This window comes from Bos taurus, chromosome 5, assembly GCF_002263795.3.
Source record: "Bos taurus isolate L1 Dominette 01449 registration number 42190680 breed Hereford chromosome 5, ARS-UCD2.0, whole genome shotgun sequence".
Classification (NCBI taxonomy): domain Eukaryota; kingdom Metazoa; phylum Chordata; class Mammalia; order Artiodactyla; family Bovidae; genus Bos; species Bos taurus.
Window position 1 is genome coordinate 116,309,788 of NC_037332.1, and position 246,594 is coordinate 116,556,381.

At 53.0% G+C, this 246,594-nt stretch overlaps 5 protein-coding genes, 3 long non-coding RNA genes and 4 other non-coding genes across 35 annotated transcripts; 6 read left to right on the forward strand and 6 right to left on the reverse strand.

Moving 5' to 3' along the window:
* Nucleotides 1-27,070: 27,070 nt before the first annotated feature.
* LOC101903068 (uncharacterized) lies at nt 27,071-28,318 on the reverse strand. The gene is made up of 2 exons (XR_234802.5): nt 28,040-28,318; nt 27,071-27,466 (listed from the first exon to the last, which is right to left on the reverse strand). It is a non-coding gene; the product is annotated as an uncharacterized lncRNA (long non-coding RNA).
* Nucleotides 28,319-35,784: 7,466 nt separating this feature from the next.
* Nucleotides 35,785-99,627, forward strand: LOC101903200 (translation initiation factor IF-2). Of its 14 annotated transcripts, none has more exons than XM_059887200.1 (5): nt 61,598-62,578; nt 62,659-70,230; nt 88,089-88,216; nt 89,561-89,702; nt 97,016-99,627. In XM_059887200.1, exons 2-5 carry the CDS (start codon nt 69,434-69,436, stop codon nt 97,050-97,052), a joined length of 1,104 nt encoding a protein of 367 aa, XP_059743183.1. In that variant the 5' UTR covers nt 61,598-62,578; nt 62,659-69,433; the 3' UTR covers nt 97,053-99,627. The 14 variants fall into 14 exon arrangements, 8 of the variants coding, with proteins under 8 accessions (XP_059743183.1, XP_059743184.1, XP_059743182.1 ...); XM_059887201.1 differs by having other exon boundaries at nt 62,664-70,230; XM_024992831.2 differs by lacking the exon at nt 61,598-62,578 and adding an exon at nt 82,980-83,142 and having other exon boundaries at nt 69,557-70,230; nt 89,561-89,637; nt 91,515-99,627.
* MIRLET7A-3 (microRNA let-7a-3) lies at nt 98,623-98,696 on the forward strand. Its single transcript, NR_031384.1, has one exon. It is a non-coding gene; the product is annotated as a microRNA let-7a-3 (primary transcript).
* MIR2443 (microRNA mir-2443) lies at nt 98,878-98,950 on the forward strand. Its single transcript, NR_031258.1, has one exon. It is a non-coding gene; the product is annotated as a microRNA mir-2443 (primary transcript).
* On the forward strand, nt 99,423-99,503 carry MIRLET7B (microRNA let-7b). Its single transcript, NR_031385.1, has one exon. It is a non-coding gene; the product is annotated as a microRNA let-7b (primary transcript).
* On the reverse strand, nt 99,426-99,508 carry MIR3596 (microRNA mir-3596). The gene has a single exon (NR_036384.1). It is a non-coding gene; the product is annotated as a microRNA mir-3596 (primary transcript).
* A 3,100-nt stretch (nt 99,628-102,727) lies between the features above and the next one.
* Nucleotides 102,728-106,978, reverse strand: LOC112446783 (uncharacterized). The gene is made up of 2 exons (XR_009494720.1): nt 104,878-106,978; nt 102,728-103,698 (listed from the first exon to the last, which is right to left on the reverse strand). It is a non-coding gene; the product is annotated as an uncharacterized lncRNA (long non-coding RNA).
* A 13,196-nt stretch (nt 106,979-120,174) lies between these two features.
* On the forward strand, nt 120,175-127,850 carry LOC101903383 (uncharacterized). The gene is made up of 2 exons (XR_001500436.3): nt 120,175-121,897; nt 126,044-127,850. It is a non-coding gene; the product is annotated as an uncharacterized lncRNA (long non-coding RNA).
* A 1,277-nt stretch (nt 127,851-129,127) lies between these two features.
* Nucleotides 129,128-204,025, forward strand: PPARA (peroxisome proliferator activated receptor alpha). 5 transcript variants are annotated; one of them, XM_005207472.5, is made up of 8 exons: nt 129,214-129,753; nt 130,306-130,452; nt 173,921-174,170; nt 181,236-181,396; nt 183,044-183,182; nt 184,099-184,301; nt 192,054-192,501; nt 196,686-204,025. In XM_005207472.5, the coding sequence occupies exons 3-8, from the start codon at nt 173,957-173,959 to the stop codon at nt 196,931-196,933; spliced, it is 1,413 nt and encodes a 470-aa protein (XP_005207529.1). In that variant the 5' UTR covers nt 129,214-129,753; nt 130,306-130,452; nt 173,921-173,956; the 3' UTR covers nt 196,934-204,025.
* A 171-nt stretch (nt 204,026-204,196) lies between these two features.
* On the reverse strand, nt 204,197-213,678 carry CDPF1 (cysteine rich DPF motif domain containing 1). Of its 7 annotated transcripts, none has more exons than XM_024991952.2 (4): nt 212,743-213,678; nt 207,713-207,825; nt 206,761-206,857; nt 204,197-204,776 (listed from the first exon to the last, which is right to left on the reverse strand). In XM_024991952.2, the coding sequence occupies exons 1-4, from the start codon at nt 213,088-213,090 to the stop codon at nt 204,636-204,638; spliced, it is 699 nt and encodes a 232-aa protein (XP_024847720.1). In that variant the 5' UTR covers nt 213,091-213,678; the 3' UTR covers nt 204,197-204,635. The 7 variants fall into 7 exon arrangements, with proteins under 7 accessions (XP_024847720.1, XP_005207543.2, XP_010804102.1 ...); XM_005207486.4 differs by having other exon boundaries at nt 206,746-206,857; XM_010805800.4 differs by having other exon boundaries at nt 206,746-206,857; nt 212,304-212,776.
* An 8,097-nt stretch (nt 213,679-221,775) lies between these two features.
* On the reverse strand, nt 221,776-229,365 carry PKDREJ (polycystic kidney disease (polycystin) and REJ homolog (sperm receptor for egg jelly homolog, sea urchin)). Its single transcript, XM_024992920.2, has one exon. The coding sequence runs from the start codon at nt 228,796-228,798 to the stop codon at nt 221,776-221,778; it is 7,023 nt and encodes a 2,340-aa protein (XP_024848688.2). The 5' UTR covers nt 228,799-229,365.
* Nucleotides 229,366-235,138: 5,773 nt separating this feature from the next.
* On the reverse strand, nt 235,139-243,439 carry LOC104972622 (polycystin family receptor for egg jelly-like). The gene has a single exon (XM_024992921.2). It carries the CDS (start codon nt 243,057-243,059, stop codon nt 236,094-236,096), a length of 6,966 nt encoding a protein of 2,321 aa, XP_024848689.2. The 5' UTR covers nt 243,060-243,439; the 3' UTR covers nt 235,139-236,093.
* Nucleotides 243,440-246,594: the final 3,155 nt, after the last annotated feature.

Genomic DNA, 246,594 nt, shown 5'->3' on the forward strand with positions numbered 1-246,594 from the left:
AGTCACCTCTGGGGACACTTCTGCACTCAGTTGCCGTGTCTCTCCAGCTCCCCGCGGGCAGGTTCCATTTTGCAGGGAAGGGGGCCTGGCTTCGAAAGAAGAGGCGCGAGAGGGACGTGGGTGGAGGGGCACAAGGGTGGGCCCCAGCCGGCCTCCGCATGGGCCCCCTCGGCCCCAGCCCCGGAAGGCGGCGGCCTCGAGCTCTCTGCCCGTGGCCGGAAAGAACTCACGCTCCAGGAACACGCCGCCTGGCAGGTCGGAGCCCGCATGCCGGCCAGGGCCCTCCCTCCCTCGAGGCCCAGTGAGCGCCCACTCCCGCCTAGCCAGCCCCAGCTCCCCACGGGCACTGCAGCGGTCCCAGGCCCGGCTCTGGGCTCAGTGTGAGGCCCTGGGGCCACGGCATGGAGGCTGGCAGAGGAATGAAGGCCCCGGGTCCCGGCTGCCCCAGGGCAAGGCCACCAAGCATGCCGCCCCACGTCCTCTCCCCGCGGGGCCCTGTTGGGTCCTTTGGGCAGCGGGGCCAGGAGGCCGCGGGCAGCCATCTTCCAGGCGAACTGGGGCCCGGCCAGCAGCATTTCCCGGCGGCCTCCTCCCTCGCTCCGAGCGGCATGACCTCATCGGGAAGCCATTCCGGAAAGGAGCTGCAGAGCCCCCGGGAGTGGGAGTGGAGGGGAGCTTTCCAAGGGCCCTCCTGGCAGCCTCCGGTGCCAGACCAGGGCGGGCGTCACGCCTCCGGGTGTCTGCCTGCCGGGCGACCACTGGGAGGGCAGCTGGCTTTTGTCAGCTCCTCGGGGTGACCGGGCCAGGCGGGAGCAGGCAGGCAGCGGGGCACTGGCCCCGGGGCTGGCTGGCTACCTGGCGGGCGGAGGCAGGCTTTCAAGAGCCGGAAGCGAAGGGCTGGACAGGAGGGGAAGCCGGGCCCAAGCTGGTGGCAGAGGCCTTGGTTTCCCCTCATCCAGCACCTCTCCCCCCGAGTTCTCGCCCTCCCCCGCCCGTGGCCCCAAGGAGCAGTGGACGTGAGTGAGCACGTGACCAGGCTCTCTGCTGCCTGCTGATCTAAACCAGAGGCCCGGCTGGCTGCAGCTGGCTCTGAATCGGCCTTTCTGGGCCATGTGGTCAGGGCTGAGAGGGGTGGGGAGCTGCGGGGGCAGCTGGGGTGCGGGGGGGAGAAGAAGAACTTCCCGCCCTGCCTGAGCTCAGTCCCGAAGGATGAGGCTGTGGGGCAGACCAGAGGAGCTCCCAACCCCTGGTCCCAGCCCTCCCACTCCACCTGGACTCCAGAGGAACTGCTCAAAGCCTCGGTTTTCTCATCTGTGAAATGGGGCTAACAGCGCCCACCTACCTACCCCAGAGAATGCTTTGAAGGACTCTTGAAACCACGTAAAGCAGAGAAGACAGGCAGACAGGCTTTTCTGGGGGTGCCCGTGGGCAAGCACCAGCACCAGCTTGTCCTGGGCCAGCTGCCAATCTTCATGCAGTTGGGGCCAGAATGGTTAGGGTTAGAGTCCGGGCTGTTTGGTGCATGGCCCCACTAAAACCTCCTTGCCCCAGGGTAAGCGAAACTCTGTCCTCCAGCCACACCTGACTGCGCATGTGCTCAAGCTTACCACACCTTCTTTCAAACTCTGTCTGGAGAACTCCTACTCATCCTGCAAAACTCTAGGTGAGATGCCCGCCTCCTCTGCAAGTTTCACAGGGTTGCTCTGACAACCAAAAAAGAACACACATGTGTGGGTGCACAGGCAAGGCAAGGAGTACCATGCCCATGGCTGTCCCCATTATCCGTTAGAAAGGGGTCCTAACCAAGGGCGAATGTGTGAGCAGAAAGTGCTACTCAGGAGAGGGGTTATCAGGATGGTTTTCTGGCTTCAGATTTAAGCCCAGCCTTGGCTGACGGCCGCTTCCCTGATAGGTCAGTTAATAAAGAATCTGCCTGCAATGAAGGAGACCCCAGTTCGATTCCTGGGTCGGGAAGATGTGCTGGAGAAGGGATAGGCTACTCATGCCAGTATTCTTGGGCTTTCCTTGTGGCTCAGCTGGTGAAGAATCTGCCTGCAGTTTGGGAGATCTGGGTTTGATCCCTGGGTTGGGAAGATCCCCTGGAGCCCCTGGAGAAGGGAAAGGCTACCCACTCCAGTATTCTGACTTGGAGAATTCTATGGACTCTATAGCCCATCGGGTCGCAAAGAGTCGGACACGACTGAGCGACTTGCACTCACTTGGCCGACGGCAGTTTTCAAACCACAGGAAGAAATTGGAGGCTAGGAATAGGCAGTTAAGCAGCAGTGTTAAATATGGCTGCCAATGCCCTGCCTCTCCTCCCGTAGAGAGTGGAGGTCTCTGTGCTCTCCTCGCGGGTCTGAGGGGCTGGGGGCTCCTTGGGTCTGTAGGCCGTGATGCTGCCTGTATCCCCCCAGCTGACCACATGAGGCTGCACAACTGCTACTCCACAGTCCTGAGCGACCATAGAGGAAGGGTGTTCGACGCCTCGAAGACCTCCGTGCCCTGGGGAAGCCTGAGCCACGTGGAGGGGCCGCACAGAGCGGGGCTGGGGGACAGTCCTGGCCCAGGGACCAGACAGGCAGAGCAGAGCAGAGGGGTCCCCACTGTGTCCTTTCAGGATAACTGGCCCACAGACTTCATGAGAATAAAATGGTTGTAGCTCTACATCTGGAGAAGGCAACAGCACCCCACTCTAATACTCTTGCCTGGAGAATCCCACGGATGGAGGAGACTAGTGCACTGCAGTCCATGGGGTTGTGAAGAGTCAGACATGACTGAGCGACTTCACTTTCACTTTTCTCTTTCATGCATTGGAGAAGGCAATAGCAACCCACTCCAGTGTTCTTGCCTGGAGAATCCCAGGGACGGGGGAGCCTGGTGGGCTGCCGTCTGTGGGGTCGCACAGAGTCGGACACGACTGAAGCGACTCAGCAGCAGCAGCAGCACCTCTGCATCGCTGCTTTCGGGTGCTTTGTTATGCGGCACTCGCTGACTAGAGCGGGGGAGAAGCTCAGAACGTTTTGACCCTTCAAGCCAGCCACATGGCCCCATGAAGCACGCGTGAGTGGTCAGTTGCTCAGTTATGTCCAACTCTTTGTGACCCCATGGACTGGGGCCTGCCGGGCTCCTCTCTCCATGGGATTTTCTAGGTAAGAATACTGGAGTGGGTTTCCATTCCCTTCTTCAAGGGCTCTTCTTGACCCAGGGATCAGATCCAAGTCTCCTGCATTGCTGGCGGATTCTTTACCATGGAGCCACCTGGGAAGCAGGATCGTCCTAACCTGGAATACTGTCCCAGGAGCAGAGTCTGCTCAGATGCTCGTGGCGGTCCTCAGCCCAGCCTGGCATGTGCCCAGTTCTTCTAGGGCCTTGTTGAATAAATACACAACGTCCAGCCTCATTCATGGTGCTGCTCCCGGGCCACTCCCCAAATCTGGAGAAGGGGCTCCCTTCCTCAGAAGTTCCCAAGGCCTTTGCAGTGGGGGTGGCCATGGACCCGGAGCTCTGGGGTGTTATCCATGTTCCAGGTGGCATGGCCACCCCCTGTGCCTCGGTTTCCCCTCCAACAGGATCTGGCACTGAAGTCCTGACCTCTGGGACCCCTCTGGGCTCCCAGTCTGCCTGGCTGGGGGCAGAACATGTGTGTCTCCCCCGAAGTCTGCCTATCCACAGGCCTCTGCCTGCCATAAAGGCAACAGTCATGACCGTAATGTCACCTACCTGCCCAGCCCTTGCCCGTGGACACGCCCAAAGGTGGACACGCCCAAAGGTGGACACTACTGGTGTTCACTGAACAAAAGAGTGGGACAACAAACTGTTGAGCGAAAGCCCTTCCCACGCTCATTCATCCCGTCAGTTATTCTCCACGCCCCCCAGGACTGCCTTGGAGCAGCTCCAGGAGTCTACTCTTGCACATCTCCCGTGATGGGGAGCTCACCTCTTTTCGAGACAGCCTATCTTATATTGGGGCAGTTCTGATCAGGGAGCAAGGCTCTGAGCTGGCCCCCTGCCCGGGCCCCAGGGGTGAGCGGCTGGACAGAAGGAGGGACACGAGGCAGAGGAAAGAGCCCTCAGTACCCGATATCCTCGGAGCCCTGAGTGCCAGGAGCAGGTGAGGGGACCCTGGGGCTCCCGAGCCCCTGGGCTCCCTCTGCAGTGGCCCAGCTGAGGTCCCCGGGCAGGCAGGGCCGAGTCTTGGTCTGCCTGGAGCGCAGCTGGGCCCAGGCCAGCGCACCAGGAGGTCCACAGAGACTGAGGCAGCGGCTGGGCAGAGCGCAGAGCAGGGCGGGACAGGTGGTCTGTGTGGTTTCCATGGCTGCAGGGCTCCTGCCTGCCCGGCTTGGCCTGGGAAACACAAGCTGGGCACGGAGCGCGGCGCCTGTGACCAGCAGGACAAAGGCTGGCTGCTGGGCGCCCATGGCAGCCCGCGGGCCCCGGGGGGCGGAACGTCGGTCCAGACCAGGCCCATCAGGGCCAAGCTGCCAGCCCCTCGGCCTGCCCCTCGGAGCTCTGGGGCTGGGGGCCAGAGCGGACGCCCCCTCCCCAACTCTGCCCGGTGCACGGCTCCCTGGCTGAGGCTCCCAGGACTGGGGCCTGGCAGAAGCCCCTCGGATAAAGGAATAGGATGTCCCCTCCATCGCTGGGCGAGGAGCCGGGAGACCAGACTGTCAGCGCCCACACACCCGTGGATCTCCTGCCCCTCCCAGGGGCACCCCCCGGAGGGCGTCTCTGCTGCCTCTGCAGACAGATGCTGTCTCTGGCTCTGAGTCAGACAAAGCCCAGATGCCCAGAAGCAGCCCCCGACTCAAGCATGTCTGGAGCAGGCAGCTGACTGCCTCCGGCCAGGGCCACACCAGCCTGTGCCCACCCCAGGCCCCCAGCACTCCCCAGGGGCCTGGGGACTGAGCCCCGGCAGCCTCAGAGGTGACTTGCCTGATGACACCGGCCGTAATAGCTGGGTTCCCTCCTTGCCACCCTCCTTCACGCCCTCCGCGTGTCTCCTGGGGTCCCCTCCTAAGTAAGCTGGGCTCACACAAGTGGTGCTTCAGGGCTGGCTCCTGGGAAGACCTGGGGGGAGCCAGGGGCTCCCAGAGGGGTCTCCGTCAGTGTTTCGGTTACTGGGCTTTGGGGTGTGCAGGGGAGTGTGGAGGTGGGACAGGCTCCGAGCAAGGAGTCTGCACAAATCACAGTTCTCAGGCCTCCAGAAGCCCCTTGCTGACCCTTCAACTGTGCCTCCACTGTGGGTGGGGCAGTTCCCAGCACCCCTGGCCTGGGCTGAGCCGCCCTCTTTGCTAGAGTCCCAGCCGCTCCCCTGGGGGCGGGCACCGTGGTTGGGGGGCAGCGTAGGCAGTGGGGGATAGCTACTCTGGGCGGGCTTCGGGGACCCGGATGTCAGTTCATGATGGCCCAGGGTCACCACTGTGGCCAGGAGGGGAAGGATGCAGGCCTGGACCGAAGACTGACCCTGCCGGAGCCCTGGAACTAGAGGGGCCACCAGCGTGGGCAGGAGTTGACTGCAGTCAGGCAGACCCGGTGCTGGCCTGCCAGTATCACCGGATGTGGCTGGCCTGGGAAAGCCACGATCTAGGGCTAGGCAGGTCTCCACATCTAGAGGCCAGCCCTGAAGGGGCCAGAGCCTGGGACTGAGCATGCTGCGGGGAGACCTTCGGAAGCTGGGGCAGAGGAGGCTCAGAGCACCCACGGTGAGGCCCTGCCCCAGGGCCTCTCCTGTCCAGCTGCCTCCGCTGTGCCCCCGACCCCTCACCCTCAGCCCCCAGCCCCAGCTATGTCCCTCCTGCCTCCTGCCGCAGGTCTGGGGAAGCCGCGCTTCCACAGTGCCAGCCTGGTGCCCCCTGAACCCCTCCCCACTTCTGCACCCTCACCCTAACCTGCGGCCCCGATCTCCTAGGCCTGCAGCCTCCACTCCCCAGGCCTTGCAGAACACAGTCCCTGTCCGGGGTCTCCTCCACTCACACCCCAGCTTCAGCCACCCGCACAGTCTGTAGAGCTTGACCACACATTCCACCCACCTCCACCTGTGCCCCTAAAACCCTCCTTTGCCCTTTCCCCAAATCACCCTTTTGCTCTCAGCTGAGGTCTTTAGCTGAGAAGGCAATGGCACCCCACTCCAGTACTCCTGCCTGGAAAATCCCATGGACAGAGGAGCCTGGTGGGCTACACTCCATGGAATCACTGAGGGTCGGACACGACTCAGTGACTTCACTTTCACTTTTCACTTTGGTGCATTGGTGAAGGAAATGGCAACCCACTCCAGTGTTCTTGCCTGGAGAATCCCAGGGACAGGGGAGCCTGGTGGGCTGCCGTCTGTGGGGTCACACAGAGTCGGACACGACTGAAGTGACTTAGCAGCAGTAGCAGAGGTCTTTAGAGGCCTTCCCTGGCCCATGGCCCCAGCTCAGGGTTCTCCACCACTTACTGGCTTTGCTGCTGCAGGAGAAAGATTCCCAGGGGGCTTCCAGGGCAGGGCCACGTCTCCATCTCACAGCGTCCCAGGGCCCAGCAGGCCCACAGTGGACACTCGGGAGAAGGGGGGAGGGAGGGAGGAACCAACGGATGAGCATGTGAACGAGCAAATGAGATCAGGGTGGCCGTGAACTGATTTCATCACCCTGAAGATGGTTCCTTCACTAGAAGGACTGATGCTGAAGCTGAAGCTCCAATACTTTGGCCACCTGATGCGAAGAGCTGACTCATTGGAAAAGACCCTGATGCTGGGAAAGATTGAAGGCAGGAGGAGAAGGGGACGACAGAGGGTGAGACAGTTGGATGGCATCACCAACTCAATGGACATGGGTTTGGGTAGACTCCGGGAGTTGGTGATGGATAGGGGAGGCCTGGCATGCTGCAGTGCATGAGGTCACAGAGTCGCACACGACTGAGCGACTGAACTGAACTGAACTGAACTGAAGATGGTGAAGGATTTCCTTTCAAGCCCCATGAAGGGCAAGCCCTGAGCTCAGAGGCTGTGGGACCAACCCAGAAAATGTCTTTGAACTCCGAGAGAAGGAAGGAAGCCACAGGCTGCACTGAGGACCTCTAAGAGGCATTCCCAGAACACACCCAGGAAAGGGCGCTCAGGGTGGGCCAGGACCCGCTTCGTCACCCCAGCGGCAGCCCTGCTGAGTCAGGGCCTGAGTCAGCCTCCACCTCCCACCTGCGCCCATGGGAGGGCGGAACCTGCTGGGATCAGCCGCCTCTACCCTGGCGCTGGGCTCTGGGCGAGACCTGCAGCCTTGGGCGCCCAGCAATCTGCGCCACTGCCTGGGTGGAGCTCTTTGTTGCAACTTGTGCGTTCCTGAGCCCAGACGTTCTTCCAGCTGTCTTCCCACGGGGCTGCCTCAGCCCATCTGATTGTCACACGGATAAGTCAGCGTCCCGGGTGCTGGGGCGGGCTGGGGCAGGGGGTGGTAGAGGCAGTCCCCGCACCTGGGGCAAGTCGCTGCCTCACCTGCCTTCTTCTCGGTAGCATGCCCCGTCACCCTGCCACCAAAGCCGCCGTGCGGGGTCCGCGCCCTGCCCTCTGCACCGCCACCTGCTTATCCAGGTCCCGGCCGTCGCCTCTGCCTTGGCGACAGCCGCCTCCTGCCTCCAGTGCCTGCCCCTTGGCCCCCTTCCCTCCAGTGCCCAGTGCTTCCCTCTCCCTCTTGGGGAAAAACATCCTTTGGCGCTCAGCCTTCGTTGTCCAGCTCTCACATCCAAACGTGACCACTGGGAAAACTGTAGCTTTGACTAGACAGACCTTGGTCGGCAAAGCGACGGCTGTACAGCAGGACCTTGTTTATCCCATCTCCGTGGCTTTTGACCTCTGACTCACTCGTGGCATAAGGAGACTGAACTTGTCCTGCAGGCCCCCGGGGGTCACTCTCAGATCGCAGGCTGGTGTCCCACATCACCTAGATTTCTCTGGGTGTTGTCTCTGCTACCATCTAGATCTGAGCCGTGCCATCCCTCCCCCTGGGGGAGGTGTCACCCCCACCCAGCCCAGCCCCTTTCTAAGATGTTCAGACCTCACAGGTGAGTCTGCCCCCGGCCAGCTCCTTGCTGCTCCCAGGCCCCTCTCCCCTTCTTGGTCAGTTTTCTGCTGACCATGATTTCAGGCCCATGGAAAGCTGCTGTGAGGGAAAAACGATTAATTCCTGTTGCAAGTGTACTTTCTCTGAATAGTGATGAGGTTACTTCTCTGTTTAACAGGTTGTTCACTTTTAAGTGAACTTGTGTTTTTCTTTTTTCTGTATAGGAGCTCTTTTTCTACTTATATATTATATATTACGAATTCAGCTTCTTGTAGACAAAGAATGATTTTTAAAGAGATTAAAGCTTGATCTTCATGGGACCTCCTTGGCGTTTCAATGAAGACTTAGGTTTCAATGAAGGATGTGCCAGTTCAATTCCTCGTCAGTGAACTAAAAGAATTAAATTTTTAAAAGCATGATCCTCATGCAAATAGAAAATGAACACATCTAAGGTTTTGCTTAACTCACTAATTAATAAGGAACCAGTAATATGTGAGAAACAGTTCGAAGGGGAATTTGACATATATGTAGGCAATCAGAAACGCTGAAATGAATTTGCTAATAGGTACAAAACTTGTTAACATCCTACAAAGTACTATTTTGGGTTATCTTTGCTATGAGACAGAATACAATTGTAGCTCTACTATAAAAAATTCACTTGCATTGTTACGGACAAAAACCATTTACCCAATAGTCAATTTTCCACAGCTTGACTTCTACTCTAACCAAGCTGGTACTTATAAACTCTTATAAGTACTTTTTGTAATGTATAATACCTTTATAATCTTTGTATAATTATTTTAAAAACTAGTCCTATAGTGACTCATAGTTTTTTTTTTAATAATTTTAGACTTTTTCCCTCTTTCCTGGATGTCCTATAATTCCATTATGGTGTACCTTGATGTGGAATGTTTGGATTTTTCTTTTTGTTCATTTATTTATCTTACTTGATGTTCACTGAGCATTTTCAATCTAAGCTCTCACATCTTTCTTCAGTTTTAGGGAATTCCTGGTTGGTTTTTTATTAAATATTAATTATTTTCCCCTCTCACTAATTTCTGCTTTTGAGGATCTTAATAGGTAAGTCCATGGGGGTCACAAAGAGTCAGACACAGCTGAGTGACTGAACAACAATAGGTAAGTGAGGCAGCCTCTGGGTTCATGTCTTTGCTTCTTGGTGAGAAGGCAGGTGTTAACTGTATCACAGTTCCCCTTCACGGAACAAGTTGGGTTTTTGTTTTTTCTCCAAACTTTTCAAGATTTTTCCTTTTCTCTGGCTTTCAGACTTCGACTGTGATTTACCTAGAAGTGCTTTTGCTGGTATTTACCCTGCTTGGGTTTTTGAGCTGCTTGGGTATTTAAGTTAAATTTTCCATTAGTATTGAGAGGGCTCCTTTCCTTACTTTTTCCCTGTCCTTATATCGTTCTCCTCTCCTTCTGAAGAAAAGATATGCATTTGGACCACTCGATATTGTCTCTCTGGTCTCTGAAGTTCCATTCTTTTTCTTTTTTTCTCTCTTCCAATCCTATTTCTCTCCTTCTTTGAGTGGAATGCTTTCTGTTGATTTACGTTCAGGTTTACTGATCCTTTCTTCTGCCATCTCAGAACTGGAGCACATCTGGTGAATTTTTGAAAGTTTCAGTTATTGCCCGTTTCAACTCAAAAATTGCGGTTAAGATCTCATCTGTCTGTGGTGGCTCCCTATCTGTTCACTCATTGGCAAGATATTGTCACTTAATTCCTTGAACATGTTTTTCTCTAAACATGTTTTTCTTTAATTCCTTGAATTTAGAGTAGCTGCTTTGAAGTACATGACTGCTAAATTTGAAATCTGTGTCCACTCAAGAGTCTTTATCTATTGACTTCCTTTGTGAGGCACACTTTTTAGTTTCTCGGATAATCCAATAATTTTGAGGTGAAAACTGGCTACTGGAGATAATATATTGCAGCAGCTCTGGAATCAGGAGTTGAGTCAAGAAACACGAGAAGGGACAGCGAATGCCGGGAGTGACAGGTGCAGGATAGGGGAGAACCCCAGAGATCGTCAGAGTGTTCACATCGTCATTTTCTCTGCCCAGAACGGTTTTCCTCTCCATTCTCCTCGCTAAATCCTTCTCATTGCACCAAATCCTGCAGCTTGGCTGCAGGATTACCCGCTAGGGAAGCCTCCCCAGTTATCCTGACCAGGTTAGGACCCCTTGTTAAATATAAGTACATCCTACAACTGCAGTAATTACAAACCTGTTTGTATACTTCTTTCTTTCATGCCTATCTCCCCACCACACTGGATGCGAAACGAGAGCAAAGATGAGTGGCGTGTTGTTGCCACGTGCCTGGCGTGCAGAGGAGCTTCGTAAACATTTGTTTAATGAGTGAACGTTGCTCACTTTGTCTCCAGGATATTTCCCAGTGTGCTGTCTCACCAGCAACACATAGGATTGTTCATTCCCTGAACTCTCACTGGTATGTACGATCTTTAACAGGTATTTTCATCTTTTCATAAGCTTTTTCAATCTAATATTCGAAAATTGTAATCTTAATGAATGGGCATCCTTTGATAGTAAACTTTCTTCACAGATGTGTTGGAGATTTGAACTTTCTCTTCTCCAAGTTTTCTTCCCGTATCTCCGCAGATATTTTGTCTTGTTGATTTACAAGGGGATTTTTGTATATCGAGTTAGAACTATTTTTTCCGGTGCATATTTTTTCTCAGTTCATTCTTTGTCTTTTGACTTTGTTTATAGTGTTTCTATATAGCAAAAATCTCCATTATTTCCTTTATGGCTCCTGACGCATGTGACATTGCTTAGGAAGATTTTTATCCACTCAGAAATTACATAAATAAATATATTCCTTCCCAGTATATTTATGGCTTTACTGTTTTACCTTAAGATTCTTAATGCATCTCAAGTTTATTTTGGCGCAAGAAGAGAGAATGTACCATCGGGTCATTTTTTGGAATGGCTGCCGATTGCTCCATCCCTAATTTTTCTGCTGTAACTTGCATTGGTCTTGACAGATTGATAGAATTTAAGTGTAACAGGAAAGGAAGGGGAGAAGGTATTCCAGGTGATGGAAACACCATGGACAAATGTTATGAGGATGCTGGAAAGGATGTTTTTAATATGAATGCTGTTACTGATCTAAAGAAAAAGGAGGTATGAGATTTATGTCTGCTCTTTTACCATTTGCTTCTTTATTCATTTATTCTTTCATTACTATCTTTTATAGTGTTAAACAGATATTTTCTAGTGTGCCATTAATTTTTTAACTTCTTTATACATCTTTTATATATAAAGTAATTTTGTTAGTGATGCTATAGAAATTATAATTAACATCTTATAAAAATCTAGCTTGGCTTAATACCAACTTAATGACAAATGGTCAACAAAACTTTGTTCCTCTATAACTTTGTTCTGTCCTCTTCTTTGTGCTAGAATTGTCACACAAGTTATATTTCTATATTTTATAAGCCCATTACCACAGTCTGATATTGTTGCCTCATATAGTTGTATTTTAAGTCAGAAGACAAGAGATTAAAAAAATGTATTTATATCATTTAAAAAAAAGGTATACCTAAACAGAGAAACTTATATCCCCTGCCTTCATTTCTTTCTAGATTTTCTATTCTTTTTATTGATCCACACAGCCCAGTGATGGCCCTACACTTTCTTGAAAATATTTGCTTTATAGCACATTTTACAGATATTAAATTCCACTTGAAAAAAAAATTCACTTTATTTATTCTGCTATTTGTTGAATTCCTATTTTTAGTCCAATACTGTTCTAGGGGGTGGAAACAGAATAACGACCCGCAGAGACAGGAACTTTGTTTCCCTGAAACTTTCATTCTGTTCAGACACTCGCTGCTCATCTCCTCGAAGTCCTATGAACCGTGAGCGGCAGGTGCCTTCAACGCCAGAGGGTGGGAGACGGACTCTGGCACGCGGTGCTGGGGCCCCGAGATTAAGAACACGGCAGTCCAGGAACCGAGGGGAGTACACTGGCCCAAGAAGTAGAACCAGCTCCTTGGTCATCCCCGAGCCTAGGCTTTGTCGAGCGAGAGGTCTGGTTCCCCCAGGGATTCTTCCACCAGGGGACAAACTAAAGATTCCACAGTCTTGAGGCCTCAACTCTCTGTTGGTCCTTTTGGCTTCTCGTGCCGGCGTACGATCCGGCAAAGTGCCAGGCACCACACCAGCAGGAGGAGCCAGGCTGGGGGCAGGCAGGAGAAGCCTGTCTTGGTTATCTCTAGGGTCTCACTCCCCACCGAGCTACCAGACCGCAAGCCTTTATCTCAGGACCTGCTTTCAGGGACAGCAGATTAAGGCACATTGCATCTCAGAGAGACAGATTATGAAAAACTGAACTCACACATTCGGATAAAGACATGTGCCATGCGGAAGTGACAGCCTGGTGACATGGAGTTGTGACTAGATCCGTGCTGTCTGTCTGATGCAGTAGCCCTTAGACACAGGGGACTATTTACATCTGAATTGATTTAAGTGAAATAAAATTTAAAATTCAGCTCCTCGATTGCCACGGCTCAAGAACTCCCTGGCCACGTACATCTAGTGGCTACTGCGGTGGGCAGTTCAGATACAGAGTGCAGAAAGTTCTGCTGGACACCATTTCTCTGGATTATTTGCAAGGTGCCTGCTGCTTTGCACTAGACTGAGTCGATGTCTGCTCAGTTTCACCCTCTGCTTCCAGCGACCAGCACAGACAGGGACAGAAATAGGAAAAGAGCAGAGAGAGAAGGGAGGGAGGGAGGGAAGGAAGGAAAAAAGGAGAAAGGGAGGAAGGGATGGAAGGATGGAAGCGGGGTGGGGGGCACCAGCTTAGCAGTGGACCCAGACAGTGATTTCCTGCCAACCGCTGGGGACCAAGGCCTCCGTAGAGGCCCTCATGCCACTCAGCAAAGCTGCCAGCTTCAGGGTCTCAATCAGTTTGTCCCCTTCGGCTTGAACCCCTCTCCCGACAGCCTGGGGCAGGACAACCCTGCCAGCAAGCTTTGCCTGGACATCACTGATGGGTGTCGGACCTCAGACCCTTTCCTCCAGCTGCCAGCTCTTCCACGTGGAGCAGTTTGAGACCTCAGATTTAGGGATCAGAATGTGGGGGAGAAAAGACAAAACTGCCATGGTTTCCACATCTGGGTATAGGACGGGGTGGGCGGTGGAGGCTGGGGGTGGCGGTGGGGGAGTCTGAGCATCAGATAAACGCTGGCACTTCCTGAGCTCTGACTATGGGCCCAGCACTGGGTTATGTTTGCTGGCTGGTTTCACAGGGGGAGGAGATGGAGCCTGGGGAGGTGAAGCGGCCTGCTGTGGGCGCAGGACCAGTGAGCAGCGAGCCAGACTCAAGTTCAGGCCGGCCGGCTCTGGTGCTGCCTTCCTGGCCTCCAGGTCCACCCAGGGCAAGAGCAGGACGGCGCTGGGGGGCCCCCGCCCCGAGCCAAGCATTTATGTGTCCTTCCTCTCCTGGGCCCAAGAGGCTCTGAGGCTTTGCCATCGCCCCCAGGCCAGCCAGCTGCCCACCTTGACCGCCTCCCTCTGCCGGTAGCCAGCGCCCAGGGTGCAGGCAGGGGTGGGGATGGGGGTAGCAGTGGGCGGGTACCGCCCCAGCCAGAGCCCCCAGCACTGATTTCACACTGGAGCCCAGCCCGTGATGTCGGCACTGCCAAAGCATCCTTGTTAACTGCCCCTGAGGGGGACGGAAGCCAGCTCCCCTCTCTGCACGGGATCTGGGGGGACCCACCACACCCCAGGTGCTCACAAGGAGCCAGGACGGAAAATATGACTCTCTTCCTCCCCCAGCGTGGGATCGCTTTTCCATTGCTAATTTCCGAGGAATCTGGTGAAGTAGTGGAAAGACCTAGAAGGCGGGAGACCCAGCCCATCTGGGCTTCAGACAAGCGCGCTGCCGGGGTCTCAGTCTCCCCTCCTGTGGGTCAGGAGCCAGGGCCCGTGCTGCTCAGGGCCCCGTCCCAGTGCGGATTTGCCAAGATGCCCAGGTGCGGGAGAGGCCCAGGAGGGTCGGGGCAGCAGCTGGGGCTTGCAGCCTTCCTGGCTTTTGTTTGTTTTCAAATGTGTCTTTGGGAGTGAAGAGCAGTCAACCGTGACTTACCAATTTTCCGTGGTTCTCCCCGCCTCGCACCGCTCCCCCCCACACCCCCGCAGCCCTCTGCATGTCTCAGCTTTATCTCTGAAGCAGCCAGATTTTCAGCCAACTGAGGACGCAGAGGAGGTGCATTCTGTCCCTGGGGCTAACCGTGTGCCAGGCTCATTTTCATCCTTGCCCGTCCTGGGAGGCTTGCACCATGTTTGCCACCGCCTTGCAGCCACGCTAACCTGCCTGCCGGAATAAGGCCAACTCTTTTGCATCACTTCCTCCAGGAAGCCTTCCTTGATTTCCAAGTCTGGCACTGCCCTCTCCCTCCCCGCCCCACCGCCCCAGCCGAGTAGACCATGCCACCCAGCATGTTGAGACGTCCTCTCCCCTCGCAGCTGTGCCTACGCTGAGAGCAGCAGCCCTGGCCCCTGGCACCACACTCAGCGACACCTGTTGCATGGCTTGTCAGAGGGACAAGGTGAGGACCTGGTCTTGCTTTCAGGGACAGAGTCCAGCTGCTGGTCTCCTGGGCACACAGCTGCTCCCCAGTACCCTGAGTCTTCTGTGCTGAGGACAAGAGAAGCCCCACCTGTGACTCCTCAAGAGCAAGAGGAGTCTTTTCACCCGCCTCAGCCCTCCCCCATCTCATTCTCCTGCCCGGACGCCTCTCAGAGATCTTATTTTAATTTTGGTGTCTCTCATCCTGCTGGCCACCCAGGAGGCAGAGCGTAGACAGGCAAAGAAGCATAACAGTTTGCCCGCGGGAGGGATTTCCCTAGTGTGCGTTCTTCCCATCCTCCACCTGTTAGAAGGCTCCCCTGCCTAGAATGCTCGTTCTGTGTCCCCTGAACCCGCTCGGCCTGAAGTGTGGCCCACTCTTGTCTCCTGATAAAGTTACACATCCTCCTGAAGACGTGTTAGCTCAGGCAGCCCCCTCCCAGGAGCCTTCCTAGACCCCTCCCACCGTTGCCTCCTCCTCTGTTCTGCTCCACCACGCACAGCGCCTCACCACCCTCCCCTCAACCCTTCCGATCCTGTCCCCCCCCAACCCCCCACCCCCACCCCCGCCTCCAGCTTTGAGCTTCTTAAGGGCTGGGTGGGCTTCCCAGGTGGTGCTAGAGGTAAAGATTCCACCCGAAGCACAGGAGACATAAGAGATGTGGGTTCAACCCCTGGGGTTGGGAAGGTCCCCTGGAGGAGGGCATGGCAACCCACTCCAGTATTCTTGCCTGGAGAATCCCCATGGACAGAGCAGCCTGGCAGGCTACAGTCTAAGGGATTACAAAGAGTTGGACACACAAGGACTGGGCAGAGACTTCACTAGTCCAGTGGTTAAGACTCTGCCCTTCCAATGCAGGGGGCCAAGGTCCCTGGTTGGGGAACAAAGATACCACCATGCCTCAAGGCACGACCAAAAAGTTAAAAAAAAACAAACAAACAGGGGCAGGGGGTGCGGGTCATGCCCTTTGGGGGTCTATCCCAGCATCTGGCCCAAAGAGGTATCAGTGTTCCAGCATTCAGCCCAAAGAGGTGTCCGTATCCCAGCATCCAGCCCAAAGAGGTGTCAGTATGTGAGTCAGCTGCTAAGAACCAGTAACACCGGCATGTTCAGGAGCCCTGGCTTCAAAGGACGAAGCCCTGGGCTCTGCTCCATCCTTTGAAAAGCTGTCCTCCTCGTGTCTCTCAGATAGCGGGAGCAACTTTCAGAGACTCTCTCTACAGCTTCCTTGTTCATCACCTGGGGAAGCGGAGGCCAATGTCACCTCGCCTGGTCCTCTCCCTCCTGCCCTGGGCCCTCTCTGCAGCAGAACCAGGCTCCCCGGCACTTTGGTGGGAAGGGGCCTGTGCACACTGCCCGCACACAGGGCCTCCCTCACACCTGGGCAGCCTCTGGCACCCACAGGCTCAGCCCTCACACCACTGCCTCCGTGACATGAGCAGGCGAGTGCGAGACCCCAAGTCCCAGGAGAACAAGGTACCAGTCACCAGCCAGGTTCCAGGCTGCGTTAGGGGAAAATACACTGACTGACACCGCCCACCCTGGCCAGGCACCATAGTAACCATGTTCGTGAGTTATTATACCACAGGAGGTCCTGGTAAGGAACACGGAACTAACAAGCTACCACCTACCAGGAAACCAGTCAATCCAAAAGGAAATCAACCCTGAATACTCACTGGAAGGGCTGATGCTAAAGCTGAAGCTCCAATATTTCCACCACCTGATGCAAAGAACTGACTCATTGGAAAAGACCCTGATGCTGGGCAAGATTGAAGGCAGGAGGAGAAGGGGACAACAGAGGATGCAATGGTTGGATGGCATCACCGACTGGATGGACGTGAGTTTGAATAAGCTCTGGCAGTTGGTGATGGACAGGGAGGCCTGGCATGCTGCAGTCTATAGGGTCGCAAAGAGTCGGACGTGACTGAGCGACTGAACTGAACTGATGCCAAAACCTGACTCATTGGAAAAGACCCTCATGCTGGGAAAGACTGAAGGCAGGAGGAGAAGGGGGCGACAGAGGATGTGATGATTGGATGGCATCACCGACTCAATGGACATGAGTTTGAGCAAACTGGGAGATCGTGAAGGACAGGGAAGCCTGGTGTGCTGCAGTCCACAGGGTCGCAAAGGGTCAGAAAGGACTTACCCAACGGAACAACAGCAACAACTGAAAGAGTTCAATAAAGGTCAAAAAAGAGACGCCGCATGTTCTACTGCCTCCCAGAGTCCTTCTCACTGGTGTCCATCAACCACCAGGAAGGACCCTGCATCAGAGTGATTGGCCAAAGAAAACCCGGAAAATAATCCCATCATCATAAAACTCGAGACCGAGAGCTATGTGGCAGAACAGTCTTCCTGGGCTCCCTTAGCCTGCTGCTCTCCACCTGGGCGCCTCCTCCCAGTAAAGTGCCTTTCTCTGTCAGCTTGTGTGTCTTCTTGGACAATTCATTGCTGAGAGTTAGACCAGAGCCCCCTCTCTGGGCCCTGGAAGGGGCCCCTTTCCTGCAACAGCTGGAACATCTGTCTCCGGGCTGGGCCTCTGTCTGCTACTGTGAATGTGCCCAATTCAAATCCATAGAAGGTGCTGGAATCATCTCGTTACTCACGTGTGCATAAAAGCCTGCTTAAGCTTCCCAGGTGGTACGTATGCTTTCTAAGATGCCTACTTAGTCACATAATACAGTATCCAGGCCAGTGAGGACTGATGCTGGAGAACCCACACTGTGGCCTGGCACAACCATTCCATGTTCAGTTTGCGTATGCATGGGTGCTCAGTCGTGTCCGACTCTTTTGTGACCCCATGGACTGCAGCCCTCCAGGTTCCTCTGTCCACGGGATTCTCCAGGCAAGAATACTGGAGTGGGCTGCCTCTCCAGGGGATCGTCCCAACTCAGGGATCGAACCTGTGCCACCTGTATTTGTAGACAAATTCTTTACCACTGAGCCACCTGCGAAACCTGGGTTCAATTTAGCGACTTACAATTTAGGGACTCATGGTGACATTCCCCCCTCCCCAAGTCTTTTCTCTCTGAAGGGACACCCAGGCATCGAAGAGCACAGCTCAGCCACGGAGAACAATACTGTTCAGCCTTTAGAAGGGACATGAGTGAGGGGTGTGGAGGGCAAAGGGAAATGCCCAGTGACAAAGGCAAGATTCTGAACTGTGAGAGCACACATCCCACCACAGCAGGGAGGAGGAGGAGAGGTGGTAAGCTTCCCAGTTGGTGCGTATGCTTTCTAAGGTGCCTACTTAGTCACATAATAAAGTGAGGACTGATGCTGGGGAACCCACACTTGGGCCTGGCACACCGTTCCAGGTTCAATTTGTGTGTGCATGGGCGCTCAGTCATGTCCGATTCTTTTGAGACCCCCAAGGACTGCAGCCCTCCCCGAGGAGAGGGAATGGGGGGCAGGAACCCACCTTGGGGAGCACCAGGTCCCTCCGGGGAGAGGCGGTTATTGGGGCCACCTTTACTTTTTTACCGATTACTTAGAGGATCTAAAAAACTAACACCAGTTAGAGAAAGACAGGAAGGGCGGGAGAGGCAGTCACGTAAAAAAGCCTCCGAGATCTCCGGGCCGCAGCCGCGCGGGGGCGCGGGGGCGCGGGGGGCGCGGGGCCGGGGTCGCCGCCCGCGGGCGCGGTGGATCCGCATTGGCATTCCGCGCCGCGCCGCCGGGTGCGTGCCCGCGCCGTTCCCAGCCCGCGGCTCCGCGCGGGGACAGTGGCGCATTGTTCGCCCGGACACCCCGGGCGGCGCAGCGCCCTCGGGGCTTGGCGCGGCCCCGCCGCGATTTGCATGCGCTCCAGTCACAAAGGTTCAAGGTCAGGAGCGCGGGGCGGCCGAGCCCCGCCCGGCCCAGGCGCTATTCTTCGCCCCTGGCGGCGGGAATTCCTCGCCGCCCGCGCCCGGGCAGCCCCTGCGCGTGAAAGGCCGAGCGCCGCCGCCGCCGTCTGAGGCGCTTTGTGTCTCGGCCCGGCCAGCTGGGCCCGCGAGGGACGTGCCAGCTCGCCCGGCGCAGCCCCCGCGCCAGCGCCCCTCGCCCATGCTAATCAGCCTGGCAGCGCGTCCGGGCGGGCGGCCCGGTGGGCGCCCCCGCGCTCCCTGCCAGGAGGCCCTCAGCCTCCCCCGGCGTCCCCGGAGGCCTTCGAGTCCCTTGCCAGGGGTTCCCCACTCCCCGCGCTTCTGCCGGGTCCCCTGTCCCTCTCCACCGCCACCCCTTCGACCACGAGACCTCCCCTCCTCCCGCGCCGCCGGTGGGAAAGGCAGGCCCACCGTTCTGGGAGTGGCTGGCCAGGGCGCGGAGCGCGGCGGAGGACCCTGCCCCCGCGCGGACAGGCCCCTCGGGGCGGCCCGGGCATCCTCTCCGGGTTTCAGATTCGCGGAACAGTCCCTCAGGTTGCCCTGGAAGGTCTCCAGGGGCCCATCTGGACCGGGCTGTGTCTTCCTGCAGGCCTGGGGGAGCGGGGTGCTTAGACCACTCTTCCCAGGGTCTGGCCTCTTCTGCAGCCGTCCAGACTGGCAGCCTGGAGCCCTAGGGCAACCGCTTCTTCTGAAAGCCGAAGACATTTCCAGGACGGACTGTGTGGCTCTGTGGGAGACGCCCTCGTGAGTGCCCTTGTCACAGCTCCCTGTCATGACCACCGCTCCCCCTCAAGGCCATCACCCCCTGGTGTTCTAGTCCCCTGCCCCCCGATTTCCTGGGGGCAGAAACTGCTATATCGCCACCTCACAGCAGCACTCAGGATGTACCCACTGTCTTCATAATCGAATGCATGGATGCCAGCCCGTGTGGGTTCAGCCGTGTGGTGGTGGAGGTGTACAGGCCATGGTGTTTGGTGTTTAAGGGAAAGGGGCAGAGAGCCTGTCTTGTGAAGCGGAATCAGGCCTCTCTTAGGGGAGCCCCACTGTTCCCCAGGAGTGTCCCCACGTGTGACCGTCCGGGGAGGGTTATGAGTTGGCACGCAGGGCCCCAGGGCGGTGCAGGAGGTCTAGAGGCTGGCACTGCAGAATCAGGGGCCCTTGGGGCACCTGGTCAGGCCTGCAGGTGGGGTGGTGCGTGCTCTGGGTGCGTTTATGTGGGTCTCCAGCAGCAGCCGGGGTTGAGCTGAGCCTCGTGGCCAGTCTGCCCTAGGCAAGCTCAGGCCCGAGAAGAGAAGAGGGGAGTGGGTGGGGTGGGGGCACAGGGCACCAGAGAGGGGACTACCACCAGCCCCAGAGGGGCCCTCTGGAGTGGAGAGTCTGACCTAAGGAATCAGACAGGTCCAGGTTCAAGTCCCTTCCCCAGCCCCTGGCCCTGGTGGTGCGTCCTTCTCTGAGAGCCTATGAAATGGGCGTGATTATGTTTTCCTCATTGCCGGAGCTTTCCTCAGGATCCTGGGGTTAGACTGTCCAGCTTCCCTAACCCCGTGCCCGCTCAGCCAATCCCACTCCTAGCTGTTTCAACCATCCCTTCCTGGGATGCTTCTCAGTGGCTCAGAAGGCCCTCCTGCCTGCCCCCAGCCTTTCTCCGTCCACCTCTTGTCCACTACTCAGCCTGTAAGGTGTGGTTCAGTTACCGCCTCCTCATGAATGCTACCCCGACCCTTGCTTTCCTCCTTCCCTCCTCCCACCTTCCTAGACTTCCCATGCCGCATTAAGGTACTAGGCTCCAAACCTGAGGGCAGTAGGGAGCCACTGCAAGCTTCACACTCAGAGTGGCAACGCTCGCCAGTGGCCTCAACGGGGAGCACGCAGAGAGGGGTCCTCAGACATCTGGAACTCACAGACCTGTCCCAATTTCAAAGAAAATATTGCAGATCTGTTGGCAACTTTCTACTTTTCCATGTTGGGATCTTTAGAAAAATAACTAATTATAATTTCCTTTTTTGAAAGCATGCTTTAAAACAAACAAACAAAAAAAAAACAGGAAGAGCATCTCAAGAGAAAGGCCATCTCTTCATGCTGATCAAACGTGGCGTTATGAATAACTTCCACGTCACCCTTACGTTTGTCATTTCTTTGTCATCAACACTTGCAGCCGTGGTCGTGGCAGGGCCCTCACTGAGGCAGGCCCTTCTTGGGCATTTTGTCCTCTCTGAACTACTCCTTTCCTGACTCCACTGGACCAGGTGGTCTCCTGATGGTCCCCTGACTCCACTGGGGACCTCTAACTCTGCAGCTCTCAGAAACCATCCCAGGGTACCCGGTCAACCATTGCAATGAGCTGAACCATGAGGAGGGTCCCATGGGCGGCCTGCAGGGGACCTGCCACAGGCAGGGGACTGCCAACCACTGGAGGAAGAGGGGAGGGCAGGGCCACCTCAAGTGAAGCTGTGGTACTGCACCTTGAGGAATGTTCTAGAAGGAGAGTCATCCTCACTTCCACCAGCAGGCTGCACCACGGACCTTTTGCTGATTGCAAGGTGGAAAAGTGAGTGAAGTTGCTCAGTCATGTCTGACTCTGCGACCTCATGGACTGTACAGGCTCCTCCCTCCATGGAATTTTCCAGGCAAGGATACTGGAGTGGGTGGCCATTTCCTTCTCCAGGGGATCTTCTCGACCCAGGGATTGAACCTGGGTCTCCCGCACTGCAGGCAGGCTCTTTACCATCTACATTCTGGTTAATAGCTATCTGTCCAGGGTCCGCAAGGTGGATACCATTGGTAATTAACATTGACACCTTGCACCCTGTCTTAGAGCTGGGAGGCCCGGTGTGGTCACTGAGGGCTGAGACCCAGAGAGGGACAGCTTATGCCCAGGGTCACATAGGAGGGTTACACTGGAAAAACAACTGCTCTTCTGGGCGACATGAACTTGTAATCTTGTTTCCAGCTTTCCTTTACCCTTTTATCCCTCTGTTGAGAAAAAGTTCAAGCTTTCCTGTTTCCAGATGGTTGTTTGAAACTAGATGGTCTGAATTAATTTCTGATCTGCTCTGCTCAGTGTATGAATGCTCAGCTGCTCACTTCTACCTCCCATGGGGTCTTGTACTTGCTGCCCCAAACAGGATGTGACTGGACACCAGGGACAGACCCTGGGCTGGGTGCTGAGAACAGTAAAGACTCATGTTCTTGCTCTCCGAACACCTACAGCTTGGTGGGGCTCCAAGGCAAGGATGTAGAGCTGGTTACCAAAGCTGGATGGCTGGAGTGGTGGGTCTCAGCCAGGGGATCCACCCCAGAAAGCTTCCTGGAGGAAGTGGCAGCTGGGCTGAGGCTTTGTCTGCGGTATTTGCTCAGTAACCAATAATGGAGCTGCTATTGTTATTCACGGTAGGAGTAAGGGAGCAGGAGCTGGGAAGGCAACGTGGGTGGGAAGAACATCCCTTTCAGAGGGAACAGTAAGTGAGAAAATGCAGGCAGTTCTCTCTGGAGGGAGAAGAGGGAGGCAGTGTTGGAGAAAGGGTGGGAGGTGAGGCTGGAGAGAGAAGCATGGACCACGTGCTTAAGAAGAGGGGGGCAGGGACTTTCCTGACAGTCCAGTGGCTAACACTGCACTTCTCCACGGTAGGGGCCACGGATTAAATCCCCAGTTGGGGATCTTGCATGGCCCAAGGCACGATCAAAAAATAAATAAAAGCATAGAAATAAAATGTACAATCCCATTCATTAAAAGATTAAAAACAAAAAAAGGTCCGCAAACACTCCGTTCATCTTTCCTGGAGGGCCAATTGGTAATATATTCAAGAGCCTTTAAAAAGCAGATCCTCTGTGATGTTACAGTTCTTCTCCTGTGTGTGTGTGTGTGTTAGTCACTCAGTCATGTCCAACTCTTTGCCACCCCATGGACTGTAGCCTGCCCCCGGTTCCTCTGTCCACAGGATTCTCCAGGCAAGAATACTGGAGTGGGTAGCCATTCCCTTCTCCAGGGGATATTCCCAACCCAGGAATTGACCCCAGTCTCCTGCATTGCAGGCAGATTCTTTACCTTCTGACCCATGAGGAAAGCCCAGTTCTTCTGGTTTAGTTGCTAAGTCATATCCAACTCCTGCGACCCCATGGACTGTAGCCCGCCAGGCTCCTCTGTTCATGGAATTCTCCAGGTGAGAATACTGGAGTGGGCTGCCATTTCCTTCTCCAGGAATTCTCCGAGGAGTACCTAAATTAATAGAATTTAGAACTTGGTGGATGAACAACAAGGTCCTACCGTATAACATCAGTTCAGTTCAGGTGCTCAGTCGTGTCCGACTCTCTGAAACCCCATGAACTGCAGCACACCAGGCCTTCCTGTCCATCACCAACTCCCAGAGTTTACCCAAACTCATGTCCATTGAGTCGGTGATGCCATCCAACCATCTCATCCTCTGTTGTCCCCTTCTCCTCCTGCCTTCAATCCTTCCCAGCATCAGGGTCTTTTCCAATGAGTCAGCTCTTTGCATCAGGTGGCCAAAATATTGGAATTTCAACTTCAACGTCAGTCCTTCCAAAGAACACCCAGGACTGATTTCCTTTAGGAGGGACTGGTTGGATCTCCTTGCAGTCCAAGGGACTCTCAAGAGTCTTCTCCAACACCACAGTTCAAAAGCATCCATTCTTTGGCACTCAGCTTTCTTTATAGTCTAACTCTCACATTCATACATGACCACTGGAAAAACCATAGCCTTGACTAGACGGACCTTTGTTGGCAAAGTAATGTCTCTGCTTTTGAATATGCTGTCTAGGTTGATCATAACTTTCCTTCCAAGGAGCAAGCGTCTTTTAATTTCATGGCTGCAGTCACCATCTGCAGTGATTTTGGAGCCCCCCAAAATAAAGTCTGACACTATTTCTACTGTTTCCCCATCTATTTGCCATGAAGTGATGGGACCGGATGCTGTGATCTTAGTTTTCTGAATGTTGAGCTTTAAGCCAACTTTTTCACTCTCCTCTTTCACTTTCATCAAGAGGCTCTTTAGTTCTTCTTCGTTTTCTGCCATAAGGGTGGTGTCATCTGCGTATATGAGGTTATTGATATTTCTCCCAGCAATCTTGTTTCCAGCTTGTGCATTTCAGCCCGGCATTTCACATGATGTATTCTGATATAAGTTAAATAAGCAGGGTGACAATATACATCCTTGACTGGTCTTTTCCCGATTTGGAACCAGTCCATTTTTCCATGTCTGGTTCTAACTGTTGCTTCTTGACCTGCATACAGATTTCTCAGGAGGCAGGTAAGGTGGTCTGGTATTCTTATATCTTGAAGAATTTTCCACAGTTTGTTGTGATCCACATAGTCAAAGGCTTTGGTGTAGTCAATAAAGCAGAAGTAGATATTTTTCTGGAACTCTCTTGCTTTTTCAATGATCCAACGGATGTTGGCAATTTGATCTCTGGTTCCTCTGCCTTTTCTAAATTCAGCTTGAACATCTGGAAGTTCTTGGTTCATGTACTGTTGAAGCCTGGCTTGGAGAATTTTGAGCATTACTTTACTAGCGTGTGAGATGAGTGCAATCGTGCAATAGTTTGAGCATTCTTTGGCACTGCCTTTCTTTGGGATTGGAATGAAAACGGATCTTTTCCAGTCCTGTGGCCACTGCTGAGTTTTTCAAATTTGCTGGCACATTGAGTGCAGCACTTTCACAGCATCATCTTTTAGGATTTGAAATAGCTCGACTGGAATTCCGTATATAGGGGTATTCTCCACATTTTAATGTTTCAGAAGAGTCCGTGGTTCAGACATCTCCTTTATGTAACTTCTGCACCCGGTTTACCATTGGCTGAAGTCACTTTGCTGTACAACAGTAATTAACACAACATTAATCAACAATACTTCAATTAAAAATTAAAAAAAAAAACACAGCTTAGACTGAAAAAAAAAAGAATTTAGAACTTGGGAATTATTAAAGATGTGCAGGGAGGATGTTCAGCATACTACATTTGTAAATCACCTAGATAGTCAACCGTGACCCAGGTACAGAAGTTATATAAAGGGGATGTCTGAACAATGGGCCATTCTGCAAGCATTAAAATGTGGGCTACGATACGACCCAGCAATCCCACTGCTAGGCATACACACCAAGGAAACCAGAACTGAAAGAGACAGGTGTACCCCAATGTTCATCACAGCACTGTTTACAATAGCCAGGGCATGGAAGCAACCTAGATGTCCATCAGCAGATGAATGGATAAAAAGCTGTGGTACATATACACAACAGAATATTACTCAGCTATTAAAAAGAGTGCATTTGAATCAGTTCTAATGAGGTGGATGAAACTGGAGCCTATTATACAGCGTGAGGTAAGTCAGAAAAACACCAATACAGTATATTAACGCATATATATGGAATTTAGAAAGATGGTAACGCTGACCCTATATGTGAGACAGCAAAAGAGACACAGATATAAAGAACAGACTTTTGGACTCTGTGGGAGAAGGCCAGGGTGGGATGATTTGAGAGAATAACATTGAAACATGTATATTATCATATGTGAAACAGATCGCCAGTTCCAGGTTCAGTGCATGAGACAGGGTGCTCAGGGCTGGTGCACTGGGATGACCCACAGGAATGGGATGGGGAGGGAGGTGGGAGGGGGGTTCAGGATGGGGACACATGTACACCCATGGCTGATTCATGTCAATGTATGGCAAAAACCACCACAATATGGTGAAGTAATTAGCCTCCAATTAAAATAAATACATTAATCATAAAATGTGGGCTATAGAAATATATTGAAAGACAAAGTGAGTTGTTGTGTATTAGCGAAAGTGAACAAGATGATAAAACATGCTATATAACCACCATTGGTCATGAATAATCACAATATATGAATATTCATTGGAAGGGCTGATGCTGAAGCTCCAGTCCTTTGGCCACCTCATTCAAAGAGCTGACTCATTAGAAAAAATTGAAGATGCTGGGAAAGATTGAAGGCAGAAGGAGAAGGGGATGACAGAGGATGAGATGGTTGGATGGCATCACCGACTTGATGGACATGAGTTTGAGCAATCTTCAGGAGCTGTTGAGGGACAGGGAGGCCTGGTGTGCTGCAGTCCATGGGGTCGCCAAGAGTCAGACATGACTGAGTGACTGAACTGAACTGAATGGATAACCACCATCATTTTAGGTATGTGTTACGAATACAGAAGAAACACTGGTCAAATATACGGTTGAATGTAAGCCGTGGTTTTTTGGAGATAGGATTTTATATATTTGTTACTTCCTTGTGAGTGCCTTTCTGCATTTGTTGATGACAATAAACGCGTATCATATTTACAGTCAAGACAAAGAGATTTGCTTGTGTGTGTGTGTGTTTCAGTGGCCCAGAAAGAAAACACCAAGTTCAGATAAAGATCCACAGTGACGCATTACTTCCCCAGAGCAGGTTTCTCTTTCCAGCTTGGAAATGTTTATGGGAAATCCTGGATGTGTAAGGCTAATCTTGGCCCCTTCTTCTCTAGAGCTCCCCAGAAGGGGCTGTCCTGATCACCTGGGCAGGGTCACCCACCAGATTTGTGACATGTACAAGCCTTGTCCCACCCAGGCACCTTAGAACCAGAATCTGGGAGAGATCTCCCCACCCTCCACAAGAAATGTCTTTTGTGTGTAGTAAAACACACATAAAAATTACCATTTACCATGTCAGTGTCATTAAGTATTCACATCTGTGTGCAACCATCATCAGTACTGTCCATCTCCAGAACTTCTCATCATTCCAACACAAACTCTCTACCTATTACAGAATGACCCTCCATTCTCCCTTCCCCCGAGCCCCTGGTAACCAGAGTTCTACTTTCTGTCTCTATGAGTGTGACCACTCTAGGTGCCTCATATAGTGGGATCACACAGTATCGACCCTTTGGTGTCTGGCTTACTTCACTTAGGATACAGTCTCAACTTTCATCCACGTTGCAGCATGGGTCAGAAGTTCATTCTTTTTTAAGGCTGAATAATATTCCATTGTGCATATATGCTACATTTTGTTTATCCATTCACCTGTGGGTGGACACGGGATTGTTTCTACCTCTGGCCGACCATGAGTAATGCTGCTAAGAACACAGATGAGTGAGTAACTGGGGTCCCTGCTGTCACTCCTTTGGGGTGTACGCCCAGCAGTGGCATTTTTGGGTCACATGGAAGTTTTATGTTTAGTTTTTCAAGGAAACTGCCATTCAGTTTTCCGCAGTAGCTTCGTCATTTCACATTTCCACTAGCAAATGCATGAGGGTCCTAATTTCTTTACATTCTCACCAATGCCTGCTATTATTATTTTCCTAATAGCTATCTTAGTATGTGTGAGGTTTCATTGTGGTTTTGATGTGCATTTCGCCAATGATTAGTGATGTTGAGCATCTTTTCCTATGTTATTGGTTATTTGTATACCAACTTTGCAGATATATCTATTTAAGTCCTTTGCCTGCTTTTTAATCAGCTTTGTTGTTGTTGAGTTGTAGGAGTTCTTTATATATTTTGGATACGCGCAGTCATTTTTTGCATATATGTATTTTGGGGTCATATTACTTGTTAAAACATTCATTTATTATTTTTTAAGTTTGGAAAACACAGAAAGAAAAAAGAGGGCTACAAGAAGCTTTAGTGACTATATTCATTTACTCAGCAATTCCACATCTAGGGATTTGTCATAAGGAATTTTTGTGAACATGCACAAAGATTTAACCATAAGAATGTTCATCATAAAGGAAGGAGGAAGCAAGGATTAATGTCTAACCAGAGCATATAGGTTAAACAAAACACGGGTGACTCTACACAGTGCTCTGCTGTTACAAGTAACATTGTAGATGAGCCCTCTGCACGATGAGTGGACATCTGTCATTAGCCACGCATGAAAGGAGAAAACTGCAAAACGGTATTTACAGTGCGATCCCAGTTTTGTTTCAAACATATGTGTGATTCTGTAAAGAGGAAGGAAAAATGACAACATATTAATAGTGGTGATCTTCTGTGGTGGAATCTCGGGTTATTTTTATTTTCTTCTCCGTAGTTTTTTCCAGTTTCCAATTATTTCTGCAATAAACATGTGGCTTTACAGTAAAAAAAAAAGTGAATTATTTTTAAGGCATCCACAAGTGTATGCACAGTGTTACCCTGATTATGTGAAAATATATACACATATATATTCATAAAGAGTCGAACACACCTTAGCGACTGAACATCAAAAAACGAATAAAAAAGGGCTCTGCGCTGTGAGATTCTGAGATGTCTCATTTTTATTTGTATTCACCCAGGTTTTCCAAATTCCCTAGGGTCTGGTTGTTTCGTTATCTGGTTAGGCAAGACATTCATTTATTACTTTTTAAATGTGGAAAACACGGAAAGAAAAAAGAGGGCTACAAGAAGCATTGGTGACTATATTCATTGACTCAGCAATTCCACATCTAGGAAAAAGAAGGAAAACTGCTAAACTTTCAAAAATGAAAACCTAAAGTAAATGAGAATCTGAATGAGATAAAATTTAGCTCAAATACCTCGGACACGCGACCAAACAGCGAGGCAAGTGGCGGGACGCAGAAACCGACCTACTACCGCAGCTCCAGAAAAGAGGCCCCGCCCAAGCCCCGCCCCCGACCGCGCGTGGCTCCGCCTAGGCCTCGGCGCTTTCTCGGGGACACGACGTCCGCACAGCCCGCTGCCCAGGCTGTTCGGCGACGCTCCCGCAGAGGCCCCGCCCCCAGGAGCGTAAAGACCACGCCCTCAGACCCCGCCCCGCCCCCTCGGCCGCCCCGCCCCCTCGGCGGCCCCGCCGCGTCGGACCTCTAAGCCAGCTAGGCCGCGCCCTCGCCAGGGCTTCCGCAGCCGGCCGCGCCACAGGCCCCGCCCCCGGGAACGTAAGGCCACGCCCCCTCGCCGCCACGCTGCGTCCGCGCCGCCCGTCGCGCAAGTCCTGGCTTCCGGAACGGGACGGAAGGGTGGGCAGCCCGTCAGGCCGAGGCTGCGAGGCCCAGCCACGGAAGGGCGCGGTTCCCTGAGGAGCGCCCGAGCGTGCTTCCTTCTGTCCGCCTCAGCCGTGTCCCCGCCTGCCCCCAGGTGTTCAGGTCGCGGAGGCCACAGAGGAGGCCGCGCTGCCGAGGGGGGCAGAGATCAAAGCGGGGCGGGCTGCGGGCCCTCCCCCCGCCCCCGGGGACGCGCGCCGCGGGCAGATCAAAGCGCATCAGGCCGGGGCCCGCCCTTCCGAGCGAGCGAATGGCCGGGACGCCGGGCCTGCAGTGATCCGGCCGGCAGGGCCCGGCCAGGCGACTTCCTCCGGCTCCCGGTGGACTCTACCCCGCGTGAGGGGTCGCGGTGGCCTCAGGCGTGTGAGCCAGGCAGAGTTTGCAAGGCCGCTTCTAAGATAGGAGGCCTCGCGGTCATTAGAGCAGCTGCCGATTATTGAAAAACAGTGCCAGGCAGGCCTGGGCCGTGTGCCTTCGTAGCAGCTCCATTGAGTACCGGTCACCTTTCACAGATGAGGGGCCGAGCTCCGAGAGGAGGCTCCTTCAAGGCCTCCCAGGAGAAGGGTCACAATCTGCATTCGGGTCCCGATCCCCAGCCGTGGATCTCAGGCTTACACTTGATGCTAACCTGACTCTTGACGGGTGGGGGGCACAGCTGGCTGCCAGCTCTTAACTTAGCTCACTGCTGCCTCATCCCCAGCAGGTAGACCCAGAGCTAAGAGCTAAGGCCATCTTGCCCCACTGAAGGTGCCCAGCACCCACCAGCTCTGCCCCAGGAGCCTAGTGACCTCGGCTAAGTTAATACCCACCTGTTTGCCTCAGGTGTTGGGAAAGACACGCTCTGCCCAGCATCTGAGAAGAGGGTATGAAAAGTCGAGTGGCTCCAGAATGGTCTGTTTGTTGGGCCAGGTCAGCCATGCCAGTGGTGCAAGGCCAGGAAGTGTGAGTGGGAGCAACCCAGGATAGTCACACACACACTCACACACACACACAACTCTGTTGAAGAAACCAGAGCCCCAGCTACACCAGGGCTGCCTGCCTCCGTCATCTGCATGAACCCCCTTCCTGGGAGGCACTGAGGGGCATTTTGTTTTCCACAGGGCTTTCTGGGTTGGTATATGAAGACCACGTGATGCTGGACATTGGCAGCGGGTGGGACACAGGCCCCAACCCCGGCCAGCTCGAGGCCCAGCACGGCGTGCCTGCAGCAATCCAGATTTTCCAGCCTCCAAAAGTACCTCAGAGAGGAAGCTGCACATTTGATTTTTTTTTTTGGCTCCATATTAAAGAACAAAGCATGGGAACTGGACAGGCCTCTCTGTAAACAGAAAACACATGTTTTCTGAGAGGATGGGCTCTTCCCTTCCTGGTTTCTTCTCCCGTGGACAAAGGCCTTCTTAGGCCTCCTTGCTTCAGGAGCCAGGAGGCCTCAGACCCAGGGCCGAAAGAAGGGGATTATTTTTGCCCCAACTCGGGGCACAACATCCACATTCTTAAATGGGAGTGGGAATGGGTGTTAGGAGTCCACTCAGCACTGGGTAGGGCCTGGGGTGTGGTCCTGGGAAGGAAGACCCTCAGGAGCCTGAACAGGGTTGGAGTGGAGGGAGGGGGAGTCTGGGCCATTTGTGTCTTCCGAGCACTTGAGAATCGCCTTGGGCTGTACTCAAGCCGTCCTCTGGTGAACGCGTTTCCTGAGGCCTACTAGTCAAACACCAGGGTAGAGACCTCTCTGACTCAGAAGAAAGGCTGGGGCCTGATGTCTACAGAGAGCAGGCACACAGACTGAGTGTGCGCTGCTGTGTGACCTCAGGTAAGTTTCTTAACCTCTCTGAGCCTTCGTTTTCTCATCTGTAAAATGGGAATAATGGTATTTGGTTGTTAAGGATGAAATAAGATAATGAGTATAGCCCTGTCAGACACAGAACAAATGAAAAAGTAAAATAAATCAAGCCATGCCTAAGTTTCAGTCGTGAGCTCTGTCCACAAGAATGGCCTGAGAACCCTCTACAAATACGGAGAACTCCCTCACTTCACAGAGCACCTCCACATCCCCTGTCCACTAGATGAGCGCCAGCCACAGCATCTCTGGAAGCAGTCATCTCGGGAATGCATCATTCTTTCGAATCACCCCAGCAGCCTGATCGTTGTCCTTGGGAGAGATTTGATTTTGCAAATAACCAGATGTGCTTTGGGCCAAGCTGGCTGAGTAGAGGTGCAGAAGCCAAACCCGTTCAGCGCCAGAATGTGCGGCAACTGCGAAGTCAGGGGGCCTGTGGCTCCCAGCTCTGCAGGCAGTTTGGAAGGTGAATCTGGACCAGATCGTCTGGACTGGCCGCTGCTAGTGTCCGCAGGTGTGAGAGTGCCAGCATGCAGGCATATGAACCCAGGAGAGTCACACACACCCAGGCTCAGTGGACGAACCAAACCAAAGCCAGGCTAATTAACACAAGGCTGCCTTTCATCTCTCAGCTCACAGTTCGAGTTTCATGGAAATCTGTGTGGGAAAATTCCGAGCGTTTGTGACACAAGCAAATGCGTGAGAGGGAGGCAGGAAGTGGTCCTCGAAGAGTGCAGGGCTCAGAGGCTGGGGTTTCCTCCTGGCTTTGTACTTAACGGGCTCCGTGGCCTCTGGCTGATCACTTCTCCAGCCCTTGGCTTTTCCATCTGAACAATGGGGATGATGCTGTCTATAAGTAAATTGGGAGCTGGAGGGATGGATAAAAACGTGTCTAAAAGTCCTAACCTCATGCAGTGAGGGCCTTAAAAACATGGACACTACTTGACCTAACATGCCTGCTTCTGGGAATTTATCTTCAGGAAAGAAACATAGCCACATGTGACACTGTCAGTACAAAGATGTTCCCGTAGCGTTTTGCGGGGGTGGGGTCAGACACACCTTGCTGCTTTTGGGTCTTAGTTCCCTGATCAGAGGTTAAACCCGTGCCATCTGCCGTGGAAGTGTGGCGTCCTAACCACTAGTTCCCACCAGGGGAGCCCCCCAGCAGCATTATTGACAGTAGCAAAAAGTTTATTTTCATTTTTTTATTTTGGCTGCGCTGGGTTTTCGTTGCAGCGCGTGGCCTTCTCTTGTTGCAGAGAACGGGCTCTAGAGCCCAGGGGCTCAGTAGTTGCAGCTTGCAGGCTTCGTTTCCCTGCTAGCATGTGGGATCTTAGTTCCCAACCAGGGATCAAAGCGTATTCCCTGCTTTGGAAGATGGATCATTAACTACTAGGGAAGTCCCGCAAAAACTTTAAGGAAAACTTCACGTCCAACAGGGCTTCCCTTGTGGCTCGGCCAGTAAAGAATCCGCCTGCGATGTGGAAGACCTGGGTTGGATCCCTGGGTTGGGAAGATCCCCTGGAAAAGGGAAAGGCTACCCACTCCAGTATTCTGGTCTAGAGAATTCCATGGACTGTGTAGTCCGTGGGATCACAAAAGAGCTGGACACGACTGAGCAACTTCCACTTGTACTTCACGCGTCCAGCAGTATAAGATGGATGACTACACGGCTCTTGGGATTACTCCAGGCAGGCAGTACACAGGCTGTGCCCATGTGACGTCGGTCCTTAACCTGTGCCAGCGACATTGTTAAAAAAGCATTCATAATAATTCTATTCCCAACAGCCAGAATATCAGAAACAGCTCGGTTGTCTGCAACAGCAGAACAGGTAAACAAGCTGTGATGGGCATATAATGGGTTAAAATAAAACAGTCAACAGAGTGAGCTGCTGACGGACATACTGACAGACGAATGTCAACTAGGCTGTGTGAGTCCACACTCTGTGATCCCACTTATAGTAAATAAAGGTAAAACATCTGTAGTGGTAGAATTCAGATCGGTGGTTGCCTGGGCCCAAGGAGGCAAAGATTGCCTGCCAGGGGATATTCTGTGGTGATGGTATTTTCTTTCTTGATTGTAATGGTGCTTAGAGGGATGAAAACGTTTGTAAAAACTCATTGAACAGCGAAGTGAAAAGGGTCTCATTGCATAGAAATTAAACCTCAGTAAAGCTGATTTTTAAAAAATCAACGGTATTTAAGTTTCATTTTTAAAATTCTGGAAAGAATAAAATTTAATGACATAAACACTCAAAGCATATTAAACCAAAAGATTCTGAGATAACCCATACTGTGATCACACACACACTCACGGAGTACATACACATATGTGGTTTGGAAATACATCAGAAGGACTTTCAACAAAATGTACCTGGTAATTATCTCATGGGTAATTTTTGTTTTCTTTTTTGTGCTTTTCTATATTTCCAAATTTTCTACAACAAACACTTTCCTTTTTATAAACAGATCAAATAAAAAACAAATACATCTCCTGTGCCTTCTTCCAGCTGTAGTGGCCCAGGGACACCAGGCTGCGCTCTGGGACAGAACAGTGACTATGCCCGGGTCCAGCGAAAGGGAACTGCCTGGAAGGCAGTAGTGGCGATGGGAGTGTGAGGGTGGGGCTCTCTGCCCCACCCCTTTGGCCCAGGCTCTGTGCTGGGTTATTCTTGAGGGCTGCCATGCCCACTGGGCACTATGCATGCAGGGAGACGCAGGCTCCCTGGGCCAGCCTGGGTGAGCGGGAAGCCAGACCTTGCTGTCTGGAGTGACAGGAACCTGTGACTCCAAGCCCTCCCCACTGCAAGTCTGCCAGTCTTCCCTGCTGCTGCGGGCAAGGGCAGGTGGGGGTTCTGGTCTCTGCCCCGGTGCCACTGTCCCTGCTACCAGAGGTCCTCCTTGGGGAGGTCTGCAGAGGGGCCGAGGGGTGGCAGACCCGGTACCAGCGAATGAACAGCAGTGCCCTGCCCCTGAGGCCCCAGGAGGCTGGGGCTATTGTTTATCACTCCCACTCCCTCCAAGCTGGGGACACTGAATGGAGAAGTAACTTGCCCAGAGTCACCCCGTTGGTAGCCCCCGGCAGCTCAGATTTGATCCATCGCCTGGGTTCCTACTGCCTTTAAGTTTCAGCTCCCAGGAGCTTCTGGAACCCAAACTGCTCATGAATGCAGCGTGGGTTTGGGGGTCACGTGCTGTGTTTTTCTTGTGCCTGTTGTCTGCTCTTGGTATCGTGCGATTTACTATCTACTGCAGTTTGGGTGGACCGGTCACCTGGGCTGAGCAGGTGAACATGCGTTCCTCTGAGCTCAAGGCTCTGCCTGAGTTTAGAGCTGCTGGGATCCCCTCCCCTATCAGGCCTCTCCCCTCCAACCAGCTGGCCTCACAAAGGTGCCGAGGAGGAGACCTGACTGAATGGGTTTCTTTGCCCTCCTCGACTGAGCAGATTCGACAACAGACTGCAGAAATTAAAAATAAGAGCCTGAAACTGTAAAAAAAAAAAAAAAAAAAAAAAAAATTTTTTTTTTTTTTTTTAAACCAAGTCACAAATGGGAAAGATGAGGCAGCAGCAGGTTAAGGACATTTTGTGACGTTGAATTTGTATCACCCGGCACTTTGGTGACTGTAAATGCCACAATTTATGGTCCTTGGGAGCAGGGGGCAGTAGAAACTAGGGGTTCGCACCCGTGTGTGAAGCTGCGCTGAACCAGGCTCAGCGTGGCTTCAGTTCACAGTGCGGGGGCCGTTCGTTGTGCTTGGATTCTTCTGCGGGGCCTCATGGTTCCCATTTAAAAACAAGTCGATGGAGTCAAAGAAAACAATTTCTAAATGAAGTGCAGGGGGGTAGGATGAATCGGGAAATCAGCATTGACTATTACACTATAGGACTATACACGACTGATACTATGTGTATAAAATAGGCAACTAATGAGAGCTGACTGTGTGGCACAGGGAACTCAGCGCTCTGTGGGGACCTAGATGGGAAGGAAGTCCAAAAAGGGGGGGTACAGGTGTACACAGAGCTGATTCGTTTTGCTGTACAGCAGAAACTAGCACAACATTGTAAAGAGACTATTCTCCAATCGAAGCTAAGTTTTAAAACGCGAAGTGTGTTTGTGTGTCAATTTATATAAAGAAATAAACCGTAGTGTGAGTGGCCAAAGGTGGCTTTCAATTAAAAGGATTAAGAGGGACATGCGTACTTTCTGTGTGTGTGTGTGCACAGTGTCACCTGTATTAATTTTATAACAAGAAGGCACAAAATATACTCTTATTAAAACTAGTCAAATTTCACCTGAGCTTTCATGTCAAATGACATAACACGACAGACGATCCAGGGTATTTTTATTGAGTATCTGATATGTGCCAGATATTCTGCCAAATTCTCCCACCATCCTGGCTCCTCAGACGCTCCACAGGCAGGAGCTGTCACCCCTGGCACACGCCAGCCGAGGCCCTGAGTCCTACATGCACCCACGTGGCAGAGCTAGGGGCTGAACGCGGATGGTTCCAACTCTCAGAACTGCAGTGTTTTCCGAAACAATGTTCTGGCTCTTCAAGGTGGACATTTTTCCTACAATGATCTTTCGTTCAAATATTTTATCTTGTTTAGATAGAATCTGAAATTATTTCTATATACAAAATTTAATAAAACAAATATAAAAATCATCTCTTTTTTTCGCCCTTAACTTTATGACCCTGTTAGCCAACAGGCAAAGTAGGCAACAGCTCAGGAGCCAGGGCAAAATGAAAATGCGAGGCTCCTTGTTCAAAAAGGATTAGGAATTTTAAAAACAACAAGGTCCTGATAAATCATGATGGAAAACAATGTAAAAAAAAGAGCATATATATATGCGTGTGTATATATACATAAACATATGTATAACTGAGTCACTTCGCTGTGTAGCAGAAATTGACACAGCATTGTAAATCAACTATACTTAAATTTTTAAAATTTGATTAACAAATAAATGTAAGACAGGGACAGCAGAGCATTGAGCATAACTGTGCAGGCTACATACCCATAAACAAGATCTTGGCAGTTTTTGGCCAAGCTAAGGTGATGCCCCCTTGGGGAACAAGCTGACCACCAGCGACCACATATTTGAAAGCAAATGGGTGGGCTCAAGCTTCAGGAAGCCATGCAGTCATGGGTGCATTTTTTAGTCTTGGAAACGCAAAGTGATTGCAGCTCAGGAGTGGAGCCCCCAGTGAGGATGCTGGGGAGAGAACAGGCAGCTTGTCCCCACCCCTAGAAAGGACCTGGCCTCTGAGCAAGGGGCTTTCGTGTCAATGAGAAATACCTACTGCAGGATGCACCTCAATACTGAGCCAGGTGGAACTTCAGCGCATTGCTGGAGTGTGGGGCTGACCAACTAAGTCTTGGGGAGAAATGCTTGGTCCTGTGAAAACACCGCTTCTGGGGAAGGTTCCTGGGCTTCATTGGTAGGTGGGTTCTTTTCCAGATGAGGCAAACTGCAGGTACTGCAGGAGGTGAACCGGCCGCCTAGGGCCGTAAGCTGACAAATGCCCGAGGCTCTAAACACCCGCTCCACACGCCGCCCTGGGCAGCCCCAGGCTGACCTGCCCACCTCTGCCACCACTGCATCCACGTCAAGCTCTGAAGTTTCCAGATGAATGGGCGGCACCCACCAGGTGGCCCCATGAGCAGCCTCTTCCGTGACCGGCTTGTGGACATCCAGGACTGACTCCGCAAAGGGTCGCATTTGAGAAGTCACTGGTGGAGGAGGGGCATTGGGGGCAAATATCCACTGCGGGGAGAAGTTCTCTGACGCTTGGAGGGAATACCCACTTTCCTGGGACAAGAGACAACATACCCCCCCAACCCCAACCTGTCTCCACAGTCCCCTTGCCTATTTTTCTTTAAAAGAACAACCCGCCCCATTCTCGCAGCCTCTCACAGAGCTCTGGAATAGTGGGCCAGGGACTGTTTTCTCTACGAACACGTCTTCCTGGGAAAGACAGACAAACGGACAAACAGGGCTCGAATATCCCAAGGCCGAGTGACAATGGATGCTCCATGTCCCTCTGCTCCTGTTTCAGGGCTCACATGGCCCTTAACGGGACTGGGCTTGGCCACTCAGAAGGTTCCCAGGCATGGGGACATCGGCTGCCTCTTCTAGCCCCAGACACGTCCCCAGGACCCTGCCAAGCAGAGCCCAAAGGGCAGAGAATGGTGCCAGCAGCCAGGGAGCTCCCGAGAAGAGGAGGCCTGAGCTTCCAGGTGAGGGCAAGCCTGTGAACCCTCCTGCCTTGCCCAGGACAGCTGTCCAGAGGGCAAAGACGGTCCTACATTCACCGCACACGCGGCCCGGAGCAGGTGGGCAGGACCCTGAACCCTGTGTGGAGCCCAGGTCCTCTTCTGGGCACCTGCATCCCAGCTGTCCCCCTGCTCTCAGACAGAAGCACAGGGAGCTGCTTGCAGCAGCTGACCTAGCCAGCGTGCTGGGGGGACAGACAGGAGGGAGCTCCTCAGAGCCCAGGCCTGCTGCTGCTGCGCTGGGGTCCACCACCTTCCGGGAAAATCTGGGGCCACCTCACTCCCCACCTCCCACCCCCCGCCAAAAATTTGCCCAGGATGCACTGGCATGGGTGATAAAATAGGCAGGTGCCCGAGGAAGGCGCCTCAGCCCTGGCACCAGGGGCCCTGGAAACAGCCCCGCCCTGAGCTGGGGGTGGTTGTTTACCACTTGGGAAAAAACATCCCAAAACAGCTTCTGGGTGGAATTTCAGGTCCTGGAGATTTCTGAGTAGCCAGGCGTCTCCCCATCGTATTTCTTTCTTTCCTCCCCTCTCCAGGCCTGCGCTCCCTCTTTGTTGCCAAGCTCAGACGACGCTGCTGAAACCCAGCCCAGAGCCCCGCGAAGCCCGGAAACTTCCAGCTCCGCGACTGTGCGCAAAGTTGGGGTCGCGGAACCGGGGTGACAGCGGCGCCGCGGGGCCGGGTGCGGCGTGCCCCGGGGCCGGCGGCCTCTCGCGGCCTCGCTCGGCCCGGCCGCGCCTGGACCTCGGACCGTGCGCAGGCCGGACGTGAACTTGACTCCGGCGGGACCGCGGGGCACCGGGGGATGACCTGGTAAGCGGCGCCCGGCTCTGCCGCCCTCGCCCTCGGCGCCCCCCGCGGCCGCCGGGGTCCGGGGCTGGGCCGGGGTTGGGGCTGGGGATCGGGCCGGGAGGGGGCGCCCGGGGGGCGGGCGCGGGCGCGGGGGGCGCCGCCGTGACCGTGGCCGCCATGGAGCGCACGGCCGAGCCCGCGGCCCTCCGCCCAGCGAAGCCGCCCGCCCTGGCCTTGCGAACAAAGACTCGGGAAGTTCGGAAGGGAATCTTTCCCGACATTTTCGTCCCCCCCTCCACCCCCTCGGCCGCTGAGTCTGGGCGGCGGCCATCAGGGCTCTTAAAGGGGACAGAAGCTCGCTATGGTTTTCTCTGCCCTCCGGTCTTGCTCGACCCCCACCCGCGTTGCTGAAGTAGAAAGAGGGGGCACCTTGCCGCTCCAGCTTTCAGGTGTTAAGCACCCCCACCCCCCACCCCCCAGGTCCGGGCCAGCCTGAGGCTGCAAGCAGATCAGGGCCTGTGGGATAAGAGACCCCCGTAGCCAGGGGGACATAGCCCTGGACCCCTGCCCTGTTGACCCCGGCCACTGCCATGCCAGGGGGTCCTGGGGGGCTTCTGATCCTCCCCTTCTGCTGAGCTGCCTCCCTGTGGCCCTCCAGGGTGACCCTCCGGAGTGGACCCCCAGCCGCCACCAGCGGCCCCCCACACCGTTCTCTGCCGGGAGGCTGCTGTGCCGAGGCAGCGTCAGTGCCACGTGTGGTGGTAGGTTTGGGGGACACAACCTCACAGCGTGGTCAGGGCCTGAGGGGAGGGGTCGGCCTGGCCCTGTGGGGCCTTGTCCACGGGAAGCAGGGCTGGGGACACTGTGCCCCCACTGGCTTCTGCCCACAGGCCTAGGCCCCCTCGGGCCAATTTCTCTGCACCTTCCTCCTCCGTTTGCCTGAGACAAGGCCTCCTGTGAGTGGCCTGATCCCTGGGGGACACCTAGGCTGTGGGTGGTGGCAGAGCGTCCTAGACCCCCAGAGCAGCGCCCGGCCTCTGAGGCTCTGAGGTTGACTACCCCCGTTTCCCCCTGTCCCAGGCCAGATCCTCCAAACCCCAGCAGGGAAGGCCTGACTGGGCCTGCTCTTGCCCGTGGGTCAGTTCCCAACCTTCCAGAGGCCATAGCTAAGGTCATCTCCATCCCCAGGACACCTGGACCCCAGTGTCCCCTTCACAGAAGGCCATGAATGGAAAAGGCCTGGGCCTGCCGGGGGCTGGACCGGTCACCGCCCTCGGCACCCTGGACATTCCAGCAGGGGCCTCGAGTGGACAGTCTACAGAGATCAGGTGGGGTGCAGTGCAGAGTTCGGGGGACGGTGGGAACAAAGAGCCCAGACCTGCCCTAAGAGGAGGCCTCGCGTCAACTCTGCCCAGTGGGTAAAAGCCTATGGTTCCAGAGCTTCTGGCTCTTTGGGGGAAGGAAATCTAGATTTGTGCACGGAATGCCCTGCATCTGAAAACCCCAAATGCAGGACAGAGGAAACGCATCCCTGGGGTGCAGCCAGCCTGTGGCCTTCTGGGTTGCAGCTCCTGTGCCCCCGTGAGCTGTTTAGTGTTTGAGGGGGGGGGGCAGGTTTCTTAGAGAACCCAGCCCCAGCCCCAAGCTATGACAAGGAAGCCCTGTAGATCTGGGGTGCAGGGATGGGGGAGTTTGTGCCTCATTTATTTCTCATCTCGAAGGAGTCACTTCCATATACTGAGTCATTCAGTTGGCTGAAGCTGGTTTGTCTCTTTAAGACCCGAAATGCTTAATTGAGCTGTTGTGAGGTTAAAATCTTTCTAAACCGAAGTACCCAATTTACCCTGGCCCCAGATCCCCTGGACAACCTGCCTGTCCACTCGAGCTGGGCCCTGCAAGTGAGGAAGGAGAGGCAGGATGCAGAAAGTGAACCTGAACTTGAACTTTCTTACATCCCGGGCAATTAAGCCGCTGCTGCTGCTGGTTAAGATAGCCTGGGTTTATTGTTGCAACGAAGGGTCAGCTCTTTTGTGAGGCAGGCCTGCACTCAGACCCTTGTCTTGTGATGGCTGGATGACCCTGGGCCAGTAATCTCACCTCTCTGAGCCTCAACTTCCTCACTCATAAATTGGGCTAAATAGCAGTTCTGATTCAGTGGCATCCTGGGGGAGAGTTGTGACAGCCGTGTGACTACTCAGCGTGGCTCGAGCATGCGGAGGCACCCGGTAAATCTAGCTGCTCTTATTTGAGGTGGACTGTGGCTTCCTGCTTCTCTAAGACTGCACCTACTTCTGGGGCAGCCTCTCAAATCTCGTATCAACTCTCAAATGCTTGCCTCTCCCCACTTTTTGTGTTTCTTTTCTCACCCCTAAAGAAACCATCACCGAGCCACTTCTTTGTGTTTATAGCCCTGTGCTGAATACAGGGGGTCGAGCGATGAGTCTGATATGGGCCCTGCCTTGAGAAGCTGCAGGGTGCCCTGTGCAATGGTAACACCAGGATGAGTCTCTCTCAGCTAACTTGCTGTCCAGAGAAGGTTGTTTCCTTCAATGCTCCTGTTGCTGGCTGTGCAGTCTCTGTTGAATGCCCCCAGGGGTGAGCAGCTCACTACCTCTTTAGCAGTGTTTCTGTAGAAGCTGTCAGAGGAAGCCTCCTAGAAAGCTCTTAGGAGCCTTCACTGGTAGGACCAGAGGGAGACAGGACTGCAGCAGTGGTTCTGGGTCTGAGGCATTTGGTTTTCCTGGGGAAAACACACACCCGGAAAGAAGGTCCTAAAAACTTGGCGAGATGCTGATTTTCAGTCTCCAGGGAAAGCACTGCACACGATCAATGCATGTTTCTGCAAAACAGAGCCCTGTTTCCCTTTTTTGCCAGTAGTGTGTGCAGCAAGGAGAAGCAGGAGAGAAGGGGTCACAGAGTGGGGAGTAAGACAAACCGAGGACAGAAAGCTGGCCGCTGCCTGCGAGCAGGAAACTGGAAAGCAAGCGCCAGGTTCTGGAGGCCCCAGGCTCCTCGCTGGGGCTGGCTACATCGGTGCGGTGAAAGTGAAAGTGTTAGTCGCTCGGTCGTGTCCGGCTCTTTGCCACCCTGTGGACTGCAGCCCGCCAGGCTCCTCTGTCCGCGGGATTCTCCAGGCAAGAACACTGGAGTGGGTTGTCATTGTCTTCTCCAGGGGACCTTCCCGACCCTGGCATTGAACCTGGGCTCTTGACTGCAGGCAGATTCTTTACTTCCTGATACCAGTGCAGAACCCAGTGCAAAATTAAAATTTAAAAGTGTTAAGGATTTCAGGACGGTGACAGCAGAGCATTAAAGCAAGTACGGGACCTTCGGAATGCGGGGCCTTGCTGAGTGCGGGGCCCTGTGTGGCAGAGGCCACAGACCGCCCTCCCCCCGCCCCAAGCTGGCCCGGCTCCCTGCACGTGTTCCTGCCGCGTGCGGAGGGCCGGGGAGGGCCTGCCGGCAGCTCTGTTGAAGGAGCATGACTCTTCTCCTGCAATGATTTTTTTTTCCATCACTGATGTTACATGCTAATTTTAGAACATTTTGAATCCTCATAAAAGAAGAAAAGAAGTCTTCAATCACCTGTGAAACCACCCTCAGAAATAGCCAGTGGGAGCACTTCATCTAGCTTCTATGAAACGTAATTTTAAGCAGAATGAGCATCTTAGCATCTGATTATATGTATCATTTTGTCTTCTGCTTGTTTCACTAAATATTTTATCACAACTCGTTCCCCAAGTCAGAAGATACTTTTCTGCAAGTTGATTTTTAATGACCGTTTAATATTCTATTGATGAAACTCCTTATGGGCTCAGTCACTCAGTTGTGTCCGACTGTTTGTGATCCCATGGACTGTAGCCTGCCAGGCTCCTCTGTCCATGGGATTTCCCAGGCATGAATACTGCAGTGGGTTGCCATTTCCTTCTCCAGGGGATCTTCCTGACCCAGGGATCGAACCCACGTCTCCTGTGTCTTCTGCGTTGGCAGAGGGATTCTTTACCACTGAGCACCTGGGGAAGCCCCGAAGCTCTTTAACCCCTAATTACTGGACACTTCGGTTATTCCCAATTATTTCCGGTTTTTCGTGTTGTTTGGGGAATGTCTGTGTGCCCGTTGGGGCTTATTTCCTAAGGGATCGAAGGCTGTTAGGAGAGACTTTCAGGTTCCAGAAGCCTTTGGAGGTTGTCTGAAATTCCACCTTGGCCAGGGGCTCAGCCCCCAGCACCTGCACAGCAACAGTACTGAGGGGAGGGCCTGCTGGACCTCTTTTGACTTTTAGACTCAGCCCTCGCCGGAGCTGACTCGACCGGGCAGTGGTGAGCGCACACAGCACGGCTGCCCCGTGAGGGGCTATGACCGGCCCCCTTCACAGACGCGGCCAGAGGCACTGGCCAGGGGCTTCCTGCCTGTCCTGTGCTGAGAAGACCACGTCCGTGATGATGAAGCAGGAAGCGGTTCCTCTCCCCAGCAGACTCCTGGGAGGATCTGGGGGTCCAGGCTGCCTAGAACCCAGAGGCTGTTAGGCTGGGGGTGAAATGAGACAAGGTTTAGCGAGGTGCCCACTCGTGGGCAACATGCAGTAAATGGTGACCAGGAGGAGGAGGAGGTGGGGAGGAGGAGGAGGTGGAGAGGAGGAGGAGGTGGGGAGGAGGAAGAGGTGAGCCGGGAGGTGAGGTTATAGCCCCTTGGGCAAGGAGGGCTCTCAGGGCAACCGGCCAACCGCTCGAAGGCTCCTGAGCGCAGGGGTGAGATCTGCTGACCCCAGCCCAGTGCTGCCCAGCGCTGCGTATGGGCCGCATCCTCAGGGTCTCCTTCGGAGGCATCTGGACATGCTGGGGGCAGGGTGGGGCGTCAGTTTCCTGGTGCTGCCGTGACGAAGTCCACCGATTTGATGGCTCAAGCGGTCAGAGGTTATGGAGGCTGAAGTCTGCAGTGTCTCACGGGCCTCAAATCAGGTGGGGGCAGGATTGCCTTCTTCTGGAGGCTCCAGAGGAGAATCTGTTTCCTGGCCTCTTCCAGCTTCTGGAGGTGCCCACATTCCTTGGCTTGTGGCCCCTTCCTTCGTCTTCAGAGAGAGCAGCGTGTTGCTTCCTCTGATTGTAGCTGGGAAGGAGTTCTGCCGTCAGCTCGTCCCCACCTGCATAATCCAGCTGCTCTCCCAGCTCCAGGCCTTTAACTTCATCACTTCCAGAGTGGATTCGGGCTGTTTTGGATTTATTCCTGGGCTGAGGAGCATCCTGCCCGAGGCTGCTCCGGCTCCAGGCTCCGTCCACCTCAAGGGCAGAGGGTCTGGGGACTCTGGCAGCTTCTGTGCCAATTTGGGAGCTCCCCTTTCTCTTCCTCAGCCCCGTGGGGCAGGCGCAGTGGGCACTGCTATCACCCCCATTTTACAGATGGGCAAACGGAGGCCCAGACAGGCCAGATAACTTGCCCAAGGCCATACAGCTGGCAAGGGGCAGGGTTGAACCTTGGTGATGGCTGGACCTTAAATCAGGGATCCAGGGGGCCCACCACCTGCTTCCAGGAATGTGGTCTTTCTCAGCTCTCAGACATAGTTTGTGATTCTTTCCAGAAGGGTGGCAAGGCTTCCCGCCCCATTCTCAGAGCAGGCCACTGCTGTAGGGGACAGAAGGGCCTTGGGGCAGCCCTGGGGAGGGGGCTCATTTGAGTGTGGAGGGATGTGGGGGGGTTCACAGCGGGCAGGGCCTCACTGCAGCCTGCATGTCGATAGGGAGGGTCAGGGTGCCGAGAGCAAAGGACAAGTGGTCCCAGGCTCTTCACAGGCCAGTGCCCTGCCGGGGGCTTTGGGGCGTCCCTCCTCGCCACCGGCACAGAGCCGAGCCGCTCGGGAAGAGAAAATGAGGAAGAGGATGTTCTGCGGGCGCCTTTGAAGCTGGGGTGGCTCAAGGTCAGCCGAGGGCGTGCCCCACCCCAGGCCGGGACCCCTCCCTGCCACCGCCTGCTGCAGCCGCCTCCGCACCGGGCCTGGCCTGGCATGGGAGGAGTTAAGCCTCCGCGGGCACCTTGGCACGTTGTGCCGCCCAGAACGTCCGGCTCCCCACCCCCACTGCTTTTCTTCCCTTTTTGCCTTTTTTCCTTCTTAATTAATCATACGCTACTGCCCAATTTAAATATGGAAATGCCCAGGCCAGGCAAGGCAATTATTCCTCCGGCCAGGCGGGCTGTCCGGGCGGGCCTTGGGCTGCGGGGAGCATGGTGGCATCGCCCCCTTTCTGGTGTGTGTGAAATTACGTGCACAAAAGGCGTCTCCTCATCTGAGTGTGTGAACTAAATAAATAAATAAGGGCTTTTGTTTGTTTGCCGGCTCCCGTACATGACTGTTTTGACTAAACCGCTCGTGTTGTCTGTGCCTTTATGGGACTCGGGGGCCGGGGGCCGGGGTGGGGGGCGGCCGGCGGGCATCTGGGCCTCTCTGTCCCCTGGCACCAGCGCACCCCCGCCCCTCCCCGCACACACACCCTCACAGGAAAGTTCCCCAGCCCGGGCCGGGCTCCCAGGCAGCTTGGCGCTGTGCCAGGCTCGCCGCCGAGAGCGGGCAGCCGGGTGGGGTGAGCGGCGGCGACACTGAGGACGTGGCCGGGCACCCTGGGCGCCAGCAGGACCCAAGGCCTGGAGGCCGGGGCCCAGAAGGTGAGGGACCCCCGGGTGGGCACAGGGTGGCCCAGCGGCAGGCCGCGGGTGGCGCGGCCAGCCCGGAGCAGGCCCGGGGTGGGCGGAGGGGAGGCGGGCAGAGGACGCGGCCACAAAGCCGGGCAGTGCCAGGCATCGCTGCCTCCCTCCCGCCTGCCCTGCCGGCCCGGCTCTGCAGGGAGGCCGCGCGTGCATGGGGCCGGCCAGCGGCTGCAGACCGCGCTGTGGCCGCTCTGGCCGGAGGAAGGCCCAGCGAGGCGGGGCCCAGGGCTGTCAAGGAGAAAAACATCCCAAGGCCTGCAAATTGCTGCTCTCAGCTTTTTTTTTTTTTTTTTTTCTCCTCTTGCTTGAGAGAGAGAGAGAGAAAAAAAAGCAGCGCTTCCTCTGGAGGCGGATGCAAAAAGGATGCAGAATTTTAACCATCTCCTGCACCATTTTCCCCAACAGGGTGGCCCAGGCCCTGCACGGTGGCACCAGAGGAGGGGTGGGTGGCTAGAGCTTCAGATGCCTCCTTCCGAGAGGGGCTGAGAAGCGTGGCCTCCTCACCCCAGTTCCAGAGGCTGGGTCCCACACGGGGGTGTGAGGCCTGGACGGCATGGGTGCCCAGAGCTGGCTGGTGGTGGCCTGCTGCACACCCTAACAGTCACCCCTTGGGTCGCCATCACATATTTAGTGGGCTCGTCTCTTGGTGGTGAATGTGGCACCCAGAGCACCCGGTTAGGGACCCCAGCACTGAGCTGGGTGGGAATGGGGGGGCTTGGTTCTCACCGACTTGGGGCCTTCAGTCATGCTGCGATCCTGGGCCTTGCTCATGATCAGTATTTGTGCTTTAAAAATAATGTAGAAAGGTTTTTGGTGTCTAGTGGGGACTTCACAAGCCATTCATCCAGGGCAGGACTTAAGGAAGGAATTCTAGAGGGTCATCTGGTCACTGGAAGGGTGGCAGGGAAGTCCCAAACGCAGAAAGAGAGGCCGGCGCACCTCTGCGGGTGAGGACGCTGTTCACTGAGTGGTCAAGGGTGCTCGGAGTGACGGTCCAGGCAAGCACCGTGCCCAGGGTTCAGAAATATGTTTTAATTTTAATCAGGAGAAAAAAAAATGACTATAGCAATAATGAACACATAATGATGAATTCAGTGTGGGTTATATTGTTCTTGATACCAATGCAGTCATAAAATATAATTGTTAATATTTATGGAGGAAGAAGCCATGAAAGCAAAAGTACTTGAATCCAGGAAAGTCATGATGGGGCCTTGGGCGAGTCTGGCCTGTCTCAGAGCAAAGGGTCAGATGTCCAGCTCTGGGGGCCTTTGGGTGCCCTGTGAACCGACTCTCTCTGAACGCCAGCTGGCACAGGTGACACGGCCTGCAGTGGAGAGTCAGGGCCTTCGAGCATGCGTGTGCGTGTTCCTATGCACACTTACGTGCTTTACAAAGGAGTCCCAGACACCTGAGTGTGCAAGACCCATCCTCGAGTCAGTGAACACAGGCTGGTCAGGTGAGGCCGTGAGGGCCTGGGTTCCTGGCCGCTGGGCGAAGGGTTGTCCCTGGTTGGGGCGGGACAGTGGGGTCCTCATTGTCTGCCCAGGAGGAAGCGGGCTGCAGGCAAGGCCTGTTCCCAGACCCCCGTACCCGCAGCCCAGCGCAGCTCTGTCTGATGGAAACATCGTGTGAGCTGCCAAGGCAGCCACATCTGTAATTTAACATGTTCCACATTTTTACAAAAGTAAAAATAGACAGGTGAAATTCACTTTAATAATACGACTTCTTTAATATACATCCGAAATAATGTATTTCGATGTGTAATTAATATGAAATTATTAATGGGATATTTTCCCTTCCCTGCTCTCCCCACCCCCGGTTTTGTATCACAGAGTGTATTTTGCACATACATCTTCGTTCTGAGGGACTCTCCGCAGTCCAAAGGTTCAGTGGCCGCGTGTCGGGAAGGGCCATGGCACTGGGCAGGGCAAGTTTAGCGGTCCCCAGGGCTCCCCTCCCCCAGAGTTGGGGAGACTGGTTTTTCTGCTTCTTTTTTTTTTTGCTGATATCCCTTCTTGACCAGGGAAAGGACGCTGCCACTGGCTAGTCATGCCCCCAGCAGCTCCAAGAGCTGAAAGAATGGGTGTCGAGGCTGCAAGTTTCCAGGGCAAGGAAGGTTCCTCGGCCTCGGTCCCAGACGCCAGGGGGATGGTACAAAGGGCTGGCTTCAGGGCACAATAGTGGGGCGGTTAGTCACAGTGCCGGGCAGCGGGCGGGCAGACAGAGCTCCCTGTGTCTGCGCCTGTCCGGGCTGGGCCCTGCAGCCCGGTTTGCCCTGCCCAAGGCCTTTTGTTTGCACCTTCCCCACTCACTGCTTAACCCCCTGCTGCCCGCTGCCCACCTGGCCACCTGGCCGGGACAGGTTCCCAGGCTCTGGTTTCCATCAGCCACCCCGGCCAGAGGCAAGCTTTCCTCTCGAAGTTGGGCTCAGGCCTGCGTGATTCCGTTGGCATCTCCAGGGACAGAGGCGTCAGGACAGCTCTGTCGCCGTCAGCGTGGCCAGGGGCATTTGTGTGGCTCTGGGACTGGGTCCTTGTGACTTAAAGATCCCATCAGCATTTGAGAGTATTCGCCACGCAGGGAATGTGCGTTTCTGGAAACAATGAAAAGCCAAAACTGTGAAAAATTAAGGAGTGGCCCTGAAGCTGGTGCCTGCACTGCATGTTTTAAAGTGAACAGACTGATATAAATATTTTAATCCTGTGCACAGATAGATGGATAAGATAAAATAAATTAGTCATGTCCCAGCCTTGTCTGGGGATTGAAAACAGGACTTCTGTCAGCATTTGCTATTTAGCAGTTACAATTAAAATCTCCCCTTGTAGGTTGCAATCCTGGCATCTCAGAAATGGAATTAGCTGTTTGTTGTGATTTGACAGTTAAATTATTAACACGTGGAGAAGGTAACTGCCCCCCCCACACACACACAAAAGGTATAAAACACAGTTAACAGTCTCCCCTGTCTCTCTTTAATTTAAAAATGATCTGTGCAGAGATTCTGCATGTTGGCTTTTCTTTGTGAAATTAAAGTGCATGTGTTTTTATTTTAGAAGGCAGAGATGGTTTGCTGTGCCCTGGTTAACAAGGGGAAGTAAAAGAAAGGGTCCTGTGAAAATGTGCCCATCTCCTGACAGCTTAAAAAGCCAAGAGCCAGACGTTTTTTCTTGGAGGAAATAGATGTCTCCGATGTATTCACCTTACCCGTGGGTGACATTTTGTAATTTATTTATTGTATCACTTAAACCTTATCTACAAATTGAGGATGGCTTTGGAATATCACAAGCTTGGACCTGTTTGGCCCCTCCGATGTTGGTGACTCTCTCTTAAAGATCACTGACCGTGGCCTCTGGGCCCAGCCCGCTCTCAGGATGGAGCACACAGCCCACCTCTGCTCTCAGATTGTACGTGATGGGAGACTCATGGTCAGCTCACACCCTTTCGTTCTGATGTATTTTAAACCAGTTAAGATGATTTTCACACAGAGTGGTATAGCTTACTTGCCTTCTGAGGGCCACTGGATTTTCAAGCTGGAGTACAAAATTTTTTTTTTTTTTTTCAAAATCCAAATTTAGAAATTGCCTTTTAGAGTAGAAAACAGCATTCTGGTTTGCCTTTTAACTCCCTTTGAAAGAAAGACACCAAAGATCAAATGTATTTGATTTATGGATTTGCTCCCATCCGTTGTTATCGAGGGGCTGGAAATGGCCCACTTCAACAAAGTCCGGTAGGGAAAGGCGTGTGCCCACGCAGGCAGAGAGAGTTCTTCGGGGTGAACTCGAGCCCCAGAGGGGCACAGGCATGTTTTTCCCTCCCAGGAGGAGTGCGGCGTTCAGCTATAGTGTCATCATATGAAAACAGGACAGCCCCTGCCTTTCTGAGACGCTGTCACACCTCTGCCAGGCCACTTCGCTGCAACACACCTCTCGAGATAATTGGATCCTGTGCAAATACTATTGTTTTCGAGCAAACCCAACACAATCTTCATTCACTGCAGTTCCGCCCCGGCCATAGGCACCACCTCCAGTAATGAGGAAAAATAATGGAAAAAACGGGAAACACACTGGATCCTTGGGAAAAATATCTCCCCTGCAGGAAGGTGCTAAGATGGAGGCCCAGAAGCTGCCAGAGGGACAGTAGGGTGGGGGCGGTGGGGAGGGGGGCGGCGACTCTGAGCCTCCATTCAAATCTTGGGGCTCTTAACTTGGCTCTTCCACCCCTGAGTCTCCCAAATTGAAGAGGAGGAAGGTGTCCTTCCCTGCTCCCTGTCAAGGGTTGTTGCGAGAATTAATCACACGGTGGCCAGTATTTGCATAGCAAGGCTGCCAGCTTTCATTTTCTGTTTGAAAGCGTTTCTCTAAAGGGCAAAGTGCTAGAGACACGCGACCCAGCATTATCACCCTGAAAACTTGCCTGGCAACAGTGTATGGTTCTTATTGTTTATGTTCAACCCCTGAGTAGTAGTAATCATTTATCTTAGTCTTAAGATGAATTCTGTTGGTTGGACTTATAATAGTTGTATTAGCAATAGGATCCCTTTCTATTTTGAAAGCAATAATTGGAAGATGCAGGAAAAGGCACGACAGGGAGAAATCGTTCAGCACCCATGGAAGCTCTGGTCACATGTCCACAGATTTCCTTCAAGCCTGTCTTCTCTGCCTAGTCGTAGCATCTACTTTCCGATGCCTCCACGGCACTTTTGGGCTGGGGCCACCTGGCCTCTTTGTGTTTCTGTTTTCCGGTGGCAGCGCCCAGCTCCAGGCCACCTCCTTCACGCAGGTCCTGGTGTTTGGGGAGAAGACCTCGGCTCTGTGGTCCCGGGGCTCCTTCCCCTGCCCTCCTGGGAGCCGTGTCAGCAGAAGGCCAGGCTGCCAGCGAGGCCCCAGGGCACAGCCCAGCCTCTCCTAGGGCCTCGGGGACAAGAGGCAAGCGGCCGAAAACACAGCCTCCCACGGTGCCCATGGTGGTGATGGCCAGCAGCTCGGCCGGGCCTCCTCCGAGCTGATCAGGGCTGGGTCTTGGGAGGACGGCAGGCACCCCGCGGCAGGCAGTGCTGAAAAGCAGGCCTGAGGTTTGAATTCTCCCAAAGAAAGCACCTCGGGCCAAAGCACTCCTCAGATGTGCAAAATTTCGACAGAGCTGTTGAGATAATGTTTCCAAGGTATTCAGCTCTCTGGTCCTGACCTAAACTCACCAAGTGGATGGCGGTTAGTGCCAAGTGACTCGGTAGGCACACAGAGGCCAGAGCTTTCATGCAAGGGCACAGTTCCCAAACGCTGTGTTGCAATCAGGCATGTGCCTCAGCTGGTCCCACAAACCCATCAGGCGAAAGTTCCAGAATTTGTGAGTTCATTGCTGCTACCGTGAAGTCTCCGTAGCTCTGTCTTGACCCCCTCAGATAACGCTGTGGCTTCAACGTCAGATTAACAATGGATCATGAAGAGATTTGTTAACAACCCATACCGCAGACAAACTTCACAGGCAAGGTCATTGGTCATAGTGTTAATTACGGTACAGAAATACTAGCAAGAACTGAAGTTCTTGTAATAATAATAGGGAGTTCTGGGGTGAATTATCACTTAACAGTATAATGGAATATTAATTATGTCACTGTTAAAATACTGTTGACAAAGAGTTTGTCAGCGCGTAGGGACATATGGGAGCCAATATTTCCCAAACAGTAAATATGTATGTAAATTATGCATTAATATTGTATGCATATGTTCACTGTTGGGAAGGAAATGCAACTGAATATTATTTTCTACATAATGGCATATAGGTGACTTTTCCTTTTCCCCTGTATTTTAGACTTGGATTATTTATACTTCTTATTACTAAAATTATCTCTAAAATGTCTATCTTCATATTTTACTTTTAAATTACTTATGTTTTAGATTAGGCTGTGCCTTCTCTAAACATGTGGTATTTTTATAAGCAAGGAAAAATCATTTTTAAAGTTTTGTGAGTAGAAATCTAGACAAATGGCATATTTTCCTTCAATAGTTGTGGATAGATGGCATGTAGCAGAAATATTCGTTAGGTCAACAAATATGTATAGTCAGTAAATAGTATTCGTTCTCTTATAAAAGATTTGTATGTTGATAGCTTATTAATCAAATCCTATATGAGTTTCCTAGTGAAACATATATACTTGAACAGCTAAGGCATAAAAATGTCAACTAGGATTTTGTTTGAACTTAAGAAGTATTTTTGTCCCCATAAACAACAGCATCAAGAAGTGGGGGAAAGGCGTTCTTATTCTTGGATGTTTGGTCCAATGACCTCCTCCCCACCCCGCCCCCCCCATGGTTAGACTCTGCTTGATTTTGAGTTTGTGCTTTCTGCTCCTATTGCTTGTTTTGTGAGGGCGATTAAAAAGATCCTGCAAGTTCCTATCTGGAGAACACAGATCTTGAATTCAGCATGCCAGATGATACACTGTGGTCGTTGGGTGGAAATCTTAGGGTTTATTTATACACTCATGTGCTTTCTTTTACAAGAAAGAAAGAAAAGGTGATTTTTCCCCCCAGCTTGTACTTCCCAGGACTTCTCTACCTCAACATATTATTTTTAAAATGTATGTTATTCTGCAGCCTTAAGTCACCTGCTGCTGGGCGGTGCATCTCTGTGCCCAGACAAGAGGCAGGGCATTTTCTTTTTTAACCCTCACGCTGCAGGATGGTGTGACCTGAGAAACGCTGTCCGTGTTTGCATCTAAAAACATCAGCCTTCAAGCAAGTGCCATTTGCTGTCCCATAAAATGAATTAAATGAATTCCCCGGACCAGCAGTGTTGGAAAGGGTCGGGAAATCTATGACTCCCTGCCCGAGGTTGGTTTACAAGGCCCGGTGGAGGGGCGGGCGGTTCCCAGAGTGACCCCCTCCCGGGCCGCCACGGGGCGCAGGTGAGCCGGGCCCCGGGGCCCCTCGGATGGCCGCCCGCGCGCGCTGACCCGCGGCCTGCGTATCCCCGCCGGTTGCGCCGGTCAGGGCGGCCCAGGCGGCGGAGGACCCGGGGAAGGGCTGGTGGGGAGGCGCCCGGCTGGGAGGTCCCGGGGCCTCCGGGGCGCGACCCTCTAATCCGCTTTAGTCACTATATTGTGCGCTTCGCTCGGGCAGAGTAAACAAGGCGGGCCCACCGGGCAGCGGCCGGCGGCCCGCGACTCCCTGACCCCAGGGTCGCGCCCTTTGTTCGCCCTCAATGGGGCCGCCCCGCCGCCAGCCCGCGGCTAATTGGGGCGCGTGCCGCCGCCGCGACCCCGGCCCCGCCTCGGACCTGGACTCGGACAGGCCCTCCGACCCCGGCCCTGGGGACCCTGGCGCGCATCCGTTCCGGCGGGCGCTCGGACCCCTGCTCCGACCCAGATCCTTGCCTGCCGGACCCGCCCCGGACTGACTCCAGGACCCCCAGCCACGTGGACCCGGCCGCCGCCCCGCTCCCCACCCGATGCGGACCCCAGGCCCCAGATCTGCCCGGCCCTGGCCCCGCCCGGAGGAGGCGTACGAGGCCGCCCAGCCTCAGGGCCGTGCGGACCCGCCCGGAGGAGAATAGCCCCGGCCCCCACTGCCCGCCCAGGTCGCCGATGCGCCGGTTCGACGACGGACCCCAGGCGGCCGCAGCCCGGTCCAGCCGGCGCCCGGCTGGAGGCGCCTCGGCAGGGCCTTTAGGGACGGCAAGCCTCCCGCCGAGGTGCGGAGGAGGGTCTGCGGTGCCAAGTTTTCCTTTCTGCCCGCCTCGGTTTCTCTGGGCATCCTGCCGTCGGAAAAGCAGAGGTGCTCCAGGAGGGCCTAGTCCAGAGTCCTCAGCGGGGACACAGGGACCTTCCGACGCTTCTGCTCTGGGATGCGGGCCCCACCCCTCCCAGCCCTGCCTTCTCCTCCAAATCACTGCCTTACGGAGGCCCCGGCAGGTCCAGGTGAATCCTCAGGCAGGACGTGCTGAAGGAGTTGAGGTGACACTCAGCTTGAGCGTTGTCCCCTGCGTTCTTTGTTTTTTCCTCCAATGCTGGACAGGGTTATAATTTTTATCCCAAGCAGCTTTTGAGACTTAGCGCCTTGTAACCTTTTTCAAAAATTTTTAAACGTTTTGTCTTTTTTTCTTTTTTAAGCCTGTTTTCTTGTAATTAAGTGTAAAAAGAAAGCAAGTGGAAGGAGTCTTGGAAGACTTTGCCTTTGAAAATGAACAGGGCGGAGGCTTCAAGTTCTTGGCCAAGCCAGACCCTCTGGCCTGTGCCTCATTGTGTTCTGTGGGTTTTGTTCACCTGGCTTTGCCGAGGAAACTATAAAATGCTGAGTTTGTTTCTGAGCTGGTCGTTTGTGGGGTGCAATATTCTGAGATGGAAGTTGGCTTTGGGGGAAGACCTGCTGTCCTGAGGGTGATCTGGTGGGGTCAGCGTGTACCAGGAGCCCCGGGAGGAGGCAGGCGCTTAAGGAAGCTTCTCCCCGTGGTGCAGGTCTCTGCTGGAGAGGGCAACACCATGGCGACTGGCCCTGCTGGCATCACCTTCAGTCCAACCATTTCCCAAATAAAGCTGGTTCCCTCTTTCTTTACCCCTTCCCTGTGGTCCTGGCCCCTCCCCAACCGTGGCAGTTTCCCCAGTGCTTTCCCGTTTCTGAGAAGCAGGAACCATCTGACGGGGACGCATGTGCCCCTGCAGACCGCTGGCATCTGGGCACGGGACCTTGGCCACCCCTCCAGAAAAGAGCTGCCCCTGGAGCCTCTCCACGGGGAGCCGGTCATTAGGGATGCTCGCTTTGAGGTTCTCTCAGGCCGTTCTCGTCACCCGTTTGGCCTTTTACATTGAGACTACGGGGTGGGACCTGCCGGGTTCACAGAGGGCCGGAAGCCAAGGAAGGCTTGGGTGGGGGCTCGGCGCTTTCCTGGCTGTGTGGTGGGGGAGTCTCTGGTTGTGGGGTGTTGGCACCCCAGCAAAAGGGATGGTGAACAGGGGGCACTCTGACCCCTCAGCTCAGGCGAGGCGGCTTTGTTCCGAGGACTCTGGCAGGCCCAGCTCGGGTGCGATTTTACACCAGGATGTTGGTTGGTCCAGCCCAGCTTTGAGGGTGATGCACCTGGCGGGGAAGGGTGGACGCCTCAGATGACCAGAGCTGGTTGTGGAAGGCGGGAGATTGCCCAAGCTGGCCAGCTAAGGCAGTCCTGGGACCCAGATTTCAATGGAGCTCTGTTTTTCCTGGGAACTGTTCTTACATATATATATACATATATATATATACACACACACACACACACACATATATAAAAGCCTGAGTGTGCATGAGTGTGAAGGGGTGGCGGTGATATTTTCTGTTAAAAAAGAAAAAGCAAAAATAACGAAGCAGTGTGTGTGGCCTCTGTGACGCTGGGCCAGAGTCACTGTTCCAGCCACGTGTGCCTCAGTTTCTCTCGTTTTTAAGGAGGTTTGACCATTCTTGTTCTGTCTGCCACTCGGGCTGTGAGGATCACGTGGGACGGGGTTCGGAACTCGCCTTGTAAGTGACGAGATGCTTGCTACACACTCACACGAAATACTATCCTGCTACCTTAGCAAAAATCTTCACTTTGAGTCGTTGCTTTCTGAAACTGTTTTGTGATACCTGGCACTGACTAAATGCTTGGGGTGCTTTGGTTGATTTGAACTGTATCAAAAACCCTGTGCGGTGATGCGAGCCGGCTGTGGGCTGCGCGTGGGGAGAGTCTGGACAAGATACGAAGCATCCTGGTGCCCTCAAGGCCTTCAATCCTGTCAGCAAGATGGCCCCCAATTTGGAGGATTGGACTGCATGCTTTGGAGACCCTCCTCTTCCTGGCATCTTTACCGAGTGCCTGGGCACGTTCATCCCAGGGTCCACGGCTCTGTCTGCAGCCTCACCCAGCCTGGCTTAGGTAGTGATATTTGGGGCGTGAACCCCAGCCTGACCTCCTCTGTGAGGGATCAGGCTCACCCAGCTTCAGAGCTACAGGCCGGAGAACACGCCCCGGCCCCGGGCCCTAGCCGCGCTGCCCGAAGCTGGCCTGGCCGCTTTAGTCCTGACTATGCCGAACGAGGTCAGCTTGGTTTCCCATTCACAAAACACAATTTTTTTTTAATTACGGGGAAAGTTTTTCTATATCTGAGGTCTGTCCTTCATGCCTACAGCAGGTTATGTTTTCACTGGCTTTTGGTGTTTGCACATGTGTCGTGATACGAGTGATCCCCCCCAAAATACAGGTAGGGCCTGCCCTTCCTCTGGGCTCAGCGCTGGCCACCAGGACCTCAGGGGAGCCCACAAGCTGTAAGAGCCGCAAAACCTATGTCCCCACACACACACGTACACGTGGACACACACACATACATGGGAGTCCACGCGTGTGCACGCACATGCACACGTCCCAGGATATTATCTTCATGCTGCCAATGTTTTAATGTTCTAATGTTCAAGTTTGAGGCGGCGACAGGCTGTCTTGAAAGGCTCGTTCAGCCTGTCTGCCTTGGGGCTATTTTATTTATAAGTCTTCTTGTCACGTCAAAGAGCTCTGTGTTTCTCGCAGGCTGTGTTCGGGTGGTTGAGTGTTTTGGCTTTTGGCTACAGCTGGTTAATTTTTCCGAATCTGTAGATCCAGGTGTGCGCTGAGAAGTTTTTTCCCAGCGCAAGAAGTTTGCCGGTGAGCCTTGGGGTCCTCCTAGAAATGTGTGTGTGAGAGACTGCCAATCTCGGAGAGGTTGTGAGTGAGAGGAGGAGGTGGCCGTGCCTGCGTCCACAGCCTCCCCTCAGACGCCGAGTCTGGGAAGGACTTTGGAAGCAGAATCTTGAAGCTTGTTTAGAATACAGAGCTGAAAAACGGGTGAATGGCTGAATCGTTAGCAACTACATTGACGGGAGTTGAAAATCCCTCTCTCTGAACATCGTTGGAAGCCAGGCACAGCCGTGAAAACGCTTGTCCACATCTCTGGTTGTTTTCAAATATATCTAAAAAATATATGTTCATCATGTAAAAATTATTTAGACCCTTATTTTCAAGTCTAATATCATCCACTGTCTGATTGCTTACATGACCTCTTTCTTTTGGTTAAAAAAAAAAAATGAACTTCGTGTTTCTTTAAAATTAGGAATTACACCAAAAGTTGCTCTATAAATAGCAAGAAACAAAACAGAACAAAAGCACTGACTTTCTTTTTTAGTATTTTATTTTGCAGCCATTAAATATTATCTTGTCTTGCAGTGATAAATTTAGGTGAGACATTTTTTCACTTTTTATAGAAAGGGCATATGTGAAAAATCCAACCTTAATATTATCTTTCTGTTAACCAGATCTAAAAACTATAATATTTATACATAGTCAGGAAAATGAAACTGTCATTATGCATAAGGTGAAGTACTTGTGCTGTGTGAAATCATGTTAGAGTTTAAAAAAAAAATGGGAATATTTCAATAAATAAGACCAGTGTGGTCAAATTTCAAACAATTTGTAATTGACACTCCCATTCCCTAAGTCCTTCTTTCTGTATGGATTCATTTTGTGGGCAGTTTAGGTCTTGCTGTAGTCATTTTAAAGATGTAATCTGTGAAATCTTTATTTAAAAAACAAGTTCCTGCTATGCCTTGCAATTTAGCAGTAAACCATCTGAATTCTAAATCAGGGTTTTTTCCTTTCTTTTTTTCTTTATTCTAGACGGGTTATAATTTATCTAGCTCACTGAAGGACTAAGAAATGATATTAAAATTCCCATTTTGTCTGTGGGGAGGAAAAAGAATTCGATAATGATCTTCATTAGCATTTCAGCATTATTTAAACTAAAAAAAAATAAACATTTGACAGTTTTAAAAATTACTTTCAATTCTTAATTGCTAAATTCTGCTTAGATATAATTCTAAAAGAATAATGACTAATAATGACTATCAGACTCCTACAAAGTATTGATAAGATATGAAAAGTACTTCCAAAAAATCGATACTTTTCAACCATGAAAGGAAGGCATTCCTTGAAAACTGAGGGAGTGAAATTCTTTTCAGATTTTCTGATGTCTTTTAGTTCTTGTGGAAATTAGTACCTCCTTCTACCAGAAACTGTTACAGTTCAAATTCTAATATATCTTTAATTGCTAAAAAAAAAAAAAATTGCTATGAGCCACACAATAAATTCTTTAGAAAAATGTTAATTTCCCAATTTATGATGATTCCATTTTAGAAATTGCAGAATTGAGCAACCTAAATACATAAATTCATCACCCACATCTTTTTGAAAGGTAATTTTGATGTTTTAAAAAATTTAGTTTGTGCTGTGCTTTTTCTCATTCCTTATAGGAAGCCAGGAATATAGCTTTGGCATTTGAAACATGCATATATAACCAGGGATACTGGCCCATCTTCTTTAATTCGTATTTTCTGATTTGTGCTTCTTACTATTTTGGAATGGAAAAGATGCATTGTAATTTCTCATTGGTAAGAGGAAATTTCTCATACTAACACATATGTATTATATACAGTATATTCACATATTTATATCCATGATCGAACACACACCTATTTTAGACTTCTAGGTTTTGGATGCTCTCCTTTTAATTGAAAAATATTAACTCCTTAAAGAATGGCCTCGGGGTTAATAGACTTTTTTGATACACACGCACAGGTGACATTACGGACGTGAACATGTAGATTTCCAAAGTGTGTTTAATACGATGAAACAGCCACTCACAGAAGCTTTCTGACCAGACAGGTGGCTGCGTGGTGTGGCGCTCCGCCCGTCAGCCGCGCATCACTGTCGGAAGCGGGCACACCGAGTCTGTTCTTTGTGTGTGTATATTTTTTTAAAAAAGAAAGAAAACACAGAAGTGCCCTGCCAGCATGCTTTTTTTGTGGGGACGAGGGCTGGCTACCAATGCAGTATCCTGCCCTGTGCTCTGTCCCTCAGAGATGCTTGTCCCGTGCCCAGAGTTCCTTTCTATTGTTCGTTAACTCAAAAACCAAGTAACCTAAAGCAAAAGGTTCTGAAAAATGCTTCTTTACGTTTGGAAGGAAAGAATCCTTTCTATGGATACTTGCTCACTTTTCCTTAACCACCCTGAGACCATACTGTTTTACTCACCTGAAGGCTTCTGTCCCCTCTATTAAAAAAAAAAAAAAAAGCTTACCTAAGGTAAATTGATGCTAATAGGTTTGCAGGTAAATAATTGAGAGTTAAAATGAAGTCTTCAGAAAGCAAGGGTACAAGTTATTACGAAATAGATGGATCAAAATGGAATCCCAAACCTACAAACTGCTCTGTGACAAAGGCAAACGGGAAAAGAAAACAGGGAGCCAGGGCTGCTTTTCCGCACGGTGCCCAGAGCTCTGCAGAGGCTGCCCAAAAGGGCACTGTCTGGGATGACTGGAAGGGTGGCATCTGACCCACGAGCGGCCACAAACCGGCCACCTCCGGTTTACTGGGCTAGTTTTTAAAGCATCAGAGCCTTGGGGTGGGCAAGTCGAACGTCTAAAACCCAAGTGAACATGTAAGTTTTCACTCACACTCCATCCTGCTTACTTTAATTAGATTAAATGCATCTGTTTACCAAGTCCTGCTAATGCTTTGGACACCGAAAATTTTAAAGTATTAAGTGTCGCTAGGTTAAGAACAGGGAAACCAAACTCAAGCGACCCGGCCTTGCGAGGCTGGACTGTGGCCGAAAGCTGTGCTGGGCACGGCAGGAAGTGGCCGGCCGCATTCCCATTAGGCACATCTTGGGAGAAATCAGGAAAAAATAACTGTATAAGGCTGATACTATAAACATCCTGGTATAGCGAGAGCCCTCCTATGACTTATTTTTCAAATATCTGACCACGGGCATGGTGCAGCCCACAAGCAAGAGACCAGGTTCTTCCTCCAAGAAAGCTGTTCATCAGAATATTCACCCAACAAAGTCAATTTCCATGTTTCCTCTTTGCTAATGTGAGCGCCCTTTTAAAATTTATTTACTTTGAATAATCCAATATGATAGCGAGTTGGAAAAAGACTTTACAAACCTGAAACCTTAAAAAATACCCAACAGAACAACAGGAATGCTGTTATTTTCCTTACGTAAAGCAGAATTTGATTTCTGAATTTGCAACCAAATTATATGTAAATCCTTGCCAAGTATAGAGAGGATAAAAAAGTGTGTGTTCTTGAATATTATTCTGACTCACCCAATTTCTTGTTTTACCAAATAAAAATTGGGAGGAGGAAAAATTAACTTATTACTGTGTGTGAGAGCAAGAAAAAAAAAAAAAAACAGCTAATAAAAAGATTAGCAAGCCAGTACGATTATACAATGATTTCAGGTGAAAATTACAAAGCTAATATCTTGGCATTTAGTCATTGCCTTCATAATGATATAGTTGTCAAATCGGTATTTGTGCCAATGGAACAAGACTTGTAAGTGGCATAATGGAAGATAATCTTTTTCTTTGTGGCTTTTTAAATTCAGTGTTTTAATCCACCCATTTAATCACACAACATATATCACATTAGTTATAATATTTATAGTGTTTAGGAGAGTGATTATAAATAGATTATAGCGTGGTGGTTGAATGTATTGGTTATAGTCTTTGTCTGTGTGTGTGTGTGTGTGTGAATTTATCTCAAAGGTATGCAGCCTTTCTGGAGTTTGCACTTGGGAATGGTTTTCCGTGAGAAGAGTCACCAGATATTTATTTTCAAAATCTCCATTTGGTCCTTACCAAGCTTGCTCATTATTTTGGAAAAACAGAGATTTGGTATTAAAAGGGCCCGGTACGTCCAGTGTTTAGGTCTCTGTATCCAGCCTGGTTTCTGAGGCATTTCTGTTGCTCTAGAGTCCCCAAGTTGCTAAACCACAAAATGTCTTTAATATGTTTTTTATAAAGGAGTTGAACCATACAGTAAAGATGGGGAAAGGGGGACTTTATAATGGCAGTTAGTGGTCGGGTTCTTCCTTGGTGTGGCCAGAGCAGGAGGGGGTGACGGCAGGGTCTGTATGGCTTGGGCGGGGGCGCCTTGCAGTGCTCATCTCGTGGGAATGTGCCCTCTTCCCCCACATGTCCTGGTCAGGGCTGGGAACTGTCATAGTGGAGAAAATTATAAAGGACTGCGCTAAGGAGAGATTGGTTTTTCCTGCCGTCTTGTTGGAACGTGGCTACGGCTGCTGGGAGTCCTTTTCTGAGGAAGGGGAGCACAGAATTCCTGGGCTTCCCAAGGGGACCCCACAGCCCTGGAAGCTGGGAAGGGTCACCTCGGACCTTCCTCGGAGCAGGAGCAAAACCCACCCCATCGTGGAGCCACCCCAGCTTGGGCCCTCTCTCTTGGTGTCAGCAGCCGTAGAAAGTGAAAGTTGGTCAGGGTTTCGGTGAAAAGATTAACCAGAAAACATTTCCACTCCACTCTCTAAAACTGAATTTTCTCATGGCTGGGGATGGGGGTGGGGGGTGGAATGTCTGTCCCTACAAAGATGAGGCCATTAGGAAGATTCTAACACACAAGAAAGTAATTTTGGAAGATTTCTTAATCCATCCTATTTCCCTCCTCCTTCCCTTCCTCCTCCCCACATCGTATATGTCATGCGGTGGTGGCAGTCATGTGTGTGTGTGTCTAGCACGATTCAATGCCAAGGTCAGGGTGGGCCTAGGGAGCCTCCTAGGTGGGTTGGTGGGCAAGGGAGGCCCTGGCCTGAGCTGCTCCGCCTGCCCCAGCCCAGCCTGGCACCATGGCGGGTACCCCCTGCCTGGGCAGTCCAGTGTGGAATGAAGTTTCCTGGGAAGCAGGGCCCACGAGGAACTTTTGAATTTACCAATGGCATAAAAAGTATATATATTTTTATGACAACGGGCAAGTTTTAATTGGTTGACAGAGATGGCGAGATGTGACGTCAAGGGACACTGGTTAGAATGCCAAGGCCGGCTGGGGTGGGGGGGTGGGGAGAGAGACAGGCACAGAGAGACACTGGGATGGGGCCCAGGAGGCCTCGTTTCTCTCCGGCCCCTGTCGCGGGCACTGGGGACAACCAGGTCCATTTGGCTCTGAGAGAGGGCATGCCCCGGGTAGGGGGATGGGGTCCAGGCAGGGTGACCCTGTGTCTGCGTCCCCAAGCGCCAGGAATCACTCAGGCGCCCCTACGGAGAAGGCAAAAAAAAAAAAAAAAAGCAGCTGTGGCCTTCTTGTCATTCTAACCAGGGTCCGGACCCTGGAGCCCCGGCCCGCTCACGACTGCGGCAGAGGGCGCGGGCAGGAACCGCGCGGCCCGGGGACAGCAGCAGCGTCGTCGTCCGGCCCTGAGATAGCAAAGCTGCGGCCTAGAACTTCTCCCCGCAGCTCCTGCACCCTGGGCCGGGGGTTGGGGGGTGGGGGTGGGGGTGGCAGGAAGTTGTTTCTGCGGGGAAGGAAGAGAGAGAGGTTGGAGCTGGGCAGCGGCTCCGGGCACGGTGCCCCCGCCCATTCCATGCCTTCTCCGGGCACCATGAGGGCCCCCCTGTGCCAGGCACCTTGCGGCCCCCATCTCTGGGCACAGCGCGCTGCCCCCTCCGTTGCACCAGATCCCCTGCACTTCGTCTTCCACCCCACTGGACCCCGCGCCCCTTCCGCAGCCCCGCAGGCAGGGTCGGGACAAGCCGCCGCGGGCTCCTCCTGGTGCGCACCGTGCCCTGGGGGAAGCCCGGTGCCACCCGCGATCCCAAGCCCTGTCCTAGAGCTTCGTCTAGAGCTCCGCGGCGAGCCCTAGCCTCGCAGGGAGGAGGCCGGAGGTCTAGCCGCCACTCCGCCGCGCGCTCTGGGCTGCGGTCAGGCCAGGGACCGTCGGTCCGCCCCGGGTCCCCAAGCCGGGCCCGAGCGTGCGCGCGCGCGCTCCGCTGCCCGCAATCATGGCAGCCGGCGCCTCGGAGCGCAGCCGCCGAGCGCGCTCCGGCCGCTGCCTCGGTGCCAGGGCGGCGGGGGCTGGCCGGGGCCCGGGCTTACGGGCCGCAGGGCGCGAAGCCGAAGGCTGATGAGTCTCCGCGACGCGGTGCCCCCAGCCCCGCGGGACCGCGCGGGCGGGGAGCCCCCGGGGCAGCGTGCCTGCGGGGGCGCGCACGCGGGGCTGCGGGGCGAGGCGCGGGGCCCGGGCGGCGAATCCGCGGCTCGCGCCGCCCGCCCCGCCCGCGCGCGCCGGGCCCGGGAGGAGGGTGCGCGGTGGAGGGGGAGTCGGGGAGGGGCCGCGCCGGGTCCTTGCCCGCAGCGGGCACGGCCGGGGGCCCCGGGAGGCCTTGTTGGTATTCCGGGCACAGCCGAAGCCCTGATCTCCCCGCGGAACTGGGGCGCCCGGGAGCGCTGCACGGCCGCCCCCCCCCCACCCCGGGCGGTTTCCCCCAGGCTGCGGGGCCGTAGGCGCCTCGCTTCCCCCGCCCGTCCCCTCCTCTCCAGGTCCCCCGGACCCCCTCCCCCGCCCTGATCCGGCGGCGAAGGGGTGGGCAGGGAAACGCGCTCTCTGGGACAGGTGCCAACTCCGAGACAAAAGACATAAAATAGGCGGCAACGGGGGAAGCGCGGCCGGCGCGCTCGGGCGGGGACGGAGGCGCCGCGGGGGCCGCATCCTCGGTGCCGACCGGGGAAAGTTTGGGAAGTCGCCGCGGCGGCTTCGCGGCGGCGGGGGACACGCGGGCCGGGCCGCCCTCCGCGCCGCGCTCGCCCTCTCCGCGCCGCTGCTGAATAATTCATGGCGCGGCCGCCGGCCATTAGCATGCACCGGGCGCGCGGCGCGTCTGTGCCCAGCCGCCGCCGCCGCCGCCGCGGCATTCAGCGCCCCGGCCGCGCTCGATGAGCGGCCGCGCGGAGGCCGAGCCCGCGCTGTCCCCGCGCTCACTCGCCGGTCCGCTGGCCGGCCGGCTCCCATTGTGCCCCGGGCCTGCGCCCCGGGCCGTCCGGTGACTGCCCGCGCCCCGCAGCGCGCCCGACGGCCGGGCGCTGGAAGTTCGGGCCCACGGCGCTCGCCCGCCCGCCCCGGGATGCACGTGAACTTGGAGAAAGTCGCGGGGCGCGCTGGCGCGGACCTCCGCGGCAGGGCGTGGGCGCCCCTGGCCCCGCGCGCTTTCGTTTTCGCCCCGGACAAAGGTCCTTCGCGGCGCAGGTCGCGGACGTGGAGACCGTGTCCTGCGGGTCACTCTGCGGGTTGGTCCGATCGTTCAACCCGGGGAAGTCGGAGCGAGAAGAGGACGAGCGGCGCGGTCGGAGCGCGGTGCGGGACCCAGGGAGTGGGGCCTGGCCGTGCGCTTCGCCCGCGCCGTCCCGGAGCTGTCCCGCCCTGGGAAGAGTTGTGGGACATGGCATGGCTTTGCTCTTTGCCCCTTTCGCCGCGTGAAGGGGAGAATCATTTTGGAAGCCAGAACTCGGACCGATGGGCCAGGGCCTGTGCAGCCGTGGGCGCGATAGCGCAGCGCCGGCTGCGTCCGAGCGCGATCCTCCGGCAAGGGCAGAGCTGCAGACCAGCGCGCCCCCGGCTCGATCGGGTTCAAGGCGACTCTTGAGGACGGTAAGTGCATTTCTCACTTTCGCTACTTAGTGAATATTTAAATATTGATGAAGGGATTTCTAAGAAGAGCCCTTTTGTAGGGCAGGCCTTCCGCAGACCCGGGGACCTGGGAAGGAAGGTTGATCTTGGACCCGAAGCCGCCCCAGCTTGCAGCAACTCCATGGCCGTCGTTAAAATTCTGGAACTTGGAATTTGTGAAATACAGCTTTTAATCTCAGATGTGTGCCGGCCATTTGCCAGAGAGAATTTGGTTGAACACGTCAAATAGCAGGCCTCCTAAATAGAACACGAGGAAAAGAGAAAACAACAGTTTTTAGATCAGAGGGGTTCTGAAAGGTTGTTTGGAAGCCACGGCCCTTTCTTGAAAAACTGAAATCTTTCATTCACTTCCTAAACCATCAGTGCTGCTTCTTGTTTTATTTTCTCCCTGCTGGTCAGGCGTTTATGGAGAGCTGGTTTAGGGCGGCCCTGGGACTGGCCGCTCTGGCCCTTGAAGTGAAAGCCCCGAGTGCATGCTGTTGTTCATGGTGGCATAAAACAAAAATAACTCATAACTTTTCATAATAAATCCCTCTTTATAGATGGGTCACACACGGGCCCAGCCCACAGCCCTGGGGGATTTGTGGGGAGCAAGAAAGGGGTGAAGGAATGCATGTTTGCCGTAATTACAGGGTTTTAAGGTAACGCTGAAATTAATTTCTTCAAAGTTGGGCTTCAGAGGCCGCGGCCGTCTCTGTAGGCAGCACTGTGTTCATTTTATTTTAGTTCGTTGGGTTTAGCTGTTTGGGATTTTTAAAAAGCACGTTTGTGCTTGCGTGTTACCTACCCTGTTAAAATGAAACCCATAACTGGGAGATTAAACCCGCTTTTTAATATGATCGTATCACAGGTGCGATTTCCCCTTTACCCTGCCTCATCTTATTGATGTGGTTTGGACAACCTTGCGGGGTGCTTTGACCACAAAATAATGGGGAGGGGGGGCCTGTTTCCATAACTCCCCAGCGCTGTGAGCTGGCGCTCGGAGGCTGTGTTTCCGGGAACGTGGACAGAGGCCTGCGTAGCCCAGGCCTGCCTCATGCCTCCCTCTCCCAGGGCTGCCTGGTTTCCAGAACCGAGAGGAGAACCCAGAGGAACGAAGAGCCGGTTTCAGTAAGGTCCTGCCCACCTGGCCCTGAGGCTGAAGGCTTGCTTCTGTGAACCACTGTAGAGCCATCCTCGCCATCTTTATAGCTAGGCCATCGCCCTTTACCCCAGTGCCCTGTTTTGAATTTGTCTTTATGACTTTATCAGAGGCAGTTAGCAGCCTTGAAACGCGGGGAGAGACACTGGGGACTGATCTCAGAAATGGAGGGTGGCTTGCCCCTCCGGCCAGGAGCTGACGCTGGCCGTGGTGTTGGCAGCGACAGGTTAGTAATTACAGAAAGCCCGGGTTCCGCTGGGGCCTTGCTTGTAAAATGCGGGAGACATTTTCCTGGGTCCACAGATGACCCGTAGTATAGCGCAGGATGGGCAAGCATGGTGTGGCTTTCTGCTCAGACTGTTGGGCATCCCCCGCGGTTAAAGCAGACCCCAAAACAAGGGGCGTTGGTAGCTCCCTCTGAGAGCCCACGGGCCAGACACTGGGAGCACAGAGAGGCCTCAGCATCCGAGGAGGCACCCTCAGGGCCACTCAGCGGGGGGCTACTGTTCATCCAGCTCCAGGGGCCCAGTGCCCGCCCCACGTGAGCCCCCAGCACAGGGGATGCACTGGGGCTGAGAGGCCACAGCCAACAGCCGGGCCGGCCCCATGGAGGGAGGCCCTGCCTTGGCACCACGCCGTCCTGTCCTGCCTTTGTCCTTGTCCTTAGGGCCAGCCCGATACCCTGGAGACTCTTCATGGAGACCCGAGTCCCGGCCAGGGGCTTCTTACTGTGTGGGGAGGTCTTCTCACCACGCGGGGCGGTCTTCTCACCACATGGGGCGGTCTCATCCAGAGAAAATGCATTTTTGAGGATGTGTAGGTGACACAAAGTTCGGAAAATGAAACTGGCGCCTGCCTGGTTTTTCTCGTGGGGTTTTAGGGGAAGAATGTGCTAAGCAGGGGACAGGGTCTTAAGGACTGCAGTGGGCTGGCGGGAGGGTGGCCCTGGCACTCCTGTTTTTGTTTACAACCAGGGCCAGGCCCAGGGTGCCCCCTGGACCGCACTGAGTCTTTGCCATGCCCCACCTCTGGCCACTCGAGGCCCCCGATTCTGGCCCGGGGGGTTTCCAGGGTGCAGGTGGCACCGGCTGCCCAGTACGGGCAGTGGTGGTGACTAGCCCCCGCCCACAGTCCCGTCTCCCTGCTGCCTAAACAGGTACAGACAGCATCCTGCTCTGCTCAGCAGGACCAGCGGGAAGCTTTGCCCCAGGGGGGACATTCGGGTCCCTGGAGTCTGCACCCAGCTGTGCTTGATGCCGTGAACGGGTCTCACTTGCTCCCATCTTCATCCTGGCGTGGACGAAGCCTGATGGGAAGGCGTCCCGTGGGGCCCAGGGAGGGGCGCAAGGGCTCTGCCCACCCTGATGGGCTCTCTGCCTGGGTGGGTAGGTGTTCCCTGGTGTCCAGGGTGACCGACGTGTGCCCTCGGTGAGGGACAACGCTCGGGGAAGGAAGGAAGCCCCACGGACCAGGCAAGGAAACATCTTCAAACCAGCACGCCTGGCTGTTCTCAGGAGGGCGTTTCTGCGTGTTCAGAGAGCACAGAGCCGCCTCTGCAGTAACCCTGCCAAGTGCGGGCACGGCCGGGCCGCTCCAACCCAGCCCCCTGCCCCTGGCTCGCCGTGGGGCCCTGGACAAGTCCTGTCCCCTCCCGGGACTGCAGTCCACGCTCTAGAACAGGAATAAGAGCCCAGGCCTCGGAGGGTCCTTGGGAAGGTTTAGACGAGGTTATTTCCACAAACCCCAGTTGGGGCACGTGACAGGGACGCCATAAATGGCTGTCGTTGTAATTGTCTTCGTTGTAAATGGTAATCGCCATTTTTATTGCTAGTTGTTATTATATTTTTGAGCTTCTAAGAAACAGGGAAGCTAGTTTTGGTTTCGTTGGAAAGGACACCGGGGCGTTCACGACACACCCCTCCCCCCACCCTGCCCATAGTGAAAGTGAACCTTGGTGATTCCAAGGTGGACGACCAGGAGCTCCCGAGCCAGCGCCCTCCTCGTCATGGAGGCTTGGCTTAGGCACGTGCTCACGGAGGAGGTGCCCCTTCCTAGGCACCTTTTAAGAGTGGAACCTCCTCAAGGATGGCACTCACAAGGGAGCTGACCCTGGGGGGCTGACCAGGGAGAGACAAGGGCGACGTTCTGACCCAGGCGTCCAGGGTGCCCACGCCAGCCGCTGGTCGTCCTTGTCTGCAGTTCAGGTTGGCAGTTTGATGGGGCTTCATCACTCTGACAAGCTAATTGTTCTTTGACCCCATACGAACGTGCCTTTACGAAGATGCTTGCTTTAAGAGAGCTTTATCTCTTAGCTGATCATCCAGGAAGACCCAGAAAGATTGCCCTTTCTCAAAACATCTTGTCGGAACAAGAAAGAACCCCAGATGGCATCGGCCCTGCTTGCTGATGTTACGGAGCCGAGAAGAGAGAAAAAGCAACAATTGTCTCTGAGCAAAGACAATGGACCTTTTATATGAAATATTTATTTTCAGGGCCGACCGGTGTCCCGGTGGCTCGGCATCGCAGGCCCTGAGAACTCAGTCAGGGACGAGATGTACAGAAAAGGAAAAAAAAAAGAGTCCCCTGACCTGTGATTCTTGGGGAATTTCAGTGGGAATGTCTGGCTTTCTTTACTGAGTGGCGTTTAAACTTTCACAAGTTTATTTTCTCCCCCTCTGTGATTTCTTCTGAAAGGCCGCTTGCAGGGGCCTGTTGGCACATAGCGGAAAGGCAGCCAGGCTTTGGACCGTGGGCTGGACGCAGCCTCGCTGGGGCCAGGCCTGGCTGGCCGTTGTCTGCTGGGGGGTGGGTCGCAGGACGGAAGTGGACTGGAGGAAGAAGGGTCCTTGCGGGGGTGGGGGTGAAAGGAAAGCCATCAAGAGCCAGTCTTGGACACTATTTGTGATTCTCCGGCGTCCCTTACTTCTCCCCAAATCGCGTTGTCCGATGAACTTGGAATCTGCCAGCAGCTTATCAGAGAGTCTGGCCTGAATTGGCGAAGCCACACATAGGCCCCTCAACACCCTCCCCGACTGGACAGGCCTGGCCCAGGGTTCCTGCTGGATGGATGTTCTCTGAACTAACAGAACAAACAGACTTCTACTTGGAGGCCTGCTCTTGAGCCACCTCCCCTTTCCCTGCCTTGCGGCTCAAGTGGGGCTCATGTTGCTGACCCGGGTTCCTGATCAAGGTCCAGCTTCGCCGCAGCTAGGAAGGTGGCCTGGGAAGCGAGGCCCGGATCCCAGGCTCATATGAGGGGCCCCGGGAGGAACAGATCAGGCTGGGGCTTGTGACGGGAACACTGGGGCACCAGTTTTCCTGGTGTGGGGGGCCATTGGCCCAGACCCCTACTGGCTTAAGGGGTGCTCAGTCTGGTGGGTGAAGAGCAGGAGAGGGAGTGGCCCCCATCAGGGTAAGCAGCAGGGTTTCCTCTTTACCCAAAAGACTGTTGGCAAATTATATTATCTGGCTTCAAAAATGAGGGTTTTTTTTTTTTTTTTAAAGGCAACAAAACAAACCTACTGTTGCATCTTTAAAAAAAAAAAAATCCTGGAACCTCTTAAATGGGGTCTGTTTCACTTTCTGCATTAATGCCCCCCCCCAAAATGTAATGAGTTCTCTTTGGGTGGGGGTGGGGTCAGGGGAAGGGGGCACCTATAATAGGCTCCAAGCCCATGCTTGGAGTTGATAAAATGGAAAAGGCTGAAACTCCTTCCCATGAGGCAGGACAACCCTAAAACACAGATTTTATTTACTTTTTTTTTTTTTTGGAGAAGGGTTTTGCAAGTAAAAGGCTGCAAAGTCTTCCTGTGAAATTTTGGATGGAATTGTGTTGTTTCAAGACTCTGGATTCAGGAGTCTTGCCTTTAGGGACGGCTCAGAAATCCTGTGGATGGGTAAATCTGCTGGCCGGGCCCACTGTTGTGAATCAGTGGCTAAGAGGTTTTCTGAGCAGAGATGTGGCCAGCAGGGGCGGTGGTTATTATCGCTAAATGAGCCTGGCAGTTGTGGTTAGAAAATGTGTGCATGGGGCTTCCAGAGCAAAGCCCAAAGTTTCTCTCTCTGTTTTTGGAGTAATGGAATTTCCCCTTAAGGTGGGTGGGGGGAAGCATGTTGTCTCTGCTGCCTTCGGTTTCCAACGCTGGGGCCAGGTTTTTAGGTGAATCACCCTTCCTTAAATTCTAGGATTTGAGATGGTTGGGAAGTTTAGCTGAAATATTACCTGCTGATTTGGGGCTCTTAAATCTAGATTCGCCTTTCATGTGTTTAAGAGCGATATTTACATTCAAATCAGCCTTTTATAATTACATTTTAAATTATAATGAAATGATGGAGCCAGGGCTTGTCTTCCATATGTTTTAACTGTGAGAGATGCTCTGGTGGGCTGCACATCACGTCACAGCCCTGGGCTCCACGCAGGCATCGGACACGCAGGTGTTGGCCTGCAGGGCCACACGTGTGTCCTGAGCATGCCCGAGGGCGTGCATGTCACCTGCGGGGCCCTCCCCAGGCTCCCGGGAGGAGAAGGGCTTATGGATAATTCTGACCCCAGCATGGCGGCGATGTTGCCAAACCTCGTGGCACTGGGATCCCTCCCGGAAGGGCCTGGCTCGGGCTTGGCTGCTCTCTTGGGTCTTGAGCCCCATGCGGACCCACAGGCCTTGGGGACGGAGGCCTTGATCTCCTGGGTGGCCAGCTGGGCACTTCTGGGGGTGCTGTGTGTGCCCAGTGGGGGAGGGGCGCCCTAACCCAGGTTCTGCCTCCTCTGCCTTGTTGGGGCGGCCCCCCCCACCTGCAGTTTTCCGTGGCTTCCCCCACAGAGCACGGGGGACCCTCTCCTCCCGGGCCCAGGCTGTTGGCAGCCATGCCACGCGGTTCCTGGAATGGAATTCCCGGCGTTCCTGGTCAGGCGCGTGGCATTGGAATCCTACCTGCTTTGTCTCTGGCATCAGCTGGTGAGCTGGTCACGTGGCCATGTGCGTGAGCCCAGAGCCCAAGGACTAGCGGGCTCCTCCCGCCGCTTCCCTCTCGCTCCCCTTCTTGTGCCTGTGCCCCGGGCACGGCTGTCTCATGCAACTGTAAAGCGGTGTTAAAACACACTCCAGGCAGCCGGGGTGCAGCAGGAGCTCGGTCCACGGAAAGGCCTGGAAGCCAGGGGAGCCGCCCCGGGGACCCCTGAGCAAACTCCGGCCGTGGCGGCCTGGCCTCGGTCCCTGCATGCCGTCCCTTCTGCCCCCAGAGCTGGCTCTGCTTGCCTGGGGGCCCTGCCCACACACACAGCCTGCTGGCCCGCCCTGCGGGGGGACAGCCAGGTGGTCATCGCCTCAGTTCTGGGCCACAGAAAGGCCCAAAGGAGACACCGGGTGGACCGGCCGGCCACGCGGTCACGGCCCGGAGCCCACAGAGAGGCCTGAGGGTCTGATAACTCTCCAGGTGGAAGTGCCCCTCTTAGCGCCTCAGGCCCACTGACCCGGCCTGGGTGGCCATACCTCTCTGTGCTGGATTTGCCCGGGTGAGACCCGTGGGTTTGTGGCGGTCTGGGTGGGGTGTGGTGACGGGCCCTCATCGTGGCCAGGCTGAGCATTCCTCACTGTGTCATCACGGCAGCCCCGAGTGGCCGGAGCCGAGACCCCAGCCCGGGTACTGATGGGGAAACGGAGGCTGGGAAGGGCTGCATGGCCTGCCTGGGGCTTGGTGGCCGCTGGGACCCAGAGCTGGGGTTCGGGGCGGTGGTGCGGCTGCGAGGGCATCGGCTAGAGGGGGCTTGCTCTGGGGGGCCCCCGGGGAGCCTGGCCGGGGTGCTGGCTGCCGCCTGCCCCCAGGCCGGGAACAATGCGGCCTCTATCCCCCGAGCCGGCCAGCCAGGCGGGCCTCCCGCAACATGGCGCCCGGGGCCGCGCCGCCTGTCCACGGGGAGGGCTGGCGCCCGGACCAGCCCGGCCCCCCGCGTCCTCCCCGGGCCGGCCTCGCAGTGGCCAGACGCCGCGGCCGCCCCCTTCCTCCCCCGCTGGGCCGGCCCCGGCCCCCTCCCGCCGGCGATGGGTTTGGGGGTCCGGCCCACCCGCCGCTGCCACGTCTGCCACCCTCCCAGCACCCACGAGCATCTTTCAAAAATTCCCGGTGGGCGGGGCCGAGCCGCAGCGGCCGCCTCTGGCCCCCCCTCCCCGGCAGCCAGTGCCAGAGGAGAGCAGGAGACAAAAGTAGCATTTTCCTCGCCCTCCTGGGCTGGCGGCGGGGCCTCCCCAGCGCCCTCGGCTCCTGGCCGGCCTGCCTCCGGGTTGCCGGGGTGGCCGAGGCCGCGGCCACGCCGGCCGGGACCGAGGGGACCGGTGGACGCCGGTGGCCACAGCCGAGGCGCCCGAGGGCTGGCGCCCGGGCCGGCCCTCCTCTGCCTGCCGCGGGGCCTGGCTGGGGCGACGGCCGCCGCCTTCACTGCCTTGCTGTGGACCAGCTCTCCGTCCTCCTGCGCCCGGTAAGTCTCCCTCCTCTTCAGTCCTCTCCGCGCTGGAGACGAGCTGGGGGCTCTCCATCTTGTGCCTGCTACGTTTGCTTCTCTCTAATTGGTTACCCGAAATTCAAAATCCTATTTCAGATCCCCACCCCCCCCCACCCCCACCATCTTCAGTGAAGTAAGCCCTTCCAAAAACTGCAGGGAAGAGGCAGAAGCCAAACCCATTTATTTTTAAGATCCAAAGCTACAGGGCGTTTGAAATCACAATAAAAATGAATGTTTGTTATTTCACAGTAGCTGCATGTTCAATTATAATTTGAACGAATGTTTCGGGAGGTATTAATAGGCACGGCCGTACTCTTTCATGCTCACTTGTACCAGTTTTATTTTCATTTTTATTTTTGGAGGGGGGAGATCTCATTATTGTTGTTCTGATAATTTTAATTTTTGGCCACACCAGGAGTGGCAAAGGGAAAAAACACCAGAAACATCCACGGTCTCCCCAGCCAACTCCTCAGAAGGCAGGGCCAGGCGGGCACACGGGAGGCTGGATTCTGCCTTGAGAAACAGAGGCCCTTTCATTTTGTCCGGCGTCTTTAATGCTGCCATATCCACAGTTTAGCGATCCAGTTTCTTTCTCCCTTTTATTTTATTTTATTTTTGGGGAGGGTAAGAAAAGGAAGCTGTTTTCAGCTCTCAGCTTAGTGTGGGAAGATCTCGTAGGTTGTTTTGGGCTTTGTTTTCTAAGCACTTATTTAAGCCAGGGGTTCCAGCTAACATTGCTATGCCGGCTCCTATCCACCCTGCCCGTGGACGGCTCGTGGGGCGCACGTGGGCCCGTCCACCCGGTCGACCCTCTGGGGCCCTGAGTGATCCCAGGGCCTGCCTGTGCCCCGATCCTGCCCTGGTCCCCAACTGGCAGAGCTGTGACCGAGACATCCTGAGTGTCTGGGGTCTGAGCCCTGGCCAGCAGGATGGGGAGTGAGACCTGGAAGGCCTCTGAGCTCCCGGACCACGCTGGCCCTGCCATCCAGGAGCTTGGCCCTGTGGCCATCGGAGTCTATCCGTCGGGCCCGGAACCTTTCCATTTAGAAGGTGGGCTTTGCCGAGTTCAGCTCTGAGCTCGCCTCCACCCTCTGGCAGGCTGACAAAGCGCCCGCAGACACAGCCTGGTTTCCCCACGTTGGAGGGGCAGCAGCCAGGGTCTTGATTTATGGAAAATGGAAAATCAGGCCCCGAAAGTTCTAAATTGCAACCGAGAGGAAAATTCCCACGTGAATGCGTTTTTGTTTTCCTGGTTCCGAGGCGTGGGGGTCCTGTTCGTGCAGGCCTGAGCAGCCGGCTGGAGCAGACACCACCAAATACTGAACGGAGCTCGGCACACGCGAGAAGCGTCTGCGGCTGCTTTTGTTCTGAGATCCGACAGCAGTCGCTCCTGGAGGATTTGGGGCTGCAGAGACAGGCGCACGGAGCAGAGATAATTAAAACATTTTCCTGATGGTGACAGCCACATTCTGCTGCTGGAAGCTGGAAGATCATTCCACCCAAATATTTAGCCAGCACCAGATGAAACACGGGTGACAAAACGAAAGTAATCGGGAAAAAACGGCAACAAATTCTAGAGGCAGGAGAGTCCACGGTCCAGAGAGGGTGGCTGGGGGTTACTGGAGAGGAAGGTTGATCATTCTTAAAGAATTTATGCTTTTAATAGCTGCCCATTCCTCATTTTAAAAAAATTTTATATGATAAAATTATAACTTTCTTGTAATTAAATGTAGATGAATAGGCCTTTAATTCTAAATCCTAGAGTGATAGTCAAATTTCCTGAGCATTAACTCATCTTCTTTTTGGACAAGGTAGCGCAAGTAGCATAAAATCAATTAATTTTCATAAATGAGCATTTTCATTCTAAAGTGGTATTTTCCACCGAGATTATGTTCATCTAATGGTTTTAATGTATATGAATAACACATTTTCCAGCCTACACCTTGTATAGTTGGGATAGTAATATGTGATCAATTATCATCTTCATTTTTTAATTTGGGGAATCACACTGTACCTCTCCCAAGTCAGTAAATTTCCACAGAATCTTTTGTTGTTGTTGTTGTTTTAATCAGGCGAAAATATCAGCATTCTCCATGGCACCCAGTACTTCTCAGCAGTATTTTTTTTTTAAGAAAGTACCGCACATAGCAGTTTTCACATCATCGCTTCTATATAAATTCCACTATAGACTGAAATTATACATTCTCACAGCACAGATGGGCTGGTCTGTCATTATGACTGCCGGGTCCTTGTTGGAACACACAGCATATTTCAATTGTGGAGTCGACAATTTCGAAGAACTGAGGTCAAAATAAACAAGTTGCCTTTGTACATCAAAGCAGTCTTATTAAATGATCTTCTGATCCCCTGAAACATTTGGTAGCAGAACAACCATCGTCTTATTAAAATTTAATTTAAAATTTGCTCTTCATCTGCACCTTTTTAAGACTCCAAATACCCTATGTCAAAGGACCTCAGATGTTTTAATTACCAATTGTTATCTTTTGCATCATGAATAGCCTAACAGTAATTTATATTAAAAATGATGGGGTTTGGGACTTTTGATTTTAACATCTTTATAATTTCTATATAAAAAAATTAAACCTTTCACTGTTCTATGTAGACATTCATAAAAATTATTTTGAGAAGCTTCTGAAAAACCAGATGATAACTATTTCACGTGGTCTAAAGATACATATAAATCCAAGCTAAAAAAAAATTCAACAGGTTAGCTACAAAGAGTAGCTGTAAACTTACAAAAAAATTATCTAACCAAGATAAAGTGCAGAATTTATTGGTCCATATCAGCACACGTGAGGGCAGAGCGGTTTTACAGCCACGATAATTTGCAAATGATGATAACTGTTTATTTTGTGAATTTGCTCGCATTATGATGTAATCGGTTCTGAGGGCTCTTTTTCTCCAGCTTCTCCTTATCTTTAAATGTTCGCTTCTGCGAGTCTGAATTCCGGACTCGGGCGCTGCAGCCTCGGAGGCTCTTCCTGGCCGAGAGCAGCTCGCCCAAGCGCGTGCTGTGCTTGGTGAGATCCGGGTGCTCCCTCTGCCGTGTCCCGAACGCTCCTGACGCCGTTCCGTGGGTCAGCAGAAGGGCTTTGTTGTGGCTTGTTTGTTTGAAGGAACATACCTGTTGGCGGAGATGTGGGGGGATAATAGGAAAAGTGAGATGTTGATGGTGTTTACCAGAGTGGGTTGGGAGCTGCTTTCTGCAGCAGCTGCGTGCTCGGGGTCATTTTTTTAACCACTTTGTCCTTTCCCTTGGTGGTCTTTGCAGAGGGCATCAGAACTGGGTTTAGCATCAGCCACCATGGATGTGGCGCTGGTCTGGGGCTCTCAAAGATGAGGCCCGACGAGACATCCCGATACCAAGGTCAGAGCCTCAGAGGGATGGCGTCAGAGCATGGACGGTGGTAGTAGGCATGGTCACCATGACGATGCTCCGCCTCGTGCTCCACGCCAGGCTTCTTCCCGTCTGGAAGAGGAGGGTGGCGGAGACCATGAGCCTCGGAACTCATGGCCAGGGTTCAAGTTGAGTCCTTTTGATTTTCTGGCTCTGCTGATCAAGGTCAAGGGTGAGTTATTTCCCCTTTTTGTGGCCTCAGTTTCCTCATCTGTAAAATGGGAGCAGTAAGTGTCCCTGCCTCACAGTAATACAGATACAGCACTTGCCTCAACACTTTTCACAGAGAGCACCTCATATGTCCTGTTCGTCCTTGGTTTGTTTCTGAGTCTCAGAAGTGCCTGCACAGTGGGGTCATTTCTGCAGGGGATGAGCCTTAGAGGTTCAGCTGGATAATGTGCGTTCGGGTGGATGTGAACACAGGCCTGCAGGCCTCCAAAGCCTGCGTGCCTTCTGCGTTAAGTGATGGTGTGAACATCCGTGTCCCTTGGCCTGTGTGTGCGTGCTCGGTGGTGCTGTAACGTGCGCGCATACACGGGGGGTCCAGGTCTCTGGGCCACCCCGGAAGACGCCTGGCTGGGCGTTCGCTGCCCAGTGGGTGGGCTGTTCTTCTGGTGCTGGGTGGACAGGCCCCAGGTGCCGGGCACTAGCGAGTGAAGGAAGGCCTGTGGCTGCGCTCTGGGCCCGGGTCAGGCACCCACAGTCTCCTCGCAGCCGCAGGCCGTTCCGGACGCCGGCCATTTGCAGACCCAGAGGACTGGCATGGGCCTCCAGCCCAGGAGAGGAAATGGCGGCGGGGCAGGCCCAGGACGGGGCCCGGGAAGGCATGCGAGGGCGGGAGCGGCCGGGTGGCCCGGGGGGCGCGCGTCCTGCAGCCAGCCCCCTCCTCCCGGAAGCGGTTGGCAGGGCCGGCCTTCTGTGCAGGTCTGCATGTGTGTGCGTGTGTTCCTGTGTGTGCACATACCTGTGTGCCAGGCTCTGGGCCCTGAGCGCACACCCGGGAGCCCAGGCGAACTGTTTCCCCACCAGGAACACAGCGGGGACTGGGGGCAGGATCTGATGAGATGCTGTGAACCCCCAGCCTGCCTTCAAGTAGAAAAGGCCTCAATAAGAACGGTTCTCGCGGCCAGGCCTCCATTCTCTTATCTCTGAAGTGGGGGAGACAGCGTTGGCCTGGGGGCGTGGTCAGAGGTAGCAAGTGGGGGTCTTGCCTGGAAGCTGCGGCCAGCTTGCTTCATCCCAAGCTGCGGCCTCGCGGGAGGAGCGTGGGGCCTGGCTGCTTGGGGAGCCACCTGCCCCTCTCAACCTCAGTTTCCCCACCTGGAGGCAGAGGGTATGTCCTACCCACAGGCTTCTTGTGGAAGCAGGCCATGTCACCTGCCGTGAATGGGAGCAGGTTTTGGGGAGGTTCGCCTCTGGTCCCTGTGACTCTCTGGGGCCTTGAAGAGAGCTGGGAGCAGGTTGACTCTGGGGGTCCGGCTGCTGCAGTGCGCACAGGAACCTCTGGCCCAGTTTCCTGGGCGCTGGCCCTGCCCCGGGATTCCTGCGGTGGGTGTGCCCGCGCTTCCGGCTGCCGTGGGTGGAGGGATCCCAGAGGCGGGCGGACAGTTCCCGCCACTCCCGCCCACCCGAGCCTCCCGGGCGTGCTGCTTCCTTGAACTCGAAGGGACGAGGAGTCGCACCTGGGCCCACCGTGCCGGGTCCAGGCAGCAGCGCCCCCGACGTGGCGCCGGAGGCCTCCAGCGGCCGTGGTGGGTGCTCGGCGGTGTGGACAGGGTGCCCTCAGCCGGCGCCCTTGTTGCTGTGAACACGCACTCGTAAGTCGCCCCGCACCAGCCCTTGGGAGACTCTCGGCCCTGATGGTGGATGGGTGCGTGAGCTTCGAGGGCTCTGCTCCGGTCCTGGTATTCCTGCCCGGCCTGTGACCAGTGCCCACGGGAGGCCCAGCGAAGCAGCCTCTGGGTAGTGGCTCCCGGCCCTGGCAGCCTGGCCCGCCACCATGGCCCACCGCCTCGGCCGTGCCACGAAGGTCAGGTACATCCAGCTGCCGGGGAGGGTGAGCGAGGCAGGCTGGGGCAGGACCCGTGGAGGGGGGACTCGAGTGGCAGAGATCCTCTGCCTTGAGGGTCGGGATCCACCCTTGTCTCCCCGACATGAGAGGCCAGCACATGTCTGAGTTGGCAAATAAGAGTGAGCTCCCTAGGGTTGGGGGAGCTGACCTTCATGGACCTACTGAGTGCCAGGCCCAAGGTCAAGTCCTTGTTTCTTTTAAAAAAAAAAAAATCAGTATTTTTTTGGCCACTCCGCCCAGCTTACGGGATCTTAGTTTCCCAACTAGGGATTGAACCCATGTCCCCCACCGTGGGGTATGGAATCCTAACCGCTGGACCACCAGGGAACTCCCTAGGGCCGAGGACTTTAATCCGTTCTTCTAAACATCTATTTTTAAATGGAATCTGTTCAATTTCATCTTGTTTCAACATCTGATCAGAGCCAGCAGGGGCTAGTGCTGTTCTGGTGGCAGGAGAGGGCACAGCCAGGATGCCCCCCTCCCTGCCCTCGTGGAAGGTGGCTGTTAACGGTTCTCTGAGAAAACTTGAGGCTCACTGAGGCCAAGGAATGTGCCCAGAGTCACACGGCTAGCAGGCAACAGAGCCTGCCCTCAAACCCGGGTCCCTGAGTGCGGGACCCAGCGTCACCCCTGGCCAACTGGGGACAGCCAGGCACGGGGTCCCCTTCATGGGTGCCGACCTCGGGGGGCTCTCCCTGGACGCCGGTCACCAGGAGGTCCTGTCCCCTGGCCTGCCCCAGGGAGAGTCGGGGTTTGCCTCTGTTTTTCCCCTCCTGGGGACCATACGACGGTGGCAGATCTGGGAGCCCTGGGCCTGTCTCTGCCTGAGCTGCCGTTTCTCTAGGGTCTCAGGCCCACAGGTTGGACTGCCGCCGCCGCCCCCGAGCGCCCGGCTGGATGAGGCTCCAGGCCTCTGTCGTTTGCTGGCCCGGCGTGGACGACGCACGGCGTGTCAGCGAGGGGTGGGAGGAAGGGAGCCATGGTCACCCTTTATCTTGGTGTCCCCCCAGCCCAGAGCGGGAAAGAGTGAGGCTGTAGGCCGAGGTGGTCAGACAACTGCAAGTCGAACCTTTGGGAGATGCTGTAAAACCCCCAAACAGGCAAGACCATTTTGCAGGTTCCAGCATTCTCAAGATGGTCTTTTCTGCTCTGTGCCAAGCCCAGACCCTTCCATCATGCCGGGAGCCGGTGGTGTAGACCAGGAGCCTGGGGTTTTTCTCCGTGGGGCTTGTTGCAGGCACTACTGGCCGTGTGAGGGACCCTGAGTCTCTCCCGTGGAGACGCGCCCACCTGATCTTGGGGTTCCCAGGTCGGTCAGTAGCAGGGTGTCACTGGCACAGCTGGGGCCTGCATGCCCCACGGCTTGCCCTGGGTCCGAGTGTGAAGGGCTCTTGCTGGAGAGCGCCGAGTGCGGGGGTCGGGGGGATGAGCTCAGGGAAACCATCTCTCTGCAAGTGAACAGGGGCTCCGTCTGATGTCAGAGACCCTGTTACTCAGTCCCCGTCCGAGTGGCCACCTCCCCAGTGCTCTGCCAGTGACCCCGCAGCTTCCTTGTGTCCCTGGGTGGCTCAGCACCCACTTGATTCTCCAGGGCACCCAGCAGAGCAGTCGGGGTCAGCTCGAGGCTCAGGAAGGGGACCAGCGGCACCGTCCAGGGACCAGGTGGAGCAGGCCTTGTGGAGCACCCACTCACTGGCTGGAGGGGCTGGAGCCACGCCTGGGGGTCTGTCCCCAGCTCCTATGTCTCCCGTGTCCCAGCAAGCATGGCGCCCTCCGCGAGGCCCGGGCTGAGATGGTGCAGGATGGGGCTGGGCTCAGCCGGGCGGGGAGCAGAAACTTAGGCTGGAGTGGCCAGTGCGAGTGCCCCGGGGTGGGGGGAATCTGGGTGGCCTCCTGGAGGTGGCAGACCTGCGGCCTCGGGCTTGTGCGCGAGTCCGGCCTGGGCCTGCCACGTCCCAGGGCCCTGCCGCCCAGTGCCGCCCCTCCCGCCGTCCCGCGCCAGCCCTGCACAGGCCACATCTGCTGCGGTGAGCCTGCCAGGACTCCACCTCCCGGCTCCGTCCCCATGGAAACCGGGGGGCGGGGGTCCTGCTGCCTTTGGCCCTCGGACTGGTTTCCATTAGAGCCAGCCTGCTTTCCTCGGGGCTCCCCCTCACCCCGGCAGGGGCTTCTTCCCGCATTTACTGAGTGCTGGCCTCTCCTGTGCCAAGAGGCCCGGTGGCCCAGGCCTGCCCGTCCAGGCGGGCATCCCTCCTCAGGGTGAGTGCCCGGAGCCCTGCCCAGGGCCGCGGCGGCTCTCGTCCTAACAGGCTCAGACCCACCACCTCTCCCACGGGGCCAGCAGCTGCCGGGGCTCAGACTCTGGACCTGAGTCGGGTACCCCCAGCTCCCACCCCAGCTGTGCCAGGGAGTCACCGGGGGACCTCGAAGGGGCCCCTTTGCCCCTCTGGGCCTCAGTTTGCCCCTCTGTGAAGTGACGGGGGTGAACTGTCCTCCAGTCCTTGTGATGCCAAAAACGAAAGAGAAAGAATGAGAAAATGAAGCTGCAGCGAGGCCAGCGTTTCTGGAGTCTGTTCTGGGATTTTTGTTTGTTTTCAAAGAGGGGTTTTATTTATTTATTTTTTTTTAAAAGGAAAGAGCCATGGAATTTGACCAGAGATCAAATTTGAGAGACCGAGAGCCAGCCGGAGCCCACGGACCCATGACAGGGAGGCCCAGCTGGGCTGCGGGCGGCCAGGGGCCTGTGCAGCTGTGCCCGCTAGGCTCCTCCTGGCATCTGCCTGGTGCCCAGCGGCCTGGCTGTGAACGCAGTGAGCAGAGGCACGCATCGTGCCCCCGGTGGAATCCAGAGGGCTCTGGAAAACTACCCGAGAGGTTTCCGGAGGTCAGAAATGTGGGCAGAAAATGCGATCCAGCTTTATAAAGAAACCCAGCCGGCTCTTCCTCCAGGGAGCCCGGTGAGGAGCCCGGGAGAGCGGTGATGCTTGGGTACCTGTGAAGAGCTCGCCCAGGGCTGCTCCGTGGCTGCTGCCCCAGGCCCCGCTCGGTGCCCTGGTGGAGGCCCTGGCCTCCTCACCTCCTCCTCTCACAGGAGACGGTGGGTGACGTCTTGGGGACATTTCTGCCCACCCTGCCCAATGGGTGCTTTGGCTCCTCCCATGAGACCCCTCAGCGCCCACTCACTTCTTGTGACATGTCACAGGTGCCTCAGGGGCTGGCCCCTGCTTGGTCCTGCTCACTGCTCTACCGGGGAGACTTTTCAGCTCATGATGGGGAGCAGAGCCTTGAGGGCGGCAGGGAGCGGTTTCTGGGTGGTCTGAGCAGACTGCTTTGCCCCCTGGGCCTCTGTGTCCCCATCTGCAAAATGGACAGATTTTCAATAGGTTTCCCATATTTTTTCCTACATTTGCTTCTTTTTTTATCCCCCTTCTCTACTTCTCAAGGATAGTGTTAAAACAATTAATACATATTTAAGTTACTTAGGGGTTGGGCTTCCCTGCTGGCTCAGTGGTGAAGAATCCGCCTGCAACGCAGGAGACACAGGTTCGATCCCTGGGTCGGAAAGATGCCCTGGTGACGGGAATGGCAACCCAAGTATTCTTGCCTGGAGAATTCCATGGACAGAGGAGCCCGGCAGGCTACGGTCGATAGGGTCACAGAGTCGGACACGACTGAGCGACTGAACACACACAACAGCCACGTGCTGGGGTCGTTTGGAAATTCGGTGAGAATCAGGGTCAGGGCTGGATGCGCGCAGGAGGTGGCATCAGAACAGCACTCACCCCACACCCTCGCCAAGAACGAGCAGGCTGTTCGAGACCCACGGAGGGGCTGACCCTCCCCCAGCGCGGCTTCACAGAGAGTGGGGACAGCCCGACCTCCTCGAGGTCACCTGGAACCCGCTGCCAGAACCCGTTGCCCGCACGTCAGTGTTTTCTCGTCGTCGTCTGAGCCGAGGGACCGTGGAAGCCCCTGCCCGAGGCTGCCTGGGTTTGCCGACAGATCGTGGCGATGGGAGCAGCAGCCCATGGGCCCCAGGGACGCAGTCGCTGCAGCTTAAGGGGAGGGGGTAGCGCCTTCGGTTTTCTGTCCAGGGCAGGAATGGAGCTTCAGTTTGAGCAAAGATGGCACCCCAGTAGCCCCTGCCTCTTGGCACCCCAGCCCGCCCTCTCCAGTAAAGTAGGCCGAGGGCGAGAGCTTGGAGGAGCAGCCTGCTGCCCGGGGTAAGGTTGATTTAGACACACAGGGAGCCAGGGATGATGGAGGAAATGAAGGGAATTTCCCCAGGGAAGTGGGAGGAAAAGAAAGAGAGCTTAAGTGCCCAGATAATTATAAAGCCTGGCGTGGTGATTCACGGCAGGCGGCGGGCTCCCCTGGCTGGCCGCACTGCCGTCTCCCGTCTCAGCCCCACCCAAGCCCGGAGACCCCCAGACGCCGCTGAGCACCCACGCGCGAAGCCCCTCTGTGTGCCAGGCCCTGATATCGGTTATCGGGGCGACCTCACGGAACCTTGATGTGCCACCAGCCAGAGAACTGAGTTCTGGAGGCTGAGCCCTCATTGCAGAGCTAGATGGTGGCACCCGAGCCAGACCAGCCAGTGTCCTAGACCTCAGAGCCGACACTCTGCCCACAGCTGCGTTCGGGGTCTGGGAGGGGCCCATCAGAAAGGTGGCTGGTCAGAGTAGGGAAGGCCCATGGGATGGGGACAGCCAAGACCACAGTGTCGGGCAGAAGAAAGAAGGTGCATTTCCTGGCGTGGATCTGGGACTGTTCTATAACTAGACGAGAGACGCCGGGCTGCCTGGACGGGGCGCCATGTTGGGCCTGACCTTGGGTGGCTTCCATGGGGACTTTCCTCTGCTGTGACCACACCCGGCTCCTCTCCCTCCTAAAATTCCTGGGGGATGTCCCTGCAGCTGCTGCCCTGCCCCTGTCATCCTCAGCTCCCCTTCCCACCACACCCGGACTGCCCTTCCAGCTCTGCTGGCGTCCAGCATTTCCCAGACACCCTCCTCCCTGCTGCAAGACGGCGTCCATTGTCTTGCCCACCCAGGAGCAGGCCGTTGCAGCGCGGGCCTCTGCCCCGGTGCCCATCCCGCAGGCTTGCGTCCAGCTCCTGGCTGCAGTCCAGTGTCCCGTTGGTGGGACTCGAGAGGCCCCCAGCAACCTGTTCTGCCCCCTCCACGGCGTCATCCCCCACCTCTCCAGACTGCGGTGCAGAATTGCCTCCTCCTGGAAGCCCTCCCTGCTCTCCACATGCCCACTGCCCACAGACGCCTTGCCCTGGGAGACTGGGCGCTTCGGGAAGGACGGGCCAAAATCACCAGCCTGGCACGGAGCAGGCTCTTGGGGAATGTTTCATGAATGAATGAAATGGAATCCGGAGACCAAAACGGAAGAAGAGAAGGCCGAGTGCCGGCTGCCCAGGCTCTGCACCGGGCACGAGCCAGGAGGTCACCGTGGCGGCCGGGAGTCCAGGCTCCTGGAGAAGCGAGAGAGTTTATTTCTTTTTCCGCCTCCACCAGCCATATTCCCTTTTAGGATGAATCTGGGACCCGTGGAGCCACACCTTGTCACAAATGGTGCAGTGATGCCCGAGGAGCAGCCTGAGCATGCGGACAGCGGGGGATGCCAGGCTGTGGGAGGACCATGTGGCCTCCATGGGTCCCGGCCAGGAAGAACGGCGAGTCCAGCTGCGCGCGGGCGCCGTGGGGCCCATTCCTCACCCATCACTGGGTGTAAGAGGCAGGATCCATCAATCCGTTGGGTGTCATGGGCAGGGGGCCTTCCGTACATTCTAAGTGAGATACTTCTGACTCACAGATCTCCTACCCGCTCCTGCCCCCACATTGTCACAGCTCCCAGGGTCCCCTCCAGGGGGTGATGACAAGGTGCAGGACCCTCTGGCCTCCCCTCTCCCTGCAGCGGCTGGTTCCTGACAGGTCAGCCCTGGGCTTGCTGCTCCTTGGGGGGAAAGTGCCACCACCCGTCATTACCACTGTTCACCTCCATGAGTCGTCGTGAACGCGGGTGTCAGTGCCCGGCACCCTTCTGGGGCATCTTTGTCCAGCTGCGGAGGGTCTGGGGCAGCTTCCGTTCGGGCCATTTAAAGGTGTGCCTTGGGGGGCTTCCCTGGTGGTCCAGGGCTTAAGACTCCGTGCTCCCGTGCAGGAAGTGCGGGTTTGATCCCTGGTCAGGGAACCAGATCCCCACGTGCTGCACAGCTCAGCCAAATAAATACAAAATAAAATATATTTTAAAAAGGAAATTAAAAATAAAAGCGCGCCTTGGGGAGACACTGCCCGGCGGGCAGGGCCCAGTGGCCTCCCGGCTCTGTCGGCGGCCTGCGGCGAGGTCGTGGGCCGGTCCCTGCCCCGCGGTGGGCCTGTTTCTCCCCGATGCCGCATCGTTTTGACCTGCACCTGTGACATCAGGTAGGGCTCTGGAAGGTTCTGAGGGGCCAGATTTGGGGTAGCTACCTCAGACATGTGAGAGTGCCCTGGGCTTTGAGCTGGGACCCCACTTCTAGGGGTCTCCCCGGGGGAGCAAGGAAAGGTTTATGCATAAAGATAAGAGGTATCCATCCTCACGTCTCTTACAAAGGTGAGAAACGGGCCCAGCCGTCCTCCTGGGCTTGGCTGTGTGGGTTGAGCAGCCGTGACGAGGTCACGGGGGGCAGGCTCCACGGCCTGTCGCGGGGCCCACCAGGGTTTATGGCCACATGCATGTGCCTCAGAATGGCTGCGGGTCCTCAGGGTCGGCGAGGCCTGCCGTGGCTGGGTTCACGGAGGACGCAAAATGCTCGCTGCCTCTTCTTTGTTTCCCAGAATCATGTTTCGTGAGCACCTATTCCTTTTGTAACTGAAGAAAAAATTCTTTTAAATTACGAAATCAACCACCGGAGTGAAACTGACCCGCCGAGATTCTCCCTGTGTGTTCTCCCTCAAAGGAAAACGTTCCCCGGGGCACCGGTGGTCATGGTGGGGGCAGCACCGTCGTCCCGGCGCCTCCTGTCCATTTAAAAGGAGCGGAGGCAACTTGCCGGGAGGGGATGCTCTGACATGGGGTGCACTCCCACCACCACCAAGGTGGCAGGGCCGTGGCTCCCAGCAGAGCCCATCCTGACGCCTGAACGTGTGTTCATGGTGTTCTGAGTCTGAAGCCTGGAAGGAATCTAGGATGTGCAGGACTGTGCTTTGCTGTCTCGCTAGAACCGGGCTTACTCTGCTGTTCCAGGTACCATCAAGGTGCGAGCCTGGGAGAGGCTGGCCTCCCCTGCCAGACCAACTCGGTGACGAGTCTGCTGTTGCCCGCAGCCTTCGGTGTGGATCCACCGTGTGCCTGCCAGGCTCTCGGGAACTCCACATTCGTTTGCTCAGACAGACAACAGCTTTGGACGGTAGGTGTAAATGGCTGCTTCTGAAGATACAGAAAGGAGGCCTCAAGAGGCCAGGCTTCACAGCCCAGAAGGTTCTCTGCGGCCCTGATTGGCTCTAGAGCCTCGGCTTCTCCCCCGGACTCGCACCTCTGCCCCCAGATGCTGTGTCTTAGAAGCCTGCGCTCACCGGCACCCTGCCCACACTGCCTGCCCTGGGAGCCGTCAGCCCCCTGAGGCCCTCCTGGAGCTGTCTTGGCCACAGTGGGGCGGCAGAGTGGGGCACACACCCAGGGTCTGTGCATCTGGGAGCCCCCCTGGTGGGGGTGGTGCTGGAGGACATGGCCTGCAGGCTCGCCTGCCAACTTCTGACCCCTCCCGCCGTGTCTCAGGCCCCTCCGAGGGCTTGAGTCCTGGCACAGCGCCACCCAGGGTGCCCGCGGCACCTCCGCCCCGCGGTTCGATAGCACTCAGCGTTTCCAGGAAGGACGTTCTCCCACACGTGACCTCTGAGAGGGGTCAGGTGGGATGCTGCAGGCGCGCGTGCACAAGGCAGGGCTGAGCCCCCCGGGGGCGCTGTGTGCCGTGGGTCTGGGCCCTCAGTTTGGCGGACGGGGGAGTTCCTGCTGGCGGCTCAGAGCCTCCCGCTCCGGGGCCTGCCCACAGATCTGTCCACTCAGGCCCAGCCCTGGCGGGTCCGACAGCTGTCAGACAAGAGGCTGCAGGCACCAGGGTGGCCGTCTGTGGCCTGGAAATCATATGGAGGGTCAGCAGTGGGCACCGCCGTCCGCTGAGCCCCACAGTGGGCGAGCACACTCTGTGCGCAGTCTCTAGTCTCCGGGTAAATCCTAGGAGGGGAGCACCACATCGCTGCCCCTTTGTCACAGACAAGGAGATGGAGGCCCGGGGAGGCAGAGGGGCCTGTCCAGGGCGACAAGGACAGAGCTGAGATGGAGGCCCGTGGCCCGGCCCCTGTGGACGGACGCAGGAGTGTGCCAGTATCCAGGGATGCTCGGGGGCTGGGGTGGGGCGGGGTGAGCCTCTCGGCACCCCGCTGGGCCTCGTGCTGGTGCCAGCAGGCTCCGCCGGCCTCCGTGGGCCAGGAGCTTCCAGAGGACCAAACTGTCTCTGGACGGAGGACCTACCCCCCAAGTGACCCCTCCGTGGGGCAGGGGCTCCGAGTGCCCCTGGCCCCTGTGGGATTCCAGGGCTGAGAGGGGAGCCCGACTGTGAGCCAGCCTGGGGCTTGGGGCTTTTCCTCCTGTCGTCCGTGACGTCACAGCCCCACACGGGGGACAGGCTGTCCCATGTCACGGGGGAGGAAGCTGCACCAGAGAGGGCAGTCCTGTGCCTGGAGCCACACAGCGTGAGCAGGCAGTGGGTCTGACTGACTCTTCTGCCTTCCCAGTCCCCGCACAAAATAGGGGCTTCTGTCCCCAGGGGGCCTCAGCTTGTGGTTCACTCGTGACCCCGAAACAGGCTGAGGCCCCTGGCCACCCTTCTAGCTCAGCATGTGGGCTGGCCCATCAGGAGAGGCTCGGGCCCTCCCCAGGGCCACTCTGTACTCCCAGGACAGCCTTAAAGGCTCCGAGGGCGGTGACATGCTGTGGGTGTAACCCGGGAACACGGGACTGGGAGCAGCAGAGGGTGAGGATTGCAGCCCGAGGGAGGTGGCACTGCCTGGCACCTCTGTGTGCAGAGCGCCAGACCAGGGAGCCCGGCGGTCAGCCAGCCTGGTGGTTCCATGGGCGATGCTGGGTGGGTGGGTGAAATGATTCAGGGGTGCCGAGTGCCCAGAGGCAGGACTGCCTGTAAATGCCACTGTGAAGGGCCACCCTGGCGCCAGGACCGTCCAGCGGGTGGCTGTCCCTGTGAGGTTTCTGGCCATGGCCACGTGCGGCTCCTGCGACGCTCAGCCATCCAGCCAGGGTCCCCGGGCCTGCAGCGCGAGCTCCCTCGCCCTCGGGTGGAAACGGCAGCCCCAGGTGTGCTGAGCGGGTGTGGGTGGCCGGCACCCGCCTCTGGCTGGTTCTCCCCTGCTGAAGGTGGCCTTGTGCCGTTTCACTTCCCGGCTCCTGTGCCCTGAAGTCCAGCTTCTGATTCCAGCATCCACAGAGGAATACTGACCTGGGCTGTTGGCAAAAAGCGGGGTCTCAGCCGCTGGGCCGTGGGCATTCAGCATGGCCCACGGCAGAGCCCTCTGGACGCCGGCCGGGCCACACTCGCTGTCCAGAGAGGAGACTGGTGTGTTGCAGTCAGCTCCCCGAGCCGGTGGAGGGTCCTCGACCTGTGGGGGCCCGGAGCTGCTGCCCTGTCATTCCAGGGAGGGCGTTGGAGGCCCCCCAGCCCAGGGGCCACACACGAGGGGCCGTCAGATGGACTTCCTCATCGGGCAGTGGGGGTGCGTTCAGCCCACCCTGCTGGGGGGCGGGCGGGGAGGGCCGGCCCTTCTGGAGGCAGGGGCAGGTGCTCCCCGCTCCCGTAAGCAGGACAGTGGGCACGGCCCTGCTGGTCCTGCGGCTCAGGCTCTGCTCCCAGTGTGGGGCCGGGGTTTGATCCCTGGTCAGGGAACCAGATCCCACGTGGCCGCTGCTAAAGACCCCATGGGCTGCAGCAAAGCTGGCACACCCTGTGTGCCACACCCTGGCCCAGCCACACGTGTTGAAACCCACAGGACAGTGGTGGGCTCGAGGCTGGTGGCCCGTGCAGGCGGCAGCAGCCAGGCCGGGGCTGACCGCCCAGCCCCACGCTTCTCTCGGAATCCGCTCAGGGCTCTGGGGTGCAGACCTTGTCGCCCCATCCGACAGTTGGGGAGGGGGGCCCGTGAGAGCCTGGGCAGCGAGCGAGCGGGAGGCAGGATGAGAGCCAGTGCTGCTCGATGCAGGGTCCTGTGCCCACGTCACGTATAGGTCGCGGGCGGTGGGCTCCCAGGGTCCCATCTCTGTCTCCAGAGAGGGGGTGACCTCGGCACATTCTCTGAGGCGTCGTAAGGCCCGGGCACATCCTGGGGAAGCCACCACCAGGTCCCCTGTGGACCCTGAGGGCCTTACGCGTCCCACGCGTGTCCCGTGAAAGTCAGAGTCAGAGGCGCTGCTGCAGAGGAGGCACTGAGCTGCCCTGTGCCCTGTGCCCACGCGGCTCCCACCTGTCCACAGGGAGCACGGCCCCGGCCCTCAGGTGACGGGCGCCCCTGAGAGGACCGGGTCTGTGGGAGCCACACCCCTGCGCCTGGGCACGGGGAGGCCCTGCGTGCTCCTGGGGACTGGGCGCCCCGACCCGCCGTCATCCCAGCCGCAGCCTCCCCCTGGGCCCGGGTCAGAGACTCCAGAAGGAGAGCCCTGACCTGAAGCTTAAGGCCCAGCAGCATGCCCCGTCGTGGCGGGCGGGACCTCTGTCCGGGTCTGCCTTCTCGTCGTCACAGAGGGTGTGCTGTCCCTGCTCTGGGAGCGCTGTGCGCCTCCTGCGGCCTGAGCGCAGGCCGGGCGGGAGCAGAAGGCTGGGCCCGGGCTGCCGTCGGCCGAGTGCCGGCTTCCGGGTTTCTGCCCAGCCTTCTGGGCCTTGGGGTGCCCTGGACAGTCGTCCTAGGGTGTCCCCGCACTGGCGCCTTCGGTAAGGACACAAAGTCACATCTGCACCGTCTATTCCCGGGTAGCAGGCATGGTTCTGAGGGGCGTGGTGTTCAGTCGCTAAGATTCTCTGTGACCCCACAGACAGCAGCACGCCAGGCCTCCCTGTCCATCACCATCTCCCGGAGCTTGCTCAAACTCATCCACAGAGTCGGTGATGCCATCCAACCATCTCATCCTCTGTCACCCCCTTCTCTTCCTGCCCTCAATCTTTCCCAGCATCAGGGTCTTTTCCAATGAGTCAGTTCTTCACATCAGGTGGCCAGAGTATTGGAGCTTCAGCTTCAACATCAGTCCTTCCAATGAACATTCAGTTGACTTCCTTAGGATTGACTGGTTTGATCTCCTCGCTGTCCAAGGGACTCTCAAGAGTCTTCTCCAGCACCACAGTTTGAAAGCATTAGTTCTTCGGTGCTCAGCCTTCTTTATGGCCCAACTCTCACATCCATACGTGACTACTGGAAAGACCACAGCTTTAACTATACGGACCTTTGTCGGCAGAGTGATGACTCTACTTCTTAATATGCTTGTCTAGCTTTGTCATAGTTTTTCTTCCAGAGAGCAAGTGTCTTTTAATTTCATGGCTGCCATCACCATCTACAGTGATTTTGGAACTCGAGAAAATTAATTCTGTGGGGTTATTTCCAGGCCTCCTGGGTTATGGGCACCATTCTAGGTGTGAGGACCACACAGCTGCTAAGAGGTGGTCTCTACCAGGCTCGGGAGCTGGAGGCTGAGGGGGTCCAGGTAGCAAGAGCATCTGTGAGCTGATTTCAAGGGACCCCGGCCTATTGCTAGAGCTGAGCCTATTGCTCCTGACCCAGGAGGCCTTCCTGGAGGAGGTGACCTAAAGGATGGGTAGGAGTTAGGCCTCTGATGGCAGGAGCACTGGCCCCAGGTGCCAGTTGGTGGGTGCCAAGGCAGGGCCAGAGTGAAGAGGGTGGGGCTCCATGACGCAGCAAGCTTGCTGTGCCGGGAGCAGGCGCCTCGAGTCTCACCAGCCGCCTTCCTCTGCAGACTCTGAAGGGTGTGCGCAGCTGGGCTGCGAGGGAGCCGGTGCGTGGGTTGACTTCTGAGCATGAGTCCAGCACCAGGACGACAATGGGGTGGTCAGACTGTTGGAAAAGGTTTTTCTGTGAGGCCCTCTGCCCCTAAGGTCCCCGATCTCTGGAGGCGCCTCCTCGGCAGCATGTGTAGGGCCGGGTGATCTGCAGGTACAGTATCAGACGGGGTGGGGTGGACGAGGGCAGGGGCAGGGGCAGACGCCCGCTGAGCCCCTCTGTGCTTGGGCTGTGAGCCACCAGACCTGTGGGGCTGACTCCTCGCTCACTTTGTTTCTTATAGAACGTGGCTGCTCCAAGAGCACCTCCAGGAAGCTGGACGCCTGTCGTGGCCTTCGGAAGACGCTCCAGCACCATGTAACCATGTGGCCAGTCTTTGCCACGTGTCTGGCTGGCAGGGCAGCCCAGGAGGTGAGCGGCCTGACCGGGAGGGGAACATGGACCGGTCTCGGGTGACCCCAGCACCAGTCCTTCCTTGAAGGCCCCAGTTGGCAGCCAGCTGGGCCCACCTTGCCCAGACTCCCCAGGGGTGCCCGCCTCACCACCAGGAGCTGGGGAGTAGAGCAGCCGATTGCTGTCTGCTGTGGTCCCGCCGAGCCCCGCACCTGCCCTGTGGCACAACTGTGGCACTGGCCAGAATCCTCAAAGCAGACGGAATCAGGAGGCTGCCTGCCTCCTCCCTGACCCGGGTTGCTGGTGCAGAGATGTCCCTGAGACCACCCTGCCCTGTCAGTGCCTGCAGCCCCCAGACCACCTCCCACAAGCTGTACGGCCCGACAGGTTTCTCTGGAGTCCTGAGTCTCTGTTTACCCTCTGTAAGACTTGGGTGGGAATACCTCCTAGCAGAGTTTGGGAGTGCAGAGTGAACCCCAGTGCACCCGTGGCTTCAGCAAAGAGGCTGGCGGTAGAAACCAGTCTTTGCAGGGGTTTATGATCCACTGAAGGGCTTCCGTGGTGGCTCAGACGGTAAAGAATCTGCCTGAAATGCAGGAGACCTGGGTTCGATCCCTGAGTCAGGAATGTTCCCTGGAGGAGGGCATGGCAGCCCATTCCAAGATTCTTGCCTGTAAGAGTCCATGGACAGAGGAGCCTGGTGGGCTACGGTCCGTGGGGTCACACACAGTTGGATGCAAACAGAGCAACTAACACTGCGCTTTTTCACGATCCACTGAAAGAACTCCCCAACCGGGCGCCCTGCTGGCCTCGTCTCCCTTTGCCGGAGCAAGAAGAAGGCATGAGGCAAGGCAGAGCCACCACTGCCCCGTGCAGGATGGGGACTTGGCAGTAGCCTCAGCTCCAGGTGGCTCGGGGCTTTATTGGCAGCACCTCTGAGGCAGCCAGGACGGATTCGGTGGCCCAGGAACCCAGGCCTGCTGTGGTTACTGACCACGGGCTTTGGGTCAGTTTCACAGGCTTGGGAAGGGCGTGGAGCTGGCCCTCCGAGTAAGGACTCTGCTGGAGGTGGCTGAGTGGGGAGAGGGGGCCTGTCTGAGGCCTCAGAGTCTGAGCAGCTTCGTGCTGGTCATGGGTCTGTTTGCACATCGCCGGAACAGATGGCCCACCTGCTTGGGGGTATCCCAGGCCCCCAAGGTTCTCCTGGCCCGTGGTGTCCCCCGAGAGGCTCTGGGTGCCCCTGAGCTGTGCTGGGCGCTGTGGGGTCTTGGGGCGCGGTCTCGGGGAGACCGAAACCAATAGTGTGCAGACGTAGGGCGTGCACTTTCCCGCAAGTTAACCAGCATCTCTTTCTCCTCCCAGGCCTCGTCCCTCCGCCCCGACGCCTTGGTCCTCAGCTGGCGCCCGGAGCTCGGATGACTGTGCCACCCTCAGGCCAGGTAGCGTTTGAATGTCGAAAGTCAGAGCTCCCCACCCGCTCCGTCCCGGCGTCACCCTGGGCTGGGTATGTCTGAGAGAACACAGGCATTTAGCACGCGTGTGTGTGTGTGTGTGTGTGTGTGTGTGTGTGTGTTGGGGGGGGGCGTGTCACAGGGCCAGACAGGCAATTCTTGCCCGTTTGCTCGGGTTCAGCTGGGGGTGCGCACCCCCCTCAGCTCTGCCCTCCCACCAGCCTCTTTCTGCGGCCGAGGGTCCAGGCTGAGTACGGGGCCAGGAGCTTGCTGAGGTCTCCCCCAGGCAGCTCAACTTGGGGCGTGTTTCCGGCTGGCCCCGGCACGTAAGGTAGACGAAGCCCCCTTTGCAAGGAGGCAGCCGCAGCAAGAGGGCCTGGGCCGCGAGCGGGGGACTGGTAACTGCTGGGCAGAGCTCAGGGCTCGGCGCCTGAGGACGTCCTGCCCTGCCCCTTGGCCCTGAGGGAGCTGTCGTGCTCCGAGTTTGCTGGTGCCCTGGCCACACCCTGCCCCTCCCAGGAGCCAGCCTGCACTGCCGACTGCCGGGCCCCCTTGGCTGCTGCCAGCCTCCTAGAGGGTCACGGGGTCTGTGAGGGTCAGGGCCGGACTGTCAGCCTCTCCCTCTCCCCTGCCTGGTGCCATAGCCCGGGACAGGTCTGCCTAGAGAGGGCCCGGGACCCCTCTGCCATCTGGGCCTCGCGTGTTTACAGGTCCAGCCTGCCCGCCAGACTCTGCAGACGCTGTCCCAGGGCTTTTGTGTCTGCATGCAGGGCCTGCGCCAGCCACTGCCTGAAGGCGGGGAGGGGGGAGGCCCCCCGGGGGACATCAGGGGCAAGGGGAAGAGAGACCTGACGGGAGTGTAACAGCAAAGGAGAGAGCAGAGGGGTGTAGGCCCCGGGGAAGGACGACACCAGAGAGAAGGACCGGGGACCGCCGGGCCGTCGCTGGGGAGACAGGGCCGCGGGCTCCGGTCACGGCTGGGCAGTGCAGCCCTCTCCTGGGCACTCCCTGTGGAATCCCCCCAGCCTCCCAGCGGAGACACGGCCCTGAGAGCTGTGTCCAGCACCCGGGCTGGGGCACCAATGTGCCCCTGGGACCGACCCCCAGGGCCTGGCAGACACGCAGGAGGCCATGAGGGCACGTCCCTGGGTGTGCGCGGGGCACACGCCCTGCTTCTGTACCCCGTTGGCTTTGGCCCACCCCACCCAAGACTCCACAAGGCCCGGCACAACTCAGGGGCACCCAGATCCTCTCGGGGCACCACGGGCCAGGAGCACCTCGAGGATCTGAAGTACCCGGGGGCAGGGGTCGCTGAGGGACCCTTTCTCCAGGCCGTGACCCCAGACACCCAGCAGTCTTAGGCTCAGCAGGTACAGCTTCTCAACGTGGCTCCGCTGTGGGGTGCCCCACGCACGCCCACGTGTCCTGTGGACCCACATCCACGCAAACCCCCAAAGAGCCAGCGGGGCGGCCTCTGGGCGCCAGGGAGAAGAGGGACAATTAATTCCCTGCAGAAAACTGGCCACCAGGGGTACTGACCGGGCCCCACGTGGCTCCCGCCTGCTGCCCAGTGTGGATGCAGCACCAGGGTGGGCACAGGGAAAGAGGCCAGGGCGCTGCCCAGGACCCAGACCTGGACACGGGCCCTGCCCTGGCCTCTGCATCTGCCCTGGTCTCTGCATCTGCCCGTCTCCATAAGAGCACAGACCTGGCTGTGCCCCCAGATATGTGAGTAGCGTCTCCCCTGAGTTGGTCGCTTTCCAAGGGGTCCCCTGCTGGCAGCAGCCAGGTCCGTGCTGACCCCCTGGACCTGTCTACCATCTTTAAAGTGAGACTGGTCTCCATCCTGAGTTTTCCCTCTGCAGGGGCAGGGAGGAGTGGCAATGGCTGGACTCACGGCTCCCAGAGCAGGCTGCTGGTCTCTGCCTTACGTCTGGGGTTCTGCACCAGGCACTGGCTGACGGGGTGAGAGTGATGTGCCTCTTGTCCACAGGAAGTGGGGAGGGGGGCTCCCCAGAAGGGACATGAGTCAGGCAAGCAGGACAGGAGTCTTGAGGCGCCAGAGGAGGCTGGGGCTGTTGTGGGCGGCTGTGCTGGGGTCAGGCGGGGTCTCAGTGCTGGAGGAGGTAGGAGAGCTGTGGCCACGCACCCCTGGGGTGTTTCTTGGCAGCTGCCTGTGCCGCCTTTCCCCTGCCCCGGACAGACAGGAGGTGCCAGCCTGGATCTCGGGGTGGCTGTGCCGGGGTGTCCCTAGAAGGCAGGAGGGCCCCTCAGGCCACTTGGTCAGAGGCTGCCCCGACCTCAGGCCAATGAGGACCCAGACCCCGTGAGGCATCCATTCTGGGGGCCACCCAAGGGCAATAGGGCCTCTGCGGCCCGGTGACCGGGAGCTCAGGCAGGAGAAGGTTCTGGAGAGGGCGCGGCCCGGCCCTCTCCCCGACCCGGCCCCCTCGGCCCGGGCTGCTTCCTGAGTGGACGGCCGCCTCCTGCCGCGGGCGCCCTGCCCTCGCGCCGCCGCCTTTGTCTTCCCAGAGCCGCACAAAATGGCCGCCGGCCCCCGCCATTTTGTGAGCGAGAGTGCGACCCGCCGTCCCCGCGCGGCCTGGCCCGCGCCCAGCCCGGCCCTGGCCGGGGCCACCCCAGGCTTGGCACCGGCCGGCGTCTTGGTGAGGCGTCTGGGAGCCCCGACCCTGCCGGCCCCTCGTGGCCCCGGGCCGGCCCGCCGCGCGGGTGGAGACGCTGCCCGCCAGCGCCCGGGAGCGGCCCCGTCGGGAAGGCTGTGCCCCGAGGGGAGACCTCGCAGCCACGGGGCCGCCGCGGACAGTTCTAGAAATAGCGGGGTTGCGGGGGAGCGGGCCCCCGGACGCGCCGCACACAGAGGCAGGCCTGTGTAGGCCACGTGGAGGAGGCAGGCGGCGCCCTCGGGCCTCCGAGTCACCCGCTTCCCCGCCTGAGCAGCCTCAGGCTTCGGTCGGACCGGCACTGCCTGTCCTGAGGCGCCGCCCGCCCTGAGGAAGCCGAGGCGGCTGCTTCCTGGAGGAGGGGCGCTCCCTGCGGCCTGGGCCCACCGCCTCGGCACCCCTGGAGACCAGCCCCTGAGACCCCAGACCCCGGCCCCCCTGGTCCCCGGCGACCAGACCCTGAGACCCCGGCCACTCCCGCCCCCCAGACCCCCGGCTCCCAGACCCTGAGACCCCGGCCCCCCCAGACCCCCGGCTCCCAGACCCTGAGACCCCGGCCGCCCCAGACGCCGGCTCCCCGGAGACCAAACCCTAAGACCCCGGCCCTCCCCTGCCCCCCAGCTCCCAGACCCTAAGACCCAGCCCCCCCCGCCCCGAGTTGGGGCCTCTCCCTCCCAGAGACAGAGCTCTCCGGTCTCCTTCCGCACTCCGCTCTAGACTCTGTGTGAACCCGCGCCGCCCCCCGAGTCAGCGCCGGGCGATCGGGGCAGAGGCGGCGGCCGTGTGAGGGGCAGCGTAGCGGCGGCCGGGGCGGGGGTGGACGTGGAGCCGCCGGGCGTCCACGCCCACCCGCAGGACCCAGCGACGAGGGCCTCCGACGGCAGTCCGCGTCCTTCCCTGAGGGGTGCAGAGACGTGTCCTGGAAAAGAGGCCGGGACGATGTTGGAGGAGAGGGCGCGCGCGTTACAGAGGCTGTGCCCTTTCTTTGGCATACGGGGCGTGCCGGGCGGCCCCGGGGCCACGCTCTGGCCTGTGGTCCCCGGCTGGCCAAGGCTAGGCCCTCGCCGGGCAGCACGCGCAAAGCAGAGCGCACCCCGGGCCCTCGGGAGCGGTGGGGCACTGTCCCTGGACACCCGTGGCCCCGTCAGGCCCTCCAGGCTGGGTCGGCTGCTGGGCACACAGTTCCCGTGTTTTCCGCAGATCCCTGCTCCTCGCGGTTCCCGGAGAGGACATTCCGTCACCATCGAGTGGGGTTTGCGCGCTGCGCCCTCCCAGCGCCGGCTCGGGAAACCCAGCCAAGGACGGGGTGGTGCCACGCCCGGCCAGGCCCGGAGCCTCCCGGGGAGGGGGGCGCAGGGAGCCCTAGCAAGCAGAAGGTACATCTTGAGGGGCTGTGGCCAGGTGGGGCTGCCCCCAGGGCGCGGTTTCACGCCGCCGGGCGTTTTTGATGATGTGGTTGCATCTGGTCCCCCACCCACCCCGTTCTTCCCTCTCCTTGCCTTGTGACCCAGACTGTGGCTGCGACTGAGAATATTTTCAGATAAATAGACGCCTTTGAGGTTAAAATGATTGCCTAATGGTTAAACACCAGACGGAGACACCCACCGGGCATGGAGAGGGCTCTGCCTCCTGGCTGCTGTTCCCTTTGGACTCTGAGCAGACCCTCTGCGGTGAGGAGCAGCTTCCCCGGTGATTGCCCCGCCCCTGGGCACAGGCACCTGGACCTCCTTCCCGACAGCCCTGGCTGGCATCCTTGCCCCACTTATCAAGCCACCAGCTGAGGCCAGAGGTGCTGACTGACTTGCCTGAGGCCCATCGCTGGTAGAGGCCAGAGCAGGGGACAGAACTGTGGCCGGGCAGCTCCCAAAGCCATCGGTCCCCAGCCTGTGCCCATGGCCCCCGTGAATGCAGGGGTGTCTGCAGAGCAGGGCTGGATCCCACTGCAGCTTTAGCCTCCCGGCCAGGAGGAAACCCCCAGCTTCCTAGATGCTAGGACTTCCTGGGGGCTTTGGGACTCACACCTCTGTGGGCAGTGACCCTCGGTCCCTGGCGCATGTCTGGCCCCCTTCCCTGGGGATTGGACATTTCCCGTGCGTGCCACCTCCCAGCTGCAAGCTTGGAGGAAGACAGGAGAGCAGGCAGCCAGGGCAGCGTACAGACTTACGGGGATGGGAGGCCTTGACCCAGAGAACAAGGGCATGTGTCTCAGGGAGACTGGGCAGGAAGGGTACCAGTGAGAGGGCCCCCGTCTCCCTGAGAAGAAAGGCAGGCGTTCCAGTGTCTGTGGGTGCCACTTCCCCACCTACGTGGCACCACCAGGCTGTATACAGGGCTATGGGAAGAGCCAGGGTCAGAAGGCTAGGTTCCAGATCTAGTTTTTATTCCTCTGTCCCCCAGAGGTGCTTTTGGGGCATTGAAGCTACTGGGCCCTGCACTCAGCTGAGCTCAGAAATCAGTAAGCCTCCGCTCCGCCATAAGTTTGTCCTTCTTACACCAGGGGCCTTTTTGCATTAAAAAAATTTTTACATTGCAACTTTTGATTCCTGAGTTTTGGTGCCCCTTTCAAGTGTGTGCCCAGCTCTGCCCAGTCTCTGCCCGTCCCCAGCCAGCCTGTGCTGGGCGCACATCTCGTTAACTTTATGGGCCATGTTTGTAGGGAGACCCGGCCCCCGGATGCCACCCCCCACGCCTTTTTCCCAGACTCCATTGTTGGCACGGCTTGCCGAGCAGAAACACTGGCTGCTTTATGGGGAGAAACCTAATCGGGGTGGCGGTAGGGGGAGCCGTCACCGGGGGGGGGGGGTCCAGGCTCCCAGTGGCCCCAAGCCAAGCCCGAGGTGACTGCGGGGTGACACCGTCTGTCTGCCTCGCTCGCTCCAGACATCCGCCTGGCCCTGAAAGGGCCACCTGCCCACCGAGGCCTCCCACACACCTGTCCCCAGTTGGCCTGGCTCCTCCCTGCCCGGCGCCCTGCCCACAGGCCGACGCTGGGGCCTGGGGCTGGGCCGGCGGTGGCAGATGGCAGGGCAACTGCTGACCACTCTCTCCCGCAGCCCTGCCCAGGGAGCCCCTTTCATGGCACAGTGGCTGCTCCTGCTGCCACCCCCGGTCCAGGCTGACCAGGAAGGGTCCCTTAGGAGGTCTCAGACCCCTGCCACCCCGCTGGAAGAGGGGAGGTCTCTGCTGACCCTCCCTGGGCTGGACCCATGCTCACTTTTAGGACTGTGGGGCAGTGGGCCGAGCAAAGCACGCCTCCTGACACCCGGAATCGAGGCCTCCCCACCCAGCTCTGAAATGTCTCCACGATTAGGTTTCAGACCTGGGTCAGTCTTCCTTCCTTCCCGCCAATCCTGGGTTGTTGGCTAAAGAAAGAGCCAGGTTGTATGAAAGCGGTTCCCTGGTGGGCAGGCAGAGCCCGAGTTTGGGGAACCCTGCTGGGGGTACACCTGCCTCCTGCCCACCTGGAGAGGCCATTAGCTGGGCCGCCTCGTGGGAGCCCGCCCAGCCCTCGTGGAGAGAGGAAGTCCCCCTCATCCGGGGGCACTGTCACGGGCACCGCTTGAGTCAGCTGCATGCCTGCCACGGTTCTGGGTGTCCAGACGTGAGACCTGGGGCCCAGGAGGGCCAGGCCAGGTCGCAGAGCCCGGACAGTGAGAATTCACTGGGGCGCCCCCCCCCCCACTGGCCTCCCGATGGGCAGTGAGCGAGAGGAACGTGCGTGGGGAGCGCAGAGTCTTCATGGGCAACAGGGTGGTCACTCCTGGCTCAGGAGAGGCCAAGGCAAAGGCCAGGAGGTGCGCGGCAGGGTGGGGAGGGCTGTCCAGGGTGCTCTTCTGCTCTGGAGGGGGAAATGATGGGAGCCGGGCCAGGCGGGGCACAGAGATATGAGCCCAGGTGATTGATGGACGTCGGGCCTCTGGGAGCGCAGAGGGACGAGGGGCAGGACAGCACTCCTACAGCCTGGTGGGCTGACCCTCCGTCCCTGTTACCGGCCAGGGACACCGAGGCTCAGTGGTTGGCACATGATAGGGCTGGATAGACCCCAGTGGCTCTGGCTCCGAGTGCAGTGACCTGGGATGAGGCTCAGGCCCTCCAATTGGCCGAGCGGGTTGGAGCCAGGTGGGGCCGTGGTTCGCTGAGTGAGCCCTGGCTGAGGCCTCACACCAGGCCCTGGGTGCCCGCTCCCACACGTTTCTGCTCTTGGGACGGTCCAAGGCTTCACTTTTCAACTTCGTTGTTCGGAGTCTCCTCTGTGAACTGGGGAGTTTGGTTCCTCCTCCTGGGTCCCACAAATGGCCTGCCACACAGGAGGCAGCACCCATCTCTCCTCCCCTTGCCGCCCCCTCCCAACATCGAGGCCCCAGAGTGAGCCTGGAAGGTCTGGCCACCCGGCATGGGAACACCAGTGGCCCTGGCCACTCACGGATGCGGACTGGGTCTTGTTCATTCCCCATCTGGGGTCGTCGGACACAGGGCAGCCAGAGTGGCTGCTCTCTCCAGGCCTCTCCACGGGGTGTGTCGCCAGGCAAGGGGCCATAGTGAGACAGGCTGGACTGAGATGTGGGATCCGCAGGGGGTGGACGGGCGAGTCCAGGGAGGAGGCGCAGAGCAGTGGCCGGAGCTCAGGCTTGGCTGCACCTCTCACGAGGTCTGACGCTTGTGTCTTTTTTTCTAAACCCCAACAGGTCAAGAAGTGGCGCTGAGATGGGAGTGTCTGCCTGAGGCCAGCGTTCCTCGTGGGGAGCCCAGCCGGGACGCCCAGGAGGCCCCTGTGCTGCGGGACACCGGCCCACCCCGGCCTCGGTGTGGTGACTGTCCCAGGGCACAGGACAGCACAGTGACTGTGCGTGTCCCTCCGGCCATCCTGGTGCTGGGAAGTAAGGAGCCTTGGCGGGAGGACTGTAACGGGGAGGGACGCGGTCAGGGCTGTGTCTGTGGCGCCCTGTGGCCTCAGCCGTCACGGAGGACCCTTGGTCACCCTCTCCTCAGCCCCCGTCCTTAGAGGCTCTGTCCTTGGGGACTCCCTGGCCCTGACTTCCGGCAGGGAGTTCAGGCAGACAGTGCGACGGGACCCTGAGACCCTCTCATGCAGATGCTCCTCTGGGGCCTCGAGGAGAGACAGGACAGCTGTGACCACAGGCCAGCCAGGAGTTGGGGTACTCCCGGCTCCACACCCCGGTGACTGTACCTCAGGCTCGTCCTCTGGGTGGACGGCACGGTATGGGTGCCGGCATCCCCATCCCTGGCTGAAGGCCCTAGCACTGACTTCATACTCCTTGGGGTTGTTCGGGAAGCGGCCACTGCGCTGTTCATTGGGCCTGGGCATGAGACCCCACCTGCGGTAGTGGGCGAGCCAGAGGGCGGGCCCTTTCCCTGCCCAGAGCCCACGGGATCAGTGATCCTGGCTTCACTGGGCCCGGGAAGACCACACAGCATGGAGCAGCCTGGTGCCTGCCTGGAGGAGGCAGCCTGCTAGGGAGGGGTGTCGGGGGAGGTGAGGGGTGTCTGACGGCTCGGGGCTCTTGTCCAGTGGCACCAGTTACAAGGCAGAGGTGTTACCAGGCAGAAAGCAGGAATGACCTGTCTTCTGCCCTGCCACCCATCGGCAGTGTGACCTCATGACAGTCATGTGACCTGTGTGGGGGCTCAGGCTCGGGCACCGGGCCCTGTGTCTGCGGCTCCAGCCCAGACACCCTTCCCTGAGAGCCAGGTTCCCTTCTGGAAGGAGGGAACATTCTAGAGCTTCTGCCTGGTGGGAAAGCCCGGGTTACCCTGATGGCAGGATCAGGCTGCTGGGGAGGGAGTGCCCCCGGTCCAGCGGGTGGAGGCGGGATCACAGGTGGCGGTGCTGTGAGATGGGGACGTGGTGGGCACTCTGGCCACTTTGGGCACAGGTTGGCCTCTGACAAACGCCAGCCTTCCTCCCAGCGCCTCCAGCACAGGTCGCCTGGGGACACCGCGGCCTCTCCGGTCTCCAGTCCAGATGGGAGCGGTCTGGTCGCCTGTGAGCCTCTCCTGAGAGCCCCGCGGGCCTCTTCGCTCCACCGGTGTCCCTGCTCCCTCTCCTCCCTCCTTCCCTCCCCTCCCTGGTCAGCGGTCTCCTCCTGCGGGGCAGCTCCCTGGGCCCACAGGCCCCTGCTGACCTGCCTGCCAGGGCCCCGGGCCCTCAGCCTCCAGCGCCACCCTGAGCTCCTGCCCCTGCCGCTCTCCGCCGCCGCCGCCTCCAGGAACCGCCTCTGGGAGCCACCAAGTCCGCCCAGTCCAGGCTCCGAGACTGACCGACGGCCCTTTGGGGTGAGGTAGTAGGTTGTATAGTTTGGGGCTCTGCCCTGCTATGGGATAACTATACAATCTACTGTCTTTCCTGAAGTGGCTGTAATACCGACAGCGGCCAGCACCCAGGACCCTGGCTTGGGAGGGTGGGGGGGCGAGGGGCGGGCAGATGGGGAGGGGTGCGGCCTCTGCAGGGTGGGGCGGTGCTGTGTGACCTGGGGCAGGTCCCTTGACCTCTTTGAGCTTCAGTTTCCTTATCTGTGAAACGGGCCTGGTGAGGGTTGAGGGCAGGACCGTATGAGGTGTCCAAGGAAGGCTCCACTCAGCCGGCCCTTCCCTCCCCTCACGCCATCTTTGCCACCTGCTCCTCGCTCCGTCCCCCTGACGGGGCTCGTGGGCGGCCCTTAGTCCGGGCTGCGGCCGACCCTGGATGCCAGGAGGAGCAGCCCCGGGGCCAGCTGAGACTCGGCTGGGGTGGGACAACCGCGCCCCAGGACGGCCCACGGGGCCAGCTTCCATCTGCCCGTTTCTCCAGTGGCCAGCCCGTCCATCTCAGTGCCAGGCCTCTGGTCAGCGGAGGGAGGGGGGCCGGGGCTCCCCGGTTGAAGGCAGGAAGAGAGAGGCGCGTTCTCCAGCCCGCGGCAGCCCCGTGGGTCCTGTGCCCATTCCCCGCGCCCACAGGCAGGCTGGACGCCGCGGAGGAGCCGTGGTACCGTCGGCGTGGCCCTCCTGCCCGGTGCCCGCCTGGCCCTCCACGGCTCCGGGGGCCGCGGGCTGGGCGGCAGCGGGACGGCGGACCCTCTCACCCCCGGGTGCCGGCGGGGTGAGGTAGTAGGTTGTGTGGTTTCAGGGTAGTGATGTTGCCCCCTCGGAAGATAACTATACAACCTACTGCCTTCCTCGAGGGGCCCAGTGACGTCCACGGAGGGTCCGCCCCCGCGCGCAGCAGGCGACTGGGTGGCCAGGCGGGCGGGAGGCTGCGGCATGCACACCCGGAGCGCAATAAAGCTGTTCAACGTGGAAATGGAGTCGGCCCTGTTCGTTCTGGGAGCCCGGGGGCTGGGCGCTGGAGGGCGTGTGTGTTGGTGTTGGGGGGCGTGGGTCTGGCCCGACTGGGGGCCATCTCCGGGCTGCTGGGGGATCAGCACGCCCTCGTCTGCCAACCCGGCCGCCTTCAGGCCCTCCTGGTGGGTGCAGCCCTGGACCCCAGCCCCCACCCATCTCACACCCCGTTTGAGCACAAGCTGTGGGAGCTGGGCTCCAAGGTGTCCCCGGGCCCCCCTGCAGGGGTGTGGACCCCAGTCAGCCACTCAGAGCACAGTCCAGGGCCCCGCCCCCCGATGCCACCACAGATCCAGTGCCTGACTGGAGCCCGGAAGTCCCCAGTGCTCTCAGGACAGTTTCGAGTAGCCCTTAACGTCGGGGTCCCTCTCCGGTCTGCCTGCCCTCCCAGCGTTCATCCAGTTTCTGCTGGGGTCTCAGGCTGTCTGCCAGTGGCTGCTGCAGGCCTGTCCCCAGGACGCCAGCCCAGGTGCTGAAGAGACCCATCGCCCTGACTCAGAGTACCCTTGGGAGAGGCTGACACGCCTGGGTCCACTCCCCGCCCCTGTGCCCACAGCTGGAGCAGCCCCCGCCGTCACCCCACGACGCCCTGCAGGCTGGCTCCTGCTTGTGGCACAGGATGTGCAGACAGGACAGTTCAGGGGCCCCCGGCTGCAGGACAGACAAGGCTCAGGCTGATCCTGGGCAGGGTTTGGGACAGGGACCCTGTGATGAGGCCAGAGGAGGCTCCTGACGCCACCAGGGTCCCGGAGTGGGGAGAGGTGGGCTGAGCCTGGCACCCCCTCAGCCCAAGTGCAGCAGCCTGGGGCTGTGGAGGGAGCCCCTGCCCCGCCTCCCCAGCCATGATGACTGTCCCAGTCCGCCATCTCAGCCCCAGACCCCACCATCCTGAGCCTCCTGCCTGGGTCCTGCAGGCCCCCAGCCCTGCGTGGCCACACCTGTGAGGCCAGCACCCTGACATCATCTGTGGCCTGGCTGCCCTTGCAGAGCTGCAGTTGCACTGTGGGTCAGGGTGGGAACCCAGAGCAGGGACCCCCAAGGGGCAGGGAGGGCTTTCCAAAGCAGGGGCCATATGAGCTGGGTCTTGATGCCTGTGTAGGAGTTTGCAATTTGCTGGCTGTGTGGGTCATCAAGGAGAGGCACTGCCCACCTCCTCTTCATCACCTTGGGTCAGTCAGCAGCAGAATCTGGCTGCTTATGTTCCTGGACACCCTTTCTGTCCCTCCTGTCTCTCTATCCCCACTCCCACAGCAAGACCTCAGAGCTGCTTGGAGCAGCTGCTCTGCCCTTCTGGGCACTGGGCTCCCACCTGGACTCATCCCCGCCCCTCCTGCCTGCCATGGTGCTGAATGCACAGCCCCTCTCCTCTGAATGTCCGCAGCTCAGCACCACCTTTGGCCATGAGAGCCCATGTCTCTCTGAGCTGACTGTGACCATGGATACCCTCCTGGCACTCTTGCTGTGTCTGGCCCTGCAATCAGAGCTCATGGCCTGGTAGGGAGCAGGCCAGACACACAACAGCCACCTGTTGTGGTCAGCACCATGATGACAGCAGCCCAGGGGCTAGGAAAGCCCTGAAGAGCCCTGGGCCCAGCATTGCAATCGGAGATGGCTTCCTGGAGGAGGTGACACCTGGTTCACCCTGCAACTGTCTCTACCTTCCAGCCTCTCATCTGTCACCAACTGGCTGACCCCAGAGACCAACAGGGCCCCAAATGTGGGCCCGAGGGGCATGGGGGAGGGTGGTACCTAATCACCTGCTGCTGCTCCTAAGTCACTTCAGTCATGTCCGACTCTGTGCGACCCCATAGACGGCAGCCCACTAGGCTCCCCCGTCCCTGGGATTCTCCAGGCAAGAACACGAGTGGGTTGCCATTTTCTTCTCCAATGCATGAAAGTGAAAAGTGAAAGTGAAGTGGCTCAGTCGTGTCTGACTCTTCATGACCCTATGGACTGCAGCCTACCAGGCTCCTCTGTCCATGGGAGGTTCCAGGCAAGAGTACTGGGGTGGGGTGCCATTGCCTTCTCTGACCACCTAGTCACCAGTAATGTGCAGAAGCAGTTGAATCCCAAAACAAACTGGATGAAGTCAGGGTGGGCAAAGCAGCTACTTTGTCTGGGAAGCCCTGGGAAGTGGCAGAAAGGGCCAGGCTTCAGGAGCAGAGGTCTGGGCAGTTGCTCTGCTCACCAAGCCTCACTTTCCCCACCCCACTTTGTAGGGGCTGTTTGATGGATGGAAGAAGCTAGCAGTTGAGACTGCTCAGCTGGGGTAGTGGAGCCGGGTGGGGGAGTGAGGGAGCCAGGGGCCAGCCCGGAGCCCTGGTCTGAAGCTGGGCGCCTGCTGCCACCTGCTGCCTAACCAGGGAGTGGCTCCTGGCCCGTCGTGGGTCCTGGGTCTGGCCAACAGGTGAGCAGGGTGGAGAGCAGGCTGGGGGCCCCCAGACTGTCAGCCCCCCGCCCCCCAGGGCAGGCCAGGACCATGCTCAGAGATGTGGGTGAGTGCTGGGGGCTAGCGAGAGACCACAACCCTGGAGGTGATCCCCTGTCCCTAAGTGTGCAGAAGGCAGGCCTCCCTCGGACCTCTGCCTGCTGCAACAGGCCGAGGGTGGCTGTGTCCCGCCGGGGAGAGGTCTGCGCATTCCTGCCGTTCCTGGGAGGCAACTCACCAGAGGGACTTGAGGGACTTCTGGGGTGTCCAAGGTGGGGGGCCTTTGAGAGACCATGGGCCTTAAGGTTCACAGGGGCCACCGCTGACCTTGGACCCCCCTGGGAGAGATGATGGCAGAGCCAGCCCAGCATTTAGACCCTACAGACCAGGATTGAGCGAGGGCCCACCTGGCCACGTGGGCACGGAGTGACCAGGCCGTCCCCCAGGGCTGAGGTGACTCGGGTGAGTTGATACAAGGGTCTAGCGTCTCAGGGGACACTCAGGGTCACGGGGCACAGCTAGCCTGTCCATCAGCAGGGTGGGCACAGCGCCAAGGCCCCATACTGTTCGTGACAACAGAAAGTCTCACTTCAATTCCGTTAAAAATTCGAAGAAAAAAGGAATACAATGATACTGACTATATATTACATGTAATATACGATATACGTCGTGACTGTGTATAATAATACGTACTATTTAACACATGGCATCCATAGCAATGAAACCAGCTTGGAGTACATGCGTCTTTATGCCGCTGGGTCCTAAGACGTGTTCTGTAATCATGTTTAAGGAGGAAGCACCCGCCCCGACCCCCACCCCAGCCAGCCTGGGCCCTGCCCGCAAGCGTGGCCTCCGCCCGGAGAGGCTGAGCGCCTCCTTCAGCTCCGTGGCCCGGCCGCCTCCCTGGCCCTGGGCCCAGTCCTGCCCTCATCCCCCTCGGTCCCTCCTTCCCTGGACAGCCGGGGGTGGGCTGGGCTGGGCCCCGCAGGGCGGCCCCTGCCATCGCACTGAGCGTCCCCAACAGCGACACCGTGTGGCGGGAGAAGACCATGGCGGCCGGCCGGAGGCAATCCACCGCCGCGGCCCAAGGCTGTGGAAGGGGCTGACCCCACTGGGAGGCAAGAAGCCTGGAGTTCAAGGTCAGCCTGGGGGGGAAGGCCCCAGGAGAGCTTCCTGCGGACGAATGACTGGGCAGCATTCACCGCCCCACACCTCGCCGCTCCCCCACGCCCTGGGCAGGGTGCATGGCCCCGGGTGACCCAGCTGGCAGCATCCTGACCCCCATCAGCGCCCCCTCCTCACGGCCACACCCACAGCACCCCGGTGAGGGGCAGGGCCGCCTGCCATATCTGTCACCTGTCTCCAGGCACCACCTGCGGGCCTGAGGCTACGCTTTCTGCAGGAAGGGAGGCAGTCCCCACGCGTGGGAGGATGGAGACCTCACAATGGAGGCGGCCCCGGCAGAGGGGCCTGACGTGGAGGCCGCAGACGCCAGGCTGAGAGGGGAGGGCAGGGTCTGGCTCTTGCTGTAGGACCAGGTCTGCCTGGAGAAACTTCATGCCCATCGGTGTCATTTAGCAGAGATGGGTTTCCGCAGCATTGTACCTTCCAGATGAGGCAAGGTCTGAGGGTCCAGGGTGGGCTTGGGGGGCCTGGGGGCCTAGGGGAATCCCCGCATCAGTTGGGTAAGGGGCTGAGCTCAGCTAGTCTTTCTAGAAGAGGAGGGGGCAGCACCAGCTACAGTTACATGTCAGAGCCTGGACATCTGGAGGTCTGAGATGGGCCAGGAGGAGAGGGCCTTCAGGCCCGGTCTGTTCGACGGCCTCCAATCCCACCGCAGCCTCAGGTGTTCTTGAACTCAAGGCTGCCTTCTTCCCGGCTTCCTGCTTGGTGGCCTAAGTTCATCATCTGCCCTGACAGCACCAAGTGCCTCTGGCTTCAAGGCCCCAGGACCTCTTAGGTTGCCTGGTGCAAAGACGGCCCCGGCTCCTGCGCATCTCCATGGCTACCAGTCTCCATGGCAGGGGTGACTCTCCTAGGCTCCAGCCACTGGTGTAAATGCTCCCGAGCCAGCGCCCACTGGGGATGCCGTGTGCCGGGGCGATGTCTCTGGTCCTTAGGCAGGGGCTGCAGTCCTGAGCCCATTTCATGGGGGTTGACACTGATGCTCAGAGAAACTCAGTGACCATCCCCAGGCCACACAGGGGGCCATGACAGAGCTGGAACCGCAACCTGGCCTGTGCCCCTGGCAGCCCTGCAGCTGTCCTGCCACCGGGTGTCCTCCTGCCCATGGTGAGGGGATAGGGCCTCAGAGAAGGGGCGGGTGGAGTTCTAGACTCCCTTCCCTGTGGCCAGGGAAGCAGACCCAGCCGAGGGGCCGCCCAAGGTCCTCTGCATCTGCCTCGCACACGAGGGTCCACTTTAACAAGAGCAAAGTGGCCGCCTACACACCGGACACCTGGCCCCTCAGAAGGAAGTGACTCCCTCTCCCTGCGGGCTTGACCTGGGCTTAAAGGTGGTGGGGCCTGTTCCTGGTGGGCCTGGATCACAGCGCTCTGCCTTCTTCCCAAATCCTGGGTGTCAACCCCGCAGCCAAGCCCCAGGTGGGCAGGGCAGCAGAGCGTGGTGAGCAAGGCGTGCTGACCACTGAGGTCTCCGGGGAGCCAACATGAAGGGGTAGCCCATCCTGGAGAGGACATCGCCCCCTCCTTGACCCCCCTCCTTCCCCTCCTCCCCTCCTGCCCCCACATCACAGGGCCTCCCCCAGCACTCCCTCTCCCACACCTCTCCTGGGGCAGCGGAGAAGTCCATGGTCCCTGCTCATGTGGACGTTTCGTCCCCCACGCACTGCAGGGAGGCCCGAGCAGCTGGCCTATGGCCTGGAGGCATCAGGGCCCAGGCAGCAGCTGGTGGAGAGAGGTGAAGGCCTGGGGGAGACGGAGAGGCAGGATGAGGGGACAGAGGACAGGGAGGAAGGGGGTGCGCGAAGGCACCTCTATGGGGGGGTTCAGGGTATGGGGCTGGGGGGATTCGGGGTGTGGGGCTGGAGGGGAAGTGTTCTGGGGTGGGGGTTGGGAAGGGGGGTTTGGGGTGTGGGGCTGGAGGTGTGTTCCAGGTGTGGGGCTGGGGGCTGTGGGGCTGGGGGGAGGAGGACAGGCACCCCCTGAAGGGCAGGCGTGAAGGGCAGTGGAGCCGGTCAAGGGGGTGGGGGTCCTTGTGGGAGGAAGAGGCACCCGCAGGAGGCCGCCCCACAGGTCGGAGCAGGCACAGACCCCCCAGAGCGTGGGGGCAGGATAGTTCCAGGAGCGAGGAAGTCCACTGGGGGTCACCAGTGGCCCAGGAACCCAGCACCTGAGGGCCCAGCCAGATGGCCCACCACCCAGTGTTTGGGACTGAGGCTGGGGCAGAGGCCAGCAGGAGCCCTGGTGGGACGGGGGATGGGGGAGGCACCCTCCAGGTGGTCTGTGGTCACCCCCAGATGGAGGCACCCCAGAGGCAGGCAGTGCATGGCAGCAAGGAGTCAGCTAGCCACCTGCCAGCCCTCTGGCCCATAGGCATTCAGCCAGCAGCCCCTGCTGCCAGGGAGGGGGCCCAGGGTGTGGCAGAAGGAACACAGGTTCAGGAGACCACCCCGCAGAGGGGCCTCACCCTCACCGTCTCAGCCACACCCCAGCTGTGTGACCCAGGCCCTCTCTGAAGCCATCTCCTCACCCAGATTGACGACAAGCAGAGCGGCCCTTGCAGGTACTGAGGGGTCCCTGGGCCACAGACACCGGCCAGGTGGGCGGAGCAGGCGGACCCCGCGGGATGAGGCGGTGAGGGTCCAGCGCTGCTCGGGGCACAGCCTCCCTCCCCCAGACACCCAGGCCTTCCCCGACACCCACCCGGGCCAACAGTGCCCACACTCGCCCCCCGTGTCTCCGTTTTCTCTCCCCACTACCCACTTTTCTTGTCTCCACTGAGCTGTCAAAGCAAATCGGGGCTTCCCCGTGGTCGACCAAGAAGTTCAGCGGTCTCCGCCACAAGGCAGAGTCACGCGGCTTCTCACCAGGTTCCCCGGTTGCTGGGCGGGGCCTGAGGAGGCCAGCTCGCTTCCAATTGGCTGCTCTCGGGAAGGGGTGAGGCCGTGACAGGAGGGGGCGGGGACTGTGATTCACCCCGGAAGCAGCGGTCACTCCCGCAGCTGGAGACGGGGAGGTCCGAACATTTCTGTGGCCTGGACGAGGTCCACGCTGCTGTCTGTGTCCGGGACCACCCCGGGGGTGTTGGTGTTCCGTGAAACTGTTTATGTCCATGGGAGGACTGCCAGACGCAGCTGACGTCCCGGGGCCGCTCCCTGCAGCTCTAAGCTCTACCTGCCCCTACCGTGCTCCTTATCTACCTGCGTGTGGGCCAACCCCCGCCCCACGAGCTGAGCTCCAGGGACCTGTGTCATCTTGTCCCTGCCTTATCCCCAGCACCTGGTCTAGTGTTGGGTGCACATGTGTGCTTAATCTCTGTCACGTCCAACTCCTTGCAACCCCTTGGACTGTAGCCCCCCAGGCTCCTCTGTCCATGGGATTCTGCAGGCAAGAGTCCTGGAGTGGGTTGCCATTTCCTTCGCCAGGGGATCTTCCCGACCCAGGGATCGAACCTGTGTCTCTTGTATTGCAGGCGGGTTCTCTACCGCTGAGCCTCCAGGGAAGCCCGCCTGGTGGTGCACAGTGGGTGTGTAATAAATGCCCACTGAAAGGACAAACAAGTTGGAGTGAGCACAGAGTCTGGTGGAGTGGAGCCCAGTGCCGTGAGGGAAACTGGCAGGAGAGGCGGTGGGGCAGGCAGGCAGTCCCTGGGGTCCTAAGGACCTAGGCTGAGAAAGGGGGGCTGGCTGTCCCTTGTGAAGGGCTTGAGATGCTCGTGAACTCAGAGCTGGTTCTCTCAGTGTCCTCTCTTGGAGTCACACTGAGGTGAGCCCATTAAAGGCTCTGGCAAGTCCTGCAGAAAGGAGACAGGCCTCTTGGACTCGGTTTACCTCACCGTTCCCCAGACAGGCCTGACCACATCAGCCTCGCCGGTTGAGGCACGCCAGTGGCTGTCCCACAGGACATGAGCATGGCCTGGTAGCTCTGCATTTGCCAGAGGCCCCTCGCTGAGGGGAGAGGACCTCTTGGAGGCAGAACTCTGAGCGGTGGTGGCCCCTGGGCTCAGGCTGAAGCAGCTGTGCCCAGCCCGTGGTGGTGACCAGGAGAGCACTAAAGTGGCAGGTTTGAGACGCATTGGGAGGTGACAGCAAAGGGACCAGCAGATTGACCGGGGCAGAGACGGCGGGCGGGAGGGGAAGCCCAGGCCTCTCCAGCTTGATGGGTGAACAGCTACTGAAACAGAAGAGCCAGGCCCAACCCGAACCGGAACCCTGTTAGGACCCGGAGCATGAGCTTTTGGACATGCTCCAGGGACTGACCTTGGGGACCCCACATGGGCTGGAGGTCTGCCCTGCAGGAAGTCATGCCTGTGCGGCCAGCCCAGCCCCCGTGCCCCACCCACCCTACACACCCTGCCCAGGGGCACCTGAGAGAGACTCCTGGGCTTCCTGGGCCCTCAGGGTCAGGGAGCGTTCCTCAGGGGCGGGAACAGTGTGGGGCGGGGTGGGGGGCAGAGGAGGGTCCCCAAGGACCCAGGCCCATGGGGTCCCAGAACAGGATTGAGCTGGGCAGTGAGCCCTGAGAAGGGCCGCCAAGGCAGGACAGGAACTGATGATCCTGGTTCTCTGTTCTCAGGGAGGGACCCAGTCCTGATGGAGTCCAGGCAGCCACTCAGGTGCCAGGCAGGCAGGGGACCACGCCAGGTGAGCCTCAGGACCAGGCCAAGCCAGTCCCATCCACCTGCGACCTCGAGCTAGGGGGTGTGGCCACAAGCTGGGGGTGTGGCCACGAGCTAGGGGGTGTGGCCACGAGCTAGGGGGTGTGGCCACGAGCTAGGGGATGTTCCCCCAAGATCTCAGCCAGCAATGGGGTCTGAGAAGGGTGATGAGCACAGCAGGGCGGGTTCTCGCTTGGCCAGGGCAGACAGACTTGACCCCCTGGCAGGGGTTGCACAAGCCCAACCATGACTTACGTCTCTGCCGCCCTGGGCCTGGATCCCCATGTGTACAAAGCCACTTTAGCCCTGAGCACAACCAGGGCTTCCCCGGTGGCTCAGTTGGTAAAGAATCTGCCTGCAATGTGGGTTCGATCCCTGGGTTGGGAAGATCCCCCAGAGAAGGGAACGGTTACCCATTCCAGTATTCTGGCCTGGAGAATCCTATGGACAGAGAAGCCTGACGGGTTACAGTCCATGGAGTCACAAAGAGACACGACTGAGCGACGTTCGCACATACATGGCCCTGAGCACAACCAGAGAGACATGACCACTGGACCTGTGTCCGGAGCTCTGCCTCCCCGAGGGACCCACAGAGCTCCTGGCCCCCCGGGAGCCCCTGTTCCCCCATGTGCATGATGTTTGTTGTTCAGTCAGCCGTGTCCGATTCTTTGTGACCCCGTGGACTGCAGCACACCAGGCTTCCTTGTCCATCACCGTCTCCCGGAGTTCACTCAAACTCATGTCCATTGAGTCGGTGATGCCATCCAACCACGTCATCCTTTGTCTCCCCCTTCTCCTCCTGCCCTCGGTCTTTCCCAGCATCAGGGTCTTTTCCAGCGAGTAGGTTCTTGCATGAGGAGGCATGAACTTGAAGGTCCCCGATGTTTTTTCAGCTATGGGGGATGGGCTTCCCTCCTAGCTCAGTCGGTCAAGAATCCACCTGCAGCGCAGGAGCCTAGTTCGATCCCTGGGTCAGGAAGATCCCCTGGAGGAGGGCATGGCAACCTACTCCAGTATTCTGGCCTGGAGAATCCCACCGACAGAGGAGCTGGGGGCTTCCCCGGTGGCTCAGCTGGTAAAGAGTCTGCCTGCAATGCAGGAGACCTGGGTTCGATCCCTGGGTTGGGAAGATTCCCTGGAGAAAGGAATGGCTACCCATTCCAGTATTCTGGACTAGAGAATCCTATGGATAGAGGAGCCTGGCGGGCCACAGTCCGCGGGGTCACAAAGAGTCGGACACGACTTAGTGACTAGACGACGACGTGGGATGGGCGAGGCCTGAGGTGACCACCAGGTGGCGCCCCGCATCCGACAAATAGCGCAGGTCTGGCTGGGGAAGGAGGGTGGTCCTCGAGACGCTCGCCACCCAACCCCCCAACACCGGCTTCCTGTCCCCGGCAGCCTTCGAGGTCCAGAGCAAGGAGAGAGAAGGGCAGGTGGGTTCTGCCTCAGGCCAGCTGCCCCCGCAGGAGGCTAGGCCTCTTCTCCCCTCACACACCCCGGGGTGAGTGTCTTGCTCCATTGGCCGTGGGGAGGTGGGGGACAGCCCCTCTTCCCACCACCGGGAGGACAGCTGTGCTTGCCGTGTCCAAACCCTGGGCTGGGGTCCAACCCGGGGACTGTCTGCCCTTGCCCCCAGCTCTGTCACGGGAGCCCACACTTCTGCCTCTCTGAGCCTCAGTTTCCCCATCTGCAAAACAGAAAAGAACCATGGCACCCCTTCCCCTCTGCACCTGGCCACCCGCTATGGGCCAGCATCTGCAAGTGGGGGGTCCCCAGCAGGGCTGCCCTCTAAAGTGGAGGGTGCCATCTGTGCCAGGCTGCAGAAGGCTGCATGGCCGAGGTCACAAGGTCCCATGTAGCAGGGGTTAGGCTACAGAAGACCCAAGATGAAAGCCCTGCTGCCCATCACTTGCCCGGTGGGGTGGGGAGTGGTGGTCTCGTCTGATCCCACCACAGGAGCTGAGTCAGGTGTCCCATCCCTGTGCCCCTGGGCCCAGAGAGGTCGGCACAGCGTGTCCCCCAAGGACAGGGGCCTTCCTCAATCCCCTCTGCACCCTGTGAGCCCAGTCACAGGGATGGTGGACTGTCAACGCTGTTTTATCAGCGTGGTACCTGCTCAGTGGCCCTGGGGCAGTCACCACCCTCCTAGATCCTCAGGGAGTCCCACCCCAAGAGAGACCTGGAGGTATCACTCAGCCACAGGGAGTTTCCCCGCCTAAAGCTCTGGGCTCACAGGACAGACTCCTGGCCAGGTGGGCAAGGAGCATGGGAACAGTGCTGACGAGTGGGCAGGCGCCACCCCTGGCAGCTGATAGGAGCCGGGTACACGTGGGCCTGGAAGCCACAGGCTCTTTAGTCTGCCTGACCCACAACCCAGTGACAGACAGGTGGCCCAGTGAGTGAGGTTGCCCCTTTGGCAGAGGACGTGGGCAGCTGCTGGCCTGGCCCCAATGGAGCAGGCTGGGAGTCGGGCCAGGCCCAGTGGGCTTGGCCATTCCAGTTGAGACTGGTGCTTAATGGGCAGCCTTGTCTGGGAGGCTATAGGTTGTACAGCCTCACTGGGCCTGAACAAGTTGGTCTTGAACAGGCAAAGGTCAGGCCACTGTAAAACCCAGCACAGGACCAGCCACCCAGAGACAGCAGACTGCTGGGGCCAGACATTCACCAGTCCTCCCCTGCCTGGTTCACAGCCTTGACTTGATCTCCCCCTGCTCTTGAAGGCTCACTCCTGGCAGGAGCAGAACCTCCCCTACCAGCCTGCCTGCAGCCGCAGGAGGCCACTGCCCTGCAGAGCGCACGGCACAGCGCTTTTCACAGTAGGCCGCGGCCTGGGACGCCCCTCCTGCTGCTGCTTGGTGCCGGCACCTCCCCGGGCCTCCGTCATGGCCCCCACCCCAGCTTCTGTTAATCACCAGCCATGGATGCCTGACACCGTCTTGTCATTTGACCCTCCTGTAGGTGTTATTTTTTTCCGTCCGTCTCAGTGAGAAGCCTGCCCGAGCCCCCCAGGGCCTGGAAGACACCCATTCAGGAGCACCCCGGGCCCAGGCAGACTTGTACAAACCCCGGCATGCCCAGCCTTGCCTCCACCAGCCAGTCCTGGAGGCAGGAATCCAGCCGCTTTCCCTCCAGGGAACCTTCCTGGCAGCCTCCACACTTGAACCAGACATCCTCGAGCAGCTGTGGATAGCTGACGGTGGAGGGGGAGAGGTTCAGGGTCCAGGGCAGCTCCAACTGCAGACCAGCCAGAACGGAATGTGCATCAGCTTGAGGGATCCACCTGGGGGTGCAGCCCTCCAAACTATCCTTCATTCAATCCTTTCCAGCTGGGAGACAGACTCGGAACAGGCACTGACTGTGCATGAGGATGAGGGAGACAATGCTGAGGGCCTTGGAGGCACAGGGAAGGAGGGAGGGCCACAGAGCAGAGGTGGGTCGGGGCAGGGGGAGAGTTCACAGAAAGCTTCCTGGTTCAGATAAGTCCTGAGTGGGGTTTTGTAGGATAAATAGGAGTTTGCCAGCTGTAAAGTAGGGAAAGGAATGAGAAGCCCCCGCGTTCACACCCTGACTGTGCAGTAATCTATATACAAACAAGCTCCATTCTGAGTCCAGTTGGCTTGAAAGTCCAACAAAATTAGCTTAGGTACCCCACTAACACAATCAGGTATCCAGGACTGTGCCGTGCGTGAGCACGCTCAGTCACTCAGTCGTGTCTGACTCTTTGAGATCCCGCCAGGCTCCTCCGTCCATGGGATCATCCCGGCAAGAACGCTGGAATGAGCTGCCCTTTCGTACTCCAGAATACTCTACTGTAATAGGTTTATAATGCTTGTCACACAAATTAGACATAAAAGCAAAACAAAACAAAAACAGCTTTTAATCTCATAGTACAGTCCCCTGAAAAGTACAGCATCCAGTACAACAGCTGGCGTGCAGGGACTGGCATCAAGTGAGCAGGCAAAAGGAGTTGCTGACCAGAGCAGGGAGAGGATGTGGGAGATGCTGGAGCTGAAGGGCCGTCAGCAACAGGAGACGGAGGGCGAGCTGCTGTTTCCCTCACGCCGGACGGAAGTGTGCGCACAGACGCACGTTCACAGTTGGAAGGTCCGTATGTAGGGGACTCGCTGTGCGTGCTGTGCGGGCCTGTGGGAGTTGCCTTGTGGTATGCCGCTGGGGTGGACGGGCCACGGACTCCCTGTGGGAGCCGGGGCCTCTTGTGTCCAAAAGGGCAGGTCCTCTCTAGAGTCAGTCTCAGAATTAATCCGGAAGATTTAATCGCAGGTGACAGAAACCCACGCCAAACCAGCTTAGGCCCAGAGAGGGACTTACCACCTTATGTAAGAAAAAATCCCAGAACTGGACCAGCGTCAGGCAGGGCTGGTTCAAAGGGCATCCCCAGGGCTCGGCCCCGTGTCTGTGGACTGCCTTCCTCCCTGTGCCCCGCTCCTCCAGCCGGCTCCACCGCAAAAGCAGAAAAGGCCAGGCCTTGCCCTCCCCATCCCTGCGCCATGGGAAGCTGTCTCCCCTTCCCCAGCAGTGAGTCACAAAGGCTCATCGAGCCCTGGCTGTGTGTACTCCCTGGCCCGGGTGGAGCCGGCCCTGCAGGGGTCGGGGGCAGCAGTGGCTTGGTGGGCAGAGCCGAGCTGCTGCTCCTGGGACTGACACTGAGATCAGTGCCGGGAGGACACGGGCTTTGTGAGGGCCCTTGCAGTGAGTGACCTTGACCTGCGAGGATACGGGAACTTCCTGTCTGTGCCCCTGCGCCCATCAGAGCGCTCAGCCCCGCGCAGTGGCCAGGGGCCAGGGAGCAGCGCCCTGGAGGCCAGGCCAGCTTTGCCCTGGCCATAACCTCTGGGAGGGCGGGGGAGGCACGGTGCTGGTTGTCTGCTTCTCTCTGGCCACTCGGGGCTCCACGGGACCCCCGGGGGCACCTCCGGCAGCTGCCAGGTGGGCACTGCTCGTATCCGCCCATTCTTCAGGCCAGGAACCAAGAGTCCTGCGGCCCACGGGGGCCTGGTGGCCTGTCTCACCCACAGCCTGAGCTGCCCTGCGTGACCTGGGCCCTGGGCCTGCCACCCAGCCTGCTTCTGGCCAGGGCAAGCGGTTCGCTGCAGACAGGCACCTTCACCAGGGTCCCCCAGGGCCCCAGGGGCAGCGTGGCACAGCCACCCTCCAGGCCACGACTGAGTGAGTGCCCTGTCTGGGGAGGGGGGCAGGGCGGGCAGCAGAAGGTTCAACCTTGATACGCAAACCAGGCTGGGCAGAGGCCCAGGGGCACCCACCTGCTCACCCCCCATGGGGCGCTCACTGCAGCACGGCCTCCAGCCTACTGCAGGGCCGCTCACTCACGTGGTGCTGAGGGGCCGGCGGGGAAACTGAGGACCGGGAGCAAAGGAGCCAGTCCAGGCCGGCCGCCCCCAGCCACCCACGTGATCCCTGAGGGCCGTTTTCTTACCCCGAGCTGGCGCCAGCCCCAAGACTCCTGACCAGGGCTTCCCTGATGGCTCAGTGGTAATGAATCTGCCAGCTGATGCCTGAGACAGGGGTTTGATTTGTGATCTGGGAAGGTCCCACGTGCTGCAGAGCGACTGAGCCCGGGCCCCACGACTACCAAGCCCGGAGCTGCAGCCCCTGAAGCCCACGCGCCCTAGAGCCCATGATCCCCAGCTAGAGAGGCCCCTGCAGCCAGAGAAAGGGCTGCCCAGCAGCGAAGACTCAGCACAGCCAGAAATGAATAAACAAAAATCATATATAAAAAAGAAAAGACTCCTGCCAGAGCCTGTCAGAGCTGGAAGGGCTCTTGGCCAGGGCGGGGGCCAGTGGTTAGCAACTGGAGGGGCCCTGGCGGTGGAGAAGTGCCCCCCGTCTCCTCCATCGGTGCAGGCAGAGGACAGGAGGTGCCCGCTCCCCCACCCCGCTTTAAACGACTCAGCTCTGGTGCTAAATGCAGAGACACGGCTTGGCCGAGCGCCACAGTCAGCCCAGGTCAGCTCCCAAGGCAGTTGGGCAGCCCGGCCGTGACCCAGGGCCTGGGAACACAGGCAGGACCCAGGCGAGCCGTGGGGCCTCCGAAGGGCGGTCTGCTCGGGAGGCTGGCGACCTTCCCAAGGGCAGACCGCCAGGTGGCCGCCATATCGCCTGACCCCACATTCCCTCTGTCCCTGGAACCCCTCCTCAGGCCAGGCTTCTGACCGCCCAGCTGAGCTCTGTGGGTTCAGGGCCCCGGGCCTCCCTGCAGGTCTGGCTCTAATCTCAGGCCCTTCTGTGGTCCCCGGTTCGCAGGCAGGACACAGAGGCTGGGCAAGGTCAACCCAAGGTCACAGAGATGGGGCTTGAAGCATCTGCTGGCCCTGCCCACTCCCATCACTCACACGGCCCTGCCCCTACTGGGGGCACGGGGCCCTGTCTCACAGGCCATCCCTGAGGTCACGCCCCAATCGGGAAGGTCAGGTACAGGTCTGCGGGTGCCAAGGTGACATCCCCCACCTACACAGCCTCTCACTTGGGCTGCAGGGATGCCTCCATATCCCAGCCCACCCCCTCACGAAGGGGGTTCCTCCATCAAGGGTGAATCAAGAGCAAGGGCTGTGGGAGGCATGCGCTCACCAGCTTGGGGGTTGGGAAGGCTTCCTGGAGATGACGTGACCACTAACCCAAGTCTTCAGGGATGAGGAGCCCTGACAAGGGAAGGGGTAGGTACGCGTGGGGCTGGGGAGGGAAGCTTGGTGTTCACAGGGGAGAGAGCCTCTAGAGGGAGCAGAACCTGGAGGCAAGAAGTGTGTGGGTGGGCTGCAAAGGGCCTGGGGCACCCTTGGGTCCTCGAAGGCCACAAGGAGACTTCAAGGGTTTTAGTGGGTGAGTGAGGGAGGTGGGGGAGGTGAGGAAAGTGGAGGATGGTGGGCGAGATAGGAGAGAGCTCTCAGGAGCCTTGGCTGGAGCTGGTGATGGGTTGGAGGGGCGGGGGTCCACGTGGTGTGCAGCCCAGCCCCGACAGCTGGCTCAGACAGACTGGCTGTCTAGTAGCCCCATCGGTCAAGACGGGGACCATGGAGGGGGTCAGACTTCAGAGCAATTCGGGGGTTCCTGCGAGGCACCTGGGGGGCAGACCCGGTTGGGGACAGACCGGGAGGCATTGCCTCCTGTGGGGTCCGTGGAGCCAGATGGCAGGATGGGATGGGGATGGGATGGGGATGGGGTGGGAGGTGATCCACTAGGAGGAGGGGGAGGACGGCCTGGGCAGAGCGGGGAGCAGCGGGAGACATGCTTTGGGTGCAATCCAGGCCGAGGAGGGCTGGAGGGGCTGCGGCATCAGAGAGGGGCAGGAGTGCCCAAGTGTGTCCCCAACACGCCGGAGGGCCGTGGGCGGGACTCCAGGGGCAGAATAGACGCCCTGGAGGCACTGGGGGGCCAGCAGGCACCCTGAGCAGCCGGCCACCCACACCGCCTGCCCAGCTTTCTCCCAGAAGCTGCTTCCGAATTCCCAGGCAGCCCGTGGGCCCCAATAGGGCTCAGATCAGGGAAAGAAAAAATAAATTCTTTGTGCTGCAAAACTGCTGCCCTTTCCCACAGCCGTCACAATTCTGCCTTTGTTCCCCGTGAAGCCAATGATTGAGAGACCAACCCTGTTCATACGACTGTGGGGGTCTTAAATAGCAGCCCCCCAGAGCCTGGGGAGGGGTCCCCAGAGGCCGGCCTGGAGCAGGTGGGCACGTGCCAAAAGAAGACGATGTTCCCCCAGGATGGGCGGCAGCTGGCCCTCGGATCGTGCTTGAAACTGAAATACATGGCAAGATGCCCTCAGGTGGGCGAGGTTGAGAAGTAAGCAACGCAGCTGGTCGAAGGTGCTGGCAGTTCGGCCCTGGGAGCATCCTGCCTGAGCCCTTGGCTTTGCCGAGCCCACGGTGGGTAGGCGTCGGGCGGGGCCTGGCCCGCGCCTTTCCCTGGATCTGTCTTGGCGGCCACCTTCATTGCTATGTCAGATCTCCACGGCCGTCTGAATCACCCAAGGGAGAAAATGCAACACTCACGTGTGTGTGCACACAGAGACTTGAACACACAAAAACAGGCCCCCACACGCAGAAGTGGATGCACACTTGTACACAGATGTGAGCACACAGACATGTCCATGCTCACCCACGCAGGCACACGCTCACAGGCAAGCATGCACACAGAGACCTGTGCACCCAGATGCACACACGTACACGCACGAGCGTGTACTCGTGTGTGTGCACAGGCATGCACACACGTGTATTCATGTACATACTCAGGTGGCACGCAAAAGTGCACAGTTACACATGCACACACACGCAGACATAATTGCAAACCTGCTGGTGCGCACACCCATACACAAGCACACACACACACGTGCGCTTGGTCTTGCACATGTGTGTGAGCTCAAGATGGCAGGCAGGTGACTCCACGCCTCCCGTGACTCAGCTGTGCAGAGCCCGGGGGTGGGCACACCCTCACCTTTCTCCTCTGCTGGGTGGTGAGGAGGAGGCGTCCTGGGCTCAGGGAGCTCCCGATGCTCCCCTGTGGGCAGAACACGCTCAGCTCAAGGTTGGATTCCATTGCTCTGTGCAGCTCCCGACTTCCAAGGGCAGCCGGGGAGGGGCTCAGGGGGAGGACTCTCACCCCGGGCTGAGGGCTGGCTGTGCTCCCTCCGAGCCAAGGGGAAGGATTCGCTGTCAAGGTCATGATCCCTTTATTGTTCTGAAATAAGTACCCTCTGCACTATACGTTCACAGAAAAATGAAGGCTTTGAGGGGGCCAGGGCCGAAATTCTGATTCCATCTCTTCTCCACCCCTCGGCCAATGCATGACTCACAATCCAACAAGTGTAGGCTCAGCGCCCGTGACTTCCCAGGGGCTTGGGAGGACCTAACACGGAAGGAAGCTCAAGTCCTGTAATCCGGTTAAATGCAGGAAAAAGCCGTGTGTGGCTGTGGCGGCCGCCACCACCGGCCTCCCTGCCCTCCCAGGGGCCCCTCCCAGGCGTGTCTGGGGGGCTTTCGAGTGTGTGTGTGTGGGTGCCACCGGAACTGCCCTTGGAGGGGGCGAGGGACAGACGGATGGTGAGCTCAGTGAGCAGCGAGCTCAGTGAGCTCAGTGAGCAGCCCCTCCCCAGTTACCTGGGCCATGGCCACGGAAGGTTCTGGAAACATGGCCACTGCCCACAGCCCTCTGCATCTGCCAGAAGGGCTTGTGGAAATAGCGGTGGGCCTAACGGGGTAGGGCTGTCACTGTCTTCTCTCTACAGATGTGGAAACTGAAGCACGCAGAGGTGAAATGACTTGTCTGAGGCCCCGGAGCCTGTCTGCTCCAGTGGCCACGCTCTCGAGCCCCGTGGGGACACAGTAACGCCCCTCTAGGATGGTCACGTCCTGATACCCGGAACCTGTGAACGTCTTCCTCCGTTTTCTTAAATGTTTTTTTTCACGTATTCAGCTGCCCCGTGTCTTAGATGCCTCACGAGGGATCTTCAGTCGTAGCATGCGAACGCTCAGATGAGGCATGTGGGCTCTAGTTCCCTGACCAGGGACTCGGACCTGGGCCCCCTGCACCGGGAGTGCAGAGTCTTAGTCACTGGGCCACCAGGGAAGTCCCAATAGCTGCCTTCTATGGTAAAAGGGCCTTTGCAGACGGGATTAGTTAAGAATCTTGAGAAGGGGAGATGGTCCTCGATTTCCCCCGAAGGTCCAACGTCATCACAAGGGTCAGGAGAGGAAGGAAGAGGTCAGAGTCAGAGAGAGATCAGGAGATGCTGAGCTGCTGGCTTGGACGTGGGAAAAGGGCCCATGTGCCAAGGCACGTGGGCGCCTCTGGAAGCCAGCAAAGGCCAGGAGATGGATTCTTTCTTGGAGCCTCCAGGGGAAGCGGAGCCCTGCCCACACCTGTCCTGAGCACCGTGAGACCCACATGAGACTCTGACTTCAGGACCTGCAAGAGAAGAGACTTGGGTTGCTTTATTCATTTCGATTTATTTGGCTGTGCCAGGTCTTCACTGCGGTGTGTAGGCTCTGGCTCCCTGACCAGGGATCGAGCCCAGGCCCCCTGCATTGGGAGCACAGAACCTCAACCACTAGGCCTCCTGGGAGCCCCCTGGTGGTTTTTCAGCCATTACTCTCGTGGTCACTTGTTTCAGCGGCCACAGGAGCTCGTATGATGGCTGGGCTCTTGACCTCCACGGCCTTCTCTCATCTCACTTAACGGCAGTTCATGAATTCTTCCCTCTTTTCTTAGAGGCTTTGTCTATCCCCCTCCTAGTGGACCCAAAATCAGCCCTACCATGCCAGGAATGGGGAGGCTTTCTCTTCCATGGTCAGGGTCAAAGCTGCTGAAACTCCTCGTCCCGTGTGGCCTCCGGCGGGAGGGGAGAAGGACTCAGAGGCAGCCTGTCTGCGGGTCTGGAGGATGCTCCCAGACGCCCCTGCCTTCCTGGCAGCGCCCCTCCGTGCTGTCTTCCCTCAGGTGTGTGTGTGGTGGGGAGGGCCTGATTTCCCCTGGGCTGAGCGCACTCCTTCAAATGCCTTCTCGTCCCGGAAGAGCCGGGAGCGAGGAGGCCCTAAAACCATGAGCCTTTAGGAGCGTGAATTTTATGGCATGTGAATTATACTGCAATAAAGCGTTACATCAAAAAAAGGAGAGAAAGGGAAACATCCGTTTGTTGAATTCTGGGGGCAGTGGCAAAGAATATCCACAATGACTATTAAATTGCACTCCTTCTTCCACCTGCTAGATTTTCTTCACTGAGGTCGACAAAAACGACAGATTGCAAGAGACTGCAGAAGCAGACGTGAGGATGAGCAGCGAGGTCCTGCCATGGAGCACAGGGAACTATATTCAATACTTTGTGATAAACCATATGGCAAAGAGTGATAAAAGGAATGTGTGTGTATATGTAACTCAATCATCTTGCTGTGCAACAGAAATTAACACAACAATATAAATCAACTATACTTAAAGTTAATTTTTCAAAACTAGGAATCATCCGAAAACACAAAGAGGACAAAGCAGACACGAGAATCCAGCTACCTTCTATTAAACCAGACATTAAGAAGATTTGAAAAAATGTTTTTCAAAATTTGGGGGTAAGGCTTTGAAAATTATAATCATTTTCATAAAAGTGTTCTATATGTTAAGATACGAAGGGCTTATTATTGTTATTTTTATATGAATTAATAAATACTTAAAGTTTTTTTCAGTTGCATTTTCTAACACCAGAAATACTAACAAATATAGCCCTCAGAGACAAAATGTTTTGGAGTTCTCAATAGCTTTTAAGAGGATGAAGGAATCATAAAACCAAAATGTTTAAAAATCACTATCTTACACAAGCACCGTACAAAGATTAAAATCAGGAAGTCAACACTATCTGTGGGACAGACCTCATTCTGATTTCACTAGGTGTTCCCCAAATCTCCTTAACAGCAACTAAACACCCGGAACAAGAAGTGGGGAGCCGCAGTTGCATGGGATGACCAAAGTTTCAGTTTCAAAAGATGGGAAAGTTCTGGATGCTGGTGGTGGAAGCAAACGAAGCGACTGTCCTTAATGCCAGTGAACCAGATGCTTCAAAATGGTACGTTTTATGTCACGCATGCATTTTTTAATACTCATTTATTTGGCTGTGCTGGGTCTTCGTAGCGGCATGTGGGATCTACTTTCCTGACCAGGGGTTGAACCCGGGCCGCCTGCGCTGGGAGCTCTGAGTCTCAGCCACTGGACCACCAGGGAAAGCCCTGTGTTATGCCTTTTGGTGTTTAGTTGCTAAGTCATGTCCCACTCTTGCAGCCCCATGGACTGCCAAGCTCCTCTGTCCATGGGATTTTCCAGGTAAGAATACTGGATGGGCTGAGCCACCTGGGAAGCCCATGTGAGGTATATTTTATCACAGTCAAAAATTACTATGTTAAAAGGAAGTCATTTATTCAAACATAAGCAATATCATATGTGTCATAAAAAACAAGTGAAATTATAAGACACGTGATAAACTTCACTATAAAATAACTGCAGTATGAAAAAAGCAATCACTAGTGAAATTTTTCAGCACAAAGTAGCTGGGCATTGTTAAATCTGAACATGCACGATGTACAATCTTTTTTAAAAGGAACTTTTTAAAAAAGTTCATCATTTCTGTCATTATTATTATTAATAATCTCAGGTAAGATCCTAATCCCCAAGAAGCTTCCAATCTAGTGAGGGAGATGGACTAGTAAAGAGACCAGTATAACACAGACAGATCAGCAGAGGAACACAGCCCAGAGAGGGGCGATCTGGGAGGTCTTCCTGGAAGAGGTGGTGCCAGGAAAAACAGAAGAAGGAAAAGGAGATGCCCTGCAGAAGCAAAAGCACTGGGGATGTGGTGGATTGCAAGCAGAGAGGCTAGAGAAAGAGGTGGGCGTGTGACCTTGGCTGACCCCAAGTATCAGGCCCAAGGGCTGTGCCCAGGCCTGTCCGGCTGCCAGCAGGGCAGAAATATGGGCTGGGGAGCGGCTGTGCAGGCAGGGCGGAGCCTGGCGCTGGAGGGTAAGGGGAGTGAGACTTGAGGGCCAGGAGGAAAGGGCGGGGCCAGCAGAGTTGGGGGCGGAGTCAGGGGCCAGGACGCCCTTCATCAGGCTGACCTTGACAGTGACCCTCCAAGGGCAGCCTTAAATCCCACCCCCATGAAGAAACTGAGGAGCTGAGAGGTGAGGCAACTGGCCAAGTTCACCCAGCAGAGCTGGGATTAGCACTCAGACTCTCCGCTTGGCTTTGCTCCCTGAACAAAATGGATGATGGAGACAGGGAGAGCCCCCTTGGGGGGCCAGCCCCATGTCACCCCCATGGCTGCCTGAGCCTCCCTTTCGGGGCCTGGCCCTGGGCCCAGGAGACTCAGCAAGGATCCCATAGGGTCCTGCCCTGAAGGAACCCCCCCGGTCCAGAAACTTCCAGGTGGACCTCTGGTCCTGCCGAGCGGGGCTCCCTTCCTAATCGGGGCAGGAGCGACGGGGTAGGGAGCCCTGGGTCCCTCTGGGCAGCGGCCTTCTGTTTCCCTAACGTGAGTGGAGGATGCCAGGGGCACCCAGCCTGGGCTCCTGCCGTCCTGGGAATTTCCCAAAGTGTGCCCCATCCCCTAACTTCTTCCTCTCGTTGGCAGCGTCTATCACTCCTACTGGGTCCTAACAAGAAGGCAGAGCATATTTTTAGACCGAAGCAGCAGGCAGCAGAGGATCAGTCCCCGGAAGAGGAAGCAGAAGCCTGGGGCATGTCCCCTCCCTGCTGCGGCCTTGGGACGGGACTCGGCACAGTCTGCCTGCTGGGCATTTGCAGGAGCAGGGCTGCGGGACTTTCAGCCGACCAGCCTTAGCCTGGAAGGTTCCAGCCCAAAGAAGCAGCCGATTTCCCCCAGGGCGCAGACCAGGGAGGCTGGTCCCCAACGCCTTTCCAAAGCAGAGCACGAGATGCTGATCTCAATTCACGCAAGAGATCAGCTGGAAGAGTCACGTGTCTGCTTTTCCCCTAACGAGGCAGGAAAAAAACGCTTCCCTCGTGGGCCCTGGCAGCTGGCTCCTGGGGTACGTCACAGTCACACCCCCTAAGCAAGACGCAGAGTCTCAAGCTGGCAGGGGGCGTCTGAGATCAGCCAGCCCGGCCTCTCAGTTTACGGTTGGGAACAGACGCAGGTCCGGAACAGACGCAGGGCGGTTGGTCGGGCTGCCCAAGGTCACAGAGCCCGGGAGGGGAGGGGTAGGCACAGTGGAAACAGTGAGCGCACGTGAGCCCGACCGCGCCCAGGCCTGTGGTTCCCAGGTACGAGGCTCAGAGAGGTAGGTGGGTGACCTCGCCAACGCCCTCTCCAGGCAGCCGAGCCAGGAGGGAACTCCGGGCACCTGAAGTTACCTACCAGCTTTCCTTTGGACCAACAGCACCCTTCAGGGACATGCTCAAGATCCCCGAATAGTCACCGCCTCCCCTGTGCCAGGTGAGCCCAAGGCGCAGTCTTCAAGCTGTTTAACAGCTGAGCCAGAAGACAAATAAATATCAAGGACTGAAACAGGGTTTAAGCTTCTGTGTCTAGTAATGGTGGGCCAGATTCTTTCCACTGACTCTCTCCGGAAGCAAGTAAATGTTTTGGATAAAGGAGTTATTTAAAAATTATGTTACAGGCCTCTAAGTGTGGCTGAGGTAGCAGGGAACCACCAGAGGCTAAGTCTGGGGACACGGGGAGCAGGAACGGGGCGATGGCTCTGCAGCCGTTTTGCCCTGAGGGCCTTTGCCAATCTGGAAAGGCCGGGCCTTGACCTTGGGGTGGGGGGAGGCACATGTAAGGACAGAAGTCAAGATCAGAGGCGTCTAACTGAGGGATTCTTCTCTGTTGTAAGCTGGAGGTGGGGAGTCAGGAACAAGGGGGTACAGCCCGCCTTGCTTTCCTGGACGAAGTCAGGGCTGGGGTCCCTGGGTGGTGAAGCTGGCATCACTCTTGGAAGGGGCCATCTCAGTCCTTGGCATGTACTTAGCGATCCCTAGATATCCCTGCGGGGAGGGACCATTTTGAAACTAAACTTAGCACTAACGCTTGCCCAGAAAGTTGGTTTAATCTAACGTACTTCAACTTAGAGAAAAGAAACAATGGGTCTACAGCCCCCAGTGTCTCTCCTGCCAGCCACCGAGGGGCCCCATCTGCCAGGAGGCCGGTCCCACGCTGTCTGCGGCAGGCCCCTGGCTCCTTCTAGAGTGTTCCAGAGTGTAGATCTTAGTTTCCCTCCTGCCTCCCATGAAAGTCGGGCCCTGCACACCTCAGGCTCCCAGGCAGAGGGAGCGCTCTTCCCCAGGCCTGGCCCCCACCCGAGGGTAGCAGGTGACAGGTGAGCTGGGGCCCCGAGTGAGTGTGATGCCGGCAGGCTCCCGAGGGCGCCGCCCACATGTCAGAGATCAAAATCAGGCCCTTGTGTAGGATTTTATATTCCCGGCTGCAAGTCTCAACACAAGCCGAAGTGTTGATGGGAAAATAAGCATCAGAAGGCAGTCTGGAGGAGAGAGCTGGGCCAGAGGACAGGGGCCAGGAGGCCTTCGCAGCATGCTGTGCGTTTATCGGTGAACAGAGCACACCGGCGGACCTCGGGCTCACAGACCCACGTTGTACCCGGTTTGGGGGACGGCCGTGGGGCCGCCAAGTCAAAACACAGCTATGGTCGGTTATTATCAGCACCGTTTTAGTAAGAAAAGGCATTTTCGACAAAAAACCAGGGCAGTGTCAAGGACACACCCAGGGACAAAGAGGACCCCTCTTTAGGTCAACTAGCTCTACAGAAGACTCGCCAAAGGCTCTTTTGTCCATTTAGCCACAGACTGGGGACATGTTGTTAAACACGGGCTGTCCCCTTAGGGGACTGGGGCCCACGGGCCACTCGATCATGTTAGTGAACTCCGAGGCCTGGACATGCTGGCCACTCCCTGGCACATTATGGGGGCTGGTGGGGTGGGTTCCAGGCCCTGTGCACTCAGAGATGAAGACCTGGGTGAGGGCAGCTGGCAGCCAGGCTGGGAACCTGCAGGCCGCTCAGCTGGAGGTCACGCTGCCTTGACCGGCCGGCAGAACTCTTCTGTGAAAGGTGGTGTGTGTTCAGTCGCAGCGACCCCAGGGGCTGTAGTCCACCAGGCCCCTCTGTCCATGGGACTTTTCAGGCAAGAATACTGGAGTGGGTTGCCATTTCCTCCTCCAGGGGATCTTCCCAACCCAGGGATCGAACTAGAGTCTCTTGCATCTCTTGCATGGCAGGAGGATTCTTTATGGCTGAGGCACCAGAAAGCCCTAAAGGCAGGTACCAGCATAGAATTGAGGATCACGAGAGGGAGCAAGGAGCAGGTACTTCGCCTGGTGTCAGAAAGTTCCAAGGACTCGATCGTGTCGGCCGTTCTGAGTGGCGAGGCAGGAAGGGGAGAGGCACGGTCAAGACAGCGCTGACCTAGGCGAGAGCCATGCGGGCGGTGGTGGCACAGAGAAGAGGGCGGCTCTGCAGGTGGGATGGGTGCCAGGCAGGCTTCCTGGAGGAGGTGGCCCTTGGCAGAGCCCTCAGGCAGGTGGTCGCCAGGTCCCAAAAGTGACCCACCTATCAGGCCCTGTCCCTGCACTTCCTCTACCCTCCTTCCTAATTCTCACCCCAGGACACCTGGAGCTTGGCATTGCCACCTCATTTTCTCGAGGAAAAAGTTCAGATAGGAGTTCAAGCCATTTGTCTAGGATTATGGTATGAGAAAAAGGCAGAGCAAGGTTTTGAATCCAGATCTGTTTGACTCCAAATCCCAGGTTCTGTCTATTAATTTCATGAGGGACTTGGGGGTGCCCTAGAGAGAGGTGGCGATCCCCACATACATGTGAATCTATTTTGCATTTGTGGGTCAACACACCTGTCTTATCTCTGCACGCCCTCCCCCCAGACTTTGCCCACCTACAACAGTGCACTTCACACTCAGGACCCCCCTCCCCGGGTCAGATAACTGAGAACCCCAGCAGGCAGAATGTCCTTTACTGACCAAATTTATCCATACATCAGGCCTCCCAGGTGGCTGAGTGGGAGAGAATCTGCCCGCCAATGCAGGAGCTGCGAGTTTGATCCCTGGGTCAGGAAGATTCCCTGGAGAAGGAAATGGTATACCACTCCAGTATTCTTGCCTGGGAAATCCCATGGACAGAGGAGCCTGGAGGGCTACAGTCTTTAGTGTTGCAAAGAGTTGGACACGACTGAGCATGCACTCATGGCATAGCATCTATCAGTTCAGTTCAGTCTCTCAGTCGTGTCCGACTCTTTGCAACCCCACGGACTGCAGCACGCCAGGCCTCCCTGTCCATCACCAACTCCCGGAGTTTACTCAAACTCATGTCCATTGAGTTGGTGATGCCACCCAACATCTCATCCTCTGTCGTCCCCTTCTCCTGCCTTCAGTCTTTCCCGGCAACAGGGTCTTTTCCAGTGAGTTAGTTCTTCACATCAGATGGCCAAAGTATTGGAGTTTCAGCTTCAGCATCAGTCCTTCCAATGAATATTCAGGACTGATCTCCTTTAGAATGGACTGGTTGGATCTCCTTGCAGTCCAAGGGACTCTCAAGGGTCTTCTCCAACACCACAGTTCAGAAGTATCAATTCTTTGGCACTCAGCTTTCTGTATACATTTTATATTTTTTTTTACTGTGCTTTATATGTATGATGATGTACATGATGTACTGTGCTTTATATAGATGCTGCTTTATACATCATACAGCATCTATCCATCATACTTTAGTGTGAGATTCTCTCCTTCTGGATCACTTTGAAGCTCCAAGCCCAAGCTCGGAACCCAGCAAACGATATCTGTGACCCAGCCCGTCCCAAGGAGCTTAAGCCACCTGGGACGGAGTAGTCCGTGATGATGAGGGAATCTGACTCTAGGGAGGGATGGTGGGGGCTGGAGGAGCATGGCTGTGGGAAGGCTGCCTTGGGGTTCTCAAGAACAACAGAGACAGAGATTGGAGACAGAGACTATAGGAAAGCCAGTCTGGGGACTTTGGCTGGGAACAGGTGAGTAATCAAAGGGACTGGTATCTTGATGGAAGCTGTTTTTGGACCTGCAGAAGGTTCCAGACCCTGCCGACCTCAAGCGGGTGCAGGGCTGTACCCACCACCCACCCCACCCCACCCCACCCACCCCACCGCCACTTCCATGATAACAACTGGTTAACATGTATCATTTGCAATTTGTTACTGATGTGATGGAGTCAAGCCGACCTCCCCCTCCCCACCAGGACACAGGTCACAGGTCACTGCCTACCTCCGCCTGTTCCGTGCCCTGTCCACTCTCCCCTTGAACATGGCCTCTTTCTCCAGCCACAAGCTTGTGGTGTGCTGTGGCCTCACTGATGCTCTGGGCCCAGACTGGTCCTTCACAGTCGGCTCCTGGGCCCGCCAGAGACAGCCGGGGCGTTGGGCCAGGAGAGCACGGGCTTGGGGACCAGGCAGCTGCACCCTGGGGTTACTCGAGGCCCTCTTCTGCACCCATGGTAGAGTGGGTTTGGACTCGGAGAGCCAGGTTCTCGCTCATTCTCGAAGACCTTGGCCAAGGGCTGTCACTCCCTTTGTCTCCACTTCTGCAGAATGAGATGAACCCAGCTGTTCTTCGGGACCTTTGTGAGTTCCAGCCTTCGGGTTGACAAGACTTGGTCACCTGGACCCCTGAGGTTTCGCCATCACTACTAGGAGAGCAGCCATGCGCACGCTCAGGGTTGGTCCCCGCTGAGGTCCAGTCTGGACCACAGGGCAGCTCCGAACCAGCCAACGGTGAACTTGCAGTTTCTCAGCCCATGTCCCTTGCCCCTGCTGACTTCCACTATCTCACCAGAGGTCACGCGTCCAGGAGATCAGAGGCCACCGTCCTGGTTGATGACACCCCAGAAGCACAAACTCCGTCTCACTGGGAGGCTTTGCACATCATCAAAGGGCAAGCAAGTGACCCGCAGAGGCTTGGACGGTTCCCGGAAAAGGGCTTAGCTCAACTGCACGGCAAAGAGATAGACTTCTGTCTGGGGCCTGGACACAACCCACAGCAGATGCCTCAGCCCTGCAGGGGTCAGGGCCAGTTTCTGAACACAGGTGGTGACCTCACCTGCTTACACATCCAGGGTCGAACCTGCCACCTGGTATCTGGTGATGGGAGCCTTGGCCAGCAACTCCCTTCCTGTCCTCTGAACGTCCCCAGCTTCCTGACTTCTCCCCTGAGGCCATGGGAAACCATTGTCTGCCCCTGTAGGATTAGGTCCATCCAGGTGTGGGCACCACAGACAGGCTTCCTATGTTGGGCTCTGCAACTGGTCAGTATGACCTGGCGGGGGGTGTGTGTGTGCCGCAGTCCCCCTGTTGTAATGTGGGCACAAGAATAATTATTTCTCCAAATGTCTCCAAGATTAGAAAATGTGAAACAGGATCTGAAAGAGCATCAGCACCAAAGAAATGGAAGCTATGAACGAAGACACACACAACCCACACTGCCCCTGGTATTCACCAAGGCTGCAGAGAGGAGCGGAGGCAATGCTTGGAGGCGTGTTTAGGAGCACTGACGTGTCCCTCAAGCTACAAGGTGCTGCTCTGTCCCAGTGTAGGAGGCTGTCTGTGTTGTTGTGTTGCTCAAGCTTTGTCATCACACAGAAGTCGGGGGTGGGGGCGGAGGGAGAGACTTCCAGGAGCTGGGGGCTGGGAGAGGGACGTCCTTTGTGACAGGACCTCCTATTCTGGCTGTGACGGGTTTTCATGGCTAACAGAAGTCTGCTCAAGGTAAACAGGAACCTACGGTCCCCTGGGGGCTGCGTGTATGGAAACCTCGCATGACTACTCCCACGAGGAAAGTCCTGAGCATCCTTCTACTTTTTCCTAGGGAAGGGGAGGCAAGGGACTGGCTGAGAGCATTTGTTCAAATGTGAAAGCTTTGATTACATTACATGCATGGAAAGCAAGCTTTCTCTCCCTAAAATCTTGGAAGCCCCAAGAACATCATTTCTGTATGTCTGTGGGTGTACACACGACTCTGTTGACCCCTAGGCAGCTTCCTTCGCCCTTATTCAAAACAGTTTTTACCAGGTCTCTCTAACTGCCTGGTTTAACTGGGTTTACAGCAGACAATCACGGGTGTGTCTGGGGAGAGAAGTCGCTGCCCTTCTATTCCAACTCTTGGGTTCTTGATCTGTGGTATGTCAGGTGACCTCTCCGAGCTTGGATGCCCTCATGAGGACAGAAACCCAGTTATGGGCCCTCTAGCTCCATAAATAAACAATACTGTTGCCTGCTCAACCTGTGAGATATCCAGGATGTAATGTACACGGATCACTTGGTAAACTCTGAAACGTAATACAAAAACTGCCCTTCGCTATATAGCATGTGCAATAAAAGTTGGGCTTGTCCAGTGTGTTAGTGCCAAGGTGTTGAGGGTGTCTGTTGGGTGGGGCAAAGTTCGCCACAGGTATGCAGCCAATCAACAAGGGTGAGCCTAAGACATCCGTATAAGGGGCCGCGTTCCCCGGGTCTCCAGCGTCTGTGTGTCATGCGGGAATTTGCTTGGAGCTGTTTCCCGCCCCAGTAGGTCCTTCTGGGCGCTCGCCGCCACAAATAGAACAGTGGACCGAGTCGCGGGAGGGCAAGGAGCAGGGCCCACATAGCACACATTTCGTTCCCAAAGGAGGAGCGTCCCGATGCGCTGGCACCTGGGGCTTTGTGCCTTCGGCGCGGGGAGCTCGGGCGTCACCGCGCAAACAAAGCCGCTTTGCAGCTCGCGCTCTTGCTGCTCACCATTGGCTCCCGGGCCGCGACCTCCCCTCCTGCGCTGGCAGAAGCCCAGCTCCTCGGCTGGGCACAGAGTCAGCCCCTCTCCCCCCATTCACTGGGGGAGGGCAGGCTCATTGGACAGCCGGGGGCCGGGGCCGGGGGGCGGTGGGGGGCGGCTGGTCAGAGTCGACAGCGCCTCCGGGCGTCTGGGCCCGGTGCCCTTCGCTCGTCTCCGTCCCCCGTCCGCCGCCCCCGGCAACTCCGCCACCTGTTGACGCGCCCTCCCAACCAGCGTTCCCGTTCCCCTGCCTCTGCAATCAGGGGTCCCCGGGACAAGGTCTTTCCCCGCCTGTCCTTGGCCCTGCGCTCTCCCTAGACTCGAGGGCACCACGCGCCTTGGTCCCGGGTCTAGACCAAGCTCCTCGCGCGGCCCGGGCAGAGCTGGGCTCCCGGAGGGGAGGCGGGGCCTCGCCAGCGTGGCCGGGCCGCGGGCGGGAACCCCCACCCGGCCGGCAGTCTCGCGCCCGCCCCTCCTAGACTTCGGCCCTCCCCCAGTGAGCGGGGCCGGACGCGCGCCCAGGTCCAGTCACGCGCGGAGTACTCTCACGGGCGCTGCGCCCACCCGGGTGACCTTGAACCTCCGCGCACCCCCGCCCCGGCCTCAGTTTCCCCGCTGGCGCCGCTGCAGTGGGACAGGAGGTGGGCGCCCCCGCGCCGAGAGCGGTCCCACCCCCGACCCCGCGGGCAGCCAATCGGGCCCCGCCGTCCGGGGGCTGTGTCCCCGCGCGGGGTGGGGCCGGGGGCGGGGCTTCCTGGAGGGGCCCCCTGCGCGAGCGGCCCGGCCTGGGGCGGCGGGCAGAGGGGCGGCGCGTGCCGCGGGGGCGCGGCTGGCACGGGAGCCTGGAGGCGGCGCCGGGCAGGGGCAGGGGACGCGACGGCCCCATGGCGGGGGCAGCGGGCGGCAGGGGCGGAGGCGGCCGCTAGCGCCCTGCCCGGCGCCGCCTCCCTCGGCGTGCTCGCCCGGCGGACCGGCAGGCGGCGGACCGCGCGGCCCCAGGTGCCAGGCGGCGGGCGGGCGGGCGCGCGCGGGGGTCCGGGGGCCGGGCTCCCTCCCGAGAGCGGCGGCGGACGGGGAGGGGCCGGGTGGCGCATGCGCGGGGCCCCGGGGCGCGGGGTGAGGGCGCTCGCTGCTGGCTAGTACTGGGGATCCCGGGGCCCAGGGGCCCTCCCCTTGGTCGGCCTCCCTCCGAGCGCCCGGGGCCTGCCTGGAGCCCCGGCGTCCGCAGCTGTCGGTTGGGACTGGGGCCTGGGCAGGGGTCGAGGTCTGGTACCTCAGAGACGCTAGGTGCTCAAGTTGCCCCCACTCCGGAGAGAAGGCCCACCAGGCGGGGGCATCAGGCTCGCCCTTCCTTCTGCATGGTCGAGTTTGGTTGTCCCCGACTGGGGACGTTCCCGAGACCTCCGAGGATCCCCTAGGCCAGGTGGCCCGAGGTCCGGCAGACTGACCCTCGTGCGCCGGGCTTAGACGCTCGGATGAGAGAGACAAGCGCGGGTTAGTTCAGCTTTGCGGAACTGCGCCCACTTTGCGCCTAAGCGCCCTCGGGAGACCCGGACAGGCCGAGCCCAGGGCAGCCTCCGCCGCGGGACGGCCCTCCCAGCCCGGGGCCCGCGGGTCTGACGCTGGGCGCCCGCGCCCGGGTCTCCCCGGGTCCCCGGCTGCGCGCCGCGGTCCTGGCGGAAGTCCGGAGGGCTGCTTCTGCCCCTACGCGCTCCGCAGTCTAACCGGGAACAACGGCACACCCGTGCTCTCCTGCCTTTTGAAGTTTAAAGGCTGGTGGCTGCGCCGCAAACGTCAAGATTCTTTCTAAGAAAAGTCCGGGCTTGTATACTGCCTTGGACTTCGCGGAGCGCCCTGGGCCGTTCGCGGCCGCCTGCCCACCCCTAGTCCCTGCGGCCCCTCCCCAAACTCGGGAGTCCCCTCCTCCCCCAGGCTGCTTGGGAAGGGGTGCGTGGGGCAGGGAGGCGGGGCTGGGCTTTCCTGGGACGACCCTGCCACACCGTAGCGGTTGAAGACGCAGGGTCACGGTGACTTTCCTCTTTCAAGGTGGTGGAGAGTTTGGCAGAACCAGAGCACAGATCGTTTCCTCCTTTACCTTCTTGCCGCCAAGGCCGGAGGAGGAGGGCCCTGCCTCCTCTGGAAAGTAACAGTCTGTGGCCGGAGCAGCCCAGAACCAAGACGTTGTCATCACAGGTAAATAGGAGGTTTGATTTACTCATTTTTTCCAGACTGAAATATTGAAGTCTTTACTTCCATTGCCCTACAGACTAGCAATTTGAGGGTTAAGTACTACCTTGCCGATGCCGCAGTTAGGTCTATTTTCATTTCTTTGAAAGTAAGATAAATGTGGGTAAGTTCTTTTAAGTCCTGAAAACTTGATCGTGTCAGTGTTCTTCAGGAACTTCCTTTCTTTATGGCAGGCTGGTTCCACATAATTTAAAACTAGATAATATGACTGTGAGAAATGTTTTCACTTAACAGACACTTAAGTTACAGACGCCGACAAGTCAGGAGCCGTGCCACGACTTAGCTGTTTTAATTCCAATTTTAATATCAAGCAGATGCTTGCCAAGCTGGTAGGCCAGGTCTAGAAGTGCCATCAGCCAGGACAGTGATACCCTGGAGGAGATGGTTCAGGCTGAGTGGTTCACTGGTCACTGAGGGACCAGGCAGGGAGCTTGACAAACTTCTACACAACTTGGAAGCAACAGCAAATTAATTGACCACAGAAAGCAACGTTTTCCCTCTTCTCCCATCTTGGACGTGTGATTATTTCATAATCATAAAGCAAGTGTTGTTACTAGTTCACGTTTGTCCAACTTGTACCCAGATTTTTAAACATAGTCTGTGTATGTGGGAGAGAGCATGAGAGAGAGGAGAAAAAAAAAAATGTGTTTCTTCTATAGAAACTATTTTATAAGCTGCTTTATTAAGCATTGGGTTATGGAAAATCTTTTCATGTGAATAAATGTGTTTGTGTCTATATCATATATTTCATCATGCTTAGATAGAATAATTATTAAGCTGATTCTTTAATAGATGTACATTTTAAAATTCATATATTCTATAAATATTTCCTGAGTTTTTAGCTGCCCTGGGATATTGTGTTTAGTATTGGGGAAGGCAACTGTGAATCTGCTCATGAAGCTGATTTTTATACCAGAATATAAAAAAGGAGCTGAAAGGAGATGAAATTGAGGTGCAGAAAGGGAATCTATTTTTGCCATACACCTTGTGTTTATGATTATATATGATATAATAAATCATATGTTATGATATGTGATAAATGACTGTTAACCAGTGCTTTTTTTTTTTTTGATGTGTTGTCTGTGAGCATCTGTTTTTATAAGGATTAAGTAATCATCTTTAAAAACTTCTATTAAAACATTTCTTTGCTTACTGTAAACATATTTTAAACATGCCACATTTCTCTATTTCCTCTTTCAGTCTGTGTGTGAATGAATATGTCCTTAGCGGCAGAGTGTCTTAACTTCCAAGTGACCGGCGTTGGGGGTGAATGTTTGCACTAATTCTGTTGCACTGCAGTTAGAGGATGTGGCTTTTTGGGAATTTGAGGGCCTCTGTTTTTATTCTGGTTTTGGTGGCTTGGTAGGGGCTTCACAGACGCCTCAAGTAATGCCACAGTTTCTGTTTGCAGGATAGACGTGTGCTGTGTCTGCTGCTTCTGCCTGAGGAGTTACATAGAACAGGCTAGCTCACTTCTAAGGCCATGTGGTTGGGGAAAATTAGGCAAAGAATTGTAATTTCCGACTTGGTGTGAAGATAGTTTTAGGGTTAAGAACCAAACAGGGAAAGCCCTTGATGTCCCCGTGGGCCAGATTTGACAGAACTTGTTTCTTCTTCCCAGTGTTTCTGTCACTTACCTGCAGTGACCTGTCCGGTGGGGAACAGACCTCACCCAGTCTGGTTGGCTTGCTGTGTGGAGCGGTGTTCATTCTTTGCTTCTAGAACATTTAACTAGCATCTTCTCGTAGCAGTATCGGGGAGGGGTTTATGCACCTCAAAAGATGGAGCGTTTGCTCCTTACTAAGCCCGGCCTAGTATATAGTTACTTTGGTAGCTGAGCTGCGTTTGTTTTGCGGTCGCATCGGAGAAGCAGTCTGACAGAGTGGAGGAGGTGTTTAGGTCATCTCGAGGTTTGATTTTTGTCCCTTCAGGGCCGCCCGCTGGGCCAGGGGACCTCTGTCCCCCTCTCTAGATGCTGACTTTTCATCACAAAATGGCTTTTCGCTCTGCTCCACCTCTTTGAAGGGTTGGGAGGCTCATAAGAGGTGGCAAAGAAGTGCGGGTGAAGATTCTTTGTGGCAGGTAAGAAGTCAGTCTCGCCCAGTCGGGGTCTAAAGGAGCACGCCGGTGCCACCTGCCCGGATCTGGTACCTGTTATTTTGGCTCTGACCATTGGATGATTTTTCAAAGGCTTTTGGAAAGAAGCACATCGCCCACCCTGCATATACACTTTTATTAAAGCAATTTTTTCTTTGCTTTTCTTATTCTTTTTAAAAATGTCTGTTTATGTATTCATCCCTGGCTGAGCTGGGTCTTAGTTGCTGTGAAGGCTTTTCTCTAGCTGCAGAGCGCGGGGGCTTCTCCTTCCGGTGGCTTCTCTTGCGAAGCACACTCTTAGGTGTGTCAGGAGTTACGGCACGTGGGTTTAGCAGTTGCCCAACCAGGGGTCAGACCTGGGCCCCCTGCATTGAGAGCACGGAGTCTTAACCACTGGGCCACCAGGGAAGTCCACGCGCTCAGGTTTTGATGGTGATGTATGTTGCATCTGTCCTTCCTCTGGTATCCCCAGACCCTGACAACAGTTGTTGCTCATCCTCGGAGCGTCTCTGGAAATGCAGGCTGAAGGAAGTCTTCTTCCACTGAGTCTGACTTGATGAGACGGGCAGTGTGCCCGTCAGTTCTGCCCAGCTCGCCCTGTATCCTGAGTAGGACCTCGACATCCAGATTCTGTGTCCCCAGATTCAACCAACCATGGAGCAAAAATATTCGAGGGTGTAAAATTCCAGAAAGTTCCAAAAACCAAGACTTGAATTTGCCACCTGCCAATAGCTATACATTGTATCCGCAACTATTTACATTGCATGCATGTAGTATTAGGTATTGGAAGTAATCTCCAGGTGACTGAAAGCCTATGAAGGATGTGTGTAGGTTGTATGCAGATGCTACACCATTTAAGGGACCTGAGCTTGGTGGGCAGGTTTTGGTGCCCCCAAGGGGCCTGGGACCATCCTTGAGGATGCTGACGGAGGCCTGTGCCTGTGCCCTGAGCCACTAAAACGTGAACAGAATTGAATTCAGCGAGTATTTGTCGATTTCTTTTACAGTGCTCAGATGTGGGTGGGAACTAGTGGGGGGCACTTAGAAGGCACTTAGGGCCTACCTGCCCCTGCTGGAGGATTTCCCCTTGGCATTTTGCAACTTCCCTCACACCCAGATGGCCAGAACCCCTCCTTCCATCTGCACTAGACGGGCGTGCTCCTGCACGCCTGCTGGACTCCCACACGTGGCTCCCACGGCATAGGTATTATAAAGGTGGCAGCTGCCGTTCAAATTACTCTGTTAATAATTATCACTAGATCTGAGGTATGGGTGCTAAGTTGCTTCAGTCGTGTCTGACTCTTTGTGACTCTATGGGCTGCAGCTCTCCAGGCTCATCTGTCCTTGGGATTCTCAAGGCAAGAATACTGGAGTGGATTGCCGTTTCCTCCTCCAGGGGATCTTCCCAACCCAGGGATTGAATCCCTTCTCTTACATCTCCTGCATTAGCAGAAGAGTTCTTTACCACTAGCGCCACCTGGGAAGCCCAGATTTGGGGTATATTAAGCATGAAATAGAGTTTCTATGAGGTGGCCTGAGCAGCTAATTAAATAAAATGCTCTTTCTTTCTGCAAGATCATGCGTTCTGATTCCAAAAAATTGACTCAGAAGGAAAGAGTTGTGTTCTAAATCTTTGTCAGTTGGGACATGTGCTATTATTTAACAGGGCAAGGGTCCTGTTGGCTCTCCAACTGTGAAGATAAGATACACACAGGAGAAATTAGAGAAAGCATTGCAGAGATTTGTCTTCTGGTTCAGATGCCACACTCATCGCTTGGCTTTTAATTTTTTAAAAATTTTTATTGCAGTAGAGTTGGTTTACAGTGTTGTGTTGATTTCTGCCGTACAGCAGAGCGACTCAGTTATACATATATATATATGTTCTTTTTCATATTCTTTTCCATCATGGTTTATCACAGGAGATTGGATATAGTTCCCATCTGACTGCTTTTACTTTGCTTTATTTAAAGAGATTTGTGGCACTTCCCAGGTGGCACAGTGGTTAAGAATCTACCTGCCAAAAAAAAAAAAAGAATCTACCTGCCAATGCGGGAGACGCAAGAGATGGGGGTTTGGTCCCTAGATGGAGAAGATCCCCTGGAGGAGGCAATGGCAACCCACTCCAGTATTCTTGACTGGAAAATTCCACGGGCAGTGGAGGCTGGGAGTGTGTAGTCTATGGGGCCACAAGGAGTTGGACATAACTGAGCACACACACACACACACACACACACACACATACACACACGTGCACGCACACACACATACACAAAGGGATTTGCAAATAAAAAGGAGTGGTGAGTTCTCTTCTGATCTACTTTCTTTTACACTTTTAATTCAGAGACCACAAGTAAACTTTGAAAAAGGATCCCTTTGAAACAGGAAGAGTTTGGAAAGCAAAGGCAGAATGAATTGTCTCAAAGGTTACGAAGCTTCACAGGAAAGGTTGGAGATGATAATACAGTTAAGTAAACAGTATACCATAGTTCCTTACCCCCCCCCAATTTTTAAGAGCAAGTGGGGCACCAAGTTCCCTGAGGCCATTTGCAACTGCATACATCTGTGGTTATGTGATAACCACACTGAGGTGACAAGTTGCCAAGTTCTAGTAAAACAGACCGAGTCATCTAGAGGTTGACACGTGGCCATGTCCCTTTCGGAAGTGTTCTAAGAAATTGTTAGCCTGACGTATATTTAAGTGCATAGTTACGGTGAAGCAGTGTGGCTAGTAAAACAGAGGACTCAAGTGACAATCAGATCTTGATGATCTGAAGTCAAGTTTTCTTCTATTACCTGTATGTTAATGGGATTTTTTTTAACCAAAAAAATTTTCAGAAGCATTTTCAGGCAGTGTTCCTCCTTGGACAAGTTGACATCTATTAGGCTGCCAGCATGAAGAACGTATGTCCCTTCTGTCAAGGATTGTGAATCAATTTGATAAATTCTAATTGGTAATCTCATTTTGGCTGATTTTATGGGACAGTTTGGTAAGTGGGTTATGGTCTTATTTTATTCTCTATCCACTCACTTTATTTCTGATTTTCTATTTGTGTATTGGGGATGGGATTAACAGGAGTGACGTATAAAAGGAAAATGGTTCCGAGCAATTTGAAATTTGGTTTAAATAGAAGCATCTCTTGCTGTACTGAAGTTATTTATAGTCCAAACAAAAAAGCAGTATTGGATGCGTTAACAATATCCTTGGACTTTAGGACTTGTGGAGGGTATATCTTGCTTGAATATTATGATCACCTTTTATTCCCCTCCTTGAAACCTGTTGCAGACTATCCCCACCTGTAGGCAAAGGGACTCCAGCCCCATCTCTGCAGGGTCCCCCTGAGTGTTCACAGCAATCGGTCCAGAGCACACGCAGGTTCAGGAAAGAGCCTCTTTCTTTCTCTGCTTTCCTTCGATTTATCACTTCTCGAGAGCTGTTTCCAGGAGAAAATGCATTCCAGTGCGGTGCTTCTCAAGCCATGAAAGTAAAGCTCATCCGCCACCTTCAGGCAGGGGTCCCGACAGAGAGGAACGGTTGAAAAAAAACTCACAAAGTTCAGTTGTGCAAAAAGCCGTGGCATGAGCTTGTGGGCGACACTCGACCACGAAGCCTTCGAAAAAGAAGAGGTATGCAGAGAAAGGCATCAGAGTATTCACATGCAGATGTTGCTTGAGAGAAAAAAAAAAAAAAAAAACACCAGCACAAACAGGGTTAAAAGAATGTGTTGGACAAGCGATGACAGAAGGTTGTGGGGGTGGAAATACTGATGTCTGAGCCAGAGACGGAAGGTTCTGGACCTGGGCAAGGAGGAAAGGGCAGGGTGCCCGCATCCCTGGGGAGGGGAGGGGGAGGGCGGGTCTAGATGCTGGCTCCCCAGTGATGCGGGGGGGCACTGCCAGCATCCACCCCAGCAGCCTGGAAACCAAAGATTGTAACCCTCCCCCCTAGCACGGGGGCAGGAAGTCCCCCTCCAGGGCTGGTGTGTTCAACGGAAAGAGGAAGGCCCCCATCCTGGCCGAGGGTGACAGTGGCCGGTGACGAGAGGAAGGGTTCCGGGAAGAGCGGGACTAAGTCTTTCCAAGGCCAGCATTGTGTGTGGATGTCAGTACCTAGCAGAACACAGCACTGTCAGTCGATATTTCAGTAAAACAAATTTTTTAAACAAGCGTACCTAGCAGGTTATCATTATAAAAAAAAAAAAACAGGGTATTTTCTTTCACTCTGGAAACCAAAAATTATTGACTTTTTTCCTGCTGCTTTCTCTTTACTTAGATGAAGGCAGCAAAGTTAGCTTTCAGTGTCTAGGTCAGAAGTCTAAGTGAAAGTGAATATTTAACCACATTCAAGGACGGCTGATAATCTTTAATACTAAGAGAGGCCCAGGACTTAAGAGAAAGAAAATTCTAGAAGGGAAAAAAATAGCCAGGAAAGCAGATAAACCCATGACTGGTTCATGGACTGGTGAAAGGGCACAAAACCGAGGAAGGGCTCAGCAACTCTGTGTGGAATGGATGAGTTCAAATGTGGGCTTTCATAGCAGGAGAAATTGTTTTCTAGAAGACGTTTCAGAAAGATCCATGGCCACTCGCGATGTCAGATCTGGTGCGGTCTCTTTGAGAACGAGACCTCTGAGAGGTCTCTGTATTTACTACAAAAACTAGTAAATAAAATTTAGAAAAGGAATCACTTTAAGAGATGAGAAGATGGTCTTCCAACCGAAGGTCTTAACACGTCCATCCAGCTGACGCCTTCTTCTTTGTATTGTGTGTGTGTGTGCTCAGTCATGTCCCGCACTTTTCAGACCCTAGGCCACACTCTTTGTAGCCCGCCAGACTCCTCTGTCCATAGGATTTCCCAGCCAAGAATACTGGAGCGGGTTGCCATGCCCTCCGCCAGGGGATCTTCCCGACCCAGGGATTGAACCCACAGCTCCTGCATTGGCAGGCGGGTTCCTTAGCACTCAGCCACCTGGGAAGCCTCATCTTTGTAGACATGAAGTTAGACTGAAGTACGGCAGCAGAGGTTCAGCGGAGCTGGACTTTGCCATCGCTGTTGTGACGGGGGGCCCCACGCTCCCCAGCCTGCCTCCCTGAGACTCAGACTCAGAATGTCGGTTCTGAGCCCCCCATGTTTCCCCTCCCTGACCCTGGTCTTCCTCCTAGTCCAATAAGTGGCCTCCCACTGGGGCCATGGAGGTGGAGCGGTACTGAGAGCTGAGCGGCTCTTGGCCACGGACATCACCCATTCGCCCGCGCCCCTTGTCTACAGGTGGGGGTACTGCTGCTCTGAGTGGGAGGCTGTCGCCTGGTGCAGAGGAAGAATGCCTTTTATTTTCATCATCATTACTTTCGGCCACTCCATGAAGCTTGTGGGATCCAAGATCGTAGTTCCCCGTCCAGGGATCAAACCTGGACCCCTGCAGTGAAAGTGGAGACCTAACCACTGGACCACCAGGGAATTCCCAAGAAGGCTTTTCCAAAAAATTTTACTTTATTCAAGAATTTGTTGTTGTTCAGTCTCCAAAGTCACGTCCGACTCTCTGTGACCCCATGGACTGCAGCATGCCAGGCTTCCCTGTCCTTCACCATCTCCCAGAGTTTGTTCAAACCCAAGTCCATTGGGTCGATGATGCCATCCAACCATCTCATCCTCTGTCTCCCTCTTCTGCTCCTGCCCTCAGCCTTTCCCAGTCTCAAGGTCTTTTCCAGTGAGTCTGCTCTTTGCATCGGGTGTCCAGAGTATTGGAGCTTTAGCATCAGACCTTCCAATGAATTCATTCAGGGTTAGCTATGACAAACCTAAGGAGCATATTAAAAAGCAGGGACATCTCTTTTCCAACAAAGGTCCATACACTCAAAGCTATGACTTTCCCAGTGGTTGTTCATGTATAGTTACTTAGAGTGTTGTGTTCGTTTCTGCTGAACAGGACGTGAGAGTGTTACACACACATATACACGTGTATGTTCATTTTCCTGTTCTTTCCCACTACGGTTTATCATAGGGCCCTGGGCTACACAGCAGGACCTTGTTGCTGGGGCTGTGTTGTTTCCTGGCTTGCTATTAAGTCTCTAGCTGTGACATGGACTTACTCGTCCTTGTCTGTCAGCTCCGGTGGCGACTGGAGGGCAGGGCCTTGACGCCCAGAGGCCCACGTGCTTCCTCCGTGGCCAGCTCCTCGGCTGCGCCCGAGAAGCTCGCTTGCCCTGCGGCTCACCCTTCCTCCTTCCCTGCCCCCACCCCAGAGATCTCGGTGAAAATCCCTTTCTTGGGGAAGCCCTCCAGCGCTGCCTGCCGGCTCAGGTCTGTCTGGCGCAGCGTCCGGTGCTTTTGCTTGTGTGCTCGCCAGTCACGTGTTCATCGTGGCTGCTTGGTGCAAGTCGCCCTCCCTGGCTGAGTCGCAGACCCTCTGGGGCAGGAAACCACAGATGCCTCGCGCTCCAGTCACCAGGATGTGCGCCAGCAGGGGCCGCAGGACAAGCGCGTGAGCTCCAGCTCGGCTACCCCTCCGTTTGAGATTCCTTCCAGGCCTGATCAAATACCGCCTCCTTCAGGAAGCCTTCCTTGATTGCTACCCGAGAGAGAGGCAGGAATTTTGCCGCCCAGACGCCCTACTGCAGCGTGAATCTCTCTGGTTGGTCATGTTCTACCTTCGCCTCTGCAGCTGTTTACTGAGTACTTCAGTCATTCATTCCTGAGCTCATTCGTTTATTCAGCACACCTTTCCTGAGCCCCTGCTACGGGCCAGGCAGTGTTCCAAGTGCTGGGGGCAACAGCAGAAAAGGGCAGGCTGCATTCCCTGCCATCAGGACGCGCTGTGTCACATGGCGGCTCAGGATTCAGGCAGGTACCCAAGCAAGGTGGTGCTGCATGGGGACAGCCAACCCAGGAGACCTGACGGGCGAGGCTGGCCTTCTCCGAGCCCCTGGGGGGCCAGGGGGACAGCAACGATTTAATAGGGGTCTGCACACGCTCCTCGAGTAATATTTGTCTTTAACACATCCTTTCAACTGGAGCAGCAGCCCCCAGCCTTTCTGGCACAGGGCACGTTAGAAGACAGTTTCTGGTTTCGTGGAAGACAACTTTTCCACAGACCAGGGTGGGGCCGGGGGATAGTTTGGGGGCGATTCAGGCACATTCCGTTTATTGTGTACTTCATTTCTGTTTTTATTACATTGTGATGTGTCATGAGATAATTACAGAACTCACCATAATGCAAAGTCAGCGGGAGCCCTGGGCTTGTTCTCCTGCAACTCGACGGCGGGCGGGGCCGGGGCATGGGAAGCAGCTGTAAATATAGACGAAGGCTTCGCTTACTTGCCCACTGCTCACCTCCTCCTGTGGGGCTCACTTCCTAACAGGCCACAGGGCGGTGCGTGTCCGTGGCCCAGGGGTCGGGGGCTCCTGAACGACAGGAGCTGAGTTGGGAGAAAGGAAACGGGTGAACATGAGGGATCCGGGCCATGGTCGCACCCGTCTCAGTTCTTCTGGTGATTACCTTTTTATTTCTCTTGGCATCACGTACTCAGCTGAAATCCTTCTGCCCCGCTCAGGTCAGCTGGATTTAAACCTTAGAGGCATAGAGACTCCCACCCCACACCTAGTGACCTGTCTCCAGGAAGCACCGCACTTGACTTGGGGGTCTGCCGTCTCTGTTGCCGACGGCTAGGCACGAGGCGTGGAGAAGCCCGCCGAGCAGCGATCTGTCCTCATTATAAAAGCGGGGTAGTTGCTTCCTGGAGGAGCCGGGCGTGAGCGACCAGGTGTGTCACCAGCCCGCCATTGTTTGCTGTCACAGAAGTGAATGAAGTGAACTGTTCTTAGACACACTCAAGCCCCTTTCCTAGGACCATAGATGGGTGATGTCTTTGCCTCCTGGCTTCTTGCTCCGTGGCTGGGGTGGTGGGGAGAGAGGCTGTATCCTGCCCACGAGGTCAGGAGCTTGGCTACAGCAGGTGGGAGCAGGGCTGACACCTGCAGATGCTGGAGAACCTCCGTGGCTGCCCTGCTCCAAGGGTGTGATGTGCGTTGGGTCACCTTCTAACACCAGACTCACCTCTTTCTATGGCTTAGTCGCTCAGTTGCATCCGACTCTTCGAGACCCCATGGACTGTAGCCCGCCAGGCTCCTCTGTCCATGGGATTTCCCAGGCAAGAATACTGGAGTGGGCTGCCATTTCCTCTTCCAGAGGGTCTCCCTGACCCAGGGATTGAACCTCTGTCTCGTGTGTCTTCTGCATTGGCAGGCAGATTCTTTACCACTGAGCCACCTGTCCCTAAAATCCAGACAGTGGAGATGGCTTTCAGGTCTTTTTAAAGTCAAGTTTACTGAAGTTTAATTTACATGTGGTAAAATCCGTCCTTTTCGGATGGACAGTTCTGTGCGTTCTGAACATCTCCATGCCTATTTTCTTCCTGGTTGCAACCAGAGGTGCCCACATTCCTTGGCTCGTGGCCCCGTGTGGTTTTCCAAACCTGCTGTGTGGGTGTAGTCCTTCTCATGCCCTGAACCTCTCCCACCTCCCCTTCTGCCTCATTTCAGCCAGAGAAGGTTCTCTGCTTTTTAAAGGCTCAAAAGTGGGGATGTGGACACTGCTGCTATTTAGCATCTAGAGGGGCAGGCAGAGGAGCTTAGTACCCACATGCTTAGCTTATCCACATGCTTGAGGAAAATGGTGGAAAGTGCCACACAGGAAGTGAGCCTAGCCCTTTCCCCCAATCACATTGATAGAACTCTCTAAGATATTTCACAACATTGAAAGTACAAAGGATAAAATGTGGGATGCAAAAAAAAAAATGTGGGATGCAGATTCAAACTTAGAAAGGAGGATTTTTCTGGGCTCCCAAATCACTGCAGACCGTGACTGCAGCCATGAAATTCGAAGACACTTGCTCCTTGGAAGGAGAGCTGTGACGAACCTAGACAGCGTATTAAAATGAGACATCACTTTGCTGACAAAGGCCCGTCTAGTCAAAGCTATGGTTTTTCCAGTAGTCATGTATGGATGTGAGAGCTGGACCATAAAGAAGGCTGAGCACCAAAGGACTGATGCTTTCGAACTCTGGTGCTAGAGAAGACCCTTGAGAGTCCCTTGGACAGCAAGGAGATCAAACCAGTCCATCCTAAAGGAAATCAACCAACCTTCCTGAATATTCATTGGAAGGACTGGTGCTGAAGCTGAGGCTCCAACACTTTGGAGCAACTGGAGAAAGCCCTCCCAGCAATGATGATCCAGCACAACCAAAAATTAATTAATTTTTTAAAATAACCTGGAAAAAGTTTTTAAAGTAATCAAACATCAACAAGCATGAAATGCTTCTGGATAAAATAAATGCCTAAGATCTGAACAATGAAATCTACCAAACGTGGCTGAGAGGAATTTTGAAAAACCTGAATAAATGACAAGTCACAGCAGGCTCTTGCATTATCAGGCTCAGCATTGTTAAGACAGCAGTTCTTCCCAAATGATCTACAGATTCAGTGATCAAAGTCAAATCTCAGCATGCCTGTTTGTAGAAGCTGACAAACTGATTCTAACATTATATGGAAACGCAATGGACCTGGAGTGGCTAAAACGACGTTGAAAAAGAAGAATGCAGAGGGAGGACTTGGACTATCTGGTTTCAAGAATGATGGAGCCGCAGTTTCAAAACAATATAGTATTGACATGAAAGTAGGGAAACAGAGGAGCAGCCCAGACAGCGAGTTCAGAGACAGACCCAGCCTCACGGCCAGCTGACTGTGAGCAGAGTGACAGATCGCTTCCGTGGGAAAGACACTTTTTCTCAACAACTCGTGCTGGAACGATTGGATAGCCACATGCAAAGGAACAGATCTCAGCCCCCATATCAGGTCATCTTAAAAAGGAAGACCTTGAAATGGGCCAGAGACCTAACTTTAAGAGTGAAAACTATAGAAACTTCTAGAAGAAGAAACAGAGTCCATCTTAGTGATTCGGGGTTGGTAAAGATTATAATGAAAAAAATACAAGCTACCAAAGAAATCTAATAAATTAGACTTCATCGAAATTATAAACTTTTGGGTTTCCCTTGCAGCTCGGTGGTAAAGAATCCACTTGTGAATCTAAGAGACACGGGTCTGATCCCTGGTCCGGGAGAGCCTGCGCTCCAGAACAAGAGAAGCCGCTGCAGTGAGAGACCCACCCACCGTAACAGGAAGGACCCGGAGCTTGCTACGACGGGAGAAAAAACGCAGCAACGGAGACCCACTGCAGCCATGAATAAATAAACAAAATTTAAAAAAATACAATCTTTTTCTCATCAAAAGGCATTTAAGAAAGTAAAAGACAAGCCCCAGACTTGGAGAAAATATTTGCAAAACGTACATCTGACAAAGAACTTGTATCTGTAAAGAACTCTCACAATTTAATAAGAAGACGACAAGCAACCCAATTAAGAATGAAAGCAAAAGTGGGCAAAATATTTGAACACATTCTTCAGCAAAAGGTATTGGATGGCAAGTAAGCACATGAAAAGGTGTTCAACATCATTAGTCGTTAGGAAAATGTAAATTAATAGCAGCAGATATTGCTATTAATAGTGAAGTGTTGGTCTCTCAGTTGTGACTGACTCTTTTGATCCTATGGACTGTAGCCCACCAGGCTCCTCTGTCCATGGAATTCTCCAGAGAAGATTACTGGAGTGGTGGCCATTCTCTTCTCCAGGGGTTCTTCCCAACCCAGAGATCAAACCCGGGTCTCCTGCTTTGCAGGCAGATTCTTTACTGTCCGAGCCAGCAGGGAAGCCTGCTGTTAGTAGTAGAGAGATATTAAACCCCAACCAGAGTGGGTACATTAAGAAGACTGACCAAGTGTCAGGTCTGAGGACGTGGTCTGGCAAGAACTCATGCTGATGATGGGAATGTAAACTGGTACAGCCTCTTTGTAAAACATTTTGGCCAGTGATATCACTGACGCTATTACCGAAAATGTCACATACCTGAAGGGCCCAAACTGAAGCCTACAGACTACATGATTCCAGCTCTGTGACATTCTGGAAAAGGCAAAGCTATGGACACAGTTAGAAGATTCGTGGTTGCCGAGGGTTGGGTGGAGGAAAGGATGAGTCAGAGCACAGAGGCTTTTTAGGTCAGTGAAGCTGCTCCGTGTGATACTGTAGTAGGCACGTGTTGTTCAGTTGCTCAGTTGTATCCAGCTCCTCCCATGGACCGCAGCACGCCAGGCTTCCCTGTCCTTCACTGTCTCCCAGAGTTTGCTCAGACTTATGTCCACTGAGTCAATGATTCCACCATCCATCTTATCCTCTGTCGTCCCCTTCTCCTCCCTCCCGCCCTCAATCTTTCCCAGCATCAGGGTCTTTTCCAGTGAGTCATTCTTTGCATCAGGTGGCCAAAGTATTGGAGCTTCAGCCTCAGCATCAGCCCTTCCAATGAATATTCAGGCTTGATTTCCTTTAGGATGGACTGGTTGGATCTCCTTGTTGTCCAAGGGACTCTCAAGTGTCTTCAGCACCACAGTTCAAAAGCATTAATGCTTCGACACTCAGCCTTCTTTATTGTCCAACTCTCACACCCGTACATGACTACAGGAAAAACCAGAGCTTGTTTATATCCATGTATGTTTGTACCACAGAACAGGCGACACCAAGAGCGCACCCTGATGTAAACTATGGACTTTAATTAGTACATTGACATTGGCTCGTCAGTGGTAATGACCCTACCAAGATGTTACTAACGGGAGAACACGGGAACTCTTTGTACTTTCTTCTAAGTTTTTCTGTAAACTTTGAACTATGCTTAATAGAACACACCGGTCGTTGCCAGGAGGGAGGGGCCTGGGGGAGAGGCGGAGCGGAAGGAGGGGCCTGGGGGAGAGGCGGGGCGGAACGCTGGGGTTAACAGATGTAAGCTTTTATGTACCGGGTGGGTGAACAAGGAGGTCCTGCTATACAGCACAGAGACCTGTATTCAGTATCTTATGATAACCATAATGGAACAGAACATTAAAACAGGATGTATATATATGTATAACTGAATCATGTGCTGTACAGCAGAAATGAAGACAACATTGTAAATCAACTCTACTTCAATTTTAAAAATTGGAAACAAGTAATAAAATCCATTCTATTAAGAATAAATTAGACTGCATGTGTCATATACCTAAGAATAAACCTATTAATGAAACAGGTATACAAGACCTCTACTCAGATAATTGACCCTACTGTTGACATTAACACGGATGCGTGCTTAGTCGCTCAGTTGTGTCCGACTCTTTGGGACCCGAAGGACTGCAGCCCGCTAGGCTCCTCTGTCCATGGGACTCTCCAGGCAAGAGTACTGTGGGTTGCCATTTCCTTCTCCAGGGGATCTTCCCGACCCAGGCATCGAACCCGAGTGTTGACATTAAATGTAGCCCAAATAAACAGATGGCTGTACAGTGTTTCTGGAGGAGACAACTCAGTTTTGGGAAGGGGTCAGTTCTCTCTGAAAAGGCCTCATGTACCAAACAAGGGAAAGTGACCTCTAAGTTTACCACCAAGTTCACGTGGGCATCTCAACTGTGCTCAGCTGAATGGTGTGGACTCTGAAAACTGGTTAAAGACAATTTAATTGGCCCTGACACCCCTGCATGCACTGTTCCCCAGAATGTCTTCGAATGTGCTTCAGGAACTTTGCCATCTTTTTTTCCCCTTAAACGGATCACTTCTGTTCTCTTACCTTTCTTGACACTTGAAGTTGCATAAACCCCTGTTTCTTCAGAAAAGCACCCGCTCCATGCCCGGCCTCAGCCCTTTGACCCCTGGTGTGTTCCCCACGTAAACTCCTTCCGCTGGTTCATTGCTTAAAATGATATGAGGTGTTTTTGTAAGAAAGGGATCAATGTCCAGAGTGTAGCACTGATGTTAGATTGAATCAGTCTATATTTATTGAACACCTGCCTTCTGGGGTGTGAACACTGCCTTAAGGAGACCCAGATCAGCTGGGCATTTAAACATCAATCAGTTCAGTCCAGTCGCTCAGTCATGTCTGACTCTTTTCGACCCCATGGACTGCAGCACGCCAGGATTCCTTGTCCATCACCAACTCTCAGGGCTTACTCAAACTCATGTCCATCGAGTCGGTGATGCCATCCAGCCATCTCATCCTCTGGTGTCCCCTTCTCCTCCCGCCTTCAATCTTTCCCAGCATCAGGGTCTTTTCCAACGAGTCAGTTCTGCACATCAGGTGGTCAAACTACAGACATCAATCTATTTCAATCAATAGATTGAATGTGAAGGTTGGGGTCCTTCCATCTGGATGCATCCAGGAAAGTTTCAGGGAGGAATTGTATTTGAGCTTCCCCCGACACGTATGGGAATGGGAGGCATTCCAGGCAGAGGAATAGGGTAAGGTATAGAGACTGGAAATTAGGAGGTGGGTCTGGCAAGGCCCTGAATAGTTTATTTTGGAACACAGGGTCGCAAAGGGGAATGAAGAGACATTGGATCTGTTCAGGATAAAACTTCAGCAAATATTTATTAAGCTCCTTCTCTGTGCTAGGCATTATTCTTAAGCATTGGTTGGGGGATACATAAAGGAGCAAAAATCCACAAATCTCTTTTCTTGGAGAGCTGGCTCTCTGGTGGGGAGAGATGGACAATCAGCCCAGTGGACACATCCGTGCTTGGCTTGGTGTGTTCAGAAATGCTGTGTGTGGGCAGGTGGGTGGGCGTGCACGCAGGGAAGGGCCAGGGCGCTCGAAGGACGGCCAAGCGGCCTCGCCGAGAAAATGACGTCTGAGAAAGGCCTGGAAGGTGAGAGGCTCCACAGATTGTGGGGGGAGCATCCCGGGCCAAGGGCAGCCGGGGCCAAGCTCGTGGAGGAGCCTGAGGAGGAGGACACGTGGCCCTGGCAGGGAGGTGGCAGCAGGTCCCCGTAGAGGGCCCTGGGGGTGCTGCAAGGGCTCTGGCTGTGTGCTCTGTGAATGCAGCACCCCCAGGAGCAGGGTCTGAGTTGGGGGCTGCCGCACACAGCTCTTCAGCTGGTCCGGGCTCCCTCTGGCTGTCATCTGGGGCTGGGGACAGAAGCCACAGGCCGGCCATGAGGCTCTTGGGGCTCACCGAGGGTCCGGCGGAGAGCAGCTCAGGCTGTTGGGCGGTGTGGACGTGGCCCCGCGTGGGGCAGAGATGCTGACAGTTGAGTTGCCATGTGGCCCTGGACGATGCTTTCCCTAGGTCTGCTCGTGCTCAGATGCTCAGTCCCGTCCAACTCTTTGCAACCCCACGGACTGTAGCCCGGAGGCTCCTCTGTGTGTGGGGCTTCCCAGGCAAGAATACTGGAGTGGGTTGTCATTTCCTTCCTTACCTGTAAGTCCAGGTATTTGGAACCCATGCACCTCAGAGGGATCCGTAAAGCAGGGGTGGGGCCATCAGGGCGGGACTTCAGGATGCAACTGGCAGTGTCGCTGGAGACCCTCGGAGAGAGGAGCAGCTGGCGAGCCGGCCACTTAGGAGGATGTTGCCGAAGTCCAAGTAGGGGAGGGGGGTGCTGCTGTGGGTGGAGGCAGGAAAGAGGCAAGTAATTAGAAAACAGTCTATCAAAACAAATAAGAAGCAAGCAAACCATACTGTCCAAAAGACTCTAGGCTGGAACTCTGTCAGCCCTCAAAGACCAAGGTCATGTCAGGCCATGCTGCTTATGAGGCATGTGGACAGCTGTTCCCGGCCCAGACCTGCTCTCCCCGGCAGCGTGGCTGAGCAGAGCCTCCTGCATGTCAGTCGTCGGTGCTTTGATCGGCACCTGAGCCCGCTCCCCTCCCAGATTCGGTCCAGTGGACGCGAATAGCCAGTTACCGCAGATATAGGACCATCTCCTCCTCATAAGCCCCGGCGCTGGGTGTTATGAATAAACCCTTCGTAGGGTTCCCGGCTCTCTTATTTTCATGCAGAGTTTGACTTGACAGCAGTAGATTCACTTTTCCCCCTTAAACAGATTGCTTCTGTTCCTTTCGTGTCCTTGTCACTTTGAGTCGCATTCATCCTGGTTTCTTAAGAAAAGCAATTGATCTACAGCCTGCTACGGAAGAGGGCCCTTGGTTGCTTGTTACCAACATTCGCTAAATGTTGGAATTATAGAGCTGCTGAAAATCAGCGTTAGATCAGCCTCTTCTTGTTTGGGAATTTACAGAATAATTGTGTTTTCAGTTTGCTTTTATTTGTCATGGTGAATAGGAATGGAAACTATGTGGCTCTGGGAACCTCTAGTTCCAAATAGGAAGGCCTGGCAAACATTTCCAGCTGGCAAACGGACAGAAGTTGCTAGAGGGGCTACGAGGCAGCTGAAGCACCCCGCTCTGGAAGGGCACCTGTGGTATCTCAAGTCAGTGGCACTCCAGAAGCGCTGGCTCTTCTCCCCAGATATCCACCGAAATGCAAGCTACTGTGTGCCCGTTACTTGCTCAGTCATGCCTGACTCTCTGCAACCCCGTGGATGGTGGCCTGCCAGGCTCCTCTGTCCATGAAATTCTTCAGGCAAGAATACTGGAGTGGGCTTTCTATTTTGTTCCATTGATCTATATTTCTGTCTTTGTGCCAGTACCATACTGTCTTGATAACTGTGGCTTTGTAGTAGAGCCTGAAGTCAGGTAGGTTGATTCCTCCAGTTCCATTCTTCTTTCTCAAGATCGCTTTGGCTATTCAAGGTTTTTTGTATTTCCATACAAATTGTGAAATTATTTGTTCTAGCTCTGTGAAGAATACTGTTGGTAGCTTGATAGGGATTGCATTGAATCTATAAATTGCTTTGGGTAGTATACTCATTTTCACTATATTGATTCTTCCAATCCATGAACATGGTATATTTCTCCATCTATTAGTGTCCTCTTTGATTTCTTTCACCAGTGTTTTATAGTTTTCTATATATAGGTCTTTATATTCCTAAGTATTTTATTCTTTCCGTTGCAATGGTGAATGGAATTGTTTCCTTAATTTCTCTTTCTGTTTTCTCACTATTACTGTATAGGAATGCAAGGGATTTCTGTGTGTTGATTTTATATCCTGCAACTTTACTATAGTCATTGATTAGTTCTAGTAATTTTCTAGTGGAGTCTTTAGGGTTTTCTATGTAGAGGATCATGTCATCTGCAAATAGTGAGAGTTTTACTTCTTCTTTTCCAATTTGGATTCCTTTTATTTCTTTTTCTGCTCTGATTGCTGTGGCCAAAACTTCCAAAACTATGTTGAATAGTAATGGTGAAAGTGGGCACCCTTGTCTTGTTTCTGACTTTAGAGGAAATGCTTTCAATTTTTTACCATTGAGGATAATGTTTGCTGTGGGTTTGTCATATATAGTTTTTATTATGTTGAGGTATGTTCCTTCTATTCCTGCTTTCTGGAAAGTTTTTATCATAAATGGGTGTTGAATTTTGTCAAAGGCTTTCTCTGCATCTATTGAGATAATCATATGGTTTTTATTTTTCAATTTGTTAATGTGGTGTATTATATTGATTGATTTGCGGATATTGAAGAATCCTTGCATCCCTGGGATAAAGCCCACTTGGTCATGGTGTATGATCTTTTTAATGTGTTGTTGGATTCTGATTGCCAGAATTTTGTTAAGGATTTTTGCATCTATGTCCATCAGTGATATTGGCCTGTAGTTTTCTTTTTTTGTGGGATCTTTGTCAGGTTTTGGTATTAGGGTGATGGTGGCCTCATAGAATGAGTTTGGAAGTTTACCTTCCTCTGCAATTTTCTGGAAGAGTTTGAGCAGGATAGGTGTTAGCTCTTCTCTAAATTTTTGGTAGAATTCAGCTGTGAAGCCATCTGGACCGGGGCTTTTGTTTGCTGGAAGATTTTTGATTACAGTTTCAATTTCCCTCTTACACTGTTGGTGGGAATGCAAACTAGTACAGCCACTATGGAGAACAGTGTGGAGATTCCTTAAAAAACTGGAAATAGAACTGCCTTATGATCCAGCAATCCCACTGCTGGGCATACACACTGAGGAAACCAGAAGGGAAAGAGACACGTGTACCCCAATGTTCATTGCAGCACTGTTTATAATAGCCAGGACATGGAAGCAACCTAGATGTCCATCAGCAGATGAATGGATAAGAAAGCTATGGTACATATACACAATGGAATATTACTCAGCCATTAAAAAGAAAACATTTGAATCAGTTCTAATGAGGTGGATGAAACTGGAGCCTATTATACAGAGTGAAGTAAGCCAGAAGGAAAAACACCAATACAGTATACTAACGCATATATATGGAATTTAGAAAGATGCTAACAATAACCCTGTGTACGAGACAGCAAAAGAGACACTGATGTATAGAACAGTCTTATGGACTCTGTGGGAGAGGGAGAGGGTGGGAAGATTTGGGAGAATGGCATTGAAACATGTAAAATATCATGTATGAAACGAGATGCCAGTCCAGGTTCGATGCACAATACTGGATGCTTGGGGCTAGTGCACTGGGACGACCCAGAGGGATGGTATGGGAAGGGAGGATGGAGGAGGGTTCAGGATGGGGAACACATGAATACCTGTGGCGGATTCATTTTGATATTTGGCAAAACTAATACAATCATGTAAAGTTTAAAATAAAACTTAAAAAAAAAAAAAAAAGAATACTGGAGTGGGTTGCCATTCCCTTAAAGCAATGTCTACATTCTGTTTAAAAACAGTAGTAGAAATGGTGAGCCTTTAAAAAGTCACTTTCACGAAAAGACAAAAGCAGCGGAAGTATTTCACATTAAAAGAGAAATGACAACAAAACGCCATAGGTGACCCCCACACTAGATCCTGTCCTGGAGGAGTAATGTCAAGGATATTGTTGGGTCAACTGAGGAAAATTTGACCTTGAGTCATAAAGCCTTGTATCTCTATTTATTCAGTTGGCTGAAATTGATAAGTGTCCTGTAGATAAACATACACTAGTGTATAAGAGCGGAGAAGGCGATGGCATCCCACTCCAGCACTCTTGCCTGGAAACTCCCATGGATGGAGGAGCCGGGTGGGCCGCAGTCCATGGGGTCACTAGGAGTCGGACACGACTGAGCAACTTCACTTTCACTTTTCACTTTCATGCATTGGAGAAGGAAATGGCAACCCACTCCAGTGTTCTTGCCTGGAGAATTCCAGGGATAGGAGCCTGGTGGGCTGCCGTCTATGGGGTCGCACAGAGTTGGACACGACTGAAGTGACTTAGCAGCGGCAGTAGCAGCAGTGTATTAATAGAATATCCTGATTCTTAGAAAATAGGTACTTCATTATTGAGGGAGATAGAGTCATGCTTCAAATACACACACACGCACACACACACACACACATGTACAAACACATGTACACACACACATACACATACACACACATACACACACACACACACACGCACATGCACACACACGCTGTATGGCTCAGTTCAGTTCAGTCGCTCAGTCGTGTCCGACTCTTTGTGACCTCATGAATCGCAGCACGCCAGGCCTCCCTGTCCATCACCAACTCCCGGACTTCACCCAGACTCACGTCCATCTAGTCAGTGATGCCATCCAGCCATCTCATCCTCTGTCGTCCCCTTTTCCTCCTGCCCCCAATCCCTCCCAGCATCAGAGTCTTTTCCAATGAGTCAAGTCTTCGCATGAGGTGGCCAAAATACTGGAGTTTCAGCTTTAGCATCATTCCTTCCAAAGAAATCCCAAGGCTGATCTGCTTCAGAATGGACTGGTTGGATCTCCTTGCAGTCCAAGGGACTCTCAAGAGTCTTCTCCAACACCGCAGTTCAGAAGCATCAATTCTTCGGCACTCAGCCTTCTTCACAGTCCAACTCTCACATCCATACATGACCATAGGAAAAACCATAGCCTTGACTAGATGGACCTTTGTTGGTAAAGTGATGTCTCTGCTTTTGAATATGCTATCTAGGTTGGTCATAACTTTCCTTCCAAGGAGTAAGCGTCTTTTAATTTCATGGCTGCAGTCATGGCTACCTACCTACAAAGATAGAGCAAGTGGGTAGAATGTTAATCATCAGCAAATATGATAAAGGGTACAGAGTTCACAGTGTTCTTTACACTATTCTGCGTTTGTGGGCAATTTTTCTGTAAGTGAAATCACTTCCAAGTGGAAAAAAAAAAAGCAGACAAAGAGAAAAGCAGAGGTTCTACCGTCTGTATCACAGCTATGTTTATTATCATGTTTATTTACCAAGCTGCAGATCAGAAGTGTGAGTCTGAGCTCACCTGTTCCGAAAATATCACTCCTAATTTATCTCCCTTTTAGTACTTTTTTAAAATGAAAAAATCTTTGAAATTTGACATAATTGTAGACTCACATGCAGTTGTAGGAAATAATTCAGAGAGATCCCCGTACTGTTTCTACTGTTTCCCCCGTGGAAACGTCTTATAAGACCACAGTGCCGCCTCATAGCCAGGATGAAGTCATGTGTCCAGAACATTCTCAGAGTCATCTTCAGAGCCACACCGATCTCTCAAACCCTGGCCTCTTCCTCACCCTGGTGGTCTGTTCTCCATTTCTATCATTGTATCATTTCGAGAGTGGTGCATAATGAGGCCAATAGAAGGCTGGGCACCGGAGAATCGATGCTTCCGAAATGTGGTGCTGGAGAAGACTTTTGAGAATCCCTTGGATAGCAAGATCCAACCAGTCCATCCTAAAGGAGATCAACCCTGAATATTCATTGGAAGGACTGATGCTGAAGCTGAAGCTCCAATATTTTGGCCACCTGATGTAAAGAGCTGACTCATTGGAAAAGACCCTGATGCTGGGAAAGATTGAGGGCAGGAGGAGAAGAGGGTGACAGAGGATGAGATGGTTGGATAGCATCACCGGCTCAATGGATGTGAGTTTGAGCAAACTCTGGGAGATAATGGAGGACTGCAGTCTGTGGGGTCACAAAAAGTCAGACAGGACTTAACGACTGAACAACGAACAAAAAACAGCATGTAACCTTTTGGTGCTAGCTTTTTCACATAGCGTAACTCTCATGAGATTCATACAGGTTATTGGATTTATTAATAGTTCATTCTTTTTTTTGCTGAGTCGTATTCCGTGAAACAGATACACCAAGTTTGTGGAACCATTCACCGTCAGAAGACATGTGGATTCTTTCCAATTGTGAGTTATTATGAATAAAGCTGCTGCGCAGGTTTTAAATAGCTCCATTGAGATGTCGTTTACATACCATACACTGGTATGTAACTGGTATGTTTAAACAATTGTTCAAAGTATACAATTCCATGGTTTCCATTATACGTATGGGGTTGTGCAACCATTGCCGCAATCTAATTTTAGAACATCTTCATCACCCCGGAAGAAGCCACATACCCACTAACAATCATGCCTCATTCCCTGCACACCCCACCCTCAGCCCTGGAAAAGCACCGATCTGCTTTGTCTGTACAGTTGGCCTGTTGTGGACAATTTCATAGCAATGGATTTACCCAATACACGGTCTTCTGTGGCTGGCTTCTTTCACTTAGTATAATGTTTTCAAGGGTCATCCATGTTGTATCATGAATCAGTACTTCATTTCTTTTTGTCACCAAGAATCTTGTATAGATATAGTACATTTTGGGACTTACCAGGTGGCGGTAGTGAAAGAACCTGCCTGCCAATGCAGGAGATGTGAGTTTGATCCCTGGGTCGGGAAGATCCCCTGGAGGAGGGCATGGCAGCCCACTCCAGTATTCTTGCCTGGAGAATTCCAAGTACAGAGTAGCCTGACAGGCTGCAGTCCGTGGGTTCGCAAAGAGTCGGGCTCACCTGAAGAAGCAGCACAGGTGCATGCAGGCTCCGTGTGCTTTATTTATCCAGTAATCAGTCGGTGGACTTGTGAGTGATTTCCACTTTTTGGCTGTGATGAATAATGCTACTATGAATGCTTCATGTAAAGTGTTTGTGGAGATGTATGTTTTCGTTTCTCTAGAAGTGGAGTTGCTGTGTCATGTGGTAACTCTGTGTCTAACCTTTTTGAGGAACTGATAAACTGTTTTCCAAATGGCTCCATCATTTTACAATCTCAGTAGCAATGTGTGAGGGTTCCAGTCCCCCCACATCTTCACCAATACTTGTTACTGTCTGCCTTTTGTATTATAGTCATTCTAGTGGATGTGAAGTGGTATCTCACTGTGGTTTTGATTTGCTTTTCCCTAACCAAAGACATTGAGCATCTTTTCATGCACCTGTTGGCCATTTGTATATCTCCTTTGGAGAAATGTCTACTTAAATCCTTCGCCCATTTTTAAATTGGGTATCTTCCTTTTTGTTGCTGAGTTGTAAGAGTGCTTTATATCTTCTGGATAGAAGTCTTGTGTCAGATATTTGATTTTCACAGTTTTCTCCCGTTTTGTGAGTTGTCTTCACTTTCTTGATGATAATGTTTATAGCGCACTTTAAAAAAAATGTCAACATCCAATTTGTTTTTCCCTTTTGGCAGTTGCGCCCTTGGTATGTCTTAAGGTTTCTTTGTGAACATAAATTTTCATGTCACTGGCATAAATACCCAAGAGTGCAATTGATGGGTCATATAACTTTATGCTAACCGTTTCCCATTTCACATTAAAAAGGTTGAGAGAAAGTGGTTGTGATCTTGTGACCAACTTATTCTATGTGTGTAAAAATGATTGGCTTCATTGTCTAAGATGGAACGGAGCTGATTTACCCTCCTGCCAGAGACAACCAGAAATCCAGACAAATGTATGGAACAATGTTTTTCAAGACGTTGGACGTCAGGCAGTGAATGGCTCTGAAAACAAGCAAGGGGAGAGGTGTGATGCGAGTGAGTTTCCAGGCCGTGGCGCCAGGAGGAGGCGCCTGGGCAGAGCTTGGCGGGGTCTTTAAGCTGAGGAGATGGAGCCGAGAGTCTGGAGAGACCAAAGGGTCTAGGGTTCCCAGGGCAGAGCACCAGAGGAGAAAGCTCTGGGACCTGCTACATGCTGCCTGGCTCAGGCGTGTGAGTAAAGCTGCTTGAGGCCAGTGAAGGAGCCATCTGGGAGGATTAGAAGCATCAGCGCCCAGCAGTCAAGCTGGGCCAGGAATAGTGCCTGGCATGCACGTGGGGCTGGGAACAGTGCGTGTTTCCACTTGCTAGTCTGGAAAACCTCATGCTTCAAGAGGAATTGGACAGAGTACTCAGAAAGAGCTTGCCCCAGTAGGGGGAGAGTTGCACTGGATTACATGCTGCTGTGGTCCTGCCTGACGATTCTCAAAATTAATAAACAAAAGGATCTTTTCCAAGTAATTTAACTACATCCCAGAAGAAAGCTCAAGGATCTTTATAGGAATACAGAATTACTCAGTACTGAATAAGGTAAAAATAAATTACAGTGTCTGACAGCTAATCCAGGGTTACTAGATAAGCTAAAAACCAGAAAAGAGGATCCATAATGTGGGAGGTGGGAATCAGTGAGTTGAAACTTACCCAGAACTGATATATACTGATGTGTGTGTATGTTAGATTAAGCAGTAAAATAGTTATTATGATTTTAAAAAATGAAAAGAGCCATCGCTGTGTTGGTGAACAACAGCAGCCTAATGTATGCATAATTAGAGATCCTAGGGGAAAAGTGGGGGGCAGAAAAAAACATTTGAAGAAATAATGGGATCAGTTCTTTGGGAAGATTTACAGTTCTTTAAGTTTATGTATCTAATAACAGAACTTTAAAATACATGGAGCAAAAGCTGAGAGAACTTCAAAGAGAAACAGACAGATACAAAATTATAGTCAGATAATTTATTAGATATAGGGAATATCAACAAGGATATGGAAGACTTGAACAACATTATCAAACAATCTGATCTGACATTTCTGTGCAGAGCAATCTACCAAACAGCAGCAGAACACTCGTCGTTTCCAGGTGCCTGCAGAACGCTTACCAGATACATTGTATTCTGGGCCATAAGGCATATCCCAATAAACTTTAAAAGGTTTAAGTCATATAAAGTAGGTTCTCTGACATAATGGAATTAAATTAGAAGTCACTAACAAAAACATGAGTGAAAACTCACCAAATATTTGGAAATTACATTGCATGCTTCCAAATAAGCCATGTATCAAAAAAGAAATCAAAGAAGAAATTAGAAAGTATTTTGAAATGAATGAAAATTAAAAACACAATGTGTTCCACAAATGTTGAAATTTGTGGAACCCGCTATAGCAGTACTTAGATGCAAATTTATAACACTAAGCACCTTACTAGAAAAGAAGAAAGAACTCCTTAGGAATAGAAAAAGAAGAGCAAATTAAACCCGATGTAAGTACAAAAAAGGACATAATAAAGATCAGGGTGAAATCAATGAATAGAAAGCCAAACATAACTGAGAAGACCAATGAAATATTAATACAAAGCTGGTTCTTGTGAAAAGATGAATAATATTGATAAACTTCTAGCCTGTTTTATTCAGAAAAAGAAGAAAAGATACAAACTACTAATATCTGCAATGAGAGAGGTGACATCACTGCAGGGTCTACAGCTATCAGAAGGATAAAAAGAAAACATTAGGAACTTTATGTCAACAAATTTGACAACTCAGATAAAAAGACAAGTTACTTGACATATGCATATTTCGAAAACTAAACTCAAGAATAAATTGATCATCTATCTAGCCCTACATCTATTAAATAAATAGAATTTGTAGTTAAAAAATCTTTCCACAAAGAAACCTCAGGCTTAAATGGCTTCACTGGTAGATTCTACCAAATATCTAAAGAATAAATGATACCATTCTATACAAAATCTTCCCCCAAATTGAAGAAGTGGGAGTACATTCCAATTCATTCTATGAGGCTAGCATTAATCTGATACCAAAACTAGGCAAAAGCATTACAAGTCAAGAAAACTAAATACCAAAATCCCTTCTGGACATAGATACAAAAATTCTAATTTATAATTTAGGACTTTGAATCTATGATGTATAAAAAAATGTTATATCATAGCCAAATGGATTCAGCCAGGAATGTAAGGATGGTTTAACAATCAAAAATTAGCATAATTCACCAAATTAACAGAATGAAAAAAAACTACATGATCATTTCAATAGATGTAGAAGAAGCTTTTGATGAAATTCCATATTTGCTACTAAGAGAAATCAGTGTTTTTTTACAAAGGTACAACAGCAGTTCAGCAGAGAAAAGACAATCTTTTCACAACTGTTTATCCATGTGCCCGAAATGAACTTTGATCATTCCTCACAACATACACAAAATGAACTCAAAATGGGCCATAGATCTGAATGCAAAATCTACAGAAAGCAAGAATTAAGAATATCTATGTGACCTTGGGTTAGGCAACAGTTTTATAGTTATGACACCCATAGCCCAATCCACAGAAGGACAAAAATCGATGAATTGGACTTAATCAGAATGAACTTTTGCTCTTCGAAAGTCAGTGTTGGGAGAATGGAAATGCAAACTACAGGCTGAAAATAAGTTTTTGTAAAGCATAAGCCTGATACAGGACTTGTAACCAGAAAACAGGAAAAAAAAACTTAGGAAATTCACTCATTAAGAAAATAATCCAGTTTTTAAATGGGCAAGAGATTTGAACTGACACATCACCAAAGAAGATACGTAGGTAGCCAATACCGTGAGAAAAATGTCCCACATCATTAGTTGCCAGGGCAATGCAAATTAAACCTATAATCCTTGTGCTCGGGTTTCACAGCTTTCACAGAGGTGATAAGGTGCTACTACAGACCCATTGCTGCTGCTACTGCCGCCAAGTCGCTCAGTCGTGTCCGACTCTGGGCGACCCCATAGACGGGCAGCCCATCAGGCTCCCCTATCCCTGGGATTCTCCAGGCAAGAGCACTGGAGTGGGTTGCCATTTCCTTCTCCAATGCATGAAAGTGAAAACTGAAAGTGTAGTCGCTCAGTCGTGTCCGACTCTGGGCGACCCCATAGACGGGCAGCCCATCAGGCTCCCCTGTCCCTGGGATTCTCCAGGCAAGAGCACTGGAGTGGGTTGCCATTTCCTTCTCCAATGCATGAAAGTGAAAACTGAAAGTGAAGTCGCTCAGTCGTGTCCGACTCGTAGCAACCCCACGGACTGCAGCCCACCAGGCTCCTTCATCCATGGGATTTTCCAGGCAAGAGTACTGGAGTGGGGTGCCATTGCCTTCTCCGACAGACCCATTAGAAGAAATAAAATTCGAAAGAGTGACCACACCAAATGTTGGCCATGTCATGGAGGAACTGGACCTCTCATACACTGCTAGTAGAGATGAAAAACGATGCAAACACTTTGGAAAACAGTTTGATAATCTCTTAAAAAGTTAAACACCTACCATTTGGTCCAGCAATCCCACACCCAGGTATTTAGCCAAGAGGAAAAAAAGCACCTGTCCATATAGAGACTGATACATGAATGTTTATAGCTGCTTTGTTTGTAATAACTCAAACTTGGAAACAGTCCAAATGTCCGTCCACAGGTGAATGGAATATTACTTTGCAGCGAAGAGGGATGAACTCTGGACGTGCACAACAACACGAATGAGGCTCAGAGAAGCACGCTGAGTCAAAGGAAACAGACAAGAGTATACACCGAATGATTCCATTTACATAGAGCTCGAGAAAATGCAGATAATTTGTAGTGACAGAAAGCAGATCAGTAGGGTGGGGGTCCAGACGGGTGAGAGAGAGAGAGGTTACAGATGGGCAGGAAGAAACTCTGGGGGCAACGGATGTTTTTACCATCCTGATAGCGATGGTGGTTTCACAGGTGTGTGCATATATCAAAACTTCTCAAACTGTATACTTGATACACATACAGGGACTTTCCTGCTGGTCTAGTGGTTAAGCATCCACCTTCTAATGCAGGGGACACAGATTCGATTCCCTGGTCAGGAATTTAAGGTCCCACGTGCTGCAGGGTAACTAAGCCTGTGTGCTTCGACTAACGAGCACCTTAGAGCCTGCAGGCAGCAACTAAGACTTGACACAGAAAAATAATTACTTTAAAAATATATATATAATACAAATTGAAAAAAATTAATACGTACAGTTTATTGTATGCCAGTTATACATCAGTAAGACCGGTTTTTAAAAACAAAAAAATGATTCACTCATAATTGGTATTAAAACTGTAGGCGTGGCCCTAAAGTCATCAGCTAAGACTCACATGGCCCAGTGTAAAGACACTCTCACAAATGACTCCACTGGCAAAGTTGAGTAGACAGTTCTCCACTGAATACGCAAACAGCAGCATGAGAGCTGGGCATTCCGCTAATTATCTATATTTAATTTTGCCATGACTTTAAATCTCCAATCTCCACTGAATAAACAAATTGAAATGATGCTGGGTTTTTTTCTCAGCTCTAAACTTTACTAGACAGTCTAGTTAAGAATAACATTCCTGCAGCAGAGTATCTGCTGTTAACATAGATTAAACTGGGAAAGAAAAACAGCTTGAGGGTAATTCAGAAACTAGACGATAAACCTCAGAAATCACAGTGGTTGACCAGAAGGCTGTGAAACATGAGCCCTGGGAGATGTTACACCATTGGTTTTATCAAGGATAACAGTATGGTGGGTCAGGAGCGGAAACTGGAGGCTGGCCGGCAAGGTTCAAACCCCACCTCCACTTGTGCTGAGACCCTGGGCCCAGTACTGTAACCTCTCTGTACTGCAGTTACCTTACCTCTAAAGTAAGCATATTCACAGGACCTTCTTCATGGGGCTGTTGCAAGGATGGAACGAGTTAACGCATGCTTGGCACGTTATGAAGATTCAAGGAGCATTAGCCTCCATCATCCATGGCAACAAAATCTCTAATTTAGAGCAGTGCTGTGTCTGCATGGTGGCCAATGATGATGTCAAGTTGACGCATAGGAGCCTATAGAACCACAGCAGATGAGACACGAGCAACTTTCAATATTTCACTGCAGGTTAGATGGCTAGAAGAGATCCTTGAGTTGCATTTCATAACTCCATTTAAAAAACACATTCCCCTGTCGTTGCCTGTGAGACGAGATAAGTACCAGGTTATCAGGGGAGGGAGAGACTCGAGTCTCAGAGAGAGGCACAGTTACCGCGCTGAAAGAATATACCAGCGCGTTCCTGCTTCCCCACCCGTTGGCCTGCTCACCTGGATGCTGAGTTGTGAGTGGGAGTCCCCTCCTTTCCCCGCTGTAAGCGTGCCGTCCTGTCGTCTTCCGCTTCCAGTGCCGCTGTTGAGAAATGCAAAAGCGTTCTGAAGCAGGAAGTCAAGGCGCCTACATATGAGCCCTCACGTTGCAAACTTTCAAAGATTTGAACCTGCGTTTACGTGTCCAGCTGTGTCCGCTGGCTCAGGTACCTGGCGCACGTTGCTGTGTGCATGCTCTGCAAGTGGCTGTGCTTGTGAGCCCAGTGCACGGCATCTCTGTTTCCGGCCGAGGATGTCCAGGAACCAATGTGAAAGCAGCGGTGATGCAGCTGGCACTGCTGCGAGCCCCTGTGTGCCAGCTGCAGTACTCTTCTTGTTGTTCAGTCGCTCAGGCGTGTCCGCCTCTTTGCAACCCCATGGACTGCAGCAAGTCAGGCTTCCCTGTCCTTCACTATCCCCCAAAGCTCGCTCAGACTCATACCCACTGGGTCGGTGATGCCATCCAACTATCTCATCCTCTGTCGTCCCCTTCTCCTCCCGCCCTCAGTCTTTCCCAGAATTAGGGTCTTTTCCAATAAGTCAGTTCTTCACATCAGGTGGCCAAAGTATTGGAGCTTCAGCTTCAGTGTCAGTTCTTCCAATGAATATTCAGGACTGATCTCCTTTAGGATGGACTGGTTGGATCTCTTTGCAGTCCAAGGGACTCCCAAGAGTCTTCTCCAGCTCCACAGTTCAAAAGCATCCATTCTTCGGTGCTCAGCCTTCCTTATGGTCCAACTCTCACATCCATACATGACTACTGGAAAAACCATAGCTTTGACTAGACAGACCTTTGTTTGCAAAGTGATGTCTCTGCTTTTTAACATGCTGTCTAGGTTTGGCATAGCTTTCCTTCCAAGGAGCGAGCGTCTTTTAGTTTCATTCTGCAGTCACTACTACACTTTTCAAGGTACTGTACTGTAAGGTTAAAAGGGTTTTCCTTGTTTTTTGTATCTGTTTGTTTTTAGGTATTATCTGTGTGAAAGTGTTATAGACCTATTGCAGTGCAGTGCTACAGAGCCCGGGCTCCCTGGTGGCTCAGTGGCAAAGAGCCTGCCTGCCAGTGCAGGAGATGCAAGAGACCTGGGTTCAATCCCTGGTTTGGGAAGATCCCCTGGAGAAGGAAATGGCAACCCACTCCAGTATTTTTCCCTGGGAAATCCTATGGACAGGAGCTTAGCTGGCTATAATCCATGGGGTCACAAAGAGTTGGACACAACTTCGAGACTAAAGCAGCAAGTATACAGCCCGTTGTGTGAGTTGGGTACCTCGGCTAACTTTGTTGGACTTAGAGATGTGCTGTGGGGTGGAGCTCACTCCTAAGTAGGGGATGTACTGTATTTGACGCTTTGCATGGGGCACGTGTGCCCCCTCTGAAAGCTGGGAGGGTCTGGTGGCCTCTCTTGGTCCCAGTGTGCTCCAGAATTTCCCCGTGCTCTGCTGTGATGTGGGTCTGCATTCACCCCCTGTACTGGGGACCTGGCAACGCACAGCCTTCAGTTCTGAGAGCAGTTCTCGCGGATCTTTTCCTTCGCCCCAGCTCCCCGCCTCCCTCCCTCTGGGACATCTTTGCTTGGTTAAGCCTCACCCCTGGACTGCTCCTCTCACTTTCTCCTCTGTCTTCTCCCATTTCCATCTGCCTTTTCGCTTTGCTTTCTGGGAGATGATGGCCTTTATCCCCCTACCCTTAGGGACTTTGTAAGTCAGCTCCAGAGTTACACAACTCCTGTGCAGCTGTGGCAGTTCTGGTGACTCCAGAAGGCACATTTCCTAATCTCTGGGCTAAGATTAAAGTTTGAGTTTAAAAAAAGAAGTCCTGCAAATATTGTATATGAAGGCATGTGTATGGAATCTAGGAAGATGGTACTGATGAACCTATTTACAGGGCGGCAGTGGCAAGGCAGACACGAAGAACAGACCTGTGGACCCAGTGGGGAAGGAGCGGGTGAGACGGACTGGGCGGGTAGCATGGGAATGTGTGCACTACCATACGGAAAACGCGTATCGTACGGAAAACGCGTAGCATACGGAAAACGCGTAGCATACGGAAAACGCGTAGCATACGGAAAACGCGTAGCATACGGAAAACGCGTAGCCGGCGGGAATCTGCTCTATGATGCAGGCAGCTCAAACCTGCTCTGTGACAACCTAGAGGGTGGGAGATTCAGGAGGGAGGGGACATATGCATACCTATGGCTGACTCGTGTTGATGTATGGCAGACACCAATACAATATTGTAAAGCAATTATCCTCCAATTAAAAGCAAATAAATTTTTTAAAAAGTAGTTTTGGGACTTCCCTGGTGGTCTTCCACTGCTGGGGGACACGTTTGGTCCCTGGTCAGGGAGCTAAGATTCCACAGGCTGAATGGCACCGTAAAAAAAAAAATCACAAAAATAAAAACAATAAGGAAAATAAAAAATGTTTGAACTTCTGCAAAGCTAAGCTCCTGTTGACTTTTTGAGTGTGGTAATCGGGTTTCCCCCTGAAACTCTCCATCTCCAATACTCAGTGCCAGCTTGCATCTGTTTTCCTGGGTGCTTACTGGTGAGCATGTTTTACCTTCCACCGTCCCCCCCAATTACTTGGAGCTCAAGAATGAGAGTGTTTTCTTAGTCGGTGGTCTCCCCACTATGCCTATCACAGCCGCTCACAGACCCATGAAGCTGAAGAGAAGCCATCCCTTGGTGACGGTAGAAATAAAATTGTAATATTGTGTATCAGTTGTCCATATAGAACTGCTGGAGAGACGAGGAGGATTTTTCCCCAATCTCTTCATCCTTATGGAGGAGGATGAACCCAGTGACACCATTGTATTACTATCCCAGATTTGGCTTTTCTCTTGCTGTCGTCTCATTCGCTGCAGAGCAAGAGACACTGATGTGAGCACGCATCATTGTTCAGTGGGGTAAGAGAGACAGAGGCAGCCCCTCTGGACGCTGGACGCACCGATTGGTTTTGTAGCTTAGCGTGGTTTATGAAAATGTCCAAAAAGTGGTTCTCACCTCCCAGAAAGTGGGACCTTGTCCGTGAAGTTGCTCCTCTGAGTGCGTTTACAGAAGGGCTGATGCTGAATTCCCAGATGGTTCTGCAGGCTGAGCTGGCTCTGGGCATTCAGAGCATTGCTGGAGAGAGCTTGTCTCCCCAGAAACTTCTGGTCCCTCCTGTCTCTCCGAACGTTGTCACTAGAGGAGGCCCACTTTACTCTGAGTCCCCGTGTCTGACTCTCTGTGGCTCCATGTCAGACTGGAAAAATGGGAGGATGCTCAGACCTTGCCCGCTGTGGCCCAATGTTGAATGCGATGCCTCTGACCGCATCCAGAACCGAAACAGGAGCTAAAGGAGAGTGGTTTGGACACGGCCACGTCTCTGCCATTTGCAGCAACAGATTGGACCTAGAGATGATCACATTAAGTGAAGTGAGTCAGACAAAGACTTGGATTGTATGGTGTAACTTACCTGTGGAATCTAAAAAAGCAATATCAGTGAATTTATTAATGAATCAGAAACAGACTCACAGACCTAGAAAACAAATTTATGGTTTCCCGAGGGGATGGTCCTGGGGAGGGATAAATCAGCAGGAATTAACAGATATGCGGGCTTCCCAGGTGGCTTAGTAGGTAAAGAATTCACCTGCAGTGCAGGAGACAGCGACAGACGTGGGTTTGATCCCTGGGCTGGAAGGTCCCCTGGAGGAGAAAATGGCAACCCACTCCAGTATTCTTGCCTGGAGATTCCCATGGACAGAGGAGCCTGGTGGGCTACGGTTCATGGGCTCAGAAAGAGTCAGACATGATTGGAGCGACTGAGCATGCACGCACAACAGACATGTGCTGCTGTGTGTGAGACACACAAGCATCGGTGACCTGCTGTGCAGCGTGGGAGCTACACGCACTGTCCTGTGATAACCTGTAAGAGGAAGGATCTGAAAAAGAACATACCTATGTGCACATGTGTGTAACTGAGCCACCTTGCTGTACACCTGGAACTAACGCACATTGTGAATTAACTACACTTTGATTTTTTTTTAAATGGTTTTTTAAAAAAGAAAATAATGGACACATCTGTTATCAAGTTTCTGAAATCAAAAAGCCAAAATTAGCCTCCAGGATATACAACTACCAAAAGTAATCGTCTTTCTACTTGATTTCTCTTGGTTTAGAACAAACTTAGATTTCAGTGAGTTGGCCCGGAGAAGTTAAAGATAAAGGGACTTTTCTCTGTCCCGTAAAACCTTTGTCTAGGCTCTCAGCACCGCAGGGCAGGCGGTGGAAATACGGTTGGGGCTGACGCCCTCAGTCGGCCTCGAGTAGTCTGCTTCCTTCTGTCTCACTCTGTTTCAGCAGCGTGAAGGCCTCACCGGTCTCCGACATCCTTCTTGGTACTTGCAGAATCTAATACAGATGCTGCCTCGTTCCCCTTCCTCCTGGTGTTCAGCTCAGCCCACCCAGGGGCATTTTGAGCTTATGTTTCCATCAGCTTGCTCTTGTCTTTGTTGTACTTCAGTCGTTCAGTCGTTTCTGTCTCTTTGAAAACCCATGGACTGCAGCACACCGGGCTTCCCTGTCCTTCACCAACTCCCGGAGCTTGCTCAAAGTCGTGTCCATCGAGTAGGTGATGCCATCCAGCCATCTCATCCTCTATCGTCCCCTTCTCCTCCTGCCTTCAATCTTTCCCAGCCTCAGGGTCTTTTCCAGTGAGTCAGCTCTTCGCATCAGGCGGCCAAAGTATTGGAGTTTTAGCTTTAGCACCAGTCCCTCCAGTGAATATTCAGGGTTGACTTCCTTTAGGATGGACTGGTTTGCTCTCCTTGCCATCCAAGGGACTCTCTCAAGAGCCTTCTCCAGCTCCACAGTTCAAAAGCATCAGTTCTTCGGCTCTCAGCCTTCTTTAAGGTCCAGCCAGGCAGGAGGAAGGGCGTGATTAAGGGATAAAGGTGGGGGTAGGGCGGGGGGACCTGAGGAAGGAGGAGGGACAGTCGATCCACACACGCTCGGGCCAGCCAGTGTGTGGATGTTAGTAACCCCATCGCAGCTGTTGAGACTGCGTTTCAGGTATCCAAGGTCACCCAGAGCAGGATGGGGCTTCATCTGCCCGCCCGCTGCTGCTGCTGCTAAGAGCTGTAGGAGGCGAACGCTGGTAACATCCTCAGAACTTTCCGGAAGAGGAGGCATTGATAGAGGCTGAGCCTGCATGTCCCGCAGACACCACCACAGCCTGCCCCTGAATTCGCCACCCTCCCTCTCCGTGACTCTCCGCTCTGGGAACCGGCTCTTCTCTTCATGCTCCCGGTTTCATGGCATCACCTTGTCTCCCAGTTACCTGAGCTGGGGAGGAGGTGTAGCCCAGGCTCCATCCGAGTTCCCTGCTCCATCCCTGCCCGCTGGCCATGTTAGGTCTTTGTTCTCTTCCCTCCCACCTCCCCAGATCAGCCCTGGGGCGTGTCTCCTCTTACAGGGAGCAGTTACCACTCACTCTGGAGGAGTCCTGCTGCTTCTCACCCTGCCTGCTTTCATTTAACTCTGGATCCCACCTGCTGCCAGAACAAGCCCAGTGCAGCTCCTCCCACGTCACCGTCCGCAGGCATCCCTCCGTGGCTGCTTCCTGCTTGCGAGGTGGAGGCCACAGGCTGAGTCCTGAGCCGTGAGCGGTGACACACCTCAACTGCACTGCAGCCTCTTCCCCTGTGCAAGCCCCCACCCCCGACCCATGCTGCCCCAAAGAGGGTCCCAGGTTCTCTGGGGCTCCCTCTTGGAGGCTGGGCTCATTTCCCCACCGCTTGGATCTCGGCTCACCTCCGACTCGCTTTGACCCGCAGAAATTGGCCAAAGTGATGCAGTATTTATGAGTGAGGTCGCCAAGCTCCCACACTCCCTCTTGGAAGACGAAGGCACTTGCAGGAGCCCCGGGCTGGCCTGCTAGGATAGAGGCCACGTGGTGAGAAGGGCCCAGCCTGGACCCAGTGTCCATTCCCACTGACCCCCCCAGCCACCATGACCCGCTGACCAAGCAAGATTTAGCCAGCCCAGCCCGAGTTGCTGACCCACAGAACTGTGAGCAAGCACAGTGGATGGAGTTCCAGCCGCTGAGCGGGGGGGTGTTTGCTGTGCAGCCACGGGTCATGGGTCCAGCCCCCTCAGTGTGGGTGATCCTGGCCTTCTCAGCTACTCAGTGATGTTTCAAGTCGTCTCTGCACACGGGCTGTGCCCTTTTCTTAGAAACGCCTCCTCACCCTTTTTCTTCTGCTGCATTTCTTTATGGCCACCTCTTAGCATTCAGCATGGACACCCCCTCCCTGGTGGAGGCCCCCCGACCCTCAGGGTGTCCCCAGATGGCCCTCATCACACTGACTCTGCCGTCTCTCGTTTATTTCTCTCTCTTCACGTCTGGGCTGCATAAGGCAGGTCCCTCTTGAGCCTCTGGTCCCCTTTGTCAGTGGACCAGGGCTGCCTCCCCTGCCCCAGTGTGGACCCATAGCGAAAGCACTGCAGTAACTGCTCCGGAGGGCCTGGTTCCAGGTGTGCCCCTGCACCCCTCCCCGCCCCGTCTCAGCTCCCACACCCCTGCCCTGGAGCTGTGGGTCCCCCCTAAGAGGTCTCCAGGAGAAGCATGGTCACCAGCTCAGGGGAACGCACACAGCCCACCAAGCTCACAAAACACGGCTCCCATCCCAGCGGTGAGCCCCAGCTTGACTCACATCCTGTCGTCCGTGGGATGTTCCTCCAACAGCCACCAGGCCCTCCCTGCCTGGGGTGTCACTGCTCAGGTCTGTGACCATCAGGGCCCCTGATCCTCCACTGTTGGTCTGTCGTCTGAGCGGCAGAAGCTCAGTGTCCGCCCCGCTGCTCCTGGTTCTGTCTTCTTTGGGTCAAAGCGTTTGTGTCATAAATATGCATTTAATTTCCGTGGACTCTCGCTCACAACTTCTTACATTTATTTCTTAATTGAAGTCGACTTGATTTACAATGTTGTGTTCATTCACGCTGCACAGCGATTCAGTTATATGTATATACACACACATATGGTGGTGGTGGGGCTGCTCAGTCGTGTCTGACTCTGTGACCCCATGGACTGTAGCCCGCCAGGCTCCTCTGTCCATGGGATTTCCCAGGCAGGAATACTGGAGTGGGTTGCCATTCCCTTCTCCAGGGGATCTTCCCAACCTAGGAATCAAACCCGGCTCTCCTGCACTGCAGACAGACTCTTTACTGAGTGAGCTACATAGTAGCCTTATATGTATATAAGCCATATACAGTTTTTCATGTTCTTCTCCATTACGGCTCGTCGCAGGGGGTTGAATGTAGCTCCCTGTACTCTGCAGTAAGACCTTGTCGTCCCTCCGCTCTGTGTAATAGTTTTCATCTGCTAACCTCAAACTCCCAGACCATCCCTCTCCAACCCCCACCCCCCTTGGCAGCCAGCAATCTGTTCTCTCTCTCTGTGAGTCTGCCTCTGTTTCCCAAGTAGGTCCCGCTGTGTCGTATTTTAGACTCCACGTATACGCAACGTCATATGGCATTTGTCTCTCTCTGACCTACTCCACTCTGGTATGGTAATCTCTAAGTCCGTCCACGTTGCTGCTGTTGGCTTTGTTTTGTCCTTTTTATGGCTGAGTAGTAGTCATGTATCCGTCTTTGCCACGTCCCCTTTATCCATTCGTCTGTCCACGGACGGGTAGGTTGTCTCCACGTCTCTGCTGTTGTAAATAGTGCTGCTGAGAACATAGGGATGCACGTATCTTTTTGCGTTGTAGTTTTGTCTGGATATCCCTCCAGGAGTGGGATTGCTGGATCACAGGCAACTCCATTTTTGTTTTTTGAGGGACTCCATACTGTTTTCCACAGTGGCTGCATCCACTGGCTTCGGTTCTCAGCTCACGCACCTTCCGTCGCAGCTGGCACCAATGCGTGTCCAAAGTGGCCACTTGCCTGTGGTTATTTTGGTATCACCATCCACAAAAGTAAGATTATATTTCGGAACGATAACTCCATTTTCAGGAACATGGGAAGGAGTGGGTTTGAAGTGCTGGAACAGCTACATGATAGAGTGTGACCTTTCTGTAAAACTGGAGGGAGATTTCTTAGAAATGATCGGGAACATTCTCTTTGCACCTTTAAAGACAGGTGTAGAGGCTCACAACATCCTTTTGTCTCCCATTTCTGCCTGCCAGACTCTTGATTACAAAATTTCACGTCTTAAGCGTTGTTGGAAAAGATCTAGAAAGCTCTAGTCAAACCTATTGTGCAGAGTGCTCCTAGCATGTTTGATTTAATTCGTTAAAATGCACAGTCCTTTGTTTTCTTTTTATTGTACTCTGGAACTTTCTCTTCTGTTTCAGACGTGTTTCCTAGGCCTTTCTATACTTTGTTAATCATTATGCAGGCCCTAATGATTAATCTATTTCAGTGAACTTCAGGTGCGAGGTAAAGTTGCAGAGGGCTTTTTGGCATTATTTTGTTTATTTTGAAATGTTGTTTCCAGTCCTAACCCAGCAAGTTAAGCCAAAAGTCATCTCAGTAGTTGTGTAATCTCCATAAGGTGTACAGCACAGTATAAAGAATGTGACAAGGTAGTAAATCAGAGTCGATGAAAAGTGGAAGAATTCCTTGTCTGAAAGCTGCTTGTCTGCCCGCAAATGGCACTCTTTTGACAAAAATCCCCTCTTTTACTTTTAATCACTCAGTGAAGTGTAGTCAGACTTACCTGAGTGAAGACAGCTGTCAGCAGATTGCTCAGAGGCAGCATTGTCAGGCCTGAGAAGGGACCATCTAGCAGGGCTTTACGGTACGGTAAGAACTGAACAGAGCAGGGTAAAGAGAAGCAAAGTAAAAGACTGATGTTTGCTCAGCTATTTATCTGGACCCTTTTGAGTCAAACATAAGTTCTGAGCGAGAGAACTCCAGCCTAATTCCACTTGTTCTTTTTCTTGAGTATGTGATGTCACAGCATAGAAATATGTTTAGATGGTGAACTTTTATTTAGTACTTTATTTCAGAGAACATTTACAAAAGGCCTCCTAGGTCCAAGAAACTCTGTTAATAATGTGTGTGCGCGGGGGTGCTTCCCTGGCGGTCCAGTGGCTAAGCCTCCACGTTCCCAGTGCAGGGGGCCTGGGTTCGATTCCTGGTCAGGGAACTAGGTCCCGTATGCCACCACTACGGCCTGGGACAGCTGAATAAACTAATTAAATAAATAAATACTTTAAACAAAAACTTTAAAAAGTAACGTAAGGGGACAAAAATGGGTGAGACACAGCAACACCCTCGGGAGACAACAGCCAAGTGAGTCCCCGCTTTGTTACTCCGATCAGATAATGAGACTTCCTGACTCTCTGCAAAGCACTGTTGTGTCACTGAACGTTCTCCAAGTCCTCTCTCTGCTGCTTCTCTGGTAGAGTCAGACTGGCGCTCTGTCCACGCCTTTCCTGAGCAGTCGGTGATGCGTGCCAGTCGGCCTCCCAGGCCGCGGGCACGGTCCCCGTCTCAGGATAAAGGTGCACCCCCCGCCCACCTCCCTGTGTGAAGCCTGCCTTTTCCTGCCCACTTGGACTCCTGCTCACTGCTTTCACCGTGACACAAACAGCTGGACGTGACTTAGTGGCTGAACAACAGCAAACGACAACGGTGCCCAGGTGTGTGTGTGTGTTTCGTCTCTCAGGCTTAGTTTCATGGTTATGATTCACTCTGTTAATTTCTCTTTTTTTCATTTAATTTTGTTTTAAATCTCTTTTTCACTGCACCGCTCAGCATGTGGGGTTATATAATTGTTCCCTGACCAGGGATCAAACCCACACCCCCTGCAAGGCTGAGTCTTAACCACTGGACCATCAATATTTTGACGGATCGGTGTTCTACTAAAAGTAGAATTTTAGCAGTTTACATTTGAGTTTCCCATATACGGGATACGGTTCTAACACTTAAGTTGGATGAGAAAGGGGAGAAAAAAAATGCATTTAGAAGCCAGTGAGTCTCAGAATGGATCATCCAGGAAGGGGGACGGAGTATGCATCCCCCACGTCTCTGTTGGAACTTGGCTTTATTACCGGTCAGTGTCCTCAACACCCACCACCCCATCGCTCGCTGCTCCCTGCCTGGAAACCGAGGCCTGTTTGACTTCCATTTGCACCACCTCCTGATGTCTTGCCTCTTGGCTACACTGGGAGCTGCTGAGACATCATTGGTGGTGTCTTTTTCTCTCTTCTAAAGCCCTGGAGGACCTAGGACCCTGGGCCAGGGCACGGTAACTGGCACCTGGCTGCCCGTCTTGGCCGACCAGGCAGTGACTGTGTTCTGTGGGCTCCAGAGGCAGGGACTTGCCGTGATCTTCCTGATCCCAGAGCAGAGGTGACTGGTGTGGAGGCCGGGTGTGCAGAGGCTGCCAGGAACCGCAGGCCCACGATGTACGGCATGTGCCACGCGGCCTCATCTTCACCTGTGGAAACGTCCAAAGGGCAGTGTCCCTTATCTGCTCTGGCTGGAAGCAGGCAGGGCCAGTGTGTCCAGTGATGTGTGGCGGCCGGTCCTCTGGCCAGAGGTCATGGTGTTGTCTCACTCCCCAGGGATCTCGTTTCGGTTCAGTTCAGTTGATCAGTCATTTTCCTACTCTTTGCGACCCCGTGGACTGCAGCATTCCAGGCTTCCCTGTCCATCACCAATTCCCAGAGCTTGCTCAAAATCATGTCCATTGAGTCGGTGATGCCATTCAACCATCTCATCCTCTGTCATCCCCTTCTCCTCCTGCCTTCAATCTTTCCCAGCATCAAGGTCTTTTCCAGTGAGTCAGTTCTTCATACCAGGTGGCCAAAGTATTGGAGTTTCAGCTTCAGCATCAGTCTTTCCAATGAACACTCAGGACTTATCTCTTTTAGGATGGACTGGTTGGATCTCCTTGCAGTCCAAGAGACTCTCAAGAGTCTTCTCCAACACCACAGTTCAAAACCATCCATTCTTTGGCACTCAGCTTTCCTTATAGTCCAACTCTCACATCCTTTAGCTCTTCATTAACAGAAACACTGATGTTTCTCTCCATAAATCTCAGGTACCCTTGGAAAGCAACCGAAAGGTAAAACGATAAGATGGCAGAGCATTCCAACTCCCTGTTGGAACGCCAGGGAGACTAGCATCGTTTGTAGTCAGAGTTGAGTTCCTCCGGATCTGGGCTCTCCTGGTTGAAAGATAGGATGTCTGCAGGAATACAAGCCTGCCTCCACCTGTGTTTTCCTTGCAGCACTGAGTATGACGGCACAGAGGAGGTGGTCGCGGCCCCGTTGATAACATGGCCCCTGCCTGGCTTTCGTATAGTTTTGAAGTTGAGTTTTATGGTGGAGGTAGTAAGTTAATGACTGCACTTTGGAATCTTTTGTTCATGGTGGAAAATACCTTTTTTTAAAAAAAAAAAAATCTATTTTAGATGTGGACCATTTTTAAAATCTTTATTGAATTTGTAATATTGCTTCTGTTTTATGTTTGGTTTTTTTTGCCACAAGACGTGTGGGATTCTAGCTCCCCAACCAGGGATGGAACCTGCATCCCTGTATTGGAGGGTGAAGTCGTAATCACTGGACCACCAGGGACCTCCCAGAAAATATCTTAAGGAATCCCTTTATCTCACTTGCCATTTGAAGAAATTCAATTATGATGCAGAATAAAATACAATAAAAAAAAAGCACAGATCGCAGATTTACAGTCTGATTTAAAAGATGATAATATCTTCTCAATCATATGGAAGTTTAATGATTCCCTTTTCTTTTTCGCTATGGCGTTATCATTGACTATGATCATTTATTGTCAGAATCCTGGCATGAGATGTGACTCTCACAAAAGTATGTGAACTGGACCCATTTTTCGTTTCTAAAGGAAGGAAACCATCCCTTCATCTTTGCACTTGAAGCTGCTATTGATTTGCAGCCGGGCTGAGATGGGAAATGCTTTGACACAAGTACATTCCACAGGTCTGCTTTTGGCAGGGTCCTCTCCCTTGGTCCCAAAAGCCCAGCCTTCCGTGGTCATGGTGGCTCAGAGGGTAAAGTGTCTGCTCGCAACACAGGAGACCCAGGTTTGATCCCTGGATTGGGAAGATCCCCTGGAGAAGGAAATGGCAACCTGCTCCAGTATTCTTGCCTGGGAAATCCCATGGACAGAGGACCCTGGTAGGCTATAGTCCATGGGGTCGCAAAGAGTTGGACACGACTGAGTGACTTCCCTTTCCTTCTTTCTTTCTTTTCTTTCTTTCCTTGGTCCCAAGAGCCCAGCCTTCCGAGGTCGTGGAGGGACCACAGCGCCCCCCCTCCACCGCTGAGCCCTGGCCAGGACTGGTGGCACGCACCCCTCGGGTCCTGTCCTCAACATGAGCGTGGGCCTCCCTGAGACCATTTCAGAAGCTGAATGTTGCCTCGTCGGCCTTGTTGGCGAGGAGAGACCAGGCTGGGCTGGGGGGTGAACTTGGAGGGGGCGTCGGGAAGGCAGGGAGGGGAGGTCGGTTCAGGCAGGGGGCTGGGCTGACGCTGGGGTTCTAGATGGGGAGATGACCCGTGCCGCTGGTCTCGGGGGCACGGGGGCCGGTAGCCAGGGCGAGGTGGGGAAGGTGTGTTACCAGGGCCCATGTTGTGCAGGAGACCGGGCCCTGGTCTGAAGGTCGCAGGAAGTGGTTTCAGAGGTGTGGGCAACAGCGTGAACCCAGTCAGCACAGGGAGGACCTGTGCTTTGACTTTGTACCCGTACTCCGGCTGCCCTCGGGGCGGGTCACGGGTTGCAGCCTCCGACAGTGTTTGCTTCTCACCGTCTAGGTGGCACGCAGGCCAAGATCGGAGTGTGGGCGGCTTTGGTTCCTCTCAAGGCCCCTCTGCTTGGGTCACAGGGCCACCGTCCGCTGTGTCCTCACGGGCCGCCCCCCTCAACCATGTGTACACCCCTGTGTCTCTTTGTGTGTCCAGATTTCCACCAGCCAGATTGGATTAGGGCCTCATCTTAATGTAATCACCCCTTTATTATGTCCAAATGCAACCCCATTCTAGGGCCCTAGGGCTTCCCAGGTGGCTCAGTGGTAGAGAATCCACCTACCAGTGCAGGAGACACAGGAGACGCGGGTTCAATCCCTGGGTTGGGAAGATCCCTGGAGGAGGGCAAGGCTACCCACTCCAGTATTCTTGCCTGGAGAGTCCCATGGACAGAGGAGCCTGCTGGGCTATAATCCATTGGGTCGCAAAGAGTCAGACATGACTGGGCAGGCACGCACAGGCGTCGGGACTCCCACACAGGAATCTGGGGGGCACGCTGCAGCCTGAAAATGCCCGTGTAGAGAGCGTTCTTCCGTGTGTGTGAGTTGAAACAGCCTGGCACTGCCGGGGACTGCCCTGTTTAGATTTTTGTGACCCCAGATGTGCTCGTCACAGGGTAGTCACCTTAGGAACACCTACCTGCACGGCGCACCCCACGGGCACAGAGAACACACAATTCTGTCCCCAGCTTGCCCGCCAGCTTCCTGCCCCTGCAACCCCCCGGGGCCCCAGCCGAGGACACCGACCCGCTTGTGCCTGCAAGTACCCCCGCAGGCATCCATCCTGGGGGCTCCGCGCTTGCCACTACTCTCGCTGGACATTCTCCCCAAGATGTCTGCACAGCTCTCTGCCGTGTTCCTGCTGGGGTCTGCGCCCTTTGAAGTGAGGCCCTCCCTGGCCAGCCGTGTGGAGCTGTGCCCTCCCCATCCCCCTCCTGCATCCTTGCGTGCCCATCAGACAGTCCAGACGTGTCCCCACCGGAGGGGCTGCCCCGGGCCAGCGGGGACGAAGCGTGTGTCCGCTGCTACTTCCGTCTTCCTCCGATACACAGAGGACACGGCAACGCAGAGGGAGTCCCGGCCGGGTCAGCTCTGGTTCCTGAGACGAGCTCTTGTTTAGAGATTTTTCATTTTGAGGGGAGTTCCCTGGTGGCCCAGTGGTTAGGATTTGGTTCTGCCACTGCCAAGGACCTGGGTTCAGTCCCTGGTCAGGGAGCTGAGATCCTGCAAGCCGCTTGACCAAAATAAAAAATAAGAAGAATACAATATGTTCCTTTTCTTACTGAGCTTATCAAGAGTCAAGCGGAAGGAGAATGGCTGACAATGTTACTCTTTCGATTATGAGTTCAGGCATGTCCACTGGCCAGTGATGCTTCCGTTCAATGAAAGCCAGTGGCCCTCCAAGTCTCCAGTGTTTTCACTGACGGCTTCTCTCTCCTCCCAGGAGATCGGAGCTGGGCAGTGGGACCAGCTCCTCCCAATGGAGATGGTGGACACAGAGAGCCCCATCGGTCCCCTCTCCCCACTGGAGGCTGATGACCTGGAAAGCCCGCTCTCGGCAGACTTCCTACAAGAGATGGGAACCATTCAAGAGATTTCTCAGTCTATTGGGGAGGACAGTTCCGGAAGCTTCAGTTTTACAGAATACCAGTACTTAGGAAGTGGTCCAGGATCAGATGGCTCCGTTATTACAGGTAAGCGTACTACTTCCTGGAAAGCTTTACTCAGTAATGTTTTTTCCGCAGAGAACAGTGTTCGCGTCACCTGGAGGAGAGGTTGCGTCTTTCTGCCTTGAAATATGCAGCCGTGAGAGCGTGACATCCCGTGCCGCTGGGCTTTTGAGGCGTCTCACGGTGTGTCCTCTTTATAAAAGCTGGACATAAGTCACATAATGCTTGAAATTCAGCTGGCAGCTGCTTTGTTTTTTAATGGTGTGAGTTTATGTTTCTTTAAAGCAGAGACTCCTATTGTAATAAAAATCACTGTCTTGTCTGGAAACGGATATGAACCATCTCCCTCCTCTTTTGTAAACCTTCACGTATGGGATGCATGAGCAGCAAAGCCCTACTGCGCAGCATGGAGAACTAAATTACTTTTTTCACTGTTGTTCAGTCGCTCAGTTGTGTCTGACTCTTGGCGACCCCATGGACTGCACCACATCTGGCTCCTCTGTCCTCCACTCTCTTCCAGAGTTTGCTCAAATCCACGTCCATTGAGTTGATGATCTAACTATCTCATTCTCTGCCACCCTCTTCTGCTTTCGCCTTCCCAGCATCAGGGTCTTTTGCATATGATAAACCGTAATGCAAAGGAATATTTTAAAAAGGAATGTATATATGTGTATGTGTACAACTGAATCGCTCTGCTGAACAGCAGAAATTAATACAATGTGGCATATCAACTATGCTTTAGTAAAAAAAATATTAAAACTGTAAAAAAAGAATTTTAAGATGGTTATGGTAAAAAAAAAAAAAAAGAACTACATTAAGCATCAGGCGAGGCAGATACAAAGCAGTAAAATGTGGGGTCTAGTCTGGTAGCTTCACTGGGAAAGAGGGAGTCGCAGCGCAGTCCATCTCTCTGGGCAACATGTAGGCCACCCCGGAGACTCCTCTGGAGGTCCAGTGGCTAGGATTCCAATGCCTCCAGTGCAGGGGACATGGGTTCAGTCCCTGGTTAGAGAACTAAGATTCTTCAAGCCTTGCAGCATGCCCCCGCCAAAGCCACCCTGGGATAATGTGGTGTAGACTGCACCCTTGATTTAAAGGAGGCTCCTTTGGAGGTGGACTTGACTTCACTGTCCTTCTTGGCAGGAGTGGGTGTTGGGTTGGGACTGGAGGAGTCAGGATTGGACCGGCCAGGAGGTGTGTGTGCGGTTTTCCCCTCCGATCGCGGATTATCCCAGCTCCCTCGGGAGAACCGAGAAGGTTCTCCCGGCAGCGTCTGGTGGCAGGTCTCTGTGCTCTTCCACCCCCACGGCTCCCCTTGTGTCCAGGGCGCACTCCCCCACCGTCTTCTCCCATGTCCCCACCCCAGGAAGATGGTTTCCGAGACTGTGCACTGACCTTCAGTGACGGCGGGAGAGGGAGGCTGGAGGTTGGCTGGCAGCCGTGTTCACGGATAAACCCGTGTCATGGAGAGCATGGTTGAGAGTGCATGACCTGCGAGCCTGCTGGGGTGGGCGTTGTTCACCTCACACACAGGGGTCTGCACTGAGGTGGTGTTTGTGACAGGGCGCGCACCATGGCAGAAAGGAAGAAAGGGAAGCTTACAGAAAGTGACCAGACACACGTCCTTGACTCTCGGCCACTGGCCGCTAAGGTGGTGGGTGTGTGGTCATCCATTTTTACTTCCCTCCAGTTCTCCTTATCATGGTTAGTTAAACCTTCTGATCATTTAGAATCATCTCATAATCCATAAAATCTTTGTCTCCTAGTTAGGCTTTTCATTGCTATTGTTACCAATTCATTTGAGAGATAAAATGATTTCTTATTTGTAAATTCGATTTTTCATCCTTGTCTCTAACGGCTGCCTTGGTGATATTTCTAAGTTATGTAAATTGCAGATTCGGGAGGGCCCTCTGTAAAATGTGTTCACGGGCAAATTTACACCTAGGAGATTGGACGGGTGAGACTGTTTGCTCTGCCAGTCTGTATTTCCTGCCCTACCCCCGTAGCTGGCTTTATTGACATAAAAACTTCACATATCCAAACAGTGCAATCAGATGCGCACACACACGGAGACTTGTGCAGCCATCTGCACAATCAAACGGCAGCCCCGGCACCCGAAGCCTACTTGTGCCCTCGTGTAGTCCCTCCCCTCACCATACCTCCCTCTCTCCCACAGCAACCGCTGGTCTGCTTTCTGTCTTCAGTCAGTTTGTATTTGCTAGAATTTTATATAGATGGAATCGTACCGCGTGTTCCCTTTTTACTCTAAGCCCTTTCACTCAGCCAAATTAGATTCATCTGCACTGACAGCGTGTATCAACAGTTCATCTTTTAAAATTCCCTGTCTGAGTTTACCATGGTCTGTTTATCCACACTGTTGATAAACGTTGGGTTGTGTCCAGGTCTTGGCTGTTACAGATGCAGCTGCAGGGAAGGTTCACGTACATACCTCTGTGTGAACGGTGCTCCCAGTTCTCTTGGGTAAATAGGAGTGGAAGGGATCATGTTCTTCTGCTTCTGTGCATGTTTTTTTTTTCTTTACAGTTTATTTTTAGATACCATACATTGTGGATTTTGTTGATGATGGATATTTTGTATTTACATAAATATTCTTAAGTCCTGTTCTGGGAGGCAGTTAAGTTTTAACGTGGAAAATGTTGATCCTTTCAGGTCCTGTGGTTAAGCTTTGTTAGATGGGCCCAGAGCAGTGCTGATTCTAGACGTAATTTGCCCCAGTTCTGAGGCAAAACCCTTTTGAGTGTTTTACCCAGGGTCCTGAGAATTCTGAGATACTCCATACTGTTCCTTCTAAGCATTTGAGGTTGCTCTTGGAGTATCTTTTCTTTATCTTCCTTTTTTTTTTGGCCACACCCCACGGCTTGCCAGATCTTAGTTTTTCTAACCAAAGACTGAATCTGAGCCCTTGGCAGTAAAAGCCCAGGGTCCTAACCACTGGACCACCAGGAAATCCCCTGGAGCATCTTTCCTTTTAGGCTCTCAGCTGATGAAGCAGACATTTATGTGTGCATACAAACCCACATATGTACACGTGTCTGTATTTCTATATACAGCTGTCTGTCTCTATGTTAAGGTGATATAAGTTCAAACAAATGTCTGTACCTCTAATCCACCACCTCATGGACCACTCTAGCCTCTTATTCTTATCTGTGAGCTCATACTCCAACAGTATCCACCATCCATCCATCCATCCACCATCCATCCATCCATCCACCATCCATCCATCCATCCATCCACCATCATTAAATGAACATTTAGTTTTTCATTTCCAGTGTAGTGCCTTCTACTTCTGCTTCACTGACTACGCCAAAGCCTCTGATTGTGTGGATCACAACAAACTCTGGAAAATTCTTCGAGATGGGAATACCAGACCACCTTACCTTCCTCCTGAGAAACCCGCATGCAGATCAAGAAGCAACAGTTAGAACCAGACATGGAACAACAGACTGGTTCCAGATTGGGAAAGGAGTACGTCAAGGCTGCTGTATATTGTCACCCTGCTTATTTAACTTATATACAGAGTATATCATGCGAAATGCTGGGCTGGATGAAGCACAAGCTGGAATCAAGATTGCCAGGAGAAATATCAATAATCTCAGATATGCAGATGATACCATGCTTATGGCAGAAAGCAAAGTGGAACTAAAGAGCCTCTTGATGAAAGTGAAAGGGGAGAGTAAAAAAGTTGGCTTAAAACTCAACATTCAAAGAACTAAGACCATAGCATCTGGTCCCATCACTTCATGGCAAATAGATGGGGAAACAATGGAAACAGTAACAGACTTTATTTTCTTGGGCTCCAAAATCACTGCAGATGGTGACTGCAGCCATGAAATTCAAACATGCTTGCTCCTTAGAAGAAAAGCTATGACAAAACTAGATAGCGTATTTAAAAGCAGAGACATTACTTTGCCTACATCAAAGTTATGGTTTTTTTCCAGCAGTCATGCACGGATGTGAGAGCTGGACAATAAAAAAAGGCTGAGCACTGAAGAATTGATGCCTTCAAACTGTGGTGTTGGAGAAGACTCTTGAGAGCCCCTTGGACTGCAAGGAGATCCAACCAGTGCATCCTAAAGGAGATCAGGCCTGACAATTCTTTGAAAGGACTGATGCTGAAGCTGCAACTTCAATACTTTGGCCACCTGATGTGAAGAACTGACTCACTGGAAAAGACCCTGATGCTGGGGAAGATTGAAGGCAGGAGAAGAAGGGGACGACAGAGGATGAGATGGCTGGATGGCATCACCGACTCGATAGACACCAGTTTGAGCAAGCTCCGGGAATTGGTGATGGACAGGGAAGCCTGGTGTGCTGCAGTCCATGGCGTCACAAAGAGTCAGACAGGACCGAACGACAGAACAGCAAGTGCAGGGGCCTCAGAACTGCTCCCCCAGGGCCCTGTGGGGACAACCTTACTGGCTCAGGACAATGACCAGGCGCAGTTCCCTTTTCCTCTGGACTCACAGACTCCGTGCATTTCCAAGGTCATGCAGGTGAACATCTTCATCAGCTTTCCTACAAATGCTTCCCACATTTGTGATATAGTTAGGTTGTATAATTGCATTCTGTGTTTCATTCTGGAGCCCCTGGACCTCCTCAATTATTTTTTTTATTTGCACACATTAAAGTTCACTCTGAACTGTAAAACTCTGTGGATTTTGACCAGTAAATAGGTCGTGTATTCACCATTACAATTTCATATGAATAGTTTCACCACCTTGAAAAAGCCACCGTGCTTCCCCCATTCAGCCCTGCCTCCCTCACCCCACTCCAGCTGCTGATCTTTTTACCACCGATAGCTCTGCCTTTCCCCAAATGTCAGATATTAAGAACCGCATATGTAGCCTTTAGGAACTGACCTTACCTATTGAGGGGCCTCTTGGCAATTAAGAATAAAGCTGCTACAGCGCTGTCCACAATAGCCGAGACGTGGAAACCTCCTAAACGTCCATCGACAGAGGAGTGGATAAAGAAGATGTGGTGCATATGTAGGTTCAATGGAATATCACTCAGCCATTACAAAAAAGAAGTGATTTTTCATTTTTCTCAGCCATTTGGAGCAACATGGATGCAACTGGAGATTTTCATACTAAGTAAGTCGTAAAGAGAGAGACCAATAGCATATGACATCAGCTATGGTGGAATCTAAAACTCGACCAGAAATGAGCATATTTACCAAACAGAGACACACAGAGATAGAGCGCAGACTTGGGGTTCCCAAGGGGGAGGAGTGGGGGAGGGGAGGATCGGGAGCTGGAATTCGCAGATGCAAACTGGTATATACGGGGTGGAAAAAAACACGGTCCTGCTGTGCAGCACGGGGACCCACGCTCAGTGTCTTGTGACGAACCGTAAAGGATCAGAATATACGTGTGTGACTGAGTCACTGTTCTGTACGGCAGCAACTAAACACAACACCGTAAAGCAACTATAAAGAATAAAGCTGCTGAAAACATTCACATGCAGGTTTCTGTGTGGACACACATTTTCAGATCACTTTTGTCCGTATTGTTACTGTCGTTCAGTCGCCAAGTCTGGTCCAACTCTTTGTGACCCCATGGACTGCAGGACACCAGGCCTCCCTGTCCATCACCAAGTCCCGGAGTTGACTCAAACTCATGTCCATCACGTCAGTGATGCCATCCAACCATCTCATCCTCTGTCGCCCCCTTCTCTTGCCTTCAGTCTTTCCCAGCATCAGGGTCTTTTCCAAAGAGTCAGTTCTTCGCATCAGGTGGCCAAAGTGTTGGAGCTTCAGCTTCAGCATCAGTCCTTCCAATGAATATTCAGGGTTGATTTCCTTTGCGATGGACTGGTTGGATCTCCTTGCAGTCCAAGGGGCTCTCAGGAGTCTCCTCCAGCACCATGTGCCAGTGTCTAGCAGTGTGATTCTTTAAGACTGTTTTGCTTCATAAGAAAGCGCCAAACGGCCTTTCAAAGCAGCTGCACCACTCTCTTCCTTAGAAGGAGAGCTTCTTTTCCTCCACCTCCTCACCATCATTCGATGGTGTCAGCTTTTTGGATTTTAGCAGTTCTGATAGCTGCACCGTGATGTCTCGTTGTTTTACTTCACAGTTGCCCAGCGACCATTGATGGGGGGCATGTTTTCATGTTCTTGCTTGCTCTCTGTGTCTTCTTCAGCCACATATCTATCCGGATCCTCTGTTTTTAATTGAGTTTTTAATTTCATTGCTATCGAGCTGTAAGACTCGTTCATGTATTTGGGATGCAGCTCTATTATTGCGGATGTGTTTTGCAAATAGCTTCTCCCAGTCTGTGGCTTGTCTTTTCATTTTCTTAACAGTGTCTTTTGCAGAGCAGGCGTTTTTAATTTTAAGAAAGCCCAACTTCTTTTTTTCTTGAGTTGTGCTTTTGGGTCGCCCTCATGGATTTTTATTGTCCTTCTGGTGCAATTTACTGAGTTAACAATTACAAAAGGGCTGGAAGGGAGGATGCAAAAAAAAAGCAACAAGTTCTGTGTGGGACACTTCAGTTTTTGGAATGAAGAATAAAGCTGCTGTGAGCATTCATGTGTATAGGCTGCTTGGGAAGTGGCCTTTTCTATGGGGCCGTGATTTGGTCCATTTTGTTTTGATTTTTATGAGTTAAAGGGTATAGTTGTTTTTTGTTTTTTTTCAGTTGGGGAGTCCCTGGCTAGGGGAGCTTCCAGATGTCCCCGCCCTGGTCGCTGTGGGAGGGCCGGGCCAGGGCTGACACAGGAAGGGAGCCCTACCCAGCAGCTGACGCCTCCCCAGTCAAAGCCCGGGGCGGTGGGGTGGCGGGGGTTGAGGGCGGGAGTGGTTAGGCGGGGATCGGATCCTCAGAAAGCTGGTCTGGGTGCTGGATGGAGGGCGGGAGTGGTTAGGCGGGGATCGGATCCTCAGAAAGCTGGTCTTGGTGCTGGATGGAGGGCGGGAGTGGTTAGGCGGGGATCGGATCCTCAGAAAGCTGGTCTGGGTGCTGGATGGAGGGCGGGAGTGGTTAGGCGGGGATGGATCCTCAGAAAGCTGGTCTGGGCGCTGGATGGTGAGAGCGCGGAAGCTCATAACCCGCCCCTTCCTTTCCTAGACACCCTGTCCCCCGCCTCGAGCCCCTCGTCCGTCTCCTACCCCGCGGTCCCTGGCAGCGCCGAGGAGTCATCCAGCATCGCCCTGAACATCGAGTGTAGGATCTGCGGGGACAAAGCCTCTGGCTACCACTACGGTGTCCACGCATGTGAGGGCTGCAAGGTACGGGGACCCTGGATGCGGAGAAAAGTGACCTTTCAGGGACCACGTGTGCTTCCCTTTATGTTATACACAAATGTTTGTCGTTAGTAAGAAAGATCTGCTAAAGGGCGTCCCTGGTGGCTCAGTGGCAAAGAATCCGCCTGCAGTGCAGGAGCCGCAGGAGACTCGGGCTCAGTCCCTGGGTGGGGAAGATCCCCTGGAGAAGGAAATGGCCACCCACTCCAGTATTGTTGCCTGGAAAATCCCATGGACAAGAAGAGCCCGGTGGGCTACAGTCCATGGGGTGACACAGAGTCAGACGCGACGGAAGTGACTTAGCACAAGCACGTTAAAGCTGTTGATCAGAAACTGACCCCAGTAACACGTTCATTTCTCTCTTTGGAAAGCCTGTGGTATATTGCTGGACTGCTCTTTATTCGCGATGTGGCAAGTGTGTTGTTTGAAGGAGAATGAACCACGTTAAGGCTGCTCCCTTCATGGCGACGCGAGGTCAGACAGCTTCCGCGCACATTCTCTCTGCATCGTCCTCAGAAGGCCGCGGAGGGCAGTGGTGGAGCCCGCAGCATGTGCCAGCCAAAGGCCAGAGCCCGGGCAGAGTCCTCCCCGATGCTGCGGCACGCCCCAGGGTGTCCTTTCTGCCGGGGCCCGTCCACCCGAACCGCGGGCCCCGCAGCGAGTGCCTTGCTCCTTGCAAAGCTGTCTTTCCACCGGGCCACGGCTTAGTCACCTTTGTTTACTTTGGGTTTTTTAAAAGTTGTTTCTCACTGGGTAAAGTTTAAGATGCTTTTATAAAGCAAGAAAGTTATTTACAACCAGCTGCTGCCGCCAAGTTGCTTCAGTCGTGTCCGACTCTGTGCAACCCCATAGACGGCAGCCCACCAGGCTCCCCGGTCCCTGGGATTCTCCAGGCAGAAACACTGGAGTGGGTTGCCATTTCCTTCTCCAATGCATGAAAGTGAAAAGTCAAAGTGAAGTCGCTCAGTCGTGTCGGACTCCTAGCGATCCCATAGACTGCAGCCTACCAGGCTCCTCCATCCATGGGATTTTCCAGGCAAGAGTACTGGAGTGGGGTGCCATTGCCTTCTCCATTTATAAGAAGCTAGCCTCCCTTTATTGTATAATCTTTATCTTTTAGAGAGTTTATATTCTCCCACAGAAATGCTTAGAACACTTTCATCACCCAAATGGACCTGTTCTCCAAGAAGAGAAAGTCACACTTGTAGAGTCTTAGCTGGGTGGGGTCACTCTTTGGGAGACTGTGTGCCTTCCCAGGTGAGGCGGTATTGGTATTACTTTGAATTTTGCCTCATTTTCTTACTTTTCCTTTTCCATGGAATGAAATTTCAAAATTTCAACCTGCCTCAATTATATCAGACTTAAAAAAAAAAATTATGAACTTTATGTTTTTATTTGCCCGGGCTGTGCTGCACATGGGATCTAGTTCCCCAACCAAGGATCAAACCCGTGCCCCCTGCACTGGGAGCTCAGTCTTAACCGGGGGAGTCCCTACATTCGACTTTTTAGATGAACCATGTCTCTACATTTAGTTCATCTTAAAAGAGACAGTAAGTGAACAAGAAGCGTGAATAAAGGAATGACGCTGATCATCAGTTCCTAGTCGTTAACAAACTGTATGTTAATCCACAGGGTTTCTTTAGGAGAACGATTCGGCTGAAGCTGGTGTATGACAAATGTGACCGTAGTTGCAAGATTCAGAAAAAGAATCGGAATAAGTGCCAATACTGTCGTTTCCACAAGTGCCTTTCAGTTGGGATGTCCCATAATGGTAGGTAAGGTTGTCTCTCAAACTTCACCCACCCATGCCTCCGTCTGCCTCCCTTGTGGGCTTGGAACGTGCTGTACTTTGAATGAATGTGCTGCAGCATTTAATATTCAGGTCATTTTGTAACACGAGAGCCTAAGAAAGTAAGTCTCAGAGGGCAGAAATCCAGTACAGCCCTTGGTGTTATGGTTAGAAACTTCAAATGGTGAAACTTGGATATAAGACTTTGCAAACACTTGGAAATCACAGAGATAATGTTCAGATCATATATATGAAGTGTGTGCCATTTCAAACATTTTACCATAAGTTTAATTATATTCAGTCATACTTTTATTTTAATTATTATTATTATTGGGTTTTTTTGGCCAAGCCATGTGGTATGTGGGATCCTTTCCCAACCAGGGGTCAAACCCACGCCCCCTGCATTGGAAGCATGGAGTCCTAACCACTGGGCCGCCAGGGAAGGCCCCCTACTTTTATTTTAAAACATGCCAATCACTACGTGAAAGTAAGTTTAAAATAATGTTCATAAGAGTTGCTCGTCTACCTTCTGAAAAAGAAAAAGGTAATAGTTAACTCCTTCTAAGGCTCACTTTCATCTCCTTGATTGAAAGGGTCAATTATACACTTAATGACATCAAGTGACCTTGAGCCCGTCCTATTGATGAAGTGAGTAATGGTGCTATTTTTGCTTTAACCTTTTGGTTTTGAAAGTCTAGGCTACGTGGAGTGTGAGCAGCATGCCCACCGCTCCACAGGGGGAAAGCTGAGCCGTGAAGTGTGTTCTGACTTCCTGCTGATGTTCGCCCACAGTTTGACCCGTAGTGTGAACTTTCCCTGCAGCTGTTAGTCATCACTCCCCGTTACGTCCTTCATTTCTCTGTTTCCCATGATTCCGTGTCTCCCCTCCGACCCCCAGCGATTCGTTTTGGACGAATGCCAAGATCTGAAAAAGCAAAATTGAAGGCAGAAATCCTTACGTGTGAGCATGACCTAGAAGATTCCGAAACCGCGGATCTCAAGTCTCTGGCCAAGAGGATTTACGAGGCCTACCTGAAGAACTTCAACATGAACAAGATCAAGGCCCGGGTCATCCTTGCCGGGAAGACCAACAACAACCCGGTGGGTGGCTCTGCTCTGTTAGTTACAGTCTGACGGGCTCCCTGGGCAACCTGTCAGCTAGAGTCGTGGCAGAGGGTGGAGGAAGTATGTTCTGAATGTTGGGAAAATAATATTTATCCCCGAGGCAAACGACAGACAATGCAATGGAAACATTTTCATTCAGAGACTGTGAAACTCAGCCTGACAGCAATTCCCATCCATTGATCCACCTCAACGCTCCCAGCAACCAAGTTAGTATAATGACTGTGTAATTAATGTGCCCCAAAACTCTGTTTAATAGTTTACCAGATTCTAGAGCTGTATCAGTGATTTTTTTTTAATCTCAGAAAATTAACCCATTCCCTTCTGACTCAGAATGTGCCCCTGTATCCTTGCTCCTAAAAAATACTCTGTCCTCACCAGTGTGCCCCATTCCTACCCACCCCTCATCTTTCCAGTAAGAAGCAAATGACATCTCCAGGCTTAGAAGGGGTCCTTTTGTTTTCAGTAACTTTATTTTTACTGTCTTTTGGACAGTTCTGGACCTTCTTGGGAGCAGCTAAGAATGCCCCTTGTGGGCGCTGACACTTGCCTGCCCAGCTTAGTGCCACCCGGCCCCCACCTGGCCCCCACCCCACAATGAGCCCAGCCTGTCTCCGTTATAGGACTGATCTCAGAGTGGCCTTCAAAGCGGGGCATGGCCCAAGGTTGGCAAATCAAGACGTTCTGCCTCTTCCCTACGAGCATGGTGCAACAGGTTTAATGTGTACTAATGAGTAGCTTGAAGCCATCCCTATTGGGAATTACAAGCTGGAACTTTTAGTCACAGGAAAATAAAGCATTTCACAAGCTGCTTACTTTCATGAACACACCCAGCCTCTTTTCTACTGAGTCTTTTCATTCTTTGGTGATTTCTCCAATGAAACAGGCTGAGGTACTTCAGAAGGGTTTGAGCTAACTCTCGTTAAATTGGTAAAGCTGTACCCAAGCTGGGCCAGCACAGACTCAATCCTTTCCACATCACGGGGGTGAAAGCAAAGTAACCTTTCACCTTTGAATTTCTACCCTGGAAATGATTGGTACAGCCCCGAGTTGTTGTCGTTCAGTCGCTAAATCATGTCCGACTCTTTGTGACCCCACGGACTGCAGCACACCAGGCTTTCCTGTCCTTCATCATCTCCCAGAGTTTGCTCACTCATGTCCATTGAGTCGGTGACACCATCCAACCATCTCATCCTCTGTCGTCCCCTTCTCTTCCTGCCTTCAATCTTTCCCAGCATCAGGGTCTTTCCAATGAGTCAGCTCTTCCCATCAGGTAGCCAAAGTATTGTAACTTCAGCCTCAGCATCAAGTCCTTCCAGCGAATAGTCAGGGTTGATTTCCTTTAGGATTGACTGGTTTGATCTTGTAGTCCAAATTTTTTATCTCTTTGAATCTTTTGAGATGTTGCCGAGATCTTCTACTTCTCCCTTGGGTTTTCAGAATGTAAAGCTAACTTATAAGTCATCTTTACTCTGAGCCGAACACTCTTCTTTAATATTAACTTGATTTCTGTAGAGTGTCTTTCCCATACCCCACTGAGGTCCACGAACTCCGAGGAGGAGCCCGTCATCCAAGGCCAGTGGGAACCTGGACAGCTGAGGACTGTCACACAGTGGCCTGGGGAGAGGAATCTGTGTTTTGGCCTCAAGGAAATAAATAATAGACAAGTAGTCTAGGATTGGGTTTCGCTGGATAGGAAAAATGGAGTTCAGGGTATGGCTAAGGGTCCATCGCCCGCTTCTGCCCCCACCTCCAAACCGCAGCATCACAGGTACCAATTTGAAAGGGAGTGTCCAGGGGACAGTCACTGCCTTTGATGACCCTGTGTGCTCCCAGGTGGGCTCACCTCCCGCCCATGCCCCATATACATGGAGACATGGCCCTTCCCCTGTCTCCCTGGCCTGCCCAGGGCATGCCAGAGCTTGGGGCATCCAGCTCGGGGCCACAGGCTCTGCTACTCCATCTGTGCTCAGACAGAGGTAGAGCTGCCCAGGCACGGTGGACCTTGCTGACACCCCCTGCCACCACACCCTGGGGTCTGGCCTGCTGTGCTACACTGAAATATTATACCTATAACTTCAGTTGTCAGTAGGCTGAAGAACACACTGTTTTATGTCGAGAAACGTGTAGTAAAACCTCATCAAGAGCTTATTAGATAATGTCATCCAAAGCGATTCTGCCAAATAACTCACAATTAAATTTCTCCTAAAAGATAGTGCTGCCTAAGTTTTCACAGAAAATGCTTTTTGAATGTGTTTCGGAAATGAACTCTTATAAGGAACATCATTGACACACATAGAACACTTCAGGTGTGAGCGGAAAAAAAGTAATGGATCAGTGAGGGGAGCCTTCTGGATTTGGCCCAGAGCGATTCGGGGTGGGTGCTTCCCAGATGGCAGTAGTGGTAAAGAAGCCACCTGCCCATGCAGGAGACCTAAAGAGACCAGGGTTTGATCCCTGGGTCAGGAAGGTCTCCTGGAGGAGGGCATGGCAGCCCACTCCAGTATTCTAGCCTGGAGAATTCCTTGGACAGAGGAGCCTGGCGGGCTACACTCCACAGGATTGCAAAGAGTCAGACATGACTGTAGGGACTTAGCATGCATGCCTGCACAGTTCTGAGGGGAAAGTGGGCAGCTTTCTGCCTTATGCTGTTTAAACTTTTTATGATGTGCTACATTGATTTGAAAGGACCACCTGTAGCATCAGTGGTACCCCACTCCAGTACTGTTGCCTGGAAAATCCCATGGATGGAGGAGCCTGGTAGGCTGCAGTCCATGGGGTCGCTAAGAGTCGGACACGACTGAGCGACTTCACTTTCACTTTCATTGATTTGAAATGACCACCTGTAACATCAGATATATTCATATTCAAGCTTGAGTAGAAAAGGCACATTCCAAAGTTAAATGAAAGCTTCCAGGACTTCTAAAATAGTCTAATGGAGAATAGTTCTCAATAAAGTTTGGCAAACTTTCAAGGGTCTTACTCTACAATTTCTCTTTGGCTGTAATAAACATGGTTTTAAATGTTCGCACTTGTTTTGAATCCAAATGGTTTCTAATTTTGCCTGTTAATGAGGCCTGCCTTCTAAAACCCAACTGATAATTTTATAAAAATGAAATACTCGTTACGATCGAAGTCTTCGTTTATGAGAGAATATTTCATGTAAAACCAGTCCAGGGCTGGCGTCCTGGCTGTGTGTCCTGTCTCACACCGCCCCCCGCTTAGCGGGCCCTGCGCTGGGGTTTCATGCTCTCTGTCACTGTCTTGAAAGTCTTAATTGCTTCTGAGTAAGTGACTGGCATGTTGCACTGGGCCCTGAAAATTATGTAGCCAGTCTATGCTAGTCCTATGAAATGTCTTACCAATAATAATAATAGGCATTCTGCAGTCAAACAGTTCTTTTTTTTTTTTTAATAAATTTTTTTAGCAGGTGATTTCTGTTTTAAAAAAATACTTATTTGGCTGCATCGGGTCTTAGTTGAGACGTGAGATCTTTCGTTGTGACTCACAGACTCTAGTTTGGGCTTAGTGGCGTGGGATGTGGGATCTTAGTTCCCCGACCAGGGATTGAACTGGCGTCCCCTGCATGGCAAAGCCTTAACCGCTGGACCACCAGGGAAGTCCCTAACCCCAGTCTTAAAGGTGGACAGTGTACACTCAGTATTCTTAAAGATGGACAGTGTACACTCAGTATGTTAAAGATGGACAGTGTACACTCAGTATGTTAAAGATGGACAGTGTACACTCAGTATTCTTAAAGATGGACAGTGTACACTCAGTATTCTTAAAGATGGACAGTGTACACTCATTATTCTTAAAGATGGACAGTGTACACTCAGTATTCTTAAAGATGGACAGTGTACACTCAGTATGTTAAAGATGGACAGTGTACACTCAGTATTCTTAAAGATGGACAGTGTACACTCATTATGTTAAAGATGGACAGTGTACACTCAGTATTCTTAAAGATGGACAGTGTACACTCAGTATTCTTAAAGGTGGACAGTGTACACTCAGTATGTTAAAGATGGACAGTGTACACTCATTATTCTTAAAGATGGACAGTGTACACTCAGTATTCTTAAAGATGGACAGTGTACACTCATTATGTTAAAGATGGACAGTGTACACTCATTATTCTTAAAGATGGACAGTGTACACTCAGTATTCTTAAAGATGGACAGTGTACACTCAGTATTCTTAAAGGTGGACAGTGTACACTCATTATGTTAAAGATGGACAGTGTACACTCAGTATTCTTAAAGATGGACAGTGTACACTCAGTATTCTTAAAGATGGACAGTGTACACTCAGTATTCTTAAAGATGGACAGTGTACACTCAGTATTCTTAAAGATGGACAGTGTACACTCATTATGTTAAAGATGGACAGTGTACACTCATTATTCTTAAAGATGGACAGTGTACACTCAGTATTCTTAAAGATGGACAGTGTACACTCATTATGTTAAAGATGGACAGTGTACACTCAGTATTCTTAAAGATGGACAGTGTACACTCAGTATTCTTAAAGATGGACAGTGTACACTCATTATTCTTAAAGATGGACAGTGTACACTCATTATTCTTAAAGATGGACAGTGTACACTCAGTATTCTTAAAGATGGACAGTGTACACTCAGTATTCTTAAAGATGGACAGTGTACACTCATTATTCTTAAAGATGGACAGTGTACACTCAGTATTCTTAAAGATGGACAGTGTACACTCATTATGTTAAAGATGGACAGTGTACACTCATTATTCTTAAAGATGGACAGTGTACACTCAGTATTCTTAAAGATGGACAGTGTACACTCATTATGTTAAAGATGGACAGTGTGCACTCATTATTCTTAAAGATGGACAGTGTACACTCAGTATTCTTAAAGATGGACAGTGTACACTCATTATTCTTAAAGATGGACAGTGTACACTCATTATGTTAAAGACGCTGGCAGGACCTAACTTCATTTAGCTCAGTGTTTTTCCAGTTTTTTTTTTTAACAACAAAACTCATTAAAAAAAAAATTCATTGAACATTTTTATTTCTGCTGAATGTGCTTTTAAAAAGTCAGTGATCTGCATAAAGTCGAGGTGGCCTTATATTGTATTTTCTGCAATTGAGGCAACACTGCCATCTATTCTTTAAAAATATTTCTCTAGTCCACTTTAAATCTGAGCTCCAACTTCATAGAAACTGCCCCCAAACTTTCCCCCCAAAATGGTCAACCTGGCCTGCTTTTAAAGTCTTTGGGAAAAGATAGTTTTAGTCTTTCTCCATCAAACTGGAGATTGCTAGAAATTTGGCTTTAAGTTTTGTATTCAGGATGTTTGCAGTCCTACACAGATAATTTAAAAAATATTTCCTTGCCTCAGATGCGAAATCAGATCCTTTTTTTTTTTTTGGTCCAAGACTATCTTGCGAATGCTGTTTAGACATTTCAAAGACAGTGCGTCAGATTACCCCAGCACCTCCGCCTTTGTGCCAGGGACACCCCACAGGTGCCCTGCAAGTGGCTCATCCCGATGCTCGTGAGCCCAGACAGGGCACGCGTCATGCCGTGGGGCCCGGAGGCTCTGTCAGTGATGCGATCTGCCCACTTGCAGAGTGGTTCTTAAAATCACTGGGCTGCTCGTCCACTCAGTGCTTGTCCAGCGGGGACTGAACCTAACGCCTCAGCCTGCTTCCTCACCGGCCTGCAGAAGAGCCAGCGAGCTCCCTCGGAGGCTGCCATTTCTCCTGCTCCGCATGAAGGTCGGGCCACATTTCAGCTGCAGTGTTTTCTGTGCCCGTTTTCCCAAGACCCACCAGAGACACCATCTCTTCTGAGCACACTGCTCCAGGTCCATGACCCACCATCTCGTCTGTCCTCCACTGTGTTAGCCGCTCAGTCGTGGCTGACTCTTTGTAACCCCTTGGACTGTAGCCCGCCAGGCTCCTCTGCCCACAGGATTTTCCAGGCAAGAACAGTGGAGTGAGTTGCCATTCCCTTTTCCAGAGGATCTTCCCAGCCCAGGGATCGGACCCGGGTGTCCCGTATTCAAGGCAGATTCTTTACCATCTGAGCCACCGGGGAAGCCCCTAGATCTTTCTAAAATGATAGGACCGGTGGGTCTAGATGCTCATGGTAAGGCCACGTTTAGGGAGCTGCCGCAAGCGTTTGGAGCTTGTAGAGACTGTCTCAGCATGTGGAGCAGTGGTGGGGAGATTTCAGTCTCCTGCACCAGGAAAGGGGGTCCTGTGAGGCTTTCCGGTTTATCCCTAGAGAGAAAGGGTTTAACAGTGCTTGTTCATTCACTTCTACACCGATAGCCAACTTTCTGAGTTACATTTATTTACATGCGAAATTTATTCATTCAATAGTGTTGGATAAGGATGGTTATCCCTAACGTTCATAAAATGGAAAAACTAAGAATTACTGTATGAATAATATCCCTGGAGGAGGGCATGGCAACCCACTCCAGTATTCTTGCCTAGAGAATCCCATGGACAAGAGGAGCCTGGCGGGGCTATGGTCCATGGGGTCGCAAAGAGTTGGGTACGACTGAATCCACTTAGTACGCAGGCATGTAACGAATAATTTACCAAGTGAAAGTGAAGTCGCTCAGTCGTGTCCAACTCTTTGCAACTCTATGGACTGTAGCCCACCAGGTTCCTCCATCCGTGGGATTTTACAGGCAAGAATACTGGAGTGGGTTGCCATTTCCCTCTCCAGGGGATCTTCCTGATCCAGGGATCAAACCTGGGTTTCCTGCATTGCAGGCAGATTCTTTACTGTCTGAACCACCAGGAAATCCCAACTTACCAAAAGTTCATAGTTAAAATAGAACATATTCCCCAGTGATCAGTGACTATGATCATTTCATTTGTTTTATCACTTTTCATTGATTTAAATATGACTTTGCCAAAATAAATACTAGGATTTGGTTTTTTTTAGAGTCTCTGAAATAAATGAACCATTATTGTTTATAGCTCAGGGCCTGAAGCCCTTGTAGCTCAGGGCTTCCCTTGTAGCGAAGTCGGTAAAGAATCTCCCAGCAATGTAGGAGACCTGGGTTCGATTCCTGGGTGGGAAGATCCCCTGGAGAAGGAAATGGCAACCCACTCCAGTATTCTTGCCTGGAGAATCCCATGGACAGAGGAGCCTGGTGGGCTACAGTCCATGGGGTCGCAAGGGTAGGGCACAACTTAGCAACTAAACCACCACCACCATTGTTTATAGAAAAAAAAGAATTATTGTAATGATTGGCTATTGCAGTAGTATTTGGGAATCCAGAGAAAATTATCAAACATTTAGAGTGGTTTGCTAATATTCTCTTTCTTGTGAGCTTTATTGCCAAAATCAGTACTTTGCTTTGTTGCTGTTGGCTGTGCTGCAAGGCATGCAGGATCTTAGTTCCCTGACCAGGGATCGAACCCGCGCCCAAAGCAGTGGAATCATGGAATCCTAACCACTGGACCGCCAGGGAAGTCCTTCACTTCCTTAGCAATGAAATCCCCCCCAGTTCCAGGCGATGACGCTGACTATCTTTCTGATGTATATTGTCCTCTGTTAAATGTCTTTTTATCCCCAGCTAATTTTGAGGTGGTTTAAGGACGGAGACTGTGTTTTGTACATACTTTGATTCTCAGGCGGCTGAACTACAGTGACTACCCATCAGTTTCATGATAATTAAGAAGACACCTTGTCACCAGTCATCCAACTTATTCCAGTGTCTTTGTTTCCAGCCTTTCGTCATCCACGACATGGAGACGCTGTGTATGGCCGAGAAGACGCTGGTGGCCAAGCTGGTGGCCAACGGCATCCAGAACAAGGAGGCGGAGGTCCGCATTTTCCACTGCTGCCAGTGCACGTCCGTGGAGACCGTCACCGAGCTCACGGAGTTTGCCAAGTCCATCCCTGGGTTTGCAAACTTGGACTTGAATGACCAAGTCACTCTGCTGAAGTATGGAGTTTACGAAGCCATATTTGCGATGCTGTCTTCTGTGATGAATAAAGATGGGATGTTGGTAGCCTACGGGAATGGCTTCATAACCCGTGAATTCCTTAAAAGCCTAAGAAAACCCTTCTGTGATATCATGGAACCCAAGTTCGACTTTGCAATGAAGTTCAATGCACTGGAGCTGGACGACAGTGATATTTCCCTCTTTGTGGCTGCTATCATTTGCTGTGGAGGTAAGTTGCTGATTTCGCATCGGTGCCAGGGCACTTATGGCCTCCTGTCTCGAGAACCCAGCAGCGGTAAATCCGATGTGAGTGGCATGGAGCCACCGCTGGGGGCAGGTGGGGAGGGCGTCCGAACTCCCACAGTGACACTGACCAGGATTCAGTGAGAATGAGATCTGTGTCGGATCATATTGTAGCAAAGGTAATTTTTCCAGTTTCAGAGCTTTAACTTTTTATTTTTAACAATTCTTATTTTATACTGGAGTATAATTGGCTTACAGTGTTGTTAGTTTCAGGTGTATACACGTACGTCTGTTCTTTTTCAGATTACTTTCCCATTTAGGTGGTTACAGAATAAGAGTCCCCTGTGCCGCACAGGAGGTCTCTGTTGATTATTTTATGTATGGCAGTGTCTTCATGTTACTTTATATAAAACACATTATCCACCTACCAAACAGGAGATGTGGGTTCAATCCCTGGGTCAGGAAGGTCCCACAGAGAAGGAAATGGCAACCCAGAGGAGCCTCTTGGGCTACAGTTCACGGGGTCACAGAAGAACTGGGCATGGCCGAGTGGTTGAGTGACAAGACAACAGCACATTTGTAAAGTAGTGATATGTCCCATTTGTAACTACAGAAATACATATTTTATTTATAACAGGATGTAATATATCAGGGCTTTCTTGGTGGCTCAGACAGCAAAGAGTCCGCTGGCAATGCAGGAGACCTGGGTTTGATCCCTGGGTCAGGAAGTAATAAAATATATCAGGTGGCATTTTCCTGGTGGCTCAGCTGTGAAGAATCCATTTGTCAATGCAGGAGATGCAGGTTTGATCCCTCGGTTGGGAAGATCCCTGGAGAAGGAAATGGCAACCCACTCCAGTATTCTTGCCTGGAAAATCCTATGGACAGAGGAGCCTGGCGGGCTACAGTCCACGGGGTTGCAAAGAGTCGGGCGTGACTGAGCGACTAAACAACAAAATATATTAGGGATCGTTAATATTTAGTGATATTTCTTATTATCACGGGCTTCCCTTGTGGCTCAGCTGGTAAAGAATCCGCCTGCAATGTGGGAGACCTGGGTTTTATCCCTGGGTTGGGAAGATCCCCTGGAGAAGGAAAAGGCTACCCACTCCAGTATTCTGGCCTGGAGAATTCCATGGACTGTAGAGTCCATGGGGTCGTAAGGAGTCGGACACGACTAAGTGACTTTCACTTTCATTACATCATACCCACTATTATATATCAGATATAATTGTAGTAATATTACAATGTATATGTGTTATAATAACACCATCATATTCAGTCAGCCCTCCATACTCATCTGCACCTGCAGAGTCAACCGTGGATGGAAAACATGCAGAAAAAAAAATTCCAGAAGGTTCCAAAAAACAAAACTTCAATTTGCCACACACTGGCAACTGTTTGTATACTGTTCACGCTGCCTGAGGCATTACAGGTGATCTAGAGGTGATGCAATATGTTTGGGAGGATGTGCACGGGTTACATGCCGTTTTGTGTCAGGGGCTTGAGCTTTCGTGGCTTTGGGTGTTTCAGTTCAGTTCAGTCTCTCAGTCGTGTCCGACTCTTTGCGACCCTATGAACCGCAGCACGCCAGGCCGCCCTGTCCATCACCAACTCCCGGAGCTTGCTCAAACTCATGTCCATTGAGTCAGTAATGCCATCCAACCATCTCATCCTCTGTTGTCCCCTCCTCCTCCCGCCCTCAATCTTTCCCAGCATCAGGGTCTTTTCAAATGAGTCAGCTCTTTGCTTCAGGTGGCCAAAGTATTGGAGTTTCAGCTTCAACATCAGTCCTTCCAATGAACACCCAGGACTGATCTCCTTTAGGATGGACTGGTTGGAAATCCTAGCAGTCCAAGGGACTCTCAAGGGGTCCTGGAACAATCTGCACAGATACTGTGGGATGACCGTGTTATAACTGTTATCATAATCTTGTATCCACGTTGCAGACAGTATTCTATAAAGTGCCACATGGATGTTAGTCCAGTTGCTGTCTGTATTGGTGTACTTATGCAATTTCATAATGAAAAACATAAGCAGTTAGCTAACAGGTATGACTGCACAGTATGCTTTGCCAGAGGAAATGGATTCCAGTGAAGGAAAACCTGGGCCTCTGTATGGGGAGCTGGCTCTGCAGATTTTTGGCTCAGCCTTACGTTCCTTTAAATAGCCCTGTCCTGGGTCTAAGAAGGTCATCCCTCTACTGTACTCGGCTGACCCAACACAGCCACAAGGGAGAGCCACGGGGCCACTGCTGCCTGAAGCTGTAGTGCCCCCGTGAGTCCCTCACTCGCAGAATTGAGGCTGGCCGCAGTGGCCCCAACTCCAGACACGGAGCTGGATGAGGTCTGTCCCTCTGGCCATCTAGCTGGGCACAGTCAGTGGAGGTAAAATGCACTGAGTGGCAGGGCAACCGTATGTAATCTGCCACCGTCCTTTGCATGCTCAAGAGGCAGTGTGGTGGGGAAAGTGATGCATGACTGTTTATATAAGTAGTGTGACCACAGTTTTATAAAAGAAATTATAATCAGATCAGAAAAATATCTGGTGAGACATATATGAAATCTGTATGATGGGGCTACAATTATGAAGTGGGATTCACTTATTACTCTTTTAAAACTTCTCTCTTTAAAAACCTAATATTTATTTTACAATCCACCCCCCTCCAAAAAAATGATAAGTCCACATTGTGAGCAACACTTCTGAAAATCATAGTGATGTGTGGGATTCTAAAGAGAGCACTGCCTGTTGAGTATGCATGGCGGGGGCTGATCTTTCTGGATCAAGGGAAGGATGCATGGTCTGAGCTGTCCCCGGTGCCTGGTCCCCGTGTCTGAGCCAACCTGGGGAGGTCACCTGGTGTCCACCCCACTTTTCCTGGTTCAAGCCTCACACGTCCCCTCTCCAGGTGTCCTCAGCCCCCTCTCCAGCCTGTATCCATCCCCTCATTCCTTTCTGGCTCCACCTACTTTTTGTCTGATTTATATTAGAAGGTGGGCTTCTCAGATGGCACAGTGGTAAAGAATTTGCCTGCTAATGCAAGAAACATGAGACACGGGTTCAAGCCCTAGGTCAGGAACACCCCCTGGGGAAGGAAATGGTAACCCACTCCAGTAATCTTGCCTGGGAAATCCCATGGACAGAGGAGCCTGGCGGGCTACAGTCCATGGGGTTGCAAAGAGTTGGACGCGACTGAGCACACACACTCACACACTCAGAAGGTACCTGTAACGGTGCTCTATACCACATTAAACCTATGTGGAGCATAATCACACTCCTTAAATGTTGTTGAAACGGAGTACCTAAGAAGATGTAGGAAGAAGGGTATTGTTTTCCATATTAGGCACAAGTAGCTTGTGTGTATAGCTGCTACTCCTAATGTTGTGGGAGTTTCCCCCTGACAGGCGGTCATCGGATAAACTCTAGATGAAGCAGCCACCCTGTACGGTAGCCAGTGGTTTTCAGGTCACAGAAATACTGAGAGGGACCTCCTTTGTGGTCCAGCAGCTAAGGCTCCTCGAGGCCAGTGGAGAGGGCCCAGGGTCGATCCCAGATCAGGGAACTAGATCCCACATGTCCCAGTGAAGATGGAAGATCCCGTGAGCTGCAGGCACGACCTGGTACAGCCAAATAAATAAAATACATTTTAAAAAAGAAAAGAAATACTTAGGAACGAGTATTCCTCCTGTCCGGAGAAGGCAATGGCACCCCACTCCAGGACTCTTGCCTGGAAAATCCCATGGACGGAGGAGCCTGGTGGGCTGCAGTCCGTGGGGTCGCTAAGAGTCAGACATGACTGAGCGACTTCACTTTCACTTTTCACTTTCATGCATTGGAGAAGGAAATGGCAACCCACTCCAGTGTTCTTGCCTGGAGAATCCCAGGGACGGGGGAGCCTGGTGGGCTGCCGTCTCTGGGGTTGCACAGAGTCGGACACGACTGAAGCGACTTAGCAGTAGCAGCATTCCTCCTGTCTGTCCCAGGCCCAGCGATTTGGGGAAAATGTAGCTCTGTCTTCTACGCAAGTGGACCGTGTGTAAAGGCAGCTGAGCTTTGGGTAAGAAAGGCAGGGTCCAGTCAGGATGTTTGGTTTCTCAGACTTGAAGACTGTTCCTTGGCGTTACCGTGCGGTTACCCCACTCACACCTCTCTCCTCTCTCCTGAGGGTAGATCGGCCTGGCCTCCTAAATGTAGGACACATTGAGAAAATGCAGGAGGGTATTGTGCACGTGCTCAAACTCCACCTACAGAACAACCATCCTGACGACGTCTTCCTCTTCCCAAAACTCCTGCAAAAGATGGCAGACCTGCGGCAGCTGGTCACGGAGCACGCACAGCTGGTGCAGGTGATCAAGAAGACGGAGTCGGACGCCGCCCTGCACCCGCTGCTGCAGGAGATCTACAGGGACATGTACTGACGATCCAGACGCGAGCGCGGAAAAGAGGCTTCTCTCGGGTTTTTAGAGGCGGCGGCACTACAGAGAGACAGGAGCAATGCAGCTTTGCACAAATATCCACCATGGAAACCTTGGAACAACGGGAGGTATACTGCCTAGGTAACCGGAAGGCTACTCCACGTTTCTTTTTTGTAACCACTTCTGAGAGCAGTGCAGAGTCTTGAGATGCTGGTGAGAAGCAGCTACTAATCAGGACTTGGGAAATGAGGGGTAATGGTGTTCAGCGGTCTGATTTTTAATGTGCCTGATGTGAATCAATGCAGATTTCTTTATATCGTGTTAGGAATTTACCAGTGAATTAACCTCAGAATACGTGGTCTGTCTTCCCTTTTTACCGCTTTTTGACTGTTGTGCTCTTTTATAATTTTGAAAACTAATCAGCACTTTTTAATTTTTATAATCCTGTAAACATAGATGTCTCCAAAGTATTTTAAGAGCAGCAAAATATTTATTTGGAAGACTTTGGTTCTGTTTCCTGAATTCTAAGAAAGACAACGTGCTATTTTTGAATCACAGGATTTAGAATGTCAAAGAATGATTTCAATAAGCTTGTTGAAATGCATCGGCTGTTTCGGTTCAGTTTGCTGTTTTGTGGCTGTAAGTAGTATGTGGAAAAGCCTGTTCCCAGGCACGTGTAGAAGATTCCAGAAAGCCGTGTCTCAAGGCCCCTCTGGACTTGATCCCCTCCCTGTGTTAAGCTAGCACCTGCGGTCAGCAGGAAGAACAGGGACTGAAGTGTGGTCCACTTCCCATTCCTCTCGGCTCGACTCCCTATCAAATCTGAATCTACCGAGCCGAGCTGTTTGGGGGCCAGGGTCGCGTCTCCAGGGGCAAACTGACAAGTTATTTATAAATCTTGCTCCAGGCCCCCTCTGTCAAGGCAGCTCCTTGGTCTTTTTCTGTGTTGCTTTTCTAAATATGCAGCTTTGTTTCTTTTTAACCCCTGTTGGTGGCAGCTGCTCCCTAGGGTGGAGAGGACAAAGCACCTGTGACTGTATAGCGTGGGGGTGGGGCCGGGGGTCTCGCCTGGAGAGTGGGCCAGGGTGGGGCAGGGTAGGGGGATGAAATGGTTTCATTTGGTCTCAGGATTCACAACAGGTGGTTTTTGCAAGGATTTCAAGAGTTGTCTCCTTTTCCAGCTACATATATAAGGTGGTTTTACCAAAATCTACAAGGTCTGATTCAGCCTTAAAGTCGAGTTTCCAACCTCAGTCCAGTTTGGAGACGCTGTGGATTATGGTTCTTGTCTAGAGCACATGGTCCTGTCCACCACTTGGATTAACTGTCCGTCAGAGAGCTGTCAGAGTGCCTCCCCACCCCCCAGCCGGTTCAGCCCCTGGACGCCTCCTGGGCCGGCAGCACTTTCGATCCTTAATGACCCTCCCCCCTCTGTCTTTAGGACATTTGGTCCTATAAGGTCATTATTATCTGCTGTTAAAGAATGGCTAGGACTGAATTTGAAAAAGTCTCCAAGATCAGCTGCTGCTACTGCTGCTAAGTTGCTTCAGTCGTGTCCAACTCTATGCGACCCCATAGATGGCAGCCCACCAGGCTCCCCCATCCCTGGGATTCTCCAGGCAAGAATACTGGAGTGGGTTGCCATTTCCTTCTCCACCAAGACCAGCATTATCATACAAAAAACTGAGACTTCAGCTTAAAAAAAAAACAAGCCTCACAATTAGGACATCTTTGTACACATTACACATTCGGTGATGCTTTTATCTTTTAATTTTTTTAAGATGCAATCAAAGGGCCTGCTGGAGACAAATGACAGCATTTCCGCTTTAGAACTGACGCCAGTCAGGGGTCACCCTAAGTCAGAAAGGAGGTAAGCTCTTAGTCACAGGTGCACCCGTGTCCCCGTTCTTTCCTAAGATGGGAACTCCCTGGGCTGACGAGCCTGGAGGCCTGTGGCTCGTGCGAGGTCTTGGGGTCACGGGCTGGATCCTGTGCGTGTGCCGCCTCTCGCTCTAGTGTTTTCGGGTCTAGTCACATAGACACGGCTTTGGAAAGCGAGGCTCAAGACTCAGGCTTTCGGAAGACCTGCAGGTTCTGTTTAGATTCTCATGGGACCTATCTGAAACAGTTCCCAGCTCACGCTTGCCACTGAACAGGCTAACTGCATCCACGGTGTCAGCGAGCGTCTGGTCCTCTTGGGGTCCAGCCAGACCACCAGGGAAGCCCGTGGTGAAGCCACAGAGGACCTTGGCCTGAAAGCAACCTGACATTGTTCACTTGTTAATAGGAAGAAATTCACTTGAAATAACAGAGCCACTCATTGCCACTCAGAACGTCTGGGGTCACACAATCCAAGACTTCTCCGAGCACTGATAGTCAGATGACGGACGGGTTATTCGCCAGTTTAGTAGATGGTAGTGCTTCACACAGGAGCTACTGAAGGAGCACACTTGTTGCTTGTGAGGCTTTAGCAGACATCAGCGCAAGGTCCAGTGGAAGCAGGTTCCAGAAACCTCAGATGACGAGTGGAGAGCCAGCCGCCCGCGGTGCTGGGTGCAGGTCATGGCGGGACCCCTTTTCACCACCTTGATCTGCTCTTAAGCCACTGTTAAAACCTGGTTCTTCGTTCCCTCACTTACCACCAAGTGCCAGACTCCCCAGAGGCCACAGACTACTGGCGGCCTTTGTCTGGACAGGTGGACCATGGGGCTCCTCCGGGCCGCTCTGTTGCCGCCCAGTGGCCCTCCTCTCTGCCTCCTGGGCATTTCTGGTTGGGGGTTCCACGGGCTCACTTCTGCCCCCGCCACACTGCGAGAAGTCTGAGGGCTGCACGCGCGGATGCTGCCTCCCTGATGTCCAGTGTCAGAGGAGCAGTTTGACGACAGCCCTGCCCACTGTCCGCCTGGCCCCCGGGAACCCTGTGACCTCTACACAGCTCTCTGGGGAGAGGGGCTCAAAGCACCTTCCCAAAGAGGATACACACACAGGCGTCAACAGTGACTGTGACTCGAAGGGAAAGAATTCCAGAACGCCTGAGAGTCGGCCCTGTTAAAGTGAGCCCTTCCTTCCAATTTAAGAGCACAGAACGCAGCAGCCTACAATCTGAGCAGAAGCTCCAGGCACAGGTAGGGCCCTTGGTTGGATGATTGATGATGAGAAAGCTATTAATTGAGCAGCTACTGTTTCCCCAAATCTGCAGCTGGACAGCCACGTCGATAGGGCCGTCAGGAGCCTCTGTCAAATCTAAGGTCCATGGAGCACTAGGGCCTTCGGGGCGTTCCTAGTCAGACCATCTGTGAGCAGGGCTCAGAGACTGTGTGCCCACCTCTGCTGTGTGCACCCTGAGACACGGAAGCCTATGTGGATTTTTAAAGGAAATTTTATCGTTTAAAGGGAGCCTGGGAAATTCCCCGGTGGCCCAGGGGTTAGGACTCCGCACCTTTGCTGCCGAGGGCCCAGGTGACTGGCCCACGCAGGGCCTCCCTCTTCACCTGCTGGCCGAGGGGGATCCTGCTCAGAGGGAGATTCTGCAGGCGAGGGCAGAGAGGCGTCTCTGTGCAAGCCTTCGTCAGCACGGCCTCCGCCCCCGTCGCACCTGAGCCCCTCTGTGCCTGGCTCCTTCCAAGCCACCGTGACACCAGGCGCATTTTGATGGCTCGCGGCCAGATGCACGACAGAGGGCTTTTTTTGTCTTGACCCAATGACCACACTCGTCTCTGGAATGTCTTAAAAAGTCCTGTTTAAATATAAGTCCATTGTTTCAACCAGGGAGTCAGGTACTTCCAGCTAAGACCAACTTGGCCACTGGCCTGGCCTTCAGTAGGGGCTTCCAGGGACCCTGGAAAACCAGTCACCTCAAAGTGCCTCTTCAACCCGCACGGCTTCCAAAACGCGGGTCCTGCGAGGAAGACATGCAGGTGCTCCTGGCTCCCCACCTGCGCCGTCAGCGCAGGCTCTGGTGCCACCTCCAGGCCTCAGACTCTCGAGGGGGTCGGACTGTGTCATCCCACCTTCGAGTGGAAACACCGGGCTCGGAAGGACTGCCTGGACGTGCGGATTGGGCCCCGGGGGTGGCTTGCTTCCACTCTCCCACCCCTGCATTTAAGGCAGGTGAGGGTGCTTCAAAGTGGTCCCTGTGGTTGAGTCTGGTCCCCTGGCTGCACATGTTCCCGGAGGGGTCGCTTGCTCTTTAAGTTCACAACAGCCATGTCGATTCAAGAGAGGCAAGGAAACTGCACTGTCCCTAGATGTCACAAACTAGACTGCTGCCACTAACTGAGGGCTGAACTATCAAGAGGTGTCCAGGGAGGGTTTTCACGGCGCTGTTGCTGCAGGCACTGGACTATATCTGCATTTGTTCTTAAGTCTTGGTCCAAGCAGGCTTATGGGGCTCCTCTGGGATGACAGATTCTCGGCAATGAAATCTCTGCCTGGAGTGGTCAGCTAAGGGGACTCCTGCCTTAGCTCTCCAGAAGGCACGGCCCGCCTGCGGCAGGGAGGCTCTGCGGACAGCCCCGCTGGGAGGAGCGGACTGAGGCCCGCGTGAAATCTCCCTGAGGGCTGGTGGGGAATGCCAACCAGCCGGCCGCGTGCTGCCGACTGCGCCCCACCACCTGCGCATGCGCCCCCTTCCCAGGGCTAGGACTTTACCGGGGGCACACTTTCCTCTGGGGAACTTCTCTCTAGGAAGATCCGAGATTAGGCTCCAAAGGTTGAGGTCTGAGTGTTGGCTGAGATTTACATCTATTTTTAGGCACCATTTTTCAGCACAATTAGGAAAATGGTCATCAACCCTCAGCCAGGGACACACACTAGAGTGAAAACAAGGGCAGCAGTTCGGTCTGACTGGGATACAGGAGGCCCTCCTACTCCTCTGGGGACTGCCGGACGAATTAAAGTGTGGTACTGGAAGTGCTCTAAGGGAAAAAAAGACCACGCGTCTTCAAATTCATTTGAAGAGCTAAATAACACTTTCCATGATGCTGTTTGTGTGGGGTGTGGCAGATTCCTACTGTATTCCCGTAGAGTGGGCTGCTATGGGTGCGGCCCACTTATTAGAACAGAGAGGCCGCTGCCCGAGGCTCACTTCCACACGCCTTTTCCTGGCTTGAGGCGCCCAGACTCCTCAGATCTAGACTGTCTGCTTCTCAGAATTTCAGTGAGGCGGGAGAAGTATAACCCCCCTGGGGAAGAGGGGGCCACATGATGTGGTTCAGCTGGAAGACACGCAGCCACATGCTTCTGGGATCCTCTGCACAGAACGGACCACACTGCATCCACGCCAAGGTCACATCTCGACTGAGCAACTCATAACATCAAGGACCTCGGGGGCCCTGTGGCTGTTAAATGCATTATTTGGAAAAAAACAAAAATTGAAGAAATACCAATTTTTTCACATTGCAAAACAGCAAACTGAGACCTGGGTCAGGTTTTTTCATTTGAAAATGTGTTTGCTAGTTTGGGTCAAATGTGAACAGCTTCCCTGTTTCCCCCAGAGAAGGTAACACAGCAGCCGCCTCCTCTCTTGCCTCCCCCCACCACTGCCACCCCCAGCGGCGTGACCAGTGTAGCATTGCATCGTGCCAGCCGGAGTGCAGACAAGACCCCACCACCAGCCCTGCCTCCTGGGACAGAAGGTGGGGGCCACGGGCTGAGAAGCCCTGGAGACGAGTAGCTGATCTTTTCCAAGAAAAAATCATTCGCTTTGGGGAAGTTTCTTCTTAAAGGCGTGGATGGTCTGGTCCTTGTTTCAGGCCTAAAGAACAACGTACCTCACGTGAGATGATGCCACTCACTGTCCTGCAGTCACAGTATTTGTATTTGAGAATCACTTTTTTTTTCTACACTGTATGGTAAAAGGAACTATGTTAATAGCTATATCTTAAATACTGTGATTTGAGTTTTTTAAATCCTAATATTTTACTAACCAACAATCATGTGTCTAACAACAAACATTGGGATCCTTCTGAAATCAGTGTGAACTGATGTATACTGTTTAGTAGCTTGGCTCTTGGACCTGCTGGAAACACAAAAAAAGCTGAAACGTCACAAGAGAAATACACCCGCATGCGCACACAGGCCCGCCCCTCCCCAGACACCACACACACACACACACACACGCACGCACGCACGCACGCACACACACGTCTGAGCTTTCCTTCTCTCCTGAGCCATCTGGAATTTATTTCCCTGTAAATCTGTTCTCTTCGTCTTTCACACATGAGCAGCACAGGCAAGCCTGTCTATCTATCAGCAAGGCAGACCCAGGTTAGAAGCCACCAATTTCACGCAAGCAGGGTCGGTCCCGCTGGAGACCCGGAACTTCTCCTATGTAGTAAGCAGCTGTCTGCTCTTCAGGGAATTACTACCTGGGGATTGTTACCAAAGAGCTCTGCAATCTGAGAGATGCTGAGACAGGGACTCTCACCGGCTGCTCCTCTGGCAGCCTCCAGCGGAAGCCACAGATCCCGTGAATCTCCCAGGCAACCTGTTCCAAACCCAGGCGGACCTCTTCCTGACGCGTGTCTGTGCCTGGGGTACACAGGGCATAGAGGAAGCCTTTGCCAGACATGCGGCAGAGCCACGCGGTTTCCAAAGCCAGGACTAAGCGCGATTCCTTGGTGTGTGTTGGTCCATTATTGTTCTTGGTGCCTTAATGCTCTCAAAGCATTTAGGGGCTGACAGACCCCTTGTATTTCATACTAAACAGGAGCAATTCCAAAGCCGAGCTCTTCTGGGTAGGCTCCAAATGACCTCTGTGGCTCAGCCCCCTGGGTGTGATCGGTGGGGCACCTGGGGTCAGGGAAGCTGGGGTATGCAGAGGACAACGAGTGGGATCTCCTTGGTCACTTTCCTGGTGGTCGGGCCCGGCAATTAGAAAATGGCTATAAAATAACGTTAATTAAAAAAAAAAAGGATCTTATTCATTTTCCCTTTAGGAGATTGAACTGATCATGTATATTAATTTCTATCCTGAATTGATGGGAACTTATATGTTTGGAATGTCCTACTGTAAGACTGATGAATGTAAAGAGTTAATTTCAGGGTACAGTATTGCCTTAATGGTTTTAAAAAATAAACTATTTTTAAAAATTATTTGGGGAGTTTTGAGTGATGCTGTGAGATGAACTGCTTGTCTGGAAAAACAAGTACCAACTATAGGGTCTGCCCTGAACCCAAGCCTGAGGTCGTCTCTGCCTGTCAGGGTCCGGTAACAGAGTGGACCTGGGACAGTGCGGCCCCAGAAGACAAAACCCAGCACCAACATTGGTCAGTAAAAGCTCTTTATTGGTCCCCTCATCAGACATGTCTCTATCACCCCCAGGCAGTGTGCGCGGGCCCTGCAGAAATTACAGAATTGGACGGAGCAGTTCTACCCTCTAAGGACTGGGGGCACATGGCGAGCCCACATCAGCGTCTCACCAGCTGCTAAGGTGGGGGCTGTGCGGGTGGGGGGCTGCGGTCCCTGAGCGCGGGCGTCTGGGGTCTGCCTGTGGGCGCCGTCTCTGCCGGCTCCTGACCCTGGTGTTGCTGCAGGCAGACCCCAGCCCCCCCGGGCTGCAGACACGGCTCCCAGTGGCCCAGAAAGAAGGCTGGCACAGTGGCTCCATCTCGGCCCCGTCTCTGACCTGGGCCACGGAAGCCCGCATGGCCACAAGCCCTGGGTGAGCACCGCTGCGGACCTGGTACCCGACTGCACTCATGGTTAAGAACTGCGCTGGCTGGCAGGCCTCGTGAAGGGGACTTTTCTTTTCTCCAAGTCTTGCTGAATTTCCTGAGGGAAAGCATCCACGTTGTCCTGGACACAGGGGAGGCAAAATCTCTTGGAGTAGAATAGACTGCATTCCTGAAAGAAGGGCAGGGAGTGCTGAGTGCCACAAGAAGCCCAGTGCAGCATCTCCCAGAGGGCAGCCCTTCACTGCAGGCAGGGCAGGGGGGCGAGGCAAGGCCCCCAGATACACAGCAGCAGAGAGGAGCTGGGGGGTGTGGCCAGAGCCAGACAGCAAAAGGGAGAGGGGAGCACAGGGGCCTGGCTGCCCACCTCCAGGAGGGTGGTCCTCATCTAAGAGAAGAGCCGGTGGGCCTCCAGGAGGGCAATGGGGGCAAAAGAGCCAGGGCCGGAGCCCGCAGGCCATGGGCCTGGTTGGGTGAGACCCGCGAAGGCGGCCAGGAGAAACGGCGCAGCCTGGCTTCTGCAGGGCGGGGCTCCACCGTGGGCAGAGGATGAGCACAAGCCAGGCCCAACGGGCTGGAAACCCGAGGTCCCTCCCTCTCCCGGCTATCACGGCGGTGGGGCAGGGGCTTGGTGACACCGGTGCTGGGAGCAGCCAGGGACGGGAAGGACAGCCCACAGAGGTGGAGGCCACGGCCGAGTGGCTGGTCCGGGCAGGCCAGAACTGCTCCTCCACGTACCGTGGCGACCGTGGCATCCACTAACACTGCACTGATGCCCATCCGGCACAGGGCCCGGACCTGCCTCCCAGCCGCCCTGCAGCCAGGGGTGGCCACGAGGCTGAGTCTGCTCAGCAGCGTCACCACAGCTGCATGCCACCTCCTGGTCGTGCTCTCTGAAGGAACAGGTGTGTGCACTCCTGTCCCTTCCCACCAGTGGGGATGTAGATGTGATGGTGGGAGCTGCAACTTACAAAGGGCACCCGACGGGTCCTGTGCTGAGGACCACAGCTGTGCCCCACCAGCCAGCGCCACCTGGGCCAGGCTCTGTTTGTCTCATCTGTCCCGTGTATCGGGGTCCCTTCCTTCCAGGAGCTTAGGCTGTGCCTCAACCAAGACAACCGTGGAGATCTGACGCCACACGGGGCCCCGTCCCCTCTGGCACCAAGTGCGGCCCAAACTCCCAGGGCGGCAGTCCTGGCTTTCCCCCGCCTGGCCCCACTCCCAACTCCAGCTGCTTCCGGTCCACACAGGGCCTCAGCGGCGCCAGCTGCCTGTTTCCTCACACGGCCCCACGGTAGTGTGGCTCCCTCTGGGCCTTTGCCTGAGCTGAGGCTTCCTCCCACCTGCCAGTCTCATCACCTTGACTTCTGATGGATGGAGACTGGCTGTCCCAATCTGCTCTGTGACACAGCCCCCCTGCCCCTCCGCTGCTGGCCCTCGGCCCCCAGCCAGAATACTCAGGGATGCTTGGGCTGCAGAGTCACTCGGGGTAAGGGTCTTCCGCCTTCCATCCGTCCTCAGGCTTTCACACAAAAGGCTCAGCTAGCCCAGTGAACTGGGCCAACGCCACCTCTCCAAACCTCAGTCTCCTCACCTGTAAAATGGGTGCGGCACCGCTCTGCCTAACTAGGGCTGGGGTAGGACTGAAGAAGGCATTGCTGGCAACACAAGCCCCAAGCACAGGGTCTGGCACACAACAAACGCTCCGGAAAGCATGCCCCTTCCTCTGGAAGGGCCCTGGGACGATTAGAAAGGCGGCCACGGTCCCATGGAGGGAAGAGCACAATGCCAGCTGCACTTAGTGGGGGAGGGGAGGCGATTAGGGGCTAAGGGGTGGGGAGGGGGGCAGTGCAGAGCCTCCAAGAATCTCTCTCCTCAACCCCCACTGAGACCCTCAAACTGACCCCAGCCTGCCTGTCCCCGAGCCCTCTGTTGGCTGCAGGGACCCACCCATGATGAGGCAGAGCAGCTGCCCCCGCCAAGTGACCGTGAGGGGGCCCAGGAACACCAAGGCCAGGAAAGGCTGCCGCTCACACTGCCCCTGGGAAAGGCACGAGGGTCACCTCTCCCGAGAGCACTCGTGAGGTCCCAGCCACGGGGTGGAGAGAGGAGGCAGCCCCAGGCGCGCGCGGCTTACCCACCGGGCCCACACACACCAGCCTGCCGCACATGCTGCACCTCGAGCCGACGACCAGGAATCTGCCCTTGTCGGGGGTGAAGGGGTCCCTCATCACGTAGCTCTCCTCCAGGAGGCTGCAGGACAGGAAGAGGGGGCGGAAAGGCCCGACCTCTGCTGACAGGAACTCGGCAGCTGCACGGACCTCCCGGGGGCCGCCCACCGGGGCCGCGCATCGAGGGAGGGGCTGGGCCCCCAGCGCCACCGAGTAGTAGCAGAGAGGAGCAAAGGGGCCAGGCTGGGACTGAAACAAGACCTGCTCCAGGCTCTGCGACAGCCTCCGAGAGAGCGCTGCTCCTCCTCGGCCCAGAGAAGTGCTGCGGCAACTCCACCCCAGACCCCACCTGACTCAACAGGATGGGGCTGGGGGCAGGCACGAGTCCTCTCCGCGCCCCCAGGATGATGCCCACTCCCAAACGGCTTCCACGCAGGGAGCACGTGGAGGCTGCCGATGGGTGCCCTGCTGGCCTCCAGTGCACGTCAGAAAGGAGACCAAGAGAGTCCTGAGGCAACACCCCCAGGATCCCCGCGGCCAGAGGGAAGAGGCCTGGCCCCCAGCACCCGTCCCATGTAATGGACTGGTCAGATCCTCACAAGGTGGCGTCTGATGAAGGACGAGCTGAAGGTCAAGAATCAAGGCCTGGGACCCATTGGCTCTGTTGCAGGCCTTCCCTGGGCAGATGCTGGCCCTCAGGGCTCACTCCCACCAGAACAGGAGCTGCGGGCAGGAAAGTCCACCCAAGGCCGAACATGGAGGGAGGGACTGGGAGGTTCCAGAAGAGCCAGATGGCCCTTGAACCCATCAGGTGTGGCTCACACCTCAAGCACCCAGAGCCTGGGCAGGGTGGGCCCAGACACAACACACAAGCTCTGTGTCAGATTCAGGCCAGCGAGCTCTGGCAAGGCTCCTGGGCTGGGACCCTGGTACTCACACGACAGACTGGCTGTCAGGGGGCTGCCGCCCCTGGTAGCTGTATGGAGCTGTTAAGGCACAGAGCTGGCACTTGAACACACCCAGGGGGGTTCGCTCCGTCTCACACGCCATCTGCAAGGCCAAGAGATGGGGCACATCACCTACAGAACCAAGAACCACACACATCTCAAAGTTCCCCACTGCCTGCTTCTTCCCCACAGAGAAGATGGGCACCATACACACCAGGAGTCTCCAGTCAGGGCAACTGCAAGACCCGCTCAAGGTCACACGTTCTCGTCAAGTGTACATGAGGTAACCGCCAAGATAAGACTATAGGCTAGGCCAAAAAATGAGCCTCAAACTTTAAAAGCCTGAAACCATAATGTACCTTCTCTAACCCTAAATAAGTCAATTAAAATCAGTAACAAAGAGATACATGGAAAATCCCCAAATATTTGGAAATTAAATGATATATTTCTGCATAAATCATGATTCACAGAAGAAATCCCAAGAGAAATTAGAAAATAGCTTGAACTAAATGAAAACTAAAATACCAAAGTATACACAATGCAGTTTAAGCTGATTTTAGAGAAATTCACAGCTTTAAATGCCTAAACTGGAAATGAAGATTTAAAATAAGTCATCTAACTTTCTACCTTAAGAAGCTACAAAAAGGCAAATTAAACCCAAAATACACAGAAAAAAGAAAATAATAAAGAACAGAAATCAAGGAAATAGAAAATGGACAAACAATAGGAAAAAAATCAATAAAACCAAAACTGGTTACTTCAAAACGTCAATAAAGTTGATAACCTCTAGTTAGACTGATCAAGAAAAACAGAAAAATGATAAAAATTACCATAATGAGGAACAAAATAGGGGACATCACTAAGACTACAGACATCAAAAGAATAATAAGGAAATGCAGTGACCTTTTTACCCAATGAACTTGACAGTTTAGATGAAATAGACACACTTCTTGGGAAAAAAAACACCAATTACCAAAAGTGACTCAAAATGGAAAACCTGAAAAGACCTATATTTATTAAGAAAAGTGAATCTGTAATTTTAAATTTTACTTTAAAATGAAATAGAGCACCAGCAAAACTTCATGCCCAGATGGCTTTACCAGCAAATTGTCAAGCATTTACATGAGTAACACCAACCTACAGAAACATTCAGAATACAGAGCAGGGTGGCTTTCCTGGTGGCTCAGTGGTATGGAATCCACCCACCAATGCAGGATACAAAGGATGGATCCCTGATACCAGGAAGATGCCCCATGTGGAGGAGCAACTAAGCCCATGCATCCAAGAGCATGGGAGCCGCAACTGTTGAAGCCCCATGCACCACAGAGCTTGTGCTCTGCGGTAAGAAAACCACCGCAGCGAGAAGCCCGCACACCACAACCAGAGAGCAGCCCCTGCGCCCCGCAACCAGAGAAGGCCCGCTCGCGGCAAAGACCCAGCGCAACCAAACGCAAATAAATCAACCATAGGAAAAAAGAATACAGAGAAAGGAGTACTTGCAAAGAAATTCTGAGGCTAGTATCACATGAACTACCAAAACTTCCAGGATTACCTTGATACCATTAACTAGACTAGACTATTAGCTGATAATTGGTTAACTGATACCTGACAGCATCAACTGGAAAGACTAGAGAGCTCTTCAAAAAATTAGAGACGCCAAGGGAACGTTTCATGCAAAGATGGGCACGATAAAGGACAGAAATGGTATGGACCTAACAGAAGCAGAAGATATTAAGAAGAGGTGGCAAGAATACACAGAAGAACTATACAAAAAACATCTTCATGACCCAGATAATCACAATGGTGTGATCACTCACCTAGAGCCAGACATTCTGTAATTTGAAGTCAAGCGGGCCTTAGGAAGCATCACTACGAACAAAGCTAGTGGAGGTGATGGAATTCCAGCTGAGCTATTTCAAAACCTTAAAGATGATGCTGTGAAAGTGCTGCACTCAATATACCAAGAAATTTGGAAAACTCAGCAGTGGTCACAGGATTGGAAAAGGTCAGTTTTCACTCCAATCCCAAAGATGGGCGATGCCAAAGACTATTCAAACCACCACACAACTGCACTCATCTCACACACTACTAAAGTAATGCTCAAAATTCTCCAAACCAGACTTCCAACAGTACGTGAACTATGAACTTCCAGATGTTCAAGCTGGATTTAGAAAAGGCAGAAGAACCAGAGATCAAATTGCTAACATCCATTGGATCACAGAAAAAGCAAGAGAATTCCAGAAAAATATCTACTTCTGCTTTATTGATTATGCCAAAGCCTTTGACTGTGTGGATCACAACTGTGGAAAATTCTTCAAAAGATGGTAATACCACAGCATCTCACCTGCCTCCTGAGAAATCTATATGCAGGTCAAGAAGCCAACAGTTAGAACCAGACAGGGAACAACGACTAGCTCCAAATTGGGAAAGGAGTACGTCAAGGCTGTGTATTGCATATATGTAACTTTTACGCAGAGTGTATCAGGTGAAATGCGGGCTGGATGAAGCACAGGTGGAATCAAGATGTCGGGAGAAATGTCAATAACCTCAGATACACAGATGACACCACCCTTATGGCAGACAGTCAAGAGGAACTGAAGAGCCTCCTGATGAAGGTGAAAGAGGAGAGTGAAAAAGCTGCCTTAAAACTCAACATTCAAAAAATTAAGGTCATGGCATCCAGTCCTATCATTTCATAGCAAACAGATGGGGAAACAATGGAAACAGTGACAGCCTTTATTTTCTTGGGCTCCAAAATCACTGCAGAAGGTAACTGCAGCCATGAAATTAAAAGATGCTCGCTCCTGGGAAGAAAAGTTATGACCAATCTAGACAGCATATTAAAAAGCAGAGACATTACTTTGCTGACAAAGGTCCATCTAGTCAAAGCTATGGTTTTTCCAGTGGTCATGTATGGATGTGAGTTGGACTATAAAGAACGCTGAGCACCAAAGAACTGATGCTTTTGAACTATGGTGTTGGAGAAGACTCTTGAGAGTCCCCGGGACTGCAAGGGGATCCAACCAGTCCATCCTAAAGGAAATCAGTCCTGAATATTCATTGGAAGGAGTGATGCTGAGGCTGAAATTCCAATATTTTGGCCACCTCATGAGAAGAACTGACTCCTTGGAAAAGACCCTGATGCTGGGAAAGATTGCAGGCAGGAGGAGAAGGGGAAAACAGAAGATGAGATGGTTGGACGGCATCACTGACTCAATGGACATGAGCTTGAGCAAGTTCCAGGAGTTGGTGATGGACTGGGAAGGCTGGTGTGCAGCAGTCCAAGGGTTGCAAAGAGTCAGACCCAACTCAGAGACTGAACTGAACTAATTATAGGAAAACTACAAAGCTATGACAAACCTAGACAGTGTATTAAAAAGCAGAGACGTCACTTTGCTGACAAAGGTCCGTATAGTCAAAGCTATGGCCTTTCCAGTAGTCATGTAGGGATGTGAGAGTTGGACCATAAAGAAGGCTAAGCGCCAAAGAACTGATGCGTTCAAATTGTGGTGCTGGAGAAGACTGTTGAGAGTCCCTTGGACTGCAAGGAGATCAAACCAGTCAATCCAAAAGGAAATCAACCCTGAATGTCCACTGGAAGGACTGATGCTGAAGCTGAAGATCCAATACTTTAGCCACCTGATGTGAAGAGCCAACTCCCTGGAAAAGACCCTGATGCTGGGAAAAATTGAGGGCAGGAGGAGAAGGGGGTGACAGAAGATGAAATCGTTGGATGGCACCACCGACTCAACAGACATGAGTTTGAGCAAACTCCCAGAGATAGTGAAGGTCAGGGAAGCCTGGCGTGCTGCAGTCCATGGGGTCACAAAGAATTGGACACGACTAAGTGAACTCCGGGAGTTGGTAATGGACAGGGAGGCCTGGCATGCTGCATTTCATGGGGTCGCAGAGTCGGACACGACTGAGAGACCGAACTGAACTGAAGCCACGGAACAACACAACGGAGCAATATCCTTCACAAACAAAATTCTTCAGCACAATATTAGCAAACTGAATCCAATAATACATAAGAAGCCTAGAGCATCAGTGCAGACTGGACTCCACCCAGGAATGCAAACCTGGTTCAACATTCGAAAACTAGTGAATGCAACTCAGGAGAGTAACAATACAGGAAGAAACGGCACCATCATTTCAGGAGACGCATAAACTGTAAGCATGAGAGAATTCAACAGGATTTTACAAAACTCAAGGCTCTGAGTGGTGTTTCAAACCTTCCTGGGCATGTGAGGCCTCTTTAATTCAGGAACTATCTTTTCCCAAAGACTCCGCCGTCCACTGTCCATACAGCAGGCTGCGCTGCGGCCCGGCATCCTCCACGCGTTCCCTGCGCTCTCCCACCTCCCGGCCTCGTTCCTGGCCTTCCAGCCGCCTGGAGGGTCTCCCTCGTGTCTCCACCTAGGGGACTTCCCTCTGGCTGCCCTGAAGTTTCTCTCTTCACCTTCGGCTTTCAGCGGTTTGAATATATATCGACTTCCCCGCCACCCTCACCTCTTTTAAACCTACTTATCCTGCTTGTGCTGCATTAAGCAGTTTGATCTGTAGTTTAGGAAAATCCTTAACCATTATCACTTCATGGATTTCTTCTTCAGCCCCCTTCCCTCTCGTCTCCCACGGACATCTCAACCGCAAGTACGCTGAGCTCGGGTAGTGTCCCCGCGGTTCTCGGAACCTCTGCTGTCACTCTCTTTGCGTTTCAGTTCGCGTCGTGTCTGCCGCCCTGCCGTCAAGTTCACTGACTTTTCCCCCTCGGTTCTGTCCAGTCAGCCGACCGGCCCTCGGACGGCTCCCGGGCCCGCAGCGCCGCGCAGCGCGGGAACGAGCCGGGCGCAAGTTCCGCGGCCTGGCTCCAAGGCGCCCGCCACTCCCTTCAGAACCCCCTAGTCCTCCGCGGAGGAGCCCAGGCCCGGCCAGGGCAGCGGGAGACGCCGGTGAGGTGACCGGCGCGCGGCCGCACACGTCCCCTCGCGTTCCCGCCAGGCCGCTAGGCCGCGCCACTCACCTCCGCTGCCTCCGCGGCTGCGAGGCCCAGCCCTGGGCGCGTGCGCGGCCCCGCCCCCGCCCCCGCCACTGCGTGCCCTGGGCGCCTGCGCGGGGGGTGGGGTGGGGCGGGGCTTCGCGGCGGACTTCCTTTTCGCCTTCCGCTTGGCTTCAGCGGTGACTCAGAACGTGAAGACTGCGCTCGCGATGCGGGAAATCTGGGTTCGATCCCTGGGTTAGGAAGAGTGCCCTGGAGGAGGGCATGGTAACCCACTCCGGTATTCTTGCCTAGAGAATTCCCATGGACAGAGGAGCCTGGTGGGGCTACAGTCGTTGGGGTCGCAAAGAGACACGACTGAATGCCTTTCATTTTCGCTTCCGCCTTGTGGCGGCGTCCCACACCCAAGATCTACTGTTTGGCAGGGGCTGGGCAGCCCTTGGCGCGCCTTGACTCGTTCACGCCGACTTGACCTGCCGTCCTGGCTGCTCGGAGTCTCTCAGCTTCCTTCTCGAGCTCCACAGAGTCGGTGCTGCCAGTGTGCAGCCTCACAGACCGCCCAACCCCTGGGGTTTGTAGCCCCAGGCAGTTTCGCTCACCCTGTGCTTCTGAGAGAAATGCGCTGGTCTTAGTTCTCCTGTTACCTGTCCTCTCATTAGCACGGAAGCCCGGGTTCTAGGGTGAGCGCTGCACGCAGTGGTTACTGTGTCCCCTGAGACAGCAGATAAAATGGGTTCAAAATGGGTCGTGTCCCTTCCTGCTGTCCTTAAAAGCTGTGTGCGCCTGAGACCTGCCACTGTGCTCCTCCAAAGCCTTGAAGTGACCTGCCTGCAATGCCCTTCGTCATCTGGGCAGATTCAAAAATAAAAACCAATGATATATGGTCTTTGAATTGACCGAAAGAATGCTCCTGTCCTGACTTTCAGGAATTGGCAATCACTTTTATTATACTACTAGAACATGACCTCGACGTGTGCTTACAGCAATGGCATTTTTGGGGTCAATTCAACGATTATATACTGTTGGTTTTTATTTCTGAGTGTGGCCATAGATGGACCATCTTGATGAAGCATTTCCAATTTGACCTAAATCCACTCCCAGATATGTGACAGCTTATCCCATGAATGCTGTCAAAGCCATTAGTTTGGACAAGTTCCTAGCTGCACGGAAAGAGTTAAGTGAAATAATATTCAAAGAGCAAGTCATGTGGTCTTAGGCAGAAAATAATGTTAATTTTGATTTGAGCTGTCCACAGTTATTGATTGCACTCATTTCACATGCTAGCAAGTAATGCTTAAAATCCTTCAAGTTGGCTTGAAGTACAACAGTGCATAAACAGAGAATTTCCAGATGTTCAAGCTGGATTTAGAAAAGGCAGAAGAACCAGAGATCAAATTGCCAACATCCGTTGGATCATAGAAAAAGCAAGGGAATTCCAGAGAAACATCTACATCTGCTTCATTAACTACATTAAAGCCTTTGACTGCGTGAACCACAACAAACTGTGGAAAATTCTTCAAGAGATGGGAATACCAGACTACCTTATCTGCCTCCTGAGAAACCTGTATGCCCATCAAGAAGCATCAGATGGGACAATGGACTGGTTCCAAATTAGGAAAAGAGTACGTCAAGGCTGTATATTGTCACCCTGCTTATTTAACTTACATGCAGAGTACATCATGCGAAATGCCAGGCTGGATGAAGCACAAGATTGCCGGGAGAAATATCAATAACCTCAGATATGCAGATGACACCACCCTTGTGGCAGAAAGTGAAGAGGAACTAAAAGAGCCTCTTGAGGAAAGTGAAAGGAGAGTAAAAACCTGGCTTAAAACTCAACATTCAAGAAACGAAGAGCATGGCATCTGGTCCCATCACTTCATGGCAAATAGATGGGGAAACAATGGTAACAGTGACACACTTTATTTTCTTGGGCTCCAAAATCACTGCAGATGGTGACTACAGCCATGAAATTAAAAGATGCTTGCTCCTTGGAAGAAAAGCTATGACAAACTTAGTGTATTAAAAAGCAGAGACATCAGTTTGCTAACAAAGGTCCGTATAGTCAAAGCCATGGTTTTTCCATAATCATGTATGGATGTGATAGCTGGAGGCTGAGTACCAAAGAATTGATGTGTTCAAACTGTGGTGCTGGAGAAGACTATTGAGAGTCCCTTGGACAGCAAGGACATCAAACCATTCAATCCTAAAGGAAATCAACCCTGAATATTCATTGGAAGGACTGATGCTGAAGCTAAAGCACCAATACTTTGGTCACCTGATGTGAACAGCCAACTTATTGGTAGAAACCCTGATGCTGGGAAAGACTGAGGGCAGGAGGAGAAGAGGGCAACAGAGAATTAGATGATTGGGTGGCATCATTGACTCAATGGTCATGAGTTTGAGCAATCTCCAGAAGACAGTGAAGGACAGGGAGGCCTGGTGTGCTGCAGTCCATGGGGTTGCCAGATGTCAGACTGAACAACAACAGTTACTGATAAAAAGCTTACAAAAAATCCAAAAGGATTTAAAATATCTAATAAAGCTTTAGAAAAAAATCGTTTCCCAAAAGAAACTGCATGTGAAATAGGCATTAAATCAAGAGAATGAAAAGACAAACCATGTATGCACCCTGAGAAAACCATATTTCAAAAGGACACACATGCCCTAACATTCATTGAAGCACCATTTACAACAGCTAGGACACTGAAGCAACCTAGATGTCCATCAACAGAGGAATGGATAAAGAAGCTGTGGTACATATATACAATGGAATATTACCCAGGTATAAAAAGGAATGAATTTGACTCAGTTCTAGGGAGGTGGATGAACTTAGAGCCTGTTACACAGAGTGAAGTAAGTCAGAAAGAGAAAAACAAATATTGTATATTAATGTATATACACGGAATCTAGAAAAATGGTGCTGATGAACCTATTTGCAAGGCAGGAGTAGAGGCTCAGACACAGAGAACAGACTTGTGGACCCATTGAGGGAAGGAGGGGGCGGGAGGACCTGAGAGAGCACCACTGAAAGATATATGCTACCACATATAAAACAGCGAGCGGGAAGTTGCTATGTAGGACAGGGAGCTAAACCCAGTGCACTCTGACAACCTAGAGGGGTGGGATGGGGTGGAGGGTGGGAGGCAGGTTCAGTAGGGAGGGGACATATGTACACTTACAGCTGATGGACGTTGTGTGGCAGAAACCAATATGACATTATAAAGCAGTTAGCCTCCAATTAAAAAATAAAAAAGGCAAGCCATAGAATGGGAGAAAGTATTTGCAAAAGACATGTATGATAAAGGACTGTTATCCAAAATATACAAAGAACTCCTATTAAAGCTCAACAACAATAGAAACAACCCAGTGAAGGATGGGCCAAAGACTTTAAATAGATGCCCCACCAAAGAAGATACACAATGGCAAGTAAGCATATGAAAAGATGTCCCACATCCTGTATCACCAGGGAGATGCAAATTAAAATAATAATAACATACCACTGCACAGCCATTAGAATGGCCAACATCTGGAACGCTGACAACACCAAATGCTGCTGCGGATGTAGAGAGCAGGAGCGCTCGTTCACGGCTGGCGGGGACGCAGAGTGGTGCTGCCACTTTGGAAGGCAGTTGTGCAGTTTCTTACAAAAATAAACATACTCTTATCGTCTCATCCATTGGTTGTGCTCCTTGGTATTCAACAGAGGAATTGAACTTATGTCCATATAAAAACCTGCACACAGATGTTTAGTACAGCTTTATTCATATTCATAATTGCCAAAACTTGGAAGCAACCAACATGTCCTTCAGTAGGTCAGTGGATAAATAAACTGTGGACTGCTGCTGCTGCCGCCGCCAAGTTGCTTCAGTCGTGTCGGACTCTGTGTGACCCCATAGACGGCAGCCCACCAGGCTCCCCCGTCCCTGGGATTCTCCAGGCAAGAACACTGGAGTGGGTTGCCACTACCTTCTCCAATGCATAAAAGTGAAAAGTGAAAGGGAAGTCGCTCAGTCGTGCCCGACTCTTAGTGACCCCATGGATTGCAGCCCACCAGGCTCCCTGTCCATGGGATTTTCCAGGCAAGAGTACTGGAGTGGGATGCCATTGCCTTCTCTGAAACTATGGACAAAGGAGTATTCAGCACTAAAAAGAAATGAGCTATCAAGCCATGATAAGACATGGAGGACATGTAAGTGCATATAACTAAGTGAAAGAATCCAATATGTAAAGGCTACATAGTGTGTGGTTCCAGTTCTATTACATTCCTGGAAAAGGCAGAACATTGCAAATACTATTGATATTATATATTTTTAGTTAAGTGAAGACTGAGAAAGATTTGAAAATTGAAAAATAAGAAATTGACTGCAGATTAGAATCTAAAGCAAAGCACTGCTAGTAGCAACAAAAGGGGGTACTCTGGAGGATTCATTCTTTATGCACTTCATCTCACTTAAGTACAACCTTGCTCATCCCTTTCTCCATTTCTTCCAGTAAAATTAAGCTCCAAAGACAGGCAGTTTTGCTTTTAGTGCTGAATGAAATGCCAGAAGCAGGCCTTAGTTTTTTTAAGTAAACTCTTAAAAGTATAACATACATACAGAAAAATACATACTTCCTAAGTGTGCAGCAAGGTGAAATCTCACAAAGTAAATACAGCAGTGTATCCAGCACCCAGGTGAAGTCTTCTACAGTGCAAGACACTAGAGGTTTCTTCTGGCTCAAAGGAAAGGTTGGCCCTCTGTAGGGTGGTGGAGGGAGGATGCATTTAGAGAACTGAATTTATGGCCAAGAGAAAAAATGCTTTTAACTGTTGTATAGTTTTTAAGTAAATATTTAAGAGTATGAAAAAGACATCTTTTGGGAGTGTTAGTTATAGAAGGTCTTGTAGGTCTTCATAGAACTGTTCAACTTCTGCTTCTTCAGCATTACTGGTCAGGGCATAGACTTGGATTACTGTGATATTGAATGGTTTGCCTTGGAAATGAATAGAGATCATTCTGTTGTTTTTGAGATTTCATCCAAGTACTGCATTTCGGACTCTTTTGTTGACTATGATGGCTACTCCATTTCTTCTAAGGGATTCCTGCCCACAATAGTAGATATAATGGTCATCTCTGAGTTAAATTCACCCATTCCAGTCCATCTTGGTTCACTGATTCCTAGAATGTCGATGTTCACTCTTGTCATCTCCTGTTTGACCACTTTCAATTTGCCTTGATTCATGGACCTAACATTCCAGGTTCCTATACAATGTTGCTCTTTACAGCATCGAACCTTTCTTCTATCACCAGTCCCACCCGCAACTGGGTGTTGTTTTCGCTTTGGCTCCATTCCTTCGTTCTTTCTGGAGTTATTTCTCCACTGATCTCCAGTAGCATATTGGGCACCTACCGACCTGGGGAGTTCAGCAGAGTACATCATGAGAAACGCTGGGCTGGAGATAACCTCAGATATGCAGATGACACCACTGTTATGGCAGAAATTGAAGAACTAAAGAGCCTCTTGATGAAGGTGAAAGAGGAGAGTGAAAAAGTTGGCTTAAAGCTCAACATTCATAAAACTAAGATCATGGTGTCTGGTCCCATCGCTTCATGGCAAATAGATGGGGAAACAGTGGCTGACTTTATTTTGGGGGGCTCCAAAATCACTGCAGGTGGTGATTGCAGCCATGAAATTAAAAGATGCTTACTCCTTGGAAGGAAAGTTATGACCAACCTAGACAGCATATTGAAAAGCAGAGACATTACTTTGCCAACAAAGGTCCATCTAGTCAAGGTTATGGTTTTTCCTGTGGTCATGTATGGATGTGAGAGTTGGACTATAAAGAAAGCTGAGTGCAGAATTGATGCTTTTAAACTGTGGTGTTGGAGAAGACTCTTGAGAGTCCCTTGGACTGCAAGGAGATCCAACCAGTCCATCCTAAAGGAGATCAGTCCTGGATGTTCATTGGAAGGACTGATGCTGAAGCTGAAACTCCAGAACTTTGGCCACCTGATGCAAAGAGCTGACTCATTTGAAAAGACCCAGATGCTGGGAAAGATTGAGGGCAGGAGAAGGGGACGACAGAGGATGAGATGGTTGGTTGGCATCGCTGACTCAATGGATATGGGTTTGGGTGAACTCCGGGAGTTGGTGATGGACAGAGAGGCCTGGCGTGCTGCGGTTCATGGGGCCACAAAGAGTCGGACATGACTGAGCGACTGAACTGAAGAGTATAATATACACACAGAAGCAGGCTTTACAAATACAAGTCTTCTTAATTAACACAACAGTTTGAGGTAGGTGAAGGACATGTAGCTTCAGATGGTGCCACCTCTCTGCATACAAAGCTTGCTCCACTCCTCTGAGTGAAAAACAAACCCAAGAACATCTATCTTGTTTTCCTGGGCAATGCACACTCAGGAGGCATGAATAACTGCCTCCAACTTCTTCTGAAAAGCGCCTGCCCTGTGCCTGGAAATGTGGTAAGAATAAAGGCATCTTAAAAGATTCCTTTAGAAATTGACGCCATGTTCCAGGAAAACGACCTTCTGGAGAAACCTGAATTTATAGTTTTCTCATTACTTTATTTCCCAGATGTTAACCTAAAACAATAAAACAGCCAGTTATTTTTACCAGAAAAATGGATTCATTCAGGAGCAGCAATGAATTGCAGTTTGGGACAAGTAAGTCTGGTAGAACAAAGAAAAGAGATCTTTAATAGAGAAGGGGTAGCTGGGAGGGGCTGTTATGATAGCTTTTCACTGGCTGAGCTGTGACAGCCTCTCATTGGCTACGCAGTTGCCAGGCAAGGAGAAAATCTTTCTTCCTCCTGCATCACTTCCTGCCAGTACCTCTCTTCCAGTTGGGATCTGTGTTGACTTGAGTGGGGTATGCATGAGACCCCGCATCTGGCCTCCCGACTCCATTTTAGTGAGGTTTCCCTTTAATAATTTCCACGCTGACAATGTTACAATTGGCATCTCTGAGATTTCTAAACTCTAAGAATACGTGTCATTGCTTTCTGACACTGGAAGGCCCCTGGCACTCCCTTCGTTCCCAGTACACATGGGAACACCCCTGCAAATCTGCTAGACTTCTCACTGTAGCCAGAAGTGGAGAGTCCTGTCTCCCCGGGGCATTCAGCTGCTGTCCCTGGTCCTGTCTCAGATGGCTTCCCATCCCCAGCCTTGTTCCTGGACTGCCCACTTGGGCGGTGCCTTTCTGACTCTGTCGCACCTCCAAATCATGAGATGCGGTGCTGACTTGGGGGCTTATTTCCAGGGAAGGGAGCCCAAATAGGGTGACCCTGGGCCTCCCACAACATCAGAAGGGGTGGAGACTTGAGCTGATGCCTAAATTTGGGAAGAATGTCTGGGCGCTCCCCACCCTCCCCCAAAGAGCACCTGAGACTGCCTTATCTGCCATGGGTCTTCCCAGCCTCTAAGGGGGGCCTGGCCCACAGTTCCTGGCCCACATCGCCAGGGCTTACACTCCACAATTCTGTGTTCCATGGGCGAGTGCGCCTGACTGGAACCCAATATAAAGAGTTAGCCCCAGTTTTCCACGCTCGCAACTAGTTCAGAAGTCCTGTGCTAATGGGAGGTGCTAACCATGAACGTGAACTTCACTCGGAACAGTGGATCAGAACCTGGGCACACCTGGGACTTCCCGCCAGGGTAGATAGAAAACCCAGAACTGAGCTTCTGACTCTTAACTGTTGGGTGGCCTTGGGCAAGTCACAAAGCTCCTTCGTTTACTCACCTGATGAAGACTGCCCCCACAACAGGGAGGAAGGGATGGAGGCCTATACCTGTGCATGTGCCTACACCTGCCAAGGTGTGAGGTGCCGTGGCCACGCAGTGCAGATCAGCACCTCCGGGTGCCAAGTGAACTGAAAGTGTTAGTCCTGTGCAACTCTGTGTGACCCCGTGGTCTGTAGCCTGCAGGCTCCTCTGTCCATGGAATTCTCCAGGCCAAAACTGGAGTGGGTAGCCATTCCGTTCTCCAGGGGTGATGAGTGGCAAACACCTGGGAAAAGCAGCCACCACCTGTGGGTCGTTCCCCTTTGCTGCACTGGATGTGGAGGGCAGGCGCCAGCTGTGTACCTACGCCTATCACAGAAATCACTGCAGGCCTCAGGAAACATCATACATTTAATTCACATCAAGCTTAAAGTGACATCTACGTAAAGGAACATGCTTTAGGCTGAAAATAAAGGAGCTGCTACATCATTTTCCTAACTCATGTGTTATAAACAATCCACCAGGCCAACAATAACCAAAAGCCCAAATCCTAGAAGTATATATGGTAACACACGGTACATGGCATATTTACGACCTTTCAGTGTGAACCCCTCAGCATAAACACATAACTTGTTGTTTCAGAAAAGGCATGTTTCATAGACAGAAACATGTTACTAAGTTGTACATCTGTAACTTGCAGTGGCCTTAAGAGCACACGGGAAACTTCAGATTGCTGCACCCTGGTCCACATCCCTCCATTTCCAGGCACAAGGGCCACTCCTGGGACCCCTCATGAGGCCCCTCCACCCTGCCCAGCTGGAGTGTGTGTGGTGGGGGTAAGGAGGCAGGGAGGCTCTGCAGCCCCATCAGCAAAGGGAAGGGCCAGCAGGGCCGGAGGACCTGGGCTCTGCCCCCAACCACTAGCCCTGGCCTCCCAGCCTCGGGGACAGGGGGACCGGGACAGCAGGAGCGTTCACCTGCTGCTTCTGACAAGCTGAGATGAGGTTGGGGGCCCTTTCAGCTCCCTCCCCCAAATCTAGGTCTCTAACCCTCTAAACTGCAGTCGGTGCCAAAGACAGCAGCTTCTAAGAAAAAGGGAAATGAACCCGGGACTCACAGATGGTCGCCCTCCTCTCTCCGCAGAGGCCATGCTGCCCTTGACCCGCCTTTCAAGTTCCAAGCTTGGAGGCCTCCGCTGCAGACACGTCCAGATGCGGGGTGCACTGTGAAGAATACGGGTGGGAAACACAACTGAGCCATGAAACGCCCCTCGACCCCAGAAACCGAGCCTTTGGAGGAACCTGTCTGTGGGCCTTGACACTGCCATGGATCACACGACGAGGTAAACCATTTTCTTCCCATTAATGTTTCTGGTCTTCAGCCCCAGGTAGCGGCGGCTGTTCTTCTCTGGCTGCCCGTACACCATGTTGATGAAGAACCTGGGATCATCTTCTGCCCTGGGCTTGAAGCACAGGCAGCAAAAAGCAGATTGTAGGCACCGACACAGATAAGTCATGGCTTCCACTTCTTCTGAGGGCTCCTCGTACACGGGCTGCTTCATTTCCTCATAGGCTGACAAAATCACAGCACGAAATAAGTTGATCAATATGCAGATCATCACCAGCATGAAAGATGAGAGGAAGAGGACCCCGAGAACCCGGTTATTGAAAAATTCCGTGTTCTCAAAAGCTGAGACACAGTAGGAAAACATTGTCTGGGTGGCGTGGATCATGTCACTGTAGTTCCACTCGTGCTGCCCGAACACCAAGTACCCAAATGCCATGAAGACAAAGAAATACACGGACACCACCAATGCCATGTGGCAGATGCCAGGAAGGGCAGTCTGAATGGCCCTCTGAGCCAGACGCACATTGTAAAAGACCCTGGAATACCGGAGTGTCTTCAGGATCGTCAGAAATACCAGGAAACCCAAAATCACCCTCATGGTGTGATCTACTTGAGCCACTGCATGAAAGGGAATGAAATCCTCAGGGTTTGACCAGTAAGCCCGAACTACACCGATGGCCAAGAAGTGCTTCCTGAAAAAGAGTATGATCCACAAGGTAAAGATACATTTTAGAGCAAAGTTGAGCAAATTATATACACTTTGCAGGTAGGCAGTCCTTTCATCCGTGATGACATTGACTTCGTCAGCAATATAGGCAAGAAAGAAAAGGTAGATGGCCACATACAAGTAGATTTCTTCTGGGTATTTTCTGTTCAAATGAGTGAGCAAGAAGGAGTGCGCATTCAGGCTAGTGTTCACAACACCTAACTGAGAGACCTCAAAGATGACCGAGATGCTGCAGAGGAGACTGATGTCTGGATTGAAGGTGGTCAATTCCACAATCACAGACCACGTCTTCTCATCCAGCCAGTGGCTTTTCTGGAGTTCGCTGAGCCTCAGTGTGGAATTAAACTGCTGCTCTGCTGGAAAAAAATAGAAGGCGTATCCTCCTGAGCCATAGGTGTGCAGCAGCCCATAGGAAGAGTACGCCCACCTCTTCTCCGGAGGCCTATAAGTAAACCCTCTGGTCGTCTTGTCAGTGTCCCGCTTACTAACTCTATTCCATGACCCAGAGTAGTTTTTTGTGTCTTCTGGGTCAATGCCATATTCGGGGTGACAGCGAATCTCTCCTTTGAGGCTGCCCTCCACAAATTTCTTGGCCGGCAGACACATTATCTCTCCAGGTTGCGCCCTCACCTGCCTCATGAGTGGCAAGCCAAGGATTTTAGAGGAGCTGTCAGGGAAAAACGTGGGATTCGGGTCATTGTGGAGCAGAGGCAACAGCACCCTGTTCAGCCACTGATAGATGTCTTCCAGCCTGGTCACGCCTGCCAGATCCACAGAGAACTGGTCCCGAATAAACTGATTATAGTAAAAGCTGTCAGTGGGGCGTAGGACAGCGACTAGGCTCAGCAAGAGAGCCAGAAAGATGAAGTGAGTGAGGATGTAACTCAGGAACAGGAAAGCTCTTCTCTTGATCCTCTTCTTTCTTTGGAATATTGTGATTTCATCTTGGGTGAGAGGCTGGTACATCCTTGAGTTTCGGAGCTCCATGACAAACTGGTGGCGTCTGTCCATTTCTTCTGGGTCCTTCCAGAGGTTTTGCAACTTGATCTCAGTGAAGTGATAGTTGCTGATCCATGAAAGGTTCTTTGAATACTTGGCTGTACTTGTTCTGTAGCCTGACATAAGTATGATTTTAGATGGCTGCACGAGAAAGACTGACAGAGTGAATGCACAAAACGATGCAAACAACCATGCTATTGATTTTTCGAGGCCGTAAGTCAGTCCATAAAATATGATGAAGTAGGAGGATAATGCACAGGTAAGAAAAACCAAGAGCCAGGCGACACTAATACAGCACCGAGGCAGGACAATCCTGGGCTTCTCTTTGAGGGCTCGTGAACCCGGCTGGGGAGGCAGATCCTCAGAAGAAATGCTTTGATTGTCTTCAACATTTGGGTTATTGGTGTTTTTATTCTTTTCCTGGGCTTTAGAGGTTTTTCTTTGGGTGCTGGAGGCTTTTCTTGGGGTGTCGGTGACCTTTCTTGGGGTGCTGGAGACTTTTCTTTGTGTACTGGAGACATCTCTTTGGGGCCTGGAGACCTTGCTTTGGGTGCCTGACATCTTCCTTTGGGTACCAGAGACCTTGCTTTCTGCTTGCTTGGGCGGGGGCTGTCCTTTAGAGGTGACCTTGAGAGAAGACTTGGGTTTAGGATATCTATTAGACTTCTCAGGCTCCTGGGAGTGTGCTTTGTCAATTTCATAAGCATGCCACTTTCCCAGCCGTTCTTCCCAGTGTTCATTAGCAGCTGGCTTCAAAGGATGCTTCCGAGGAGTGATCTCATGTAGAGATATAAGAGGTCTCCTCTGGGAATAGATGAACAAATATGTGATCACTAGTTGCACAGGAAGGGTAATAAAGGCACTTTCCAGTCCGATCACCATCGACCTGATGTACCTCTGCTCTTGTGGCTCTGCTTCCATCTCCTTCTCTAGATTAAAGAACATAATATTACACAGAAGTGTGGACAGCAACATGGCTAAACAACAGGACAGCCTCTGGAGCCTATTGAATGGTGTAGAAATGACACCAGAAAAAACGGAGAACCACAAGTGGTTTCTCCCTAGTTTATAATTTATATCTATAAGGAAAAAGTCCATTTTCTTGAGAGGCTTATCTGGGGGCATTACTTGGAAGGTTCGGTCCAAAGAGGATTCGATAGAAAACCATTCTCGGCACATGAAGAGCCAGATGTGTCTGCTGAACAGATTCTCCACTTTGATTCTACTTAAATACCATTCAGGGGACCTGCCCTCGTTGTTGTGCCACACACGGAGGGAATGGATGTCACCCAAGTCCTTTTTCGTCGCTAGGAGGAAAGTGCAGATGCTTCCTCGGTAGAGAGTCGTAAATTGTGGATGGCTTAAACAGTGCACATCGCTGCTACCTTCGGTTCCATGCAGTTGGATAAAGACATTGGCCCTGGTCCCAGAACCACAACGGCTTCCTGTAAAAACAGTGACTAGATAACACACATTATCATAAGGATCGTTATCAAGGAGAACTATCACATGTTCCCTAAGATACTGGTCCATTTCATCTCTGTGCAAGGCCCAGAACGCAAGGATCAAGTACAACAGCATAATGAGAAGTACCGTGAAGAGGGTCACAGGGTTTTGGGTGACGTTCTTGACTGCCTCCAGTTGTAGATCCACAGAGTTAGGGACCACGATCACCTTGGCCGTCAAATAGTGGGTATGCAGGCGAAGGTTGGCCTGTTTGATTATATCCAGCTGCCGTTTGGCCCGCCGTGGGTTCTTGCAGATACAGTGCACTCTTTGCCAAGTAGTCTTCTCTCCCACAACGCAGGTATCTTCTCTCCAATCGCTCTGGATCCCAAACATATTCAAGCACGTAATGCTGAAAACAGAAATTCTCACCAACTTGTTATTGGGTTTTAGGACGAAACGAGGTGCCTGTAGAACCACAGCGATGGTGCACTCAGAGGAATCGGTTCGCTGAGCTATGACCTGCACCAGGGCCGCGGGGAGGCAGACCACTCGGGCCTCCTTCACTGCACACTCCGGGTCAAACAGGTCACTCTCGTTGGCAATCGGAGGGATTTTATGGGGCACCAGGTAGCTGGTCATAAAAGAGTTGGGTGTGATCTCACGGCCCGCGTACACAGACACCGTGAACAAGACGGACACGTCTGTCATGATGTGGATCAACACGTCCCTGCCTGCAGTACCGTCCACAACAAAGCTAAACGCCCCTGTCGTCTTTGTCGCTGATTCATCCACTGCATAAGGCTCTGAGCTGGGTCCCACCGTGAGATTAAAACTTCCAAAGCTCAGGTTTTTCCTGATGAGGTGCACTTCCACTGCATCGGGTGGGATCTCAATCACGTCACCCGTGGCCTCCACTCCTGTCATTCGGAATCCAACCACCTGGGTCAAAATGTTTTCCCCATAATTTAGCCAAGGGAAAGGGTCATCCGCAAATTCACAAAACATCGTCGAAATCGGAGCGCTGGCAGGCAGACTAGGAACGCTGTTCACATTTAGGCTGGGATAAAAACAATTCTGACAGTGCTTCTGGGTGCTGAAGAACTTGGTAACATTCCACTTTTCGGTTTTCTTGACATACATTTTGAAGTTGGAGGTCCTCAAGGCAGTGGTCTCATTCTCCGGCACTTTCACAGCCAATACCGTGTCTGCTAGAGATTCAACCACGTGGAAAGGCTCTTCAAAGACTTCATAATGAACCAGCAGTTTCAGGATGTTAGACAAGGTTGTTAAGATTCCAGTGCACACACTTTCTATTTGCTCAGAAGAAATGCTCTTATCTCTCTGATGACTATCTTGGAGGGCTTGGCTTGCTTGCCAAGTCCTCACTGTGGCCAGTTTCTGGGAGAATGCACTGATCTCAGAGGTTTTCTCTGTTAATTTAGTAATAGTCATGACCACCTGGCTAATATTCACCAGAGTGTTTATAGGAAGAATGAGTGTCTGATTGAAAAGGTGTTCTCGGAGTTTAATTTTGTCAGCTTGAAGACTTGCATCAGTTTTCATGCTATTCAAGACAGAAGCTACTACGTATATTAAATAACTTGCATTTAGAAAATCCTGCTGTTGAAGCAAAGTAGACAGGGAGGAATTTGGTCCCACGGTGAAGTTGGATAACTCCTCCAGCACAGTTGGTGATGACTTTACATCAGTGGGAGGCCGCACAGTGGCATACAAGTTCACCTGAGAAAAAGCTCCCAGAGAGGTATTATATGCCTGAGCAATTATTTTCAAGGCATAATGACTGTCCAACACACCAACAGGGAGAAAGGAAGGGGGCGATGTGGAATTCTTTCCCAAATACAGGATGGATCCAAAGTTATTCTCTTTCAAAGAACTGATCTCACCAAAACCATGTACATCAGGAACTATTATTTTATATGTAAGAACAATGTTCTTATGCTTGAAATGAGTACAAATGACAACAAACTGAGTAATGAAGGAAATTCCTTTTTCTGGAACAATTTTGCAGTCTGTGGTTATACGGACATGGTGAATAATGAAAGGATATCTTAAGACCAAGGTGACTCCACTCCAAGTTGCTGCATTTAGAGAAATCCAAAACTTATCTTCCCTGAAATTCCAGAAAGCAAAAGCTTTTATAGACACATAAGCACCATTCCGTCCTGTTGAAGTTTGCCCCGTCCAGTCCAATGGCACCTCCTGACCTGAAGACGTCAGAATGGACCACCGATAGACATCTCGGCCTGCTGTACAACCTGTGCAATCCAGAGACAACGAGAATCTCTCTGATAAAACCAGAACCTGGTCACAATTTTCAATGCATGAAATGCTTGCTACCGGCTCTCCTTGAAGCACGTGCACCGTTGCATCAGCAAAGGCTGACCTGCCGGTCTTCTGGATCACCAGTCTGAAAAAATATACACGGCCGCCTTGAAGTGTTTCTGGATAAAGTGTGAGAATAGGACCAGAAGCCCATGTCCACTTGAGATCAACCTGCTCTGGGAGACAAACTTCCTTGCTTATCACTGTTATTTTTTTTCCATCATAGTTTCTTGGGTTTGTGGTACAGTACCAGAGAAACTTAAGCCTCTCTTTCTCTAGAGGGTCTGTTTCCTCTGGATCAGAAGACATATTTCCATTGAGAGTCACCCCATCTGTGAAATTAATTGTGATGTTGGAAGGCCCTGAAATAACAGCATTCAGGGGACGTCTAAAAATGACGACATAGATGCGGTCTGAGTCGTTCTTCCCTGGAACCTGGGGATCCCGTGTTCTAACAACCACCGAGAAATTAAACAGATACACCCCCCAAGGTATAGAATATGGGGGTATAGTCACCACAAAGAAACCTCTACTAAACTTGACCGGTGGCTTTTCCAGAGGTTTAGTCCAGTCAGGCACGGCCCCTACATAAGGAACGGAATAGATAGACCAACCCCAATAATAGTACTCCTGGATGGGACAGAAGAGGATGACTGTTGCATTGAAGGTGTCTCCCATGTCCCTGGTCAGTCGCACTGGTTTATCGTCGTTCCTATTTATTCGCACGCGGTCCAATTTACAGACCTTTTTATTGACTACCTGACAGGACACGGAGGACTCAGTGGGTTCTGAGCTGTTCGGGCTGATAGCTTCTAAGACGACCGGGGTGGGCCCGTCCGTGGGACATTCGGTTCGGGCCACGAATCCCGGGTAGGACCGCCGGCCGCGCTGCAGAGCCCGACGGGGCAACGCGCGGCTCTCGGCGGCCGCGGGCCCGAGCAGCCCGAGGCGGAAGGTCCACTCCAGAGGCCCGAGCGAGCGCGGCAGGCGGGACAGCCAGCGCAGGGAGAGCCGGCCGCCGGGCGCGGACAGCTGCAGGTCCACCGGCGCGGGCGCGGCGGCGGCGGGGGCGCGGCGGGCGCGCAGCTGGACGTGCGCGCGGACGCAGCGCGGCACGAGGCTCGGGGGCCGCCCGGCCGGCAGGCAGAGGCCGCGGCGGCCGCTCAGGAAGATGCCGCCGCCCGGGGCCGCGCGGGCCCGGAGGCTGACGCGGGCGCGGCCGGCCCCAAGGCCGCCAAAGCCTGCGCCCCGCTCCCCGGGGTCCCGGGAGGCCCTGACCGAGCGGAGCGCGGCCTCCGGCCGCCGCGCCTGGACGAGGGCCCGGGTCTCGGACGCGGCACTTCGGGCCGCGGCGGGCGTCTGGATGGGTCGGTCTCGGGACGGCGAGCCGGGCGCCTGCGCGGGAGCCGGGGGCGGAGGCGGGCGGCCGGGCCCACAGCCCAGGCCCAGGCCCAGGCCCAGGAGCAGGAGAGCCGGCCCGGGCCCCATGGCAGCGCCCGGTGCGAGCTGCGTCGGAGGCGCAGGGCGGAGGGCCAACGGACACGGCGCGTCGGGCGCGGGGCGGCCGGGGCGCGGGCCGGGGTCACGGCGGGCGTGGGGTTCGGGGGCCTCGGTGGCCTGGGGTCAGCGTGGTCAGTGGGGTTCCTGCGGCCCAGGAAATCAGTCGTTTAATCTCCCTTCTTTGGCTCTGACCTGTCAATTCAAGTTACACTTTCACTTACAGATTCTTAGAGTTTCTGTAAAAATCCTCACAGTTATTGATTTGTAATTCAGTGTTGTTATGGTCACAGACTATTCTGTGCGATCCTTTACCTTTTTGAACGAGTTGAGACTTGTGTAAATCTACCGTGTGGTCTGTCTTGCGTCCATCTGTGTGTTCCATGTCACTTGAAAAGAATGTGTATTCTACTGTCCTCTGTTTGGGAGTCAAGTCAAGAAGGGTGGTGCTGTTCCTTAGATCTATATCTTTTCTGCAGTTTTTTCTAGTTCTAGCAGTTGCTGAGAGAAGATGATAATCTCTCCTATTGTAACCGTGGAATTGTCTATTTCATTCTGTAATTCTGTTCACTTTTGCTTCCTATATTTGGAGGTCTATTTATTAGGTAGACACACAATTGTGGTTTTGTCTTTCTGTTGAATTGGCCCTATTGTCATTATGAAATGTGTTTGTCTTTTGTGACAACCTTTGATTTGAATTCTCTTTTGGCTGTTTAAAAAAATAGCCATATTATATGTCAGTTATATCACAGTATACGTAGGTAAAGGCAATGGAATGAAGTATAAGATCGCAGCACTGGCCTTCTCAAGCTTATCGTCTACGTGGCATTTGTTTTTTTTTTCATTCATTTCATTTCAGTTCAGTTCAGTTCAGTTGCTCAGTCCTGTGTGACTCTTTGCGACCCCATGAACAGCAGCACACCAGGCCTCCCTGTCCATCAGCAACTGCTGGAGTCTACCCAAACCCATATCCATTGAGTCGGTGATGCCATCCAACCATCTCATCCTCTGTCATCCCCTTCTCCTCCTGCCCTCAATCTTTCCCAGCATCAGGGTCTTTTCAAATGAGTCAGCTCTTTGCCTCAGGTGGCCAAAGTATTGGAGTTTCAGCTTCAACATCAGTCCTTCCAATGTACACCCAGGACTTACCTCCTTTAGGATGGACTAGTTTGATCTCCTTGTAGTCCAAGGGACTCTCAAGAGTCTTCTCCAACACCATAGTTCAAAAGCACAGAGTCGTCAGCGCTCAGCTTTCTCTATAGTCCCACTCTCACATCCATACATGACTACTGGAAAAACCATAGCCTTGTCTAGACTGACCTTTGTTGGCAAAGTAATGTCTCTGCTTTTTAATATGCAGTGATTTTGGAGCCTCCAAAAATAAAGTTAGCCACTGTTTCTACTGTTTCCCCGTCTATTTGCCATGAAGTGTTAGGACCAGATGCCATGATCTTAGTTTTCTGAATGTTGAGCTTTAAGCCAACTTTTTCACTGTCCTCTTTCACCTTCATCAAAAGGCTCTTTAGTTCTTCTTCACTGTCTGCCATAAGGGTGGTGTCATCTGCATATCTGAGGTTATTGATATTCCTCCCGGCAGTCTTGATTCTAGCTTGTGCTTCCTCCAGCCCAGCGTTTCTCATGATGTACTCTGCATATAAGTTAAATAAGCAGGGTGACAATATACAGCCTTGACGTACTCCTTTTCCTATTTGGAACCAGTCTGTTGTTCCGTGTCTAGTTCTAACTGTTGCTTCCTGACCTGCATATAGGTTTCTCAGGAGGCAGATCAGGTGGTCTAGTATTCCCATCTCTTTCAGAATTTCCTCAGTTTATTGTGATCCACACAGTAAAGGCTTTGGCATAGTCAATAAAACAGAAATAGATGTTTTTCTGGAACTCTCTTGCTTTTTTGATGATCCAGGGGATGTTGGCAATTTGATGGGCCTTTTCTAAACCAGCCTAAAACCTGCCTTTTCATTCATTTACTTTCAACTTATTTATGTCTTCCCATTTATAGTGGTCTTTTACAGGCAACATATCATACAATTTTATGCTTTTATCACTCAGTCAATCCCTGGCTTTTAATTGAGTTATTTACACCATCAACTCTGAATGTTGTTTCGAAGGACTGATCCTGAAGCTCCACTATTTGGAACCTGATAAGAACAGCCAACTCATTGGAAGAAACCCTGATGCTGGGAAAGATTGAACGCAAAAGGAGAAGGGCAGGCAGAGGATGAGATGGTAAGATAGTTTCACCAACTCAATGAATATGAATTTGACCAAACTCTGGGAGATGGTGGATGACAGAGGAGCCTGGCAAGGTGCACTCCATGTCTTGGCAAATAATAAACTGGACTTAGCAACTGAAAAAACAACCAAAGACCATTTACGGTTAATGTAATAACTCTCAGCACTTCATATAATGACTGATACGTTTTGTTTAGATCTGTCATCTAATTATTTGTTTCTTATTATCTCTGATTATCCCTTATAATCTCTGATTTTTTGCTTTTCATTCCCCATTCATTTAACATTAGTCATCTCACACACGGTTCTCTAGCACCTACTATATACTAGGCACTCTTCGAGGCTTCATCACTAAGCCTAGTTCCCATGGAGCTTCCATTATAATAGGAGTGAGTGACAATCAAAATTCACCCAAGCATGATACACTATGTGGGATTTTGAGTGTGATAAGTGATAAGATGAAAAATAAGGCAGTTAAAGAGATAAAAATGAGAATGAGATGGGGAATCGAGGAAGACCTCTTCAAGGAGGTGCCCTCTGAGCCAACAGATCAGCCTGAAATGAGGGAGCATGGCTCACACAGAGCTAGGGAAGGGCATAGCTAGGGCAGGGAACTGTAAGTACAAATGCAGGGAGGCAGGAAAGAGAGGTTAGTAGTGGGGCCTGAGTAAGCAGAGAGGAGTGGAAGTGGTAGGAGATGTCATTGGAGAGACGGCCAATGACCAGAGCAAGCTGGGTCTCAGAGACCATGGTCGTGTATTTGAATTTCATCTCAAGTGGGTTGGGGAAGTGTTTGAGGGTTTTGAGCGGGGAAGGGCCTGATCTGATTTCCAGGTTGGAAGCATCCTCCTGCTGTGAGGGAGATAGATTGTAGGTGGACAGGATTGAAAGTACAGGGGCCTCTTAGGCGGGGTCCAGGGAAACCAAAGGCCCAGGCCTGCCTGCTGCAAGAGCACTCGGTATGCGAGTGAGCTGGTCCTGACTCAGTTTGGGGTTAGTGGCCGAGGAGGTGGTGAGCTGTGGGGAATTCAGAAAAGATGCATTGGCTGTCAGAAGACCGACTACATGATTTTCAGGGCCCCATGCAAAATCAAAATGTAGGAACCCTGTTCAAAGATGGTGAAGAATTTCAAGATGACCACAGCAGAGCTTCAAAGCGAGCATGGGGTCCTTCTAAGTGTGAGGCCCTGCGCAACTGTCCAGGCCACACCCAGGACAGAGGCACCCAGGCTTGGGGCCCTTACAGCACGGCCTCTGGTCCCACTTGTTGTCCAAAGGGACCACTGCCCCAGGGCTCCTCTGCCTCCCAGGGGACTCTGCAGTCACCTCTCAGAGGGTCCCCATGGAGAGGGACTCCCTTATCCCACCCACTCTCCCACGCCCGCCCTCTGCCCCTGCCGTCCCTGGCTCCTGTCTGATCGGGTAGGTGGGGGCTCACACCAAAACTGCCAGCCTGGGGTGGCCCTGGGTTTCCCCAGCCTGTAGGGTAACCCTCCTGGCGCGGCGGGTGTGTCGGAAGCAAGTAGTGGGCGGGGGCCGCCCCGCCCCCGAGGCTCGACACCCCGCCCCCACGCGGAAGGTCGCGGCGAAGCGCAGAGCCCGCACCGCGGGCGCGGAACGCGCGCGCGCTATGGCTGACACCTCACGCTGCGCGACTGTCAGGTACCCGGAGGACGCCCTCGGCAGAGCGCCCGCGGACCCGCATCCCCGGGGTTGCCTGGAGCGCGCGGGTGGCAGTGCGATCCGACCTTCCTGGGGACCAGAGAGGGCGAGGTCCCCAAGAGATGAGTGCGGGTCCTGGGCACACAGAAGGGACAAGTGGACTCTCCAGTGCAGCCAGGCCCCAAGAAATATGGGGCGTGTCCTGGCCGCTCAGAGACCACAGATCGTCCTAAGAAGTTTAGCCCCTTATGTTCAATGTAAGTTTTATTTCAGCAGGCTGGCTTCCTGACCTGGCATTGGGGCCTGCTGGCCAGGCCTTCTCTTGTGTACCACCTCCACCAGAGGGAGCCACAGCCAAGGGCACAGAGCTGGGCGGGATGCTAAGTGCTTCCCGCAGGCCTGGCCCCTCCCTCTGTGCTGGGGCACATTGGCTGGCTGCTACCCTGGCAGCACCCTGGACGCCCTGGCTTGCAGGCCCCAGGGCCTCTGCTTCTCTGACTCAGAGGCCCCTCCTCCAGCGCCTCCCCTCCCAGGAGCAGAGACTGAGGCCCGGGGTGGGACCACCATGTACCCAGGAGTGACAGCTGCTCCTGGGCCTGGCTCAGGGCTGGCCCTCACTTGGACATGCCTGGTCCATCTGCTGGATGCAATGCCATGAGGCACTGAGCCCTTCATCACTCAGAGGAGAGCAGCCGGGCTTTGGGAGGCCAAGACCGCCCAGCCCACAGAAGGCAGTGCCAAGCTCCCCCAGGCTGCCTGAGCACCATCCATGCTGCCTGGACAGACATGCTCCCCAGCTCCCAGCAGGGCTCGTCCCCCAGACGTTGCCTTGAAGGGCTCCCAGCACCCTCCCCCTCCCCAGGGGGCAGTGGTGGCCTCCTGGGGCCACAGAGCACATGGATCTCTGCAGACCTCCAGGCTCACAAATAGAGGCGGGACTTGACAGGAGGTGACAGGGTCTGTGATGCAGTCCCGAGTCAGGGCTTTGAGCGGGGGACACAGGGGACTTCATGGTACTCTTGGCTCTGTGCTGGGGGACCAGGCGTCACCTCCCAGGGGGCCGGCTGCAGGAAGGTCCCCTGGACACCTTGGCATTGGGCCCTCCTGCTGGGTGCCACCTGTGTGGGCACCTGTGGGTGGCAGGATGGTTCAGAAAGTCAGAGGGCGACCAAAGGGTAAAGGGTCACAACCGCAGGAGCAGGAAGGGGTGATGTGGGGGGGCCCCCTTCCCTCCCTTCAGACTTGTTCTCCTGCGGGCGCCCACATGCTGACTCCAGTACCAGTCCACTACAGACAGTTTCTGGGCAAGGCTATAGTCATAGAAAATTAAGGATTGAAGTCAGGAGATAATGAGAGGTGCTACCCAGGAACATGAAGTGGAGCATCATTTATGGCAGTAGATGGGGAAACAATGGAAACAGTGACAGACTTTATTTTCTTGGCCTCCATAATTACTGCAGATGTTGACTGCAGCCATGAAAGTAAAAGATGCTTACTCCTTGGAAGAAAAGCTATGAAAAACCTAGATAGCATATTTAAAAGCAGAGACTTTGCTGATAAAGGTCCATCTAGTCAAAGCTATGGTTTTTCCAGTCATCATGTATGGATGTGAGAGTTGGACCATAAAGAAGGTTGAGTGCCAAAAATTGATGCTTTTGAACTGTGGTGTTAGAGAAGACTGTTGGACTGCAAGGAGATCAAACCAGTCCATCCTAAAGGAACTCAGTCCTGAATTTTCATTTGAAGGACTGTTGCTGAAGCTGAAACTCAGTACTTTGACTACGTGATCCGAAGAGCTGACTCTATTAGCAAAGATCCCGATGCTGGGAAAGATTGATGCCAGGAGAAGGGGACGACAGAGGATGAGATGGTTGGATGGCATCACCAAGTCAATGACGTGAGTTTGAACAAGCTCTGGGAGATGGTAAAGGACAGGGAAGCGGGGTGTGCTGCAGTCCATGGGGGTGCAAAGCATCAGAGGCAACTGATCGACTGAACAACAATAAGAACAGGACTCCTGGAACATGCACTTCACTAAGAACCAGTGGACCAGAACCTAGCCACACCCGTGAATTCCACCAGGGATTAGAAAAGCCAGAACTGAGCTTCTGACCATAACAGTTTGGGTGGCTTGGGGCAAGGCACAAAGCCTCTTCATTGTCTAAGCTGGCAAGGAAGATCACCACCACCCCAGGGACAAAGGGATGGAAGGCGCCTACATGTGCACGTGCCCATGCCTGCAAAGGTGCGAGGTGCCATGGCACTTCCAGTGCAGCTGAGTACCATCAGCGTGGCAGGCGAGTGACAAACACCTGGTACAAGCAGTCACCACCTGCAGGTGGTCCCCCCTTGCTGGCACTGGGTTTGGAGTGCAGGTGCCATCTCTGTCCCCACCCCATCACAGAAATCACTACAAGGCCTCAGGGAAGAAATCGCAGATTTAATTCTGATCAAGCTTAAAGTGGCATCTACATAAAGAAACATGCTTTGGGGTGAAAATACAAGAGCTATTAGCCCATTTTCTTAAACAATGTATTCTAAACAATCCAGCAGGCCAACAATAACCAAAAGCCCAAATCCTAGAAGTATATATGGCAAAACACATTACATGGAATATTTACTGCTTTCCAGTGTAAACCTCACAACGTGCACGCACGTGCACACACACACACACCCTTTTGTTTAACAAAAGTCGTGTCTCATGGCCAGAAATGGTACTAAATTATACATCCATAACTTGCAGTGGCCTTAAGAGCACACGGGAAACTTCAGATTGCTGCACCCTGGTCCACATCCCTCCATTTCCAGGCACAAGGGCCACTCCTGGGACCCCTCATGAGGCCCCTCCAGCCCTGCCCAGCTGGAGTGTGTGTGGTGGGGGTAAGGAGGCAGGGAGGCTCTGCAGCCCCATCAGCAAAGGGAAGGGCCAGCAGGGCCGGAGGACCTGGGCTCTGCCCCCAACCACTAGCCCTCGCCTCCCAGCCTCGGGGACAGGGGGACCGGGACAGCAGGAGCGTTCACCTGCTGCTTCTGACAAGCTGAGATGAGGTTGGGGGCCCTTTCAGCTCCCTCCCCCAAATCTAGGTCTCTAACCCTCTAAACTGCAGTCGGTGCCAAAGACAGCAGCTTCTAAGAAAAAGGGAAATGAACCCGGGACTCACAGATGGTCGCCCTCCTCTCTCCGCAGAGGCCATGCTGCCCTTGACCCGCCTTTCAAGTTCCAAGCTTGGAGGCCTCCGCTGCAGACACGTCCAGACGCGGGGTGCACTGTGAAGAATACGGGTGGGAAACACAACTGAGCCATGAAACGCCCCTCGACCCCAGAAACCGAGCCTTTGGAGGAACCTGTCTGTGGGCCTTGACACTGCCATGGATCACACGACGAGGTAAACCATTTTCTTCCCATTAATGTTTCTGGTCTTCAGCCCCAGGTAGTGGCGGCTGTTCTTCTCTGGCTGCCCGTACACCATGTTGATGAAGAACTTGGGCTCGTCTTCCGCCCTGGGCTTGAAGCACAGGCAGCAAAAAGCAGATCTTAGGCACCGACACAGATAAGTCATGGCTTCCACTTCTTCTGAGGGCTCCTCATACACGGGCTGCTTCATTTCCTCATAGGCTGACAAAATCACAGCACGAAATAAGTTGATCAATATGCAGATCATCACCAGCATGAAAGATGAGAGGAAGAGGACCCCGAGAACCCGGTTATTGAAAAATTCCGTGTTCTCAAAAGCTGAGACACAGTAGGAAAACATTGTCTGGGTGGCGTGGATCATGTCACTGTAGTTCCACTCGTGCTGCCCGAACACCAAGTACCCAAATGCCATGAAGACAAAGAAATACACGGACACCACCAATGCCATGTGGCAGATGCCAGGAAGGGCAATCTGGATGGCCCTCTGAGCCAGACGCACATCGTAAAAGACCCTGGAATACTGGAGCATCTTCAGGATCGTCAGAAATACCAGAAAACCCAAAATCACCCTCATGGTGTGATCCACTTGAGCCACTGCATGAAAGGGAATGAAATCCTCAGGGTTCGACCGGTAAGCCCGAACTACACCGATGGCCAAGAAGTGCTTCCTGAAAAAGAGTATGATCCACAAGGTAAAGATACATTTTAGAGCAAAGTTGAGCAAATTATATACACTTTGCAGGTAGGCAGTCCGTTCTTGTGTGATTACGTAAACCTCGACAACAGTGTAGGCAAGGAAGAAAATGAAGATGGCCAAGTACAAGTAGTTTTCTGCTGAGTCGGCTGAGTTTTTTCTGTTGAAATCAGCGAGCAAGAAGGAGTGCGCATTCAGGCTAGTGTTCACAACACCTAACTGAGAGACCTCGAAGATGACCGAGATGCTGCAGAGGAGACTGATGTCTGGATTGAAGGTGGTCAATTCCACAATCACAGACCACGTCTTCTCATCCAGCCAGTGGCTTTTCTGGAGTTCGCTGAGCCTCAGTGTGGAATTAAACTGCTGCTCTGCTGGAAAAAAATAGAAGGCGTATCCTCCTGAGCCATAGGTGTGCAGCAGCCCATAGGAAGAGTACGCCCACCTCTTCTCCGGAGGCCTATAAGTAAACCCTCTGGTCGTCTTGTCAGTGTCCCGCTTACTAACTCTATTCCATGACCCAGAGTAGTTTTTTGTGTCTTCTGGATCAATGCCATATTCGGGGTGACAGCGAATCTCTCCTTTGAGGCTGCCCTCCACAAATTTCTTGGCCGGCAGACACATTATCTCTCCAGGTTGCGCCCTCACCTGCCTCATGAGTGGCAAGCCAAGGATTTTAGAGGAGCTGTCAGGGAAAAACGTGGGATTCGGGTCATTGTGGAGCAGAGGCAACAGCACCCTGTTCAGCCACTGATAGATGTCTTCCAGCCTGGTCACGCCTGCCAGATCCACAGAGAACTGGTCCCGAATAAACTGATTATAGTAAAAGCTGTCAGTGGGGCGTAGGACAGCGACTAGGCTCAGCAAGAGAGCCAGAAAGATGAAGTGAGTGAGGATGTAACTCAGGAACAGGAAAGCTCTTCTTTTGATCCTCTTCTTTCTTTGGAATATCGTGATTTCGTCCTGGGTGAGAGGCTGGTACATTCTCGAGTTTCGGAGCTCCATGACACTCGCCTGGCTCCTTCGCATTTCTTCTGGGTCCTTCCAGGTGTTATGCAGCTTGATCTCAGTGAAGCGATAGTCGCCGATCCACGAAAGGTTTTTACCGTACTTGGCCTTACTTGTTCTACAGGCTGAGATCAATATAATTTTAGACATTTGCACTAGAAAGACTGACAAAATGAATGCACAAAATGATGCAAACAGCCATGCTATTGACTTTTTGTAGCTGTAACTGAGTCCATACAATATGATGAAGAAGGAAGATATACTGCAGATGAGAAAAACCAACACCCAGGCTATACAAATACACCATCGTGGCAGGACAATCCTGGTCTTCTCTTTGAGGGATGCCAAACCTGGATGGGAAGACTGCTTCTCCACAGAAACATCTGTATTATCTTCAATATTAGGGTTATTAGTGTTTATATTTCTTCCCTGGGTGTGGGAGACCTGGTGTTGTTTTCCAGAGACCCTCCTTTGAGTTCTGGAGACCTTGCTTTCGGTACGGGAGACCTTGCTTTTGATGGGAGACCCCTGGCTTTCTGCTTGCTTGGCCGGGGGCTGTCTTTTAGAGGTGACGTTGACAGAACCCTTGGGTTTCACACCATGTCTCTTAGACACAGGCTTCTGGGAGCTTGCCTTGTCAATTTCATAGGCATGCCAGTTTCCCAATCGTTCTTCCCAGTGCTGGCTTGCTGGCGGTTTCAAAGGATGTTTCCGAGGAGTAACCTCACCTAGAGTCACCTGAGGTCTCCTCTGGGAATACATGAACAAACATGTGATCACTAGTTGCACGGGGAGGGTAATAAAGGCACTTTCCAGTCCGATCACCATCAACTCGATGAACCTCCACTCTTCTGTCTCTCCTTCATTCTCCTTCTCTAGATTGAAGAACATACTATTACACAGAAGCATTGACAACAACATGGCTAAGCAACAGGACAGCCTCTGGAACCTATTGAATGGTGTAGAAATGACAGCAGGAAAAACAGAGAACCACAAGTGGCTTCTCCCCAGCTTGTAACTTAAATCTATGAGGAAAAAGTCCATTTTCTTGAGAGGCTTATCTGGGGGGGTTACAAGAAAGGTTCGATCCAAAGAGGTGTCAATAGAAAGCCATTCTCGGCACATGAAGAGCCAGATGTGTCTGCTGAACAGATTCTCCACTTTGATTCTACTTAAATACCATTCAGGGGACCTGCCCTCGTTGTTGTGCCACACACGGAGGGAATGGATGTCACCCAAGTCCTTTTTCGTCGCTAGGAGGAAAGTGCAGATGCTTCCTCGGTAGAGAGTCGTAAATTGTGGATGGCTTAAACAGTGCACATCACTGCTACCTTCAGTTCCGTGCAGTTGGATAAAGACATTGGCCCTGGTCCCAGAACCACAACGGCTTCCTGTAAAAACAGTGACTAGATAACACACATTATCATAAGGATCGTTATCAAGGAGAACTATCACATGGTTCCTAAGATACTGGTCCGTTTCATCTCTGTGCAAGGCCCAGAACGCAAGGATCAAGTACAACAGCAAAATGAGAAGTACCGTGAAGAGGGTCACAAGGTTTGGGGCGACGTTCTTGACTGTCTCCACTCGTAAGTCCACAGGGTTAGGGACCACGATCACCTTGGCCGTCAAATAGTGGGTATGCAGGCGAAGGTTGGCCTGTTTGATTATATCCAGCTGCCGTTTGGCCCGCCGTGGGTTCTTGCAGATACAGTGCACTCTTTGCCAAGTGGTCTTCTCTCCCACAGCGCAGGTATCTTCTCTCCAATCGCTCTGGATCCCAAACATGTCCAAGCATTCACTGCTGAAAACAGAAATTCTCACCAACTTGTTATTGGGTTTTAGGACAAAACGAGGTGCCTGTAGAACCACAGCGATGGTGCACTCAGAGGAATCGGTTCGCTGAGCTATGACCTGCACCAGGGCCGCGGGGAGGCAGACCACTCGGGCCTCCTTCACTGCACACTCCGGGTCAAACAGGTCACTCTCGTTGGCAATCGGAGGGATTTTATGGGGCACCAGGTAGCTGGTCATAAAAGAGTTGGGTGTGATCTCACGGCCTGCGTACACAGACACCGTGAACAAGACGGACACGTCTGTCATGATGTGGATCAACACGTCCCTGCCTGCGGTACTGTCCACAACAAAGCTAAACGCCCCTGTCGTCTTTGTCGCAGATTCATCCACTGCATAAGGCTCTGAGCTGGGTCCCACCGTGAGATTAAAACTTCCAAAGCTCAGGTTTTTCCTGATGAGGTGCACTTCCACTGCATCAGGTGGGATCTCAATCACGTCACCCGTGGCCTCCACTCCTGTCATTCGGAATCCAACCACCTGGGTCAAAATGTTTTCCCCATAATTTAGCCAAGGGAAAGGGTCATCCGCAAATTCACAAAACATCGTCGAAATCGGAGCGCTGGCAGGCAGACTAGGAACGCTGTTCACATTTAGGCTGGGATAAAAACAATTCTGACAGTGCTTCTGGGTGCTGAAGAACTTGGTAACATTCCACTTTTCGGTTTTCTTGACATACATTTTGAAGTTGGAGGTCCTCAAGGCAGTGGTCTCATTCTCCGGCACTTTCACAGCCAATACCGTGTCTGCTAGAGATTCAACCACGTGGAAAGGCTCTTCAAAGACTTCATAATGAACCAGCAGTTTCAGGATGTTAGACAAGGTTGTTAAGATTCCAGTGCACACACTTTCTATTTGCTCAGAAGAAATGCTCTTATCTCTCTGATGACTATCTTGGAGGGTTTGGCTTGCTTGCCAAGTCCTCACTGTGGCCAGTTTTTGAGAGAATGCACTGATCTCAGAGGTATTCTCTGTTAATTTAGTAACAGCCATGACCACCTGGCTAATATTCACCAGAGTGTTTATAGGAAGAATGAGTGTCTGATTGAAAAAGTGTTCTCGGAGTTTAATTTTGTCAGCTTGAAGACTTGCGTCAGTTTTCATGCTATTCAAGACAGAAGCTACTACGTATATTAAATAACTTGCATTTAGAAAATCCTGCTGTTGAAGCAAAGTAGACAGGGAGGAATTTGGTCCCACGGTGAAGTTGGATAACTCCTCCAGCACAGTTGGTGATGACTTTACGTCAGTGGGAGGCCGCACAGTGGCATACAAGTTCACCTGAGAAAAAGCTCCCAGAGAGGTATTATATGCCTGAGCAATTATTTTCAAGGCATAATGACTGTCCAACACACCAACAGGGAGAAAGGAAGGGGGCGATGTGGAATTCTTTCCCAAATACAGGATGGATCCAAAGTTATTTTCTTTCAAAGAACTGATCTCACCAAAACCATGTACATCAGGAACTATTATTTTATATGTAAGAACAATGTTCTTATGCTTGAAATGAGTACAAATGACAACAAACTGAGTAATGAAGGAAATTCCTTTTTCTGGAACAATTTTGCAGTCTATGGTTATAGGGACATGGTGAATAACGAAAGGATATCTTAAGACCAAGGTGACTCCACTCCAAGTTGCTGCATTTAGAGAAATCCAAAACTTATCTTCCCTGAAATTCCAGAAAGCAAAAGCTTTTATAGACACATAAGCACCATTCCGTCCTGTTGAAGTTTGCCCCGTCCAGTCCAATGGCACCTCCTGACCTGAAGACGTCAGAATGGACCACCGATAGACATCTCGGCCTGCTGTACAACCTGTGCAATCCAGAGACAACGAGAATCTCTCTGATAAAACCAGAACCTGGTCACAATTTTCAATGCATGAAGTGCTTGCTACTGGCTCTCCTTGAAGCACGTGCACCGTTGCATCAGCAAAGGCTGACCTGCTGGTCTTCTGGATCACCAGTCTGAAAAAATATACACGGCCGCCTTGAAGTGTTTCTGGAGAAAGTGTGAGAATAGGACCAGAAGCCCATGTCCACTTGAGATCAACCTGCTCCGGGAGACAAACTTCCTTGCTTATCACTGTTATTTTTTTTCCATACCTTCTTGGGTTTGTGGTACAGTACCAGAGAAACTTAAGTCTCTCTTTCTCTAGAGGGTCTGTTTCCTCTGGATCAGAAGACATATTTCCATTGAGAGTCACCCCATCTGTGAAATTAATTGTGATGTTGGAAGGCCCTGAAATAACAGCATTCAGGGGACGTCTAAAAATGACGACATAGATGCGGTCTGAGTCGTTCTTCCCTGGAACCTGGGGATCCCGCGTTCTGACAACCACCGAGAAATTAAACAGATACACCCCCCAAGGTAAAGAATATGGGGGTATAGTCACCTCGAAGAAACCTCTACTAAACTTGACCGGTGGCTTTTCCAGAGGTTTAGTCCAGTCAGGCACGGCCCCTACATAAGGAACGGAATAGATATACCAACCCCGATAATAGTACTCCTGGATGGGACAGAAGAGGATGACTGTTGCATTGAAGGTGTCTTCCATGTCCCTGGTCAGTCGCACCGGTCTATCGTCGTTCCTATTTATCCTCACGGGGTCCAATTTACAAGGCCAGGGTCGCAATACCTGATAGGACACGGAGGACTCAGTGGGTTCTGAGCTGTTCAGGCTGACAGCTTCTAAGACGACCGGGGTGGGCCGGTCCGTGGGACACTCGGTTCGGGCCACGAATCCCGGGTAGGAGCGCCGGCCGCGCTGCAGAGCCCGACGGGGCAACGCGCGGCTCTCGGCGGCCGCGGGCCCGAGCAGCCCGAGGCGGAAGGTCCACTCCAGAGGCCCGAGCGAGCGCGGCAGGCGGGACAGCCAGCGCAGGGAGAGCCGGCCGCCGGGCGCGGACAGCTGCAGGTCCACCGGCGCGGGCGCGGCGGCGGCGGGGGCGCGGCGGGCGCGCAGCTGGACGTGCGCGCGGACGCAGCGCGGCACGAGGCTCGGGGGCCGCCCGGCCGGCAGGCAGAGGCCGCGGCGGCCGCTCAGGAAGATGCCGCCGCCCGGGGCCGCGCGGGCCCGGAGGCTGACGCGGGCGCGGCCGGCCCCAAGGCCGCCAAAGCCTGCGCCCCGCTCCCCGGGGTCCCGGGAGGCCCTGACCGAGCGGAGCGCGGCCTCCGGCCGCCGCGCCTGGACGAGGGCCCGGGTCTCGGACGCGGCACTTCGGGCCGCGGCGGGCGTCGGGATGGGTCGGTCTCGGGACGGCGAGCCGGGCGCCTGCGCGGGAGCCGGGGGCGGAGGCGGGCGGCCGGGCCCACAGCCCAGGCCCAGGCCCAGGCCCAGGAGCAGGAGAGCCGGCCCGGGCCCCATGGCAGCGCCCGGTGCGAGCTGCGTCGGAGGCGCAGGGCGGAGGGCCAACGGACACGGCGCGTCGGGCGCGGGGCGGCCGGGGCGCGGGCCGGGGTCACGGCGGGCGTGGGGTTCGGGGGCCTCGGTGGCCTGGGGTCAGCGTGGTCAGTGGGGTTCCTGCGGCCCAGGAAATCAGTCGTTTAATCTCCCCTCTTTGGCTCTGACCTGTCAATTCAAGTTACACTTTCACTTACAGATTCTTAGAGTTTCTGTAAAAATCCTCACAGTTATTGATTTGTAATTCAGTGTTGTTATGGTCACAGACTATTCTGTGCGATCCTTTACCTTTTCGAACGAGTTGAGACTTGTGTAAATCTACCGTGTGGTCTGTCTTGCGTCCATCTGTGTGTTCCATGTCACTTGAAAAGAATGTGTATTCTACTGTCCTCTGGGAGTCAAGTCAAGAAGGGTGGTGCTGTTCCTTAGATCTATATCTTTCCTGCAGTTTTTTTCTAGTTCTAGCAGTTGCTGAGAGAAGATGATAATCTCTCCTACTGTAACCGTGGAATTTTCTATTTAATTCTCTACTTCTGTTAACTTTTGCTTCCTGTATTTTGGAGCGCCAATTATTAGGTAGATACACAATTGTGGTTATGTCTTTTGCCGAATTGTCTCTATTATCATTCAGTTCAGTTCAGTCAGTCATGTCTGACTGTTTGTGATCCCATGGACTGCAGCATGCCAGGCTTCCGTTTCCATCACCAACTCTAGAAGCTTACGAAATTCATGTCTATAGTCAGTGATGACATCCAACCATCTCATCCTATTATCATTATGATGTGGTTTTTTTTGTGACAGTCTTTGATTTGAATTTCTCCTTTGCCTGTTAAAAAGCCACATTATATGTCAATTATATCTCAATAAATCAGGGCGGGGGGGGGGGACTCATGTAAAATAAAATGCTCACACTCGCTTCTCGTGCATATTGTCTGTGTGGCATTTGTTTTCTTCATTCATTTACTTTCAACTTATTTACGTCTTTATGTTTATAAGTAGTGTTTTACAGGCCACATTTAATAGAGTTTTACTCTTTTATCTACTCATTCAATCTCTGCCTTTTAACTGAGTTTTTTAGACCATCGACCCTGCACATTCTTTGGATGGACTAGTGCTGTATCTCCAATACTTGGTCACCTGATGAGAAGAGCCAGCTCATTGGAGAAGACCCCGATGCTGGGAAAGATCGAAGGCAAGAGAAGGGAGGGCAGAGGATGAGATGGTGAGACTGCATCACCGACTCAGTGTGTATGAATCTGAACAAACTCTGGTAAACAGTGTAGGACGGAGGAGCCTGGCGAGGTGCGTCTGTGGGGTGGCAAAGAATAGTCAGGACTTAGGCAGTGGGTGACAACAAGCAAACACCGTTCACCTGGTGGAATCACTCTCGGCGTTTCATGTCATCACTATTGTTATTTCGGTGGATGCACTTCGTCAAAGCACAGTGGGTCACGGTGCTTCAGGTGCACAGCAGCACGACCGGGTGTACACACATGAAATATTGGTTTGGAAAGTATTTTCCATAGTTTATTACAGGATATTGACTGAAGTTCCCTATGCTATACAGTAAACCTTTGTTGCTTGTTGCTTATCTATTTTTAATTCGAAATCTAGCATTCTATTCATGCTAAGTCAAACAAGTGAAATCAAAATGTGATAATTTTTTTATTAGGCAAATCTATTTATTAGGCAAAAACTATCTCATTCAAAACTTGTGAGTTTTCCAAAATATATGTTCAGTTCAATTCAGTCGCTCAGTCATGTCCGACTCTTTGCGACCCCATGAATTGCAGTACGCCAGGCCTCCCTGTCTATCACCAACTCCCAGAGTTCACCCAAACTCATGTGCATCGAGTTGGTGATGCCATCCAGTCATCTCATCCTCTGTCCCCTTCTCCTCCTGCCCCCAATCCCTCCCAGCATCAGAGTCTTTTCCAGTGAGTCAACTCTTCGCATGAGGTGGCCAAAGTACTGGAGTTTCAGCTTCAGCATCATTCCTTCCAATGAACACCCAGGACTGATCTCCTTTAGGATGGACTGGGTGGATCTCCTTGCAGTCCAAGGGACTCTCAAGAGTCTTCTCCAACACTACAGTTCAAAAGCATCAATTCTTCAGTGCTAGGCTTTCCTCATACATAATTTTATATATATATATATATATATATATATGTATACAAAAGCTTTTCTACTAGATAAAGGCTTGAGAAAAAACATCAAAAGAAAAAACAGAGATGAAAAAAATGAAGAACATAAACTAAATGAGATAAAAGCACTAAATATGAAATTAAAAAAGTGAAGCAACTAGATAAAAGTAAAGGATCATCATATACTGTAGTTGTTTTTAAACATGACTGCTCGTTAGAAACATATCTGGAGCTCTGGGGAAAAAAGCCAATACCTGACCATTTGCATTTTTCAAAAAATGTCAAGATAATTCTGATATGCATCTGAATTTTTAAAAATGATGACAAGTTTTTCTATTAGATCCTTAATTTGGTGATATAGAGTTCTATTATTTTTCTCTTGAGCAACTATCATATAATGGTATTTGGTGAGCAGTAGCTATATAATCACAACTGTAAAAGATGTTTATCAGTTTTCAAAATCAATAGCCAGACCAAAAAAAAAAAAAAAGGTAATTATAATTGCAATCCATAATGGGAACATTATTAAGTTAACAATATAAAATAATTAGATACAGTTCGTGGGTGGGTCAAGCAGAGTGATGTGGTATGTGGAAGTACATACAGGAACATGTTTTCATCCACAGCCACTCTATGTCTTTTGGTTGATGCGTTTAATCCATTTACATTTAAGGTAATTATCAATATGTATGTCCCTATACAAGGCCAAAGGCAAGTTTGGCCTTGGAGTACAAAATGAAGCAGGGCAAAGGCTAACAGAGTTTTGCCAAGAGAATGCACTAGTCGTAGCAAACACACTCTTCCAACAACACAGGAGCCATCTCCACATGGACATCACCAGATGCTCAACACTGAAATCAGACTGATTATATTCTTTGCAGCCAAAGATGGAGAAGTTCTATACAGTCAACAGAAACAAGACAGGAGCTGTTCATGACTCATATCATGAACTCCTTATTGCCAAATTCAAACTTAAATTGAAGAAAATGGGGAAAACCACTAGACCATTCTGATATGACCTAAATCAAATTCCTTATGATTATACAGTGGAAGTGACAAATAGATTCAAGGGATTAGATCTGATAGATAAAGTCCATAGAGAACTATGGACGGAGGTTCATGACATTATACAGGAGGCAGTGATCAAGACCATCCCCAAGAAAAAGAAATGCAAAAAGGAAAAATGGTTGTCTGAGGAGGCTTTACAAATAGCTGTGAAAAGAAAAGCGAAAGGCAAAGGAGAAAAGGAAAGATCTGAATGCAGAGTTCCAAAGAATAGCAAGGAGAGAAAAGAAAGCTTTTGTCACTGACCAATGCAAAGAAATAGAGGAAAACAATACAATGGGAAAGACTAG

Bases quoted from the DNA above. Each gene is read 5' to 3' on its own strand.
- LOC101903200 (XM_059887199.1), top strand. From the start codon at position 69,434: ATGGCCTGCCTGGGGCTTGGTGGCCGCTGGGACCCAGAGCTGGGGTTC. The intron at 70,231-88,088 runs GTAAGTCTCCCT...TGTTTCTTATAG, and splicing joins TCTCCGTCCTCCTGCGCCCG to AACGTGGCTGCTCCAAGAGC. The intron at 89,703-97,015 runs GTATGTCTGAGA...AAACCCCAACAG, and splicing joins CCGGCGTCACCCTGGGCTGG to GTCAAGAAGTGGCGCTGAGA.
- PPARA (XM_005207472.5), top strand. From the start codon at position 173,957: ATGGAGATGGTGGACACAGAGAGCCCCATCGGTCCCCTCTCCCCACTG. The intron at 174,171-181,235 runs GTAAGCGTACTA...TTCCTTTCCTAG, and splicing joins AGATGGCTCCGTTATTACAG to ACACCCTGTCCCCCGCCTCG. The intron at 192,502-196,685 runs GTAAGTTGCTGA...TCCTGAGGGTAG, and splicing joins TGCTATCATTTGCTGTGGAG to ATCGGCCTGGCCTCCTAAAT.
- CDPF1 (XM_005207486.4), bottom strand. From the start codon at position 213,090: ATGAAAGGCATTCAGTCGTGTCTCTTTGCGACCCCAACGACTGTAGCC. The intron at 207,826-212,742 runs GTGAGTGGCGCG...TTGGCCTTGCAG, and splicing joins CAGCCGCGGAGGCAGCGGAG to ATGGCGTGTGAGACGGAGCG. The intron at 206,858-207,712 runs GTGAGTACCAGG...CCTGTCCTGCAG, and splicing joins CCTGACAGCCAGTCTGTCGT to CCTCCTGGAGGAGAGCTACG.
- PKDREJ (XM_024992920.2), bottom strand. From the start codon at position 228,798: ATGGGGCCCGGGCCGGCTCTCCTGCTCCTGGGCCTGGGCCTGGGCCTG.
- LOC104972622 (XM_024992921.2), bottom strand. From the start codon at position 243,059: ATGGGGCCCGGGCCGGCTCTCCTGCTCCTGGGCCTGGGCCTGGGCCTG.